We start from the raw sequence: 233,651 nt of genomic DNA, 5'->3' as shown, positions 1-233,651 counted from the left end.
GGAAAAGAGCATCTAGATTGGCATGGACGCTTTTCCACAAAAGCCCTTTTTGCGGAAAAGCGTCCGTGCCAATCTAGACGTGCTTTTGCACAAAAAAGCCCTGATCGCCATTTTAGCCATCGGGGCTTTTTTGCGGAAAACAGTACTGTGCTGTCTACACTGGCCCTCTTGCGCAAATGATTTGCGCAAGAGGGCTTTTGCCTGAATGGGAGCAGCATAATATTTCTGCAAGAAGCACTGATTTCTTACAGTAGGAAGTCAGTGTTCTTGTGGAAATTCAAGCGGCCAGTGTAGACAGCTGGCAAGTTTTTCCGCAAAAGCAGCTGATTTTGCGGGAAAACTTGCCAGTCTAGACACAGCCATAGGATATAAGAACAATCTAAATAACACAGTCATGAAATTGGCAGTATGCCAACCAATTAAAAAGAAATTCCTTGAGCTCCAAATAGAAAACAAAGTGTTCTGGGGTTCCCAACTTTGGGGAGCTACTAGGCCTTTTTAACAAGACTAAAATCTGGACCCTATTGTGACGGGGCAAGCCAACTCCGCACTGAACTCTCAGGCTATGTCTACACTGCAGGGTTCTTGTGCAAATTGCGGAAAAAGGTCTTGTGCAAGAGCGTGTCCACACTTCCATGTGCTTTTGCGCAAGAGTGTCCATGGCAATGTGGACGATCGCTTGTGCAAGAAAGCTCTGATGGCCATTTTAGCCACAAGGGTTTCTTGCGCAAAAGTCCCCTGTTGCCTGTCCACACATGCCGTTTTGCTCAAGAACTCTTGCGCAAGAGGGCTTATTCCTCATGGGGAGAGGAATAACTCTTGCGCAAAAAGCCCCGTGTTCTTACGCTTTATTGTACTTTTTCTTGCATAAGAATGGGCTTGTAGTGTGGACGCTGCACAAGTTTTTGCGCAAAAATGGCTGGTTTTGCACAAAAACTCTGCAGTGTAGACATAGCCTCAGGGTTTAGCCGGGTTACCCTGGCTAAAGGAACCCTGCCCCCACAACCGTGCTGGGCATGCTCAGTTTGTAGCCCAGGTATAAAAGCCTGGATTTGACGCTCAGTCTTGGCTAACTGCCAGAGAGGAAGGACCTCAGAAGGGAGCTCCTGGCCCATACTAGCCAACTGTCCAGAGGACAGACAGCAGAGACTCTACTACCAGTCGGGATGTCCCCACTGCTGTCTATGAGGGAGAAGCTACCCCTGGGGAATTAGAGGACCCAGCGAGCATGTGGGCAGATACCCCACTGGACCAGGTAGGAAGTGGTCCAGGGAGGGTGCAGGAGCAGCCTCTCCTGCCCTGGGATTCTCAGCGCATTTTGGATGGATTCCCTGCTGAGGGAGTGGTTGGTCATCCTGCCACTCACAGGGACCTGGGCTGGGACCGGGTGGATTAGGGTGGGCCCAGGGCCCCCTACTGGGGTGCAGCCCTTACACCACCAGTGACTTGTCACCAGAGACCCTTCAGGCCTGCCTTAAAGAGTTGACCACTATATATAGAGACTCGGGCCAGTGGGCCCTGTGTTAAAGGGGTTGGTTCTGCTCTGGGCAGGGGGTGGGACTTGTTGACCTCCTGAGGTCTCTTCCAGCCCTGGGATTCTCCAGGATTTGACCTTTAATGGCATGAAAACGTATCGGGCTGCTGCAAAGGCTTTGTAAACAGGAGCAGAGCATTGGTCTGCCTCTGCTGGCAGAGCCAAAACAAAGCCCGAGAAGGCCTGGTTGCTATGGTTAATGCTACTGACATGCGGCTCCGCCCCCAAAAAGGCGGGGCCTCAGGCAGAAGGGGAGGAGCTTCAGGCAGAAGGGGCGGATCCCTCAAGTTGACCTCAGGAGGTCAACAAGTCCCACCCCCTGCCCAGAGCAGAACCAACCCCAACTCAGTCAATATTCAATAAAAAAAGGAATAATAACGATAAATAATAAAGGGGGGAGGGGGAAGTGCCTGTATTGCAGGGGAGGGATAGCTCAGTGGTTTGAGCATTGGTCTGCTAAACCGAGGGTTGTGAGTTCAATCCTTGAGGGGAATCTGGGGTACATCTGTCTGGGATGGTACTTGGTCCTGCTGTGAGGCCAGAGAATTAGACTCCATGACCTCTCAAGGTTCCTTCCAGTTCTGAGAGAGGTATATCTCCATAGGTATGACAGATCTTGAGACAGATCTCAGAGTCCATGGATCAGACCCAGATGAGGACAAGTGATATGCTAGCCAAGATTATAGACCACCTCTGAGCAAGGAAGCTTACAGCTGTTTAACCCCCAGACAAATCTCCATGTGACAAATGCCACCTGATCCACCAGGAACTGACCCATACGGATCTCTGGAGCTGGTGGCATGACTGTTGACACAGCATCAGCAGAACACCGAAGTTGTCAAGCAGAGAGCTGAAGTAGACCTAACTTTCCTGGGGATTTGTGGTGGGTGGCGGTCACAGATGGCTGCTTTCCAGGGTGCTGATAAAGCCACTACCACTTGCCTCCGTGCTCCCTGGGGTTTCTCATCACCCTGTCCTGCTGGGCCAGATCTCCTGATCTCGTCTCCACCCCCCCCCCCCCCCAGCCCAGGCACAGAGCTAAGATTCCCCCCCTCTCCCCCCAAGAGCAATGTGACAGAGGTCTGAGGAGAATGCAGTTTCAGTACCAGCATTCAGGAAACCAACCTCCAACTGGGGTCAACCCACCTCAAATAACTTGTTCAGGCAAGCTCCCTTTAACAATGAAATGAAAGGAGGATGTATACCCTGATTGCTCCCCCAAGTAACTGTAACTGTTGTTTACACTGGGCTTGGGCTTAATAGTACATGCAAGCGATTGTATTAAGCATAAGCAGTAGGATGTAAGTGGTTGCAAGCGCAAACAGGCAAACAAAGTGAATTACACATTTAAAATAACAGATAAAATAACAGAAAAAGCACCGCTAGTTCTAATACCCTAGGGTATGTCTACACTACCCCGCTAGTTCGAACTAGCGGTGTAATGTATGCATACCGCACTTGCTAATGAAGCCCAGGATTTGAATTTCCCGGGCATCATTAGCATAAAGCCGGCTCCGCCACTTTTAAAAGCCGGCTTGTTCGAACCCCGTGCCGTGCGGCTACATGCGGCACGGGCTAGATAGTTCGAACTACGTAGCCATTCCGATCTATCTGTACACCTCGTTCCACGTGTACAGATAGATCGGAATGGCTACGTAGTTCGAACTATCTAGCCCGTGCCGCATGTAGCTGCACGGCACGGGGTTCGAACAAGCCGGCTTTTAAAAATGGCGGAGCCGGCTTTATGCTAATGAAGCCCGGGAAATTCAAATCCTGGGCTTCATGAGCAAGTGCGGTATGCATACATTACCCCGCTAGTTCGAACTAGCGGGGTAGTGTAGACATACCCCTAAAGCTTATTGCAAACTCACCCTAAAACTGCTTGTTTCAGCTCAGCCTCCAAGCCAGGGAAGATCTTTTTTTTCCCTGGGGTTGCCAGCTCTTTTTCGGTGTGTCATGCTGGCCAAAGACAAAGGCACTCATGCCTTTCTGGTTTAAATAGACCTACCTTTTGGGCAGGAATTCTTTATTTCTACATTCCCTCTTTCCCCGCTTAAAACTACCTGGTTAAGCTAGGATACCAGTATATGTTGGTTTGGTCAGATGTCTTGCCAGGACCAATCAGTGCTCAAACACAAGAGACAAAACCAGGCTGTTTATAGGTCATCACCCAGACATTGAGGGGGCGAGCACTGGAAACACCCTTGATGGTTTTCATTTGCACATTGAAAACCACAAACCATTCCCTACCCTATATTTCTAACTTTCCATATGAGAGTGAGACTTACATATGCTGACCATTCATCCCGGATTTTCCAGGACAGTCCTGATTTAAAAGACTCTCTCCCGTTGCCCCCATAAAGCACTGAAAATGTCCTGGAAATTCCAATATTTCAGCCAGGGAGAGGAAGTCCTGAGGCTCCCACCTGGCTCTGGCTTGTGGGGAAGAAGTACGATTAGAAGTGCCTGCTTGTACTGCCGCTTCCCCTTCTGCTGCCCCAGCTGGGGGAACAGGAGCGCAGGGAGGGGATTTCCCCACTGCTCTGGAATCTGGCCAGTAGGTGCAGCAGGAGGCAGTGCCAGGGGCAGAGTGTTGGGAGCCGTAAGAAAGCAAGTAAGTGGCCCAGACTCTGTACCCCCAGCTTCCTCAATCACTACCCTGCTGAGACCCCGCACCCCCAGCTCGCTCACCCACTGCCCTGCTGAAACCCCGCACTCCCAGCTCGCTCACCCACTGCCCTGCTGAAACCCCGCACCCCCAGCTCGCTCACTCACTGCCCTGCTGAAACCCCGCACCCCCAGCTCGCTCACCCACTGCCCTGCTGAGACCCCGCACCCCCGGCTCGCTCACCCACTGCCCTGCTGAGACCCCGCACCCCCGTCTCGCTCACCCACTGCCCTGCTGAGACCCCGCACCCCCAGCTCGCTCACTCACTGCCCTGCTGAAACCCCGCACCCCCAGCTCACTCACCCACTGCCCTGCTGAGACCCCGCACCCCCAGCTCGCTCACCCACTGCCCTGCTGAAACCCCGCACCCCCAGCTCGCTCACTCACTGCCCTGCTGAAACCCCGCACCCCCAGCTCGCTCACCCACTGCCCTGCTGAAACCCCGCACCCCCAGCTCGCTCACCCACTGCCCTGCTGAGACCCCGCACCCCCAGCTCGCTCACCCACTGCCCTGCTGAGACCCCGCACCCCCAGCTCGCTCACTCACTGCCCTGCTGAGACCCCGCACCCCCGGCTCGCTCACCCACTGCCTTGCTGAGACCCCGCACCCCCAGCTCGCTCACTCACTGCCCTGCTGAGACCCCGCACCCCCAGCCCGCTCACTCACTACCCTGCCGACCCCTTTGTCAGATCATGTGTCCTGATTTGTGGTGCGGAAAATATGGTCACCCTATACTTGCACCAAAAAAGCTGTAGAGATCCAGCAGGCTGAGCCATTACAGTGGATCAGTTCCATGGGCTATCTTGCCCAAAGCATCTGTGAGTTAGGTATATTGGGGGGCATAAGTCAATTTCATAAAACGGGGGGGGGGGGGAGGGTCCATCCCACGACTGAGCACAGGGGAGGACATGAACACTCTGACCAGTAAGTTCTGCTCACGTGTGACAAGACATCCAAAACCACAAGGCTTGCATCTAACACATGAGTGCTGGGTTGGGCTGTGTCTGGGTGACTTCCATGGCCCTGGTCATTCGGGAGACCGGCTAGGTCCATCCCATGCCAGTTCCCTTCCCATTGATTCCACACCCATCAGTCACTTCCACTGGCAGTCTACACACAGACACCCCTTCCAAGTTGGGAGCTTTTCCTAACTTCAGCCCAGCTTTGCAGGTGTCACAAATGCAGGTGGGAGGGTGTCCGAGGACCATGCACTCCTTCCCTCCTCCCCCGCATCCAGATGTGCAGGTAGAACAGAAGGTTTATTAGTGCATAGGGACACAGCATGGAACAGACTTGTCAGCGCAGGAAACAGTGACACTGGGAAGGAGGTGGGCAGCCCTCAGTGGAGAAAGAACAGGTTAAGAACTATAGGTATGTCTACACTAGCCCCCTAGTTCGAGCTAGGACACTAATGTAGGCATTCGAAGTTGCAAATGTTGCGAGGTGTAACAGTTAACTCGAACGAAGGACTTGGTTCGAGTTAACGTTTGACTGTCGCGTGTAGCCGCAGGCAATTAGTTCGGACTAAGAGGATTTTAAAATGGCGCCTGGACAGGAAGATGCAAATAAAGCCCGGGATATTTAAATCCCGGGCTTCATTTGCAACTTCGAATGCCTACATTAGCCTCCCTAGTTCGAACTAGGGGGCTAGTGTAGACATACCCTATTAGAAAAGCTAGACATGCACAAATCCATGGCTGTGGATTTAATGCTATTGAGGGAGTTGGCAAATGTCATAGCAGAGCCTTTGGCCATTATTTTTGAAAACTTGTGGAGATCAGGAGAGATCCCGGATGATTGGAAAAAGGCAAAAGTAGTGCCCATCTTTAAAAAGGGGAAGACAGACAATCCAGGGAACTACAGCCCAGTCAGCCTTACCTCAGTCCCCGGAAAAATTATGGAGGGGATCCTCAAGGAATCCATTTTGAAGCATTTGGAAGAAAGGAAAGTGATCAGGAATAGTCAACATGGATTCACCAAGGGCAAATCATGCCCATCCAATCTGAGTGCCTTCTATGATGAGGTAACTGGTTCTGTGGACACAGGGAAGGCAGGGGATGTGATATACCTTGACATTAGCAAGGCTTTTGATACGGTCTCCCACAATATTCTTGCCAGCAAGTTAAGGAACTATGGATTGAATAATACACTGTAAGGTGGATAGAAAGCTGGCTAGATTGTCGGGCCCAATGGGTAGTGTTCAAGGGTTCAATGTTGGACTGGTGGTCGGTTTCAGGTGGAGTGCCCCAAGGATTGGTTCTAAGGCCGGATTTGTTCAACATCTTTATTAATGACCTGGATGAGGGGATGGAAAATATCCACCCTCAGCAAGTTTGTGGATGACACAGAAGCCAGGGGAAGAGGTCGATACGTTGGAGGGTAGGGATAGCGTCCAGAGTAACCTAGACAAATTGGAGGATTGGGCCCAAAGGAATCTGAGCTTCCACAAGGAGAAGGGCAGAGTCCTGCAATTGGGACAAAAGAATCCCAAGCATTGTTAAAGGCTGGGGACCGACTGACTAAGCAGCACTTTGGTAGAAAAGGGCCTGGGGTTACAGTGGATGAGAAGCTGGTTAGGAGTCAACAGGGCGCCCTTGTAGCCAAGAAGGCCAAGAGCATATTAGGGTGCATTAGGAGGAGCAATTCCAGGAGATCTAGAGAAGTGATTATTCCCCTTTATTCGGCACTGGGGAGGCCACATCTGGAGTATTGTGTCCAATTCTGGGCCCCCTGTTATAGAAAGGATGTGGACTCATTGGAGAGGGTCCAGCAGAGGGCAACCAAAATGATCAGGGTGCTGGAGCACATAACCTACAAGGAGAGGCTGAGGGGGTTGGGTTTATTCAATCTGCAGAAGAGAAGAGTGAGGGGGGATTTGAGAGCAGCCCTCAACTTCCTGAAGGGGGGTCCCAAAGAGGATGGAGAGAGGCTGTTCTCGGTGGGGGGCAGATGGCAGAATGAGAAGCAGTGGTCTCAAGTTGCAGTGGGGGAGGTCTAGGTCGGATATCAGGAAAAACTATTTCCGTAAGAGGGTGGGGAAGCCCTGGGATGGGTTCCCTAGGGAGGGGGTGGAATCTCCATCCCTAGAGGTTTTTAAGTCCCAGATTGACAAAGCCCTGGCTGGGATGATTGAGTTGGGGTTAGTCCTGTTTTGGGCAGAGGGTTGGACTCAGTGACTCCTGAGGTCTTTTCCAGCTCTAGGATCCTGATTCTAACATTCAGTAATATCCATCTTTGGGAGAGGGAAACCCAGAGCTGGTACCTGGCTCTTTTCCTGTGCCTCATGACAACCCAGACTGCCCCTCTTCCAGCAGCCTGATCCCAGCCCCACCCCACCACTTACCTCCAGCCAGACTCCTCCTCCAGCCTTTGTCCTGCTTTCTGAGGGAGGGAGAGTGTCATCTTCTCATACCCTCTTCCAGGTTCAGGTTACAAAGGGCATTGGCTACTGGTACATTCAGGAGGCTATCACACCCGAAATTCCCATCACATCTAGGTATTGGTGCAGTGCCCAGGGAAACTGAAGGAGGCACACAGGGTTACCGTTGGATTGTAGAACTCAAACATCCACCACAAAGAGGTAGATAAAATATTCCCACTGTGTCACAGAGATCAGTCAACCTGTGGAACTCCTTGCCAGAGGATGTGGTGAAGATGAGGATTTTAACAGGGTTCAAAAGAGAGCTAGATAAATTCATGTGCATCAGTGGCTATTATCCAGGATGGGTCGGCATGATGTCTCTAGCCTGTTTCTCTGGAGATGGGTGACAAGAGAGGGATCACGTGGTGATTACCTGTTGTCTTCCCTCCCTCTGGGATGCCTGCCATTGGCTACTATCTGCAGACAGGATACTGGGCTAGATGGACCTTTGCTCTGACCCAGTATGGCCATTCGTATGTTCAACTACTGATCTAAGCCACCCATTGGGTCCTTTTTTCCTGATCATAGCGTGATGCAGGGTCCTCTCTTCATAATGTTTGGGGGACCCAATGATGCTCCATAGTAGGCTATTAAATAAGGATGTTTATACAGGAGAGCCTCGCGAGTCACGGAATCGCTATTTGTGGTTTCACATGTTCGTGGGTGTCCTGTCCCAACCTGCAGCGGGGAAGGAGGGCGGTAGCTGTGGGAAACTCACCACGGGGAACTCACACAGCTCCTGGTCCCCACAGCTCTCCAGAGCCATGAGGGCTTTCCCCTGGCTCCTGGCAACTGTGATGAGTTTCCCAGGCCCCCAGCCCTCATGGTGAGTTCAAGAGCTGCAGGGAGCTCATCAAAGGGACCGGGAGCTGCAGCTTTTAGTATTCACGAATTTTGCCACTTGTGGCACAGGCGGGAATGCGTCCACCCTCTAAGATTTTCCAGCCGCGTGCGGAGTGAGTTTTGGCTTGTGCACCAATACTGAGGTCATGTGAGCTCGTTCGGATGTGTGTCACCGTGGCATCCAGTTTATTCACACACACACTGCCAGCTGCCGGAGCAGACACGCCCCTCCCCTTGCCATGCGGCATGTCCCATTCCCGGCCGCTAGAGCAGATACCCCGCCCCGAGCGGCGTAGCGAGCGGGGGGCAGGTGCCCCCGGGCGCCACAGCAGGACGTGTGCAGGGAGAACGGCACAGGTGGCTCTGACATGGCTGTGGCAGGGCTGGGCGGTCCCAGACCTGCCCTAGTGTGGTGCCTGGGGGCAACTGCCCCTCTCCCCCTCACTACACCCCTGCCATGTGGCAAGTCCCGTTCCCTGTCCCAGCTGCCAGAACAGGCCCAGCCACCAGAGCAGGCCTTCCCTTCTCCCCCCACACCACCACCACACAGCCATGGCAGGTCCTGGCCCCCACCCCAGCGGCTCCATCACCAGGCTGTCTCAGCTGGCACCGCCCACTGGAACAGCTGCCTGCCACGCGAGTGCTACTGCATGGCTCTCCAGAGGAGGTGGGCAGGGAAAGAATTTTTTGTACGCAGCCACACAGGTGTGCCCCTTAGCGGGAACTATCGTGTCCACCAGGAATGGGGAGGGCTTCCTGTAATGAGGGGGAGGGTTTCCTGTATCGATGCCAGTTTGGCACATCACGGTGTCATGGCATTGTCTTTGAGCCTAAGCACTGAGGAACACCATCAGGGTGCACGACTCGCGCAGACCGCAGGAACGGCGCCGTTCTGAAACAGACCTGGGACCAGCCAGGTTTTTCAGAGTGTCAGGGTTCTGGGAAGTCTCAGTCCAAAGCGACATGGGTTTCCTTGCTTCGAGCTGGCCGGGCATTCCACCCAGCAGAGGGCAGTGCTGCACAGACATACGCCAGGGTGTTACCGGAGGTGTTATCGCCCGTTAAAACAACCGGCAGCCATTCTTAAAAGCCTTTTCATATGCAGCAGTTTGCAGAATTTTAGTGGGCAGGTAATAGCCGGCCCGGAACACATCAGTGAGCAAACACCCCATCCACATTGCAGGGAAGAGCTTTTATTTCAGAAATACCAAAACTCTTACACCCAGCTCGAACCCTGTGAATTGTAAGATAAACAGCCAGGCCTTGATCACTGGAATGATGGACTGGAGCTAGAGGGGTGTATGGAGGGTGGCAGGGAGACAGGCATGGAACAGGGTTGGCTTCAATTCATTGGTGAATTCAATTATTTATAACTAGACAATTGACTTGGTGTTGCTTGGGTCAGCGATGTCTCTGTATGCATCGGGGAACGATGGAGCTTTGACTCTCCTGCCCTCCCTAAAGGGGTGGGAGGTGCAGGTGGGCTGGGGAAGAGAGGTTCAGTATATAGGCTGCCCTGGGGAGAGAGGACAAACTCAGTCGTCTCTCACTACCGTAGCTTGGGGCCAGGTGAGAAACCCCTCTCCATGGCTGCTGAAGCTGCAGCGGGAACTGCCGGGGGAGGACGGTATGTCCCCTGACCAGGGGACAGTCAGACATACACACAAAGAGACACAAGCCTGCTGGGTAATAGCTGTCCCAGTCGCTGTCTCTGGCACCTTGCCGCCCCCGTGTGGTCATTCTACAGTATAACTGTCCCTGCCAGCAGCACCCTCCCTTTCTGTTATAGGAGAAGCAATCCCATTCCAAGCACATCCCATTGTGCTGGCATAACCAAACCCTGACCCTTGCTTTAAGTCAGAGGGGGAAGCTGCCTACCGAATGTGGTGGTCCTCGCTCTTACCAGCTAGGAGGCATTCTTGAACAGACGGATAGACAGATGCGCATTCACTCAGACAACTATATAGTAAATGCACTAGCTAGTGTGCATGTGTGTGTTTGTGTTTATCCCTCCGCCTCTCATATAACAATGGCGAATCACAGAGTCGCTTCTTTCTAACACCGAACAAGAGACTTTATTCGAAAAATGAAAACAGGCCTCTCTTGTTCCTAGTCTGCTTCAGGGTAGCTGGAACTTCTTCCTAGACACTTCTCCTTCCTGCCACTTTGATCTCACTTCCTGCTTCACAGAGCACCGTCCTCTGGATGGAAAGGCAACTCTGTTTGGTTATTTGGGATCCCTGTCTAGAGCAGGAGTGGGGAACCTAAGGCTTCAGGGATGGGTGCGGCCCCTGGCTTGCCTGGATCCAGCCCCTGAGGCTTGGGGGGTTCCTCCCAGTATTAGGGAGCCCATGCTGGCTCTCCGGCCCCACCCCGCTGTTGCCCGCGGGGCTGGAGCACACACAATCTACTAATCTGGGCCTGCTCAGTGCTGGTGAGGGAGGGAATGTGAGGAGCGTCTTTCTCCTCAGTTGGGGGCCACATCAATGAGGGTTTGTTTTTGGTTTGGGGTGAGCGTTTCTTTGTTTCACACTTGTGTGCTGTCCCAGACTGATTTTTCCGGTGGGTCAGCAGTCCCCGACCCAATAAAGGTTCCCCTCCCTGGCTCTTGAGGTCTTCCCCAAAGAGGATAAGTCATTGTCACATCTGCCTCTCGTAGGCCGGACTTCACCTGCCAAAATGATGCGACCGTGCCCTTCCACATCGACAGCTGCTGCCTCGCACCCTCTGTGCCCAGAAGAGCTTCCCCCTCCCCATCCCCGCATTGGACCACAGGGACTGACCAGGGCGCCTTCAAGTTTTCCTTCGCTGTGCCTCATGAACCTGCTCTCAGGCCCTGCTATGAGAGAAGACTGAAAGAAATGGGCTTGTTTAGTTTGGAAAGGAGACGACGGAGATAGTACGTGATAGCGGTTTTCAAGTATCTAAGGGTATGTCTACACTACCCCGCTAGTAATGTAGTCATCCGCAATTGCAAATGAAGCCCGGGATTTGAATTTCCCGGGCTTCATTTGCATAAAGCCGGCCGGCGCCATTTTTAAATGCCGGCTAGTTCGAACCCCGTGCCGCGCGGCTACACGTGGCACGGAGTAGCTAGTTCGGATTAGGCTTCTAATCCGAACTAGCTGTACTCCTCATTCCATTAGGAAGCCTAATCCGAACTAGCTACTCCGTGCCACGTGTAGCCGCGCGGCACGGGGTTCGAACTAGCCGGCATTTAAAAATGGCGCCGGCCGGCTTTATGCAAATGAAGCCCGGGAAATTCAAATCCCGGGCTTCATTTGCAATTGCGGATGACTACATTACTCCCGCTAGTTCGAACTAGCGGGGGTAGTGTAGACATACCCTAAAAGATTGTCACAAGGAGGGGGACGGGGGGAATTCTTCTCATTGACCTCTGAGGATAGGACAAGGGGCTTAAACTGCAGCAAGGGAGGTTTAGGTTGGACATTAGGAAAAACTTCCTACCTGTCAGGGTGGCTAAACACTGGAATAAGTTGCCTAGGGAGGTTGTGGAATCTCCATTTCTGGAGATATTTAAGAGCAGGTTGGGTAGACCTCTATCAGAGATGATCTAGATGGTGCTTGGTCCTGCCGTGAGGATGGGGGACTGGACACGATCTCTCGAGGTCCCTTCGCGTTCTAGTGTTCTATGGTTCTACGATTCTATGGAGTTCATTCCTCAGTTTCCACAGCTGAAAAATGGAGATTACAGTGTTCTACCTCACAGAGGCTTGGCGTGCGTTTCAGGTGTCAATGCGCCTAGCCAGGCCAAATGAGTAATTATTTTAACATGATTAGCCTTTATTCCGCAATCTCACAGAGCTCACGGTTAGGAATTTTCCCCCCTGCTCTGCATCCGATATTTGTTTGCTTATTTTAACTGTGTGACGCCTGCTCCTACCCCTGAACAATTGCTCCCTCCAGGGTGTTTCCACTATTCAAATATTCATAGACAGGGATTGATGGGGGAAACGGTCTCTGTGCTTTGCCAGCAGCAATCAGCCAGGTTGGCGGAGCTAAGAATTCCACCCAGCTCGGAGCTGGCGCACAGCCAGTGTATCATGCTTCTCGGCTCCCTCCGCCCTTGGTCCCAAGGGAGGGGTGTGTGAGGAGGGACCCGGCGGGTGTACTGCCCTTAAGGGACCATTGCCAGCTGGTGTAAGTTCGAGCAGTAGCTCTTCTAGCTTGTGCCTGGGCCGAAGATGGTGCATGTTTGCCCTGAGAATCGGGAAGTTGCAAGCTGCAGCCTCATAACTTACAAATGTTCCAACCTCTGCAAATTCCAGGATCCCCCAAACTTTGAGAGGGGGACTCCAGGGGACCCTCTCAAAGCTGATCCAGAGGGTACAACCTGATCTTCCAGGTGCATCAACACAGCTTTTGGCTGGTTCTTCTGCCTCTAGTAGCATCCCATACAAAACTGATGCTACACTCACCTGTGTGGGTGCAAATAGAATGTTGGGAATCATGAAAGGGGTAAAGAATAAGACAGAGAACATCTTATTGCCTCTGTATGCATCGATGGTACACCCACAGCTTGAATATTGTGTACAGATATGGTTGCCTCAGCTCAAAAAGATATACCGGGATTGGAAAAGGTTCCAAAAATGATGATGGGGTTGGAAGGGATGCCCCAGGAAGAGAAATTAAAAAGACTGTGACTTTTAAGCTTAGAAAAGAGGAGACTAAGGAGGGGGGATATGACAGAGGTCTATAAAGTCATGAGTGGTGTGGAGAAAGTGAATAAGGAAAAGTTATTTACTTGTTCGCATAACAAGAACTAGGGGTCACCAAATGAAATGAATAAGTAGCAAGTTTTAAACAAACAAAAGGAAGTATTTCTTTATGCAGAACATAGTTAACCTGTGGAACTCCTCACCAGAGGATGTTGTGAAGACCAGGACTTTAACAGGGTTCAAAAAAGAAAAATTCATGAAGATCGGTCCATCAATGGCTATTAGGCAGGATGGGTAGGAATGGTGTCCCTAGCCTCTGTTTGTCTGGAGGTGGGTGACAGGGGAGGGATCACGTGAGGATTACCTGTTGTATTCTGTCCCTCAGGAGTGTCTGGCATTGGCCACTGTCGGCAGACAGAACACTGGGCTAGATGGGCCTTTGGTCTGATGCTGTCTGGCCACTCTTATGTTCCTATGCTCTCCTGTAAGTGGATCCATCCTATCAGCTTACGTAATGTGGACACAGCTCCACGGAGTCTAAGTCACTTCTCAAGAGCCTCGTCCACACCACCCCAAAGCACAATAGGTTTGACTACCCGTAATTTGCACCATGGATCTTCTGTCTCTCTTCTCTGGGGGACGGCTGCTCATGCCCCCAGACCATGTGCAACAGCAGCTGTTCCTGGGTGAACATTAGGACACATCCAGAAAGGCCTAACAGGGTGGCGCCCCACAATGCGCATCTGATCCACAGTTGCGAAACCTCATCACCTGTTGCTGACAAGCAATCGCTTACTCCTGGCGCACCATAACGGACTACCTCCGATCCTTTCCCCCTGCTGCAAGCCCCTTCCATTTGATCCCAAATCTCCTCTTAGGGTTTTCCTGAAAGACCTAGGTCCTGGAGTCAGATCTGGGGGAAGAGGGAGTAGATTCAGAAATGTTTCATTCCCATGACTGCAGAAAAGGGCTTGAAAATGGGAACCAAGCGGCAAAGAGAACCTGAAAGCTTTTACGTCTAAAGCTTTGAAAGCCAGTCTTGTTCATTTTGGGGGCAGGGTTGTCTGACTCACAGTTTGAACAGCTGTTGACGGTGTTGGTTTCCTGATGCATCACCGAGAGGGTGATGTTATTGGATGCCCCAAAGATGCTCTGGGCTTGCTCGCACCTGACATTCATGGAGCCTGGGGGGGAGGGCAGAAAAACAGTTGAGAATGTTTAGCCTCTCCAGCCTGGTTTCCAACTTTTCATATCCGCTATAGCCCAGAAAGGGCACTTCTCCCCCTAAGGACAGCACTGTGCATCATGTGTCTTAAGTGAGGCTATCTGCCTGAACACTTCTCAATGGGTTTTGGGGCTTTTAAATGTGTTCAGGGTCATCCTGAACTTTGAGAGGTACACAGAGATCCTCCTCAAGGACTGCTCAGCCCACACCCTAAGTCCTTTCTTTCTAGCCAAGTGGGAAAACGGATCCATTTGACATACTGAGTCAGCGGAAGACACACATTGCTTCCCAGCAAGACCAACACCTACCGAAAGGGCAGTGAACCAGGCAAACATGATTGGCCTGTCCCATGAACAAAGTAAACAATTACAATGAAAAATAATTAAAAAGAGCAACAAAAATGATGAAAGGTCTAGAAAACATGAGCTCTGAGGGAAGGCTGAAGGAATTGGGCTCGTTTCGTTTAGAAAAGAGAAGACTGAGAGGGGGCATGAGAGCGGTTTTCAAGAATCTAAAAGGGTGTCACAAGGAGGAGGGGGGAAAATTGTTCTCCTTGGCCTCTGAGGACAGGACAAGAAGCAATGGGCTTAAACTGCAGCAAGGGAGGTTGAGGTTGGACATTAGGAAAAACTTCCTGCTTGTCAGGGTGGTTAAACATGGGAATAAATTGCCTAGGGAGGTTGTGGAATCTCCATCCCTGGAGATATGTAAGAGCAGGTTGGACAGACACCTGTCAGGGATGATCTAGATGGTGCTAGGTCCTTTTCTGAGGGCAGGGGACTGGACTTGATGACCTCTCGAGGTCCCTTCAGTTCTAGGATTCTATAAAAATAGCTCCCTCCCCTCCCAATTAATACCTGTCATTTATTGTAGGCCCTGATCCTATAATGGGACCCCTTACATGGGCCTGTGTGCTTAAGCAGAGACACAATTAAGTCACTCAGCTTCACACTTGTACAAACCCAGCTACAGGACAAGGACATTTTGCAATACAGGTCACACTAGAAAGCAAGATATTTTGACCCTGAAGTCTGAATGTTGTCAAGTATTATAGCCCTGGTCTGCACTAGGGCTTTATTTCAAAATAACCCCCTTAGGTCAAATTATTAAGTGGAGCGTCCACACGACCAAGCCTGCTATTTCAAAATAACGGGCCGCTTATTTTGAAATCTGTACTTCTGCTTTCCTCGGGCAATAACGCTAATTCTGAAATAGCGATTTCGAAATAGCAGTCGTGTGGCTGCCCCGGTGCTGCTATTTTGAAATAACGACTCCCCAGGGTCATTCGAACTGATTACTCCCCAATGCTTCCTGGGACTCTAATTCCGAGGCAGTGCATACACATGAACGAAGCCTGCCTCGGACTGATTTCGAGGCTTCCCCGAAGTGTGGACACTCTGGTTCGATTTTGTACACTCAGGAGTGAAGTCAAATTTAGTTATTTCGAAATAGTTTCCGAGTGTAAACATGCCCATCGTGTGTTACTATGAACCTTAGTTTACTAAAAGAGAACCATTTTATAGCTCTCGTTGACTTTTCTCCATTACTCTGATTTATAGAGTGTGTTCACTCTGAGTATGTCTACACTACGGAAAAGATCGACCCTCCTAGAAGATAGGATATGTCTAAACTACATGGCTCTGTCGACGGAACCATGTAGATTTGTTTGTTCAGCAAAGGGAAATGAAGCCGCGATTTAAATAATCACGGCTTCATTTAAATTTAAATGGCTGCTGCGCTGAGCCTACAAACAGCTGATCAGCTGTTTGTCGGCTCAGCGCGCTAGTCTGGACACTCCCCTGCCGACATGAAAGCCCTTTATTGACCTCTCTGGTAAACCTCATCGTACGAGGCATAGCGGGGAGGTCGATAAAGGGCCTTCAGGTCAGCGCGGGAGCATCCAGACTAGCGCAGTGAGCTGACAAACAGCTGATCAGCTGTTTGTCGGCTCAGCGCGGCAGCCATTTACATTTAAATGAAGCCGCGATTTAAATAATCGCGGCTTCATTTCTCTCTGCCGATCAGCCTAATCTACATGGCTCCATCGATGGAGCCATGTAGTTTAGACACACCCCTAGTGTTCAATTTAGTTGGTCTAGCATAGACTCTCAAATCGAAGGCTGGGGACAGCCCTCACCGGCATCCAATACACCTCATTCTGCGAGGCATAAGGGAAGCCGATAGGAGCATGTGCTCCCATTGGCCTCCTGCTGTGTAGATGCCACCATGGCTTGACTCAAGGGAAGCCGATTCCAGCTATGCATTTTGTGTCACTGAATGGCGTACCTCCAGCCGACCTACCTGGTCTAGTCCAGACCAGGCCTCTGGGTGTAGGCTGATCTGCAGCAATAACCCTAGCAGTACCTTGCACCAATATGGAGCAAAGCGAATCACAGACCTTCGCTGCTTTCCGTCTTAGGGCTTCCTTGCCAAAATCTTCTTGAGTCCTGACTGCTTTTTCCCTCACCTGAGCTTTCAACCTTCAGGGACAGGGAACCTGTTTTGGGTCAGGGGCCACTGACCCACAGGAAAATTAGTCAGGGGTCATGCACAAGTGAGAAGCTAAAAACAGACCAAAAAACATAAATAACCCACACACCTCACTGATGTGGCCCCCGCCGGAGAAGCAAAAAGACTCCCCACATTCCCCTCACACACCGGAGCTTAGCGGGGCCTGGGTTGAGATTCTTGGGGTCCCCTAGGCTCCGGGGTAAGGCCAAAAATGAGGGATTCATTGTGTGGGAGGAGGGCTGCAGGAAGCAAGCTTGGGGCGTGGGGTCTGGACAGGAGGGAAGGAGCAGGAGTGGGCTGTGGGGTCTGGGAGGGTGCTGGAGCGGGCAGGGATGAGTGGGCTAGGCAGGAGGTAGGATGCAGGAACAAAGTGAGGGTAGGAGGTCTGGATGAAGGGGAGATTGCAGGAGCCACTTCCAGCCCTGCGGGAAGTTGCAGGGTGGGGGGAGCTGCAGGGCTGGAGCGGCAGCAGTGGCTCACCAATGCTGGGGGGGAGGGAAGCCCCATGCCTCAGGGGCCAGACCCAGGCAAGCCGAGCCTTAGGTTCCGCATCCCTGCTTTGGAAGAAGCTGGCGTTCTGCATTTGACCCCTTGCAAACCACCAGACTCCAGCATATTCTTAACCGGGCTCTCTTCCGCCACAACGGAGTTCTGTGCTGTGACTAGGGCCATTAACCCTCCTGGTTTCACAGGGAGTCTCCTGGAATCAAGATTGCTCTCCCAGATGCTCCTAAAGCCAGACCAGGAGCTGGCCACTAAAAGCCCAACGGCACAGAGGGGCAAAGGACAGATCTACACTACAAGGGAAGGTTGAATCAAGATACGCAACTCCGGCTACATTAATTACATAGCTGGAGTTCACGTACCTTGTTTCCAGTGGTCAAATGCTCCAGTCGGCTTTCCTTTACTTCTCCCAGAAGCAGGAGTATGCGCTGCTGGCAGGGCACCTTCTGAGTTTGATTTAGCAAGTCTTAACTAGACTCGCTAAATCGAACTCTGGAAGATCGATCGTGACCGTGCCGCTCTTCTGTTTAGTGACGACATGGTCTAAGACAGCCCTTTGGCCTCCCATAAGTGGCTGGCATATCTCTTATTCCTCAAAAATCGAGGTTTATGGGATCTTGTGCAAAAGGGGCTTTTTCCGACAACTGGCCCCGTCTACACAGGGATTTTTAATGGCAAAACCTCTTTGGCAAAAAGGATGGGAAGAAGATATGCAAATGAGCATGCAAGATATGCAAATAAGTGCACCATTTGCATATCCTCTTCTGCAAAAATCCCGCAGTGTAAATGTGGCCTGAGTGTCCAGAGAGGATAAAATTATGTTGGGATCCCCGACAGGTTTGTGTGAGTGACCATTCCTGATGTCTGATGTGTGCCCCTTTTTCCTTTGGTGGAGAGACTGTCCAGTTTGGCCAATATCCATGGCAGAGGGGCATTGCTGGCACTCGCTGGCATAGATCACATTAGAGGATGTGCAGGGGACAAGCCCCTGATGTGGAGGCCAAGGTGGTTAGGTCCTGTGATGGTGTTGCTGGTGTGGATGTGTGGACAGAGTTGGCACTAGGGTTTGTTGCAGGGGTGGGTTCTTGGGTGAGTGTATCTGAGGTGTGATGTGTGGCTGTGGAAAGAATTTATTCCAGGTGAACGGGTTGTCTGTAGGCGAGGACAGACCTATCTCCCAAGGCCTGGGAGTGAGGGGTCATTTTCCAGGACAGGTTGCAGAATTGTCAATGATGTGCTGGGGGGGAGGGTTGGGCCGGGGTTGTAAGTGATAACGACTGGGGTTCTGTTATTTACCTTGTTTGACCTGTCCTGAAGCAAGTGACTTCTGGGTACTCATCTGGTTCTGTCAACCAGGTGGGTATTTACGTTTTAAGACTTCTCGATAGCGAATTCATCAGATGAAGGGGGGTTACTCTGTTAGTCTCTACAGTTATGTCTAGACTACAAAGATAAGTCAGAAAAAGATACGCACATTTTTTTCTGCTTTTTTGTCCGAAGAGGCTTTTCTGACATTTGGCATGTGTACACGGCACCAAATGTGGGAAAAACCTGCTCTTTCGAGCCATCCCTTCTCCCTTATAAAACGAGGTTTACAAGGATGGCGAAAGAATACGGCCACTTTCTCGAAACAGTGGATACGTTCCTTGGACACGGCCTTGCTTTTCTGGGATACCTCTGGCAGGCTAGATGTAGCCCACATTGTAACAAGATTCCTTGTTGCTTTTGCAGATACAGACTAACACAGCCGCCTCCCTGAGACTTATTCATTGAAGAAAATCACATGGGCACTGGGGAGGTTCCAATCCAGCCGAATATTTAAGGAAGTAAAAAACGCTCCCCCACAAGGACTGATGCCCCTAGCCACCTGGATTGTATCAAGTCACCTGCCTGGCCTGTGTATCTCAGTTATCGATGGCGTGACCAAGGCAGGGGTCACTGGCCTGGGAGATGTATTGAACAAGCTAAGTGAAGGACATGCCAGGGCCCCAGACAGGGAGGGAAAAGAGACGTGGGGAAAATGGGAGGGGGCTTAAAACCCAACTAAGCTGGCGTCTCATCTGCTGCAAAAGGGCCAGAAACAAGCGGAGGGAAAATCTTTTTGCTGCCCCGCAGTCGAGCCCATCCATCGAATGTGTGCCGAGTATTTTCCAAGGCTGCTGAAAATGCCTCGCTCTCGTGGTGTTTCCCGCCGTCCCTTCCGGGCTCAGAGCGCTTCTTCCCCAAGCGTGTTTTACGTGGGCGTGAAATAGACAAAAGACTCTACTGTGGTGTCGGATGCACCGGTCCTGTGCTGGGGTCTAGAAATTCAGCCTCACATGCATGATCTGCATGGGGCCATGACTCCGCTGACTGTGCTAATCCCAAATTGAATTTCAGAGGCAGAACCAAACCGATGACCTCTGGAGCCTTGTGCATGAGCCCCGACCAGCAGGGGCCAGCAAGCTTTGCAAAGTGGGGGACCAAGATTTAACCCTCCTGCCCTGGCTGGGCGGGGGGGAAGGGGTCTCACTCAGCATGTGCTCTGCTTCACTCATCAATTCTGGCTCCTACCAGTAAACTCACTCCTGGGGGGGAGGATCAGCCTCAGCAGCGCACTGCATTTGCCTTCCCCCGGTCAGAATCGACCACATGGGGCACCATGGGGGGGGGTGCGCTTGCACCCTTCACACACACACCTGCTTATGGGTCCGTGCTTGGTCTCCTGCCCTGGGCTCCGCTCCAGCTTTTCCTATGGGAGGAGTAGTGCACCCGCTTTCCCACTAGCTGGAAGCAGAGCTTCGGGGCCCCCCACCCCACAGGAAGCCAGCGCTGGCTCCAATCGTGCGGGGAGCAAGATGCTGGATTGGCAGCCTGGGCTCCCTGTTGCAGGTGGGCAGGAAGCGGGGGGAGCCCATTCATCGCGTGTGCCACGCAGAATCATCTTACGTGCCACTCGTAGTGTGCGTGCCGCACATTGCCAACCCCTGCTCTACCGCTTGAGCGCCAAGCCAGCTGGCCCTCGGCCAGGGTATAGAGCAGACTCGTTCTCTCTCCATCAGTGGTCTCAGTGCCACAGCATGGGCCAGTGCCCCGCCACCAGCAGGTGTGTGGGTTACACCTGCCCACTCTGTGAGCATGCAGGAAGCACGCCCCTCCGATTCTTGTGCAAACTAGCCTCTGCACCACGTCTCCTCTTTGGGTGTCCAGATTATGCCCTGCTAATCATAGACTCATGGGGCTGGAAGAGACCTCAGGAGTCATCGAGTCCAGCCCCCTGCCCAAAGCTGGACCAACCCCAACTCAATCATCCCAGCCAGGGCTTGGTCAAGCCGGGACTTCAAAACCTCTAGGGATGGAGATTCCACCCCCTCCCCAGGGAACCCATCCCAGTGCTTCCTCACCCTCCTAGGGAAATAGTTTTTCCTAATATCCAACCTAGACCTCCCCCACTGCAACATGTGACCATTGCTCCTTGTTCTGCCACCTGCCCCCACTGAGAACAGCCTCTCTCCATCCTCTTTGGAACCCCCCTTCAGGAAGTTGAAGGCTGCTACCAAACCCCCCCACACTCTTCTCTTCTTGTGGGCTTAGGTGCTCCCAGGTGAGAGCCAACCACTCATTCCATAGCCCCCGAGCATGCAGCTAACAGCCCCCGAGACCTTGCTAGCAGCATCTCTACTCACCTTTCCTCTGGCTCCTGCCACAAGAGAGAGAAATGGGCCCCAAACAAACTCTTATCCCAGCTGCCCCAAACTTTGGGGAAGCTGTGCTCTGGGCTGTCCCATCTTTGGCCCTCGTTCTTCTCTGTAACATAGCAAATCCCACAGAATCCATTCCCTGCCACTGTAAGGGCCTCAGGCATGAATGCACGTCAGTCCTGCCTGACCCCTGCCTGCGGCCCATAATAATCCAGTCTAGTTTTGACGATGGTGTAGCTGTTCCAAAGAAATCTTGGAGTGAATCCACATGAGAACTTTTGCCCTGCGTTGAAGTGAAATATTGAGTTGGCTTTGGTTTTTGATGTGTTTGGTAAAGCATACTTGGTTGCTAGGTGTTACAGAGTAAAGCACAGAAAATGGCTTCCCTGGGATCCAGTTTCAGGTATCATGTATGGGGGGTCAGCACAGAGCAGTTTAACCAAATTAAAAACAAAGAAAATCACCGGCTCCCTTCTAACTAAGCATTCCCTGTTCTACTTACATCTGCTTCCCCACAGTTCAGACGTGGCTATTGCTGGGAAATCCATGCCTTATTTCTGCTCAGTCTATTTTCTCTCCCAGTTCCTGCTCTGACTCTCACACGGCACGCTTATTTTGAAATAACTCACATTATTTCGAAATATCAGAGTGCGCCTCTACACAGCAAGCCCGCTACTTTAAAATCATTTCAAAATAACAGGCTTCTTACTCCAACTTCTGTAACCCTCATTTCACGAGGAGTAAGGGAAGTGGAAGGAAGAGCGCTCTTCCTTCGGCTTCTCACTGTGTAGACAGTGTCAAAAGTCGAGTGAAGCTATTTCGACTTCAGGTACGCAATTAACGTAGCTGAAGTTGCGTAGCTTAACTCGACTTTGTCCTGCAATATAGATGTTCCCTGGGGGGAAACTAAAGCAGGCAAAAACTTGTTTCATTTCAAACTTTCCCTTCTCTCTTCCCTGCCAACGCTTCCTGGATACTCACTGTTCTGAGTTTAACCCTTTACAGGTAATTTAGTTACTGAATGCGGGGATGTCTGGAAAAGGGCAGTACCTCTCCCATCTGTCACAGGACCTGATCATCTGGTGTATGTAACACATGAGGGCTGTGTCTACACTACATGCCTCTGTCGGCAGAGGCATGTAGATTAGGGATGTAGGCAAAGGTAAATGAAGCCGCGATTTAAATGATCGCGGCTTCATTTACATTTACATGGCTGCCGCGCTGAGCCGACAAACAGCTAATCAGCTGTTTGTCGGCTCGCCGCTAGTCTGGACGTTCCCCCTGTCGACATCAAAGCCCTTTGTCGGCAGCCCCGTTATTCCTCGTGGAATGAGGTTTACCGGGGCTGCCGACAAAGGGCTTTGATGTCGACAGGGGGAACATCCAGAATAGTGGCGAGCCATCAAACAGCTGATCAGCTGTTTGTCGGCTCAGCGCGGCAGCCATGTAAATGTAAATGAAGCCGCGATCATTTAAATCGCGGCTTCATTTACCTTTGCTGAATAAACAAATCTACATGCCTCTGCCGACAGAGGCATGTAGTGTAGACGTACCCGAGGAGTTGTGTGGGTGTTTCCCTTAGATAGACTTGCATTAGAGAACTCAGTGAACCCAGGGGAGGTTTTTGAGTGTCACTCCACCACTTAAATGTAGTGATGTCTCACCTCGTGTCAGAGTTGACAGCTCCAGAGCTTCCAAGGCCAAGCTCAGAAGTAGACGGTGGGGTGATCATACTGAACACAAAATAATTGAACATGCATAGAGCCAGGGCATAAGACCAATTGATTGATTGGGAGTGAGTTTTTAGAGGAGGCAAAGCTAAAAATCATAGAGGCCTAGCATGGCTAGTAACCAGAGCTGGGCAGGAAAAGGTTATTCTGTCACTCAAACCTTTCTATTCCCAAGCAGAAGGAAAGCCACTTCAAAAGGCTCCCTAACCAAACTCCAAAACGGTATGTTGGGTCCACTGCCAGCCTCCTCTTCAGGAAAATTGAAACTTTCCGCGTTGATGCTGACCTTGTTCAACTCACAGTTCCATGCATTTTACTATGGAAAAAAAATCTTCAAAAAATCAAAATATTGAACCTGGCATGCTAACATCATCAAAACATGAGGCTGCTTTTTTTGATTATTTTGTTAATGTCACTTTGGAAACGCTTCTATTATTACGAAAGTGTATCTTTCATCAAAAACTGTTTTGGTACCTTTCCAATTGTTTCCAGAAATACCAGCCTGGCCCATCTAATGCTAGAGAAGAGTGATTAAGTTGGCCACACAAGGCCTCATGGGAGTTTTTTACCAGTGACTTTAAGGGTGTGACTACACTGCAGTGTTATTTCAAAATAACTGATGTTATTCTGAAATAACAAAGAGCACGTCTACACGGCAAGCCGTTATTTCGACATAATGTCAAGCTGGGGGGGACTTCTTACTCCAACTCCTGTAACCCTCATTTCATGAGGAGTAAGGGAAGTCGAAGGAAAAGTGTTCTTCCTTCAACTTCCTACTGTGTAGACAGCGCCGAAAGCCGAGTTAGGCTATTTCGACTTCAGCTACGCAATTGACGTAGCTGAAGTTGCGTCACTTATTTCGGCTTTAGCCCTGCTGTGTAGATGTGCCCTAAGTGAGCAGGGGTCAACTCTCTTTTAAGTTTGCTCAGTTCAGATGTACTATTTGTGTGGTCTCCATAACTAAACAACTATGTTTCCTCCTATCGGTGTCACACTGCAGTGACTGAACGAATGTCAATGTGGGGTGTGTGATGGGTGACAGCTGTTAAGAAGCTAGAGAAAAAATGAACACAAATCCGGCAAGAGCTGGTATATCTATAAATGTATAAGACTGGTATATCTATAAATGTTCCAGATGTTTCCACCCATTTTTAAATCACAGCCTGATTTTTCTCCTCTGGAGAAATTAGGAAAATGTGCGGCACCAATCATACTGGCATCTGATTGGCTAACAGCAGAACTGACCAGTGAGATTACATAACTGCATGGGTCTCAGAGTGGCATTAGATGGAAAATTTGAGGTGCTTTTTTTGTATTAAGCTCATTACCCAGCAAACCAGAAGGCCTTCCTATTTGGTTAATGGGTCAGCAAACTCTGTTGCTTTAATGGTTAATCATCTACCTGTGTTGTTAAACAAGGAAAGCCACTCCGATAATGTTCTGTGCTTGCAAAGCATGGAAAATTGAATTCACAGCTGGGATCAGAGACAGTCCTCAGAGAGGGTAAAAATCAGGCTGTGCCGTGGGGCGGAGGGGGGCTTACACCTTTTTTTTTTAAATGTTGAGAACTTCTGGGGCACTTAACGGCACAGAGAAAAGCCATTTTCCTACTTACAAAGTAAGATCAAGCTGTTTTATCGCTGCGGGCTCATCTAATATCACCCAAAGGAGTGTGTCTCCTTCCTTCCAACCCCTTGTAACTGACCACCTGGGAAGAGAGTCATGACTTCCTAGAGGCTTGGGACTTCCTGGTCTCTGTCAATGCTGCAGTGTTACATCTGTGTTTTCCCCTTTGTGGTCAGCGAGGGAGAGCTTTCTGGGCTCTGAATTCCTCAGCTTGTACCTCTCTGTGTCTTTCTTCTGGTCAGAGTGGTTTTTTTCCCTAGACTTCACAGTTCCTGGCCTACAGTGTGAATTCCCCAGCAAATCAGAGTGCCTAAGCAGACCTGCTTTGCTTTTTTCAGACATCGATTTGCCCTCAGTTAGATGGCATCACACCGCTCGTTTCTAAGGGCTTATATTTTTAAGGGGAAAGCATTGCTGAGTAAATATATTCCGCGATACGAGAACCTGCAGGCCTGATCTTATCAGATGTCCCGCAAAATCCAGGCAGGTGATGAGTCCTTGAACACCCCCTGTGTGGGGTTTGTAAATTTAGAAGCTCATAATGCTTGTGAGTCCAGACCAAGCACACCCATGAATTGGAGGGTCACTACTTGATGCCACTTGAGTCTCTGAGGTTGAGACCCTGGGGACAGATAATTAGCAATCAACTTTCCCTTCAATTGTAGTTTTCAGGGGCGGCATTTCTGCATAAGTGGTGTTAGGTGGGATAGGTGCTGGTTTTCACCTCCTTTTAGATATTTCCCAGGAAATCCACTTGGTAGGTGTTGTCATAGAACACTAGAACTGGAAGGGACCTCGAGAGGTCATCAAATCCAGTCCCCTGCCCTCACGGCAGGACCAAGCAGCATCTAGATTATCCCTAATAGATGTCTGTCTAACCTGCTCTTAAATATCTCCAGTGATAGAGATTCCACAACCTCCCTAGGCAATTTATTCCAGTGTTTAGCCACCCTGACAGGTAGGAAGTGTTTCCTCATGTCCAACCTAAACCTCCCTTGCTGTAATTTAAGCCCATTGCTTCTTGTTCTCCTTAACATCTGAGGGTAGGACAATTTTCCTCCCTCCTCCTTGTAACACCCTTTTAGGTACTTCCTGTCCCCTCTCAGTCTTCTCTTTTCCAAACTAAACAGACCCAGTTCTTTCAGTCTTCCCTCCTCGCTCATGTTTTCTAGACCTTTTATCATGTTTGTTGCTCTTCTCTGGACTTTCTCCAATTTCTCCACAGCTTCCTTGAAATGCAGTGCCCAGAACTGGACACAATACTCTAGTTGAGGCCTAATCAGCACAGAGTAGAGCAGAAGAATGACTTCTTGTGTCTTGCTCACAACACTCCTGTTCATGTAGCCCAGAATCATGTTTATTTTTATTTATTTATTTATTTTTGCATCAATGTCACACTGTTGACTCCTATTTAGCTTGTGGTCCGCTCTGACCCCTAGATCCCTTTCTGCCGTGCTCCTTCCTAGATGGTCACTTTCCATTCTGTATGTGTGAAACGGATTGTTACTTCCTAAGTGGAGCACTTTCCATTTGTCATTATTAAACTTCATCCTATTTATCTCAGACCATTTCTCCAGTGTGTCCAGGTTATTTTGAATTCTGACCCTATCCTCCAAAGCACTCTCACTGGTTAGGTCTCAGTTGGAGTCTTGTGTCCAGTTCTGGGCACCGCATTTCAAGAAAGATGTGGAAAAATTGGAGAGGGTCCAGAGAAGAGCAACAAGAATGGTTAAAAGTCTAGAGAACATGACCTATGAAGGAAGACTGAAAGAACTGGGTTTATTTAGTTTAGAAAAGAGAAGATTGAGAGGGGACATGTCAGGTATCTAAAAGGGTGTCATGAGGAGGAGGGAGAAAACTTGTTCATCTTGGCCTCTGAGGATAGAACAAGAAGCAATGGGCTTAAACTGCAGCAAGGGAGTTTTAGGTGGGACATTAGGAAAAAGTTCCCAACTGTCAGGATAGTCAAACACTGGAATAAATTGCCCAGGGAGGTTGTGGAATCCCCATCTCTGGAGATATTTAAGAGTAGGTTAGATCAATGTCTATCAGGGATGGTCTAGACAGTACTTGGTCCTGCCATGAGGGCAGGGGACTGGTCTTGATGACCTCTCGAGGTCCCTTCCAGCCCTAGTATTCTATGATTCTATGCCATGATCTAAATCGTCCCAAGAGTTCATTCTAGTTTGCCTCAATGTTCAAAATATGTCATTGATCATGCAGGCCCATAAGATTACATACAGCTTTTCTACACTGGCAAATTACTGCTCTGTAACTTTCTGGCTCTGGTGGGTGAAAAACACCCTCCCCCAAAGCACAGCAAGTAGCAGCGCCATAAAGCACCTGTGTAAACAGGCTCCCAGCACTGTTAGCTATTCTCCTTGTGGAGATGGTTCACTTGGAGTATTGGGAGACCTCGCTCCCAGGGCTCTTGCCACGACCACACTCGTGTTAAAGCACAACTGGGACTGGACTTGGTAAACAAAGCCATAGTCTCTGCATTTAATTGAAGGGACCCAAATACACTTAAACTCTGATGTTGGACCTGACACCTGTCAGAAGGGGCAGAACTCAAACATGGGCCGTTTGACCTGTCATTGGGGAATGAGATGGGGAGTGAGGGTCCTGGATTGGCAATCCTGAAAACCAGGGGCTGTTAGTATGATCTTGGGTAAGTTGCTTAGGCCTTGTTTCTGCTTACCCTGAGATCGACACTCTGGAAATCGATCTCCCTGGGTTTGATTCAGCAGGTCTAGTAAGGACCCACTAAATCGACCGCTGGTGGTGTCCCCGCCGACTGCCATGCTCCCCCACAGGGAGTAAGGGATGTCGACGGGAGAGTTTTTCCTGCAGAAATTCAGCCTAAGGCCCGTCAGCTCCAGCTATACTAGTCTTGTAGGTGGAGCTGTGTATCTTAGGTCAACTGCTTCCCCTTGTATTTCCTGGCCTTAGTTAGCCATTGTAACAAGAGCAGCAGATTCACCACCACTTCCAATAAAGATTGCCTGCCTTTCTGAATGATGCTCTCTTAATCCGTACATCCAAGGGCACTTATGCAGGGGTGCTGGAGCAGTGTGTACAGTGGGGGGGGGGGGGCACTATGATCCATGTAACCAGACTGCAGACCCTATATTTAATGGAAACCATTTCAAGCCAAGGGCTGCTGCAGCACTCGAAGGCCTCATCTCCACTTGCCGCAAGATTGACATTCTGGCATGCGATTTAGAGGGTCTAGTAAAGACACACTCAATCAAAAGCTGAGGGGGCGCCTCCGATCGGCGGTGGCACTCCTCCATTTGTGAGAGGAAGGGAAGCCGGCTGGAGTGTTTGTTCCCATCGACCGCCTGCTTGAAGGCCGAGCTCAGATTAAGATCCGTTGACTCCAGCTATTTTATTTCCACAGCTGGAGATGTGGACCTAACTCCGACCTTCCAGGTCTCATATAGACCTGGCTCTAGTTCCAGCAACTGTGCATTGATGAAGTAAAGCTGATGTGACATCGTGGCTGAGAGACCAGTCTGGCTCATTTAATCTTGATCTTTCTATTTCTCATAACTAAGAAAGATCAGGTGCTTGAAAGAAGTGTACTGAACTGAATTCTACTGAAGACCTGTTTTTAAAAACAAGTGACTTGGGAAGATAGGCACCTAAATACCTTCAAGCAACTGAGCCATGTGCACTTGTAACTTAAATTCCATACAATTTCCTAATTCCCACTGAAATACCTTTAAAAAAAAAAAAAAAAGTCTGGCCATACTGGGTCAGACCAAAGGTCCATCTAGCCAGATACCCTCCAGGTCTGCTGTCAGTGGCCAATGCCAGAAGCCTCTGAGAGAATGAATAGAACAGGGAATCATCAAGTGATCTGTCTCCTGTCACCCATTTCCAGCCCCTGACAAACAGAGGCTAGGGACACCATTCCCTGCCCACCCTGGCTAATACGTATGGATGGGCCTAACCTCCATGAATTTAACAGGGTTCAAAAAAGAACTAGATAAAGTCCTGGTCTTCACAACATCCTCTGGCAAGGAGTTCCACGGGTTAACTGTGCATTGTGTGAAGAAAAATTTCCTTTTGTTTGTTTTAAACCGGCTTCCTATTAACTTCATTTGTATAGACCTCTGCCCTATCCCCCCTTCTTTTCTCCTTTTCTAAGCTCAAAAGGCCCAGTCTGCACTCACACTCATTTCTGAAAATGGGACTTGGGTTCTTAACCCACATAGGGTACAATTTTCAAAGAGACCTACCACTGGAGCTCAAATATATTATTTGGGGGGATCTGTTAAGCATAGAAAATTAAATTTGACGCTTTCCTCTTACTCTCCTGGGTTTGATATAGTCCACAACTCCAATCACCCCAGCGTTCAGCGTATCCAACCACACGCAGCAAACATCAGAGGTTACCACCTAATGAAAAGCTGAAGACATGCCCTGGGCAATAGAGGCAGATTGTACCAGATGAGAAATGTTCAAAGGCACTCTGGAAACACTTAGGTCACACTCCAAGTCCACTCTGGATCAATATCTTACGGATGCTGTTGGCTGAATGTCAGCATAACTGAAGTTAGCATGGGCTCTTCAGAGGTAAGAGGAGAGCCTTTCTATAGATGGAGTGTTTGTTCCTGGGCAGCAAAGACTTTGGTATTTCTAGCCTTCTAGAGGGCATGTGGAAAACTTTGAAGTGACTGTCTCCTTCCAGGTTGGAGAGGGAAGCTGAGAAGTCGGCCTCCGTAGCTTTCTTTGTTGTCAAGCAACGAGCACCGTCTTGAAAGGAGAGAACCTGGCCTCAAGAGGAGAGCAAAGGGTTGGGGTGGAAGGGTGGGGGGCAGAAAGTACCGTGATCAAGAAGTGGGTAGCCTTACTATTAACTAGATCATGCATAATCCTGGATTCTCCAAGTTTAATTCACATGAAAATGACAAACTGCCTGGTCTGCACCAGGATTTTTAAATCCAGTTAGGGTACGTCTAAACTACGGGGGCAGCGGGAGGGGGGGGGGGTTTCGAAAGAGGATATGCAAATTCCCACAGGAATATGCATATCTTCTTCTGACCGCTTTTTCGAAAGCGGGTCTTTTGAAAGTGAACGTAGTCTGGATGTGGTTTTTTCGGGGGAAAAAAAACCCTTTTTTGACAAACCGCATAAACCTCTTTTTTTAAGGAAGAGTGGTTTTTTGTTTTGTTGTTTGTTTTGTTTGTTTGTTTGTTTGTTTTTAAAAATGGGTTTTTTTTCCTGAAAAAAAGCATCCAGACTACTTTCACTTTAGAAAGACCCACTTTCAAAAAAGCAATCAGAAGAAGATATGCAAATTCTCATGGAATTTGCATATCCTCTTTCAACCCCCTCCTTCCCCAGTTTAGACGTAGCCTTAGAGATAAGAGCATAACTTCATCCTAATGAAGATGCACCCAACCTTACGAAGAGGAAATCAGGGTTGTTTCTAACTGAGTTAACATAGGGTGTGGTGTTATGCCTGTCTTTGAGGCCTGACAAATGTATGGCTTTAAGAAAATTGTTCTACAACCCCATTTCTCTCTCCCCTATTGCTCCAAGGAAGATAGGGAAACTGAGAAGATGCAAACTGTTCAAGCCACACTGTATACGATAGTCTCTCAATTTGACTGAGGCACACTGAATGGTGTGAATCATTAAAAAAGGGATAGAGAATGCGACAGAGAACATCTTATTGCCTCTGTATAAAACCATGGGACATCCAAAGAGTCAATACTGTGTACAGATGTGGTTGCCTCATCTCAAAAAAGATATCTTGGCATTGGAAAAGGTTCAGAAAACTCCCGTCATCTGAAGAAGTGGGCTGTGCCCAGAAAAGCTCATGATACCATCTCCCATGTTTTGTTAGTCTATAAAGTGCTACCAGATCATTTGTTGTTTTTTTCTGTAAGGGTATGTCTACACTACAAAGTTAATTCGAACTAACAGCCATTAGTTTGAATTAACTTTAATAGGGGCTACACATACAAACCGCTAGTTTGAATTTAAATCGAACTAGTGGAACGCTTAATTCGAACTAGGTAAACCTCATTCTACGAGGACTAACGCCTAGTTCGAATTAACTAGTTCGAATTAAGGGCTGTGTAGCCACTTAATTCGAACTAGTGGGAGGCTAGCCCTTCCCAGGTTGCCCTGGTGGCCACTCTGGGCCAAATCAGGGAAACTCGTCTGCCCCTTCCCATCCCCGGACCCCTTAAAGGGACATGGTCTGGCTACAGTGCTTGTGCCAGGTGCAAGCCTGCCAGCACCCAGCCAGCAGACCCTGCACCTGGCACGGCATGAGCCAGCCACCCGCTGCCACCCAGCCCTCTGCCTCTTCCCAGGACCAGGCTGGCGACTCCCAGGAGCCTGCCCGGGGCCGCAAGAGGCGGGCGCCCGCCTGGTCTAGTGTGGAGATCGTGGACCTCATTGAGGTTTGGGGGGAGGCCTCCAACATCCACAATCTCCGCACTAGGCACAGTCTAGGGCAGGATAGCTGCCAGCCTGGCCACCAAAGGCCACATGCGAACCCAGGAGCAGGTTTGCATGAAAATCAAGTTGGTCCAGTGAGACCCCCGACCCTGAGCTTAGAACATAAGAACATAAGAATGGCCATACTGGGTCAGACCAAAGGTCTATCTAGCCCGGTAGCCTGTCTGCCGACAGTGGCCAGAACCAGGTACCCCAGAGGGGATGGACCGAAGACGATGACCAAGAGATTTGTCTCTTGCCATCCATCTCCAGCCTTCCACAAACAGAGGCCAGGGACACCATTTCTACTCCCTGACTAATAGCACTGCATGGACTCAACCTCCATGACTTTATCTAACTTCTCGTTAAACTCTGTTCTAGTTCTAGCCTTCACAGCCTCCTGTGGCAAGGAGTTCCACAGGTTGACTGTGCACTGTGTGAAGATGAACTTTCTGTTATTAGTTTGAAGCCTGCTACCCATTCATTTCATTTTGGTGTCCTCTAGTCCTTCTATTATGGGAACTAATGAAGAACTTTTCTTTATTCACCCTCTCCACACCACTCATGATTTTATAGACCTCTATCATATCCCCCCCTTAGTCTCCTCTTTTCTAAGCTGAAAAGTCCCAGTCTCTTTAGCCTCTCTTCATATGGGACCCGTTCCAAACCCCTCATCATTTTAGTTTCCCTTTTCTGAACCCTTTCCAAGGCCAAAATATCTTTTTTGAGGTGAGGAGACCACATCTGTACACAGTACTGAAGATATGGCGTACCATAGTTTGATACTTCCCCTCCTCCTTCTTCCCCTGGCTTCCCCCTTCCAGCTCCCTCCTCCCAGTTTTCCCCCTCCCCTCTCCCACCCTGTTTGTTCCTCTCTCCCACCTCCTTTTCCCAGTCTCTCAGAGGTTAATCCCCCCCCCCCCCAGTTTTGTTAAATAAAGAGAGTTTCTATTTTGACCACATGTGTCCTTTATTTTTTACATCAGGAAGGGGGGCTAGGGAGAGGTAAGAGGAAGGAGGAGAGGGAGGAATGGGGTATGAGCCCACGATGGAGAGGACTGGGGTGGCTCTGCGGACTCCTCAGGGTGGAAGCTCTCCTGCAGGGCCTTCTGGATCCTGACAGCCCCCCGATTGACCCCCCCCCCGGATGGCATCCTGCGGCAAGTGCAGCCGAGCTGATGGCCGAGTGCTGTGATGTGCAGTGTGTGGGCACTCAGGGCACTCCAAGACAGGACTGCTTTGCTGTCCCTCATTGAGTTATACAAGGAAGCAGGGAACCCTGAGAACTGTCTGTCCGGGGTGGGGGTCGGGTCCCTTTAAGCACAGCCCTCGGCTAGCCTGAGGCAGCAGCTCCACGCTCTAAGTCCTAACCTGATGCCCTGCCGGCACTGCTTCCGGCCAGCCTTAACTTCAGTTCAGGGTCCACTCAATGTGGACATGCTATTTCGAACTAGCAAAATGCTAATTTGAATTAGTTTTTAGGTCTAGATGCGCTAATTCAAATTAGCTTATTTCGAATTAACTAATTCGAATTAAGTTAGTTCAAATTAGTGCTGTAGTGTAGACATACCCTAAGGGTATGTCTACACTTCAAAGTTAATTCGAACTAACAGACGTTAGTTCGAATTAACTTTCATAGGCGCTACACTAGCGCTCCGCTAGTTCGAACTTAATTCGAACTAGCAGAGCGCTTAGTTCGAACTAAGTAAACCTCATTATACAAGGACTAAGCCTAGTTCGAACTTACTAGTTCGAATTAAGGGCTGTGTAGCCACTTAATTCGAACTAGTGGGAGGCTAGCCCTCCCCAGCTTTCCCTGGTGGCCACTCTGGGCACCACCAGGGAAACTCGTATGCCCCCCTCCCGGCCCCAGAGCCCTTAAAGGGGCACGGGCTGGCTACGGTGCCCGTGCCAGGTGCAAGCCTGCCAGCACCCAGCCAGCAGACCCAGCACATGGCACGGCTCGAGCCAGCCACCCGATGCCCCCCAGCCCTCCCCCTCTTCCCGGGACCAGGCTGGCAGCTCCCGGGAGCTTGCCCAGGACCGCAAGAGGCGGGCACCCGCCTAGTCCAGTGCAGACATCGTGGACCTCGTCCACAACCTCCACACTAGGCACAGGAAAGTGGCCGTCTAGGGCAGGAGAGCTGCCAGCCTGGCCACCCAGGAGCAGGTTTGCATGAAAATCAAGGTGGTCCACTGAGACCCCCAACCCTGAGCCCTGAGCTTAGAATGGCCGTACTGGGTCAAACCAAAGGTCCATCTAGCCCAGTAGCCTGTCTGCCAACAGTGGCCAACCCTAGGTACCCTGGAGGGGATGGACCGAAGACAGTGACCAAGCCATTTGTCTCGTGCCATCCCTCTCCAGCCTCCCACAAACTTCGGGCAGGGACACCACTCCTACCCCCTGGCTAATACCACTCCATGGACCCAACCTCCATGAATTGATCTCACTTCTCTTTAAACTCTGTTCTAGTTCTAGCCTTAACAGCCTCCTGCAGCAAGGAGTTCCACAGGTTGACTATTTGCTTTGTGAAGAAGAACTTTCTGTTATTAGTTTGAAGCCTGCTACCCATTCCTTTCCTTTGGTGTCCTCTAGTCCTTCTATCATGGGAACTAATGAAGAATTTTTCTGTATGCACCCTCTCCACCCCACTCATGCTTTTATAGACCTCTATCATATCCCCCCTCCATCTCCTCTTTTCTAAGCTGAAAAGTCCCAGTCTCTTTAGCCTCTCTTCATATGGGACCTGTTCCAAACCCCTGATCATTGTAGTTGCCCTCCCCTCTCCCAGCCTCTCTCTTCCCCTCTCCCACCTCCTTTTCCCAGTCTCCCCCAGTTTTGTTCAATAAAGAGAGATTCTATTTTTGAACACAGTTGTCCTTTATTTTGTACATCAGGAAGGGGGGCTAGAGAGGGGTAAGTGGAAGGAGGTGAGGGAGGAATGGGGTACGAGCCCCCGATGGGGAGGACTGGGCTGGTTCTGCAAGCTTCTGGGGGTGGAACCTCTCCTGCAGCCCCCCAATTGACCCCTCTCCCCAGATGGCAGCCTGCGGCAAGTGCAGCCGGTCTGATGACCGAGTGGTGTGATGTGCCCAGTGTGGGTACTCCGGGCAATCCAAGCCAGGACTGCTTTGCAAGCGGGGCACCCATGAGAACTGTCTGTCCGGGGTGGGGGTCGGGTCCCTTTAAGCACAGCCCTCGGCTAGCCTGAGACAGCAGCTCCACGCTCTAAGTCCTCATCTGATGCCCTGCCGGCACTGCTTCCGGCCATCCTTAACCCTGGTTCAGGGTCCACTCTGTGTGGACATGCTAGTTTGAATTAGCAAAATGCTAATTCGAACTAGTTTTATAATCTGGATGCGTTAGTTCGAATTAGCTTAGTTCGAATTAACTAATTCAAACTAAGTTAGTTCGAATTAGCGCTGTAGTGTAGACATATTAAGAGATTAACTTGGCTACCCCTGAAGCAACAGCAAAAATGGTTAGGGGTTTGGAACGGCTGCCATATAAAGAGAGAGTAAAAAGCCTGGGACTTTTCAGCGTAGAAAAGAGGAGACTAAGGGTGGATATGATAGAGGTCTATAAAATCATGACTGGTGCAGAAAAAGGAAAGAAGGAGAAGTTATTTACTAGTTCCTATAATATAAGAACTAGGGGCCACCAGATGATATTAATAGGTAGCATGTCTAGATTGGCACGGACACTTTTCCCCAAAAAGTGCTTTTGCGGAAAAGCGTCCATGCCAATCTAGACACTCTGTTCCGAAAATGCTTTTAAGGGAAAACGTTTCTGTTAAAAGCATTTCCGGAAAATCATGCCAGTCTAGACGCAGCCCATGGGTAGAAACCAGCGGAGTCGGGCAACACTACGCATGAGCAACAGTCAACAAAACATCTCATGGGCTCCACATGGAACCCCAATGCGCTGTGTGCAGGATACAGGTTACCCACCATTGGCCTGGTCCATGGGTTTCCAAACTGGGGGGGGTGCCCTCCTGGGGGGATGTGAAGAAATCCGGGGAAGAGGGTGCGAGGCGACCCAGCCTCCCCCCTGCTCCATATCAAGTTTTGCTGTCCTGGTCAGTTCCCTTTTCTTTTTGCTCAAGTTTTGCTGCAATTTTTTGGGGGGGAGGGGTTCAAAAATCAAAAAGGGATCTTGATGCCAAAAAGTTTGGGATCCACTGTCCTAGACCATGAAGTGCTTGTCCAACCTGTTCCTCAAACATCTGATGATGGAGCTTCCCCCACCTCCCTAGGTAGCCGGGTGCAGAGAGTAACGATCATTATCATTTGCAAGGCTAGAGCGGATCACTGTAGAATGGGTCAGAACTTCTGTCCGTTCTCTGCTGGAAGGTCTCCCAGCTCTGGGGCTGGAAGGTCCTGTCTGAGGGAGGCTACCCTCATGAAGACCCCTGTTCATGTCCCTACTTCCAGTTTCTAAGCTAGGGAGGAAGAACTCCCCCCTGAATGGGGTTGTCCAAGGATTTGACCCTGGTGGTACCTAGATGGTGCTTCAACCACCAAACTCTAGACTGCAAGAATCTTAATCTATCAGAAGTGGCCAGAGAAGACCCAAAAAACGTCTGGACTGGCAAAGCTCAGATTTTGATCCAAACCCCATCTCTTTCCCATACTCTTAATGACAGGATGGTTTTAGTATTTCTTCATGCAGCGCAGTCAACCTGTGGAACTCCTTGCCAGAGGATGTGGTGAAGACCAGGACTTTTAACAGGGTTCAAAAAAGAGCTAGATAAATTCACGGAGAAGAGGTCTATCAATACTAATTAGCCAGAATGGTTAGGAATGGGGTCCCTAGTGTGTTTGTCAAGCGCTGGAAATGGGTGACAGGGGAGGGATCACTTGATTATTCCCTGTTCTGTTCACTCCCTCTGGGGCACCTTGCATTGGCCACTGTCGGCCCTGGGCTAGATGGATCTTTGGTCTGACCCAGTGTGGTCGTTCTTAGGTTTTGCTGTCTTCCCAATGTAGCATGAAGGCCAATGCTGAAAGCTTACCCGCCACTGTCAAGCAGAAGGGCCAACCTGCCGCCAGCTACCGTAACTGGCATGTCCCTTCGCTTGTGCCCCGGGACACAGCATCCTGACCTTCCACTTGCTGGGTCTTCTCTCCAAGGGGGGAGGGAAGAGTTGCTATGTGGTTCGCTGTTGACTTTGGGTTCTGTCCTTCCTCTCCTTGCCTTTTCAGCTCCGCGTCTGGCTGCCTGTAGGCACAGACGTCGGAACGCTTTCGGAGGCAGACAGTCGTCCCCGGTGCCCTACTCCAAGGGGTTGCCTGGTAACCGGGTCATGCCACAACACTAGCTGTGTGTATACTCTCGCAGGGCTGTGGGAGCAGTGCGGGGAGTGTTTGTCCAGCAGTCTGACTCTCACTGGACAGTCTCCCCTCCCCTCCGGGACTCTCGGTTTGTCTTCTCCTCCCAGCCCTCAAAGGAAAACGATGTTATCTTAGCTGAAGCACACACAAAAAAAGCAAAGATCTGTACCTGACCCCACTAATAATAAAACCTAGTTCCTACAGGATACCTTGATCTGCTGAGGAAAACTTCTTTACAAAGGTCGGCATTGTTAGCCTTATTTTACAGGAGGGGAAACTGAGGCACGAAGAAAATGATTTATCCAAGGTCAGCCCACCGGCCAGTAGTAGAACCAGGAATCAAAACCAGGCTCTCCCAACTCCAATTTGGAGCTCTAGCCATTAGGCAACACTTCTCTGGAGAGGAAACTCTGAGTGCTGGGAGGATTAACTCCAGTGACGTCCAAGGGGTTACTCCAGTTAGAAGTGGGGTGAGTGGAAAGAATCGTAAGCTTTCTGTCTTTGTCATTGGAAGGGAAACGACAGGCATGGTTGCAGTGTCCTCAGTCTCAGTAATGAATTGAAAACCATTCCCAAAAATAATAGCCAAATTCCTCCTGCAGACGTGGGTGAAGACATTAGGTACTGCCTGGAACTGGACAGTGACCTACCCAATCAATGGCTCTATGGGGCCAGAAGAACCAGGCTGCTGAATGGACCCTTAGCTTGAGGCATTCCCAGCTGGGATAGAGCTGGCATGGCTAGTGGTACATCATGCCTCGTGCAGCCCTCAGAGCCAGGCCAAGCAGCTACATAAGAGTGTCCAGGCCAAAGGTCCATCTAGCCCAGTGTCCTGTCTGCCGACAGTGGCCAATGCCAGATGCCCCAGAGGGAGAAACAACAGGTAATTCTCACATGATCCCTCTCCTGTCATCCATTTCCAGACAAACAGAGGCTGGGGACACCATTCCTACCCATCCTGGCTAATAGCCATTGATCGACCCCACCTCCATGAATATATAGAGCTTTTTTTTGAGCCCTGTTAAAGTCCTAGTCTTCATCACATCATCTAGCAAGGAGTTCCACAGGTTGACTGTGCGGTGAGTGAAAAAAGACTTCCTTTTGTTTGCTTTAAACTTACTGCCTATTAAATTCATTTGGTGACCCCCTAGTTCTTATACTGTGAGAATAAGTAAATAACTTTTCCTTATTCACTTTTGCAACACCGGTCATGAGTTTATAGACCTCTATCATATCCCCCCTTAGTTTCCTCTTTTCTAAGCTAAAAAATCCCAGTCTTTTTAATCTCTCTTCATATGGCAGCCATGCCAAACCCTCATCATTTCTGTTGCCCTCTTCTGAACCTTTTCCAGAGCCAAGAGATCTTTTTTGAGAGAAGGTGACCACATCTGCACATAGTATTCAAGCTGTGGACGTCCCATGGCTTTATACAGAGGCAATAAGATATTTTCTGTCTTATTCTCTATCCCTTTTTAATGATTCCCAACATTCTGTTTGCTTTTTTGACTTTTACAACCAGAGATCTCTGGCCTTTCATTGACCCCCACCTGCGGGAACCACTCCGAGGGCCAACACACCTGAGGCCAGATAGAGCAGCCCGGAAGCCTCATTGAATCATAGAGCCAGAAGAGACCTGAGGAGGCCATCAAGTCCGGCCCCCTGCCCAAGGCAAGACCAATCCCAAAAAACCTCTAGGGGTGGAGATTCCACCCCCTCCCTAGATGACCTATTCCAGGAACCTCAAGAGGTCATTGAGTCGTCTCACGGCAGGACCAAGTACTGTCTAGACCATAGGTTCCCAAACTGGGGGAGTGAAGAAATTCTAGGGGGGGTGCGAGGCAACCCCTCCTCCCTCCCTCCATCAAGTTTGCTGCCTTGGTCAGTTTCCTTTTGGGGGGGGGGGGGAGTTTTGCTGTTGGGTGGGGCATGAGAGTTTTTCAAAAATCAAAAAGGGGGCGTGATGCCGAAAAGTTTGGGAAGCACTGGTCTAGACCATCCCTGACAGGTGTCTGTCCAACCTGCTCTTAAATATCTCCAGAGATGGACATTCCACAACCCACCTCGGCAATTTATTCCAGTGTTTAACTACCCTGACAGTGAGGATGTTTTTCCTAATGTCCAGCCTAAACCTCCCTGACGTTTAAGCCCATTGCTTCTTCTCCTAACCTTGCCCATGTCCGCTTCCAAACTGGATCCGGATGCACCGGGAGGCTAGGAACCGCATCTATATTCACTCCTCATCAGCTCCTCAGTGTATTTCAAAGCACATTTGGGTCTTTGGTAATTAACAGTGAAGACTATGGAATCACATGAAATCCTCAGCGAAGTCCAGTTTGCTGTTGGGTCAGTTCTGGCCATTGTTTACTATGTTGATTCCAGCAGGGTTTCAATGGCACCAGCTTTCCACCGGGTGGTCTATGCCGGGGATCACCCGGTCCTTCTGAGCACGTTGGTGTTAGCCTAAATTGGGAACAGATTCAGGGAAGCACTAAAAACATAAGAACACCCAGATTGAGTCAGAACAAAGGTCCATCTAGCCCGGTGTCCTGTCTGCCGACAGTGGCCAACAGCAGATTCCCCAGAGAGAATGAACAGAACAGGGAATCATCGTGTGATCCCTCTCCTGTCATCCATATCCAGCCTCTGACACACAGAGGCTAGGGACACCATCCCTGCCCATCCTGGCTAATAGCCATTGATGGACTTATCCTCCATGAATTTATCTACTTCTTTTTTGAACCCTATGAAAGTCCCAGTCTTCACTACCTCCTCCAGCAAGGAGTTCCACAGGTTGGCTGTGCGCTGCATGAAGAAAATCTTGCTTTTGTTTGTTTTACACCTATTGTCTGTTAATTTGCTTTGGTGACCCCTAGTTCTTATGTTACAGGAAAAAGTAAGTAATTTTTTCCTTATTCACTTTCTTCACACCTGTCATCATTGTATAGACCTCTATCATATCACCCTTTAGTCTCCTGTTTTCTAAGCTGAAAAATCCCAGCCTTTTTAATCTCTCTCCATGTGGCAGCCATTCCCTAATCATTTTTGTTGCCCTTTCTGAGCCTTTTCCAGTGCCAAGATATCTTTTTTGAGGTGAGGCAACCCCATTTGTATACAGTATTCAAGCTGTCCCATGGATTAATGCCGAGGCAATAAGATATTCTCTATGGGTATGTCTACACTAGAAAGTTAGTTCGAACTAACGGACGTTAGTTCGAACTAACTTTCCTATGCGCTACACTAGCGCTCCGCTAGTTCGAATTTGAATCGAACTAGCGGAGCGCTTAGTTCGAACTAGGAAAACCTCATTTTACGAGGACTAACGCCTAGTTCGAACTAGCTAGTTCGAACTAAGGGCTGTGTAGCCCTTTAGTTCGAACTAGTGGGAGGCTAGCCCTCCCCAGGTTTCCCTGGTGGCCACTCTGGCCAACACCAGGGAAACTCTATGCCCCCCTCCCGGCCCCGGACCCCTTAAAGGGGCACGGGCTGGCTACGGTGCCCGTGCCAGGTGCAAGCCTGCCAGCACCCAGCTAGCAGACCCTGCACCTGGCACGGCACAGAGCCACCCACCCGATGCCTCCCAGCCCACCCCCTCTTGCCGGGACCAGGCTGGCGGCTCCCGGGAGCTTGCCCTGGACCGCAAGAGGCGGGCACCTTCCTGGGCTAGTGCGGACATCGTGGACCTCGTCCACGATCTCCGCACTAGGCACAGGAAAGTGGCCGGCTAGGGCAGGAGAGCTGCCAGCCTGGCCACCCAGGAGCAGGTGTGCATGAAAATCAAGGGGGTCCACTGAGACCCCCGACCCTGAGCCCTGAGCTTACAATGGCCGTCCTGGGTCAGACCAAAGGTCCATCTAGCCCAGTAGCCTGTCTGCCAACAGCGGCCAACCCTAGGGACCCTGGAGGGGATGGACCGAAGACAATGACCAAGCCATTTGTCTCGTGCCATCCCTCTCCAGCCTTCCACAAACTTTGGGCAGGGACACCACTCCTACCCTCTGGCTAATAGGACTCCATGGACCCAACCTCCATCACTTGATCTCACTTCCCTTTAAACTCTGTTCTAGTTCTAGCCTTCACAGCCTCCTGCAGCAAGGAGTTCCACAGGTTAACTATTTGCTTTGTGAAGAACAACTTTCTCTTACTAGTTTGAAGCCTGCTACCCATTCCTTTCCTTTGGTGTCCTCTAGTCCTTCTTTATGGGAACTCCTGAAGAACTTTTCTGAATGCACCCTCTCCACCCAACCCCTGCTTTTAGAGCCCTCTATCCTGTCCCCCCTCCGTCTCCTCTTTTCTAAGCTGAACAGTCCCAGTCTCTGTAGCCTCTCTTCATCTGGGACCTGTTCCCAACCCCTGATCATGTTAGTTGCCCTCCCCTCTCCCAGCCTTTCTCTTCCCCTCTCCCACCTCCTTTTCCCAGTCTCCCCCAGTTTTTTTCAATAAAGACAGAGTCAATGTTGGAAGAAACGTTATCTTTATTTTGTACATCAATAAGAAGGGGGGCTAGGGAAGGGCAAGTGGAAGAAGGTGAGGGAGGAATGGGGTACGAGCCCCCGATGGGGAGGACTGGGCTGGCTCTGCGGGCTTCTGGGGGTGGAAGCTCTCCTGCAGCCCCCCAATTACTCCCTCTCCCCAGATGGCAGCCTGCGGCAAGTGCAGCCGGGCTGATGGCCGAGTGGTGTGATGTGCCCAGTGTGGGCACTCAGGGCACTCCAAGCCAGAACTTCTTTGCAAGCGGGGCACCCCTTAGAACTGTGTGTCCGGGGTGGGGGTCGGGACCCTTTAAGCGCAGCCCTCGGCTAGCCTGAGACAGTATCTCCATGCTCTAAGTCCTCCTTTTATGCCCTGCCGGCACTGCTTCCGGCCATCATTAAGCCCTGTTCAGAGTCCACTCAATGTGGACTTACTAGTTCGAACTAGCAAAACGCTAGTTCGAACTAGTTTTTAGTTCTAGATGCGTTAGTTCGAACTAGCTTAGTTCGAATTAACTAATTCGAACTAAGTTAGTTCGAACTAGCGCTGTAGTGTAGACGTACCCTGTCTTAGTCTCTATCCCATTTTCAATTATTCCTAATCAGTTAGATCACTGGTTCTTTGGAGCCAGGGTCATCTTCCTGTTCTGTGTTTGTACCGCACCTAGCGCCATGAGTTGCAGGCACATATCTGGGGCTCCTAATCCTTATGGAAAAATCAATGGGCACCAAACAGCTGTGAGAGCCGGCCCACCATGAAGGGTGGAAATTACCCCTGCTCCGGATGTTTTGTACCTCCCAGACTCCACATTGTAGTGTCACAGAGGGGTTTCACCTCACAACTCCTCTGCACGGAGAGGACGTTCATCCCCAAGCCTGATTCTCCACCCCCCTTCCTGCTTGTGTTGTCCTTTCCACCCGTGCCAAAGAAGTGTTAAATGACTTGGACTTTTTGCACCTCCCTGAGGGACTGCGCTAGGAGCAAAGCCGCCTAGAATAAGGTTCCCTTTGTCACGGGGTCCCCTTGTGTGTGTTGAGGGAGGTGTCAGTGTCACGCCTGTGTGTGTGTGTCAGCCTGACAACCCCCCAGAGCCTGTAAATCATTGTCCGCACACGCACACACTCACTAGGCCATAGTTCAAGGCCTAACTAATGAAGCATCCCCTCTCAAACATGACATGGGAGGCCTGGTTTCTGCCCAGGGCCCTCCCCTGCCTCTGCAGAGCAAGCCTAAGGAAATCCCCTCTCCTTTTCTCCTTCTGAGCCTCTCGGCTCCAAAGGACATTAACTAGCGCTGACCGAAAACCTTCCAGCAGAACTGTCCGCCATCAGAAAACTCAGGTCCCTCCAACCTGAACCCTGGTGTCAGTTTAGCTGCCCCGAAACGTCCGCTCAAACCAAGCTGGTCTGACCGCCTCATGTCCAGAGTTGCCCGGCCGACTTATGTCCGACTGTTCACTGTTGGCTGTGTCTAGACTGGCAAGTTTTTCCACAAAATCATCTGATTTTGCGGAAAAACTTGCCAGCTGTCAACACTGGCCGCTTGAATTTCCGGAAAAGCACTGACGATCTCATGTAAAATCATCAGTGCTTTTCCGGAAATACTATGCTGCTCCCGTTCGGGCAAAAGTCTTTTTCCGAAAGACTTTTGTGCAAAAGGGCCAGTGTAGAAAGCATAGTACTGTTTCCCGTGAAAATGGCGATCGGGGTTTTTTTGTGGAAAACCGCATCTAGATTGGCCACGGACGCTTTTCCACAAAAAGTGCTTTTGCAGAAAAGCATATTGCCAATCTAGACGTGCTTTACCAAAAATGCTTTTAACGGAAAAGTTTTCCGTTAAAAGCATTTCCGGAAAATCATGCCAGTGTAGACGTAGCCTGTTGGTACAGGAAAGAACCATCTGGTTGTGACAGTCGGTTTGATTCATTTGATGTAGTCTGGGGAATGCAACGTCACCTTATGTGCTCGGCAGGGCTCTGACTTCTAGGAAGGAAACAGACGGGTGTGGAACGTGCAGTCTACATTGTTCGAGGGGAGAGGGTTCGGGTTGATGGGTTCGGGTGCCGAGTTGGAATGGCGGTGTCAGAATTTCATGCAAGATGGAAATGTCATGGCCCGGGCAGAGGGGTGTTTCCCGCACACCTCTACCCACCTGTTACATGGTGGGGAGGGGCTGGTTCATTTTAAAGGTGTACGTGTCCGCGCAGCAGAAAAGGAAAGGGGGCATCCCAGGCTGGCTGCTTACTGTACATCCCTTCGTGGCTGCAAGGTGCTTTTCAGGCCCATAGCACCCTTTTGTACACCCCTTGTGCATTCTACAGTCTTTCTTGGGGCTCGCTGCACCCTCACCTGAGGCTGGTTGAACATCAGATGGTTCCAGCCCTCCTCAGTCCCCTGAGTAAAGTGTAATGATTGTGGGAAAGTTGACATTTCTATGGAGCTTTTTCTCTGGCTTTGAAAATCCTAGAATCCTAGAACACCAGAACTGGAAGGGACCTTGAGAGGTCATCGAGTCCAGTCCCCTGCCCTCACTTCAGGACCAAGCACCGTCTAGATCATCCCTGTCTAACCTGCTCTTAAATCTCTCCAGAGATGGAGATTCCACAACTACCCTAGGCAACTTATTCCAGTGTTTGACCACCCTGACAGGTAGGAAGATTTTCCTAATTTCCCACCTAATCCTCTGTTGTATCATGCAAGGTAGTAACAAACTTCAACAGGCCTAAGCAGCATCTAAAACACCACATCCTCCTTTGCTGCAATTTAAGCCCATTGCTTCTTGTCCTGTCCTCAGAGGCCAAGGAGAACAATTTTTCTCCCTCTTCCTTGTGGTACCCTTTTAGAGACTTGAAAACCGCTATCATGTCCCCTCTCAGTCTTCTCTTTTCTAAACTAAACAAGCCCAATTCTTTCAGCCTTCCCTCATAGCTCATATTCTCTAGACCTTTCATCATTTCTGTTGCTCTTCTCTGGACCTTCTCCAATTTCTCCACATCTTTCCTGAAATGCCCAGAACTGGACACAAGACTCCAACTGAGGCTTAATCAGAGCAGAGTAGAGCGGGAGAATGACTTCTCATGTCTTGCTTGTTGTCCACTGTTGGCCAGACTGTATCAGATCGGTCATCTGTCCAGACCAATGTCCTGTCTTCTGAGTGCTGCCAAGGCCAGGTGCTTGGGGGGAATGAACACTGAGGCTACGTCTACACTACGAGTTTTCTCGGCAAAAAATATGCTAATGAGGGACTTGTTTGCATGAGTTGTGCTCTCATTTGCATATTTTTTGCCGATCCGTTTTTGTGCTGGGATTTTGGTGGAAAAAACAAGCAGCGTGGACATTTTCTTTTAGCTCAAAAAACCTTTTTCCGCAAGATCGGTAAACCTCCTTTTTTGGGGCATAAGGATCTTGCTTTTCCACAAAATCGGTAAACCTCCTTTTTTGGGGCATTAGGATCTTGCTTTTCCACAAGACCGGTAAACCTCCTTTTTGGGGGCATAAGGATCTTGCTTTTCCACAAAATCGGTAAACCTCCTTTTCTGGGGCATTAGGATCTTGCTTTTCCACAAGACCGGTAAACCTCCTTTTTGGGGGCATTAGGATCTGGCTTTTCCACAAGACCGGTAAACCTCCTTTTTTGGGGCATAAGGATCTTGCTTTTCCACAAGACCGGTAAACCTCCTTTTTGGGGGCATAAGGATCTTGCGGGAAAAGGGGGATTTGTGCAAAAAGAAAACGACCACTCTGCTTGTTTTTGCACAAAAACCCCAGCGCAAAAACGGATCTGCAGAAAATATGCAAATGAGAGCACAACTCATGCAAACAAGTGCCTCATTAGCATATTTTTTGCCAGGAAAACTCGTAGTGTAGACGTAGCCGGAGTGATCCATCTCTGGCCAGCTGCCAGCACTCTGAGGCTAAGAAACCCAACGCTGCCGGTCGCAGCCCTTTTTCGGCTCCCTTCTCCTGTCTGGTCTGCCCCCTTGCAGGGAGAAGGCAGTCTATCAATTGCTCTGCTCCAGAGAGCTCCTGCTACTGTCGCTGGAAGAAACAAGAGCCCTGCCTGACCCTGCAGTGCTCCTGAACATGGCTACATAAAGGTGGGATATTAAGACACGCTATTTCTTTAGGAGGGTGGGGAAGCACTGGGATGGGTGGAATCTCCATCCCTAGAGGTGTCTAAGTCCCGGCTTGACAAAGCCCTGGCTGGGATGGTTGAGTTGGGATTGGTCCTGCTTTGGGCTGGACTCGAGGACTCCTGAGGACTTTTCCAACCCTAGGAGTCTATGAGGGGGTGGAACCAGGCAGGGCAGGAATCGGGGCTTGGGAAAGGAGTGGAGCAAGGACTGAGCACCATCTGAAACTTAGGCAGTGTGAGCTTCCGAGCACCCGTAGAGCTTCATGGAGGGAGGGAAGCTCAACACAGTTTTACCCCTTCCGGGCTGTGTTCCTTACAGAAAAACCTGGTGAAAGAGGCTGGCAGGGACAGACTCCAAGACTGGGCTGCACCACAGTTTTATTCAATGTATTTTCTCTCCAAGGCCAAATTTTCCTCTGACAATGGGACTTGTTGCGAGACCCTGACGCATTGCCCCAAGCCAGGCCAGACCCCCCTGGGACTAGGAGTGGTGCAGGACCTGGTGACAGACAAGACCCTCCACAACAGCCCTCTGTTGCATATTGACCAGACAGACAAAAGTTGGGAAGAGAAACGGGGTAAAAATCTCTGCTTGGCCTAATGGCTGTGAGGTGAGAAACCAGCGGTGAACTGAGTCACCAGCACGGCCAGGACTAGAACCCCCGTTCACTGAGGCATCGTTGCCCTATTAAGTAGACTACCCTGCCTTTCCAGAATCTTCCCCTGTCTTCTTCTCACTTTACAGCCCTGACACTGTTGTAAGTCTTCTTCATGCAGCGCACCTCCAGAAGAAAAAACCCACTTGGATTTACTTGTTCCCAGAACACAAGAATAAGGCATCCCTGTATGAAACAGGTAGCAAGTTTCAAGCAAGCCAAAAGAAGTTTTTCTTCACTCAGTGCAAGTCAACCTGTGGAACTCCTTGCCAGAGGATGTTGTGAAGGCCAGGACTTTAACAGGGTTCCAAAAAGAGCTAGATAGATTTGTGGAGGTTAGGTCCAGCAATAATTATTAGCCAAGATGGAGAGGAATGGTGTCCATAGCCTCTGTGTGTCAGGGGCTGGAAATGGATGACAGGGGAGGGATCACATGAGGATTCCCTGTTCTGTGCACTCCCTCTGGGGCACCTGGCACTGGCCGCTGTCGGCAGACAGGACACTGGGCTAGATGGACCTTTGGTCTGACCCAGCCTGGCCGCACTTATGTTCTTATGCCTCTTTGCCAGGGCTGGAAGTAGAGGGAAAATTCAGATTTGCTCCTTTGTCTCTGTGTCCCACGAGGAGAGCTCTGACCTCAATCCGACTGACTTCGGCATGGCCCACCCACCCACTGAAGGCAGGAACAAGAGCTCGGCAGGCAGGTGAGCTGGAAAGGGACCCATTTCTGTGGCCAGGCCCTTAGCAGAGGTGCTGTGTTCAGAAAGAAATAAATGGCTCCCCCTACTGGTCAGATAACTGGTGTAACACACACACACACACACACACACACACACACACACACACACCCGGGGCATGCTCCATGTTTGTTCTAAGGGAGGGACCGTCGGTCATGGTGTGTCGGGGAATCCCCGGCCCTGCTCCGCCACCCACAGTCAGGTAGAACAGAAGGTTTTATTGCTTCACAGGGACACAGTGTAGCATAGGATAGGTTAACGCAGGGACCGTGAGCAGGCAGCATTGTTCCTCACGGGGAGAAGGGAACCCGGACCCTTCTCCCCCCCTTTTCCTGCTCCCCAAATCTCTTTCCTTCTCCTAGCCCAGCTGAGGCTCACCCATCCCCCAGGCCCTACTGCCCATCCTGGACTCAGCTCCGCCATCGTTTGTCTCCCTTCCAGAGCAGGAGATGCGATTTCCTAAATCTGGCCCTCAGGTGTGTGGGCTCAACACACATCTGCAGTCAGCCATCAGGAAGCACACATGACGCAATACAGGCAAGCGCGAACATAGGGCTTATAAAAGTAGACCACACCCCCTCTCCGTCACGCCGCCACACCGCCCCTCCCTTATCTCGATGGCTAGGCAGGCGCGGGAAAGTCCATCGTGTGCCCGTATTCCTTCGGGGGCTGTTCAAACATCGGCACAGGCATCCAGGAATTCTCCAGGCCACGTGACACAAGCTGGTAGCGAATTGTGCTTTCGTATTCTGCCCCCTTCAAGGAAGCCGAGCTCTGGGAAAGGAGGTGGGAGGCCGGCATGGGAATGTGGCATGCCCAGACGGAAAAGCGATCAGCAGCTTTATAGACTCTGGAGTTGTCTTTAACCTTGTTCTGCAGAGGCCATGCACGGAATAGGATTGAATATAAGGACAGGGGCCGAATCCATCCTGGGTTGGCATGGCCCCTATGTGAGTTTAGCCCATCGTCCATCAGCTTTGACATTGGTTGTAGAATCACAGAATCCTAGGTCACTAGAACGGGAAGGGACCACGAGAGGTCATCGAGTCCAGTCCCCTGCCGCCATGGCAGGACCAAGCACCGTCTAGATCATCCCTGATCATCTGTCTGACCCGCTCTTAAATATCTGCTCTGACCGAGATTCCACAACCTCCCTAGAAATAATTCCGCCACAGCCCAACAGGAGTGGGGGGAACCCAACCGGCTGAGAGACAGCTACTGGGACAGCTGGGTCCCAGGCCGTGAAGTCCATGGGAATGATTGGTCCTCACTGGAGACCCAGTCACTGAGTGATGGCCTGGCCGGTCCTGCTCGGCTGCTCCATTCAACTTCATGCCTCCAGCAAGCTTCCACGGCAGCTGGAACAGGTTGGCAACCTCAGCAGAGAGGCTAAGGAGTGAACAGGAAAGGGACCGCTTCTCCCTGGTGGCTCCAGGGCAGAGCTCTGGCTCCATCTCCTTACCCCACCGTAAAGCATCTGTCAGGTCAACCTTCACCGGGGTGTCCCCAAGTGTTCTTATAACCCAGCGAGGTGCCTGAGAGGTTCTTCATGAACAGCGTTCCCTGGGCTCACTACCGGCTCTGCTGAGAAAACTCCCACTCGCTCTTAGCCCATGCACCTGTTCCTGGATGGAGCCGTGGTGGAGATCCAATGCCACCTAGTGGCAAGAAATGCATTTCCCCTAAATCTGCTGGGATGGGGACCCGAGCTCTGTGGTCTGCAGGTCGTTCCTGGGAAGAGAACATGGCTAACCCACCCCGGGCCAGGTGTGCTCTTGGCTCTCCTCGATTTGGGACACAACAGCCACTTCATGCTACCTGAGCAGTATAAGGAGGGCGTATGCTGAGAATACACCAGGTCTGTTCCAGTGCCCTAGAATGGGTTCTCGGCTTGATGCCAATGTTTATGCCTGGGCAGAAGGAGCGAGGCCCGAGTATGGTCCCGCTTCATTACACCATGGGGAGCATGTTTCAGAGAGACAGGCCAACACATAAAAGCTGCCCGATTTGCGGCCTGAAGAAAAATCATGCCGAGATAACCCACATCCACGTCCGCTCCTGTCCAGCCTGCTTCCCTGCTCCAAGCGCAGCGGTGACGCTGGACGTCAGGGTGCACTGCAGAGCGGCTCCCGGGGTCGGGGGCACTCCCGGGTCACCCCCCAAAGGGTGCCCTTCTAAGGATGGACACGCCAGAGCAGCTCCTGTGTTGCCACAGTCTCCAGTTCAAACACCGTCTCACCAGCCCGCAACAACGGGGGGTGCTGGAAGGTGACGCGGCCAAGTCGCAGACTGAGCGCCATCTGGACGGGCAAACTGGGCCCAGGCTAATAATGTGGTTTTAATGCTGCTCAGTGTAAACGTGTCCGCCAAGGAACAAAGAATGCAGGCCTCATTGTCGGGGGGGAGGACTCTACCAGGGCGCCACTGTGGGAGGGTAGGGGTGGAGGAGGCTGCAGCCATGCCTATGGGGATGCTGCTTAATCTTCTTCCCATTCACTGCCCATGGGGGGGGGGGGGGAAGTACTTGGCGTGGGTGCATTCCTCTCACTCCCGGCTGGGGAGGGGAGGGGACAGAGGAGTAACCTGTGCAAACAATGAACTTTCCCCTTGCTCTGGGGAAATGGGAAGAAGAGCAAGCAGCATCCCAGGATGCATAGCTGCATCTCCCCACCCCCTGCTCCTGACCCCCTGCCCTCCTGCACCAGCACCCTTGGTACTCTGTCCTGGCAAGCTGTGATTCCGGAAAAGATTTGGAATCATTATGGATAGCCAGCTGGCCATATTCCAATATTAGAACTGGAAGGAACCTCAAGAGGTCATAGAGTCCTCTCATGGCAGGACCAAGCACCATCTAGATCATCCCTCACAGATGTCTATTCAACCTGCTCTGAAATAGCTCCAGTGATGGAGAGTCCACAACCTCCCTAGGCAATTTATTCCAGTGTTTCACCACCCTGGCAGGGAGGAAGTTCTCCTAATGTCCAACCTAAACTGCAGTTCCAGCCCTTTGCTGCTTGTCCACAGAGGAGGCTGTGAAGGCTAGGACTATAATGGAGTTTAAAGAGAAGCTAGATAATTTCATGGAGGTTAGGTCCATAAAAGGCTATTAGCCAGGGGATAAAATGGTGTCCTTGGCCTCTGTTTGTCAGAGGCTGGAGAGAGATGGCAGGAGACAAATCGCTTGATCATTGTCTTCGGTCCACCCTCTCTGGGGCACCTGGTGCTGGCCACTGTCGGTAGACAGGCTACTGGGCTAGAAGGACCTTTGGTCTGACCCAGTACGGCCGTTCTTATGTTCTTACGTTCTTATGTTCCTGTCATCAGAGGCCAAGGAGAACAATTTTTCTCCCTCCTCCTTGTAACAACCTTTTAGAGACCGTACTTGAAATCCGCTATCATGTCCCCTCTCAGTCTTCTCCTTTCCAAACATTTCCACCTTGTTTCCAGTCTGAATTTGTCTTGCTTCAACTGACAGCCAGGGGACGGTGTTAGATTCCCTCCCCCTTGCTAGATTGAAGGGCCTATTGTTAAGTATGAAGGGTAAGGGGTGACTTGATTGTTCTATATTGAGCTAAATAGATTGAGCATCTTGAGTTTGTTCCAATCAGGCACGTTTTCTAATCATTCTCACAGGTCTTCTCTGAGCTCTTTCCAATTCATCCTCCTCCTTGTTGAATGTTGGGCACCAGAAATGGACACAGTGCACCAGCAGCAAGAATTCACCCCAGCTTTCTCACTGTCAGGGTGGTGAAACTCTGGAATAAATTGCCTAAAGAGGTTGTGGAATCTCCATCACCAGAGCAATTTAAGAGCAGGTTAGACAGACACCTGTCAGGGATGAACTGAGGGTGCTTGGCCCTGCCGTGAGGGCAGGGGACTGGAGTTGATGACCTCTCAAAGTCCCTTCCAGTTCTAGTGTTCCCTGATTCTTTCATTCACCCAGAGGGTGAGTAACCATTGGAACCATTTACTAAGAGTCATGGTGGGTTCTCCATCACTGTCAATCTTTTCCAGTCAGGCCGGGATGTTTTTCCTAATGGAATTACCGTGGAAATGCCGGGGTAGTTCTATGCCCACCATGGTCCCTTCTGGCCTTGGAATCGAGGAATCTCCTTGCCCTACAGAGGGCTTTAAACTCATTTCTTTTACACCAACTCTGATGCAAGTTGCCATGCGAGCAGCCTGAGAATGTGAGTCTTGGGCTTGTCTCCGGACGTGCAGAGCAACAGAAGGGTTCCCCCTGCTGTCCCGACAAGATCCAACCAGGTCTGACAGGACTGCCCTCGGGATTCTGGGCTGATAGAATACATAAGAACGGCCAGACGGGTCAGATCAAAGGTCCATCTAGCCCAGAGTCCCGTCTGCTGACAGTGGCCCATGCCAGATGCCCCAGAGGGAGGGAACACAACAGGGAATCCTCATGTGATCCCTCCCTTGTCACGCCCCTCCAGACAAAGAGAGGCTAGGGACACCATACCTACCCCTCCTGGCTAACAGTCATTGATGGACCTAGCATCCATGAATCTATCAAGCTCTGTTTGGTACCCTGTTAAAGTCCTGGTGTTCACAACAAAAATTCTTCTGCCCCCTTCGTACTGTCCGTGCTGATAATTTAGGGGGCTCCGCTACACGCCTGAGCAAAGTGGATTTCTCACTGCCTGAGCGAAGATGCTAGAATCCACCTAACTTCCCAGTGTAGACTTAGCCTCTGGGAAGATCCCATTCACTCCCTGGCCTTCCTATGGAGACTGGCACCGGCAACACCCATTGGTGCCTCCTGTGGTGCGAAAAGTGAGCATGTGCTGAGACCCACGAAGACCACTCAGAGTAATGACGTTGCTGATGACTTGAGCGGCAGAAGCTCAAGGGTGAAACTGCACATAAGATCAGCCGGTGGGGATGTGAACGGGTAACTGGTTACCCCATAAGCATCACTCAGACTGGGAGATGCTTCCTGAGTACTGGTTAACCCGTACCTGGGAACAGCCCCCTGCCTGTGGCCAGCCAGGGGTGGGGAGCTGTTCCAGCCCTCTGCAGGGTTGGGAGCCGGCAGCCTGCTGGCCCCCACCCTCCGCTGCTGGCTCACGCTTTGGGGCAGGGGGGCTGGGAGGGCTGCCCCCCGGCAGATCCTGCATTTAGCCAGTTAGCTGGTTAAACCTGGGCTGTGTCTAGACTGGCAAGTTTTTCCGCAAAATCAGCTGCTTTTGTGGAAAAACTTGCCAGCTGTCTACACTGGCCGCTTGAATTTCCGCAAGAACACTGAGAAAAAGAAAAAAAATCCGCAAAAGAAAAAAATCATTTGCGCAAGAGGGCCAGTGTAGGCAGCACAGTACTGTTTTGAGCAAAAAAGCTCTGATCGCGAAAATGGCAAAAAGCGTCCGTGCCCATCTAGATGCTCTTTTCTGCAAATGCTTTTAATGGAAAACTTTTCCGTTAAAAGCATTTGCGGAAAATCATGCCAGTCTAGACATAGCCTGGGTGTTTAACAGATTAACCAGGATGTTACATCCCTAACAGCCAGACGGGGTCAGATGATCCATCCAACCCAATAACCTGACCGATGCCAGGGGCTTCAGAGGGAAGGAACAGAACAGGGAGCCATCGCGTGATCCACCCCGTTATCTACTCCCTGTTTCTGGTCATGGCGCTGAGGCCCTGCAGAGCCGGGCGTTCACCGGCGCTGCTCTCCAGTTTCATCTCTTGAGGCGTGAGGGAACCCTCACGGGATGGCTAACGGAGCCCAAGCTACGCCAGAGGTCTTGCCCAACGTCCTCTCTGTGGCACCTCCTGACAATATTAGCTCTGCCGCTTCGCAAAGCCGAGCGAAACCCAGCTTCTCTGCCCGCCTTGCTAACTGGTGCGTCAGCAGTAGGTGGCAGTAGGCGTTCACCCAAAGGTCTGCCAGAAGCTGCACAGACGCCTGCTGGAAGTCAGAGTTCCCAGTTCATTCCAACTTTCTGGGCCAGCCCTGGCTGAGGGCAGGAGCAGAACAGGGCATAGACTGAGTGGCTTCCCTGGTCACTCATCTCTTTGACCCTAGTCCTCGGTGAATTCTGGGTCCAAAGGAAGCAGAGTGGCCCCCTCTTTTTCCTCTCTGCCCCCTAAAGCCAGAGCCGAGGGTGAGAGGAAGCAAACAAGAGACTCAGAAACCACCACACCATGCAACCAAGGTCCAAAATAAGCCAGGCTTCTGGCTGCTTTAAGGTTGCCCTAGCAACGTAGGCTAGCTTAGAGGCTTGGGCCTGGCTACAGGATGTTTTACCGCTTGGGCACAGGTTCAAATCCGGCTTGAGAGCCAGGGTATGTCTACACTGCATGGCTATTTCGAAATAAACTTAAAAAAGCCAACAAATAGTCTGGTAGCACTTTAAAGACTAACAAAACATGTAGATGGTATCATGCGCTTTCGTGGGCACAACCCAGCTCTTCAGATGACCGGAATAGCTTATTTCAAAATAGCACGTCTACACTGCAGGGAAGCCTCAAAATGAGTCCAAGGCCGGCTTCCCTAATCGTGCTATCTCGATTTAGAGCCCCAGGAGGCACTGGGGAGGAATAACTTAGAATGGCCCTGGTGAGGGCTTATTTCGAAATAGCAGCCGTGGAGTGTCTACACAGGCCTTATTTCGAAATAGCAGCTGTGGAGTATCTACACAGGCCTTATTTCGAAATAGCTATTTTGGAAGAGGCGTTATTCTTTGTTGAAGGAAGTGTACAGATTTCGGAATAAGCCGGCCGTTATTTCGAAATTATTTTGAAATAACGGAATGACTGTGTAGACGTTTGCATTGTTATTTCGAAATAACTCTAGTGCAGTGTAGACGCACCCTTAATAACGCTCATTCCTCTCTAAAATGGGCCTTTCAAGGGACGGTTGGCGCGAGTTAGATCCCTCGTTGGTAATTATTTGCCTGACAGTAGCATTCTAGATATGGAACATGCCCATAGAGCATAACCCCTCCATGGACAAGACAGAGGGTGGGGGGGATGCAGCTGGGAGGTGAGTTTCTCAAGATGTTTCACCCGGGGCTGAGCCAGGAACAGAATTTCAGTCTCCTGAACCCCAACCCAGCCCTGGGTTGATGGGGGTTATTAACAGAACTGGTTCCACCATCCCAGGCAGGTATCTCCTTGCTGCGGCAGCCATGGCAGCTTGTTGCAACCTGCATGGTGGTGTCCGGTTCTAGGGCCACGCTCTTGAGCACTTAATGTACAGAGCGGAGGCTTTTCACATGGGCTGCTGCAAAGGACCCACCTTGGCAGCTGCCAGGGAGCCGGCCGGCTGGGACCTGTGGTGGGCCTAGTGTCCGGTGAACTGTTCTGCTAGACCACTAGACTGCCCAACTAGGCCACTAGAATGGTCCCTGCCCCAAGGAGCTGCTAGGTTAGCCGCCAGGTGCACGTTCCCCTGTTCTGCACCCTGCTCCAGGCTGTTCTGGGTCTCGATTCCGGTTCACCCTGTGGCTCTGGCATTTTTCTCGCTCCCTACTGACTTTCATCTTGTTCCCTAGACCCAGCTCTAACTGATAGGCAAAACTCTCCTTTCCACCACCAGGCTTGACCGCCCCGGCTCAGTCAGCAGCAGCAATGGCTAATGCTTCGATTGGTGCATCTGGGGCACCCTGGCTGGAGAGTTGGGGAATTCTGACTTGCTGATCAGAGCGAACTGGGGTGTGAGCATCTGTTCACCCGGCATTGGCTTGAGTCACTAATTCATAGCTAACATGGGCGACTAGGTAGTCTTCACATGCCCATAACTTCTGATTGCCCCTGAGGTGGAGTCAAACTGAACAGCAAGAAATAAGAGACGTCTCTCCTCCACCACAACCAGCAAAATTCCTCCTCTCTTCCCCCACTGGAATTGCCAAGATGTTTCTTAATTTGGGGTGGTAGCACTTGTGAAAGAAACAAATTCACTGAAAAGACCTACACCTTGTCTACACTAGATGGATCAACACTGCAGCAATCGATCCACTGGCGGCTGACTTAACGGGTCTACTTAGACAAGATAAATCAACCGCCAAGTGCTCTCCTGTTGACTCCAGTACTCCACCAGAATGAGAAGAGGCGCCCACGGGAGAGCAGCCCCTACCGACATTTTGAAATAGCAATTTCGGAAGAGGCATTATTCCTCGTAGAACGAGGTTTCGAGATTTTGGAATAAGCCGGCCGTTGTTTCAAAATAATTTCAAAATAACGGAATGGCTGTATAGATGTTTGCATTGTTATTTCGAAATAACACTGTGTAGATGCTTGCATTGTTATTTCGAAATAATTATCTTGAAATAACAGTGCAATGTAGATGCATCCTAAGTTACATACTAAGTGAACAAACAGCTGAACCTCTTCCCATTTTTGAGCTGTATTCTTATCCCGCGGGCTCATCTATGACATTCACAGGAGCTTGGCTATAATGTATTTCCTGCACAAGCCTCAGTTACGACAATCCAGTGTTTGTCGAGGTAAGGGAGGAGTTAGCTACACAGAGACACTGGCTGTTTTTTGGGCTGGCACCAGCCAGTATAATATACCCTTCTCCCTGGGACTTCATTGTTATAGGAATACCTAGAGGTTGAAATGAGCTCTGGGCCCCACTGTATCTGTACAGTGCCTAGCACACAGTAAGAGACAGTCCCTACCCCCAAAGAACTGGGGGTATGTCTACACTACAAAGTTAGTTCGAACTAACGGACGTTAGTTCGAACTAACTTTAATAGGCGCTACACTAGCGTTCCGCTAGTTCGAATTTGAATCGAACTAGCGGAGCGCTTAGTTCGAACTAGGTAAACCTCATTTTACGAGGATTAAGCCTAGTTCGAACTAGCTAGTTCGAATTAAGGGGTGTGTAGCCCCTTAATTCGAACTAGTGGGAGGCTAGCCCTCCCCAGGTTTCCCTGGTGGCCACTCTGGCCAACACCAGGGAAACTCTATGCCCCCCTCCCGGCCCCGGACCCCTTAAAGGGGCACGGGCTGGCTACGGTGCCCGTGCCAGGTGCAAGCCTGCCAGCACCCAGCCAGCAGACCCTGCACCTGGCACGGCACAGAGCCACCCACCCGATGTCCCCCAGCCCACCCCCTCTTCCCGGGACCAGGCTGGCGGCTCCCGGGAGCTTGCCCTGGACCGCAAGAGGTGGGCACCTTCCTGGGCTAGTGCGGACATCGTGGACCTTGTCCACAATCTCCGCACTAGACACAGGAAAGTGGCCGGCTAGGGCAGGAGAGCTGCCAGCCTGGCCACCCAGGAGCAGGTGTGCATGAAAATCAAGGGGGTCCACTGAGACCCCCAGCCCTGAGCCCTGAGCTTACAATGGCCGTCCTGGGTCAGACCAAAGGTCCATCTAGCCCAGTAGCCTGTCTGCTGACAGCGGCCAACCCTAGGGACCCTGGAGGGGATGGACCGAAGACAGTGACCAAGCCATTTATCTCGTGCCATCCCTCTCCAGCCTTCCACAAACTTTGGGCAGGGACACCACTCCTACCCCCTGGCTAAGACCACTCCATGGACCCAACCTCCATGACTTGATCTCACTTCCCTTTCAACTCTGTTCTAGTTGTAGCCTTCACAGCCTCCTGCAGCAAGGAGTTCCACAGGTTAACTATTGGATTTGGGAAGAACAACAACTTTCTCTTACTAGTTTCAAGCCTGCTACCCATTCCTTTCCTTTGGTGTCCTCTAGTCCTTCTTTATGGGAACTCAGGAAGAACTTTTCTGAATGCACCCTCTCCACCCAGCCCCTGCTTTTAGAGACCTCTATCCTGTCCCCCCTCCGTCTCCTCTTTTCTAAGCTGAACAGTCCCAGTCTCTGTAGCCTTTCTTCATCTGGGACCTGTTCCCAACCCCTGATCATGTTAGTTGCCCTCCCTTCTCCCAGCCTTTCTCTTCCCCTCTCCCACCTCCTTTTCCCAGTCTCCCCCCAGTTTTGTTCAATAAAGACAGAGTCAATGTTGGAAGAAACGTTATCTTTATTTTGTACATCAATAAGAAGGGGGGCTAGGGAAGGATAAGTGGAAGGAGGTGAGGGAGGAACGGGGTACGAGCCCCCGATGGGGAGGACTGGGCTGGCTCTGCGGGCTTCTGGGGGTGGAAGCTCTCCTGCAGCCCCCCAATTACCCCCTCTCCCCAGATGGCAGCCTGCGGCAGGTGCAGCCGGGCTGATGGCCGAGTGGTGTGATGTGCCCAGTGTGGGTACTCCGGGCACTCCAAGCCAGAACTTTTTTGCAAGCGGGGCACCCCTTAGAACTGTGTGTCCGGGGTGGGGGTCGGGACCCTTTAAGCGCAGCCCTCGGCTAGCCTGAGACAGCATCTCCATGCTCTAAGTCCTCCTCTTATGCCCTGCCGGCACTGCTTCCGGCCATCCTTAAGCCCTGTTCAGAGTCCACTCAATGTGGACATGCTAGTTCGAATTAGCAAAACGCTAATTCGAACTAGTTTTTTAGTCTAGATCCGTTAGTTCGAATTAGCTTAGTTCGAATTAACTAATTTGAACTAAGTTAGTTCGAATTAACGTTGTAGTGTAGACGTACCCTGGGAGTCTAGATAGACAAGTCTATCTAGAACTAGGGGTCACCAAATGAGATGAATAGGTAGCAGGTTTAAAACAAACCAAAAAAAGGACGTTTTTCTTCACACAGTGCACATTCAATCTGTGGAACTCCTTGCCAGAGGATGTTGTGAAGACCAGGACTTTAACAGGGTTCAAAAAAGAACTAGATAAATTCATGGAGGTTGGGTCCATCCATACTTATTAGCCAGGATAGGTAGGAATGGTGTCCCTAGCCTCTGTTTGTCAGAAGCTGGGAATGGGTGATGGGATGGATCACTTGATGGTTGTTTACCTAGTCTGTTCGTTCCCTGTGGGACACCTGGCGTTGACCACGGTCAGAAGGCAGGATACTGAACTAGATGGACCTTTAGTCGGACCCAGTATGACCCTTCTTATGTTCTTATGTCAAAGGAAGTATCAATATCCCCATTTGGCTGGGCCTGAGACGGTGACCTTGAGGGAGAACCATCTGGTCGGTAGCAGATTCCCTAACTTCCAGCCTGGTGTCTTAACCACAAGATCATCCTTCTCAGAAACCAGCCTTCTGCTCGTGTGCTTGAAGGATCTAATGTCTCCCCTGGATACCGTGCTTGTCTTGTGCAATAAATGGGTTTTCCCCGGCACTGATGGTTTGAGGGTGCACCTGCTGCCAGAGCTGCTCTGGAGGACTCCATGAGGTCAGCTTCCCAGGGATCTCCATGTGCCTGGCTCTCTGCCTTAGACTCACTGAATCCTCTGTTGGCTTTTCCTGAGAGGCCGCAAGGCCGGGGTTCTACACAACCAAGGTCCTGCCATGTCACATGGAGCGACGAGGCGACCCCCTGACAGGGATGGTCGGGCTAAAACTTAGTCCCGCTGTGAGTTCAGACACCTACACTCGGTAGCCTCTCAGAGCCCTTCTAGGATTCCATGACTGGAGGGCCAGGACAAAAAACCTTCTAACCATGAGCGATGCTTTTCTTCTGGACTAGGGGCAGCGCTACGGGTGCAATTTGTGGTGTCCCGTGGGATTCTAGCGGGGGAGAGGGGGTGTGAAACCAAAAAGGGCTGAGAATTTAAAAACGGAACAATAACGGACTCTGCGCATCCCCGGAACGAGCGACCGAGATGGTAATCTAAGCCAAGGGCCTTCAGCCATGTTTCCTACCCCATCACATTGACTCTATCGATGTTCTAGGCTTCCGGAGGACGCTCCTGGTGTCCAAACCCGAGTGCTGAACGGAGCCGCAGGCTGGCAGAACGTTGGCATCCCGGAATCAGACCCAAACCCTCACCCCGAATCAATTCTTAGACGCCCTGATGGAGGGGGCAGCCTCAGTGCTGAGGTGGATGAAGAGCAAGGGCCTACCTTGGCACTCCCAGCTCTCCAGTTCTGTTACAGCAGGGCCGAGAAACCCGAGCTCAGACCAGGGCCCCATGATCCTAGGCTGCTCATGTGCAAATAGTAAGATACAGGCTCTGCCATGGGGCTCGGTCCTTAGACAAGACTAAGGAAGGGAAAGTGGAAGAATTCTCCTCACTGGACAGATGGAGAACTTGGAACACAACGATCGGGTGACGTGCCCAAGGCCCCACTGTGAGTCTGTGCTAGAAATGAAAACCGAATCCAGATTTAAGACCAAGCCCTGCCTGCTTTACCCTCCCTGTTTGTGTCCAGTCTGATACCGAGAAGCTCTGTGGACCAGGGCAGTCTTTGCTATCTGCATATACAGTGCCTAGCACAGTGGAGTCTTGTGGGATTTTTAATGCAAGCTCATGATTATCTGGGCTCGGTCCCTAGCCTTCACCTCTCCCCTGGATACTGAGCTACTGAGCCTGGGAAAAGAATTTGAACTCCGCACCCTCACCGAAATGGAGCGTCTCCATGTGCAAGTGCCGTCCCGCTGGTCCAGCTCAAGTTACAACCCAAAGCCATCGCCACCTTCTGACTCAGCTCCCCACTGAGCCCAAAAGCAATCCGTTTTGTTCGTGGCTTGGAGTCTTGCTCTTCATGTCCCTCCCTGCCGTGATTCTACACCCCTTGACTCCATGTTCAGAACTACCTGTTGCTTTCCTGTCTGCTGGATTTAAAACGTCCACTTCGATGCGTCTTTCCTCTGACCTCTGCTAAAGCTCAGACTCCATGTGGCAAAGAGTTCCACAGGTTCATTACTTGACATCTCGGAAAGCGTTTCCTTTTATCAGTTTTAGTCTCATTGCCTTTTAATTTCACTGGGCGTCCCCTTGTTCTAGTTCCACAAGGCTGGGCAAATTATAGCTCCGGACTTATTTTGAACCCATTCATTATGTCGTATACCTCTCAGTCATCTCTCAGCTATGAAAACCTAATAACTTCAATCTCCTCCTTCCCCCACTCCTCTTTTCTTGAGATGGGGTGGCCTCAATGACACCCAATATTTATGATGGACCATCAGGTCCTAGAGGGATCATGTTCAGCGTTATTTTTATTCCTTTCTAAGCATAGTCGATGGTCCTGCTTGCTTTTTAGACCTCTGCTGCACCTGTACCTGTCCAAGGATGCCCCAACCTTAGTGGTTCATGCAGAACCTGCCAACGTGTATGATGATGTGCTACTAAGACTCTTCCGACAGGCATCATCGTACGCGTTGGCGGGTTCTACATGAACCACCAAGGTTGGAGCATCCTTGGACAGGTACAGGTGCAGCAGAGGTCTAAAAAGCAAGCAGGACCATCGACTATGCTTAGAAAGGAATACAAATAACGCTGAACATGATCCCTCTAGGTCTTCCCGGCATTTAATTTCTTCTGCCTGTTGAATGGATCACAACCGAGCTTAGCTCTGTCCTGCTCACATCTTGGCTATCCTGAATAGCTTTGAGGGCTCTGACTTGCACCCCGTCATTGTGTGGCGTCTCATTTAGGTTCTTAATGAACGTTAAACCCCTGTCATTAGTGCACCTCACTCCTTAACGTCCTTCTGTGATGAAAATGGACTCTTTCTCCCCCTCCCCCCCCGCCATGTAGAGATTCCAATCGGAGAACCTTCTCCATCCTCCCAGGTGCTTCCCACTTCCTCTTAAGGACTTGAACAGGGTTCAAAAAAGAGCTAGATGGATTCATGGAGGTGAGGTCCGTCAATGGCTGTTAGCCAGGAGGGGTAGGAATGGTGTCCCTAGCCTCTGTTTGTCTGGAGGGGGGCGACAGGGGAGGGATCACATGAGGATTCCCTGTTGTGTTCCCTCCCTCTGGGGCATCTGGTATTGGCCTCTGTTAGCAGACAGGACGCTGAGATGGACGGACCATTGGTCTGACCCAGTAAGGCCGTTCTTATGTTCCTCTTATCTTCGCTGATCCCTTCTGCACGACAGAAGGGTCCCTCAGCAGAGACCGGAATTCCCTTCCATGTGACTCCCCCCTCTGCTGCGATATCTCAGGCGTCTCGGCCTATTTTGACCTTTAGTCTCGGCTTCTGCACCCTCTGGCGCCTCCTCGGCCTTCCCAGGGTGCGAAAGAATCCACAGTCCCTCCAGTGCACCAGCCCCCGATCTATCGGAATTTGCCAGAAAGCTTTGAAAATGCCTCCTTCCTCCTCGGCCTCTGAACCGTTCCTCATCCGACTCCAGCGTCCCGGCAGCACCTCCGGGTCAGTAAATGGCCTCGGGACAAAGCCCGCTTGGGGAGATGGTGTGTGACCTCCTCAAACCAGAAACCAAAAGGTTCCAAGGAGTTTCTCTAGCCCGTGCCATGGTCTGTTGGTCTTGGGTTTCCAGGGAAGAGAGGCTAGTGTCTGGGAGATGATTGGCGGAGGGACCCTTCTGTGGAGCTAAATAAAGCTGTCTTCCTCTTCTCAGGCCTCTGACAGGAGGCAGAGCGGATCTGTGAGCAGCTGCCTGCCGGTAATGGAGGGTCGTAATAGAGAGGTAGTCGTGTTAGTCTGATCTTGCTACAACACAAGGAAAAACGATGCAGCACTTTAAAGACTAACAAGATGGTTGAATAGGGGATGAGCTTTCGTGGGCCAGACCCACTTCTTAGGTGTCCTGCCTTTGACATTCCAGCGAGCCAGTGGCGCCTTGTCTTTGGGGGGGTTCTCCAGACCCGTCTCTTGTTCTGGGGCTTGCTGGGGTCAGACATCCCAGAATGCACCTCTCTCTGAGGGAGGAGGAAGCTTCAAAGCGTGTGAGGTCTGAAGACTCGACAGAGAACGCCCGACTTGGACCAGGGTAAGGTGGCCAGTAATTATGTGGCAAAGGCAGGTCGGACAAGGTGGCCAACACTTCACATCGCTGGACAATGCCTCCGCCTTGTGGACATGCCACCCGACTGGAAAGAGGTAGAAATGCTACGATGCTCGTTTGCTCCAGGGCCACAGACGGAGGAGGAAGACCAGTTAAATGGGGCTGTCGGGCCTATGTGATAACTTGCCTCTGCGGACACGTTTATTTGGGATTATTTGAGTCACTGTCTTGGCGCAGAACGGGCGCCTCCATCCACTTTCCCAGAACCGGTGTCCGTCTGAGGAGGGCGTTATGTTGTGGTAGGGCTGAATCTCTCTCTCCTGGCTCTGTGAAGGAGCTTGGGGGAGAAGGGTCAGGTCTAACGATGACTCCTGAGGGGTGAAGGCAGGAACCCGTTGGAATGACCTACAGTAGAGGGACATAAGAACAGCCAGGCTGGGTCAGACCAAAGGCCCATCTAGCTCCATATCCTGTCTGCTGACAGTGGCTAGAGCCAGGTGCCCCAGAGGGAGTGAACAGAACAGGGAATCATCAAGTGATCCCTCCCCGTCACCCATTCCTAGCTTCTGACAATCAGAGGCTAGGGACACCATTCCTACCCATCCTGGCTGTTAATGGAAATATCCTCCATGAATTTATCTAGTTCTTTTTTTAACCCTGTTATGGTCCCGGCCTTCATAACATCCTCTGGCAAGGAGTTCCACAGGTTAACTGTGCGCTGCATGGGAAAAAAACCCTTCCTTTTGTTTGTTTTAAGCCTGCAACCTATTCATTTTATTTGGTGACCCCTAGTTCTGATGTTATGGGAACAAGTCAATACTTTTTCCTTATTCAATTTTTCCACACCTGTCACAATTTTATAGACCTCTGTCCTATCCCCCTTGAGTCTCCTCTTTTCCAAGCTGAAAAGCCCCAGTCTTTTTAATCTCTCTTCACATGGCAGCCATTCCCTCATCATTTTTGTTGCCCTTTTCTGCACCTTTTCCAATGCCAATATATCTTTTTTGAGGTGAGGTGACCACATTTGTACGCACTATTCAAGCAGGGAGCGTCCCGTGGATTTATGCAGAGGCAATAAGACAGTCTCTGTAGCATATCCTATCCTCTCCATAATGATTCCCGGCATTCTGGTTGCTTTTCTGACTACCGCTGCACATGGAGCAGTGACAAGTACAAGTGTAACTCCAAGCTACAATGAACAATTCAGAGCCTTGGGCTGCGGTTCCACCCAAAGCACATTTTCCTTCAGAAGATGTTTGCCCAACACTGCTGCCTACACCAGCTTCTCCCTGTCCACGCACTATCCCCATGTATTTCTGAAGGCCGGGTTGCGAGGCATGCCAGTACTTTCTGGTTTTCGTAAAAGCCCCAGCTCTTGGAGACATGTTAAAATCTTGGCCTTTTATTATTAACTAGCCAATTAGCCCATCATAGGACGGGATTTTCAGGTCTCTCCTCCACGTCAGTCTTCTCTCCTGAGCCTCTGGTCTCTCTCTCTCTCTCTCTCTCTCTCTCTCTCCTCCTTCTACTGCCTATCCCCCGCCCCCGCTCTCGCAGCTCTCCTCCACCTCCTGCCTCTCTCTCTGTCTCTCTCTTTCTCTTCTCCTCCCCTCCTGCCTCTCACTCGGGGGACCGCAGAGCCCAAATGGCCTGGAGCCGCTGTCACGCTGCACGTCACCGCCCCGCCCCCCTTCGCCTCCCGCCGTGGCGCTCAGCTGACTTCTCCGCCGCTCCGCTGGGCCACCGTGGGGCAGCGGTTTGGGGTCCCCAACGGCGGCCTGGCTGAGCGGCGCAAAAGTCAGCCAAGCACCACAGCAGGAGGCAAAGGGGGGCGCGAAGGTGACGTACATGGGTGCTGCATGGGGAGCGTGGGGCCCAAATGGCCGCTTGCGCCACTTGCTTCCCCGCGGCGGCCCGGCTGAGCGGGGCAGAAGTCAGCTGAGCACAACAGTGGGAGGCGAAGGATGTGACTCAGGCAACAGTGCCGCCCAGAGGGAACAGCCAGCATTTCAGTGTTACAGACTCACAGACACTGGGCTGCTATATAGATGATGATTATGATGATTAAAATAGCTTCCCAGACCTTACGGTTGCAGAGAAATGCTTGGGAAACATATTTCCCGCCTATCCGAAGGGTTCACACCTCAGAGGACGACGCTCCCTGAACCCACCAAAAGGGACACATTTTCTTAACATCCCCTGCACTTTTGAGACCCAGCCTGTGATGTCTGAATGCTGGCAACTGGCAGCGGAGTAAATGGGTTTGTTTCCAGAAGGTCTTCTGCTCCGATCGGCGTGGGAATAGCGTCCTTTGGGAGTGCAGGTGGGATCATCCGTCTCTCAGGGGCACCGTACAAGGCAGAAGGTGAGGTGGGGGGAAGTTGGGAGGGGGAGTTCGGCTAGGATTAGCATCAGTGGAGCGTTCCTAGCAGGGAAGCTTCAGGGTTCGCTCCTGTGCGTGCCCATTCTTTCGGGCGCTCCGTTTTGCGAGGCACTATGGCAGCCCGGCGAGGAATCTGAATGGAGGCCCCTTATAGGCTGGCAGAGTAGGGTTGGACCGCAGCCTCAGAGAGACAGACATTGTCTTTCCCCTGAGCCCAGCTTTGGGGAGCACGTTGCTGAAAGAGCCGACTCTCATGGACTGGGTCAGAACCACAACCCCCGTTCAGAATAATCCCCGGATCCTGCTCTGGGCCCTGAATTAAGGGCTTAAGCCTTAGCTATCCCACTGTGACAAGGGGCCCTGTTCCTCCCAGCAAGGCCCTTGTGATTTCCCAGACGCCTGTCTCCTACAGGCGGGCAGTGAGACACACCTCCAACTGTGGCAGGGGACAGATGGACAGACAGTCATACACCACCATAGAGCTCAATGGCTAGTGGGAAAGACTGTGAGCTCTTTGGGTGCATCTACCCTGGACCCGGAGCTCGAAATAAGTTACGCAACTAGAGAGACACAAATTACGTCACTCATTTCAGGTCACTTTCAAAATGGCTCATTTCGAAATTGGGCCCTGCCCCCACCGCGCTTATTTTGAAATAACCCGCTATTCCAAAACGCCTCTGACTCCTCGTGGAAGGAGGTTCACAGGGGCGCAGGACTAGCGAGCCCGTTCTATTTCGAAACAACAGGCACGCTCAACCAGGGCGGAATAGGTATCCTGAAATAGCGCGGCAGTGTAGATGTAGCCTCTGGGTCCAATCTTGCCTTCCAATCATGGGCACCCTCCTCCCCCACACACCCAGTGCAGTTCTTAGTCCTCACATGGACAGCATCCCGCCCAAAGGTGGGGGAAGGTCCCTACCCGGGGATCCTGCTTCTAGCCCAAGGTGGTGTCCAACTAGGGTTGCTGGACAATCCAATATTTGAGCTTTCTGTTCAGGGAACAAATTGAGAAAATATAAATGAGAAACTATAAATGTCTGATATTTTCTAAATCAGATGGAATGTAGATTGTGATGTAATATCAAGTGTGTCCGGTGTTTTTGTTGAAACCATCTGGCAACCCTACGTCCAGCCAAGAAGCAAATCCACACAGAGCTGCCATGGGGCAGAGTCCTTCTAACTGGTTGATTTTTCTCACCTTCCTTCCACCCACCCACACCCACCCAAAATAGTTACACGGGGCCGAACTCTGCTCTCAGAGCATCCGCCACGACACGGCTGGAACTGTGGCATTTGTTGTGGGTTTCCACCACTGAAAGAGCCGAAACTTGCCTAGTTTTCCATGCTTTTTTTTTAATGGCTTTACACAATCGTTTTCCTTCCTGTCACTGCTAAGTTCCCCAGACTCAGGGCAGACTTTTCTAACCCGTCCAACCAACGGGCTGCGCCTCACGCATGGATGTGCTTCTCTCCTAGACAAGCCGAGAGGTTACGCACCCAACGTGAGGCTGCCACGCGGGTTTCTGTGCCACCACATTGTTATGCGCCACCTCCAGGGCTGGCCCTACCATAAGGGGAACTGAGGCAGCCGCCTCAGGTGCCAGACTGTGATGGGGGGGGTGCCACTAGGACCCAGAGTGTAGAAAAATTTGTCTGCTGCTGGTGCCTATGTATTCTCTCTGCTCTTGATGCCCAGAGATGGTAGAGTGCTGTGCTGGAGGAAGGAGGGCAGAATTGAGACCTTTCAAAGTTTTGGCCCAAGCAAGGGGGCATGGTGGTGTCATTTGAGCTCCCTGCCTCAGGTGCCAAAATGTTGTAGGCCAACCCTGGCCACCTCCTTACTTTTAGGTCCACCCTGGACTGACACCGTGGGTTCTGACCCCAGGGGAGGCCTCGCACCACTACCATGCAAATAAATAAGAGGCCGGCTGGTAGGTCGCACATGCTGGTGAGTGCGAACAATGGTTCCGAGTCACCATTCGCCTGGGCTTTGCGTCCTCACCTTCACCAGTTGTAAAAACTCCCCTGTTCTGGTCCAGTAGCATTTTCCACTCACGTTGCCTGGGAGGAACAGAGGGCATAGGGTGCAATGCAGCAAAGAACCTGCAGGAGGCGCTCGCTCACCCCCCGTCAGTGTGCCCTGAACAAAAAGCCAGGCCGACGGCCACCCCACCACTGCATTAAGACATCATAACTTTGACTAATTTGTAAACAGTCTGAAAGGGCATCCTCCCTCCCTGCAAAAGGAGAGCTGTCTCTTTAAACCCTGCGGATATGACCTCTTGTCCTCTGTGTTGCTAAAAAAAAGAGAGAGGGAGGGAGAGAAAGTCAGACTGGTGCCTTGTTAACTCTCCCCCCTTTTGTGATGAAAATGGGGGAACCGGTATTGTGATTCCTCCGGCTTCTGGTTTTTTTCTCTTTGTCATTCCTGCGCGGGCTCCTTTCTGTTTATTTATTGACTGGGATCCCTTGTCAACTTGCTTCTGTTTTTGCGGGGGGGGGTTAACACTTTTTTTACTCTCTTCCAAATCTGCATTTCCCCCCTCTTGGGAGGTACAAAATAGATGGGAAACTTTGTTCTTCCTTTTGGACAGGCTCAGGTTCCATCCTCAGACTTTATACACCCCCAGGCCAGCGTGCGTGAGTTTGGATGGGTGTGTGAAATCATAATTGAGGATGATTTTTAGCATCATCCACACAGCAAAGCGCAGGCAAGTAGCTTGGGGGCTTGACTGTTTTCTCCTCTCTCACCATGTCAAAGAACAAAAAACAGGACTGAAGGCTTCAGTGCATTTTAGCTAAGCTGGTAAATTTCATGACAACTTTGCAAGGCTGGTATTAAACATAAATTGACTTAAAGAAACCCAACGCCAGATGTTCATCTAGTCAAGTATCTAACAAAGGGTCTACACCCCGCTGCTACTGCGGAATACTCGAGTATCCTGAAATAACTATCCCGTGTTTTCACAGCAAGCCCGAACTCTTCCGACGTCCCTGTAAACCTCATTCTACGAGGAGTAAGGGACGTTTCGGAATAGCACTTTACTTCGAAATTTGGCGCCATGTCAACAGCGCCAAATGACGAAATAAGCTGTTTTGAAACAGCCTCGAAATAAGATACGCAATTTGCGTCACTCAAATTGTGTCTCTTATTTCCAGTTATGGGGCAGTGTAGATGCACCCTCGCTGACTTTTTGTCTCTGGTTTGTACAGCACCTGACATACCTGGGTCTTGCTCCATGATATATAAACTGATGTAGTAATACTAGCAGGCAATCTGGCCCTCAGTCTTCAGATTCTATCCACCTTTCCTGATCGGAGTTCTGAATTCATCATCATGGGATGTGCTTCTCCAGTCTCTGGCTTTCAATCCAAAGCCCGGCCACAGCATGAAAAATTCCTGCTTAAAAATATATCTTACTGCAAAGGCAAGATTGGGTCTCAAATCTTAATCTGTTACTAAAAATGTCACTTTGCTTCCAAGGAAACAATATTTTGGTTGAGCTCCCAAAAAGGAAACAATTCTGAACCAAAGGGGTTTTATTTTTTTAATCCTTTTTTGAGGGAGTAGGGGGTCATTTTAAGACGAAATAGGGCAAATGTCTCTTTTTGAAATCTTTGTGGCGCATAATAGGAATTGGAGCACCTTTAGAGTTCTTTCTTTTTGTTGATTTCATAAGCATGTCTCCTCAATCCTGGTCTTGTCATATTTTGTTTTTTCCAAAATGTGACCCAAAATGAAGCTCACTGAAAATACAGAGGCAAAAAAGGATCAATTAAGAGCCAGATCTTGTTTTAAGGTCTCCGTTTTTGAGTGGATATATTCCTGGAGGTTTTGTCACATGATATCATCTTTATATAAAGATAAACCTTTTAATTCCTGGGACAGTCCTGGAGGGTAACTTTATCTGTAGGTCTTAGGATTTAGAAGGAAATTCTCACGGACCTCAGTGGAAGTCTTGCCTAATGCTGTGATCTTGCACCTATATGTCGAATGTTGTGTGTTAGTGCCATTGATTTCCTGTGGTCCGCTCACTGTCATAAGCACTAAGAGTTTGCAGGACTGGGGTCCAAGAGAAGAAATCTTGGTCCAACAATGTTTGCATTGGAGTGAATAGGTGGCTGTTGCGCTACTGAACAAATGTCATATGGGCTCAACTTTTAGGCCAGGTCTATACTTACAGCGCCGGAGATCCATCTTCTGGGGTTTGATTTAGCAGGTCTAGTAAAGACCCACTAAATCAAACACTGAGAGCACCGCCCAGCTGACACCAGTACTCCTCAAAGTCTCAAGGAGTAAGGGAAGTTGATGGAAGAAATGTTTTAAGGTAGGTCAGCTTCAGCTACATTATTTACGTAGCTGGAATTACGGCCCTTAAACCAACCTTCCCCCTGCAGTGTAGACCTGGCCTCAGAATATGTCTACACCATGATAAAAGATGGTCACAGCTGGCCTGGGACAGCTGACTCACAAGACTCAGGCTATCTGCAGGACTTTAAAGGCAGGTGTCCACTACAGGGAGAAATCAAGCTAAGCTATGCAATGCGAGTTATGTTAGTAGGTAACCCAAATCACTGTGGTTTCGATTTACTTACCACGGGTTTCACACTGTACTGGGTCAACAGAAGAAACTCTCCCATCCACTCCTGTTACTCGTCTTGTCCTGGCGGCAGGGCCAGATTGGCATTTTGTGAGCCCGGTGCCAAATATATGTGTGGGCACCCCACGTAGTCATTATCAGCCTCTTCCAAGTGTGGGCTTGGTGTGGCAGTGCTAAAGTAAACCCACTACTGCGTCTCAGAGGCATTTTTCATTACAAGAACATAAGAACGGCCATACTGGGTCAGACCAAAGGTCCATCTAGCCCAGTGTCCTATCTAACAGCAGTGGCCAATGCCAGGTGCCCCAGAGGGAGTGAACAGAACATGGAATCATCAAATGACCCCTCTCCATCATCCATTTCCAGCCTCTGACACACAGAGGCTAGGGACACCATTCCTGCCCATCCTGGCTAATAAGTATTGTTGAACCTAACCTCCATGAATCTGTCTAGCTCTTTTTTGAACCCTGTTAAAGTCCTGGTCTTCACAACATCCTCTGGCAAGGAGTTCCACAGGTTGGCTGTGCGCTGAGTGAAGAAATACTTCCTTGTGTCTATTTTAAATCTGCTAATTATGATCACACACCCCTGCAAGATTGGATGTGCTGCCATACACAGCTTCTTCCGTCCCCAGTTTTTCTCATTGAGATCTACATCCATATCCACAGTGAGCAGAGGTAGGATAGCAATCCTGGAAAACTCCCCACAGATGTATTTCCTTCCTCATCCAGATATTCAATAGCCATGGCTCCAGGACGTCCTATTTCACCAGTCACTGTATGAGGTCCTGATCTATGCTCAACAAAGTTCCACAGCCAGTAGCTACGTGATCAGTTTTGACAAATCCTTATCCTAGTGCCCAGTAAAGTGGAACAACTTTCAGTACATATGAATGGAAACTATCTGGATCCAAACTGTAAGACTGTCCCAAGGAATGAGGAAAAGTTGAGTTGCCTTTGCTGTCCTTTTGTTCCACTCTTCTTTTCTGTGGACAACCCCCCCAGGCAATGTTACTGTCTCTTATTTTAAAAGAAGACACACACACACAAAAAAAAAAACCCCACACCTGGTAATCACAGTTGAAAACAGCAACTACAGTCCAGTGTTCCCTCTAAACTGAGCGCTTGGGTAACCACCATGGGGAGATTCCGGTGCTGCCCAACTAATTAGCAGTGCACCCACAGCCGGCAACATGATTTTCTGCTGGTGGTGCACGTCTGCACATGCCTTGGTGCACAGAACAAAATTGATTCTGCACAGGGATAAAAATGGTTAGGGAGAATTTTGCTCCAGTCTCAGTTAGCTTTGGGAAGAGACCAGCGCTTGGTGCTCAGTTTTATTCTGCTTTGTCTACAAATGACAGGGGCTAGTATTTGATTTTGGAGAAATGAGGCAGCAGCAGCAAACTGAACTCGAACACTCCTGTTCCAATCTGGAAAGCAGGTGCTCGATTCCCTTTCGGAGTATTAAAGAAATCTGGAAAGGTAAAGCCCCTTTCTGCTTCCATAGCTGTAGAAATAAAGCCAGATCTTCCTGGTGTTGTATCTAACGCTGGCCCCAATCCCTAGCAGAGCCTCCTCTCCCTTACTTACCATGCAACTGCTCTTGGTGGGGCCCACACACTTCCTTTGCTAGCCTTCAGACAGCGGGACATTGCCCAATCAATTCTTCGTTGGTGACGGTGAACCGAGGCCACTAGCAGCCCTAATCCAGTCTGGGGAAGGCTTCTGGGGGTGAGATCCAGGCCAAAGCCACCTACTCCCTGTGCACATGTGTTTCCTGTTTATAGAACCTGCCCCTTCCAGCAGCCAGCTGTCCATTCATAGCAGGGCTCACAGGATTCCCCCTTCCGTTTCCCTCCCCTTCTTGTTGCTAGCGGCCCAGGGAATGCTGGGAAATGTAGTCTCTTCCCAGCTCCCAGGGTCCCTTGGGATTTCCATCATGCCCTGCAGGTTCCCACTGCACAGCATAGCCAGGAGGAAGGGAGAGAAATGGGGGCTCTTCTGAGCTTGGGCCGGGTGCCAGGGAACAATTGGCCCACAGGTAAACTTGCCATTGGTTGGTGGAGTACCGGAGTCGATGGAGTGATTGACAGTTGATTTAAGTGGTCTTCGCTAGACCCACTAAATAGACCACCAGTGGATCAATCGCTGCAGCATGGATCCACCCTGTAGTGCAGGGGTGGGCATTAATATGGTGATGGTTCACCAAGGTTGGTCTCTAGCGGGTCACTGCCATTGTTTTTACCTTCAGGACCGCATGTACCCACAATCGCAGCTCCCGTTGGCTGTGTATCACTGTTCTTGGCCAATGAGAGTGGTGAGAAGCAGCATAGACCAGGACACCGCTTCTTGCAGCTCCTATTGGCCAGGAACAGAGATCCACGGCCAACAGGAGCTGCAATCACCAGTACCTGTGTCCATGCTGATCAATATAGACGTGGGGCCCCACTAGGAGCTCACTGTGGTGGACCAGATCCAGCCTGCGGGCCAGTATTTGCCCACCCCTGCTGTGGTGGATTGTGACGTAGATGCTCAGGCTATGCAAGGTCCTGACCTTTTAGGCTGTGTCCGGAGGGTTTTTTATTGCAGTGTGGACATATCCTTATTTAGAGACTGAGGCTGCCTACTTGTACGCATGAGAAACTCTACCCGCGTGAACGGTCCCCTTGAAATCAACTGGATTACTCACCTGAGTAGCCACTCGTGTTTGTAAGTGCGGGCTCAGGCTCTCGACAACGACTTTTTGTCCATGGGCAAAACTTCCGGTGGTGTCAATTGGCTTGAGAATCTATCTACGTTCCAGAACGCATGTTGCTATTTGCATTGCCAAGTGCCCGACTCCTGTTATGTGTAAGATTTCCTGGATTAGGCCTCGAGCCCCTTCCGGTCAGATCCTTCAGCCTTTCTATGGGTTTAATTCCCCCGGCGTGCTAGAATTTTGAATTTGCAAAGAATGCACGACCGGTCCATTGGTGAGGGAGCGAAATTCATTTGCTTTAGTCGTTGAGTCCGTTTAGGAATGAGCAACCCCCTTTTGGAGGATACCGTCATGCAGAAAAATACCCGATTTCTACCCTTTCCCTGATGTAATTGTTGGATCTCCCCCTTCACCCCACCGGAAACGAGAGGAGAATTGGAGCCAGGATCACAGAACCGTGGGATTTTTTATGGCAATACCGGGGATCGTTCATCTTTAAAACAGATTTAGGGGAAGCCAGATGGGTTTTTATTTTAGGGGCTAACTCACTTTGCAAGCAAAACCTTCTGGGGAGCCCATGTGTCCCAGCCATAAATGTGAACCCTCATCTCCAGCTGCACAGATGCTCCTTAGTCCTTATCAGCTGCAAAGAAGGAATTATATGGACTCTGTGACCTACCCGCTCCTGTGCCATTTGTTTCCTTCCCGCTTTGGTGTCTCACTGCACCACTAGGGGGGCCAAAGTCACACCAGGCAGACTCTTGCCTCTGAGCGAGCAAAGCAAGTTGCTGATTCCAGCCGACAGAGAATGCCCAGGGTCACATGGGAGGTCAGTGGCAGAGGAGGAAAAAAAACGCAGCAGAGTTTCAATCTGGGGTGCTAGCCACTAGCCTTTATACTTCACTCATTTGGGTCACAGCAACTCCTTGGGATGCCAGTGAGTGGAAGTGCCAGGCAAGCATGGCTGGTAAGTGAAAAATATGAGGAGAGGGAGGTTTTAAATCCTCCTTCTTTTACTCCCCCATCCCTGCAACATAACAGCGGCCCTTCCATGGAAGAACTGCAGAATTGGAGCCCTCTCCCAGCCCCTCCTCCTCCCCGTGAAGGAGATGTTTTTCAGGGAAATGCAGAGGGTAGAGCACTTTGCACATTGGTGGGGGAGCCTGTCACAAGAACCTGGCTTTCTGGATGCTTTGTTCCATGCCATCAAAAGGCCATTCCCCCACTGGTCCATTGCGGTCCCAGACTCCTCCCCCTTGAGTGAACGCCCTCTCAGGACCTCCAGCCGGTTCCCTGTACCGAATTTCCCCCAGGAGTGCTCTTCCCAGAAGGCCAGGGCACTGCCTTTCAGTTATTTCAATGCCGATCCAGTGCAGTCCAGCCACATAACCGTTCCCTGCCTCACTTTTCCCATCTCTACAATGGGGAGAATTCGGCTTACTGACCTATTAATTATATTACTGCAGGGGTGGCCAATCTGTTACAGATGAAGAGCCAAAACAGTGGTGGATACAGCGCAAAGAGCCAAGGGAAAAAAGTTGTTGTGCAAAAAAAAAAGGGAGGGGTGGGGAAGGCAGCCACAGTCCTTTTAAAAGCAGAGTGGGCATTGCCCTTTTAAAGGGGCCATTTTGAAGTCTGCACCGGCATCCCGTGCAGACAGAAACACGCTGCCCCTTTCAGAGCTGCAGGTGCGGGAGCCGCAATTTTTTCTTTGAAGAGCCACGGGTTGGTCACCCGTGTATTACTGGATCCCCGAAGCCTGAGCCAAGACAGGGATCTAAGCCCCATACAGATGCAGACCCCCCAGCCCTTGCCCCAAAAGGGCCGGGTGGTCACTCTGGCTGACCCAAGAATGGAACCTGAGTCTCTTGGGGCACAACTCGGTCCTTGCATCTGGTAGCTAAACTGTCTGAGCCCTTGGCTGGCTAAGCTAATTCACCACCTTCTCCACGTACCGCTTGCCAGCCAAGCAATGCAGGTTCCCGTGACCATTGCACCCTTGCGCAGAAGATTTCAAACATGCAGGGACTCATTCTTGCAGCATCCCCAGGAAGGCGGGTTAATATTTATGTTCTCCTTTTACAGAGGGGGGAAACTGAGGTAGGGAGCCCTTCGGGGCCCACTCAGGCCCCTATTGAGGTCCACAGCAAAACTGGCAGCGCCTTCAGGAGTGCAAGACTTGGCCCATAAATAACTACCTCGAGGTCATAAAAGGAAAGCCGTCGGGCCAGGCCAAACAGTGGGTGCAAAGCAGGGTAACTCCATTGACTTCAGTGGCTGATTTACACCCTGCTGGGGACCTGGTTCCTGTCTGCTGTGTTTTAACCACAGACTGCTTGAGTTCAAACAAAAAACGCAATGCCTTTCTGCCAGGACACTGAGGCTGTGTCTAGACTACATGCCTCTGTCGGCAGAGGCATGTAGATTAAACCTCGTGGAATGAGGTTTACCAGGGCTGCCGACAAAGGGCTTTGATGTCGACAGGGGGAACGTCCAGACTAGCGCGCGAGCCGACAAACAGCTGATCAGCTGTTTGTCGGCTCAGCGCGGCAGCCATGTAAATGTAAATGAAGCCGCGATCATTTAAATCGCGGCTTCATTTCCCTTTTCCAAAACAACAAATCTACATGGCTCCGTCGACGGAGCCATGTAGTCTAGATGTACCCTGAGTCTGCCCTAAGTTACAGCAGCGAGGGGCCCGATCCCGACCCAAATTTCGGTAGCCCCGCTGCGCAAAGCCGTTCGCTTGAAACCAACGGGGCTAAGCACAGCCCGCGTCAAGATTAGTGGGTGTCTGTGAAGGGTCGGGCCCTCCGAGATGACCAAAGATGGACAGAAAAAGCAGCAACACACCTTGACCCAAGTGATGCGAAGCCAGTGGAAACGGTCCCGTTGATACAGAATCGGGTCCTAAAATGATCTCCGTAGAGCAGGGGCGGTCAAGAATTTCAGATGGGGAGGGCCACTTCAGACATTTTTGAAGTGGCCCCAGGCTACCCCGGAAGGGGCGGGGCCAGGGCATTTCCATGCTCCCCCACAGACCCTGATTGGCCTGGGGTAGGGGGAGCATGTAAAGTCTTTGCCCCCACCCCTGCAGGGAGAACCACCAGCTGTTCTGATCAGCTGCCAGTTCCCTCTAGCCACCTGTGCCCCTGGCGGCGGGAGGAGACTTTGCACGCTCTCCCCACCCCCAGCCCTATCAGAACCTGGGGGCAAGAGAAAGCATGTGAAGTCCCCTCCCACTCCTCCCCCGCCCTACTAGGGGCGTGGCCCACGTAGAGTCAGCCCTGGTGCTGATTGGCCTGGGGAGGGAAGAGCGGCAGGGTGTCTGCAGGCCGGATCAACCCACTCGGTGGGCTGCGGAGTTCCCTTTGCCTACCCCTGCTTTGTAGGCTAATGCGAATCAGCGACAACTGCAGTATTATTAATGACCCTAACCGCTACTGCTGTTATTTTCCATTAGCTGGCTTCCCACTAGCTCCTTAACACCAAAGCATCTTGGGAAATACCCCCCCCCCTTCTGCTGGGTGTGGCACCAGGGCTACGTCTAGACGACATCCCTTTTTCGGAAAAGGGATGTAAATTAGACACATCGCAATTGCTAATGAAGCGGGGATTTCAATCTCCCCCGCTTCATTAGCATAAAAATGGCTGCCGCTTTTTTCCGGCACGGAGCTTTGCCAGAGAAAAGTGCCAGTCTAGACACTGATTTTGCGGAAAATAAAGCCTTTTCCAAAAGATCCCTTATCCCTCTTGAAATAATGGATAAGGGATCTTTTGGAAAAGGCTTTGTTTTCCGAAAGATCAGCGTCTAGACTGGCGCTTTTCTCCGGCAAAGCTCCGTGCTGAAAAAAAGCGGCAGCCATTTTTATGCTAATGAAGCAGGGGAGATTTAAATGAAGTCAGCCAGGTGGGCCTACAGCAGGTTGTGGTGCAGGTCTTAATCCCGGTGATGCATTTGTCCTGTGAGGCTGTCGGGAAAGCTTTGCTCCTTGGCGTGGACCCTTCCAAAGGATGCTTCAACAGTGGCCAAAGTCATTCCCACACGTCCGGGGGGATTGCTGAGGGCCAGGACAGCCCCAGGAAGGGTGGAATGAAAAATAAGTGGGGAGGGGTGAGGAATGAATAGCAGGGCTGTAAAAGAAGCCCTGGTAAATCAAGAGGATCCACTGGGCTGTTTTATGTATTTATTGGGCTGTCGCCACCTTCCCTAACAAGCTAGGAGAACCCTGCTTGCAGTATGAGGAGAGATTAAAAAGACTGGGATTTTTCATCCTAGAAAAGAGGAGACTAAGGGGGGGGGGGGGGGGTATGATAGCAGTCTATAAAACCATGACTGGTATGGAGAAAAGGAACAAGGAAAAGTTATTGACTTGTTCTCATAACATAAGAACTAGGGGTCACCAAATGAAATCAATAGATAGCAGGTTTAAAACAAACAAAAAGGAAGTTTTGCTTCATGCAGCACACGGTCAACCTGTGGAACTCCTTGCCAGAGGATGTTGTGAAGACCAGGATTTTAACAGGGTTCAAAAAAGAACTAGATAAATTCATGGAGGCTAGGTCCATCAATGGCTATGAGCCAGGATTGGTGGGAATGGCCTCCCTAGCTTCTGTTTGCCAGAAGCTGGGAATGGATGACAGGGGAGAGATCATTTGATTCCCTGTTCTGTTCACGCCCTCTGGTGCCCCTGGTGTTGGCCGCTGTTGGAAGACAGGACACTGGGCTACGTGGACCTTTGGTGTGATCCAGTACAGCCATTTTTATGCTGAATTTGCACCTTTGGATCCATTCGGTGAGTGGAAGGGGCCTGAGCACCCTGTGATATTTCCATAGGGAGCCTCTGTTTAAACCACCACCCTCCCCCAAGAAACAAAGCAATGGGCCTTGGTGGTGATTTGCCAAGGGACCCCATAGCCAACTCCTCCGGGCACAGGCTGGGCTGGGAGGCAGAGCAGCTGTCACTTGGACACTGAGAGGGGAGGGTATGTAAGCCTCCTAGTCTGCTCTAGGAGCGACTTCCTTGCGGGGGGGAAACAGACAGAGAAATTCCCTCCATTGGATGCCATGGGGCACTCAAGGCTATACTTGGGTGGGATTTTCGCTAAGACACAGGGAAAGTCCTTACAATGGTTCCTCCTCCTCCTTAAAAAAACCCAGTAGTCCTGTAACACCTTAGGGCACATCAACACACCAGGGCAAAAGTCAAGTTACGCTGGATCTGGGGCATCTCTCAGGGATGGTTCTTGGTCCTGCTGTGAGGGCAGGGGACTGGACTTGATGACCTCTCAAGGTCCCTTCCAGCTCTATGAGATAGGTATCTCTCCATATAAACAACTACGCAACTCAACTGTGTAGCTGAAGTCAAAATCGCTTCATTTGGCTTGTGGCACTGTCTACCCAGGAGGAAGTCGAAGGAAGAGCGCTCTTCCTCTGACTTCCCTGACTCCTGGGCTGTGTCTAGACTGGCCAGTTTTTCCGGAAAATCAGCCGCTTTTCTGGAAAAACTTGCCAGCTGTCTACACTGGCCGCTTGAATTTCCGCAAAAGCACTGACTTCCTACTGTAAGAAATCAGTGCTTCTTGAGGAAATACTATGCTGCTCCTGTTCAGGCAAAAGTCCTTTTGAGCAACACTTTTGCGCAAAAGGGCCAGTGTAGACAACTCAGATTTGTTTTCCGCAAAAAAGCCCCGATCGCAAAAATGGCCATCAGGGCTTTTTTGGGGAAAAGTGCGTCTAGATTGGCGCTGACGATTTTCCGCAAAAAGTGCTTTTGCGGAAAAGCGTCCATGCCAATCTAGATGCTCTTTTCCGCAAATGCTTTTAATGGAAAACTTTTCTGTTAAAACCATTTCCAGAAAATCATGCCAGTCTAGAGTAGCCCTGCTGAAAGAGTATTTTGTCCCACCGGACAGTATTTTGAAATAATGGCTTGCCGTGTAGACATGCTCTTTGTTATTCCCAATAGGGCTGCTGTATAGAGGTACTCTAGAGACTAACACACCCTGTGTGGATTAGATAGATAGATTCATGAGTTTTCGTGGGCAAAATCCACTTCCTCGGATGCGTGGATAAAAAGGGGGGGAACCTCCCAATTTATGACAGTAAAAGAAGGGAGGGAGAGCAACTCCGGGTCCCCTTAGAGGAGGCACTATGCGGGGGATAGAAATATAATAATAAAACTCGACAACCCATCAGCTCAGCGAACTAAACACCAACTGCTAACATCCAATCCAGTGGGGGTGATTCGATCTAGCAAAACTGGCCCTGTCACCTCGATTTCCAGCCGCCTATTCTCATTCCTTGGCAGGCCAGGAACAAAGATCCTGTTTCTACCTCCTCCTCCAAATATGAAGCCCTCGATGCTCGCAAAACTTCCCCCTTCCCGCATCAGGCCCGTTCCAGACACCCTAGACTGAGGTGCATCGCCTGGTCAATTTCGTCTGGGTTTATTCCCTCAGTTGGAGTTACTACGAATTTGTCCTTTGCTTGGGCGTCTGGATCGGGACGAAATAGCTCTACCCTCCTGGGTCCGAAGGCAAATTAACCGTGTGGTTTAAACCGGAATCAGATCTAAAGCGGCCCTCCAGTAAACATAGTTTAAAAAAGTAATCGGAGCTTGGTTGTAACTTTCATCAGCGACGGAGAAACTCCGCCAGTCCAGCCTCTCTCTCCCTGGTCTCTACCGCTGTCTTGCTAACAAGCAGGGAAAGCCCCTGTCATATCAAAGTCAGCATTAAAAAAACAAAACAGCCCTGCTTGGGTGCAGTTCCTACCCACCCAAGTCCCTCCCTGCGAGCCTCCAAACCAGCTGGATGTTTTTCCATCAATAGAGCTCCAAATCAGAGAAAAATCAAGCCACCTGTCCCAGCTTTTTTAGGGGTTTTTAATGATGTTGCAAAAGAACGGTGGTTTCATGCAGATGACAACACACTCTAACCCCCCCCCCCCATCCAAAAAAAATCCCAACACAAATTGTTACAAGCGACAACGAAACAAACTAGATCGTTTACTCATCCTCGATTCGGGTGGATCGGCTGGATGAAGTCATTTTAGGTGCAGGCAAAATTCACTGGGTGGATCTTTTCAATAATTAGGGGGCTCCCAATGAGTAGGAGGGGGCTGGTTTCTTAGCAGAGGTCTGGAGCTTTTGGATGTCCGGCGGGTGGGAAAAGAGGGTGTGAAAAAATCCTCTTTTTTATGCAAAAGAGGGAAGAAGAGCAATAAAAAAGGGGGGGGGGGGAGTTTCTCCAAATTTCGTTCCAACGTCTCAGACGGCCGCTGCGAGGAAAAGGAAGACAGGGGGGTAGAAAAGGACAGCCCGAGCAAGTGAAAACAAACACACACCCGATATAACCTCACCGATTTATGGGGTTTTGCATTTTAGTAGCTTCTACCCAGGGAGTGAAATCCGGACAGGTTGTTATAGCTACCCTAATCCACAGGGGTTCCCCCCCCCCCCAGCTATTTAAACCCCCTAAATCTTCCTCCCCCTTTTTAAAACTACTTTTTATCTCTCTGGCTTGTGGGCCAACATGCCCCTAATGAGTATTAAAACACTATCTCCTCGCAATTAGCTCATTCCTGTCTTCCCGTTCCTGATTGACAGAACCAGTGGAAGCATACGAATTTTCCCTTTGGCAATAAGTGCTGATTGGATCCTTCTAAGGAGAACTACTTCAAACTTTTTTTTTTTTTTTTAATATTTGCCTTCAGTGTCTTGGCTGAGAGAAGAGTTTTTTACCTCTCTGCGATTTTTTTTTTTCTCGAGAGGAGTTGGGGAAGGAAGAGAGAGGTTTATTTACCTGCTTGGGCTGAGTTCATTTGATCTGATTGTGTGTGGGGGGTGTTTTTTTTTTTTATCATTAAAATCCTGACTCGTCAATCACAAGCAAGAAAAACGTTGGCAACCCTTTGAATTACCCAAACTTTTCCTCCACTTTTGGCGATGGGCTGTTTTGGATATTGCCTGTTCCTTTGTGGGTTGAGTCAAGCCATGTCAAGCTACCCAATCTGGTGGTAAGTAAATTCGAATTCTTCTTCTTTTCATTTACAAGGAATTTTTCCGTCTCCTCGGATTTTATTTGCGACTCCTGCTTTTAGGGTCACTCTATTCGTTGCCACTTAACTAAAAAAAGTGGAATTGTTCCAACGCCAGAAAGTTTTTTTCCTTTTTTTTTTAATCCACATTTCAGATCTTTTGTTTATACATTCCCGTTGTTGATTAGGACTGGGTTGTACCTGACCGCTTGTTGTTCTGCTGCAAAAGGGGGAGATTTCGAAAGTTATTTTGTTGTTGTTGTAGTGCTTTGATCCCTGTCTGGAAAGAACAAAAGGCACTGACTGAATTAAAGAGATGATACAAGTTGACATGAGCATTTCAAGGTGGTTTTGAGCTAGTCAGGTGGAAGGAAGGGGGGTGGAGTATGAAAACATTTTTCCCCTTGCTTTAAGGAATATGTAAAAAAAAAATCAAGCAAATAAACTGGTAACACAAGACAGGACAACCTGGACTCGTTATGTAAAGAGACGCAGGGAAGGGAATTGATAGAAAATTGATTAGGAATGGGACTAAGTTGATTTCTCTCGCTAGACTTTTATATTATAGAGCTTGCCGTGTAGATTATGGGCTGGGTGGAGAAGTTTTTTGTGCCCGGAATCTTGAGGGGGAACGGGCCGGTTTTGCGGGGATAAAATCCGGGGGATAAATCGAATGAGGATTCGGAGCAGAATCGGGCCCCTTTCGATAGGGCAGCGAGGCGGCAAGGCCGTCCGAAAAGATCATTTGTAGGCGGAAAAATGGCCATTTTCTTAGGCCAGGAAAAGGGGCAGATAAGCCAGAATCGCGTTTAGGTTTCTGCCCCTTGTATCCTCTGGCCAGAGGAGACAGAAAACAGGAGGGATCGGGCACCCAAACAAATGTTTGTTGTGGCTCTTTGCCCCTCCAAACCAAAATAATGCCATTAGGAAAACGGACCCCTCTCCCCCAAGTTTTCCTTTCAATTTGGGGCTCTCCTTTGCAGGGTGAAACATGCTTGAGAACACGGCGGGCGGGCACAGCCCAGGTCCGTGGTAGATCCGTCGGAAAGCGGCTGGAAACAGAGCTAAACCTCCCCTTCTTGTTTCGCCTGAATTTAGCTTTTTTTCCCCCTCCCCCTTCTGCGTTGCTTTTGGACCCCCACTGGCTGTACAGAGGGGGGCGAAAGGGGCAAGGTGCATCCGTCTCCAGCGAGCAACTTTGCAATGCCAGGGCGTGGGTGTGTGTCTGAGCCACCGGGATTAATCATGCCCCCAAACTCCACCGCTTTCCCAGAGCCCAGCTGGGACGCAGACAGAGCAGGTGTGAGAGAGGAAGGGCCAGATTTCCCCCCCGCGAAAGCGAGCTGTCTAGGAGACGAGGGGAGTCCTTTTTCACTCGTAACTTTCCCTGCAGTTCTTTGATTCCAGCCCCCCAGCCTCGGCTCGATTCCGGGCTTGGATTCTGGAGGAGACACCCAGAAGAGGCCGGTTGAAGGTTGCAGCCTCTCCCTTTAAGCGCTCATCCGAGCGCTCCCCTACCAAAAGCCATTGGAAGGAAAGGGTTCTCCAGGAGGCATGTAGCTGCAGATCGAGTAATTACCAAGGCTAGGTAATTGGAGCAAGGGAAACCCTCGCCGAGATGGGTCCTGCATTGAGGCGCAGGGCGCAAACGCAAGGGCGCTTTTAGCCAGGCGATGAGCCTCTGCCATTGCTCAGCGCGCAAGAATCAGCTGATGGTGGGGAGGTGCGGTGGGTCCCAGTAAACTTGCCCCGGAAAGCGGTGTAAGCTCTGGGCTGCCTCTGCCTGTGTGTGTGCAAGGAAGGCAGGCCGCTTGTACTTGTAACGCCCAGAGACTTTTAAAGAAAATCGTGCGCCCTGGGTGCGCGGGCGCAGATAGAATTTTCAGTGACTTTTGCGCGCTCGCTCTCGTTTACACCAATCCCTGCAGTCAAACTCTCTCGGAGCGCGTGCTGCCCACTCCCTTGAACATGCCCGGGGTGAAAATCGCGCGCCGCCAGCGAAGTGAAACTGCGACTTATTTTGAGATGTGATCGACGGTTAGGGGAAGGCGGTGGGGGAAGAGGCTGGTTTTTTTTTCTATGATACATTCTGGGTTCCCAGTTTTTTTCCCTCCCTCCAGCGCCTCTTTTGAAGTGGGCTTTGCCGAGGGAAGCTCGTGATCCTATAGCTATTTTGGCTAGTCTCTAAGGTGCCACAAGGCTGCGCGTTGTGGTTCATCATTCGTGCGGTCGCCTCCCCGCGTCTGTTCTCCCTGTGGGCAGCTGAGGGGCGAGGAAGGGGGGTCGCGAAGGCAGTCCCCCCGACTATTTCAGGTATGTCTGAAGCCGGGGAATTCGTGTGAATGGGAGCAGGGCCATAAAATGCAAATACGGTCTTGGTAAGGCAAACGACCCGAACACCTGGACTGGAAGCATTAACCAGCGCGCTTTTATTCACAGCCTCCATCTAACTTATAATTAGCAGCTCCCTGCTGCATTCCTGATTGGAGAAGGAAATGCATTCCACCGGGGCCGACATAAATATTCCCTTGTCACCCACGCCAGGGAAAAAGAGGTGGGGTCGCAGATCGACAGTCCCTCCCGGAGCGTCCCGGGAGATCAGCTGCAGCCAAAGTTCCAAATCACTGGGGGAGGGGAGGGCGGAGAAAAGACCTTGATTGCTCGTTTCTCTGCTGCACCGCACGGGAGGTTCCTGCCAGGTAGTTAGAGCATCACTTCTTGTTCCCAGGGCTGGGGTGTGTATCTGGGGGGAGGGGTAGAACATGCAGCAGGAACCGGCGTGAGATCGGATGCAACGCAACCGTTTTCGCCATCCCCTTTTCCAGCGCAGCGAGACACCCCCTCGGGGCTTGGGATTGCAAAGGAAATGTTGATTCGGGGTCTTTTCCCGGTTGGCCTGTTCCCTGCCTGAATCCCCACCCAGGCACCTTTGTTCCCAGGCCAGCTTAGACTCCCGGCGTTGCGCTGAAGGGGCAGGCGTATGCACCGGGTGGGACGAGTCTTTACCTTTCCAAAGGAAAACAAAAGCCGCCGCCCAAGTCCCAAGGTAGAGTGGAGGGCAGAAAAAAGGAGAGGGTTGTGTCAGATTTGGGTTTCCCCAGGAGGGCTGGTATATACACCACACACTGATATTTTTTGCAACAAAGGGCATGTCTACACAGCAGGGCAAAAGTCGAATTAAGCTATGCAACCTGAGCTACCTCAGTTGTGTAGCTGAAGTCAAAATAGCTTAATTCGGCTTTTGGTACTGTCTACTGAGCAGGAAGTATGCTCTTCTTTCACCTTCCCTTGAAATGAGGGTTACAGAAGTCTGAGTAAGAAGCTCGCTATTTTGAAACTATCTGAAAATAATGGGCTTGCTGTGTAGACGCACACTGTGTTATTTCGAAATAAGCGTGCAGTGTAGACATAGCCATGGGGTGTATCTACACAGCACCCTAAACTTGAAATAAGAGACATAATTTGCGCTGTGCAAATTGCATCTCTTGGGTTGTGTCTATATTGGCACCCTTTTCCGGAAAAGGGATGCTAATGAGACACTTCGGAATTGCAAATGCCGCGGGGGATTTAAATATACTTGAAAGTAGGAATAAGGGATCTTCCGGAAAAGGGTTTATTTTCCGCAAGATCCCATCTAGACTGGCGCTTTTCTCCGGCAAAACCCCGAGCTGGAAAAAAGTGGCAGCCATGTTCATGCAAATGCCGCGAAGGATATTGAAATCTCCCGCGGCATTTGCAATTCCGAAGTGTCTCATTAGCATCCCTTTTCCAGAAAAGGGTGCCAATGTAGACACAGCCTTATTTAAAATCTATTTCAGAATAGCTTATTTTGAAATTTGGTTCCTCTACAGAGTGCCAAATTTTGAAATAACACTCTACTTTGAGCCATCCCTTAACCCTTGTGCAATGAGGTTTACCAGCATGTCCATTATTTCGAAAAATATTTTGAAATAACGGGCAGCTTGTGTAGACATGGGGTAGCTATTTTGGGTTACTGAAAGTATCCCAAAATAGCTGTGCAGTGTAGACGTATTCTGTGAGTGTAGCGGGTGTGTGTGTGTTGTATTGTATGTGTGTTGGAGTGGTTTCTATCTATCTATCTATCTATCTATCTATCTATCTATCTATCTATCTATCTATCTATCTATCCTGTGAAATAGATCGTCATACTATCTTAGCCCTGCATGGGAATGAAGCATTCATGTCAATTGAGATGGATGTAGTTTCTGCTTCTGTACAGAGATGCATGACTTGTTAGGTGAAAAGCAAATTTAACTCGCCCAGATATATTCCCAGCAAATGCATCTAGCTGATTAATAATTATGGTAAATGTGAGTGTCTTTCTTATTTTTTTTCCCCAAACATTTTTTAAAATGAAGGCAAGTTAGATCTTGAAATATCTTTTTTAAAAGAAAAAATGCAAGCATTTCACTCGGGGCTACTGTTAGGATTTTAAAGTGCTGGCAAGTTCCTAACATACATGCTAGAAAGCAGTGCAGTGCCCTTTACTTACAGCAATGGGTGTCTCGGAGGACGTGTATTAGTGAGGTCCGAGGGCATGAGATGGAAACTCCTAAATAGTCTATTCTGCCTGCCAGCTCAGTTGTTTTTAGCCATGAGAGACTAGATGCTGACGGCTGTTGTTAGTGATGGGTCAGTTTCCTAGTGTACAAAGCTTTGAGCCTTACTGAGGGCGTGATCCTGTTCCCACTAAGATCCCTGGGAGCTTTCCCATGTGCTACACGGAAGCCAAACACTTGCCACCTGGCCTTCCCTAGCACAGAACTCTACTACTTGTGCTAAAAGAGATGCTCCCATTAGGTAGCAGTAGAAGGAGACTTTTTGCTTCTAGTGGCCCAGCCATCAAAGGAATACTTTGCCAGTATACTGCAGAAGTTTCCTATCCTTTTTTCAGTGGGCTGCGTGGGGAGATGGAGTGAGTGTTTCTATTAACATTATTAATAACAATCGTTGTTTGGTATTTGTATTACTGTAGTACTAGAGATCCGTAGGCATGAATCAGTGCCCTAGTGTGTTAGGTGCTGTACAAAGAGAGAGAAAAAATTGGTCTCTATGTACCAAATACAGATATGACACACTAAGCGAAAACATACTGTGCGTAGGAGGTCATTTCATGAATAGAGCATGTTTAGACTGAATGGTTGATTGCCCTGCGTGACTATCAGATCCAGGCAAAATAGGACCATGGAAGTGACTGTTCACATCAGCAAAACGCACCCTGAGTCTGGTTTCACTGCCTGGCTGGTATGCCATGTCCATACTATGTAAACAAACAGTACACATAATGAAGAATTCATTGGATTTGTTAAAGTTCCATCAACGACCCTAAAGTGTTACTAGGACTGCATAGAGAGAATTATTAAAGAGACTGGCAGGATTAATTGAGAAGGAAAACTAACATCCATTAGCTCTTATATAAAAACTTTTATATGTAAATAACACAGGGCCCATGCTGCATCAGCCAAGGCTAGAGGAGAGGGAAGCTGGGGGAAGGGAAGCGTGGTGCAATATGAGGAGCAAACAGGCACTTTCAGCAGACATGGTCTGTGCTTTAAAATAAGACAGCAAAACAGAACAAGAAAGAACAAATGTAAAGTCTCTCTCTGAGAGCAGAGTGTTTGTCTCCAGACATCTGCATGGAACTGAGCACTAAATTGCTACCTTATTTCTGGAGAAAGCAGAGTAGCTGGTGAGGTAAAGGTACAGTACACAGAAAACAAAGGCTTCTCGTCATGATCTATGACATGGAGAGTGATACCGGTGGGGAGCTGGTTGTTCCATTCCACCACCTGCATCCTACTGCTGTTGTTGAGTGAGATTCTGTACACACTTCTGCAATGGAATTGGAATTACTGGTTGGGGCCCTCATCCTGCAATGAGCTCCGGGTGAGCCGATCCTGGGCCAGTGATTGCAGGATTGGTTTCGGAAGGGCTATGATCAGGTATAAGGGAAGCCATCATCAGCTTCCTGCTTCCGTGCTGCTCCCTGTTGTCCCAGGGCATAAACAGGGAGTGTAGAGCAGGCAGAAAGGGAAACTCCAGGCTGTGCAGAGATTGGGGTAGGGTTCAAACAGTCAGCTCTACACCTGCAATGTCTCCTGGTCTGCTTAAGGTGCTTCTCAAGGCCCCTCCATAAGAATGGCCAGACTGGGTCAGAATAAAGGTCCAACTAACCCAGTATCCTGTCTGCCGAGAGTGGCCATTGCCAGATGTCCCAGAGTGAATACCACAGGGAATCATCGCATGACCCCTCTCCTGTCATCCATTACCAGACAAACAGAGGCTAGGGACACCATTCCTACCCATCCTGGCTACTTGCCATTGATCAACCTAACCTCCATGAACTTATCAAGCTCTTTTTTGAACCCTGTTCAAGTTCTAGCCTTCACCACATCCTCTGGCAAGGAGTTCCACAGGTGGACTGTGCACTGCTTGAAGAAAAACTTCCTTATGTTTGTTTTAAACCTGCTGCCTATTCATTTCATTTGGTGACCCCTCGTTCTTATATTATGGGAACAAGTAAATAACTTTTCCTTATTCACTTTTTCCACACCAGTCATGATTTTATAGACCTCTATCCTATCGCCCGAGTTTCCTCTTTTCTACGCTGAAAAGTCCAGTCTTTTTTAATCTCTCTTCATATGGGGCCTCTGACAAACCCCGCATCATCTTTATTGCCCTTTTCTAACCTTTTCCAATGCCAAGATATCTTTTTGGAGATGATGCGACCACATCTGTATGCAGTATTCAAGATTTATATAGAGGCAGAAACTCAACACAGTAAGTGGAACCAAAGAAAAAGCATCTGAGACAGAGATGTTTGATGTGACACCATGCGATCAGGAATGCTAGTGGGGCCCAAATACGTCCTCTGCAGGGGACACTGGCCTCTGAGCAAGCTAGCTAGATAGATAGCTAGATAGATAGCTAGATAGATAGATAGATAGATGTGGTTCTTATGTTCACTCCATATCCTGTCTGAGCAAAGGGACGAGAAGTAGGACCCATAAAGCTCTGAAGGCAGAGTGATCCCTAACTGTGTGGCATGATAGAAAAGCAGTACAAAACTCGAGGTAATGGGAGGAGATTCCCAAAGGGAAAACAGGCTGGATATCAGGTTGACCCTCTCTAGTCTGGCGCTCTCTGGTCTGGCAACATCCGTGGTCCAGCACGATATTACTTAACTGAGTATCTACTTAGCATGGGTGTGGCCAAGTTTCCCACTGTCCCATAAAGTTTGTTTACAGCTCCCAGTCCTGGCTCTCCCTGTTCTACATTGTGATTTAGCTCTGATTTATCCCAAATGTCTTCTAAGAGCCCAGCCAGTAGTAGAAGTGCTGGTGATGCTGCTAGACAATATTGACCTCCCGTGAACCGGCAAATTCTTTGGTTCAGCACCGGTCAGGTCCCAAGGTTGCCGGACTAGAGAGGTGCAACCTGTCTCAGGAAAGACACCCTTGCAGAGAGCTGTGTTGGATTGTGGAGCAGTGATCAAGCAAAGTAGTGAAAGCCCCATCTATTGAGTTATGTAATTAAAACTAGATTGGACAAAGCCCTTCAAACTATGCAGTAGGAAACAACCCCGCAACAGCCCCTCGGGAATGGAATGGATGAGCTAATGGATCCTTTGGTGTCTGTTTCTAGGATTCAGGTAAGCACAGGGAGCTGGTTTGTTGGTCTCCGTCGTGTCGGCAGAAATCCGAGTCGTTCGAAGGCGAGGCTCCAGATTTGCAGAGGTTTAGCTGCGGGCGGGATGTAGCTCCGGGAGTTCTCCCCTGACTGCATGGCTTTACAGAACAGTGATGACAGGGCCAGGTGTTCACTTGAGTGCTGTGGGCCGGATTCACGGATTCTGTGAGCCGGATTGCTTTTGCTTGGCTGTGACTCCACTCTCAGTGGTGTGACTCCACATTGAACCAGGAGTGGATCAGAGCAGACTCGCCCCCTCCCTCTACAAAGAAGCGTGGATTTTTTTTTTAATGCAAACCCAATTGGTCCAAGTTTTGACTCGGCATATGGAGTCCTCTGCAGACCTACGTTGAGATTTGACAGCCACTGACCATACTAAGTGAGAGACGGTCATTCTTTGGTGAGTGAAGAGGCAGGACACTCAAGCAGCAGTCTTAGCAGTGTCTGTTGGCATAAGAGCATCTAAGCAATCTCTCAAATATCCATCAATACAGCTGTTTTTCTTTATAGGGGTTGGTATCTCTCTTCACTTCCTGTCCTGTTGGCTAGTGTGGCTGTGTGCTGTTGAGCAAGCTGCTGTGTTCTACTCCAGAGGTGGCTGCATTTCAGTAATAGGCTAAATGAATCCTGTACATTTAAAAAGTTCACAAGCAACAGCTGACATGGACAGCTGAGCTCAGGATTCCATTTTGCCAGATGTTGTACAAATATAGTCAGAGGGAAAACTTGCGGTGTAACCAGACAAAGGGCAACAGAAATCACAGATATTAAGCCCATTTTACAGAGGAGAAACCGAGGCACCGAGCAATTAAGTGAGATGACCAAATTCATGCCAGAAGCTTTTGAGAGGGACAGGAACTGAAGCAAGATTATCCACAGACTCGTCCTTGTTTTAAACAGGGAGAGCTCTGGGAATCTTCCAGACTGCCAAGTGCCTTCTCAAAAAGAAGCTATTAGTTATTCACTTAGGATTTGGTCCAATCACCGTAGATCCTGGGCTCTCCTACTGCGGCCTCGTGTTTGCTCTTTTTCAGTTTCAAGCTAATTTTTTCGGTGTGTAGATGAATTGGCAAAAAACAAACAAAAGCCACATGGAAGTTGAAGCCGGGGAGGAGAAGTGGGGTTTTATCCAAGAAAGAAAAAGTGAATCATTTCTTTTTGGGAGACCATGTGCCTTATAAAACCTCACTCACAAAACACCTCCATTTCTCGTCCTTTATATTTATATGATGCATCTCTTCTGCGCGTCTCAAAGAACTTTATTAACAGGTCATGATTCCCTCTGTGAAGGAGGTAACTTTCATTATCCCCATTTTAGAGATGAGTCAGAGAAGTAAGAGTCCTGGCCTGGGGTCAAGTGACAAATTCACGGCAGAGCTAGGCAAAGCACCCAGGACTTCTAACCTCTCCTCTCACCACTGGAAAGCAATTTCTCTGGCGGGCCTTCCAAAGTGTTAGACCCAGTCCTTGAAGTTTCGATTCCTGACAATCTGTGTGGTCTAAAGGGTCTACGTGAAATGTGGCTTTTATTTCTGCTGCTGGCTGACCTTGAGCAAATCCCTTCCCTGCTCCGTGCCTCAGTTTCCCCATCTGTAAAAGGGGGTGTAACCACCTCTACTCGCAATCTAGTTTCCTTGTTTCTAGAAGCAGCATTGCACTGACCTGCCTGCCTAGCAGCCCCCATTTTGACTGCCTGCCTTGTGCTGCTGCACTGCTTTATCCTTGTCCACATGTCCTGAGACTTTGCTCACAGGCCAAGATGCTTATCCAGTCCGGTGTGATCTGCCCTAGTTGATGGTAAAGAAGAAAGTCCTCTCCAAAGCTACATAAAAATTGTCCACTCCACCCTGAGGTCTCCCTCAGTTCATCTCTCACAAGAACCTGCCTTGATCATGGTGATATTTTCCCTGTCTTCCCCCAGCTCTCTCCAGTTTCTCCTCTCCTTAGCCCTTGGTAGGGCTGCGGTCTCTAATGTTCCATACTGAGCTTCACTGTCTGACCAGAAGACAGTCTGTCATCCCACAGGTGTGAAACTTGACTCTAATCTGTGTGCTTTCCCTTTTCCACAAACTCCGTCACACAAACATCACAGCGCTGACCTCCTCCGGCAAGTGCTTTGAGATCTCCTGATGAAAAAAAGCCTTTTCAGAGGAACTAGAGACAAATACTTCTCCTTTCTGTGCTTGTATTTTCCACTCTTTGGCTGGCTACATTGCAAGCTTTTTAGGGCAGGGGCCGTATCTCACTCTGTATTTGTAGAGGGCCACCAAATGAAATGAATAGGTGGCAGGTTTAAAGCAAATGAAAAGAATTTTTTCATCATGCAGCACACGGTCAACTTGTGGAACTCCTTGCCAAAGGAAGTTGTGAAGACCAGGCAGGGCTGGCCTTACCATGAGGTGAACTGAGGCAGCTGCCTCAGGTGCCAGACTTTGAGGGGGCACCAGTAGACCCAGAGTGTAGAAAACTGTGTCTGCTGCAGTTAGTTCTCCTTGATTGGGGTAGGTAGCCGAGCAGTACCATGAGAGGAGGAGAACAGGAAGAAGGCAGAATTGAAACCTTTCAAAGTTTTCGCCCAAGCGAAGGGACATGGGGGCATCATTTGAGCTCCCCGCCTCAGGTGCCAAAATGTTGCGGACGGGCCCTGAGATCAGGACTTTAACAGGGTTCAAAAAAGAGCTAAATATATTCATGGAGGATAGGTCCATCAATACTTTATTATTCAGGATGGGTAGGAATGGTCTCCCTAGCCTCTGTCAGAAGTTGAAAATGGATGACAGAGGACGGATCACTGGATGATTCCCTGTTATGTTCACACCCTCTGGGCCATCTGGTATTCGCCACTGTTGGCAGACAGGACCCTGGGTTAGATAGACGTTTGGTCTGACCCAGTCTGGCCACTGAAGTGAGCTGTGCCCATGAAAGCTGGCGATACCATCTACATGTTTTGTTAGTCTTAAGGTGCTGCAAGACTATTTGTTGTTTAAGTTTTTCCAGTTACAGACTAACTCGGCCAGCCTGCTGAAGCTTATGTTCTTATGTACACCACTGAGCACAGTTCTTGATCTTATGTGGCACAGTTCATAACAATAGCAACTATTATTATTATTATTTATTAATTGATTACCTGTAAGGGTGTGTCTAGACTACAGGGTTTTGTTGAAAAAAGTGACCTTTTTTCGGAAAAAAAACCAACTTCCCCTGCATCTAGACTGCTGCCGCGTTCTTTCGAAATTAAATCGAAAGAATGCAGCAGTTTTTTTATGAGGAATAATGCCTTTTTTGAAAATACTCTTTCGAAAAAAGGCGTTGTTGAACACAAACAATGCTTTTACGAAAGAGAGCATCCAGACTTCCTGGTGATCTCTTTCGAAAAAGCGGCTCTCTTTTTTGAAAATACTGGTTGCTGTCTAGACGATCTCTTTCAAAAGAAGCTTTTTTGAAAGAATCTTTCAAAAAAGCCTCTTCCGAAAGAGGCTTGTAGTGTAGACGTAGCCTTAAGAGTGCAAGTTCGTGCTGTGTCTCAGAATTATTCTTTTTCTTTTCCTGTAAAGACTTCTGTAAGGAAATGAAATACTCTCATTCTGCTCAAATGCAGAGCAGGGAAAAAGCGACTTGTGAATATGCTGTTTTTCTTCTCCCTATTATTTTTTTTTCTTTGTGGCTGATTCTACGTCTTTCGTAGTCCTGGAGAGCGTGATTGAAATAGCCCGACTGGCTTTCAAAGGACTTTACGGGAGTAATAACAGTGCTTAACCAACTTGACACATGCACATCACGCGAGGAAGTCCTCCTCCCATCTCCGAGTCACAGCCGGCTGGGTTTAACAGCCCTGTTGCGTGGCACCTGGCATGGGGGATAGAAACATGGAGTTTTACAGAGTGTTTCCAGCAAGCGGAGGACTCCGGCCTACTGCGATGAAAGCCAATAACAAACCTCATCCCCGAACTGGAACAGGATTGGGCCTGCAGTCTCCAAGTGCTGACCTGGAGCTATTCCTCCAGTCTGAGAAACACAGGTCCTGAACACAGGTGTTTGGCTGGATAAAGGGAGGCTTAGCTATGGGTCTGCCCCCTGGCTGACTGCAGAACTGGGCCATTCTGGGGGCCTGCTTAGCCATAACGTGTAGGATTTCCTTTGTGTCTAATCCAGGGATGGGAAACATAAGGCCCAGGGGCCGGATACGGCCCTCGCCTTGCCTAGATCCAGCCCCCGAGGCTCAGGGTTCTCCCCCCACCATTGGGGAGCCTATGCTGGTGATCCAGCTCCCCCACCTGTGGGGCTGGAGCACTCAACATCTACTAGGCTGGGCCCGCCTAAGCTCTGGTGCGCGAGGGGAATGTGGGGAGCGCCTTTCTCCTCAGTTGGGGGCCGTGCCAGAGACGGTTTGCTGTGGTACCGATTTTTCTGTGGGTCAGTGGCCCCTGAGAGAGGTCTCCCCCCCCCCCCCCCCCCACCCGACTCTAATCCAAAGACTCCCATTGATTTCAGTGGGCTTCTGGGCCCTGACCCTGCAGAGCGGGAGGCAGGCACTTGGCCGTGTGGCATTGGTTCCAATGAGCCAAAATGCCTATCAGGAGCTGGGCCTTTGTGCTAACTTCACAAAGTGCAGTGGGTGAAGGTAGGGCGGGGGAGGCAAAGTCCCAGCTCCACCCCATCCCCGCCCTACCTTCACCCCCCATGGGAGCTAAGCCACTGCCCCTGCACCATGGGGAGATGGGGCAGCATCCCACTCCCCCTGCATAGGGGGGGCCCCGCCTCGCATACCCGCCGCCCATGACCACACGGCTGGAAGGCACTGACATACCTGGGTGATGGGTGGCGCAGGGTCAGAACCTGAACAGGACAGAGGAGGAGCAGGCGAGGTGGGATAGAGGTGCAGTCGCTGGATCCATGACTAAGCCCACTAGGTGTAGGGTAGGGCTGCCTGTAGCAGCTGTGGAGTGGGTCCGTTGCCATTCCCAGCCTGGGAGAAGAGGGAGAAATCTTTGGCCTTTTTCTCCAGACACTCGTAGATCACCCTGGAGCATGGTCTGGGCCAGGGGTGGGGAACTTTTTTGGGTTGAGGGCCGCTGAGCCACAGAAAAATCATTTGTGGTCCACACATACGTGAGAAGCAACAAAAAAAAAAACCACCAGACACCTCCCCGAGGAGCAAAAAGACACTTCCCACATTGTCCTCACACTCCAGAGCCTCCAGGGGCCAAGGCCGGTAGATTTTTCTGGGCCCCTCAGGCCCTGGGTAGGGCAAAAATGAGGAGTTCAGTGTGTGGGAGGTGGCTGCCGGGAAGCAGGCTTGGGTTTTGGGGTCAGGGTGGGAGAGTGCGTGCAGAAGCGGAGTAGGAGGTGCAGGAGCAGGAGGGGGGTGTTTCTGGGTGAGAGGGAGGGCGCGGATGCTCCAGTCCCAAGCGGGAGGCCACGAGACTGGAGTGCCAGTGCCAGCTCCCTGATGCTGGGCGGGGGAGCCCTGCACCTCGGGGACCGGCTCCAGCTCCCAGGCTGTAGGTTCCTCACCCCTGGTCTAGGCTACGGGTAGCTGCTTTGATGCCCTCCCTGTTCTCCTAATCTCCTGCTCCCCCGACGCCGGCCTCCCTTCACCACTCCGCCGACCCTTGGGAGGGCCCACGCTGCCAGGTGCCGATCATGGACCAGAGACCTTCCCCGGGCCCAATGCATCCTCTGACTCCAGTGCCACGCCTCGTGTTCTGAGTACTAAGGTCCTGCTTCGGGGCTTCCGCAGAACACAACCAGGTTCTTGTGCTCTGCTCCTCTCGGTAGTATCCAGAGTACGTCTCCCCTGCGCACTACGCCCCACCTGGGCTGGTGGGTTCAGTGTTTCCAGGGTCTTGCGTGAGCTTCCACGCTGCTTTTTAAGCCACTTGCTGGACCGGGTCTCGCAGCATCGCTAATGCGTTCACCCAATGCCACACAGAGCCTGTGCTCTTCAAAACCTAGGTGGGCTGCATCTCTACCATGTCCATGCGTCACACTGCTCATGGCATTAGCAAAGCATGACTAACAGTAGGAAAGCTTGTGTCTGGCTCACCTCTGAGTCTCGGTGTTTACAAGTATTGTGAGGGTGGGGAAAGGATCTTCGCATGCCTGTGAACATCACTTTGAGGCCAGCAAGACAAAGCACCATCATTTGATGCGTGTTTTCATAGAATCATAGAACACTAGAATGGGAAGGAACCTTGAGGGGTCATCGAGTCCAGTCCCCGGCCCTCATGACAGGACCAAGTACTGTCTACATCATCCCTGACAGGTGTCTGTACAACCTGCTCTTGAATATCCCTAGTGATGGAGATTCCACAACCTCTCTAGGCAATTTATTCCAGTGTTTAACCACCCTGATAGTTGGGAAGTTTTTCCTAATTTAAGCACAGTTTAAGCACATTGCTCTTTGTCCTATCCTCAGAGGTCAAAGGAGAATAATCTTTCTCCCTCCTCCTTGGAACACCTTTTTAGGTCCTTGAAAACTGCTCTCATGTCCTCTCTGTCTTCTCTTTTCTAAACTAAACAAGCCCAAGTCTTTCAGCCTTCCCTCCTCGCTCATGTTCTCTAGACCTTTCATCATTTTTGCTGCTCTTCTCTGGGCCTTCTCCAATTTCTCCACTTTTTTCTTGAAACGTGGTGCCCAAAACTGGACACAATACTCCTATTGAGGCCTAATCAGTGCAGAGTAGAGCGGGAGAATGACTTCTCGTGTCTTGCTCACCACACTTTGGTGAATGCATCCTGGAATCATGTTTGCTTTTTTGCAACAGCGTCAGACTGTTCACTCCTATTTAGCTTGTGGTCCACTCAGACCCCTAGATCCCTTTCTGCAGGACTCCTTTGTAGACCGTTTTGCTCAGTGAAAAAATGAAAAGATGAACTGATAGCAGCAGCCCAGTCCCAGAGACTTTTCAGTTGCCTGGCCTGCTGGTCCAGGGTCTTTAAGCCTGCTTTGTAGTTTGGATGCCCCAAGTGGTGTCTGTCAGGGCAGCGGAAGAGTCTCACAGGCCAAAAGACCCCGATGAAGCAGCATCTTTCCATCCAGGGACATAGATGGCCCTTTTCCCCACAGTCCCCCAGCCATACAGCCATGACTGCATTTTATCCTCACCTCACGGCCTGGGAGCGAGGAAAGTGCAGACTGTATTCTTACAGATGGGGAGACTGAGGCACAAGGTAGCTTAAGTGACTTGGCCAGGATCATGCAGAAAATCTGACTGACTGAAACCAAGGTACCCAAATTCCAGGGCGGTGTCCTACCCAACACACGCTCCTTGCTGTTTTCCGTTGCCTTTCTAGCATCATCGTGTGCCCCTGCACACTGGGGAAACTCTTGTTTTCGGGGCCTGTCCTGATGTCTTGGGGAACAGGGTTTTGTCCTGATGTCTGTAACCCCCAGCAGGAGTCACTAGCTGGTAAAACTTGCAGGTAAGCCCCAGCGCACTTCTGGGCTGTCGTACAATAATGCTGCCGGGGAGCCAACAGCTTCTGCTGAGCAAAGTAGGAGGGGGGGCAGCTGTCCGCTGCCAGAAGGGGCGGGGCCTCATGGCGGAAGGGGCGGGGCCAGGGCAGCCAGCCCTTCACACCACCCACGTGGCGCTCCAGTGGCGATTTAAAAGGTCTGGGGCTTCCTAGTCCGAACTACCGTTACTCCTCGTTTCCTAGTCCGAACTACCTAGTCCGTGCTGCGTGCGGCGCCCGGCGAGATGCAAATGAAGCCTGGGAAATTCAAATCCCGGGCTTCATTTGCAACTCCGGTTGCCTACATTACCACCCTCGTTAGAACTAGGGTGGTAGTATAGACATACCCTGAGAGGGGACACGATAGAGGTTTTCAAGTATTTAAAAGGGTGTTACAAGGAAAAGGGAGAAAAATTCTTCTCCTTGGCCTCTGATGATAGAACAAGAAGCAATGGGCTTAAACAGCAGCAAGGGAGGTTTAGGTTGGACCTTAGAAAAAACTTCCTGCCTGTCAGGGTGGTGAGACACTGGAATAAATTGCCTAGGAAGGTTGTGGAATCTTCATCACTGGAGATATTTCAGAGAAGGTTGGGTAGACATCTATCAGGGATGATCTAGATGGTGCTTGGTCCTGCTGTGAGGACAGGGGACTGGACTCGTTGGCCTCTCGTGGTCTCTTCCAGTTCTAGTGTTCTATGGTTCTATGAAATTGTATATACCTAGCTCAATAGGTCCAAGCCCCTCCCTACCCAGGAGAGGTCGAGGTGCCCCATTGCATGAGCTGTGGTTTGTGTATCTGCCAGCATGGTGCAAAGTTTGGTGAGGGGCATCTTCCAGATAATCTGGGATGCCAGGAGCTCAGAGATCTCCAGTCACTGCTGGATTCTGGGCAGCACGCCAGTAAGCCTGTCAGCTTTCTTCGTCTGTGTCCTGGTCAGACAATACAGGCTTGCAGCAGATGTTAACAGCAGAGGTTCCTACTTTCAGCTGTGTTACAAATCTGTCCCTCTGGGTGTAGATGATCAGACCACTCCAGGGATCGTATAGAAGAGAGCCGAAGAATTGCGGGCACAGCGAGAGTAGTATCCTTACATTAGTTTTAATCCGCATCTAGATCACCAGACAAAGATGTATACGTAATTACGATGTGTTCTATTCCCCTTTTCAAGCATACTCACACAAGTGTACTGATCAGGTGGCCAACCCTGATAGCAGCTGGAAGAGGCTGGAGATCTGGCAGTACACACGCTGCCTCTGCACCTGTTGGTTCGTCTCCACTGATGCCCCAGCGTGAAGGACCCTTTTACACTTCTAATCAGTAGCTCTGTTGATTATTCACTTGAGGGTGCGTCTAGACTGCATCCCTCTGTGGACAGAGAGCTGTAGATTAGGCACATCAAAATTGCTAATGAAGCAGGGATTTAAATATCCCGCGCTTCATTAGCATAAACATGGCCGCCACTTTTTTTCAAAACGGAGTTTAAAAAAAACCTGGCAGTCTAGACACGGATCTGTCGAAAATAAACCTTTTTTTCCGACAGATCCTGTAAACCTCATTTTTTGAGGAATACAGGATCTGTCGAAAATGGGTTTATTTTCGACAGATTCATGTCTGGACTGCTGGTTTTTTTTTTTTTTTTAAATGGTGGCCGTATTTATGCTAATGAAGAGTGAGATATTTAAATCCCTGCTTCATTAACAATTTCGACGTGCTTCATTTGCACCCTTTCCTCTGGGTGTCACACATACTGTCACACTCCTGAGTGGTGCCTTTCTTGTGTTCTTAATTACATGTTCCTCATGTTTGCCCCATACCCACCTTGCGCAATTGGGTCTCCAGATGTTTTGCCTCTTTGTCTTCAGCCTTTTCTTTCCTCTCCCACAATTGTACCACATCCACACTCACTCTCATTCAATCCTACCCTGTTAATTCATTATAATCAATACACAAATCAATACAATCTGTATAAATCCTTCCAACGTCCCTAGCTCAGTCCCTGATGTAGGCCAAAGTGCAGGCTTAATATCACAGCCCCTAGGAGAAGCAGCTGGGTTCTATTATCCCATTTCACAGACATGGCAAGAACAGGCTGGAAAGGGTAAAAAACTTGGGCAGGTAACGTGAGGCACCTATTGACGGTTAGTCATTGAAATAAACATGACCCAGTTTTCGGAGCCATCGATCACTTGCAGCTCCACCAGAAGTCGGTGGCAGTTCTGGGTGCTCCTTGAGAGGAGTTTCTCTTTATGCTCCCAAGGTTGAAGATGTTGGACTGTATGATTTGCAGCAGGGTGTTGGCTTCAAAGCTGGAGTCAATCCCTTGCATTCAGCATGTTGCCTTGTCCATTGTATTGGGGATTCTCTGCCTTTAGGTGGTGGGTCAATCATAGATGGTGGGTCTCATCCGTGTCCTGTTGTAAGACGAAATGAGGTCTTGATTTTGTCCCAGCTAGACAGGAGGGGGATTTTAGGGAAAAGCAGGTTACTCCTGGGCTTGTCAGGAAGTTTTGGACAAAATATTTTTTTAGTCGGAAATCCCTGGTTTGTCCAAATTGCAACTTTTCATGGGAAAGGATCCGTTCTGAAAAAGTCCTCTCAACTTAAAAAAAAGTCAGAAAAACATTTCAAAGTTTTGTTGAGCTTTTTTTGTGTGGGTGTTTTTGGAATGAAGAATTCTGGCTGTTCCCGTTCAAAATGACTTTTCATTTCTGAGTGGACGTTTATTACAGTAAAGAAAAAATCAGTCACTCAGACTGAAATGCAACATTTCAAAATTATCCAAATTAAATACTTGGATTGACCAGACCTACCTGTTTTCAGATTTTCGCAAAAGTTTTCAAGGGCACATCTATACTTCACACAAGACCAATGCTCCAGAGGTTGATCTTCTAGCATTTGATTTAGCGAGTCTAGTATAGACCCATAAATCGAACGCTAAGGGCAGCTCCCACCAACGTCCGCTACTCCTCTTTCTGTGAGGAATAAGGGAAGGTAACAGAAGTGTTTGCTCCCATCAGACTCCCGGTGGGTGGATGCCATCAAGGCTCGGCTTAAAGTAAGCCGACTCCAGCTACACATTTTGCGTAGCTAGAGTTGTGTGCCCTAAGCCACCTTCCTGGTCTAGTATAGACCAAGCCCAAGTGTTTGACTCTCTTGTCCCGATTCAGGACAGGAAAAATGTTCAAGAACTTGACAATTTTCGTGGGCTGAGAAAACTGTTTCCTCTTCAGCTCTGGATCCCAGCATACAGCAGGTCGAGAGCATGACACAAGCTCATTCCAACTCCCGTGCAATGGAGTTGCCCTTCTTAGCGCTGATCCTGTGGTTACTGTGCTTGTCTGGGATTTATCATAGAATCATAGAATCATAGGACTGGAAGGGACCTCGAGAGGTCATCGAGTCCAGCCCCCCGCCCTCAAGGCAGGACCAAGGGCGGGGGGCCGGTATGAATCTCTGGTTGAATTCCCGGCTCTGCTGATGGCTTTCTGGGTCACCTTGCACAAGCAACTTAATCTCTCTAAATTTTGCCTGTGTCCCTCTGCTGCTAACTGGTGAGAATATCACGTTCCTACCTCACAGGCATGCTGGGAGACTGGGCCCATTGCAGAATTGTGAAGTGCCCGGGACAGATAAGTATCTAGGACAGTTGCTGGCTGTTCAGCAGAAGAGTTGGGTCCCTGAGGGGAAGGAGTTTATAGTATCTTGAGTTGCTTCTGGAGTAGTCTCAAAACCAGTGGCACCGTTGCGCTGGCTTTCCAGACCCCATGGACCCATGAGCAGACCCTCAAGGGCCCTGGTCCCCTGTTCCGGCAAGCGCTGGCTGAGCTGCGGCAAAAGCTGGCGGGCAGCTGTTTAGATCTGGCAGGGACCCAGGTTGCAGTAGGACAGCACCTGTAAGAAATTTTAACTTCCTTTCACTGCTGAACTTGCGTCTCCTTTGTTTAGTGGAGAGTAGGTGCTTTGTGCATAATAGGAGAGTTACTGGACTGCCTGTGGCATTAGGGGCCTCATGTCTCAACGCAGCGAATGAGATCAATGGACTTCTTGAGAGTGGTAACGTCCGGCACCAGTGATATTAAGAAAAGATAGATGATGAATGGGAGCATCAGAGCTGAGGAAGCGCCTGGTGCATCTAGTCCTGGGCTATGTCTACACGTTTCCAATGCCTGTTGAACTATGTGAGCATCCTACGCATCTGAAGGGTGTGACTGAGCTACGAGTTTCTGGGAGCTTCCTTCGTGCTTTGCTTCAGAACTGTAGGGTGAGGATGCCTCCACTGCAGAAACCTCGAATCATAGACTCCTCGGGTAGGCAGAGACCTCAGGAGTCAATGCGTCCCGCCTTCTTCCAAAAAGCAGGACCAATCTCGACCCAATTATCCCAGCCAGGGCTTTGTCAAGCCGGGACTTCAAAAACTCTAGGGATGGAGGTTCCATCCCCTCCCTAGGGAACCCATCCCAGAGCTTCCCCACCCTCCTAGTGAAATAGTTTTTCCTATTGTCCAATCTGGACCCCACCATTGCAACGTGAGACCATTGCACCTCATTCTACCATCTGCCCCCACTGAGAACAGACTTTCTCCATCCTCTTTGGAACCTCCCTTCAGGGAGTTGAAGGCTGCTCTCAAATCCCCCCTCACTCTTCTCTTCTGGAGACTAAATAAGCCCAAATCCTTCAGCCTCTACTCCTAGGTGTGCTCCAGCCCCCTAGTCATTTTGGTTGCCCTCTGCTGGACTCTCTTCAATACGTCCACAGTCTTCCTGTAATGGGGGGCTCAGAACTGGACACAATACTCCAGCTGATATTTGAGCGATCCATGAGGCTTTTATGGATGTCTGTTCAAAACGCAAAGTCTGGAAGCCGAGAGATTCCACGGAGTCGCCTGGGTAAAGGAGGAAGTCCTTCAAATGGACACGGGCCCCGCAGAGCTGAGTTCTGAGGGCTCCTATGCCTGCAAAGTAAAACATGAACCTGTGCACACTCCGCTGATGTGGAATGTACCGTACTTGAAAGTTGTTTGGAGTTGAGCCAACAAGGAACCAAGATCTCTCTTTATGTCACCTGCAGATATCAGATCTTAATGCCCCGGTTCCCAGCAGGCACCAGCCCATGTAACCACACTGAAACCAGAGCTAAAGGATCTGCTCTTATCTCTGCTGGTTTCACACACGTCCTGCTTGTTTCCTCGGACCGGTTTCTTTCTCTTTACCTTTTTTTTAAAACTTTGCCCCTGAAGAGAAGGAAGAAAAGGAAAAGGAAATGGGGCAGTTAACTTCTTTTTCTCTTTTGTGGTAAGACCAGAAAATTGGGGGGGGGGGGGGAGTGAAACCTCCAATTCCAGAAAATAGAATCCAAGATTTCATTCCAAAAGTTTTGATCAGCTCTGGAGGAGATTCTTTTTTTACTTTCCCTCAGCCTTTCAGCCCCGTGCAGAGCACTTGGCCTTTTCCGGTTCCAGGTTCCACTCTCATTAGCACCTCGTATAAAGGATGGGAAACGACTCGATCTAAACATGACACGTAGTTCAGAAATTAAATTGACTAGACACACGCAGCTGATTCCAGTTTCCCTTGGGCACAGAGCGATTAAGGTCTGGGGTGAACTTTGACATTCCTTTCATCCAGCCCTGCCATCAAGAAATATATGGCAGAGCCAGGGATTAAATGGAAAACTCCTGAATCTAGACTAGTGTGTTGCCCACCGGAGCAGCATTACCACTCAACGGTGACCCGGGAGGCCAGCTGCTGGAAAGTGTCTTTACTCCATTGACTTCCACAGAGCTAGAACACCTCCTGCGTGTTGACAGTCTGGGTTCGTCGCACTGTGACTAGGGCTGGAAGAAAATTTTCTGTTTGAAACTTTTGTCGGATGCAAATTTTGGATTTTGACCAAAAAGTTGGAATTTTCCACAGAAAATCTGGAAAAAAAAATGCCTTTTTTTCAAACTTATTTTTTGCTCCAGTGTCAGCAAGGAACCATTGTTCTACCCTTCAGCCTGCCTCTCATCCAACCATGGTTGCAGAGAATCTTCAAACTCCTTCTTTGGTCGAGCTTTGTCAGGCTGTAAGTGAGATGTTAACGTTGTGAGGGTAGAGAGGAGTCACGTGTTTGTAACGTGCCATCCACACTAGTCATAGATTCGTAGATTCTCCGGAAGGAACCTTTATAATCAACTAGTCAGCGTTCTTGCGTAATACACAGGACAAGGGGTTTCACTTAGCGTCCTCTTCATTGAGCTCCATGATGTGCATCTGACTAAAGCATATATTCCAAAAAGGCATCCAGTTTTGGTCTCTTCCAGTCACCCTCACTGATCTGAGCTTGCACCTTATTTCTCAGCTGAATTGGTCTGGCGATAAGCTACTGGTTCTTGAGACACCTTTCTCTGCTCAGTGTAAGAGTCCTAGCGTACCTGGTGTTTTCTCCCGCCTGAAGGTTTTGATGCACCGGGTTCAAGTCACCATCACCTTTCTTTCTGAGGAGCTGAGCAGATGGAGCGTTGTCTGTCACTGAGGGTAGAACTGAATACAGGTTGGACATCCTTGGTATGACATCGTCAGGACATGCCTGGTCCCGAACGAGGGAGTTTGCCGGAGCAGGGGGCCAATTCTGTCCTCTCTGCCATCGGCCTCCCCCCCCAGCCCAGTTCTGCTCCGGACCTGGCTGCAGGCCTCCCTGATAGCTCCCACCCTGCCACCGGCTCAGCTGGGCTCATGGTCACGGCAGGGATGCTGGTCCCGCTGCTGCCAGGCCAGCAGGGCTGCCTTCAGCCTCCTGGCTGGCTCCTCCTTGTCCCGCTGCTGGCCCTCCTGACCCCCGTGGGCTTCCAGCCCCACTGGAGCCCACTGCTGTGCCACCCCCCTACCTCCAGCCTCGCCAGACTCCCGCAGCAGGGCTCCCACCTGCTGGCCCCACTGCAGACAGCCTGGCTGAGATACAAGCCCCTGCAGAGCCGCCAGCCCTCCCCCGGGGCTCTCTGGTCCAGGAACATCCGTGGTCCTGCTGGACCATGGATGTTGCCAGACCAGAGGGTCCCAGTTTAGAGAGGTTCAGCTTGTAGTGACAATGATAAATCTAACAGCATCCTGCAGCAACCCTTGTGATGAAGGAGAAACATGCCCCAGAGTCTGGAATTTGGCCCCTGTAACATGTCCCCTGGCAAACGTGAATCTTTTCAGGCTTTGGTTTTGGTGTCATGCTGGGCAGCTGTGGTGGATACAGGGCTTGACGGTGAGATGGTGCAGGGCTTCCCATGAATACCATGCTGTCTAGCAAAAAAACCCTTAAAAAACAATGGTCCTATAGCACCTTAGGGTGTGTCTAAGGTACATGGCTCTATCGATGGAGCCATGTAGATTAGGCTGATCGGCAAAGGGAAATGAAGCCGCGATTTAAATGGCTGCCGCACTGAGCCGAGAAACAGATGATCAGCTGTTTGACGGCTCAGCGCGCTAGTCTGGACGCTCCCGCGCCAACCTGAAAGCCCTTTATCGATCTCCTCGTTATGCGTCTTAGGATGAGGTTTACTGGGGAGGTCGATAAAGGGCTTTCATGTCGGCAGGGGAGCGTCCAGACTAGCGCGCTGAGCCGACAAACAGCTGATCAACTGTTTGTTGGCTCAGCACGGCAGCTATTTAAATTTAAATGAAGCTGCGATTATTTAAATCGTGGCTTCATTTCTCTTTGCCGAACAAACAAATCTACATGGCTCCGTCGATAGAGCCATGTAGTTTAGACATACCCTTAGAGACTAACAAAATTATAGAAATAGTATCACGAGCTTTCGTGGGCACAACCCACTTCTTTGTTGTCTGAGGAAGTGGGTTGTGCCCACAAAAGCTCATGATGTTATTTATATATTTGTGTTAGTCTCTAAACCCTGGTCTACAGTACGGAGTTATTTCGAAATCATAAGCGGAGTGTCCATACTACCAAGCCTGTTGTTTTGAAATAAGGACTGATTATTTCAAACTCTGTTCTCCTGCTTTCGTGAGGGAATAAGCTTATTTCAAAATAGTTATTTCGGGAGTTATGATGTTGAATGTAGTTATTTTGAAATGATTTCCTAGTGTAGATGTGCCCTACGGTGCTACAGGACCACTGTTGTTTTTTTAGTTACAGACTAACACAACTACCCATCTGATTCTGTCTAACAGTACGTGGTCGACACATTTTGGGCCTGCCTTCCCCAGATCTAGCCAGATTGAGCCTGAAACCGCATATGGGGAGATGAACTCCTGTCTTGGCCCAGAGGCCAGGTCGCCAGTAAATGAGTCATACTGGTACCTGTAAAAATAAATGCATTTTATTGCTGTCTGTGAGATGCAGATGTATAACGGGGTAGTGACTACCCCCAGGGAAATCTTTCTTTCCATTGGCTTGCTGTCTCTGGCTGCATGAGAAACTCCACTTTTCTCCAGGGTTCCTTCCGTGTTGGACAGGGCTGGTCTGTTTAGATAAACACCCAAAAATTTCAGATGCTTATCAGGACAATTTGCTCTTGCTCTTGCAAAATTCTATTGGAAACCTCCCCAATTCCAAGTGCTCTGGTGAAACATCCATCGTTCTTGCTTTGGTGTCCTTTCATGCCATAGAAGACCTAAATTGGGCTTTTGATCATTCAGAAAAAATGACATTTTCCAGCCTTTCACAGGCAGAGCAGGGACTATGTTGCAGAATAGCTGTCAATGATGGTAGAACATGCAAAAGAACGCAAAGGTTCAGATTGGACCTGATTTTCCATTGCCTTGCGCCTTGGTTAGTTGATTATATAGGTGTAAAGTGGATGTGAGATGCTACCACGAAAGCTCATCATCTAATAAACCATCTTGTTAGTCTTTAAAGTGCTACATTGTCCTGCATTTTGCTTCACCAAATCCAAAGTGAGTGTCATTGATACTGAATACAGATTTACACTGCAATTACGGGGTATGATTTCACCTCCGGTAGACATACCTGAGCTAGCTTTAATCTCTCTAGCTCGGGTGCTGGAGCAGTAGGATCCTGGGTAATTACTCAGTTAGCTAGCTCTTTTTTGGCAAAAAAATACAGATTTGTCAGCACCAACATGTGTGGTTGTTTTTTTATTATTATTATGTGTTTTGCTGAATTGTTTTAGTTAAAACAAAACACAAATTCTGAAAAAACAGAAATGTTTCTTTATTGGCTGACCATTGACTTTTCATTTCAAAATCTCCTGCCGTGCTACCAGTAAAAATCGAAGAACAATGTTTTCAAATGATCAAAATCAAAACAAAAGGTTGCACTTGGCCTGAAGACTTTTTTAAAAAGCATTTTAATTGCATTTTGATTGATTTGAAAAACTTGTTTCTAATTTTTTTTTTTTAAAGAATTGCCAACAAACCCAAAAAATCCATTAGTCACAGATCTCTATAAACAATGGACAGGATAACTCTGAGGGTTTCATATTAAGATGTGGAACATATTAAGACGTTGTTCATGGTTAGCCATGAACAACATCAGTTGGCAACCTTAAGCCAAAGACCAAACGAGGAATAAACCATTCTCTAGTGTCAAAACGTGGTCCATCTGGGTCGGAGCAGAGACATGTTTAGAAAACAGTGTGGAAACTTGGGTTCTACATGTATGGTGGATAAATCTCCAGAACAGTCAATCCAGCACCATTCACCAACTCAAAATTTGCTTTAACCTTTATTTAAACACCTTGTAAGATTCTATCCAACTAATATTAAAGAGGCAAAAGAAGTTCTTCGTGCTTCCCTCCAGTGCCACACTTTTCTTCTGTGTTACACATGCTGGCTTTGAAATCTCTGCCATGCTGGTTCCCGTGGAATCAAACGTAGGTAGGGTTGTCAACGCTTGTAGCTTTTTCCTACAACCCGAGCTGCGTCATCTTCTTTTCACTGGGCTGCAGTGTGGTCTAGTGGGCAGCGTATTGGACTGGGGCTTTTGAGAACCTGACTTCTAGTCCTGGCTTTGCCACTGACTTGAGGGTGACCTTGACCATGTTGCTGGCCCATGCCTCAGTTTCCCCACCGTAAAATGGCGAGAATGATACTGAGCTCCTCTGTAAAGTGCTTTGAGATTGATAGCTGGAAAGTTAACTACAGTTTGAACCTCTCTGGTCCAGCATGATGTTCGTTAGCTGGATTTCTACTTATCATGGGTGTGGCCAAATTTCCTGCGGACCCATAATGTTTGTTTGCAGCCCCCAGTCCTGTTCTGTGTTATTTAGCTCTAATTTACCCCTAAATGTCTTCCAAGAGCCCACTAAGAAGTGTTGGTAATTCTGCTAGACAATATGAACCTTCCATGGTTCAGCAAATTCTCTGGTTCAGCACCGGCTTGGGTCCTGAGGGTGCCAGACTAGAGAGATGCAGCCTGTATTACTATTTTCATTAACTTGGAGAGCAAACAAAGGGGAAACCTCTGAGCTTTCCTATGTGTTTTGGAAAACTCAGGCACATAGACAGTGCCTAGTGGGCAGCAAGTCCTTTAAAAGTTTAAAGAAAAACAAGCGCGTAGCAACTGCTGCAGGAGAGAAAAGAGCCCGTCTAACCTAGGCGCTGGTGTGGGCCTTTGACCTGAGACGGCAGTGTAAGGTGACGGCAAAAATGACCCAGGAGATTTTAATTCATCAGGTCCAGAACAGTGAAATAATAAGCCCCGTCTATCAGACTCTAGTAGCGAGATTGCTCTGGGACTCCTAGATTTAATGCCACGTTCTTGTTGGGAGAAAGATGTGGATAAACTGGAGGGTTTTCAAAGAACCAGGGCTGAGATCTGTGGGGAAAGTTTTCAAAGAGCCAACTAGGTCGAAGGTGACCCAATCACAGAGCCGCTCACAAATCGCAAGCGGAGAGGATGGCGCTAGCACAGGCGTGGAGTTTTGTTTTGCTGGTGGGGACTTTCTGTCTCCCAGTTTCACAGGACGCTGTGTTCACATGACTGACACCTACTGGTGCTCTGTCGGTGCTGATCACATGTACTTTTTTTCAGTAGATGCTTGTGTTCCTGAGTGTAACTACCACCAGGTGGATTTGAATTTGGGACCTCTGAAGCGGCGTATAGGAGCCTCTATCCTCTGAGCTAAAAGCCAGCTGGCTTCCAGCCCATGCTGTAGAAGTCTCTTGATCTTAGCTGTTGCTGTGGTCTAGGTACCACTTGCATTGCTCAGTAACCACACTAGGTGTGTGGGTTGCATGAGCACTCCCGGAGTCGGCACCGATGGTAGCGAGGACTCATGGGAGAGCACTGAGGAAAGGGAGAGTAGGGTACGTTCCAGGGGAGAATCTCTGGCCAGTCCCATCTCCTGGGAACATGGAAACATCTATTTGGGTTGTGGAAGCCCCATCAGCTGACTCGTTTAAAGCTACCCTGGACCGTACAGGGTGGGGTAAAGGAGGCAATTGCCCTGGGGTATGGGCAGCTGGTATGCTAGGTGGGGGAAGGCTCTGCCTTGCCAAACTGCCAGTCTGGCCCTTCCCAGACTCTGCCCCCAGAATGTCTGCTGGGGATGGAGTGGCTGGGTCCACGCACTGCTCGCCCTTCCCACGCTCCAGGGCTGGGGAGGGTCAGGCTGTGTGCTGCCCCACCTCCCTGCCATGCAGGGAGGCAGGGACTGGACAGAAGGGGCGGAGTTGGGGGCGGGGCCTCCACCTGCCCTATTTTCACCCACTGCCCATGTCCTGCAGCCCAGGGATTCAAAGGGTCCTTTAAATCACTGCTGGAGCGCCAGGCGGCATGCCCCAAGCAGCGCTAAGGATGTGAGGTTGGCTGCTCTACTCTGGAAAAAACTGAGGGCTGGCTGCCCTCAACCCCGCCCCCTTCTGCTCTTGGCCCCACCCCCTTCTGCTCTTGGCTCCACCCCTTCCAGGAGCACAGCGCCATCCTCCTCTACGTTGCCCAGGGCCTGCAAAGGCTGTTGGCATAACTGGCCTTTTCCACCTCTGCCATCTTGTAAAGCTAATTTGGGAGCCAGAACTACACTGGAGCAAATCAGCATTGCTCCATTGACTTATGTGTGGCTTACATCAACATACGCCAGCTGAGGATCTGCCCCCCAAGAGAGACGTGCCTGTTTATACCTGCCCTATTGGTTTCAGGAGGGCTGTTCTGATTTACCCCACATGTGGATCTGCCCTATAGTCATTTATTCATTTAGATTGAAAACCAAGATACCCATCCAGGGCACTCGGTATCCTTATACAAAATCTCTTTCCTACTGTGCAAACGCAAAGCCTTATTCTACACCGAGAGCCACTCTTGGGAGGCACGGGTCTGTGTGATGCTAATTAACGAATGGTCCATCCACTTCTCGGTGCTCAGCCCCAGGTACCAGACTTTAGTAGCCAGGAGTGGTGGAAAGGGAAAGGAGGGAGCTAGCACATCTCTCCAGCACACGGCCTGGCTACGCCTCCATTTTCTGACCTCCCCTGTCTGACTCTCTGTAAGTTATGTCTATCACTGGGGTCAACGGGTGCAGTTCCTTGGAAACTCACTAAACTTGCCTGATTCACAGCCGTGGGAACTTGCAAAGTTTGCTGGATTTACAGCTGGAGACAAGCTGCCTCCAAGTGTGTTAGGAAGGTCCCTGGTTCCCAGAGGCACTCTTGCATCTCTTCCTTTGTGTCCCGTGTTCCCTGCAGGCTGTGCGCTAAGGCAGCTGCCTGGAAGGGATTCAAATGCCACCCAGCTGATTAGCAGAGTGCCATCTGCCAGCAGCATGTGTTTCTCCTGGTGGTGCACATTTGCGCATGCCTTGGTGTATAGAACAACATTTATTCCACACATGGACAAATTAGCGGACGCACTGATTGTGCCATGCTCTGAAATGCTGTGTGTGCCGGGAGGACATTGCACAGAGCCAAGTTCTGCTGAAATACACATGCTGAGACAGGTTCAGGAGGCAGCTTTCAAGCGTCTTCTCCAACAGGTGGCCAAAACACATGAGTAGATTCCGCCCCGTTCACTCTCTGGCAAGACTTCCTGGCACGGATGCCTCCTGTGTGCTGTGGCAGCTGAGTTTCTAAGCGGGGGGATGCTCATGGTCCTTCGGCAGCAGCTCTATTAAATGAGTCAAAATGTGGGCTCCAGCCCATTGGCCCAGCCGGAGCATGTCCCAGCTCGAAGGCGCTCCTTGTCCAGCTGCTGAGATACAAGTGTGGCCATGTAGAGGCATGACCCACAGAATCTTAACCCACATGGCCAATTTGTTTTGGGAATTTGGGCTGGCGGCTGGCTCTTTGAGGATCAGGCAAGTGTGTTTTCATCAGTGCCGTTGTGTTCCAAGTTACTGGGCGCTTCTAAAACCCAAGACACTATGGGCCCGGTTTGGGGGTTCAAAGTCGTCCCTTTGCCCCCTCCTGGGTCATGGAACCAGCTAAACTGACAAGCGGAGACTCCCTGGGGAGGCATCTCTGGCGTGTCCCGCCCCTTCAGAGCCTGCAATTGAAGGGGGTGTGGAAGTCAGGTCTGGAGGAAAGACGTGGAGCACAATTCTGCTGGGCTCAATCAGTCCCCAGCAGTCAGGGTCATCAGCAGCCAAGCGCCACTTAGAACAGGTCTCAACTGCTCTGAAGTCGGCTGGGGTCGCCAGCCCCAGCATGGGGAAGAAAGGCATAAAAGTTGCCGAGCGCCGTTTTTGCACCTTACTGGCATCAGAACTTACACTAAGTCAAGCTAGGCCAGGAGCAGAACCGAGCTATGGGCCGATATAATTCCTGCCTGCACTGAATGAGCCTTTACACAGCCCGTAGCAAACTCACCGAGCCCTGGGCTCGGTGTGTCCATCGGGAGGGGTTCCATCGTGAAGCAGTTTCTTCATTGGTTGTTCCAAACAGCACCGTCCTTGCAAAGGGGGCTGCCCTATGCCCAGGGCTTTTTTTGTACATATTTAAAAAAAAAAAGTGCCGGTACTCCAGGGGAAAAGTTGTTGAGCTCCGACTGGAGGGGCTGGTACTGCACTTAGAGGTGCCGGTACTGAGTACCAGGCAGTACAGTCACCAAAAAAGTACTGCCTATGCCACCCGAGCACATGTCCCCGGGGGCTGGTCACTCAGCAGAGGGGAGTGGACCCTCAACGAGGAGAGTGGGGGTTGTACTCAAGGACTGCAGAGCCATGTGGCCAGGAGCAGTGAGGCTGGCGGAGGAGCAAGCGGGAGGCACGGACACCAGGCGGCAAGCAGTGAGACTCCCAAGCCGGAGCAGAGGGCAACCAAGCAGCTGCTAGAAGATGCGTGGCAGTTTCCCCTTCTGCCTGGTCAGTGGTGGCTGGATGAGGCCCATGGGGTGACCAAGTGGGTGATGGGGCTGGCTGCTGGTGTCGCCACATGTGCAGCACACAACTGGCTAGGGCACTACCCAACAGTGCCCCAAATTCGGTGGTGCCCTATACAGCTGTGTATTCTGTGTATGCCTAGAGCTGGCTCTGGTTCAGTCTTCAGTGTTACGCTGTTGCAAAAAAAAGCCGACGTGATTCTGGGCTGCATGAACAGGAGTGTTGTGAGCAAGACCCGAGAAATCATTCTGCTGCTCTACTCTGCGCTGATTAGGCCTCAGGCTACATTTAGACTTCAGGCTTCTTTCAGAAGAAGCTTTTCCAGAAGAGATCTTCTGAAAAAAACTTCTTCTGAAGGAGAGCGTCCGCACTGCCAAAGCACATTGAAAAAGCAATCTGCTTTTTTGAAAGATAGCATCCATTCAGTGTGGCGCTATTTCGCATTTAAGCTGTGATTACTCTGGATGGAGTGGCTACCGCGGCACCTGTGCTTTTTCATCTTTCCTTTTCTTCCAAAGGAACTCCCTCTTCCCTGTCCACACACGCCTTTTTCTGAAAGAGCTCTTTCACAAAAAGGCTTCTTCCTCATAGAAAGAGGTTTACCAATGTCAGAAAAAAACCTCTATCCTTTCGATTTTTTTTCTTTTGAAAGAACATGATTGCAGTGTGGACGCAAGTGAAGTTTTTCGGAAAAACAGGTGTTTTTCCGAAAAAACTCTGAAGTATAGACATGGCCTCAGTTGGAGGATTGTGTCCAGTTCTGGGCACCACATTTCAAGAAAGATGTGGAGAAATTGGAAAAGATCCAGAGAAGAGCAACAAGAATGATGAAAGGTCTAGAGAACATGAGCTATGATCGAAGACTGAAAGAATTGGGCTTGTTTAGTTTAGAAAAGAGAAGATTGAGAGGGGACATTATAGTGATTTTCAAGTATCTAAAAGGGTGTTACAAGGAGGAGGGAGCAAAATTGTTCTCCTTGGCCTCTGAGGATAGGACAAGAAGCAATGGGCTTGAATTGCAGCAAGGGAGGTTTAGATTGGACGTTCGGAAAAACTGCCTACCTGTCAGGGTAGTGAAACACTGGAAAAAACTGCCTAGGGGGTTGTGGAATCTCCATCACTGGAGATACTTAAGAGCAGGTTGGACAGATACCTGTCAAGGATGGTCTAGACTGTGCTTGGTCCTGCCATGAGGACAGGGGACTGGACTAGCTGATCTCTTGAGGTCCCTTCCAGTTCCGTGATTCTATGAAAAAAAAAAGTCCTGATCCAGTGCTGGAAGTAGGATCTGTCCAGTATACGAGCTGACAGCTACCCGAATGTTCTTGAGTTTTAGGCCAGAAAGGAGCGTCCTAGCATGGGCGCCTGTAGATCACAGACCACCAACACCCCAAACCGAACCCCAACAACCAGCATGAGACCAGCGTGGTACACCCCACAGGAGACTGGCTTGTGCCACAGCTGGAGGACACGAACAAGAAAGTGCACCAGGGCCTCATGCCTCAACAGTTGCAGAGAAATGATGATGTGAGCGATAGTCCTGACAAATGACCGGCACCCTCATGCTGCAAGCCCGTCCCCTAGGAGCCTGCCTGTGTGATCAGGAGGAAATCCCTTCCCAGCCTCTAGTCTGTTAGCCCTGCAGGACATGAGCTAGAGCCCTGGCCAGAGCTACCTCATAGCCCTGTTCCACCCCACCCAGCATCCCGTCTCCAGCTGTTGTCACTGCTGATGCTGTAGCAGACGAGAAGAAAAAAAATCTTCCCAGAATACATTGTTGCGGGATGAGGGGGGAATCCCTTCCTGCCAAGGACAGGCGGAAACCTTGGAGCATGAGCATTAGGTACATTCTGGAAGTGAGGCCCTGTTGAGCCCTGACCCACACCCCAGCAGAAGCAATAAGAACGGCTAGACTAGGTCAGACCAAAGGTTCATCTAGCCCGGTGTCCTGTCTGCCCACAATGGCCAACACCAGATTCCCCAGAGGGAGTGAACAGAACAGGGAATCCTCACATGATCCATCCCCAGACTCTGACAAACAGAAGCAAGGGACACCATTCTGACCCATCCTGGCTAATGAGTACGGATGAACTTAACCTCCACGAATTTATCTAGTTCTTTTTTGAACCCTATTAAAGTCCTGGTCTTCACAACATCCTCTGGCAAGGAGTTCCACAGGTTGACTGTGTGCGGTGTGTAGAAAAACTTCCTTTTGTTTGTTGTAAGCCTGCCACCTCTTCATTTCATTTGGTGACCCCTAGTTCTTATGTTATGGGAACAAGTCAATAATTTTTCCTTATTCACTTTTTCCACACCAGTCATGATTTCACAGGCCTCGATCATATCCCCCAAGTCTCTTCTTTTCTAACCTGAAAAGTCCCAGTCTTTTTCATCTCTCCTCATATGGCACCTGTTCCAAACCCCTAATCATTGTGTTGCTCTTTTGTGAACCTTTTCCAGTGCCACAGCAGGAAGATCAGGAATTGAATACCTACAGGGAACTATTTACCATGGAGTTAAGCCAGTAAGAAGCTCCTCAAGTACTTTCAAGTAACCATACATTTGAAGAAGTTGTGGTCAGTGCTAGTATGTTCTGAAGACAGAACCAGAGGCTAAATTAGATAGGCACATTATTCTTTCGGAGCTTCTGTTTGTTGTAGGTAGGTCTGGCAGCACTGCCTATGAAGGTTGCCTGACACTTCCCATTAGAAGACCCAGTTTTCAGTTGCTCAGAACTTTGCAAAACTTTAATCGCTTGGGCTGAAATTTTCCATGCCTGGTGACAGCCTCAAACTGATATTTCTTAGTTTCAGCCATTTCCGAGAATCAAACGAAGGGAAACAATGTTGTGCTGCCCATGTTACAGTTGCAATGACTTTGTCTTTGCAAAGTTCTGGCATCCTCGTGCTTTGGTATAGGGAGATTTGGCAGCAGGCGGTCTTTGGATCAGGGCCTTTTGCCCTCCCTGTGAAACTCTGCTCAGTTCTCAGCAAGCTAGGGGCCTTTGGGGGAAGCCCCAAACTTTGCACATACTCAATAGAGACTTTGCTTTTAGCTGCTAAAATCTTTGAAGATTCCAGCCTCACTGAGAATGTTCCACCCCCTCACGAGCTTCTAGTGCTGGCCAGCCTGGGCATGCACCAACCCCACACAGCAACTACTCCTTCTCCCATCCAGGGTCACCAGAGCAGAGCTGGAATTTCCCTGTAATTGCTGCTCCCAGATGAGAGGGACGGGGCAGGCACTGGAATTGAGAAAGGGAGACTGTCTCCTCCCTCCCACCCCATCCCTAAACTGCCCACTAATGCCTATGCAGTGTGGTAAGGGAAATCATCTGATTCAAATGCAGAAGAGACAAAAGCTTGCTGGGGGTAAGGAAAGGAATAGTTGGGGGCAACGAGTCTGGTGAGACTGGGAGTGGACGGCGGGGCGAACAAACCTCCGACTGGGTGGAAACCACATGAGCATATCCTTGAAGAACGTATCGTAAGGCAGAAGTACAAAGGGGCTAAATTAAGGTTACAGAGGCACCCTTAACTCTGCCACTGGCTATTTTTGGAGGGCTTGACTTGGTAGCCTTAATAATGTTTTTTTAAGGGCGGGGGGGGGGGGGGGAGTTATGTGCATGTGTGTGTGTGCATGTGTGTGGGTAATACAATACATTGGCAAAGATCTATTGGTGGAAATAAAGCTAGACATAGGCATGCACCCGCAAGCTTGACTCTAACAGCTTCCAGAACATATCTTTGTAACTGGCTCCTCTGTAGGTTTGGCTTGGAAGCAGTGGGGCTGGAATTAGGGGTGGAGCTGGAACTAGGGGGTGCTGCTAGTGTGGCAGAAGTAGTCATAACAAACATCAAATACATGGTTTCCATGGTTTCCATCATAACACCCTCCCCTATAAAAATTGTTCCAGCCCCCCTGCTTGGAAACTTCAGTAGATTTTTGGCCGAGAGTTCTGCTCTTTAATACAGATTGAAAGATACTGAGGGAATTGTAGCTGGTCCACTGGGATTGGTTTAGGACAGGGCTGGGAGCAAGATGCGGCCCGGGAGCCAGAGCCGGCCCATCTAACACATTGATCCCGCCTGAGGCCTGCATTTGGCCGCTATTTATATCTCCTGTTGCCCGTGCTGCCAGGCAATGCAGTAGCGGCAGGACCAGGAGGCCTTGGCTGTGTTTTTAATTCAAAGCCTCCAGCCTCAGACCACGCTGGGGAGAGACTAGTCCCTAGCCCTGCCCTTTCCACGCCAAATCCCGCCCTTTCCGGGTAGGGAGCTAGCCGGGTGGCATCAAAATTCATTAAGGAGCCTCCCTGTGAAAATTATTGCCCACCCCGGTTTAGGATGATGAAGGTGCTTTATGTACCGGGCCCACGTGGCTTTTAGTTGGCACGTGCCCATAGAAAATAAATAAACCTAAACCGACAAGAGAGGAGTGAAATGTGTTGGTGGTGTTTGACAAGAGCAAACCGGGACGGTATGTTTATGACATGCCAGACAGGCTTGTATTTGTTTTTCTGAACTAGTGATGATTCTTTAACGGTGGGCAAGGGAGGAGGGGATTACCTTGATACAGAAAAGGCTGGAACAACCTGCTCCGTAAGGGGCCTTGATTTGATACCACAGGTAGAGACTGTTTGTACAGCACCTGACACAAAGGTATCCTGGTCTCTGAGGGGGGCTCCCTTACAAGGAGACCCAAGCCATATAGACCCCGTCCTCTCATCTCTGGGGCCAGCCAGAAGCTATCTCGTGGACTCATAACGTGGCCTCTTCACGGAATGACATTGGTGGCACGAAGAAGCCACAACTCTATGTCCTACTGCAACGCTATTTGCTTGGGGCCTGCCCAGGTCTACCACCGCCCACAAGGGGATCCTGGGTGGGAAGTTGACGCCATATAGGAACCTATAAACTCGTGGCTGAGCAGGAACAAGGAAATGTTGCAGAGTTGTTGACTCGACTCCCACGACTTGAACTCGAGTACAACTTAAGTCACTTAGGTGACTCAGCTTGAGACTCGACTTGGGTTCATCGTGACTTGAGACTTGCTGATTTTGTTAAATCGACTTGGTGAAAAAATTGTCCGAAAATGCCGATATTGATGGCTTGTACAAAAATGACTTGACATTTTTAGACTTGTGACCACGACATAGGCAATCAGGCTGAGTGGTCAGACAAGGACTTGACAATTAAGACTTGAGACTCGACTTTGGACTTGACTTGAAAGTGACTTTAGGGACTCGAGACTCAACTTGAGACTTGAACTGTAGTGACTTGAGACTTGACAATGACGACTTGAAGACAATGCTGAAATGTTGTGACTCAACAGCCAGGGGGAGGGTATAAGAAGAGCCATGATTTTTAGGGATGGGCCTCAAAGACTTGCCACGCTTCTGGTCCCAATCCACATCGGGATGGATGCTTCTTCACGCAGCAGCTGCAGCATTTTGAAGTCACTGCCTGCCAAAGCTGGGCTGTTTATGAAGCAAAACGTCAGGAAAGAGATTGCTGGCCGGGAAAGGGTTCCTAAACGTGCTCAGCATTCACGCCCATGTATATGGGGAGCGGATAGTATTGCATCCCAGTGTCTAAGGAAGATCTCAGTGTTCAGCTCTGTGAGGTGAGAGGAATGAACGGTAGAGAGTTAGGAGCCTGGTAGGGAACTCTCTGACTTGCAGCCTTATGCTGTCTTGGACCTGATCTTGTCTGATCCCCAAGCAGATTTGGGGATGAGGCAGCATTTGGGTGGGAGACCTCCAGAGAAATCTAAATGCTGCAGGAAGTGGTGCTGGTAGCTTAGTATAAATCATAGATTGTGAGGACAGAGGGGGACTGTTTGGATCATTGAGTCTGATCTAGAGTTTCCTGGAAGTTACACCCCGCAGCAAACCCAGTAGCTAGTGTTTGAACAAGAACCTTCTCTCTTAGAAATGCAATTTTCAGAAGGGCTTATGTAACTTGGGAGCCTCCATGCGATTGGCTTACAAAGCAGTCTTGCACTCCTAAGTCACTTAGGAACTTTTTCAAATTCCACCCCAATCTTGATTCAAAAGACTTCAAGTAACGAAGCCCTTGCTGCATCCCTGTTGTGACCAGGATGTAGGCAATCAGGCTGAGTGGTCAGATGAGGACTTAGGAACCAGGAACCAAAGCCTGAGGGGAGAGAGAAACAAAGTCAAGAGTCAAGCCAACGGTCAGTAGCCAGGCATGGGGTGTAGAAGCCGGAACATGACCGAGTACAGGAGATAGTCTGGGATTCACCTAGTTGCTAAGGCAACTGTACCTCTTTCTGGCTTAAATAACAAGTCTCAGCCAATCAGAGAGGCCGGAGCTCTCCTCCAATCAGGAGCTTCACAGGTGGTACCTCTGGTGAGGTGGGGTCCACTGGCCCAGACCTCTTGCTGGTCCCAGCAAGCTGTAGCTTAGTGACTATGGTCTGAGTACATGGCTTTGAGACCTTAGATCCTTCAGCAAATTGTTTGAAAGGGGGGGGGATTTTATTTCCAGTTTGAAACTGTCAAGCTTCAACCTCCCAGAGGTAGATCTTGTGCCTTTGTGACACACAGAGAGCCCCCCAAAGTTAGAAATCTTCTCTCTGTGACGGTACTTCTAGACCAGCGCTCACCAACCAGTCGATCAGGATCGACTGGTAGATCTTGGAGCCTCTGACCGGTGCTCTTGACTGGTTTGGCCAAGAGGCTATCAAGCGCGGGCATTTCAATTGCCCTTCCCCTCACTGCCGTTCATCTCCTGCCCTTTGCCTTGGAGCTGCGCCTCCCCCCCCCCCCCCCCGCCGCCCCCATGCTTGCTGTGCAGGGCACAGGAGGGGGTGCTGATGTCAGGGTGCCCCCTCCCACCCTGTATTCTATCTCCACAGAATGGGAGTGGGGGGGCCAATAGATCTTGAGAGGGAGGGAGTTTGCTGGCTGCTTTGGAGAGTGGTGCAGGGCCAGGGCATGGATGATCCTGCCTTAGCCCCACTGCACCACCAATCAGGAGCCACCTGTAGTCAGCAATGTCCAGCTGGACACTGCATCCTGAACCCGTCCCAGTCATGAACCCACTCCTGCACCTCAGGCCCCTGCCCAGCCCTGAGCCCCCCCTAGACCCAAACTCCCTTACAGAGCCTGTACCCTGAACCTCCTCCAGCACCCCAACTCCTCCCAAGGCTCAGCTCTGAGCCCTTCTCACACTCCGAATCCCTTCGCCCAAGACCAAGCCTGCATCCCAAACCTCTGCTCCTGCCTGATGAAAGGGAGGAAGGATGGGGGAGGGAGGGAGGATGTAGTGGGCAGGGGTGGGGCCTCGGAAAAGGGGCACAAAGGAGGCGGGGCAAGGGTGTTTGGGTGTGAGGTAGATCCTGGATTGCATTTAAATTCAAAAAAGTGATCTTGTGCTTAAAAAGGTGGGAGACACTTGTTCTAGACCCTGATCTCCTCTCCTCTTAACCTCCGGGGGTGGCCGGGTTAGTCTGTGTCTGCTAAAACAACAAGGAGACCTGCGGTGCCTGAGAGACTAACAGTTTTCTGAGCCGGAGCATCACACTTGGAGTTCACGTCTAGCAGGTTAGCCATCATGACCTCTAAGGCCTTGTCTACACTTAAGGGAAGACAGCTGCCACTGCAATCCATCTTCTGGAGTTTGATTTAGCAGGTCTAGTTAAGACTCACTAAATGGAGCTCAGAGGGTACCCCTGCTGGCGTCCAGTACTCCTGCTCTTGCCAGAAGTAAGGGGAGCTGTGGGGAGCATTTGATCCCATTGGCCTCCTGCTGTGGGGATGCCGCCAAGCTCGGTTTAAGGGAAGTTGACTTCAGCTACCTATTCTTCATAGCTGGAGTTGCGTATCTTAAGCCGAGCTGCCGGGTCTAGTGTAGACCTCGCCAGAAGGGCATGTCTACACAACACAGGAAAAACCATGGCTCTCCCATGCTCAGGTTGTGTAGACTTCCAGACTCAGGGTAGAGGCCAAGCTCTGAGATCTCCCACTGAGTTGGCTAGCACAGGTCAGCCAGGGGTGTCCAGATGCTGCCGAAACCTACCCCAAATCCTCGTCAGTCATTGCTTTCTGGGCTGGAAGGTTTACTTATCCTGTAAGTATGACTTGTGTTCTCTGTGCCTAGATGTACAACCCTGCATTCACCCCTATGAAAATACCTGTTGTTTGACCTCATCCTGTTTACTGCTTGATCCAAATCACTCTGTATGACAACCACGTGCTTGTCATTATCTACCACTCACAGCACCAGTTTTTGTCATCTGCAAACTGCATCAATAATGGTTTTTTGAGACCACTGACATAAAGTATTAAAGAGCATTGGGCGAAGCACTGCTCTCTCTCAGATCCTCCTAAAAGCCCACCCTAGTCCACAGTGACTCCCCATTAACAGTTACTTTTGAAGCTCTGTCACTGAGGCAGCTTTTAAACCACTTCACATGAGCTATATTGATTTCGTATGTTAGCATTTTTCAGCCATAACGTTGGGCGCTTCCAAAGCAAATGCCTTACCGGTAAACAAAAGCATAGGTTGAATTTCTCTAATCTGACACCCTTAGGATTTGATTGGTGTTAAACCAGAGAATTTCCCAGACCACAGGAGGTTAATATTGTCTAGCAGCATTGCCAGCACTTCCACTGCTGACTGGGCACTTAGAAGTCATTTAGGGGTAAATTAGAGCTAAATCACAGCACAGGACACAGAGCCAGGACTAGTGGCTGTAAACAAATTTTATGGAACTGTGGAAACTTGGCCACACCCATGATAAGTGGACATCTGGCTAACAACAATTATGCTGGATCATGGATATTGCTGGTCCAGGAAGTGCCAGACTAGAGAGGTTCAACCTCTATTATATCGACAGAATTGCCATTATCAGTCAATTTTTTAATCTCAGAAAAATATATTATATCTGTCTGACAAGACCTATTTTCCATCAAACCATGGTGACTGTCAATTATAACGCTTTATTGATTTAGTCCCACACTATCCTATCTATTATTTTGACCAGGATCAGTGACAAACTATCAGACCTACATTTATCCCAAGTCACCCCATGTACCCTTTACAATTATTGATGCATTAACTTTTTCCAGTTCTCAGATCTTCTATCATTACAACAGGATTTATTAAAAATTAATATCGGTGAGTCTGAGAATTCCTTGGCCAACTCTTTTGAAACTCTTAAATGGCTCTTGTAATGATTTTCACAATCTTGAGGTATATACCTCCAGTAATTCCTGTTTGATATCCTCATTAGTTACTGTCAGAATAGAAAGGATTACACCACTGTTATGTGATATAAATATCATCCATATTTTTTTCCAATATGCAGAACAGAAAGATTTATCAAACACTTCTTCCCTTAACTGGACTATGATTGACAATTTTACCATCTCCATCTAGCAATTGACCTATTTCAGCATTAGGATTCCTTGTTTTCTGATATGCTTAAAAAAAAACCCCTCTCATTTTTTTGCACCCTACCAGCCAGGAATTTTTCATTGTTACCTTTAGCTTCCCTCAGCAGTTATCTACATTCTTTAACATTTAATTTACATTCATGACTATCAATGAATGTCCATGTAACACAGTGGGCCTCACTGCCATAGGCACCTCCTGCTGGACACTCTGGGAATTAGCTTTTCAGCTCTGGAGCGCCCCCTTTCGACTGGTGCCTCACCCGCCATCACCTATTCTTCCTCCACCTCTGTGTGAAGACTCATATTCCACCCAGGCTGTGGCATCTTCCCTGTGGGTACTGCCCTGCCACAGGACCCCCACACTCTGGAGTGGTCCCCCTCTGGAAACCCCCAACCCCCTATGCCCACTTTGCTTCAGTCTTCATCTAGCTCCTGCCATAGGGGCAAACTGCACTCTGAAATAGCCGCACATCATTGGCAAGGGGTGGTGCCTTCAGCTGGGCCCAATTATACTGCCCTCAGCTGGGCCCTAATTGGCTCATACCCGCCACAGCTGCTGGCTCCACTGCTCCCCCCCCCCCCCCACTGGATTTTTACCCCTTAAAGGGCCAGTGCGGGAAAGACGCCCAGTCACAGTCCCTCTTTCCCCCATTTTTTATACATATGGCAACCTTCCCTTTGAATTTGCTTAACAGTCAGCTCAGCATGGCAAACATGGATCTGATGGATAAACCATAAAATAAAGACCCTAACCATCCCAGAAGCTTCAGAGGGGGGGGGCGAGTTAGTCTGTAACGGGAAAAACTTAAAAAACAACAAATAGCCTGGTAGCACTTTAAAGACGAACAAAACATGTAGATGGTGTCATGAGCTTTCATGGGCACAGCCCTCTTCTTCAGAAGGTGAGAGAGATCGTGCACTTTTCCCCCAGAGCAGACGGGGAGTCCGCTTTGTAAAATTATATTCTGCCTCCCTACATCCACCTTTATTATTATTATTATTATTATTATTAGCTACAGTTTTCTTCTACGCTTCCTGTCCAACATGTCTCTGTAGTTGTGCTGCTGTGTGCCACACCAGAGCTGGGCACATGAGTTCCTCTTTCAAATGTATATATTTGCATTCGTCCACTGTCTACAGGGTAGATCTGCTGACTCTGGAGGGACAGCATTGAAACGATAGGTTTTTTCTGTTGGCAACGAGAACAGAGTCCATCCTATCATTTGTGCAGGTGATACACGGGGGGTGTGTGTGTAAAGCTCTTGGAACTTATTCCTTCAAGTGCAATGTTTACACTCACTGTCACTTAACATATAGAGAATCCTACAGGTGGAAGAGACCTCAGGAGCCATCAAGTCCAGCCCCCTGCCCAAAGCAGGACCAACCCCAACTCAATCATCCCAGCCAGGGCTTTGTCAAGTCAGGATTTCAAAACCTCTAGGGATGGAGATTCCACTGCCTCCCTAGGGAACCCATCCCAGTGCTTCCCCACCCTCCTAGGGTGTGTCTAGACTACAGGGTTTTGTCGACAAAACTATACCTCCGTCTATACTGCCGCTGAGCTCTGTCGACAGAACTTAGCAGTTTTGTCGATGGCTGTAAACCTCATTCTATGAGGAATAGCGCCTTTTGTTAACAGAGTTCTGTCGACAGAAGGCGTTATTGCATCTACACTGTCCTTTGCACTTACACTGTCATGTCGACAAAGCAGCTTGCTTTGTCAACAGTACTGGGTGCAGTCTAGACGCTCTTTGTCGGCAGAAGCTTTGCTGACCGTATCTGTCGACAAAACTTCTGTCGACAAAAGCCTGGAGTCTAGACGTACCCCTAGTGAAAGAGTTTTTGTGAATAGCCAACCTAGACCTCCCCCACTGCAACTTGAGACCATTGCTCCTCGTTCTGCCATCTGCCACCCCTGAGAACAGCCTCTTTCCTTCCGCTTTGGAACCCCCCTTCAGGGAGTTGAAGGCTGCTCTCAAATCCCCCCTCACTCTTCTCTTCCGCAGACTAAACAAACCCAAATCCCTCAGCCTCTCCTCCTAGGTCATGTGCTCCAGCCCCCTAACTATTTTCGTTGCCCTCTTTTGGACTCTCCCCAATGCATCCACATCCTTTCTGATGCGGGGGGCCCAGAATTGGATGCAATACCCCAGATGTGGCCTCCCCAGTGCCGAATAAAGGGGAATCCTCAGTCTGTTTCTTCTTGATTCTGTGCCATTTTGTGGCTCACTTTCCCACAGGTGACACCTCTGTCATGGATGGTCATGCTGTAGCACCCAACGGCATAGGTTGCGATCAGGGTCCTGTTGTGCTAGGCACTGTACATGCACCCAGTATGAGACAGCATTTGCCATGAGTTGCTTAGAATCTAATCTAACTAGATGAGACCAAGGTCGGGAGAGAGAGAGCATTATTGTAAGCAAGTGGGCCCCCAAATCACCGGCAATAGGCCCTCCTCAGTGGTGCTATTCAAGGCCCTAACCTATGGCAGTAATAACCAGTGGCCACATGGTCTGTGATAATGTTTGTCCCCTGTGAAATATTCCTGGAGGAGGGGGATGTTTCACTCATCACGGAAAGCAGGAGTGAGCTGGAGAATAGGAACCAAGAGAATTGTGCTTGTCGGGTTGAACTGGCCAGAGAATGACAATTACATTTCAGCACAACTTTGAGGAGAAGCCGCAGGAATGGGAGTGGGGGCAGAATTTGGAGTGAAAACAAAACCTTTAAAATCATTTGAGGCAGAGACTTGCACCAAAAAGGTCAGGGTTTTGATCTGGGGTGCTCTTTCTGGATCCAAGCCCACCCAGGACCTCGGAAATGTTTCCGCCTAACTCCATGCGTCTTTCGGAAGCGTTTCAGCTTCCGCGGAACAGCTTCTTCCATGAAAAAGCCTGCATGCTTCATGTCCCTGCCAGCTGTCATGAATATCGACTTAGTTAAAGATTTCCTCCCCTCCTGCTTAAAAGGATTCACATTTGTGCGGCTTAAAAATTCAGGGAGATTGCCTTTCTCCCTGCCATGGTTTGGGAAAGTTTAACCAAAGGAGGGGGGAATTTGAGTTAGCCCCACGGTGCGATTGACATCTGCTCTTCTGCTAATCTCTCTTCGTTGTGTTGTTACCTCTTCCCCAGTCGTCTGTTTCATTCACTCCTCTGTGTCCTACCTGGACTATCGACTGGGAGTTTTCTGGGGCTGGCGCTGTCTTGTTAATTCTCCGTACAGTAGCTGGCACGATGGAGCCGGATCCGTGCCATAAATAATAATAAGAATTAGTGATCCAGCCAGGCACTGGAGCAAAGAAAATGGGAACAGACAGCAAAAGGGAGGGGGAGTGAATGCAGAGGGGCGCCCCAGAATGAATCACCAAAATTCAGATTGCCCGGGACAATGGGAACAGACTGTAGAGACCAGTCTTGGAGGGGCCAGCGTGGGTCTTCGGCCGAGGTCAGCGTTTGGCCGCTCCCAGGTATGCAGGAGGGGGCTAACTGCCAACCCAGGCCTGCAAGGCTGTCTCCCTTGCGCGCGTTTCTCCCCAGCACGCCAGATAAATAGCTCCAGGTGAGGGCCTGCACATTCTTTATGAAGCCAAACGTGCTGTCGATGGAAGCAGGCAAATCTATGGCCCGGGGCGCCAGGGCAAAGTAATGTGTCTTGAGTCCCATGCACGGGCTTGTTTGAAATATGCATCCGCAATACCACCAGCCGCAGCCGTTTTCTGCTTGGCAAGTCAGAGAGGCTAGAGCTTAGGGGAGCAGGATGGGGAGGGGAAGCAAAATCGAGGGGAAATAGCCGTGTGGTCCCTTTTCCGAGGGCTACCTGAAACAGCAGAAAGCTTCCCCTCCCCCGTGCTCGTTGAAGGGGGGCACAGCACAGACGCCCCTCCCTGTAGGAATCTGGTGTGCTCTCTCACCCAGTCATGTTCAGCAGCAAGAATAAATGACCCCGGAGCCTTTTTCGGGTGTGAGTGAAGCGGCTCTGATTTTCTTTTAATGGCTCCGAGCGAAGCCAAATTGGACCTCTGTTGGGACTTGAACAAACCTGGATTAAATTCCCCTCCCTGCCTCGCACCCTGGACCGTATTCTGCTCCCCTTCACAGGGACCGCACCCTGGAGTGACTCCACTTGGGTCAGTGAGGTTTACACCAGGGCGGAAAGGAGCTGCACCCTGTCTATTGTATTATTTGGTTGCCACATGCCTCTGCCCGGTAGTCCAAGTGTCCGGTGGGTGTCAGAAGGAAAATGGCTTCAGGATGGCCGGAAGCAGAAGGCAGAGACATTGAAATGGGAAATTAGGCACTGAGGGTGGACTTATCAGGGGAACAAATTTACACAGCGAGAGGTGGAGTCTCTTTCTCTTGGTGTCTTTCTGGGAGACGCACGTTAGCCAGACACAAGTTATTGGACTCAGGACAAGGGTAGCTGGGTAACCCATAATAGCCTGTTTCTACAGGAGGTCAGACTAGATGAGTTAATGATCTGTCAACACAGCAACGTGAACCCTGGGTTAACAGACCTCCAGGTAGCAAGCCCTCAGCTTGTTAACTTAGCCCTTGAGCGTCTGCACTCATTTGTAACCCTTTGTTGAATTTCCAGCCTGGGACTCCAGGCTCTGCGTTCTGTGGGCCCAAGTCCAGCCACCCACATCCCAGACCTCCTAGCACCCACCCCAAACGCCTCTTTAGTTCTTTCTTTGTGCCACGGGGTGAGGAAAAATTGTCCACCCAACTTGGGGACGAAGAAAGTCAGCCTGTGGCATTCTGGGATATGCTTGGCAGAGGCTCAGAGCACGAATCCAATGGGGCAAAGCAAGAGGGGTCCCAGCTTGCTCAGGCTTGGCTCCCCATCCCTGTGGGGCCCAGGGTTAGCATAGGGCTGCCAAGTGTCTGGTTTTGAACTGGACAGCCCAGTATTTGAGCTTTCTGTTGGGGAAACAAATTGAGAAAATAGAAATGGGAAAATATAAAGGTCCGGTATTTTCTAACTAAGATGGAATGTAGATTGTGATGTCATGTCAAGTGTGTCCGGTGTTTTTATGTTACCAGGATTTATGTGTGGATAGAAGGGGGCCCAAGCATGAGCCAGAATTCAGACCCTGGGCCTACACGTACTCCATGACTCTGAGGGGCTGGGATGCTGTGGCTCTCCTACAGCACTTCACTCGGCGGGGAAGCCGACAGGCCCAGTTTTCACACCATTACAAAGTCCACAGGCGTTCCCAAACATCCAGGGTCCTCCTTCACTCGTCTGCTTATCTCCAGTTTGGGGGGGAGGGAGAGTTTCGGCATTCTAGTGAGTAGCACAAGCAGACCTGGCCGAAGAGTTGGAGGGTCCCACGGAGGCACGCTGACAGCAGGGACCGACCAGTGGATGCCAGGGTGCAGGCAGCACCCTGGAGATTGGGGCTGGAGAAGGAACCACTTCCAGCCTGCTGCAGGGACTGGACGATGGATCTCCCCTCCCACCCCCACGTACCTGCAGCCCTGGGTGAGCTTTGCTCGGGCCATGGGAGCCAGCCTAGCCCCGCTCACCTGGGCCAAGCAGCTAGCAGCAGCAGCCAGTGGTGAAGGCCAGGAGCAGCAGGCAGAGTGCAGCATGCCCCATGATACGGGAGCAGGCAGGAGGGAGTGCAGGGAGAGCGAGCTCCAGCAAAGCTTTATCCCCAGGCCTGGGCCCCCATTGGGCAGTGCAGGAGCAGCCAGAGCCAATCACTGCCCACGGGCTTGAGTCCCGACCTAGTGCGGCGGCGCAAGACCCTGCAGGTGCAGGGCCCAAGGCAAACACCTTCCTCACTTTGCTCGAAGGCCGGGCCTGCGCAGGGTCCCTCTGACGCTGTCCTCCCCTCCATATTTGGCCTCACCATGACGTTTTCCTGAGTATTTGTCTCTGGACATGGTTAAAATAAGAGTCTCTGTGTTCGTTTGTTGCGTTTCCTCAGGGGAAGGCTGCTAGCCCGTTGCATTGCCATGGCCTTTGTTGACTCAGCTTGCAGTTCCCCTTGGAAGCCCAAAACAAGAGTTGGCTGTAAGGAAATCCAAGGCTCTCCGTTGTCCTTCCTCCATCTGAGGAGAAATCAGAGGCTGTGTGTCTTCAACGTGGCCACATCCATTCTGAATGCCAGACTTCCTCAGGGTTTCTCAGCCCTGCTGGTTAGAGGCCTAAGGACTGCCCAGAGAGAAGCCATTGGCTCTGTTGGGTGTGTCACGTCCACTAGAATGGAGGATCTTCACCTGAAATCTACATGGGACCATGGAGTGGAAGGAGCCCGACGACAAGGGGAGAGACTAGGGGAGAGAGAAGAAGAATTCATGTTGGTGTGGTCTAGAATAAGGTGTCTGTGTCTGTGTGTGCGTGTGCACACGCACACACGCATGAGCTTGGGTGTGGGCCCATTGACAGGGAGGGGGGCAAATGGAACAGTTGCCCCGGGGCCCAGCCATTCAAAACGGCCTGCTGCAGGAGCAGTGACAGCTGGAGCCTCCGGCCCTTAAAATCGCCGCTGGAGCACTGCAAAGCACGCTCCGGGTGGCTCTGAGGGCTGGCGGAGGTGTGTCTGCAGCAGGCTCCAGGTGGTGCTGAGGGCTGTCTGTCCCCAACCCCGCCCCTTCTTCCCAAGGCCCCAGTGCTTCTGGGAATGCAGAGCTGGGCTCCTCCCGTCATCTTGCCCAGGGGTCTGGTATGTTGGCCTCCCTACACACACGTGTACATACACATGCAAAGAAAGGGTGAAGAAATGCTAGTGATACAAGGAAAAGGCATATTAGTGTGGCCTACTGTAAGGCTTAATCACATGTATTTGGGCTGGTGGCATTACTGATAGAACGGATTCATGGTCCATCGGGTCCCCTGTCTTGTCACTGACAGTGCCCAGCACCAAAGCTGCTTCAGAGAAAGGTGCAAGACATTCTGTAGTAGGCGGTTGTGAGATGACCTACCATAGTTAGAGGTTGGCCGAAGCCCTGAAGCTGGAGAGTTTATAGCCCTTCTAAGTCTCATGTTTATTTGTTTCATATTCCCTGTGATAAGCTGGATGTTCTTGTTCTCTGTAGCAATATGGAATCCCGTCTTTAATCCTGCTGATTTCTTAGCCTCAGCAATACCTTGCAGCAATGAGTTTCACAGGTCAATGGCACTTGATGTGAAAGGGTTACTCTTGGGTAACAAAGCTGTGAATTAGGGAAGGCGGGTCAAGTCAGTGCTAAAAATACCTTTCCCCTATCAAGGTCTTCTGTACATCATATGTACTTTACAGGAAAAGATACTTTACACATGCTTGAGAATTCTTAAAGGGTTTGTCTAAAGAGTATGGTAAGGGAGACTACAAGTTGTGACTTCTAAATGGTCTATGTAGACCCACAGTGCACACAATATCAGGGGTTCAAACATGTACATCCTTTAATATGATACATGCCCTCAAGAGCCAGCAATGCCCCTCTGCCATGGATATCAGCCAAACGGGACAGTCTCCGCCACAAAGGATAAATGGACACAAGTCAGACATCAGGAATGGTAACACCCATAAACCTGTAGGGTAGGGGTGGGGAGCCTTTTTTGGGTCACGGGCCACTGACCCACAGAAAAAACAGTCAGGGGCCGCACACAAGTGAGAAGTAAAACAAACAGTCACTAATGTGGCCCTTGATGGAGAAGGAGAAAGATACTCCCCGCATGCCCCTCCCACACCAGAGCCTAAGGCTACGTCCAGACAGTGGCGCTATTTCGGGATACCGGAAGGATCCGGAAATAGCTATTTAAACACAGCCGTTATTTAGAAATCGATTTTGAAATAACAGGTGTGCTATTCTGGTGTCCCTGTAACCCTTGTTCCAGGAGGGTTAAGGGATGTTTCGGAATAGCGCTTTATTCAAAATTAGATTGAAATAAGCTATGCAATCTGCGTAGCTCAAATTGGGTATCTTATTTCGACCTACGGGTGCCCTGCTCAGTAGATTTTGTGTGTTCCAGCCCCACAGCGGGGCGGGGGGGCTGGAGCACCAGCATGGGCTCCCCAATGCTGGGGGGGGGGCTGAACCTTGGGGGGCCAGATCCAGGCAAGCCAGGGGCTGCATCTGGCCCCCAGGCCTGAAGTTCCCACCCCTGATTTGGGGAACATTTTAACCTGCCTGGGTGCCCAGTCATGGATTTAAAAACAAACATTATTTTACTAAGAAATGTCACCCATCCGAGAGCGAGAGAGAATGTGGAATTGGAATTCCTCTGCAATTTTGACACTGTTTCGCGGGGCTTGAACAAAGATATTGGATGTCACATTATAAAGTCAGTCTCCCCTGCCTCTAACAACTGCATTTTACATCAAAAGCTAAGAATGGGACACTTCCAGCCCACTTAATTAGCCTCATTAGTGCCGATCCCACATTTGACAGGTACTATATTTTTCTCTCTCTCTTTCCCCGCTATCATAAATATCTTGGTTCTGTTATTTCCACTCGAGCTCATCTGAGGAAGTGGGTTTTGCCCACAAAAGCTCATGATGACCATCGCTATACTTTTGTGGGTCTCTACGGTGCCACAGAACTCCTTGTTGTTTTAGATCCCCTTCCCCGTGTGCCTAAGTGGAGAACCGTTCCGCACCGCACGAGGGGAAAGTGCACAACAGCATCTGCACGGGCGATTTTCACGAGGATCTGATCAGAGCCCATCGTGCACACTACCCCACCGTGTTAACGAGCCCAAAGATAAAGAGCCTGATCCTTAGCTCCCCCGTGGGCCTCATCACCATGGCAAAATCCTCCACTTAAGGGGAGGGCGCGCGTGTGCTCCCAGCAGAAATGGGGAGCTGGAGCGCCCCGCATCCCAGCCCATCCATTGGAGCAGCCTAATATCACAAGACCCATTGACCTAGAGGTGCATGAGAGTCCCCAGGTACTGCCTCAGATATGGAGGATGCTTCCAGTTTTCCCGGCAACACTCCCTTCCCATAGGCCGTTGCCGTCATTCGGGGCTCCAGAATGATTATTCCCTTTGCGTCATCCCCCGAGCATGTCAGTTCTGCAGGGGGCCAGGAGACACCCACACAGAGGAAAATCCATCTGTCAAACCCATTGACCCCGGTGCTGGTTGGAGAAGGCGGGTTAGGCTCTGGTTGTGAGGTAAACACACGCGATACCTTGGCACCGGCAGAAAGCCGGGATCGCTTTACAGAACTCTTGGCTGCCTCTCCCCGGCATGTCCCAGCCGGTCTCACTGCCTGGTAGTGAGCAACCATCTGCGAATCGATCACTCTCGGGTGGGTGGCCCGCCCCGCCGCGGCCGCGTGAGGCAAGAAATCATTAACTCCCCGACGCTGCAGGAATTGCGCCGTGGGCACAGCGCCGAGTTGACGCAAGCCCCATCCAAGTCCTGCGGCTGGCTGCTGCTTGTTCCAAAGGCTGAAGGGGAAAGCACCCGCTCAAACCCCATCCGACAGCCTCTGGCCGGTCTTCTCTCTGCTCTCCTGTGTTCAGCCTCTTCTTTCCAAATTGGATATTTGTATGTGTTAGTTCTGCCTGTTCCCCCGCGCACGACTCCTGGTCCTTCTCCCTCCCCCCCGTGCTTTCCTCCCACACTCTCTCTCTCTCTCTCACACCAGCCCTACTCCCCAATCTCAGCAAGACTAAACGGCTTTCTGGCTGGGCCCCTGACTCACCGGCTGGCACCATCAATAGATTCACCCTGTAAACACCCCTGCGGCGATGCCAGGCTAAGGAATGCCAAGCAACTGCCTTGCTGGGTCAACGGGTGGGAAGTAATTTGTGCCAGGGCTACGGAGGGGGGGGCGTGTAACGGGGTGGGACGTGCTGCCACAGCGCCTCCTGCTGGTCACTCAGGAACTGGCTCTTCAGCCTTGGAGCACCCCCTTCTGGCTGGTGCCACTCCCGGTGTTACAAACCACTCTGTGTGAGGACTCGCGTCCCTCCCAGACCGTGGTGCCCGCCCTTCTGGGCATGGCCCTGCTTCAGGGCTCCCACACTCTGGGGTTCACCCCTCAGGGAACCCCCAAATCCACCTCACTGACCCACAGCCGGTTGTCAAACTGCCATCTGAAATGGCCACTCTTCATTGGCTAGGAAGTGTGGACCTGCTGCCTTCTGCTGCCCTGGCTGCCTCGCAGCAGCCTTAGTCCCTCAGGCCTTGAGAGCAAGGCCTCAGCCTGGGAGCTTGCCTGGCCAGAGCTCCCCAGCTCTGCCTGCCTTTCCCTAGCCCTGCTCTGTCTCCGGAAGCCTCCAGCTTCTCTGGCAGCCAGGTCCCTCCTGGTCCACAGCGGGAGCAAAAGTGAGAGAGACTTTCCTCTCCTCCAGGAGCCTTTATTTATTCAGCCCTCAGCTGGGCCCTAATTGGCTCATATTTGCCACAGCTACTTGCTTCACAGCCCTTCAAGGGCTGGATTTAACACTTGGCTGTGTCTACACTGTCGCGATCTTGCGCAAAAGCGGCTGTTCTTGCACAAAAACTTGCTGCCTGTCTACACTGGCCATGTGTTCTTGTACAAGTAAACTGACATTCCAACTGTTCTTGCGCAAGAGGCCAGTGTAGACAGACAACATGAATTTCATGTGCAAGAAAGCCCTGTGGTTAAAATGGCCATCAGAGCTTTCTTGCGCAAGAGAGCGTCTACACTGGCATGGATGCTCTTGCGCAAAAACACATCTCTTGCGCACAGGCACTTGCCAGTGTAGATGCTCTCTTCTGGAAGAGTTTTTGCACAAGAACTCTTCCGCAAAAGAGTTCTTGCGCAAGAAGCTGCCAGTGTAGACGTAGCCTAATTAGGGTATGTCTAGACTGCATCCCTCTGTCGGCAGAGGGATGCAAATTAGGCAGGTCGACATTGCAAATGAGGCAGAGATTTAAATATCCCATGCCTAATTTGCATAAAAATGGCCACCACGTTTTGCTGACTCGGCACTTTGTCGGCAAAAAGCAGCAGTCTAGAGAGGGATCTGTTGAGAGAATTTTTCGACAGATCCCTTATGCCTCCTGCAAGGAGGTTTACAGGATACCCTTTCATACCCTTACAGGGCCAATGTGGGGCACACCCCACAGTCACAGTGGGCAACAGCAAACTACAACCAGTCCAGAGACGTCAGCCTGTAGTATCCACCTTTTCTTGTTGGTCCCAGCCAGGCTTCCTACGGGTCAGCCATGCGCCACTGAAATCAACTGGGACAGTCGCTGGTGTGTTCAGCAACATGATGCACGATTTGCAGCTGAATGGACTGAGGATGTTTTACTTAGATGGATGTAGCCAGTTAGCTGTCCACACCTGAAATTTCCTTGCTTGGTCAGACGCCATCGGGTTCCTCCATGCTCCATCTGAGATGCCAGCATCGCTGCAACGTACCCTGTGGCTTCATTTTGGGAGGCAAATTTAATTTCCTTTCTTCTTCTTACACCCTCTTTGGTTAAAACCTTTAATCCAAAGGACTGCCCCCCCCCCCCAAAAAAAAACCACACCCACCCAGTATTACCCTCTGTCTATAGCTCTATGATCGCAGCAGAGCCAGGTGACAAATGGTATTTCTCACGCACCTTTGGCCACCTCTTCTACAGCCGTTCTGTGGTCCATAGAATCATAGAATTGGAAGGGACCTCGAGAGGTCATCAAGTCCAGCCCCCTGCCCTCAGAGGCACCGCACTTTGGGAAAGAGGTGGATACTGGAGAAAGTCCAAAGGAGAGCAACAAAACATGATGGAAGGTCTAGAAAATATGAGCTATGAGGGAAGACTGAAACAACTGGGATTGCTTAGTATGGAGAAAAGAAGTCGGAGAACATAAGAACAACCAGACTGGGTCAGACCAAAGGTCCATCTAGCCCTGTCTTCCAACAGTGGCCAATGCCCAATGCCCCAGAGGGAATGATCGGAACAGGGAATCATCAAGTGATCCTACCCCTGCAACCCATTTCCAGCCTCCGACAAATAAGAAAAGTTATTTATTAATTCCCATAATAGAAGAACTAGAGGACACCAAATGAAATTAATGGGGAGCAGGTTTAAAACTAATAAAAGAAAGTTTTTCTTCATACAGCGTGTAGTCAACCTGTGGAACTCCTTGCCAGAGGAGGCTGTGAAGGCTAGGACTATAACAGAGTTTAAAGAGAAGCTAGATAATTTCATGGAGGTTAGGTCCATAAAAGGCTATTAGCCAGGGGATAGAAATGGTGTCCCTGACCTCTGTTTGTGGAAGGCTGGAGAAGGATGGCAGGAGACAAATCGCTTGATCATTGTCTTCAGTCCACCCTCTCTGGGGCACCTGGTGCTGGCCACTGTTGACAGACAGGATACTGGGCTAGATGGACCTTTGGTCTGACCCAGTATGGCCGTTCTTATGTTCTTATGAGACATGGTAATAGCCTTCAGATATATACAAGATTGTATAAAGAGAAGAGGAGACAATTTTCTCTTTATGCACTGAGGACAGAGCACGAAGCAATGGGTGTTAATTGCAGCAGGAGAGACATTGGAAAAAACGTCCCAGCTCTTAGAGTAGTTGAACACTGCCACAGATGAACTGGGAGGATGAGGAATCTCCATCTTTAGAGGTTTTTAAGACCCGGTTTGCCAGACAAGGGATGGATGTGAGGGATGGTCTAGATCACTGGTCTCCAACCTTTTTAACCACACGATTGCTTTTTCAATTGAAGTGCAATGGAAGATCTACCTCAAACCCAAATACCCTTGCCTGACTTCCTTCCCGCCCCTTCTTTGAGGCTCTGCCCCCTGCTCCACCCCTTCTCCAAGGCCTCACCCTGCTCACTCCATCCTCCTTCCTCACTCACTTGCACCAGGCTGGGTCAGGGGTTGGGCTGCAGGCTCTGGTCTTGGGCCAAGGAGTTTGGGGGGTAGGAGGGGCTCTGGGCTGAGCCCTGGGTGAGGGATTGGGGTCCATGAGGGGTTTCAGGGTGCAAGCTCTGGGAAGGAGTTTGGGTGCAGAGGGACTCATGTCTGGGGCAGGAGGCTGGGTGCAGGAGGGAGTTCAGGGCTGGGACCAGGGTTCAGGAAGCAGGCACTGGCTGGGCACTGTTTAACTGAGACGGCTTCCAGGTGGGGGAGCAGTGGGGTTAAGGCAGCTTACTCCTACCCTGGCCCTGCACCACTCCGGAAAGCAGCTGGGGTGTACAGCAATGGCTCCATGGCGACATGTGCTGCCCCTCATCTACCGGCACTGAGCCCACAGCTTCTACTGGCCACGGTTCCCCATTACTGATCATTGGGAGCTGCAGGAGTGGTGCCTGCAAGCAAGGACAGCTTGTGGAGACCCCACTGCTCTGCCTCTCTCAGGGGATGCAGGGACATGCCAGCCACTTCCAGGAGCAGCAGTTCCCACAGGAATGGTTACTCCAGCCATGACTGGTTAGGCATTTTAGAACTCACTCTCCAATGAATTAAATGTAGGCATAGGCGAGAAATGAAAGTTATGAAATGCACAGACCACTCAAAAACCAAAACTCACCCTCTTTGCAAGCAGTAGAAGAAGTAACAACCACCCCCCACGTGTGCGTTGGGTTGGGAGATGAGAGGGAAGGACAGTGTGGCTGTGTCTAGACTGGCAAGTTTTTCCACAAAAGCAGCTGCTTTTGCGGAAAAACTTGCCAGCTGTCTACACTGTCCACTTGAATTTCCTCAAGAACACTGATGATCTCATGTAAGAAATCAGTGCTTCTTGCGGAAATACTATGCTGCTCCCATTTGGGCAAGAGCCCTTTTGCACAAAAGCTTTTGCGCAAAAGGGCCAGTGTAGACAGCTCAGATTTGTTTTGCGCAAAAAAGCCCTGATGGCGAAAATGGCGATCGGGGCTTTTTTGCGCAAAAGCGCGTCTAGATTGGCCACGGATGCTTTTGCACAAAAAGCACTTTTGCGGAAAAGCATCCGTGGCCAATCTAGATGCTCTTTTCCGCCAATGCTTTTAACGGAAAACTTTTCCGCTAAAAGCATTTGCGGGAAATCATGCCAGTCTAGACGTAGCCTCTGTGTGTGTGAGGATGACAGAGACACATACAGTGTGTGAGAGCGACAGAGATTTGCATTGCCAGGCTCCCTCTATCCCCTTCACTCTGTGTGGAGATCGGGTACAGGAGTGGGGAGAGGAGGGACACCCTGACATTGGCACAGCAATGCAGGACGCTCCCTTCCTCAGCCTGCACAGCAAGCAGGACGCTCCCAGAGGTTAGCTCCAAGGCAAAGGGCAGGAGCAGCATGACAGTGGGTAAAAATGCAACTGAAGTGCCAGCGCTTTGTAGCTTCCTGACCAAACCAGTCAGGATCACCTGTCAGAGGCTCCAGGATCTACCGGTAGATCCCGATCAACTGGTTGGTGACCACTGGTCTAGATAATACTTAGACCTGCCTTAGTGAAGGGAATTGGATGCAATGACTTAAGGTTCCTTCCAGTCCTCTATTTCTATGGTTCTACAGGTTGAACCTCTCTATTCCGGCCTGACTGGTGCTGAACCAGAGAGTTTGTTGAACCATGGAAGATCAATATTGTCTAGCAGCATTCCCAACCCTTCCACTTCTGACCGGGCTGTTAGAGGACATTTCGGGGTAAATTAGAGCTAAATAATAGCACAGAACACAGAGCCAGGACTGGTGGCTATAAACAAATGTTAGGGGACTGCAGGAAACTTGGCCACACCCGTGGAAAGTGCACATCCGGCTCACTCACACCATTCCAGGCGACAGATGTTTCTGGACCAGAGAGTTCTGGACTGTATGACGGAGGGGTTTTTCCTAGAAGAAACTAATTTCTTGGCATAATGGAATTGTTACTACCCCCCTTCCTCTACCCCCCAAAAATTCTTTTTTATCAAAGACATTTTGAGGTTTCTTAAAAAATCCAGAAAACTATTTTTGTGTTTATTTTGGGGCAGGAGTTTTGTTTTGTTTTGGCAAGGAGAACCTGTCTCCCCGCCCTTGCCCCGACCAGCTGTAATGTAACTTTCCCCCTTTAGCAAGAGGTTCCCTGCTGTAGGATATAGAGTAAGAGAGGTGGCCCTTGCTATTATGCATGGGAGGGGAAGGGTCCCTGGGGGAGATCTCTATTGAGACATCCCCCAGCCTGTGGGGAAGTTGAAGATCCCTGGTCTTTGAGGCATATGCCACCAGCATGACGCAGACGAAAGGGCCTGTCTTTTTTTCTGGGCCACAGCGGCTGTGAACGCTCCTCTGACACAGCTCTTCCGCAGAGCAAACCCGGGCTGCGGCAAAAGGGCTTCCGGCTTTGCAGGGAAGACAAGATGGCGACGGGACAAACACAAGAACTGGCAGAGTTTGAGGGCAAGAACTGGCGTTGGCTACATGGGACCTAGCTGGGTGGCTTTGGGGCCCAAACGATACCCGCCCCGGAGTATATCCACACTCCAGGGAGGATTTCAGCATAGCAATGCCACTCCATAGGGCCAATGGAACCCCGCAGTGTAGACACAGCCTACACCGGGACGGGATTCTCCATCGTCGTAGGAACAATCACCTCCCAAAATGATAGTAGCGACAGTGACAGAAGCCTTTCTCTGTTGCCATAGTGACATCTACCTTGGGTGCAGAGCCATGCTGTCCATAGGACGGTTCCAGGTGGCTGTCCCAGACCCCATGTTTTGGGGGGACCCATGGCAGCCACCTTAACTATCCTAGGCCCAGGGTGGCCTGGGGGATTACCTGAAGGGAGAGGCCTGACACAGGGTGGTAGTAGGAACCCACCCACACACCTGGTGGCTTGGCAGCCTGCTCCCCTCTGCCCTGCTGCCTTCTCCCTGTGCCCGCAGCAGTGAGGGTGCGGGTGATCCCTGCTGCCGCCCTGTGCCCCTGTAATTCCCCAGCTCATGGTGCTCAGAGGAGAAGGCAGGGTGGGGGGGCAGAGGAGGGGTGGGGGGCAGGGCGGGGGGCTTGAGGGAAGGGGTGTAGAGTGGGGGTGTGGGAGAGCAGGGGCAGGTGTTGGGGAATAGAGAGCGTAGGGGTGGTGTGAACTAGGGGCGGGGCAAAGAGCAGGGGAGTTGCAGGTCCCAAACCTCGAGTAGTGGGGGGGGGGGAGGTGGTTGCCCTAAGCACCGTGCCTCTAGGATGGCCCTGATTGGGAGGTAGGCTGGTATAGCTAAGTGCATGCCCCTGACTGACCTAACTGGTGTTGACTTGCCACAGAGCAGTATAAAGCAGGCCTAGGACACATCTATACTGCCATCTGATATGTGATTGTAACACCTGCAGACATCCCTGAGCTGGCTTTAATCTAGCTAACAGGAGTGTTGGAAGCTGTGAAGCTGCAGCAGCTTGACTAACTACCCAAGGATGCAAGAACTCGGGGTCACCACATGAAGTGAATAGGTAGCAAGTTGAAAACAAGCAAAAGGAAGTTTTACGTCACACAACACACAGCCAACCTGTGGAACTCCTTGCCAAGGGATGTTGTGAAGGCCAGGACATTAACAGGGTTCAAAAAACAGCTAGATACATTCATGGAGGTTTGGTCCATCAATGGCTATTAGGCAGGGATGGTGTCCCTCGCCTCTGTTTGTCAGCGGCTGGGAATGGGTGACAGGGGAGGGATCGCTTGATGATTCCCTGTTCTGTTCCCTCCCTCTGGGGGCACCTGGCATTGGCCAGTGTTGTCAGACAGGACACTGGGCTAGATGGACCTTTGGTCTCACCCTGTGTGGCCGTTCTTAGGTTTTTATGGATGTTTTTTATAGCTTGTACTGCCGCAGTATCACTTCTACCAGTGCCAGATTAAACCTAGCGTAGGTCGGGCTATATTGGGCGCAATCATTTTTCCCCTTCTCTGCCCCCGTGTTAACATTGTGTATGCGAGAATCAGGGGCTGAGTCGTTCGGAGGGGGTGGAAGAGAAAGAGGGGTGATGACTGGGCTGGGAGTGGATTCTGTTGGCCTATGACTCATGTCCTGATTCTGGAGAAGCGATGAGGCAAGTTTAATGTACATATGATTTGCAAAATTGCTTTTAATCATTGTGAGTGAAGCCAATATAGCTGAAATGCAAGTAGAAAAATGTCCAGCAGACACATTGATGTTATGGGTGGCTTGGTAGTTAAATGAAGACTAGTTGTTATATAGAAGCATAGAATCGTAGGGCTGGAAGAGACCTCAAGAGGTCATTGAGCCCAGCTCCCTGCTAAAAGCAAACCCAATCGCAACTAACTCATCCCAGCCAGGGCTTTGTCAAGCCTGGACTTCAAAACGTCTAGGAATATGCGAGCGTCTACACAGCAATTCTGTTATTTTGAAATAATTTCAAAATAACGGACAGCTTATTCCGAGTTCTGTAAACCTCACTCTGTAAAGAATAACACCTATTCCGAAATAGCTATTTCAAAGTAAGGCGTGTGTAGATGCTCCAGTTCTGCTCTTTCGAAATAGCCCCTCTCCAGGGCCATTCTAAGTTATTCCTCCTGAGGCTCTAAATCGAGATAGCATGTTTACATTAGGGAAATCGGTGCGTCTCTGCAGTGTAGACGTACTATTTTGAAATAAGCTGTTTCGGAGTAACTATTCCAGAATAACCGTGCAGTGTAGACGTAGCCTACATCATGTTTCAGGAGCAATGGAGGGGTAGGCAAAATCAGCAATACTCCTCTTTGGATAGAAAGAGGCATCCATCCTGCAAAGCTGCCATCTATACTCTTTAGCTAAGTTCTATCATTAGAAACACATGCAACCCATAACACCCAAAATGTTCCTCATATGGGCCTGATTCAGCCAGTCATAGAATCATAGAATACTAGGACTGGAAGGGACCTTGAAAGGCCATCGAGTCCAGTCCCCTGCCCTCATGGCAGGACCAAGCACGATCTAGATTATCCCTGACAAGTGTCTATCTAACCTGCTCTTAAATATCTCCAGTGATGGAGATTCCACAACCTCCCTAGGCAATTTATTCCAGTGTTTAACCGCCCTGACAGCTAGGAATTTTTTCCTAATGTCCAATCTAAACCTCCCTTGCTGCAGTTTAAGCCCCTTGTTTCTTGTCCTATCCTCAGAGTCCAAGGAGAACAATTTTTCTCCCTCATCTTTGGGTACGTCTAAACTACATGCCTCCGTCGACGGAGGCATGTAGATTAGCCAGATCGGCAGAGGGAAATGAAGCCGCGATTAAAATAATCGCGGCTTCATTTAAATTTAAATGGCTGCCCCGCTCTGCCGATCAGCTGTTTGTCGGCAGATCGGGGCAGTCTGGACGCGACGCGCCGACAAAGAAGCCTTTCTTGATCGGCACAGGTATGTCTCGTGAAACCAGGTTTACCTGTGCCAATCAAGAAAGGCTTCTTTGTCGGCGCGTCGCGTCCAGACTGCCCCGATCTGCCGACAAACAGCTGATCGGCAGAGCGGGGCAGCCATTTAAATTTAAATGAAGCCGCGATTATTTTAATCGCGCCTTCATTTCCCTCTGCCGATCTGGCTAATCTACATGCCTCCGTCGACGGAGGCATGTAGTCTAGACACACCCTTTGTCACACCCTTTTAGGTACTTTAAAACTGTTATTGTCCCCTCTCAGTCTTCTCTTCTCCAAACTAAACAAGCCCAATTCTTTCAGTCTTCCCTCATGGCTCATGCTGTAGACCCTTCATCGTTTTTGTTGCTCTTCTCTGGACCTTCACCAATTTCTCCACATCTTCCTTGAAATGTGGTGCCCAGAATTGGACACAAGACTACAACTGAGGCCTCATCAGCTCAGAGTAGAGCGGAAGAATGACTTCTCGTGTCTTGCTCACCACACTTCTATTCATGCCTCCCAGAATCACGGGGCTCAGTTTTAAGCATGTGCTTCAGTCTTTTCAAATATTAAAATTAAGCAAGGGTTTGACTACTCTCTTGAGTTGGGATGCTTTCCTTCATCGAAGCCTCTCTCTTACTTTTGCATAGCAGTACTTCATGACTTGCTAGGACTTCAGCCTTTTGTTGGGATTCATCAGTGATAGAGTGCAAAAGGGAGGGAAAACAAAGAGGAGGAAATTTTATGGCTCTGTCAACAGCTGTAAGCAATGTCTCAAGTTGGTCAGACCGGTCTGAGTTGACAAGGCAATGTCTTCAATTATATAGCATGCTGTAGCCTGTAAGAATGAAATCAATTTGTTATTTTTCTGGGAGAACATTGTAACGTGAGTTCACACATTTCCTAAGCCTGATGAGTCAGTTAAAACTGAAGAGGCAGCTAGCTTTCCGACGTTGGTGAGTGTGTGTTCTGGAGCTGCATAATGTAGTTTTAAAAAGCCATCTGCAGTGGAGTGAGTGTGAAATATACAATGGTTTAGTGTAGAGAAATGAGGAAGCCAGGTAAAATTTTCATCATCATCCTTATCATCACCGTCATTGTGATATCTAGGTTTTACGTAGTACTTTTCTTTCACACTGCTCACAATCAACCTGTGGAACTCCTTGCCAGAGGATGTTGTGAAGACCTTGACTTTAATAGTGTTCAAGAGAAAACTAGATAAATTCATGGAGGATATGTCCATCAATACTTATTAGCCAGGATGAGTAGGAATGGTGCCGCTAGTCTCTATCAGAGCCTGGGAATAGGTGACAGGGGAGGGATCACTTGATGATTCCCTGTCCTATACACTGCCTCTGGAGTACCTGGCACTGGGCCATTGTCATAGGACAGGATACTGGCTAGATGGACCTTTGGTCTGACCCAATATGGCCACTCTTATGTTCTTATCTATAGACCTCATTTCAAAAATGATGTTGCCACTTAGTAGCCTTAGGGGTAAAACTGCTGAAGTGACTTAGGAGCCAAAGTCCCATTTTCAAGTGTCTCAGGAAAGCAAGATGCAGATCCTCAAAGATCTGATATGTCTATTTCCTATTTAAACCAATGGGAATTAGGCACCTGAACGCCTTTGTGGATCAGGGTCTGAGGAGCCTAAATCACTGAGTTCTAAAAGAGTTTAGGTCCTAAGAGCCACATTTGTCTGACATTGAAATACTGGACTCCTATTGATGTAGGTGATAGGCATTAAAATACCTTTAAAAGTCTGACCCTAAATCCCTTAAAGTGCTTTTAAATGTTGTCCCCAGTATGTGTTTGTTTGGGGGGGGGCAAGTTTTGTGATGACTGAATCAGAAAATCTGCCTTGTTTACATCAAAATGTTGCCAAGACTTGGGGATTTTCTGAGCATGAATGGGGGCGATTGTCCAATGAGCCAGGTGTTGGCTTTGCATTGCAAACCTGCACAAAGACGTATTTTCTATACGCTATGGCGGAGGGGCGGGATGTTTGTAGGTTACAAAACGGGAGGAGACAAAGCAGCAAACATGTTTATATGAACCTTCATGTTACACTGCCTTATGCTGGGCCCATAATTTGTACATCCCAGGTAAATTAATTCACCAGCAGTATCATTATGTGAGTTCATTAAAACCATGAGATTTACAGCTCTCGTAAATGGCCGTGTAGGTGGCAGATTGAAACATTAAGGAGAATGCAGCCATAATATCTTGAGCTATGAGGTCAGCAGCTTTCTCAAGCTAAGCAGAAGGTGTCAGCCGCAAAACTGAGATGAGAGGGCAGGGAAAAATGGTGTTTGGGTGATACCACTGTAATGCTCCTTGGCAGGACTTGAAGGGCCTCTGAGGTGCTATCTTTCCATTGATATGTAAAAAAGAAGACCTGATTGCCTATGGTAATTAAAGAGCTCCGGGCACTTTTTGCAAGAAGCAGGGCTGTTAATGCTAGTGACCTATTGTAGTTTTACATTTGTGCTGGACACCTTAGGCCGGGTCTCAGCCCCTACCAGGCAGTCACCCAATAAGCAATGTGTCCATCTTTCCTCACCTCTGTTCTCTCATCCTCTCCCCTGCGGGAAAACTGCAGTGGAATGCTTTGGTTTGGAGATTTTAATTTAATTTTTTTTTTAGACTACGCACACCCAAGCGCATACGTTTGCGGTATATTTATTAGAGAAGGTGGATTCCAAGGCCCCTTTGCACTTGGAGTGGGAGGTGGTGGTGAACTTTGTGATAGTCTTCAATTCCTGCTGGAGTTAAATCTCCGCACCAAATCTCAGTGTAGAGCAAGGGTCCCCAACCTTTTTAAGCTCACTTTTTGAATTGAAGTGCAATCCAAGATCTACCTCAAGTGTGAACACCCTGGCTCCACCTCCCTCCCACCCCTTCTGTGAGGCCCCGCCCCTGCTCACTTCATCCTCCCTCTCTTGCCCATCCTCGTCAGGCTGGGGCAGAGGGTTGGGGCGCAGGCTCTGGTCTTGGATTAAGGGATCTGGAGCGTGAGGGGGCTCTGAGCTGGGGCAGGCAATTGGGGTGCTGGAGGGGGTTCTAGGTTCAGGGTCTGGGAAAGTGGATGCAGGGATGCTCGGGGCTGGGGCAGGGGTTTGGGGTGCAGGAGGGGTTCACGACTGGAGTAGGAGTTTGCGGTGTGGGCTCCAGCTGGGCACTGCTTACCTCAGGTGGCTCCTGAGTGGTGGTGCAATGGGGCTAAGGCAGGCTCACCCCTGCATCACTCCCAAAAGCAGCCAGCAAACTCCCTCCCTCCCAAGTCCTGCTGTGCCCCCTCTCTGCTCTGCACAGAAAGGATATAAAGTGTGTGGGGAGGGGGCATCTTGACATCAGCGCCCTCCTCTCCCTCCCGGTCCTGCACAGCAAGCAGGAGTTGGTGACCACTGATTTAGATCATTCGTTCCACCTTCTTCCAGTCCACCTGCCCTTTCCACTGAGGATGGCATTTGCTGCGTCCACCTCCAAACAGTTGGGTGCGGCTATTGTGCTGTTAAATAGTTGCCCCGCTCCACACCAGAAGTAGTTGCATTTCACGGAATTCCATACATGTGCCTGAATTTTGTTAAGGGGTGCAGGGCAAAGAAATACACCTCCCGTTTTGAGTGGAAAGTGATGTGTTCACAACAAGATGCAGTTGTTGTGCAAAAGGCTAGTGCCATTCTGGGGCGTGTTAACACACCCTACGTGAGACTCGGGGAGTTTATTGTCCTGTTCTGCTTGGCCTGAATGAGGCCTCGGCTGCCGTGCTGTGCCCAATTTTGGGCACCACGCTGTAAGAAAGGTGTGGACAGATGAAAGAAGGTCCAGAAGGGAGGAATAAAAACGATAAGAGGTTCAGAAAAACTGAGCTATGGATAAAAGATGAAAGAATTGGGTACATTTAGCCTAGTGAGGAGGAGGAGAATGAGAGGGAGGGACGTGATGACTCCTGAAAATGTACAAGGTGTTATAAAGAGGGCACCGATCATTTCGTCTCCATGTCTGCTCAGAGTAGGACTAGATGTAACTGGCTTAGTTTGCAGCAAGGGAGGCTTAAGTTAGATATTCTAACCATAAGGATAGATAAACACTGGAGCAGGTAGATCAGTGCTTCTCACACCCCATGAGTTGGGCCCCAAAATGGGTCGCAACTAATGTTCCCTCTCATCTTATTCATTCATGTGCGGAATAAATTTTTATGTGCACTGAGTCATGCGTGAATGTGCACTACTAGGAGAAACCGAACCTGGCTGTGGGTGCTCTGCTAATCAGCTGGGTGGCAAGCTTACAGGGAATGCCAGCTGTGACTCCATGACTGGCATCAGGGCTGGCCCGAGCCATTGATGTGCCCCGGGACCGTGGCCCCACCTCCAGGAGTGTGGCACCTACGTGGCCCCGCCCCCGCCCGGTCCAGCAGCCCCGCACAGCACCTCCTACAATGGGGCACCCCAGGTGGTAGCCCGGTCAGCCCGTAGCTTGGGCTGGCTCTGATTGGCGTTAGACTTCCAGGGGTTAGGGGCTGAAGGTAAAGTCCAAGCCCAACTGCCCAGGGTTGTCGCCCTCATGCTTGGCACCACCAAAGGGTTGGGCTTGGACTTTGGCCCCCAGCCGAGGGTGGTGGGACTCGGGCTTCGGTTCCCCTTCTTGGGGTCCGAAGTTTGGTTGCCAGACGGGGGTCGTAATGCAATGAAGTTTGAGAGACCCTGGACTAGGGAGTCTCCTAGGGTGCCTTCCAGTCCTACATTTTTATGATTCTACGATTATTTGAAAAACGAGGATTGTGTCTGAGGGTGATTTATTGAGGACAAGGAAGTAGAAATGCAAAGCACAAACTGATTTTTCCTTGTAGAATAGTGATAGAAATGTAGCCGTGTTAGTCTGGTGTAGCTGAAACAAAATACAGGACTACGCAGCACTTTAAAGACTAACTCATCTAATAAACCATCTTGTTAGTCTTTAAAGTGCTACATAGTCCTGTATTTTGATTTTTCCTTAAATGCTTAATATTTTACATGGATCTCGCAGCTACTCTATCGCTGAGAGTTGTTTTTTAATTGACACTCTTTTTTTTTTTTGCCAAAATAAAGCTTTTTAACCAACACTCAAACTTTCATGGAAAATGTTCATGTGGGCCCAAATTGTGTTTCTTTTTTTTTAATGAAAAAAAGAGAAAAAAACAGTAACCAAATCTGTTCCCTCCACCCTGAATCAATTAGCGCTTTTTCTTTTCTTTTTTTTTAATGGAAGGGAATAATAATGTTTGCCCCAAATTGTCTTCAAACATTTTTCATTTTTCCAAAGAAAATAATTTAATAAAAAGATTCAAATTCCCTGTAAAAAAAAATGGCCTTTTCCAAATGGCTCCAGCTGTCTCTCCAACTACAGGTTGAACCTCTCTAGTCTGGCACCCTCACAAGCTGATGGGTGCCGAACCAGAGAATTTGCCGGACCACGGGAGGCCAATATTGTCTAGCAGCATTACCAACACTTCCACTGATGACTGGGCACTTAGAAGACATTTAGGAGTACATTAGAGCTAAACAACAGCACAGAACACTGAGGCTACGTCTACGCTACAGGGTGGTTAAACACTGGAATAAATTGCCGAGGGGGGTTGTGCAATCTCCATCACTGGAGATGTTTAAGAGCAGGTTGGACAGACACCTGTCAAGGATGATCTAGACAGTGCTTGGTCCTTCCGTGAGGGCAGGGGACTGAACTTGATGATCTCTGGAGGACCCTTCCAGTTCCAGTATTCTATGATTCTATTCTTTAGTCTAGGCTTAAAAGTTGTGTCAGCATAGAAATCAGTCAGAGGTGTGAAAAAAACACACAAAACCCCACTAAAGGTCAGTAAAACCCCAGCGCAGACACAATTATATCAGTGGAAGAGTGCTCCTGTTGCTATAGCAAACAGCATTTGAGCAGATGTTCCTATATTGACATAAAAACTCCTCATGGTGTAGCCTGCGTCTACACTAGGTAGTTACACCGGCAGAGCTATGCCAGCATCAGGCATGTCTACATGAGACATGCTACAGTGGCACAGCATGGAAGTAAATCTACCTCTCCAAGAGTCGGTAGCTAGGTTGACAGAAGAATTCTTCCACTGATCTAACAGGACCTACAGCAGCGCTTAGGTTGGTTTCAGTGCGTCTCATAAGGGAGTGAATTTTCACACCGTTGAGTGATGTAGCTGAGTTGACTTAACATTGTTGACTACCTCATGGGTTCTGTAGTGTAGACATAGTCCTTAATCCATCATCCTTTCCTAGAGCAATATAATCCTAGAAGCAGGGCTCTTATAATGATAGTGTCTTTACCACATCCTTCTCAGAAACTGGTTGCGGGATTTGGTGCCAGACCTACCTGATGGAAGGCTGTCTGGTGTAGTGGGCAGAGAGAGGGATGTGGCACTTAGATCAATCACAGACTCATGGAAGTTCAGGTTCCATTGATGGAGGCAAGGAGGGTGCTGCCTTTGCAAAGAAACAACGGTCTCTGTAGAGTGAATTCCAAACTTTAGGGCAGGTGAAGGTGAGATAAACCAAGAACGTTGACTGTGACTATGTAGAATAAGCTTCCATTGCTCACGGGAATGGCTGTTCCAGGCTTTTCTTAAATTAAGGGTGGGCAAACTGGTTTGAAGAAAAGAGCATGCGTGCCTCCTCCCACCCCAAACGGGAGCGGAACCTGTTCCGAAACTCAACATTCATGAATTTCTCAAGTTCGAGTGCTTTTGTAATGGGAAGACGTGAGAAGGGAGTTGACAGCTTGTCCTGGGAAGCTGTGAAATGAAGGCAATTTGGAGGCAATTTCTGGCTAGATCCCATCAGACACTGAAAGATTTAGTGAATGCCATGGATCCGAACCAACCAGACTAGAAAGTGTCCCCTGCTCTGTTCTCACCACTGACAAAATATAAAAGACTTGCTTGGGATCAGGACAAGAAGGAGTTGACAATGCAGAAGAAGGGAGTTGGTTGCTGGGCCAGTGAGAAGGAGGACGGGTGTTAGGAGCTAGCAGACCTCAAAAGCTTTGCATAAGTGTGAAGTGAGTGTCCAAACTTCAGGGATTGACCCCAATGGTTACCAACTTTTCTCTTTGCTTATTTGTATCTGAGCTCAGCACATCACTAACTCCCAATCTCCAAAGACAATAAACAAAAGGATAGGACACCTAACTTGACTCGGTGGTGGCAGATGGCAGAACGAGGAGCAATGGTCTCAAGTTGCAGTGGGGGAGGTCTAGGTTGGAGAGTAGGAAAAACTATTTCCCTAGGAGGGTGGGGAAGCACTGGGATGGGTTCCCTAGGAGGGTGGTGAAGATCTGGGATGGGTTCTCTAGGGAGGGGTTGGAATCTCCATCCCTAGAGGTTTTGAAGATCCGGCTTGACAAAGCCCTGGCTGGGTTGATTGAATTGGGGTTGGTCCTGTTTTGAGAACGGAGTTGGACTCGATGCCTCCTGAGATCTCTTCCAGCCCTACGATTCTTCAATTCTCTGATGCTTCTCCATGGGAGAAGGAGGTGAACTTTGTCCACAGAGATGAAGTGGCTTTGTTTAAATATTAGACACTTTTGGGAGAGGTGATGGGAAATGCTGTGACTGGCGCAACCGTGCATCAGGGTCTTGAAGTGGTTTGGGAGGATAATGGAGCGGACAGGAGCTTTACTGAAACATGCCTGATGGACAGTTAAGTGACTCTACCCCACAGTTCTCCAGCTGGAGGTCAAGCGACCGGCCAGTACAGCAATGAAATGCCAAGTTTCTTGGGGGAAACCATCTGCTGAGGGTGCCTGGAAGGCCTGGTTTTGCGGCTAACAGCTGTTGAACGCTGCCTTCTCTGGCTGTCATTTAGCCTGAGAAAGGCATGTCGGTCTCTTTATATATCAAGCAAGGGGCGGTATGAAAAAGCAAATGTATTTTCATTTCGAATTATTTCTACCAGGATTCGTAGCTTAGCTGATTTTTCCAGCAGCTGTGTCAAGGGCACAATCCTGAAAACTCTTATTCCAATGGCTAGTTCCTTATTCTCATGAGTCCCAGTGGGTTAAAAATGTGGGGCTGGCATGAGCTAGCTAGGGTTATTAGTATGAGTATCAATAGGTAGGACTGGGCTCTTTGGACACACTCCCAGACTATGTCTTCACAGCAACATTATTTTGAAATAATTTAGTCTGCGTCTACACAGCCAGCAGTTATTTCAACTTAATGTCGAAATACTGTCAAGCTGGAGGCCTTTTTACTCCGACTCCCGTAATCTTCATTTTACGAGGAGTAAGGGAAGTCAGGGGAAGAGTGCTCTATTTCAAAATAAGTGCTGTGTAGACAGCACCAAAACTCAAAATAAGCTTTTTCAAAATAAGCTATGCAATTGATGTAGTTCAATTTGTGTCGCTTATTTCAAGTTAAGCCCTCCTGTGTAGACGCGCCCCCTACTGGCTTCAATAAGAGTGTGATGAAGCCCCTAGAGGGTTGGCCATAAACCACTGAAGTCAAAGGGAATTTTGCCATTGACTTCAGCAATAGCTGGATGGGATCCTTCAAGCTTGAGCCAAGGCATGTACTTCAGGGCTGGAACACCCATAGAACAAACAGTGGAGCAGAATGGAGACAGGAAGAGGTAGGGTGGAGGTGAAGTGGGCATTGGAAGGGGCAGGGCCAGGCTGAGGTAGAGCAAAGTTTGAGCACTCCCAGAGGAATAGGAAGTCTGCCTCTGAGCCACCTCCCCTCGCGGTTCATGGAAGCGCGCATTTTGGCTTCCATGGATATTGACTCGGGACTTTAGGACCAGCTCCTCACAAGAACAGAAGTGCTTAAAGCCCACTTCAATGGGAATTAAGTTCCTCCATGTATTTGAGGATCCAGAGTGATGGTGGATCCTCCATTGCTAATGTTTAAAGCATAAATCAGATGGTTTTTCAAAAAATCCACTCTATGTGTAATTTTGGGTAAGGTTTATGGTTTGTGATTATGGCCAGAGGATGTGATCACAGGACTCTCTTCTGGCCTTGGAAGCTATGATCAGTCCTCAAGGCTTTGTCTTAACTAGGGTTGAGGGACGTGCCATTAGTTCACATGCACTATCACCCCTGGTCCAGGTCTACACTAAAAAGGAACATTGAATCAAGATACGCAACTCTAGCTACGTTCATTACATAGCTGAAGTCAATGAACCTTGTTTTGAGCTTCCCCGCCGTCCCCACAGCGGGAGGCAAATGCTTTCGTCGGCTTCCCTTACTCCACTCAGAAGCAGGAGTACTGGACACTGGCGGGGGGTGCCCTCTGAATTTGATTTAGCAAGTCTTAACTAGACTCTCTAAATCAAAGTCCTGAAGATTGATCGCGGCAGCGGTGATCTTCTGTTTAGTGGAGACCTGGCCTCCATCTAGCACAAAGCCATGTAGAACATAAGAACGACTGTACTGGGTCAGACCAAAGGTCCATCTAGCCCACTATCCTGTCTGCCGACAGTGGCCAGTACCAGGTGCCCCACAGAGGGTGGACCAAAGACAATGATCAAGTGATTTGTCTCCTGCCATCCCTCTCCAGCCTCTGACAAACAGAGGCCAAGGACACCATTGTATCCCCTGGCTAATAGCCTTTTATGGACCTAACCTCCATGAATTTATCTAGCTTCTCTTTAAACTCTGTTATAGTTCTAGCTTTCACAGCCTCCTCTGGCAAGGAGTTCCACAGGTTGACTACATGCTGTGTGAAGAAGAACTTTCTTCGCCATGTGCTAGCTGGTTGAGTTGGAGCAACATGGGAGGTTTAGCGCATGTTAGCTAACACCTTCTGTCAATTGCTGAGCTCTCTCCCAAGCACAGGAAGGGCCAGGACCAGACTAAGGCTTAGCTTCAGCACACAATTTACTGCTTAAACAGAAGTATAGGCCAAAACGTCAAACTAAAGTAGTTCTCCTGCCCATCACAGGCTGAGGTTCTCAGAAGGTTTTCTTCATCGGTCTTGGCCCCTCTGGGTCAGTCCTTGCCCTGACTCAGGGGATCCTGAAGGGCTTCCCTGCTCCCAGCACTTCACCAGTTCTTCTGAGCTCTCACTGGCTTTATAAGGACCTGAGGTCCTCAGGCCTGATCTGGTGGGTTAGGCCCAGGACCCCTTAAAAAAACCACCCTACCTTGGACACCTTCTTACTCATCTTTACTCTGTTAAGTATTTGTCCTCCTGTGCAGTAGGGAAGGGCAGTAACTCGCCCCACCCGCCTCCCCACTGGACAGATGGAGAAGTGAGACTTGCCTCACAGCATATAGAAAGCTGCTGGCTCCCAAGTCTGATCTCCCATGCCAGAGATCGATCTTCTGGTGTTTGATTTAGCGGGTCTACTAAAGACCCGCTAAATCAAATGCTGAGGGCACCTCTGATTAGTACTGGTACTCCTTGAAGTCACAAGGAGTAAGGGAAACTGACAGGAGTGTTCTCTCCCATCAACTTCCCACTGTGAAGATGGCACTAAGCTGGTCTTAAGATTTGTTGACTCCAACTACATTATTTACGTAGCTGGAATTGCGTATCTTAAGCTGACCTTCCGGGTCTAGTATAGACCTGGACTTAGACTAGTCGCAAAGTTCTGGGCCTCCTTCCTCTCTGTTAGCCTTCTCCCAGCACTCAGCGTTGATAGAAATATCGCCATTGTTTTACAATTTCAGTGTGCAAAACCTTTTTTAAAGAAAATCAGGCAAACTTTTTCTTCCACAATGGCGGCCCAAACGCAGCAAGTGACTCCTACACGAAAGCCCGGTAGCAAAGATGTGTTTAAACAGAAAGGGATACTGACCAGTGGAGTTTCATGTTCAGGGCCAGAAAGTAAACCAAAAAACTAAGACAAAGGAGAAAAGGAAATTCAACTTTAACAATCTTTTGGGGTTTAATGATCTCAGTGGTGGTTAGAGGCGCTCGTAAGAGCATGCTTAAATCTCTCGAACTAGCTTCTGTCTACCTAGCTCTCGGTCTGCCCAAGTTGTGAACGCACCTGTCTTGTGACAGGGCAAGAAGGGCGGTTTGGTGTGGTCCGCTGTATCAGCAAGATATTTATGGCTTGTACGGTGTAACAGAGAGAAGAGCAGCAGAACATGGGGTCACAGCTGCCCGGACCAGCTCTTCCATACAGGGTCTCATAGTCTCTGTACATCAGCCACCTGTCAGAGGACAGGGCTGGGGACAGCACAGTGGCACTGGAAAAGATGTAGCATGGGGCTGCCCAGTAGTGGCATGTTCTGCTTCTCTCTCTCTGCTGGGATTCCCAGAAGAGCCCTGTAGTAGGAGTTGCATCTTCCCCAGCTTCCAGTGGGGTTAGCAGCTAGAGACTCTATGTGGGAGCTGGGCGGTAGAGCCATGATGGAGGAGGTGCAGGGGATGCCCCATGTGGTTCGGAAGGTGCTGTGGGTGGAAGACTGAGCTCCCCTCCAGATGTTCTGCAAAGCACACGGAGTCAGACAATGTGCAGACCTTGAAGTTCTTTCAGGTACTCTCAAGGACTCAGCTGAACTGGAGTGTTCCTAAGAGAACTCTTTTTTTATTTTCAGCAAAATAAACTCAGAGAATTGAGGTCACAAATATTAAAATATCGCTGCCGCAGAACACATCGATTGATTGTATTGTTGTCACTGAGTTATCTATATTCGTGTATCACTAACGACTAGAAGGCCGGGCCCAGCGGGTAGTGATCAACAGCTCGATGTCAGGATGGCGGTCAGTTTCTAGCAGAGTGCCCCAAGGTTCGGTTCTAGGACCGGTTTTGTTCAATATCTTTATTAATGACCTGGATGAGGGGATGGATTGCACCCTCAGCAAGTTTGCAGATGATACTAAGCTAGGGTGAGAGGTAGATATGCTTTAAGGCAGAGATAGGGTCCAGAGTGACTTAGACAGCTTGGAGGATTGGGCCACAAGAAATCTGATGAGGTTCAACAAGGACAAGTGCAGAGTCCTGCACTTGGGACGGAAGAATCCCAAGCACTGTTACAGGCTGGGGATCAACCGGCTAAGTAGTAGTTCTGCAGAAAAGGACTTGGGGGGTGACAGTGGATGAGAAGCTAGATATGAGTCAACAGTGTGCCCTGGTAGCCAAGAAGGCTAATGGCATATTAGGGTGCATTAGAAGGAACATTGCCAGCAGATCCAGAGAAATGATTATTCCCCTTTATTCGGCTCTGGTGAGGCCATATCTGGAGTGTTGTGTCCAGTTCTAGCCCTCCCACTATAAAAAGAATGTGGACGCATTGGAGAAGGTCCAGCGAAGGGAAACCAAAATGATTAGGGGGCTGGAGCATATGATCTATGAGGAGAGTCTGAGGGATTTGGGCTTGTTTAGTCTGCAGAAGAGAAGAGTGAGGGGGGATTTGATAGCAGCCTTCAACTTCCTGAAGGGAGGTTCCAAAGAGTCTGGAGAGAGGCTGTTCTCAGTAGTGACAGATGGCAGAACAAGGAGCAATGGTGTCAAGTTGTGGTGGGAGAGGTCCAGGTTGGATATTAGGAAAAACTATTTCACTAGGTGGGTGGTAAAGCACTGGAATGGGTTATCTAGGGAAGTAGTGGAGTCTCCATCCCTAAAGGTCTCAGCTTGACAAAGCCCTAGCTGGTTGATTTCATTGGGATTGGTCCTGCCTTGGGCAGGGGGCTGGACTTGATGACCTCCTGAGGTCTCTTCCAGCTCTATGGTTCTAGGATTCTATGACTGCAGCGGCACTCACTAAGGGCCCAGCTCTGCAGCAACACTGAAGTTTTTGAAAACTCCCAAGGCAAATTCCGCCTGTTGAGTACAAGTGGAAAGCTGTCCCGTGCGAACATTTATGTCTGAGAGGCATGTGAAAGCAGCAGTTTGTTTCAGCTCTACAACCCCAATTCCCGTGTCTGTCTCTGTTCAGAAAAGGCATTTACACTTATGCTTAAAAGTTAATCGTGGTCTTAAATACCCTCCTGATTTGCACCCAGTTGTCTTTGTAAAGTTAGGCAGGCTATCAATACGTGAGATATAGGGTGAATCCTGCATACCTCAGGCTGAGTAGTTTTATTCCTGTGAGTAAGTTTACTCACACATGTGAGCCTGGGTCTACACTACAGGAGAAGGTCAAATTGAGATACATTAATTACATAGCTGGCGTCAAGGTAACTGGAGTCCCAGCTATGTAATTAATGTAGCTGAAGTTGTGTATCTCACATTGCGTTTCTATGCCATCCACACAGTGGGAGGTTGACAGAAGCATTTACTTCCCTTACACCTTGCAAGAGCAGCAGTACCGGCACTGCCGGGGGTGCCCTCTGAGTTCGATTTAGTGGGTCTTTACTAGACCTGCTGAATTGAACTCCAGAAGATCGATTGTGGCAGCATTGATTGTCTGCGTAGTGAAGACAAACCTTAAGTGGTTGCAGAATTGGGTCCTGTAATGGATGAGAGAATAGCCTTGCTTGTGTATTGTTTCTTTCCAAAATGAGCATCCACACAACTGGATCCCCCTTTCAGATCTTTTTTTCAGCTCAGCAGAAAAAAAGAAAGAGAAGTCATTGCAACTCATATGGAAGAAAATACAATCTAAACATCTGCAGATGGCCATGCAGATTCAATTCTTGTAATCCCTTCTTGCCATGGTGGATGGCACAGTGTCTATAAGGCCCACATTAGATCTAGGCAGTAAACGGCTAGTCCTCTTCTAGTGAGATCCATGCATTCAAGGCATGCTGATGATCTGCAGTTGGCTGACACTTTTTCTACACTGCCCAGTGACCTGAGGTGCGTGCTGCTCTATTGATGGCACTGTCACTTTCTCTGCTCTTAACATCAGTCCTGGATGGCTACTATTGTGGCTTCCATGGCCAAAGAATTTGCCAGAAATCCCACCCCTTGTTGCAGAATTATCTTCTACTTGCAAGTCTTTATTAAAAAAAAATGTTTCTAGCTCTCATGGTTGCAAAGACACTGTGAATATGTGAATTGTGCATCCATGGAAAAGGGGGAATGTCACGACAGACCAGAGCTGTGAGGGGACAGGAGTTTAGAAGTCTGACTACACAGGGACACTCAGGAAAGTGGATCTGAATTAACAAAGTGTGGCTGCAAAGTGGATACATGAAACTGCACTAAAACCCGGAGTGAACAGTGTCATTCAAAGTGAAAGCAGTCTTCATGCAGTTTAGTTTAAAATTCAGGGGCGGCCCGTGAGCATAGGCAGACCGGGCGCCTGATGATTACATCACGGCCATTGACGGCCGTGCAGGTAGGGGCATCGATCGCACTTTCCGCCTGGGGCGCCAGCTGCCGCAGCCGGCCTCAGGCTGCTCCTGAGTTTAATGTAAGCTAAATGTAAGGCTTGTGTACACATAAAATACTACAAGGGCCGAGCGAGGCCATTGCAGCTGTGAGCACATCTGTGTAGACATGAGTTACATTGACAGGAGGGATTCTCCCATTGGCATAGGTCATCCACCTCCTTGACAGAGGGTAGCTAGGTCAACAGAATTCTTCTGTCAACCTAAATTTGTCTCCACCCGGACTTCCGTTGGCTTTACAATGCTGCTCAGGGGAGTGGAATTTTCACATCCCTGACCAACACAGTTAAACCCACCTTACTTCCAAATGCAGACCAGATCTTAATATAGGTCACTTTAATTCTGAATAAGCGTGTCCACACAGGATTTGAATACAGTTTAACTAATCCACTTGAAAAGTTAATTCGGATTAGCTCTCCTGAGTTTCCCCATGTAAACAAAACCTATCTCAGGGAAGAAGCTAGAATGGGGCTCTTTGTCAGTGATTGTGGTAAGCTTAAATAGGAGCAAAACGAACCAGAAAACAACTATGCTACTGTTTTTCTCTTCTAGGTCCTTGGCCATTGGTCACCAGTATTCTTCCCTGGGGACTCAACCCATCCTCTGTGGCAGCATCCCAGGGCTGGTCCCTAAGCAGCTGCGCTTCTGTCGGAACTATGTGGAGATCATGCCCAGCGTGGCGGAAGGGGTCAAGATCGGGATCCAGGAATGCCAGCACCAGTTCCGCGGGAGGAGGTGGAATTGCACTACGGTCAACGACAGCCTGGCCATATTTGGGCCCGTGCTAGATAAAGGTGAGTGCTGAGCTGTAAGGCAAGACCTGGTGATTGGGCACATGGACTATAAGCAGCAAATATTCATGGAAACCCGTCTTGTAGTTGGTATAATTTATCACAGCCTTTTCTTCTGGGCTGGTATCAATGGCCCTGCAGAAAGCCCTGGAGAACGAGAGCCTTTGATTTGCCGGAGGACAAATACGGCACAGAGCATGAAGGCTTTCTTCACCTACATCCCACCTGTGCACTTCTGCCCTGACCCAGGGAGGTCCCTGTTAGAGCAGAGGAGGAATTTCACTCTCTGCACTCGCTCAGCCCAGGACCTTTCCAATGAGTTGGCCTACAGCAGTGGCCCATTGAGTAGAACACTGGGTCCCACCCTTCCTTCTCACGGGCTACCAAAGACTCCTCAAATAGTGACAACTTTCACTTCCCGCCAAGCCAGGGCTGGACATGAACAGGAGACCCAGAGAGCTGGCATTGCCAGGACCCTGGATCATGTGGTCTCCACCTGGGGGTTTGGGCCGTTTTGCAGAAGCTGTTTCTAACGCTAACACTGGATCTCTGGCTTCCATTCCAACCATAGATAGATAGACATGGTATAAGGGGATGGATGGATGGATGGATGGATGGATGGATAGATAGATGGGATGTATGGGGATAGAGAGAGAGAGAGAGAGACAGAGAGAGAGAGAGAGAGAGAGGGCGTTTATGGGGATAGATAGATAGATGGGGTGTATAGGGATGGATAGATAGATAGATAGATAGATAGATAGATAGATAGATAGATAGATAGATAGATAGATAGATAGATAGATAGATAGATAGATAGATAGATAGATGGGGTGTATAGGGATAGATAGATAGATAGATGGGGTGTATAGGGATAGATAGATAGATAGATAGATAGATAGATAGATAGATAGATAGATAGATAGATAGATAGATAGATAGATAGATAGATAGATGGGATGTATGGGGATAGAGAGAGAGAGAGAGAGAGAGGGCGTTTATGGGGATAGATAGATAGATGGGGTGTATAGGGATGGATAGATAGATAGATGTGGTGTATTGAGATGGATGGATGGATGAGGTGTATGGGGATAGATAGATTGATTTGGTGTATAGGCATAGATAAATAGATTTGGTGTAGATAGATAGATACACACACATGCATGCATGGATGGATAGATAGGTAGATAGATAGATACCCACACACACATATACATACATACATAAATACATACACACATACATACGTGGGGGCTACCTGGTTAAATAAATTCTGACTGAACTCCCATTGGAAGTCTTTCCATTGATGTGAATTGGACCTGGATAGGGCTTTGTCCCACATGGCAGAAGCCTCTTTTGTTTTCTCCTGACTTACCTTGGTGTCCTGGCTTTCAGGGCCCAGTCCTGTGCCCTGCGATTTCAGCAGGAACGGGGCCAGGCCCCTCGTTTGACATGAGCACAACGCGGTCGCAAGGCAAACTGAGAGGCAAGCCTGCTTTGCATGTGACCTCCCCGGAGATAGTGCCCCGGAGTCCCTGCACAACGCGGTTTGGGAGTGTCCGACAAAGCCTCCGGGATAGCAGCAGCACAGACCTCGCTGTAATCCCTTCCGTGTGCAATTAGAGACACTGCTACAGGCTCCCCAAAGGACCGGCACTCCTCCCAGGGAAATTAGCTTGTCTGAACGCCAGGGCAACACCAGTTGACCTCATGTCAGCAGAGCAAGGCAGCCGGTAGGATACATTTCAGGGAGCCCATTCGAAAGTCTGTCTAGATGGTTGAGCTCATGAGTTCACCTCAGGCCAAGCTCGACTGTCACTTGCGATCAGAAGGTGTCAGGGGTTACCGCTTTTACCCTGCTGTGGAATTTAGGAAGGCTTTGGATCCTGCTGCGGTGAATTGTGTAAAATTCCCAGAGTGCATCACAGCAGTTTACGGAAAGTAACGACTGTAAGCATTATTGATTGGAGGAGACCAGGCGGGTTTCTCCGCTCAAGCTTTTCTGAAGAAGCGGGTTGTGCCCACGAAAGCTCACCATCTAGATATTTTGGTTAATCTGGAAGGTGCCACAGGACCACCCATTGTTTTTCAAGTGACAGGCTAACATGGCCACCCTCGGAAACTTTTTGAACCAGCTTCTGCGGGCAACAGAGCTTCCGTGCTTACCCAGAGCTCTTTTCTCAATATGTTAGGAGCCAGAAACGCCAAACCAAAATCAGGGTTTGTAGGCACGCGTTGTAAGAATGCTCATTCTGTGCAGGGAAAGGAAATCCCAAGGAAGTGCCATTGTCCACAGGTTACAGATGGAGAACTGAGGAATGAAGGTCTAATCTGTATGTATTTACCAGTAAAGCTAGGTTGATTGGCGGCCTGATTTGTATCAAATTCATTATACTGGCAAAATTCCTCAGGTGGATGAACTTGTTAAGGTGACTTATAGCAAAATAGCAGTGTCCCTTTCCCGATGGGAATAGCGATGCTGGTAGTCCCTTTATCCTGATCCAATTTCAGCCACGCTAGGGAGGGTTAAACTTTCTAGTGTGGACAAAGCCTGGGGAGGAATCTGGGTACTAAAGTCAGTTTTGCTGAATCCTAATCTAGTGCCTTCATCACGCCAGACTTCCCTAATTCCTGATACCTTTGTAAATGGCCTCCCACGCTCGGCGTGTGTCTACGCGGCCGTCAGAGATATGTCTGCAGCCTGTGTAGACATACTCCATCCTGCTTTGCTCTAGCTAGCGCCAATAATAATACCAGTGGCAGCAGGACAGATGAGAAGGGTGAAAGGGGGGCCCAATCTTAGGGGAGCCCTCAAAACATCAACACTAAGGGGTGAAATGAGGCTGAAATTGGAGCGGCCCCAGGAAACATGAGATACCAGGCCCAAACGTCTTCTCCACACACCTGAGCGTCGGTGAGCCGCTTGAGTACACACCCAGGGTCCCAGGCGGGCACAGGTTGCTGGCCATGCTGCTGTTGTTACCGGCGCTAGCGCCGCGCTTGCTCGGGGACGTCTGCACCTGCTGCAGCCCTGTCTCCTGTGGGCCTAACACAGACACAGTGCAGAATAGCCGCCCCACCACCCCGCGCCTCCTTCCGATGAACCTTTGGCTGCATGTGGTCATGGAGAAAGCCTGCGCCTGCCACTCCCCCGGCTGTCATCAGGAGTGTCCGTACCAGGATGGGGCCCGGACCCTGCAGCCGTGCGGCTGGGCTCAGAAAAGGAGGGTGGGAGGATTTCATCACTGAGGAATGTTGTTCCTGTGTTGTTCCTCAGGGGAAAATCGAACTATCCTTCAGGTTGGCTTCACCTCTTGCAGAAGGCGGGCGGGGGGGGGGGGGGGGGGGGCGAGGGAACAGCTCAGTCACATTCCTGTGCAGATCCCCCAGGGGAGGAACATACTTGAGCTACACCAAAAAAAAAGGGGGGGGGGGGAGGCTGGATTTCACAGTGTAAACGCCAAGCTATTTAGGAATCAGCTTCCGATCCCATGGCAGGCCCTCGGCGGGTGTAAATCAGCGCTGCCCCATTGCAGGGTCTCAGTCTGTCTCGCGAAGGCCTGTTGGAGTGGGGTTCGTTGTTATTTCGGGGGGGGGGTCATGTTTCCCCCACAGAAACACTCTGCAGGCCTGACTCTCACTGACACTAGCCCCGTATTTGCGCCGCACTCACCCCATTAGCGCTTCAGCCCCAGGGAGCCCGCAATCTTCCCAGATGGAGGCGTTGTGAGGCGGCCATGTTTTCACGGGGCGAGAGGCAGGGTCCGAATGAGAGCCCCTCGCGTGGTGCAGGAGAGTCTCAGGTGAGCAATGGGGCGCGAATGGAGCGCACAGGTCATCCCGCCTAGCCCCCTTGCGAACACACGGGCTTGGCTGGGCTAGTCTCCACACCCTCCCTCAGCAACTGTGCCACTGCCCTGTTGTTCTTACGGTTACGACATTTTCCCTGAGATCGGACGCAAAGCTCTTATGCAGTAGTTTGAACCCCTGGCTTCTTGCCCTGACGTCTGCGGCAAACGAGAACAACTTTTCTCCAACAATCTTTTTTTTATGGCAGCCGTCCCAGTATCTGAAGGCCAGCATCATAACCCCCCCCTCCCCTCCCCCCCCACACTCACCTCAATCTCCTCTTTTCCAAATTAAACATCCCCAGTTCCTTCGGCCTTTGCTCATCTGACTTGCCTTCCATCCCTTGGACCGTGCTTGTCACTCATCTCTGGCTCCTTGCTAGTTTCTCTAAGTCCCTTCTCTATATTGGCGACCAAAATTGGAGGCAATACCACAACTGAGGCCTAGCCAGCATGGAGTAAAACAAGGCCATCGCTTCCCTTGACTGGCATGCTGTACCTGAGTGACTGCAAGCTAAAATTGCATTGCCCCTCTGAATCTCAGCTCTTTCCTCCCAAGTATTAAGAGTCCCCCACCCCCCTTTCTTCTTTGTGTCATCTGAAAACTTGATCGATGTGTTCTCTTCACCCACATCCAGGTCATGAATAAAGCAGTTAAATAACACTGGTCCCAGAACAGATCCCTGTGGAAGGTCACCTGAGACCTCCCCCTAATCCAACAGCATTCCTTTGACAATTGCTCTTGTTGGCAGGTGCTTAGCCAATTACCTATCCACTTAGTTGTAGCTCTGCTGAACCCATGTAACTGCCCACAGGTGGAACCGAACTTGGGACCTCTGGAGCTTAGTGCATGAGCCTCTGCAGAGCCTTGGACAGGAGCAAACCTGGCTCTATCTTCCCATAAAGAGGCCAGCCACTCTGTGACACCCCTATGGGATGTCTGCAATCATAATTTAAGCAGGGTTGGGTCTATAGCAGAGACAGGCTCTTAGGAAGAGCACCTACATCAGCAGTAATATTCAGGCTTGATGTTCCTAGGTGTGTAGATAATGTCAGATGTGGGTTGCGATATCCGAGTCTCATCTACTGGCAAGAAGCCTCTAGTTCTGCTCCACTTCACCAGGTGACAGTTTCAAGAGCCGAAGACCACCCGTACTCACGCCATCAGGCAAATGAATGATTCTGTTTTCCCATTCCTGGCATCGGAGAATGATGCACCTATTCATGCTGAAACTGTTGGTGTCCCCCTGGCTCCGGCAGTTGTAATTTCCTAGTCGGACCACGCTGCAAAGCAGGAGAAAGTGGCTGAAGGACAGGGAGATTGGGTGTTACTAAGAAGTTGGTTACGCTAGGTTTTCCCTTCCACGTTTTTTAGTGTCGCTTGAGCGTTCTTTGTTAACGGGCAGGTCTGGGGAAAGAATCTCAGCATGGGTGGAATGCCTGGTTCTTTCTCTGCAAACCACTGGGAACTCTCAAACTCTTTGGCATGCAGAACAAAGCATGTTGCTTGGGAGGGGGGGAAAAATGGATCTGGTCCCCATTAGTTATCCGTCCTTTCCTATCTATCGATCGATCAATTTCATGGAATGCCAGTCACTGTAACATCTATGCCCTTTTAATCTATCTTTTGTGTTTTATTCAAGTGTTTGTTGCGTAAAACCATCCTTAGTATCCAAATCTCTCTCCCGATGCTAGTGGAAATCTCTTTGTTTCTCGGGCATTGCTCCAGATGTTACAGGCTCATCGCTTAACTGAAAGTTGAATTTGGCCCTGTAGATGCGCTTTAAAGTTATCAAAATAACTTTATTCTTCCAGGTGACACCCAGTGGTTTAGCTAAGTGGCTTGACTCATCCACCAGATATCTGTTGTATTTTATGATTTTCCAAGGAGCAAAAACTGGACTGAGTATAGTCTGGAAAATATACGGTAAAGAACAATCCAGTCTATTAGGTCTTTCCCATCTCTAACGCCTCTGATTCTAGGAAGGATTGTTTCTGTCTCTCTATGCCTTTATAAGCAATCTAGCCCTGAATCGTGTTAGTTGATGTTGTTTGTTTAAATCTCCCCACGCAATGTGAAACTGAATTCAGTTTAGTGATAGAAATGTAGCCGTGTTAGTCTGGGGTAGCTGAAGCAAAATGCAGGACAATGTAGCACTTTAAAGACTAACAAGATGGTTTATTAGATGATGAGCTTTCGTGGGCCAGACCCACTTCCTCAGATGGGTCTGGCCCACGAAAGCTCATCATCTAATAAACCATCTTGTTAGTCTTTAAAGTGCTACATTGTCCTGCATTTTGAATTCAGTTTGAAATGGGCAAAAACCAGGACTCAACATGACAAAACAACAAAAGACCAAAAAGAAGAAGAAAAAAAGCTACCCCTGAAATCTTATTAGGTTTCTCGCTCTTTAAGAGACCTCAGCACATAATTAAGTCAGAATAAAAGTTTCCTCCCCCCCTCCCTTTCAATAAAAGTAAATTACCTCCACCTATTTAAGTCCCCGGTTCGTTTAAATTTTAAAAGGGAGTCCTTGTCCACCCACTTCTTTCGCTCCCTCCTCCCCCTCCTTCAGAAAGACTGGTTGAGGCTCTAAACCTGCCAGCTGGACTGAGAAATGGCTAATAGTTATTGTGTGGGAATAGCTTTTAATGAACTTTTGAAGAATGATACATTGATGGAGTAATGGGAGTTTAAGTCGCCCTGTAATGAAACAGGTTCTCAATGCGGGCCCATTGTGGTGTAAATACGGCACGTCTCTCCCACTGTTTGGTCAGGGCTAAATAGGAGAGGACAGAGGGGGGTCGGCTTCTGGGGGTCTCTGCTTTAGTTAATCAATCTGATTGGATTAGGGTCACTGCGACCCCTAGTCATGTCAAAGGTCGTGGCAAACGGGATTAAAGGCTTTGTTGAGGAGGCCTTGGCTGCTTTCAGCCTTCCTGAACGGAGCTTGTTGATTAGCGTTTAACACTTGTGCACCCTTTGAAAGTCACTGTGTTCCCCTTTTTTTGTGCATCTCTTGTGCTGGCCTGGGTGCGGGCGTGTTGGCGCGGGCGTGTGGGCGCGGGTGTTGTCACGGCAAGCGTCGGCCCCAGCCAGTTGTGCCCTCTTGGTATTTGTCTCACCACCGAAAAATGGGAACCTAACGGGAGGCTTAGAAGTCTGGAGACATAAATTCATGGACCATCACGTGCCGCATCTTCCCCATCACGTCTGCCATGGTGCAAATGACAGAAGATCAGCCCCAAAACCAAGGACATAACTCGCTGATTATTTTCCTCTGGTTTTAACCCCAGGAAACATTACCCATACTCAGCAAAGAGATTAATATTGCCTGTGGCTTGCCTTTTTATGGCCTCCTTATTAGCACGGAAAGAACCTTCACTTCTAAAGATTGCAAAAACCATCTTTGGGTAGCCAAGGCCAGGGGAAGGAACGAACTTGATGAGTTAATGTGATCTGCCCTGGGATTCCCGACCTGTCATGGAAGTGCAAGGATGAAAAGATGATTCTGGCCTGACCTCGATGTCACAGCCAAGACCACTGGACAGATAGAGTAGACTTCTTAACAGGCAGAGAAATCATGTAAGCCCATCTTTTGGAGGATTCGTCCGATAATGTGATGTCATTTAGGCTGATGTCACAATGCTGAATGCCAAACCATAGAGCTCAATAATCAGTTCATAGGTACATCGATTTTATGGCCAGAAGGAACTATTCAAACCTCTAGTCTGGCCTCCTGGATAACCCAGGCCATAGACTGTCATCCAATGTCTCCTGTATTGATTCCACTAAAGCCTGGCTTCCCAAACGGCTTCCAGTCTTGAAAGGAAGACTTCAAGAGAGGGAGAATCCACCAACCCCTTGACCATTTGTTCCAATAGTTAATCACAACAAAAACAGTTAAAGGTCTAGAAAATATGACCGATGAGGGAAGACTGAAAGAACTGGATTTGTTTAGTATAGAAAAGAGAAGATGGAAAGGGGACATGATTGCAATTTTCAAGTATCTAAAAGAGTGTTGCAAGAAGGAGGGAGAAAAATTGTTCTCGTTGGCCTCTGATGATAGGATAAGAAGCAAAAGCATCCTAACTGTCAGGGTGATTAAACACTGGAATAAGTTGCCCAGGGAGGTTGTGGAATCTCCATCCCTGGAGATATTTAAGAGAAGGTTGGACAGACAGATGTCAGGGATGGTCTAGATGGTCCTCGGTCCTGGAAGGAGAGCAGGGGACTGGACTTGATGATCTCTTGATATCTGTTCCAGTTCTAGTGTTCTATGTTTCTATGATTCTACGATCACCCTCATGGTTTAAAAAAATGGTGCTTTATTTTTAACTTGAATTTGTCTGACTTTAACTTCCAGTCATTGGAATGGATCTCAAGAGGTCACCAAGTACAGTCCCCTGCCCTCACAGCAGGACCACGCGCAATCCAGATGGCTGTCTAACCTTCTCTTAAAAATCTCTAATGATGGAAATTCCACAACCTCCCTAGGCTATTTATTCCACCCTGACAGTTAGGAAGTTTTTCCTAATGTCCCGTGTAAGCCTCCCTTGCTACAATCCCATTGCTTTTTGTCCTATCCTCAGAAGCCAAGGAGAACAATTGTTCTCCCTCCTCCTTGTAGCAACCTTTTACCATTTTACAATTCACATGGCTTTCAAGTACACCCCACGAGACGTTTAGCCATGTTTGGATGCTTCCCCCTCCCCGCCAAGTTCTGTAAACCCTGGATCTCCTGTCCTATGTAACACAGAAGTACTGTTAATGCCACAAATGAGATCATGGTCCCATTGTGCTCGGTGCTGTACACGTTCAGAGTGAGGCTACATCTAGACTGCAGTCTTCTTTTGGAAGAAGCTTTTTTCGGAAGAGATCTTCTGGAAAAACTTCTTCCGAAAGAGAGCGTCCACACTGTGAAAGTGCATTGAAAAAGCAATCTGCTTTTTCAAAAGAGAGCATCCAAACTGAATGGACGCTCTCTCACATTTAAGCCATGACTGCTATAAACCAGGGCACCTTTGCTTTTTCCTCTTTCCTCTTCTTCCGAAAGAACTCCCTTTTCCCCGCCCACACATACCTTTTTGCAAAAAAGCTCTTTCGCAAAAAGGCTTCTTCCTTGTAAAAAGAGGATTACCAATGCCGGTAAAACCCCCTCTGTTCTTTCGATTTACTTTTGAAACAACTCAATTGAAGTATGGATGTTCCTCGAGTTTTGTCGGAAAAACGGACGCATCGACATACCCTGAAAGACAGTCTCTGTTTTAAAGAGCTACATGCGAGACCGAGTGGGAGAAAAGAAGTACCATTACTCCCGTGAGTCAGGGGAACTGAGATGATTTGGCCCAAGATTACACAGGACACCACCGAGATCTCTTGTAGTCTAGTCTAGAGTCTAAACAGCAGGACTATCCTTCCTCTTACAAGAGGAACTGCTGGACTTTGACAAAAGAGATGGCCCGTTTCGGCTGGCTGAAGATCTACTTTAGGATTTAGACAAACTCAGTACTATGTTCTTAATGGCAGGCCAACATCTTCCTCATCTCCGTGCCAAATGCCTTCCCTTCTGCTCCTCACCCTCTCCTGCTGCCTCCTGGAACCGACTTTTCCACGTCTGCAAGAATGACTGGCATCAGCAGAGAGCCGCGAGACATTGATTTTCCCCGGAGGTTAGTGCTTCATGTAGGATGAAAATCTCTCTCTCTCTCTCATGCAAATTTTCCCAGGAGGACCTAATTTCCCACCACACCCCTTTCCACCGTGGTGCTCATAGCAATTTGGGCCGCTGCCCAGGTATCAACAGCAAAGCTCTACAAACTGTACCCTGTAACTATGGGGAAAGGCGCTAGAAGGAAGAGGAGTCAAAATCTTATCTGGACAAGTTGCACTTGGCCATACCATGAATAAATGCTGATCCCTGGACACTTGCCCCTCATCAGTCTGTCTGATCTCCATTCTGGATGCTAGACAACACAGAGAGTAGCAAATCAGCATCGTATGTTGAGGTAGGAGCAGTTTCCTTCATGAGGATGGCAGGAAGGAAGGTGGGAGGGAGGGAAGGAAGGAGGGTGAGAGGGAAGGAATGAAGGAAGAAAGGAGGGAGGGAGAGAGGGAGGGAGGAAGAAAAGGAAGGAAGGAGGGTGGGAAGGAAGGAAGGTAGGCAAGAAGGAAGGAGGGTGGGAGGGAAGGAAGGAGGGAGGGAAGGAAGGTGGGAGGCAGGGAGGGAGGAAAAGAAGGTGGGAGGAAGGGAGGAAAGGAAGGCAGGAAGGAAGGAAGGAGGGTGGGAAGGAAGGAAGGCAGACAGGCAAGAAGGAAGGAGGGTGGGATGGAAGGAAGGAGGGAGGGAAGGAAGGTGGGAGGCAGGGAGGGAGGAAGGAGGGTGGGATGGAAGGAAAGAGGGAAGGCAGGAAGGAAGGAGGATGGGAGGGAAGGAAGGAGGGAAGGCAGGAAGGAAGGAGGATGGGAGGGAAGGAAGGAGGGAAGGCAGGAAGGAAGGAGGATGGGAGGGCAGGAAGGAAGGAAGGTGGGAGGTAATGAAAGAAGGCAGGAAGGAAGGAGGGTGGGAGGGAAGGCAGGAAGGAAGGAAGGAGGGTGGGAGGGAAGGAGGGAAGGCAGGAAGGAAGGAGGGTGGGAGGGAAGGAGGGAAGGCAGGAAGGAAGGAGGGTGGGAGGGAAGGCAGGAAGGAAGGAGGGTGGGAGGGAAGGAAGGAGGGAAGGCAGGAAGGAAGGAGGGTGGGAGGGAAGGCAGGAAGGAAGGAGGGTGGGAGGGAAGGAGGGAAGGCAGGAAGGAAGGAGGGTGGAAGGGAAGGAGGGAAGGCAGGAAGGAAGGAAGGAGGGTGGGAGGGAAGGCAGGAAGGAGGGAAGGCAGGAAGGAAGGAGGGTGGGAGGGAAGGCAGGAAGGAAGGAGGGTGGGAGGGAAGGAGGGAAGGCAGGAAGGAAGGAGGGTGGAAGGGAAGGAGGGAAGGCAGGAAGGAAGGAAGGAAGGAAGGAGGGTGGGAGGGAAGGCAGGAAGGAAGGAAGGAAGGAGGGTGGGAGGGAAGGAGGGAAGGCAGGAAGGAAGGAGGGTGGGAGGGAAGGCAGGAAGGAAGGAGGGTGGGAGGGAAGGAAGGAGGGAAGGAGGGTGGGAGGGAAGGAAGGAGGGAAGGCAGGAAGGAAGGAGGGTGGGAGGGAAGGAAGGAAGGCCGCAGGGAAGGATAGCGCGGCAGAATCCATGTTATCCCCATGGCTTGGTTCCTCCCCGTTCCTGGTTTCCCGTGCTGGCGTTTCTGACAGCCGCATTTTTCAGTGAGCAAGGAGGGTGGGGGTGGGAGTGGGAAGGAGGTGGGGAGAAAGCCAGTGGTGTCTCTCCTGGCTTCGGACACATCTGCTCGCCACGGTGCAGCAGGATCCGGGGGCTGGCAGAGATCAGGCCTTGCATGTTTTTCTCCCTTGGGTACATTCCCCCACTGGGCTACGGTGTGCTGTAACACGGCGCTCCCTCGGTGGCAAACAGGCCTGCCAGGAGCCGGTGTGGGAGCTAGTCCTCAACAAAAGGGAACAGTAGCCGGAGCTAATTAGCATCCCTTTGTCCAGTGGAACTCGCAGCTCGAAAGGGGCTTGCTAAACACAAGAGCCACGCACAAACACACCCCCACACCTGAGAGACAAGGGGATGCAAGAATCCTAGAGCCCGGTGCTCTCTGGTTGTGTGAATCTGTAGCTATGTTAACAGCAACAGGATCGACGGGGTTCTGGGAGGTTGTGCTCCTACTCAACCACGCAGGGCTGGATCGTCAGCTGGTGGCAACTGGCCGAGCATCTGTGATGGCTGATTTGCAGCAGCTAAGGAGCCGTCCTTGTGTCTGGCGGGGGGAAAAATGAACAAAAAACTAGTGACAGACCCCGTGATGAAGGTGCTTAAGGCACACACCTGCTGGCATGTGGCTTTTCTTCCCCTGCGAGATGCACTTCTCGCTGGCGGCTGGGAATCGGTTGCGAGCGTTTCTGTCCGGGAGGGACCATGGGATCCTCTGGCCTGACCTCCTGCACCTCACAGGCCAGGGAATTCCAGCCCGGGAGTTCTGTCGAGGGCAGAGTGAAGGCTGCACAAGCAAAATGGGAGGATCTAAAACTCCCCTCCCCATCCTCCCAGCTCTGGAGATTGGTGGCTCTTCCCACAGGAGCCACCTGGGGTGTTTTATTGTGCATGTCGGTCCCAGAAGCTCACAGCTGTACAGATAAGCAGGTGGAGAGAGGAAGGGCTATGACAAAAGGGTCTGTTGCTACGATTTATTTGTACTGTACCAGTGTCCAGGGATCTGAGCCTCGATGTGCTAAGTACTGTACAAACACACCCCTACCTGAAGGACTGAACTGTCTAAACCAGGGGCAGGCAATCATTTTCACAGGGAGGCGACTTAATGAATTTTATGTGGTCATGGGCCAGCTCCATCCGCAGAAGGGGCGGAGCCTGTGGCAGAAGGGGCGGGGCTGGGAAGGGGCGGGGCTGGAGGCTTTGACTTAAAAACACAGCAAAGGGCTCCCAGCCCTTCTCCTACCGCATTGCCTGGCAACCACCTGGGGTTGCTGTGGTGTTTTAAAAGGCTCATGGCTCCGGCCCCTGCCAGGGTAGCGCCGTGACCTGGAGCCAGGAGCCATTGTAATAGGATCCTGCTGCCTGTGCCACCGCCTGGAAATTCATTGGCATGGGCAGCAGGATATAAATAGAAAGTGGCCAGATGCAGCCAGTGGACCAGATCAAAGTGTTAGACGGGCTGGATCCAGCCTCTGGGCCGCATCTTGCCCAGCCCTGGTCTAAACAGAGAAGGTCAGGCAAGGGATGGGGGAAAATAGAGGCTCAGAGGGGACATGACTTCTTTCCCAGGTGACAAATCAACACGTTTCACTGTGAGCAGCCTGGCAGAGCTGGGTTTTCAAGAGCAGAGAGGAGAGACTCTCCAGGGTGGGGTAGGGAACCTTTTTTGAGTCAAGGGCCGCTCAGGACACAGAAAAATCCATTGGGATTACACACAAATAAGAAGCAAAAAAAAAGCCCCAAACACTTTTTTGAGACTCCCGGGAGGGGGGGTAGGTGGGCAGGCGAGGGGGACCCTTCTCGGGAAGACACGGTGGGAGAATGCTCAGGAAGCAATGCGGAGGGTGAGCATAGGAGGTCTGGTTGGGGCTTAGGCCAAACCTAGATGGGTCGAAACCAGACAGCAGGTCACTGGGTGAGGATGGCAGCTGTACGCTTTCCCCTAAGAATGCAGAAGGGTTGGAGGATACATGGCACTGGAGTGGGTGATAAGTGCATGGGCTGGGATATACGTGCCGCTCGAGACGATGCCTGTTCCCCCTCCCTCTACCTCACCTTCATTTATCTCCTATGCCGTTCTTCAATTTTTCCCCATCCCCCACAACCAGTCATCTCTCGATCAGGGGTTAATGGCTATAGACCTCTCTCATGCCCCCCCTTTCCTCCAGGTATTCACATTTCAAACCATGGCCCAGGTCATGGGACAGGGGCCCGGGAAGGAAGCTCTCTCTCTTCCCAGCATTCCTGTGTGTCACGCCTGTATTGCATGGCATCAGAAGGGATGGCCGGAGGACAGTTTTGTTTCACAACTGCAGCGGTGTCTCAATTTGTTTCCATTCCACATTGCGCGGGGGAGAGAGAAAATTAGATTTTCACTCAGTGGAATTGTGTTGAAACAGCCCAAAGTTTCAGTTCAGAAAGGTCAGGGTTTCATTCATCTCTCTTTCACTCTGGGACTTCAGAAACCTTCCCTTTGAAAACTTCCACAAACTTGATCCGTCGCCACAAAATGTTTTGGCCTCAACCAAACAGCATCTTGCTGCAAAAATACTGTTCTGAGTCGCTCTAGTTAGAAGTGAACTTGTTCCTGCAGAGAAACAGGGCCAAAGATTGCCTTCCTCCTAGAGCAAATCCAGTATAGGTTGAACCTTTCTAGTCAGGCACTCTCGGAACCTGACTGGTGCCGAACCAGAGAATTTGCCAAACCACAAGAGGTCAATATTGTCTAGCAGCATTGCTAACACTTCCACTGCTTGCTGGGCTCTTAGAAGATATTTAAGGTCAATTAGAGCTAAAAAAACAGTGCAGAACCCTGGGAGCCAGGACTGGGGGCTGTAAACAAACTTTATGGGACTGCAAGAAACTTGACCACACCCAGGATAGGAGGACATCCAGTTAACTAACTTCATGCCAGACCACGGATGTTGCCAGACCAGAGAGTGCTGGATTAGAGAGGTTCAACCTGTAGAACTCACATATCTCAGAGCTTTACGACCCTGAAGGGCAGTGGTTGCAAGGTAGAGCATGAGTTGAGTCCTACTGCAGAGATAACTTCATTCAAGCAGTTTTCTTGGTCTCTCTCTGACATTATTTCTCAGTCTGTAGTCTTCAGACCATGTGTGGTTCATGACACATTTGCTGATGGACCACCGATGGCAGGCTGCACACATATCAGAGGATCCCACTCCTTGCATCCATATGCTAAATCACATTAAAAGACCAAATCTTTTCCTAAGAAGAGTACTTTTCCATGGAAGCTATTGCTGTAGCTTCCAGAAGGATGTTGTATGACCGTGAATAGGAGAGGAGATGACCAATTCAATGGTAGCTGGGAGAAAATGTGTGAACCTCAGTCTATGACATTTGATGATCCACGTAGTAGATATTAGAGCTGGTTGAAACTTTTCAGACTGAATAGGTTTCCATCCAATGATGCACTTTCATCTACCTCAAAATGTTTTGGGGGAATGTGTCAATTTCATCAAAAGGTCTAACAGAAAGAAGTGTAAAGGCTAGGCATTTCGCTGTTACGCTCAGAGTGATCTTGCCAGCCTTGAAGAATTGCTTTCTGTGGCTTGAAATGTTGTCTCTTTCGCCAACAGAAGATGGTGCAATCAAAGATATTCCCACCCTCTAACTTGTGTCTTAATATTCTGGGACCGAAACAGCTATAACAACACTGCATTTAAGCATAATTTTAACATGATATAGGTACATAATAGGTATTATATTTCATATCTGATATTTTGTGATATTTTAAAATGCTCCAAATGACGCATTTTTACCTTTTCCAAATGAAACAAGTCAACATTTTCAAAATATCTTTTTTTTTTTAATTTTGCTTCACAGAAAATGTTGACATTTTCAGCTTTTTCATTTAGAGTCAAGATTTTTTTCCCCCAAAATGTTGGAACAGAAGATTTTCTGAGCCGCTTTCTGAGACATAACTCTCCTGAGGTAGAGCTTGCTCCCAAAGGAGAAAAAGAAACACCGTGGCCAAACCCAGAGACATGGAGAAGAGAATGTCTTAGAAAGGGTTCATTGTTGACCTGATAAATGATCGAAGCAAGACACATGGCATGCCCCATTGACAGTCAAGGACACTAAAGGATATGTCAAAAAGCATGAATACATCCATGCCGGAGCATTGTATCAATCCCTCACGATAGGGTTAAGCTGTGAGAACATCTCTCTCTGGAAGTACGGGAAGCTGTATTGCTAGGGAATTTAGGAGGAAAGTTTCAGAACCTCAAAGGGTAGTTAGGCACTCAACTCCCTATGATTTGCGGGTGCAAAGGGATGAAAAGGAAAGGAAGCCACGACAACCCCCCAAACTTTTTTAATTTTTGAAAAAACAATTTTTTTTGGTTGTGTGTTTCATCAGAAAAAAAATCTCCATGAACATTTTCAACCAATATGAACATTTTTCCTTTTGTTTGACATTTTGGCTATATCTACACTATGAGTTTTCTTGGCAAAAAATATGCTAATGAGGGACTGATTTGCATGAGTCATGATCTCATTTGCATATTTTGTGCCGATCCGTTTTTGCGCTAGGGGTTTTTGAGCAGAAACAAGCAGTGTGCATGTTTTCTTTTTGCGCAAAAATCCCTTTTTCCACAAGATCAGTATATCTCCTTTTTTGGGGACATAAGGATCTTGCGGAAAAAGGGGTTTTGCGCAAAAAGAAAACATCCACACTGCTTGTTTCTGCACAAAAATCCCTAGCGCAAAAATGGATCGGCAGAAAATATACAAATGAGATTGCAACTCATGCAAATGAGTCCCTCATTAGGATATTTTTTACCAAGAAAACTCGTAATGTAGTTATAGCCTTTTTGGTCAATATGCAGTTTTCTCCAACCAATGCCACTAGCTACATTTTCATGCATGGGGTCGCCTAGTAGCTAGCATGAATGTGTGGACATTCCACAACAGTGATCTAGAGAGCTATTGAGAAGGTAAGCTCTTTGGGACATGGACTGTTTCTTTGCTGTAGATTTGGGTCATTGCTCAGCATAACCGGGCATTGGTCTTTAGAACTACTCGAATATAAGTACAATAAAGGGTCCTGCCTCCCAAACAGAGAACCCCATCTGTGTTCTGTGTTTACTATACCCAAATCCTGTATCATTTCCATCCTTTTGTGTCTGAACTGGACTGAGTGTGTCTAGATTAGCTCCCGGAAGGGAGGTGATGGTATTTAAGGGGATTGCAAAGAGTTGTGTACATTTACAGTGTTCTGGTAATACTAATCTTGGCCTAAATTTGCTCCTGATGTGATGCCATTGAGCTTAGTGGAGTTACACTAGGGATGACTTTGAACTGGCAAGAGTTGGAGGGTGACAAATGTTTCATCCCGTTTTCTGACCATAATCTGTCTGCTAAATGTAGTGGGAGATGGAGTGGAGTCCTGTTCTCTTGGGGAGGCTGTATACCACCTCTATGCCAGACAAGCTTTCAAATCTCTCGGGTAATCTGGGGGCCATCTTGGTTTTCAGCTTGGTATTTCCAAAAGCTTAAAGGAGCAGCAAGTGGGTTGGGCCTTGCCAGAGGATGTGGTAAAGACCAGGATTTTAACAGGGTTCAAAAAAGAGCTCAATAAATTCATGGAGGTTAGGTCCATCAATAGCTATTAGCCAGGATGGTGTGTCTAGACTCTGTTTGTCAGAGGCTGGGAATGGGTGACAGGAGAGGGATCACTTGATGAGTCCCTGTTTTGTTCACTCCCTCTGGGGCACCTGGTATTGGTCACTGTCGGCGGACAGGACCGTGGGCTAGATGGACCTTTGGTCTGACCCAATATGGCCGTTCTTGTGTTCTTATGGGCCCTTCCTGGCCAGCAAATAACCTACCAGAAAGAGTTAAGGCCACTCCTCAAGGCCTCAGGCCTTCACACCAAGCTAGTCATTAACTGACAGAAAATTACCTTCCCATCAATGCTGTACTGCAAAATCCATTTTAATAAGAGAGTCCATATAATTCTCCAACTTTAACCCAAATTTTAGAAAAACGAGCGATATTCTGCTGTAACAGATCTCTGTGCCACCGTCGCACTAGTATAAACTGTTGCGCCGTTTTTCTGGAAGTGTGTACATTTTAATAAGCGTGGGTCTTATTAATATTATGAAGGAGCAAGGATACCCTCATAAAAAAATCCCACTGAAATCATCAGCGTTGTAACTCCATGAGGTCACGGCGTCAGGCAATCCAGAGCTGTAAAACAAGCATTAGTCCCATTTTATGGGGCTTGACCGATAACCGGTTTCAACCAATGGCTGGGAATGTATTTGGCTTCTCTTGTTAGAGCTGAGTCTGTTAACATATGAAACTTTGTGGTCTAGGCTTCTTGGGCCAGGACGTCCTAACCCCTGCTAGCTTGACCCCTGAGAAAGCCCCCGGCACCTCCCATTTTGACTTTACGAATCTGCCGTCAACGGATTTTTTTTTACTGCAAAGCGTATTGAGTGCCTCAAAGGGGGGATTTGAGGCTCTGATGTCCTCTGTTTATCGTCTGAACAGGGGAGATGGAGGCTCTGGTAGTTCCGGATTCCCTTAGAGCACCCTACCAACATTCCTCAGCCCTGCCCTGAAGGGACGTCTCTAAGGAAAGGGAAGGGAAGCTCAGACTCCAACTTTCTGTTCCACTCAGTCCTTGGTTTTTACCATGGCTAACAATTTGTGGGAACTGCGGTGGAGATCTTTGCAAGGTGGGTGCCCCTCCCCTAGGAACTGGACCCCAATCAAAGCCTCATTACAGGCTGAGCCTCTCTAGTTCAGAACTCTCGGGGCTGGAATCATCCGTGGTCCAGCATGATTTGAGTCAGGCGGATGTCCACTTTTCATGGGTGAGGACAAGTTTCCTGTGGTCCCGTAAAGTTTGTTTACAGCCCCCAGTCCTACTTCTCAGTGTTCTGGGTTGTGATTTAGCTCAGATTTACCCCCTTGATGTCCTCTAACAGCCCAGTAAGCTGTGGAAACGTTGGTAATGCTGCTAGACAATATTGACCTCCTGGGATCTGGGAAATTCGCTGGTTCAGAACTGGTCAGGTCCCAAGAGGGCCAGATTAGAGAGATTCAGCCCAGGGGAGCAACTTTCAGCTGTGACCAGCATGCCTCTGATGAAAGTATCTGTATCCCATTGCCAATAGGTTAACCCAGCCCATCTCTCTGATCCAGCCTTGCACATAACACCTCCCCTAGAACTACTGAAGTGTGACAGACCCACCCCGAAACAATCCTGCAGCCCAATGCAAAGGAGCTGTGGGCTTTATCTCCACAGCCCTCATTTAAAAAGCAAATGGTGGCTGATCTGCTGAAACGCCCACTCCAAGCTCTGGAACTTCCCGGTGTTAGCATATCTTACAGCCCCCAGGCGTGAAGAGCTATGCTATTGCTTCACAGATGCATATCACATACCAGCACAAGACCTCAGTCACCCTAGTATCTTTCCCAGAAGACTTCAATGAAGGAAATTCGCTGGAACATGAGATAAAATAAGACACGGACTCTCTCTGGACATGGAAGTACTGTAACGGTGGTTATTCCATTAGCCAGGTAATTTGAACCAATCCTTAAATCTCCTGGCCCATGAGACTGTCATCAGTCCTCCCGAGTCTCTTCTGGTTTACTGCCTTGATTATGCCTTCTCCGTAGCGTGAGTAAGTGTGGTGCTCCTGGAAATGAAGGGCTATCCCTTATGCTTATACCGCTGTTAGGCTAATCCTAGGATCCTAGAGCTGGAAGAGACCTCAGCAGGCATCAAGTCCAGCCCAACTCAATCTTCCCAGCCAGGGCTTTGTCAAGCTGGGACTTAAACACCTCTAGAGATGGAGATTCCACCCCCTCCCTAGGGAACTCAGCCCAGTGCTTCCCCACCCTCCTAGGGAAATATCCTAATCTCCAACCTAGACCTCCCCCACTGCTACTTGAGACCATTGCTCCTTGTTCTGCCATCTGCCACCACTGAGAACAGCCTCTCTCCATCCTCTTTAGAACCTCCCTTCAGGAAGTTAAAGGCTGCTCTCAAATCCCCCCTCACTCTGTTCTTCTGCAGACTAATCTTAAATAGAAACTATCTTCTCCAATCCGAGTGGGGTTTGAACACGCATCAAAGGGGAAAGCATGAAGCCTTATAAGAACATAAGAACGGCCGTACTGGGTCAGACCAAAGGTCCTTCTAGCCCAGTAGCCTGTCTGCCGACAGTGGCCAGCACCAGGTGCCCCAGAGAGGGTGGATCAAAGACAACGATCAAGCAATTTGTCTCCTGCCATCTCTCTCCAGCCTCTGACAAACAGAGGCCAAGGACACCATTATATCCCCTGGCTAATAGCCTTTTATGGACCTAACCTCCGTGAAATTATCTAGCTTCTCTTTAAACTCTATTATAGTCCTAGCCTTCACAGCTTCCTCTGGCAAGGAGTTCCACAGGTTGACTACACGTTGTGTGAAGAAGAACTTTCTTTTATTAGTTTTAAACCTGCTACCCATCCGGTTCCGACCAGATTGCCCATGACAGCAGCTTTGAGTTCTTTGCCCTTCTTGCCACCTAGTTATGCCCGTCACTTCCCCTTCCGCCCATTCCCTGAAGTCCTCCCACATATTGATGGGTTTAGCTTCATGATGAGATATTCAGGTGTGAGCCTCCCCCTTCCAGATGCTCACTAGCTTAGCAAATCGGTGGGTGAAGACATTTGCGGGACATCTCAGAGGTGACCAGTGGTCCCTGTAAGCTGTGCACTTGTGCGGACCCTCAGGAGCAATTCAAGTGCCACCCACCTGATTAGCAGAGCGCCCACTGCTAGCTTGAGTGTGTCTATTGGTGGTGCACATTCACACGCGCTTTGCTGAACATAAAAATTTATTCTGCACAGGGATGGAAAAAGTCTGCACCTGGAGGGAAAAGATTAGGGAGTATTGGAAGTGACACCAGGCCACACAGCTTTGACCACAAGCCCAACCTTCCTCCTCTGGCTTGCGTTTATGGCAGTGCCCAGAAAAGCTGCCCATGAGACGAGCCGGGGCCTCAGTCCTGATAGCAGGCCCCTGTGCAAGCGAGCGTTTGGGTACCTGCATCCACACGCTCAGTACCTGCTTGTGTCCCAGAGCCAGCACCCACATTAGCAATCTCAGCAAAGAAGGCCAGAGTTGACTTGGCATGGGGCTTGCGCTACCGTCATGCCGAAGAGAAGCAGCCCTTCTGCCGCAGCACTGAGAGGAGGCCCATGCACAAGGCAAAATCCAACTTGCGTCACCCGTTACCTCAGCAACATTTGTTCTGCGAGTCAACCGAGGCCCTTCATAAAGACTGTTTGCAGGTGACAGTGAAGGCTTTGTGCTTGCTCTCACCGTCATATATAGAGTAGAAGGACACAGGCGTTCAGTTCTCTATTGTTCCCCACCGTTACATGTGTAAATATTTTGTGTCTTTTTATTACACGTTAGGCTCCATAATTAGTTAGTTCCAAGCTTCTAGACACAAGGGCCATGTCTACACTACAGAGGAAGATCGAAGCTGCCGCGCTTGATCTTCCAGGGTTTGAAGTAGCAGATCTAGTGAAGAAGACGCTACTTCGAACTGAGAGGGCACGCCTGTCGGAGCCGGTAGTCCTGCCCCTACAAAGAGTAAGGGAAGTCAAAAGGAGAGCATGTGCCCATTGACTTCCCACTGTGTAGACGGCGCCAAAATGCAATTTAAGATACGTCGACTCCAGCTCCGTAATTAACGTAGCTGGAGTTGCATAGCTTAATTCGAATTGATCTCCTAATGTGGACCTGTCCAAGGGGAGTTAGCATGGGTCATTATGCTTGGACACCTGGGTGTTTGTCACATGTCAGGGCAGTTCTGGTTTAATGTAACTGTGGAGTGATGCTCTTTCTGTGGTGTTACAAGTCCCTCAGTGGCGAAGGCCCAATTCTCCTCATACCCTGTATGAGGCTGTCTAACTCCCAGTTGCTGTCAGCTCCTCGTCTAGCATTTCACCTGTTTGGCTTGGCTCCATTATACATAAGAACATAAGGACATCCATACAGGACAGACCAAAGGTCCATCTAGCCCAGTGTCCTATCTGCCTATAGTGGCCAACGTAGGTGCCCCAGAGGAAGGGAACAGAACAGGGAATGATCAAGTGATCCCTCCCCTGCCACCCATTCCCAGCGTCTGACAAACAGCTCTTTGAAAATTAGGCACCTAAATACCATTGGGAATCTAGGCCTGTGTGACCAAGCTTTGGATCTGTGAGCAGCAGCAGCTGGCCTGGCATCTTCTCCAGTGGAGGATGGAGCTGTCTGAGCTCTTTTGATTGGTGATTTGGTTGGGCTCAGACCCATTGGTTCATTGATTGGTTTGGTGGCATGGCTGTGCCCAGGAGATGCAGTTCTTCCTTTACTCCCCCTTTGCCACCGCTCACTGGGAGCGAAGTATAGAGCTGAGCAAACTGCGGGCAATGTATTCGATTGAGTAAGCCCCCTTTCCTGTTTGTGAATTATCCACTTTTGATTGATAATAGTATGGTCATTCAGAAAACAAATTCAGACTATCAAGGGTTCCCAGATTGTGGTACGTGGACCTTTGAGGGTGTGAGAAACAGGGGTTATGCGGGAGAAAATATGCAATGGGAGCATTTATTTATTCATGATTTTATGCTTTGCATTTTCATAATACAGGCCGTCCTTGTTATTAGGCTAAGATGCGTTCCAAAAAAAGAGTGAAACCACTTAGAGCGGGGAATTTTTTTCCCGCGGCCGACTTCCATTTGCGCAAATTGGTTTGGGGTTTTTTTGCACGACTTAAGAGTGGGGAATGGGAGGACTTATAATGCGTCGGTTCCTACACGCGTCAAAGACGGTAGCACGGAACGGGTGTAAACCGGGGTGACTGATAATGCAGATGCCCTGTGCTCAGACAAAGCTTTAAAACTTGGTGGGAATTTGTATATAAAATAGAGTGGCTAATTTACTTCAGGCTGTACCAGGGTACGTCTACGTTATGGGACAAGGTGGAATTGAGATGCGCAACTCCAGCTATGTTAATTGCGTAGCTGAAGTCAAGGTAGTTTAACTTGACTTTTGGCGCTGTCCATGCTGCAGGAAGTCAAAGGGAGAACACTCTTCCGCCAACTTCCCTTACTCCTTGTGAAAAGAAGGGTCACTGGCGTCGACCAGAGCGCCCCTCTCAGTTCGAATCAGCTGTCTTCGCTAGACCTGAGAATTCAAACCCTGGAAGATCGACAGTGGCAGCTTCGATCTTCCTCTGTAGTGTAGATATACCCAAAGGGAGAACACAGATACCTTGACAGGCAGATCTCTCACCCCCAATCACAGCATGGGTTCAGTTACGGGTGGGCTTTCTTAGTTGTTTTCATCATACTATACCTGTACATAACAGTGCTAAGGACAAGGAGAGCTAAGTATTTGTGCTGCGAAGGGAAGGGACACATAGGCAGCTGGTTGCTCTGCAAGGGGATACACAGTAAGAAAAGTGGGGGAACCTCTGATCTATAGGTCGTGTGTGAGCTATTTACACCAGGGCTAGTACTTTGACATTTCTACGTGTCCAAGGCGATGACCTCCATCTTTGTCGTATCCGCTCAGAAGGAACTTGGGGGATCAGTGGTTATGCCCAGAACTGAATCTAGATCTCTCAAGTTCCTCTCCAGTGCCTCACCCACCAAACCATCCTTCCTTGCGTTGGCTAATGGCTCTCTGTGATGGGTCCCCTGAGTCTCATGGTATCTTTCCCCCTCCCTCACTGGACGGCTGTGGAGCTTACGAAAGCACACTCAAGAATGCTAAAGACCTTTCCGAGTTTGGGACCGGCTCCAGCGTGACTATTCCGCCCCAGGCCTATTTGCACAAGCGTTTGTCAAACTTCCCAAAAGTAGCTTTGTGAGCCTGACGTCTGGAGAAAGGTCATCCGTATCGGCCACGCATACCAGAAAGGTGATTTCTCTGTTTCCTGCGAAGGATGAGTCACGCGCCCTTTATTTCAATATTTGGCCAGCTCTTTCATTGTTATTCTTCTAGAGTCACAGGCTGGACCTTGTTGTGCTCACTTCTGTTTGCCCACGCAATGCGACAACAGGTTTGGCCCCAATAGCTGACCATTCCTACCAGATCGGAAGTGGAAGGATGCTGCTCATGTCCACATAGGCTACTGGTGTCCGCGGGGTGTAGGGCATGCAGGGAGGACCACCCAGAAGGACATAGAGGGGGCAGACGGGGGCACTGCGTTTAGTCTTTCAAATTTTGGCAGAGGTATACGGGAGCGGTGCACCTCCTGAGAGCCACAACGAGTCACCTGTGCCTGTCCAGCACCAACACTGATTGAAACTGCTTTTCAACAGCATCCCCAAAGAGACATGAACTAGCATAGAGGAACCAGATTCATAGATTTTTAAGGCCAGGATGTTCATTTATTCTGGCCCACAGCACGACACAAGTTCTCCAGTTTCTCCCAGAGCATCTTTCCAAAGAGCACCCAGTAAGGATACTGAAATACTAAATGCCATGGAAACCTTCCCCTCCCCCCCCCCCCGATTCGTTTAACCTTCCCCCTGACACGTTTAACACCCCCCCCCCCGACACATTTAACCCCCTGGCACATTTTGCTCCCCCCAACACATTTAACCCCCCCGGCACATTTAACCTTTCCCTGACACGTTTAACCCTCCCCACACGTGCACGCATGTTTAACCAACCTCCCCCCCCCACACACATACCCCAACACGTTTAACCTGTCCCCTCAACACATTTAACCTCCCCCGGTGTCAAGTATCAGAGGGGTAGCCGTGTTAGTCTGAATCTGCAAAAGCGACGAGGAGTCCTGTGGCACCTTTAGACTAACTGAAGTGTAGAAGCATAAGCTTTCGTGGGCAAAGACCCACTTCGTCAGATGCACGTGCATCTGACGAAGTGGGTCTTTGCCCACGAAAGCTTATGCTCTACACTTCAGTTAGTCTATAAGGTGCCACAGGACTCCTCGTCGCTTTAACCTCCCCCGACACATTTAACCTCCCCCGCACCATGTAACCTCCCCCCCGACATATTGACCTTCCCCCCACACTGACACGATTTACCCCCCAACACGTTAAACCTCTCCCCACACACACACACATTTGAAAACCCCCCTGACACATTTAACCTCCCTCCCCTCTCCCTGCGTCAACATGTTTAACCTCCTCCCCACCCCCGACACGTTGCCTAAACTTTTCTGGCAGTTAGAAAAAGTTTGCTTATTTCTTCCCCCTTTCTGGGTTCCTTTTCCTGTGCCTCCGAGCTCTGGTGGGAGGGAAGGAGAGGGTGTCAGGCTGGGAGAGATTGCATGAGAGGGCTTGTTCTCTGGGGATTTCCCCTCTCAGTTTTGCAGACACAAAGGGTTCCGCTGGTTAGGTAAAGTGCGGCCCCGATCTCAGTCTTTGGCTGTTCCTGCAGCCCCTGCCTTTTCTCCCTTCCCCCGGCGGGGGCTAGGGAACGACATAAAGGACCAAAATAAAAGAGAAGGGGGGAAACATGCAGATACTTCAATGAGCTGCAGCCAGGTGCCGCCACGGAGAGTCCCAGGCGCAGCAGCTCCATTCTGCACAGGGGCTAGGCTCTGGGGTGCCTGTGCCAGTCAGCTGCCCCCCGCCCCTCGCGCTCCCAGAAGCAGAAGTTTTGAAGCTGGGTTAGGAAGGAAGAGAGGCAGGGCTGGTTTGAGGCCTTCCTCCCTAGAACAACTGGCTGTGCTGCCCCATGGAATGAGCACAGAGGAGGGGCAGGGGCTGAATCCTCCTGTGAATCCTGTGAGGCCGCTTGGAACAGACCCTGCCTGCCACCCGCTGAATGCCAGCCTTGGTGCCGAGAGCACAGCCGCAAGCCCGCAAACCATTCAAGGAGCTCGGGATTAGCAGCTAAATCGCGAGCTCTCCCCTTTGTCTGCACCACAAGCTGGCCGGGCGGGACGAAGGGAGCAAATTCTAGGTTGGGTCCCAAACGCCGAGCCCTCCAAATTTGCGTCTGAACCTTAAAATTGGGATCCCGGCAGAGCAGGGACTGGTGAGTGCATGCAGCCGGCGTCGGGCGCCCGCCAGCAGCTTTGCAAAGGAGCCGGGTGGTGTCCCGAAATCCAGGTTACGACCTGCGACCTCTGGATGAGAAATGGTTACCATTTAGGATGTGTTCGGAGGGCCATCCTTTTCATCGGCTGCGTGTTGCTTCTTGCTGCAGGAGGCAATCACACCGGTATATCATTAACTCGCAGAAAAGGAGGCTGTAAAAGGGGCTGATGGGGGACCTTAGCCCGCACCCTGCTGGGGTCTGCTCGGAGCACAATATCCCAGCGACCATGAGATTAAGCTAAAGAGAAAAGTGAAAATGCTTTTCACGATTCACACGCCCTTTAGATTGTTTTATTAAACCATTTGAATAGGGATTTCCCTCGCGGCCGACAACGGGGCCCGGCCAATGCATAGTTCTAGGTTGCTATGACTTAGTTGGTCCTAGCTAATCACTAGTGAGGGCGAATTTCATATAAAATATCTCGGGCCATTGTCAGTCTAATGCGGCGTGACAGTGCCGGCACAAAGGGGGATTCTTTTCCCCCAGCAGGTAATAAGGACGATTTGCCATACCAACCGGGCAGTGTCGAGGGGGCCTGTCAAAAGCAATCAGGGCAGTTGGGAATGGAGCCTCACATTCCATTCTCAGGTGGGCCAGGGCGATCCTTTTGTTAGAGGAGGTTGCGTCTGATCAGCACAGTGGCTCATTGCTTCCCAGCTCCCCCGTCAGACCAGCGGAACTGGGGGGCAGAGCACTTTTAAGGGACCTTTATTCTCATCTGGTCCGACCTTCCGCATCCCCCAGGTCAGGGAGAGTTTCACCCCGCTCCTCCCGCCGCCGGCTTTTCGCCTCCCGAGCCCTCTTTAATGAAAGATTCTTGTCCTGTCACAATGGACATACTGTATCTCTGCTAGCTGCCGGGAGGTACGCACGCAGCCCCGCTCTCCACAGCAGGCCAGGGGCATTGGATCCTTGGGGCAACGAGGGGTTAAAGAACTGGCAGAGCTTTGCGGGAAGCAAGTTCTGCATGGCGAGATTCAGGGGGCTTTGAATAATGGATTTAAGGGGCTTAGATTAAAAGAGTTTCCTATACAGACAGACAGATAGATAAGATTAGATGAAGTGTATGGGGATGGATGGATGTAGTGTTTGGGGATAGATAGATAGATAGATAGATAGATAGATAGATAGATAGATAGATAGATAGAAAAAGGGGGTGTATGGGGATGGATGGATAGATAGATAGAAAAAGGGGGTGTATGGGGATGGATGGATAGATAGATAGAAAAAGGGGGTGTATGGGGATGGATGGATAGATAGATAGCTAAAGGGGGTGTATGGGGATGGATGGATGGATAGATAGCTAAAGGGGGTGTATGGGGATGGATGGATGGATAGATAGATAAAGGAGGTGTATGGGTATGGATAGATAGATAGCTAAAGGGGGTGTATGGGGATGGATGGATAGATAGATAGCTAAAGGGGGTGTATGGGGATGGATGGATAGATAGATAGCTAAAGGGGGTGTATGGGGATGGATGGATGGATAGATAGATAAAGGAGGTGTATGGGGATGGATGGATGGATAGATAGATAAAGGGGGTATATGGGGATGGATGGATGGATAGATAGCTAAAGGGGGTGTATGGGGATGGAGAGAGAGATTACATAAAGGGGGTGTATGGAGATAGATTAGATTAGATAAAGGGGGTGTATGGGGATGGATAGATAGATGGATGGAAGAATGGACCAATGTGGTGTGTGAGGAGGGTTGGATAGATAACAACAAGAAGTCCTGTGGCACCTTATAGAGTAACAGATTTATTGGCGCATGAACTTCTGTGCGCAAAGACCCGCTTCATCAGATGCATGTTGGATGGATAGATAGATTCTCAGCCTCCTTCTCCTGCCTGCCCATCCACTGGGTCAGGTTACCTCTTTTTCCCGCAGGCTCTCTATCACCGTAGGGCTAGAGCCAGACTCCACCCATCCTTCCTCGTGGGACCACCCAGGTTTGAGTTTTGAGGGTGCTGCTCAGCCACTGCTCCCGTCGGCCGCGGCCGGGCTGGCAAGCGCTTAGCATGTCTGAAAGGGGGGACGTATCGGTTCTAAAGCCACATGCATTCCGGATCCCGAATGGCGCACTGGCATTGGCAGCACATTGCTGCCAACCCCATTCACAGGACTTTCAAGAGACCCTGGCCCGCAGGCTCTGGTAAAGCTACTTTAAACCCACCGCTGCCTGTCTGATTCTCCCTCAGGCTCTGGGTCGGCTGGCGGGTGCTGTTCACTTCGTCAACTAACGTCGGCTTCTCTTCCTCTGAGCAAATGCCTTCGTGTGCCCTTTCGCCATCCCGGGGGCTCGGCCGGGACTCGCAGACTGGTCTGGCACCAACGGGAGCTCACCCAGGACCTCCTCCCACACGCAGACAGCCTTCCCAGGGAAACAGGCCACAGCCCGGTTCACTTGCTCTTCCTGTTCTCGGGAGCCTTTGCACCCTGGGGCCTGATTTTTAAAACACCTTAAGCGGGATGCGGAAAAAGAAAAGTGGGGGATCGATCAATAGCCGAATCTGGGCCCACCGGTCATGCCTCTGGGTTTGCAAATGAGGTCTGACTTCCCTGGCAGCTCCCCAGGACGTACATGGCCAGCGCTCTACGTCCACCGTGCAATTGCAGGTAGCAATTTGGGTTTTTTTTTCTCTTGCCGGCCAACAGACAAGCCTCTTCCTTAGCTCCTGAATGCACCTGTGAGTCCACTGCTCAGTATCCGGTGTCACATTTAGCACCTCCGTGAGGCGCCTTCGCCGGACACGGGGACTCAAACGAGCATGTGGGTGAGTCGGCATGAAGCACGAGCAGGCGACGTTTGTGTGCCTAAACCCCTTGTACAAATCCGCCCCTTGGTAACGAAGGCCTGGATCCTCCTTCCTTCTCGTCAGGAGTAGCTACCTCCGGTCCTTCTGCTATTGAAACCCCTGAAACTACTCCAGGAGGGCGGCGCTATGCTACTTGCATAACGATGTCCATAAACAGCCGGTTTTCATTGCAGCTTTTGGGAAACTGAGGCCACACTTTGCTCCGACCATAGCGAATGGGAGTTTGGCCATTGAATTTGCTGGCCACGGGATTTGGCCTTTCAATCGCCCCTCCTGGCTTTTTCAGTGATCAGGAAGAAGGGGGGGCCGGCCCATCTTGGGGAATGAGCAGAGTGGGTCTGGCCCCATGTGAACGCTCGTAATAGCCCCAATGGGAACGCTCGGCAGGGATCAGCCTGATTCTGACTCACACTAAGGCCTGCTGGCATCACCTGGTGGGGTCAAAGGGAGTGCAAAGTGGTGTGGAGTGGAGTTAGTGTAAACAGCAAGGAGGCCTGCGAGAACTGTCTAAGGGTGAAACAGGAGCAAACAGGTGGGTTTTGACCGTGCAAACAGGTTTCATAGGAAATGGTTTCCTGTTCGGAGGGGGAGGGGACCTTTTTTGGGTCAAGGATGCCGCTGACCCATGGAAAAATCAGTCGGGGGCTGCACACAAGTGAGAAGCAAAGAAAACCGCCCCTCACTGAGACGGCCCCCGGCGGAGAAGGAGACACTCCCCGTATTCGAGAGCTTTGGGGGGCCCAGGCGAGTAGATTCTGTGTGCTCCAGCCCCGCCGTGGGAAATGGCAGGGGGGCTGCCGTGCCAGCGCAGGCTCCCCGATGCTGAGGGGAGCCCTGAGCCTCGGGGGCCAGATCCAGGCAAGCCGGTTCCCCAGCCCTGGGTTAGGAGACAGAAATGTGGGTGCGTAGGAAACATCTTGGCTTGCAGAGGCGGACGGAGAGCACGGAGTGATCTGAAAACAGTGGAGTCAGAGCCTGGGCGGAGGGGAATCGACATGACCCGGGCTTTGTAGCTAGAGGGGTCTTTAAGAGCCGCATTGACAGCCCTAGAGGCTCCCGACTTTCCATTTCTCCCCAGCCCAGGCAAGCTCCGACTGCCACAGGACAACCTTCTTCACCTCCACCCTGACCTCTAGGCGTGAGAAAATAGCTCCGTCTCCATGGGCCCGTCAGTCTTGGGCCTCGCTGCTGAGGCAGCTCACGGATTGGCCTCTGGATGCTGAGAGGGGAGAGCTGCAGAGTCCTGCGGGGCTCTAACCCCTCGCCCAAACTGCTCTCGTGGGGCGTGTCTACACAGGGCCGGCCTTCGGGCAAGGCAGTTGCCTTGGGCCCGGTGCTGCCCGGCCGCCCGGCCATGTGGTTGCAGCCAACCACAACATGGCACCTTGGGCCCCGCAAACTCTTTGGCCAGGCCTGTATAAATACTAGGAAATTATTCTGAAATAAGTAAAATTGAAATAACCACTCCCAAGATAACAAAATCGAAATAGTGCGTCCCCCACCACGGGGGAGCCCCAGCAGGGCCGGCCTTACCATGAGGCAAACTGAGGCAGCCATCCCAGGTGCCAGACTGTGGGGGGGCACCACTAGGACCCAGAGACCTTTCAAAGTTTCAGCCCAATCGATCGGGCATGGGGGCATCATTTGAGCTCCCCACCTTAAGTGCCAAAATGTCGTGGGCCAGCCCTGAGCCCCAAAATGAGCCTGAGGCTGGCTCCGTTCATGTGGACGTGCTACCTCGACTTAGAGCCCCAGGACACACTGGGGAGTAATTACTCTGAAAGGCTCTGGGGAGTCGTTATTTTGAAACAGCAGCACCGGAGCGTCCGCACTCCTGCTATTTCAGACTAAGCGGCATTCCCCGAGGAAAGCAGGAGTCCAGATTTCGAAATAACGGGCTTGGTCGTGCGGACACTCCGCTTCTTATTTCGAAACAAGGGGGGATTATTTCAAAATAATGCCCTAGAGCAGACCAGGGCGTTCTCTGACAGGGATCCAACGGAGCAGCAAACTCCAGAGACAAGGACATGTTTTTCCTGGGGGAAGGGCAGCCGGAGAAGGAATTGTGATTACACTGACACAGCTGGCGTGGCAATCAGAGCGATTAAATATTGGCGAGGCACCAAGCTGAGATGGATGGCATCCCAGAAAGCTCAAACCGACAAGGAAGCCCTGGGGATCCACCGATGGGCAGTGCCACAAGCCCACAGGCTGACGGTCAGTGAGCAGTTGTCCCCACGCTACACAGAGAAGACCCCAAAGGGGCCCCAGCTGTGAGCCTGACTTTGCTGATGGGGAAAGTTTGGAAAACCAAATTGTGGCTTTTAGCAGCCTCTGAGCTGAGCGTGCTTCGTCAAGCCCAGCTTTCCATTCATGTGCGGATTTTTTCCATGCAGCTGCGGATTTTTTCCATTCAGGTGCGGAATAATGTTTTTGTGCACCAAGGCAGAAGCGAATGCGCACCACAAGGAGAAACAAAAAACCTAGCAGTGGGTGCTCGACTAATCAGCAGAGCGGCTTTGGACTCTCTCCTGAACAGCTGTACAAGTCCCAACAAATTGTCCCGCAAGATAAATCAAACTGAAGTCTCTCACTGGCAGGGTCAAATCCATTACGGGTGTAACGCGGTTCATTTCTCCCCCTATTAATCCATCTGCACTTCACATCCATCGGATTATCAATCAATTAGGGTACTGATAGGCCAACCACCACCGAAAACAGGGGTGTGGAATTGGGGGCCAGATGCCGCCCCCTGCTTGCCTGGATCCAGCCCCCCAGCCTCCAGACTGCCCCCCCCCCAGTATTGGGGAGCCTGTGCTGGTGCTCCAGCCCCCCATGCCATCACCCCACCATGGGACAAGAGCACACAATCTACTAACCTGGGCCTCTCTTGCCTCTGGTGTGCAAGGGGCCACGTCACTGAGGGTATGTCTAGACTGCATCCCTCTGTCGGCAGAGGGAAGTAGATTCGGCAGGTCGACATTGCAAATGAGGCAGGGATTTAAATATCCCGTGCCTAATTTGCATAACAATGGCCACCACGTTTTGTCGACTCAGCACTTTTTCCGCAAAAAGCGGCAGTGTAGCGGGGGCTCTGTCGAGAAAGAAAGCCCTTTTCGACAGATCCTGTTAAACCTCCTTGGATATTTAAATCCCTGCCTCATTTGCAGTATCGACCTGCCTAATCTGCATCTCTCTGCCGACAGAGGGATGCAGTCTGGACATGAGAGTTTGGCGGGGGGTTGGTTTGCTTGTTTTTTTGCTTCTCACTTTTGCGTGCCCCCCCCCCACTGAGTTTTTTTTTCCCTGTGGGTCCCCAACTACAAAAAGGTTCCCCACCCCTGCCGTAAAATCTGTGAGCTTTGCTGGCCATATAGTTACAGCAGAGATGACTTCAACCCCCCTAGCCCTTGAGATAGCAGGAGAGAGAGATTCCGACAGCATCTGTCGTCCAGTCTCTTCCTACTTACTTTCCAGTGCTGAGTTGTACAGGTTTGACAGCTGCGCCCCTCTCCTGCAGTTAGAGAGGAGGAATTGTAGAATCATAGAATAATAGGACTGGAAGGGACCTCAAGAGGTCATCGAGTGCAGCCCCCCGCCCTCAAGGCAGGACCAAGCTCCGTCTACACCATCCCTGACAGATGTCTATCTAACCTGTTCTTAAATATCTCCAGAGAGGGAGATTCCACCACCTCCCTTGGCAACTTATTCCAATATTTGACCACCCTGACAGTTAGGAATTTTTTCCTAATGTCCAATCTAAACCTCCCCTGCTGCACTTTAAGCCCATTACTCCTTGTCCTGTCCTCAGAAACCAAGAGGAACAAATTTTCTCCTTCCTCCTTGTGACACCCTTTTAGATATTTGAAAACCGCTACCATGTCCCCCCTTAATCTTCTTTTTTCCAAACTAAACAAGCCCAGTTCATGTTTGAAATTGAATGGACGTTTGAAATTGAATCAGGGACGTATGGGGTTCGAGCGCTATAGGTAAGGGTCCCTGGCTGAGCCGGATTAGCCCACGGGCCTGAAATCAAGAGAACGTGGCTCGTTGGTATTTAGAAAACAAGCTTTTGACTGCAATGCAAAGCAGAGGGAGGGGGCTGCAGGGGGAAGAGTTCGTGGGACAGTTCAGACCAGTGGCTCTCAACCAGAAGTTTGGGGCCCCCTTGGGGAGGAGGGGCAAGGAGGCTTCAAGGGGGGGGGCACCGAATGAAACCAGAGCGCAGGGCCAGCTTTCGATTCCTGAGGCCCAGGGCAGAAAGCTGCAGCCCAAACCCTGCTGCTTGGGAAAAGCCTGAATCCCTGCTCCCCAGACTGAAGCCAAAGCTGGAGGAACTTGGCTTCGCGGGGTCACCTGTGGAGTGAGGGCCAGGAGAATTACAACCCCCTCCTGCCAGCCCTGGCTTTCAGTCTACACACAAGTAAGGGCTGGGCCATGGGTGGGCTATGGAATGTGTATAGCACGTTGGGCGGGGGTCCAGAAGGGAAAAGGTTGAGAACCCCTGGTTTAGACCTCCCCAAACCGGCACTCTCTGGACCAGAGAGGTCCCTGGACCAGACAGCCCGGGGACCCTAGTGGCAGGAGGGCTGGCAGTGCGGGGCTGGGTCTGGAGCCCCTAGCAGCCCGGATGTGGACAGAGCCCATGGCCCGGCAGCCCCAGGGCTAGGGGCCACCGGCAGCAGGGCTGGGAGTCTGGCTGAGGTGGTGGTGGGGAGGACCGGAGGTAGTGGGGCCCAGCTGAGGTGGTAGCGGATCCAGGAGCACTGAAGGGAAGCCAGTGGCAAGGGACCTCCCGTAGTCTGGCAAATTCCCTCATTCAGGACCAGTCAGGTCCCTGGGGCACCAGACCAGGGAGGTCCAACCTGTATTTGCCTGTGATTTAGGGATGTTAAATATCAGTTAATCGAATAGTCGATTAACCTCATGAATTCTTATTGGTTAGTCAACTTTTCTATAGTCCCTGAGGGTGGGGCTGGCAGCCAGTGTGCTCTGGCCCCACTCCTGAGGAGCTCCCTCCGACCCTGTGCTGCTGCCTCTGATACAGAGGCAGCAGCGCGCAGTGCCAGGTGGGAGCTCGCCCACAAGGGGGGCCAGTTTATAAACTAGTGTCCACCTTCCCCCATGCTCCAGGGCTGGGCAGGCTAGGGCCATGCACCACCCTCTCTCCATGCTCTGGAACTGGGGAGGGTCTGGCCGCATACTGGGCAGAAGGAGGCGTGGCTCCCATAGGTGCAGGCCCTGGGTAGCAGGGGCAGGGTTGGAGTGGAGGTGGGAGGGGGGCTTGCCTCCCACAGCTCTACCTTCGCCCACCGCCCATGCCAAAGGTCAGGCCTACACTGGGGGAGAAAGTCAACTTAAGATACGTGACTTCAGCTATGAGAAATAGTGTAGCTGGAGTTAACGTACCTTAGGTCGAATTTCCACTGTGTTCCCACTGTGGGAAGTTGATGGGAGAAACTCTCCTATCGGCTTCCCTGACTCCACACAACCCAGTGGAATACTGGAGTTGAAGGTATGCAATCAGCAGTTGATTGAGTGGGTCCTTACTAGACCCGCTCAATGGAACCCCGAGAGGTTGATCTCCGCAGCATCAATTTCCCAGTAAGTGGAGACAAGCCCTCTGTCAGCATTGGCTAACACCAGGCCAGACCTGTTGGAGGAAGAAAAGCAGACGGGGAAGAAAAGCATGCCATGCTGTACCTGGGAAAACAGGAGGGAATTTCCATTCTGAGTGATGCACCTGGAGCTTGAGCAAGGATTATCCTTACCAACTTGCCTAGCTACAAACAGACGCACAATGGCCCTGCCACAGGTTGGGTGGGATGTTACGCTGTGCTCTTGGGCCTCAGCAGCGATGCCTATTCCTCAGCAGAGATCCTCGTACACGCCTCTTCCAGCTCATGCCCTTGTGTAGATCCTTCCTGCCTAACGACACTCCTCTACCTACCTCGCAGAGGATCTGTATTTGTGTTTGGCACAGTTACAGATTACTGGCTATTTACCCGTAACCGTATTGATTACTTTCAGGATGTTTGAGCATGACACATACCGTGGGACAAGTCCACCGGGCAACATGTGTTGTCCGTGCATCAGAAACGATCCAGTCTAAGTCCTGCTAAAAACTAGCCACCGAGTCACTAGATAACTCCTGGCAGCAGTCCCATCGCTTGATTAGACCCTGCCTAAAGGAGCCTTATATTTAGATGTATCACCTCGAAATTGACCAGCCGTTAGTCAAACCCAATTACTGAGCAATCAGCATTTGTGTTCTGCCATCTCTAATTGTTCTGCCCCTTGAATGAAAATTCTCACTTCAGACCAGCGTTCCCTGTAAACCGTGGTCATGGGTGGCCACCCAGGAGAGAGTCAAGTACCACCCAGCTGATTAGCAGAGTGCCCATCGTTAGCAGCGTGCGTTTCTCCTGGTGGTGCACATCCGCACATGCCTCGGTGCACGGAACAAAATTTATTCTGCACACGGATGGGGAAAAATGTTGAGGGCTTCATACTCAAACCTGGCAAACTCTTCAGGCTATGTGTAATGCTGAGGTGAGAGGGAAAGTGCGGCGAGGGGTGTTAACCTACCAGTGGGAAATCAACAGCCCCACTTCAGAGCCGTTTCAATGGTTTGTTGGCAAAGCTGTTATCTGAGGGGTAGGCCTCAGGATCCTACATTTATCTCTGCCACGCATCAACCATGAGGCCTTATGCTAGTTGCCTCAACACCATGGACATCCGCATCTCAATCCACCCCCTTCCCATGTCTCTCCCCCCTGTTTATCTGGTCTGTTTTCACTGCACGCTCTGGGGTGGGGACTGTCTCTCGCTCTGTTTGTCCAGTGCCTGGCCCAACGAGCTACCAGTCCCGTCTGGGCCTGCGAGATGCGCCAGATAAATAACAACAGTGTGAACGCATTGAACGGACCTTCCTTAGGAAGCAGCGTTCCTGCCGCCTACGGATTCGAACCGGTGCCTGAGGATATTTGGCGGCAGGGGCCTCTGTTTGTTCACAAAGAAAACGCTGATCTCTGTTCCTGTGAAATCGTTTCCCAGAAGAGGGGCTGGAAGCCCCTGCGCTTTGGCCATTTCAAACTACACTGGGGCACCAGGCTAGAGGGTAATCCTAGGGCAGAGGGCTCCAGGGCAGCACAATGGTCACCTAGTCGAAACGCCTGCCCCGAGGCAGTGTTTGTTGAGTCTAAATACAGCGAGTGGGCTGCAAACAATGGAGGGGGTGACGTGCTAGAGATCTGCCTGCCATGCAGAGCCACAGAGATAAGGCCAGAGGAGACCTCCTGACTATATGGTCTGGCCTCATCTATCTCTGGGGTTTTCTGACGACAGGGCCGGGACCTAGCACTGAGGGGTGGAGTGTTGGGCGCTGGGGCTGGATGCTGCAGGGGGAGCAGGTGAGCAGCAGGGGGGGGGGGGCGCTAAGGCAGCTCCCTGCCTGTCCTGGCACCGCAGACTGCGCTGCGCCCCAGAAGCAGCTGGCACCAGGCCCGGCTCCTAGGTGGGGGCAGAGTGCCCCAGGCTTCGTGCATGCCCCTGCCCCGAGCACTAGCTCCTCCCTCCCATTAGCTGGGAACCTGCTGCCGGCTGCTTCTGAGGTGCAGCCTGGTCTGGGGGGGCCGGGAGAGGCCAGAAGCTGCTTTAGCCCCCCCACTGCACCGCTGACTGGGAGCTGCTCAAGGGAAGCCCCTCCTGCCCCCCCCCAAGCTAATTCCCCTTCCTACAGCTCCTCAGCCGCACCCCAGAGCTCCCCTCCAGTCACATGATGTTAGGTCGCGGCATCAACAACTTTCTTCAAAAAAAAGTTTGAAAACCGCCGATCAATATCACAGGCCATTAAGTAGCACCCAGGCTCCCCCTCGCCCCCCACGCCAAGCCTAACCGCCAGAATTAGACCCACGCTTTACAGCCCCGAAGAGACCCGCCTCTGGTGTGTGCTGGAGGCAGAAGACAGGAGGGACCAATGCACAGAGCACAGTAATTCCAGCCCACTTGGGGCCCGTCTATTCCCCAGTGACTTTTCCTGCCTACGCACATGCCGCATTCAGGAGGCATTAAAGCAGCTGGGTTTGAACCACCCTCTCCCTCTGTCGCTTTTCACCCCTCAGTGCTGGGTCCCGGCCCTGTCGTCAGAATAGAGCCCGTAGGCGACGAACTGCTTTGGGCGCACTGCCCTCTCCAGAGTGGAGTCGCTGCTGAGCCGCTGTGTGTCATAGACCCTGTACTGTGAAAGCTGACAGTGTTTAAGGCCGGATATTCTTGCCTTCCGTCTTCACTACTGCTGTGATGTTCCAAGAGGCCACCACATACAGCAGCAATCACCTGAAATCCCGAGGAGGCTACTGTGATATCCTCTTCTTAGGGTACATCTCCACGGCGGTGCTATTTCCGGTTAATGTCCGTTATCCCGGAATAGTGTTCTGCACTGTCTACACGAGAAGCCCATCATTTCAAAACACATTCGAAGTAACGGGCATCTTATTCCGGCTTCCTGTGAACTTCATTGCACAAGGACCAAGGAGGACGCCGGAATAGCGCTCTGTTTTACCATTTAGCGCTGTGTAGACACACCCGTTGGGATTTAATCCACACACATCTGTGTTTATACTTTGCGCTCTTCAAACATCAACCCATTCAGCCAGGAAAAGTCCCTGGGAGCTAAGTATCCATCTCCTCTGGTTTACCAATAAGGAAGTCTGGGGTCAGAGGATTAGGTGACTTGCCCAAGGTCACCTAAGAAGGCTGTGTAAGAGCTGGAAATAAATCTTCCAGTTTTCTGATTCCCAGGCTTCCTGAATTCTCCTGGCTGATAGTGTCACTTTTTCCCTTTGTCCATGCAGCTCTGGATCAGGGACATCCTGCATGTTGCTAAGGTCTCAGAGGGGTGGCTGTGTTAGCCTGTCACTTTAAAACCAGTGAGTAGTCTGGTGGCACCATAGAGCAGAGGTGGGGAATCTTTTTTGGGTTGGGGGACCCCCAGAAAAATCAGCCAGGGGCCGCCCACAAGTGAGACACCAAAAAATAAAAAGCCAGCCCCTCACTGATGCAGCCTCTGACTGAGAAGGAGAAAGACACTCCTCACATTCCCCTCCCACGCCAAAGCCTTGTGGGGGCCAAGCGAGTAGATTTTTGGGTGCTGCAAAGTCCTCGGGTGGGGGGAGTCTGGAGCCTCAGGGGGCCAGATTCAGGCAAGCTAGGGGGGCTGCATTCGGCACCTGAGCCTTATGTTCCCCACCCCTGCCTGAGAGTCTAACAAAAAAATATAGGTAGTGTCATGAGCTTTCATGGGCAAAACCCACGTCTTCAGATATGGAGACGAAGATCTGCAGGCTTGAACCTCAAGATACGATATGGGCAAGAATGTCAAGAGTGGACTAGTGCTTTCGAGTATCTTGGGGCGTAGATGCCGGAACGAGGCATGCGGGAGAAGGGGGAGCTGTAGCACCCCCTGACTGGAAGAGGTTTCCATTAGAGACCGGGTTCCCCGCTGTAAAAATTGCTCCAGACCCCTGGTCAGTTTCAGACAGCTGTGGGGACTCTGCTGATCAGACCGGGCTGAGCACCCAGCCTCTAAGACTCAGCCTCCTTCAACCGGTCTAAAATCAGGCCCTGAACCATGGCTGCAAACAGAATCCCCCTCCCCAGCCGCGGTTGAAAAAATCACCACCACTGGGAGCAACATGAGCTTTTAATGGGCTGAAGCCAGAGACGCCGTGACCTGCTGCAGCAGGGATAAACAGTGGTTAATATGCTCTTAAGCCGACATGCCCATTAACCCGCTCCGACCAGCTGACTTTCCAGAAGCCCTCTTCAAGTTGCAACCAGCTGCCTGTCTCCTGCTACCGGAACCACCCACAGAGGAATGAGGCTGGCTGACAAATACATTGCACTCGGCTGCTTATCTCTGCCAAGTCTCCTGCATTTTTATATGGCACCTTAATAACCCCTCATTTCCATGACAAGTGCATGCTTTCCTTCTGCTTATCTGTATCTCTGTGCCCGCCTTCTCCATTCCTGCAGCCACCCTGCCTGGGGCTATGGCCTGGTGAGCTCTCTCAAGGGTCAGGCCTGCCTAGGAACTGCAGGAAGGTCTGGAGACCTGAGATGTTGCGGGAAGTGATTCACTAGATGGTGCTCTTCCATCTGCGTCAACATGGAGCCTAAAGCTAGGGGCGAGAGATGTGATAGAGGGGTGAGGCCACATCTGGAGTATGGCGTCCAATTCAGCCCTCCCCTCCCCCCCATGACAGAAAGGATGTGGATGCAGTGGAGAGATTCCAGCACAGGGCAACCAAAATGATGAGGGGGCTGGAGCACATGACCTACAAGGAGAGGCTGAGGGATTTGGGCTTGTTTAATCTGCAGAAGAGAAGAGTGAGGGGGGATTTGGTAGCAGCCTTCAACTCCCTGAAGGGGGGTTCCAAAGAGGATGGAGAGAGGCTGTTCTCGGTGGTGGCACATGGCAGAACGAGGAGCAATGGGGGAGGTCTGGGTTGGATATTAGGACAATTTATTTCCTTAGGCAGGTGGGGCAGCACTGGGCTGGGTTCCCTAGGAAGAGGGTGGAATCTCCATCCCTAGACGTGTTTAAGTCCCGTCTTGACATAGGTCTGGCTGGGATGATAGAGTTGGGGTCAGTCCTGCTTTGGGCAAGGCGTTGGACTCAATGACTCCTGAGGTCTCTTTGGTTATGACTACACTACCAGGTTATTCCATAATAATAACTCCCGAAATAACTATTTCACAATAAGCTTATTCTATTTCACAGGCTATGTCTACACTGCAGTTCTTTTTCGGAAAAAGGTACACAAATTGCGAACGGCAATTTACATACCTTTTTCCGATTCTTTTTTTGGAAGAGGCTTTACCGACATTTGGCCCATCTGCATAAAATGAGGAGTACAGAGCTTCTGAAAGAACGTGCACGCTTTTTCGGAAACTGAACCGAAAAAGCGGACGTGTTCCTTGGATGTAGCATAGACATAGTAGTGTATGTAGTGTAGTGTAGAAGTAGCCACAGGCAGGAGTTCTTATTTCAAAATAACAAGCCCCTGATTTTGAACTAACAGGTTTGGTAGTGTGGAGGATCGCCTTATTATTTCAAAAATAAGGAGTTATTTTGAAATAATTCCCCAGTGTAGACGTAGAGGGTTACGGGAGTCGGAGTAAGCAGTCCTCCAGCTCCACATTATTTTGACATTATGTTGAAATAACGGTGTGTAGTATAGACAGGGATGATGTTGTTTTGGAATAACATCACTTATTCCAAAATAACACTGCTATGTAGACATACCCTTCGAATTCTATGATTCTAAGCAAACCCAGTGCCCCCATCGCAGATGGTCATTAAAAGAACCACGGGCTGTTATCTCAAGAGCAGAAATGGTCATCTCAGCGCCCCAGGCCAGATTTCCATCCATTTAGCTGAAATTCATTACAATGCCGTGCACTTCCTGTTGTGTACAGTGAAACAGCTGCTGTGTTCCACCCTAGAGGCAGCTGCATTTCACTGGCAGGTGAGCAGCCCCTACATGTACAGCCTGTAAAGCATTCTAAGATTTTTCAGGATGAGAAGTGCTAGGTATTGCTAAGGAAAAGAAAAAAATATCTCCGACGCTGAAGAGTTTCTATAAGTGCTTGAATAAAATGTACTTGCATGCACTCAGGGATTACTGGCCTTTATAGGCACCCTGATGTTGTGTTCCAGGACTTTGCTCATGACTTTTGCTTGTAGTTTCATGCATGCTATTTCATTTGCATGGTGTTGCATTTGGTAGACTTCCCAAAGAGAAGAACCCAATGCACAAGTTCTGGCTCAAAAATTCAAGCTAGTCAGGACGGCTCTGTGAACACGCAGTATTGGCTTCTGTCCTGAGAACATGTTAGGATTTTGACTTGGCTTGTTAAATATTCTCCATATTACAAAGTGCAAAAACCCCAAACCCAAAACTTGAGTAAAGTCATAGGACCAAACCATCAGCTGGTGTAAATATGGCATAGAGTCATGGGAGTCAATGGATATACACCAGTGTTCCTTCTAACTTTTCCCATCTATGTACAGAATAAATTTTGTTATGTGCACTGAGGCATGTGCAGATGTGCACCACAGGTAGAAACACATGCTGCTGCGTGTGGGCACTCTGCTAATCATCTGGTTGGCACCTGAATCTTCTCTGGGGCACATCTGCACAGCAGGACTAAACTCAAAATAAGCTACGCAACTTGAGCTATGCTAATTGTGTAGCTTAAGTCGAAATAGCTTATTTCGATTTTTGGCGCAGTTATTTCAAGATAGAACACACTTCCCTTACTCCTCGTACAATGAGGGTTATAGTAGTTAAATTAAATTTAGTTGGAGTAAGCAGTCCTCCAGCTTGACATTATTTCAACATTATCTCAAAATAATTGATTGTGCATAGACACGGACTATTTTTATTTCGGAATGACATCAGTTATTCCGAAATAACTCTGCTGTGTAGACATAGTCTAGGTGGCCACCCAAGCTCTCAGTTTACAGGGGACACTAATCTATGCAAATTTAAACCGGCTGAAAGTCTGCCTTGATGACTATCTTTGAATAGCAGCACAATTTTGGTTATCCTAACAAAATGGGTGACACAAATTTGTTTTGCCAATTGGAATTGCACAGACAAGACATCAGCTTGCTAGGGAGAATAGTAAGCAGGTTTCAGAGGCCTGGATTATCACGTTGAGTCTGTGTTTTCATTACAGTTATAACTAAAGCCAGTTGGAACATTTCCAATTAAACGTGTTTTATCGACAAAAAATCCTGTGCCACTGGGTTTCATGGAGATGCATCCGTTTTGATGGGAAAGTTGATAAGATCTAGGGTGGGCTCTTTGACCAATTCTAAGGAGCGAGAAAGATTCAAATGGGAGAGTTGAACTTTCTGATCTGAAGACGGATGTTTCAGCACTAGGTCATTTCACAAAGACATTTGAAATGTTTGGTTTCCTTCCAATGGGGAACAAAAGCAAAATGGGCAATTTGTCAGGTAATGGAGTGATCTCCAGTTCTGGTGTAAGTGCATAAAGGAAGGTCTTAGCTACACTTAGCAACATGGCCTCATAGTCACAACTGCTTTCAATTGATCCAGCCAAAGACGAAAAATGTTGCTGACAACATTCCCAGCGGAAGAGCAGGCCATGAAAACTGTCCTTTTAGGCAGCTCAGGGTCCTAGAGCAAATGGATAAACCTTGTTGTGTGTGTAAGTAGCCTATGAGGAATAAACAGGAAGAACTGGAAGTATTAATACATACGCTAAATTATGACTTGGCCTCACAGAGATGTTTCATGACTGGACTATTGGTATACAGAGATGTGGCATGATCAGGAAGGCCAGATAAGATCAAAAGTGCGGAGGCGTTGCATAGTATATCAACAATAGACACTTGTGCTGAGGTCTAGAAGGTGAGAGGAGGACCATTTGAAATTCTCTGGAAAAAGATAAAAGAGATACAAATTAGGAGTGATGTGATGGTGGAAATCTACTAGAGACCATCAGTCAGGAAGACAAGGTGAATGAGGCATTTCTAGAACACCTCACAGAAATAGGACAAGAAGCAATGGACTTAAATTGCAGCAGGGTAGACTGAGGCTGGACACCAGGAAAAACTTCCTACCTGTCAGGGTGGTTAAACACTGGAATAAATTGCCTAGGGAGGTGGTGGAATCTCCGTCTCTGGAGATATTTAAGAGTAGATTAGACAGACATCTATCAGTGATGATCTAGATCAGGGATACTCAACACACCGCCCATGGGCCGCATGCAGCTCATTTGTTTGCAGCCCGCAAGGCAGGATCCTTTGAACATGGCCTCCACTGGGAACATGCTACAGAATGGCGCGTCAATATAACAGTCTTCTGTTGAGATGCATTTTAGTAGTTACATTCCTGGACTGTCATTGCTCATTAAAAGTGCTGTCATATGGGTGGAAATCGGATAAATATTGCATTTTATTAATATCAGTAGAACTGACTTCAATGGGGCCTGTGTGTTGTGTAGTCCTGCCTTAATCTTTGTATTCATGCCCATCAGTGTGAAAGAAGCTATTTGCATGTATATGCAACCACACTTAAGTTGCAGCCCTCCGCATATGCTGGGAGTATCACTGTGGCCCCTGGGGTTTCCAAAGTTGCGTAGCCCTGATCTAGATGGTGCTTGGTCCTGCCATGAGGGCAGGGGACTGGACTTGATGATTTCTCGAGGTCCCTTCCAGTTCTAGTGTTTTATGATTCCATGGTATCCAAAGCACAAGATTTGGTAGTAATGGATGACTTTAACTACCCAGTCTCCTGTTACAAAAATAACATGGCAAAACACATTTCGTATTTGTCCTTGGAATGTATTAAGGACAAATTCATGTTTCGGAAAATGGGGGAACTCAACAGTCATCTTAAATTGACTCTGATGAGTAGGGAGGAATTGGTAGCAAACCTGAAGCTGGAATGCAATTTGGTTGAAAGTGATCATTAAATGATGGATTTCGTGATTCCAAGGATAGGAAGGCATGAGAGGAACAGAATAAGGACGATGGATTTTTTTTAAAAAGCAGACCTTACCAAACTCAGAGAACTGTAGGTAGGGTCCTACAGGAAGAAAATCTATGGGGAAAAGGGAGTTCTGGAGAGTGTCAGTTTATCAAGGACACAATTTTAAAGGCAACACTGTAAACTATTCTGTTGCTATGGAAAGATAGGAAGAACAGCAAGAAGCCTGTCTGTGTCTGGCTGGTGAGTCTTGCCCACATGCTCAGGGTTTAGCTGATCGCCATATTTGGGGTCAGGAAGGAATTTTCCTCCAGGGTAGATTGGCAGAGGCCCTGGAGGTTTTTCGCCTTCCTCTGTAGCATTGGGCACAGATCACAGCTGAAGGACTCTCTGCATGTTGGGGCCTTCAAAGTATTTGAAGGCTTCAATATCTGAGACATAGGTGAGAGGATTATTCTAAGAGGGGTGGGCGAGATTCTGTGGCCTGCACTGTGCAGGGGGTCAGATTAGATGATCATAATGGTCCCTTCTGACCTTAAAGTCTATGAGTCTATAAGCCAGTATGGCTTGACCAGGAGCTCTTAATGATGTCAAAGTGGAAAGGGAATACTATACAAGTGGAATTATGGATGAATTACCCCGGATGAGTACAAACGAATGGGACAAACATGGAGTGACAAAATCAGAACAGCAAGGGCACAAAATGGGTCACACCTAGTAAGAGACATTAAGGGCATGTCTATGCAGCAGGCCAAAACTCATATTAAGCTACACAATTTCAGCTATCTTGATTGCGTAGCTGAAGTCGAAATAGCTTAATTCAGCTTTTGGTGCTGTCTACGCAGCAGGAAGTCGAAGGAAGAGCACTCTTTCTTCGACTTCCCTTACTCCTCCTAAAATGAAGTTTACAGGAGTTGGATTAAGAAGTCCTCCAGCTCGACATTATTTCAAAATAATGGCTTAGAGTGTAGACGTCAGTTATTCCGAAATAATGCTGCAGTGTAGATATATCCAAAAGACAATATCAAGAGATTTTTTACATATATTACGAGCAAGAGAAATAAACAAGAAAATGTGGGTCCTTATTTAGCAGGGAAGGAGAGTTAATAATAAGATGATATTAAGAAGGCTGATGTGTTGAACGTCCATTTTGCAACAATTTTCAAGAAAATTGTTAACGATGTTCAGATACTCAACACAATTAGGGTGCAGCTACACAGCAGGGCTTAACTCGGAATAAGCTACGTAAATTGAGCTACGTCAATTGCGTAGCTTAAGTCAAAAGAGCTTACCGGTATTTTGAAATTGGTAGCATCTACACAGCACTATATGTCTACAATGCATTCCTCCTTCGAGAGAGGAATGCAAATGCAGACATGAGAAATTGCAAATGAAGCGCAGATTTGAATTTCCCATGCTTCATTTGCATAATTGCAGACTGCTGCTTTTTTGAAATAGCGTATTTCAAGAAAACAAACGCAGTCCCTGCAGGGTTATTTTGAGAAAAAAAAACTTTCCTTTGAAATAACCCTTACTCCTCATGAGGAAATACTTTTTCTCAAAATAACCCCGTGGGGACCACATTTGTTTTCTCGAAATATGCTGTTTCGGAAAAGCGGCAGTCCGTGATTATGCAAATGAAGCACGGGAATTTGCATTTTCGCTTGTCTGCATTTGCATTCCTCTCTCTCAGAAGAAGGCAATGTAGACATACCCAAATAGAATACTCTTCCTCCCACTTCTCTTACTCCTCATACAATGAGGATTACAGGAGTCAGAGTAAGAAGTCCTCCAGCTTGACAATATTTCGACATTATTTCGAAATAACTGCTTGCTATGTAGATGCGGACTAAGTTATTTTGAAATAATGTTGCTGTGTAGATGTACCCTTAGAATTAACAACAAAGGGGAAGGAACGCAAGCCAGACTAGGGAAAGAACAGGTAACAGAACATGTAGATAAGTTAGATATATTCAAAGTGAAGGACAGGATTAGAATTTAAAATGACCTTGACAAAGCAGAGAATCGGTCTGAATTCAATGGATGAAATTCAGTAAAGACAAATACAAATTACTTAGGAAGGAAAACATACAACTTCAGACTGAAGAATACATGGCTAGTGGTAACACTGCTGAAAAAGATCTGGGTGTTAGAGTGGATCACAAATTGAACGAAAGTGAACAATGCGATGCGGCAGCAAAAAAAGGCTAATATCATGGTCAGATTAACCAGAGTGTCCTGCGTAACACGTGGGAAGTAATTGTCCAGCTGTCCTCAGCAATGGTGAGGCCTCAGCTGGAGAACGGTATCCCGTTCTGGGTGTCGCACTGTTGGGACAATGTGGAGAACTTTGTGAGGGTCCAGAGGAGAGAAACAAAAATGACCAAAGGTTTTAGAAAACCTGGCCTCACAGGAAAGGCTTCAAAAACTTGACTTGTGTAGTCATGAGTAAAGAAGACTGAGAGGGGGCCTGATAACAGTCTTCAGTTATGGTCAGTGCTGTTATAGAGAGGATTGCGATCAATTGTTCTCTATGTCCACTGAAGGTAGGGCAAGACGTAATGGGCTTACTCTGCAGAAGGGAGATTGATGTTCGATATCAGGTAAATCTTTCTGATTGTTAGGCTAGGTAAGTTCTGAAATAGGCGAGGCCATGTCTACACACCACAGAAGATCATCACTGACGCGATCAATCTTCTGGAGTTTGATTGAACGAGTCTAGTTAAGACTCACTAAATCAAACTCAGAGGGAACCCCTGTCAGCTGCCAGTACTCCTGCTTGTGCAAGGAGTAAGGGAAGCCAACAGAAATGTTTGCTCCTGCTATGGGGACAGCAAGGAAACACAAAACAAGATACGATGACTCCAGCTATGTAATTAAGGTAGCTGGAATTGCATATCTTGCTTTGACGTCGCCTTCCAATGGTGTGACCACGGAAGACTGTGGGATCCATATTATTGGAAGTTTTCAAAAACAATTTGGATAAGCAGCTGTCAGGCATGGTCTAAGTTTACGTGGCCCTGCCTCAGCAGAGGGGACTGGACTAAAAGACCTCTCAAGGCCCCTTCCAGTTGAAGGTACGTCGACTCTCAATTCTCGTAGCTGGAGTTGGGTGTCTTAAGTCAAATTCCCGGCATAGTGTAGACACAGTGGCCTGCCTCTGTGTTCTTCTGAAGAAGGGCTCATGTCATTCTGTGGGGAATGGTCCCGTGTATTCCCCACTCAGTAACAGATCCCTGCATCTTTCCCTCTTCCACAGCTACCAGAGAGTCGGCTTTCGTCCATGCCATTGCCTCTGCTGGCGTGGCTTTTGCAGTGACCAGATCCTGCGCCGAGGGCTCAGCCACCATCTGTGGCTGCGATACCCGCCACAAGGGGCCTCCCGGGGAAGGCTGGAAATGGGGAGGCTGCAGTGAGGACGTGGAATTTGGCACCATGGTGTCGCGAGAGTTTGCGGATGCCCGGGAGAACAGGCCCGATGCTCGGTCAGCCATGAACAGGCACAACAATGAAGCTGGGAGGACGGTAAGACCATTTGGTTTCATTTTATTAAGCCTCTAAAAACGTTTCCTTCCCAAACTACCACCACCCCCATCTAAACCCCTAGGCGAATGGCAAGAAGAAACTCAGAAGAACTAGGTTCAGTGCTGTAGCCCTTCCTGCCATGTGCATTATAGAGTCCCCTCTGCCTGTGATCTACAGAGGATATGAGTCTGCTATCACTACCAGCTATGAGTCTTAGGCCTGGATCCCCAAAGACATTTAGATGCCTAACTCCCACTGAGGACATGCCATTGAAGATCTGGGACTTAGCCACGGAAGCCCAGGAACTCCCAAGGTTCATTCCCAAGGAAGGCTGAGAGGAAGGTCATCCCATACAGATTTCCCTGGGCTCTGATGTCTGTGCCTCTGCCCGCCTAGCAGGTACCTGCAATAGCCCTACATTTACTCTCACTGCCTGGGATTAGCACCTGAGGAAAAGGGCTGACTGTCAACTGGGCAATTTCAAGACAAGACCTGCTTCCCCAGGAAGCTATCTTGGCTTGCAGCTCACTTCTTCAGCCCTCATCCTATTATATTCCTGTTCTCACCTGCCTAACGGAGACCTCCAGGTTTATCCTATATAGGGACCAAACTTCATTAAATTGCAGAATCAGAATAGCTTACCCTGATCCTCTACTCCAGAGGTGAGCAAAAAGGCCTTAATGGGTCGAATCCTGCCCGTCAAGTGGGTTGATCCGGCCCACGGAGGCCCTGCCATTCCCCCGCCCCCAGACCAATTAGGACCTAGGGGCGGGGTGAAGCACGCAAAGTTTCCTCCACCCGGCCCCCACCCTGCAAGGAGCGTGTGGTGCTTAGAAGCACTGCGCACTCCTGGCAGGGTGGGAGGAGGCTTTGCGTGCTTCTCCCCTCCCCCCCCCCAGCTTGATTGGTTGGGGGCAAAAAGGGGAGTGCGCAAAGTCTCCTCCCACTGCCAGGAGTGTGGGCGCCTAGACGGAACCTCGGGGGGGAGGGGCAAAAGCACTCCCCCATGCCCCAGACCAATCATGGTCTTTGAGTGGGGAAAGCAGACAAATATCCTGACCCCGCCCCTTCCACTTGAAGCCCTGCCCCTTGTGGGGTGTCCTGAGGCCACTACAAAAATTTCTGAAGAGGCCCTCGGCAAAAAATTATTGCCCACCTGTGGTCTACTCCTTTATTAAGTTGTTATCAATGGTCCCTGTCCACTACCCTAGAAATATATGGCTACAAAGTCATCACTCCTCCAAGATGGTGTTCCACCGCTGAATATAACCACAGTCCAGAACAGGCCAAAACTCCAGAGCAAGCTCCTTAACTGATGGAGATGGGTAAAGCTCTACAGAAGCGAATGGAGTTATTCTAGTCTATACCAGCTGAGAATCTGGCCCTACATGGGAAACACAGAATCTTTACAATTCAAGATGAATTCCCACTGCAAAATGAGGGATGCAGCAACTAAATGCAGAAAAGAGATGCAAGATATGTCATTGGAGGTCATTTGACATCAAGTTGTCCGTCGGGTCCTGGATACCATGAATTACTGAACATTTCTCCTGGCAGTAAAAGGCAGGGACAGCTGGAGGCTTGGATAGGATAATGAGGGATTTGCCTCATAATGGAACTCAATAAAAACATACGATATTAGCTGTGAGTTCAGCAGTGATACTTTAGGCTCTAGTCAGGGTTATCTTCATCGTCGGTCCATCTGCAAGGCTCTGTTCCAGTTTTAGGAACCTGAGAGATGTCACACTTGAGCTAGAAAACTGCACAACATTAAAACTAAAATCCTGTCGCTTCAGAAACTGCATCTGTTTCCCATTCACGCTCTGCTGATCCTCACTGGCTATATCTACACTGCAGAGCTATTTCAGGATATCCCGAAAAAGCTATTCTGCATCTTCAGAGCGTGCCCGTTATTTCAAATTATAACAGGCTCGCTATTCCGACGTCCCTGTAAACTTCATTCTACGAGGAGTAAGGGATGTTTCGGAATAGCAGTTTATTTCGAAATAAGTGTTGTGAAGACAGTGACAAATTTCGAAATAAGCTATTTTGAAATTGATGCGAAATAAGCCACGCAATTTGCGTGGCTCAAATTGTGTCACTTATTTCGAGCTGTGGGTGCAGTGTAGACACACCCATTATGTGCCCAAGTTCTCCAAATTCAATTCTCCAAATTCAAGTATTTCCAGTTAATAAAACTAAGCCGTAGGGGAAGACTCAACCAGTTCTCTTAAGAGCTGAAATCCAATCCCCACACCAAAAGCTGTGACTGAGATTCAGATGATTATGTGAACCAAACATTTTGCAGTTCTCCTGTCACTAATTACAATCTCCTTGGAATGAATGAAGCTGTCTCACTGGGCCCCCCCAAAAAAACAAAAAAATGTTGATGCCTATTGTAGTGGCTGATTCATGGCACATCTTTTGGACTTAGCTCGGCGCTAGTCTGTTTAGTTATGTCTACAGTTGCACCCTCTTTCGAGAGAGGGATGCAAATGAAGAGATTCAAAATTGCAAATTAAACCGGGATTTAAAATATCCCGTGCTTCATTTGCATATTTGCATTATGGTGCTATTTCGAAATAGCGCTATTTTGAAATAAGAGATGCTGTTAAGACGTGGTTATTTCGAGAGAAAACCCTTCTCTAAATAACTGGTAAACCTCTTTGTATGAGGAATAAGGGTTATTTTGAGAGAAGGATTTTCTCTCAAAATATTCGTGTCTTACCAGCGCCTGTTATTTCGAAACAGTGCCATAACACGAATATGCAAATGAAGTGCAGGCTATTTAAATCCCGGCTTCATTTGCAATTTCGAATGTCTTCATTTGCATCCCTCTCTCAAAAGTGGGTGCAAATGTAGACATATCCTATATGCACGCAGAAATGTGGAGTTCAGCTTGGAACGACGCAAGCTATCTTCTGCCTTACAATGGTGGTGGAAATCTTTGGATCTGTTTCGTCCATCGGTGAGGCACGCACAATGAAGTTAGTAGTCATTTCTTCTGTTTAGACCAGGATGGAATTTTACCCTCTCCATCCGGTAATCATGCCACCCAGAGATGCAGCATTGCCAAAAACTCAAGATCATGAGACTGGCTTAAAAATAATCATACATTTCGAGTTCTTTTCATAGACAACTCTCAGGGATGATCTAGATGGTGCTTGGTCCTGCCATGAGGGCAGGGGACTGGACCTGATGACCTCTCGAGGTCCCTTCCGGTTCTAGTGTTCTAGGATTCACAGCTTACTCTTTCTCTTTAACTGAATGAAAGTTGAGATCCTCGCCTATTCATATGCATCCAGGAGCTGGGGCCTTAAGGAAAACGCCAACTAGTATGAGTCTTGTCACCAACTCTTGCAGTTTGATCACACTTTTGTCGTGCCCTCAGCTGCCAAGGTATGACCTGCTGAACGCATCCTTTGGAGGCCTGTAAAGAAAATCGAAGGGTGAAGCAGGAAGTAGTATTGGTGATTCAGTAGGTGACACTCCTTGGCTAGAGTCTCTTTTGCAAGAAAAGGGATCGTTGATGACCTGGTGAAATTCCAATTTGGATAATCACAGCCCATTTCACCCGTGAGTTGTTTAAATCAGCGTCCTTCGCTCCCTGTCCTAAAGTATTGTTTGCTTTGGCTAAGTGCAGTTCCCTGTACACTGAATCTTTAGGTGGCCCCCCAGGAGAGACTCAGGTGCTGCCCAGCTGATTAACAGAGTGCCCACAGGGCCCACAGCTGGCATCATGTGTTTCTGTAAATAGGTCAATGGAGAGATGATAGGAGTTACTATACAGAACTTTCAGGGTGTCTGGCTGGTGAGTCTTGCCCACATGCTCAGGGTTTAGCTGATTGCCATATTTGGGATCGGGAAGGAATTTTCCTCCAGGGTAGATTGGCAGAGGCCCTGGAGGTTTTTTGCCTTCCTCTGTAGCATGGGGTACAGATCACAGCTGGAGGATTCTCTGCATCTTGGGGTCTTCAAACTATTTGAAGGCTTCGATATCTGAGATATAGGTGAGAGGATTATTCCACGAGTGGGTGGGTGAGATTCTGTGGCCTGCACTGTGCAGGGGGTCACACTAGATGATCATAATGGTCCCTTCTGACCTTAAAGTCTATGAGTCTATGAGTGTATTGGTGGTGCACATCCACACATGCCTGGTGCACAGAACAAAATTTATGTTGCACCCAGTAAGAAAAAATTACAGGGAACACTGGCTAAATGCCATTAAAAAGCTGCTGTATTCCACTTCAGAGGTGGTTGCATTTTACTCCTGAGTAAAGGGATCTTTGTGTGTGAATGTAGCAATAGAAATATTTGCATACATGCGTCCAGGAATGAACTTACCTGTCGTTAAAAGCACTTTATGGAGGTCAAGTCCCACTCTTGACTGAGGTATACAAATGCAGTTAATGAAGATAGGAAGTTTTTCCTAATATCCAACCCAAACCTCCCTTAAACTGCAGCAAGGGAAGTTGAGGTTGGACATTAAGAAAAACTTCCTCCCCGTCAGGGTGGTTAAGAACTGGAATAAATTACTTAGAGAGGTTGTGGAATCTCCATCACTGGAGATATTTAAGAGCAGCTTAGAAAAACATCTGACAGGGAAGATCTAGATGGTGCTTGGTCCTGCCATGAGGGCAGGGGACTGGACTTGATGGCTTCTTAAGGTTCCTTCCTGTTGGAGTGTTCTGTGATTTTAAATTACATTGGTTTCCAACCAGCCTTTGGCCTGGGATTCTTTGGGACAAGACGTGCTAAGTAAATAACAGGATGCGTTACTGATCCATATTATAGATTAATGGTCACCTCTTCCCTTTTTCTCTCTTTTTTTAGTCCATTATTGATCACATGCACTTGAAGTGCAAGTGCCACGGTCTGTCAGGCAGCTGTGAGGTGAAGACATGCTGGTGGTCCCAGCCGGACTTCCGGGTCATCGGCGACTACCTCAAGGACAAGTACGACAGCGCTTCTGAAATGGTGGTGGAGAAGCACCGGGAGTCCCGTGGTTGGGTTGAGACGCTCCGGCCCAAATACAACTTCTTCAAGGCCCCAACTGAGAGAGACCTGGTGTACTACGAGAACTCCCCCAACTTTTGCGAGCCGAACCCAGAGACGGGCTCCTTCGGGACCCGCGACCGGATCTGCAATGTCACCTCCCACGGGATCGACGGGTGCGACCTGCTGTGCTGCGGCCGCGGGCACAACACGAGGACTGAGAAACGGAAGGAGAAGTGCCACTGTATCTTCCACTGGTGCTGCTATGTCAGCTGTCAGGAATGCGTCCGCATCTACGACGTTCACACGTGCAAGTAAAGCAGGAATTCCGCAGACGGGCTCCGTGCGGAGAAACGGATTTCAGCCTGCTTCTTCTGAGGTTGTGTAGATGGGCAAGATCTACTTTTTTATATATAGTAAAAGAAAAAATAAAAAAAAGGCTAAAACTGGTTGGATAGAATAGATCTAATGACTTCTTGATCGGCCCAAGACTTCTTGGGATCTGGAGGCTAACCTTACACGCATGGAATGCCGTACAAAAAGATTATGCACCGGTTAGGAGACTGTGATTTTTTTTTAATTACTCAACAACACAGAACTGTGGAGAAGAATGTGAGCAGGGGCATGACGCTTCGCTCTTCTCTCAACTAACCTGGAGAGACTCATGCTATTAAGTGTCCTTTGAAAGACTTGCAGTTTCCTCGCCACCTTCCTGTGCCCTACCCAACAGGAAGAGGCGGTGGCAGACCACAACTCTCAGAAAACTGAGATCCCCTCCAAGCCCCAGCAACCAGTTTTTGTGTGCAACATGTGCAGCAAAACTTTAGAATGCAATAAAAATATTCAGTTCATTAAAAAGCAAATCCTCATTCCATTTCTTCTGGGAACGGGAATTCTGCAAACATTCCTTAGTGCTGTAGAATGGACAAGCTCGTAGCGTGAACTTTTTAACATAGTGGCTTCTTGCCGGAGTGGGCATAGGAGGCAGTGACGCATTTAGGACTGCTGCGGAGGAAGAGACAGCTGATGGATTGCCACCACTGTCCCACTGACACCAGGGAAACCGGTGCGGTATGTGCCGTGATCTACACACACAGCGTACACGTCGTAGGTCAGTGCCCATGCAGCGAATGCATGGCCACAGAGACCGAGATGGCTCTTTTTCATCATCAGTCACTCCAGCAGACATTGACTCAAACTGTCAGGCAGAGGCGTGACTCAGCCGATTAGAAGGAGGCCTCCCATCAAGATGTGCCGTAGGGGAGGACACAAGCTGCTGGTGATTAAGGTGGTGAAGACATTGCACTCCAGGCCAGCAAGTAAAGCAGAGCGGGAGGGGGAAGCATTTCCCCACCTCTGGTTAAGAAACAAAGTAACGGGCACTTAGTTCATTTCACCCGTGCGTGCTGGTGTAGTAGCACCCTCAGAACAGAACTCTGTTGAGAATGGCGGTTCTGAAGGACGGTGTGTTAGGTGTTGCTAGACAAACCCGGAACTGGAACAGCCTGGGACTCTGGTCAAGTTTGGATCCAGAGCCGATCTCTGCAACAAGTGTCTATATCAAAACCCTGAGTCCAAACCACCCTGGGCCCAGATCCAAACCCCAACCTCTCTGCTGTTAATCTGCTTCCACTCTTTGACTCCTGTCCTTTGCCCGGGGGGGGGGTGCATGCTGTTGTTTCCACAGAGACCTAGATTGGGAGGGCCAACTTGCAGTAGCAAATGTCACTTGCTGTACGGTAATCAGGGTGTGGTGTGGGTTTGTGGGGTCTCCACTCCCTCACACTGGCTTTCACAGCTGCACCACTCCGTTGGCGTTGGGCAAATTATTCCTGATTTCCACTCGTGTAAGGAAGAGGTGAATGAAGCACAGAGTCACGGCATTCTCAGCCCTTCTTCTTCAGGTCTCTTTTCCTCGCCCCCCAGGCTCTCATCTAGAGATACGGGATATGGGCCGATATGTTGTGGGTTTTTTTTCCTTTTGCCATCCAAAACTGCAGAAATGGATGTGGGGCTAGACTCAACGGGAGCCTTTCCACCGAATACAGCTAAGTTAGGTTGTGGCTACACACCTGCATGGGGAAGTCAGAACACCCCTTCTCGTCCCACCTGCTGGCTTGGTTTTCTACAATCCAAGCAGGTGAGCCGGGAGAATGCAGCCAAGAGAAGGAATGAACTGAACCTAATCCCCATGGAGGAGGGAGTGGTGCCCTAGAGGTATGTCTCTGACCCCCATCTCCTCCTGGGCTACTCCTAAATTGAGCTGTGCCCAGAGGCACAAGTTTGCCCTTTGGATTGATGGGGTCAGTTTTGTCTAGACTAAGGCGGACTGATGCCAAAGTGACTTTGTCTGTGGTTTAGAAAAGCGAAAGTATAAACAGAGAATCAGGCATGGGTCTGCCTCCCAGCCTGGCTAACAGCCACTGCCGAAGGAAGCTAGTCCAATGCTATCTTTACAAGGTTGGGAACCAGCAAGGCAATTTAGAAAGTCTTGTCGGAAATGGAAGGAACAAACCGGGGAAGGTTTGGAAAGGAAAAATAATAGAGGAATGCCATTGTGTAAGAGTCAGATTTAGGGACAGCGAATACATGGCCAGCTGCGAGGGATGTCACTGAATGCACCTCTCAAAGGCGCTCACAAGACTGGCGGATGAGGGGGGCACAGGGCACAAGTGTGGGGTTAAGACCCATTGGGGCCTAATTTCATTGACTTCAGTTGGATTAGAGCAGCCATGAATTTATACGTTAGGCCACGTTTACATTAACGGGGAAGGTTGAATTAAGATACGCAACTCCAGCTATGTTAATTACATAGCTGGAGCCGACGTACCTTAATTCGAGTTTCCCCTCTGCAGGAGGACAAAGGGAGCAAACGCCCCCATCAGCTTCCCTTACTCCTAGCAGGAGCAGGAGTACCAGCTCCCAACAGGGGTGCTCTCTGAGTTTGATTTAGTGAGTCTTTCCTAGACCCACTAAATCGAACTCCGGAAAATGGATCATGGCAGAATTGATCTTGAGGGAAGACGTAGCCTTAGAGTAAAATCATTTAAAATCTGTCCCTGATTAACACACACACAAAGACTTGAGTTTGGGGTTCTGAGTGTCCCCAGAGAAAGCCAGCCAGCCTGACTCTGGGCTCGCACCACTTCTGTAGCATGCTAGCTCTACCAAAAGTTACTTCTGATTAACTCCACTGTGAGTGAGGGCAGAATCAAGCCCACCATCGCTAGCTCCTTGGGTTGCTTGGGAAGTGCCAGGAAAAGTCTGGGCACTACCTAAGCTGTGACCTCTTCAGGGGAACACAGTAAATCTTGAACCTAAATATGGCAGATGGGTAAAATGGGGAATAGAACTGCAGTGGAGATGACCTTCAGGCTGCAACATTCAGATTTCAAACAGCTTGACTCTTGGGGGTGGGAGAAAGGGTCCCCAGAACAGAGGATTTTGAACTAGGCCCATATCTAATTGCTCAGTAGCTTTCTTGGTCAAAAGTATTCATCACCATAGAGCCTACGGGGGCAATCCAGGCCCCCTTCAAACCAGTGAAAAGACAACTGTGTGCGTTCTGTTAATGATCCCAAATGCATCTGTGAGTTCTAGTCCCAGCTCTGACTGGTCATGGGAGAGAGAGGTTTAGCCCAGGGGTGGGGAACCTAAGGCCCGGGGAGCAGATGCAGCACCTGGCTTGCCTGGATCCGGCCCCTGAGGCTCAGCCTCCCCACCCCCCAGCAATGAGGAGCCTGTGCAGGTGCGCCAGCCTCCCCGCTGTCCACCCATGGGGCTGGAACACAGAAAACCTGCCATCCTGGTATGTGAGGGAGCTCGGGACTCTAAGGCTGTGTCTAGACTACATGGCTCCGACGACGGAACCATGTAGATTAGGATTATAGGCAAAGGCAAATGAAGCCGAGATTTAAATGACCGTGGCTTCATTTACATTTACATGGCTGCCGCGCTGAGCCGACAAACAGCTGATCAGCTGTTTGTCGGCTCGGCGCGCTAGTCTGGACGCTCCCCTGCCGACATCAAAGCCCTTTGTCGGCAGCCCCATTATTCCTCGTGGGATGAGGTTTACCGGAGCCATGTAGTTTAGACGTACCCCAAGTGCTAATGCTCGCCCAGAGACTGGCTCCTTGGACAAGTCATTGGGGCCTCCTGTAGCCATTGATTTTGGGCATCCAATCTGAGGTGTCTTAAGGGGTCTCATGTTGTCTCACGGCCTCCTCTGGAAAATGAGGATGACAGGCCTTTCTCTGCTTCAGATTCTACGTGCTGTGTGACAGGCGCGACACTATCTCCTTCCCTGAAGTGTCCTGCTCCCTTCTCACTCTCTGGGAAGCCCTTTGCAAACGTCAAGTGCTAAGAGTCACCAGCATCTTAAGCAGGTTAAGGACATAAGAACGGCCATACTGGGTCAGACCAAAGGTCCATCAAGCCCAGTAGCCTGTCTGCCGACAGTGGCCAGCGCCAGGTGCCCTGGAGGGGGTGGACCGAAGACAATGATCAAGCGATTTCTCTTATGCCATTCATCTCCAGGGACACCATTCCTACCCCCTTGCTAATAGCCTTTTATGGACCTAACCTCCATGAATTTATCTAGCTTCTCTTTAAATTCTGTTATATTTCTAGCCTTCACAGTCTCCTCTGGCAAGGAGTTCCAAAGGTTGACTATGCGCTGTGTGAAGAACTTTCACTTATTAGTTTTAAACCTGCTACCCATTAATTTCATTTGGTGTCCTTATATTATGGGAACTAATGAATAACTTTTCTTTATTCACCCTCTCTACACCGCTCATGATTTTATAGACCTCTATCATATCCCCCCTCAGTCTCCTCTTTTCCAAACTGAAAAGTCCCAGTTGCTTTAGCCTCTCCTCATATGGGACCTGTTCCAAAACCCTAATCGTTTTACTTTCCCTTTTCTGAACCCTTTCCAAGGCCAAAATATCTTTTTTGAGGTGAGGAGACCACGTCTGTACAAAGTACTCAAGATGTGGGCGTACCATAGTTTGATACAGGAGCAGTTAGATATACTGTCTCTTATTTTTATCCCTTTCTTAATAATTCCTAACATCCTATTTGCCTTTTTGACCACAGCAGCACACTGTGTGGACGTTTTCAGAGAACTATCCACGATAACTCCACGATAACTCCAAGGTTTCACAACATCTTTCCCTTCCACCTTTATTTATTCTGTATGCCCCGCCACCCCTTCCTGGTAGATCAAAAAGTGCGGCGTTTTTCATCTCCTCACGCCAGCAAATATGAACTATCCCACTCCCCTGAATAAAAAGCCGTGTTTTTCCCTTGCTTTCTTGCGTGTGGCCAAATGTATCTTGGGAGCAGACAGCACCTACCGTGTGGGTCTGGTTGACCATAACAGAAGGGGAAAGAGATATAAGAACATAAGAACGGCCATACTGGGTCAGACTGACAGTTCATCCACCCCAGTATCCTGCCTGCCAACAGCGGCCACTACCAGATGCCCCAGAGGGAGGGAACACAACAGGTAATCCTCACGTGATCCCTCCCCATCACCCACCTCCAGAGAAACAGAGGCTAGGGACACCATTCCTACCCATCCTGTCTAATAGCCGTTGATGGACCTAACCTCCATGAATCTATCTAGCTCTTTTTTGAAACCTGTTAAAGTCCTGGACTTCGCCACATCCTCTGGCAAGGAGTTCCACAAGTTGAATGTATGCCGAGTGAAGAAAAACTTCCTTTTGTTTGTTTTAAACCTGCTGCCTGTTAATTTCATTTGTTCCCACAATATAAGAATTAGACTTCCTAGTTCTTATATTGTGGGAACAAGTAAATAACTTTTTCTTATTAACTTTTTCCACACCAGTCATGATTTTATACCCCACTAGATTCCTCTTTTCTAAGCTGAAAAGTCCAAGTCTTTTTAATAATGAAGCCAAGAAACACAGCTGTATAAAGAAAAATAAGTAAACAAAACAAAATCATATGCCTCTTCTTAAATGCTGCTAGCCCATATCAACACTTGCTATATACCCAGCCCTGCTAGGTCACAATGATCCCTGGAGACAACTCCAGGGAAGAATTTGGCCTTATTTTCTTTTCTTTCTATGAAAGAAATTGGGTTTGTTTTGTTCTGGTTGGTTGTTGCATTTTGATTTTTGACTTAAGGGATGTTTTTTTTAGGGTCAGAATAAAAAGCAAAAAGTGGGGCAAAGGTGGAAAGTTTTCAGCCAACCTTCCCCCTCCCCCCCAACACACACGCACTTCCTGGAGATGCCTGTTCATGGCTTAGGTGAGGAGTGTAACGTCAGAGACTTTGGGTCTGATTCGAAGTATATTGAAGGCAATGGGAAACTTTTCACTCATTTCAGTGGGCTTTGTATCTAGTTTTACAGCAGTCAGGACCAAAGCCTGAGAGAAGACCAAGTATAACCCACTTGTCAAGTGAGGTGTCCCCCTCTGGTGGCGAGTCCACAGACAGGAGAACAACCTACTACTGTAGCCAGCGATATCATTCCTGGTGCCGAATGGGCTAGATAAAAACTTCCTGACAACGAGCAATGGGAGAGGGTGGTCACAGCTGCAGTCCCTAATGGGCAGCGTAGGTACTCACCCAAGCATCCATTCCTCTTGGGAGCTACCATCAGCTTCTCTTGACACCTTTACGACAGTGCTGGGAAGAACTGTATTAGAAAACAGGCAGACACCCACCCACAAATCACCTAGTTGGGCTCCTAGCATAGAGACACCTTGGCTTCTGGCCTCCCTTGAGCCATTCCTCCTTCCGAGCTGAAGCCACCAAGCGAGAAAGGCCTTCCTGACAGAGGAGTACCCAGAAAAGCAGGCTAAGTGGTCAGGCGGGAGTTGCCTCTCTTGCTGAACATCCAGGCAGTGGTTTGTAACAGGGCAGTACGGAGGTGGGAGGGCAGGCTGGTTGGGGGGTGGCGGATGCCCCGTTTGTATTTCAGTCGCTCTAATTCCCTCGTTCGTTAATTCTCTTCCGGCTAGCAGCTAAATGGCGGCTCTGCTATAGACACGTTGGTGCCCATCTCTCCCTGGGCCGCAGTGAGGCCTGGTTTGCTCTCTCTGGGATGAGTTTCCTGACAGCTTGGGCTTCCCTGGCCAGGCCCCAACCTCTGTGGCTTCCTTGCTGTCTTGTGCCCCAAGCAGAACTCATGTTTTTTGTTTCCTGGGTGTTCCAGTGCTGAGCATGGGACCCAGAGGCTGTGAACCTGGGCGTTCCCTGCCCACCCCAGGAGACGAAACACTCCATGCGCCACGGAAGATAGGTGCTATTAGTGGCCTATACCTTGGTAGAGGCACGAGGACTCAATTCCTAATTCTGACACTGCTTCACTTTGCATCCGTGGGAAAGTCAATTCCAACAGCCTCTTGCCTCAGTTTCCCCATTTATCAGGCGGGGATAATGCTCCTTCTCCCTCATTGGCCCAGGGGGAAGATTTTCAAAGATACCAACGGGAGGTAGATGCTCAACCCCTGATGAGAACTGTCTGCCTAATCCCCCCTTGCTCCGCTAGCAGAGCTCCCCCTGTGACATTAGGATGGAAACGTCTGTCCAGGCCTCATTTGGCTCTCACCTGGACTGGGGTGCGAGGCTATATGGAGGGCACGATAGCATGCAAACAATCATCTGAGTCTATATTAGTGTTGGCTGCCAAATTTGGCTGGGGGAGGCAGGGCAAACGTTCTGCTATTTCTCCTGGTAGGTTCACAGTGAAAGTGGGGGGAAAATCTGGCCCCATCCAGCTAAATCCTGATGCTTTGGGAATATAATCCAGGCAGGGGCTCTTCCCCCATTGCAAGGGACATAAGAATTTTTTCCATAACCTCCTTTCTCTCGCCCTCTCTCCCTCAGCTTCTCTCTCCTTCTAGGGTGGCTGGTGCAGTGAACGCCTCAGGCGGCCGTGTGTGGGAGGCAGTGGGGTCTTGCTGGGAAGTGGTCCCATTTTTTCTTTCCCTTTGCCAGGTTTCTTCACCTTTATTTATTAGTATTTATTTATTTCTCAGCGCGCAGCCCTCTCTACCAAACAGCCCAAGGACATGGCGGCAATCAACCTATGCTAATACGCAGCTGCACGGGGCTCTCTAGTTCTGGAGGCGGCACCTAGTTTGTCAGGACCCCTCCCTGGCATGCACCGGTCAACTGCCACCGCCATGTGAGACCCCAACTTGTCCAATTCAGGAGCCAAAATCTTCCCAGGGCTTTATCCCATTTCCCTTCGACCCATTGCCATAACCATCCTACATTAGGAGCTACCCCAGTACAACCAGCTTCCAAGCCCTGTCACCCAGAAACAGGCCACAATTCAGCCTTAGGCCTCTCCATGTCCTACGTTGCATGGCGCCATACTGGCCCACTGTATTCCTGTGGTATCCATCGCCGTGGTTACTAGCGCCAACCCTGCATATGCAAGGCCTCGCTTTGGTTGGGGCCCTCTGAGAAGCCAGCGGCTGCGTGAAAGCCATGAAAAGCATCCCCATTGGGGCTTCCCGGAGAGTACAAAACCTCCAGCCGGTGTGTCGGTAACTTCTTGTGAGCAAGCGTCGTCCTCGCCGCATCCCTACCAATCACAGGCTGCCCTGCTTACGTCGCCATCTTCAAAACCGCGTCACTGCCTCTAGCCCCTCCCTCTCCGCCGCCCTTCGTACAGCATGCACATGTTCTAAAAACCTGAAATTCCAAAGCAATTGTACAAAGTAGAGTTGTCACCTTTTTTTTTTTTTTGGTACTTTGTTAAGTCTGATGATTTTTTTATGATTATTTATTTTATGAATAAATGTATATATTAGCAAGAGTATATATTTGCAGAAATAACCCACAGAGTGCGGTCAGCAGTTATGCGTGTGACCCCTTTGTCTTTTACCCCGTTCTCTACTGACAGCACACTAGCAGTGTCTTGGAACTGTTTTTGTTATTGGTTAAGTTTGATAGATGTGTTAACTTTATAATGAAAATTAAAAAAAATTGTATTAATTTTAACCTGTCTGTTTTAGATGTTTTTTGCCCCCTATGTAATTGGGCTCCTGGTCTATATTGTTCCTTGCAACAGAGCAGGGGGTTAAGTTAATAGAACCACAATTATAAAACCAGAAAGGCACAGTGTGATCATATATAATAATCAATTCTAAATCCAGAAGATAATACTCTGTTCTCCAGCATAATTTCCCTGAATTAATTCCTGTTTGAAGTAGAATAGATCTTTTTTTGGGGGGGAGAGGAGGAAAAGCATCCAATCTTGATTTTAAAATATTTAGCAATAGAGGATTCACCACCAACCTTTGTTACATTGCCCCATTGGTTAGTTAACCTCACTATTAACGAATGTCCACCTTATAGCTAGTCTGAAGTTGTCTAGATTCAGCATCCTGTCATTGTATGTTGTTATACTTTTGTCTGCTAGATGGAAGAGCTCATTAACACATTACTGTTTAGACAAAGTTGTAGGTAACATAACTGGTGTCTAAAATGTAGGGTAACAGTAAAGGCTGCTTTGTCCTGCACAACTAAAACTGTGATGATTTCCATTTCAAATGACTTCCTCAGGATGGTCAACAACTTGTAGTACAAAATTTGACACATTTCCACTTCCTAAATCCTAGTCCTTACACAAACATTTGATTAAATATTGTTTTAATGGACATGCAAATAAAATTTAGATCAGATGTGGTATAATTATTTTGAATGTCATATTCAGTGTCGCATGAGCTGTGCTGTACAAAAATAATCTAATCTAATGACCAGTCTGAGGTTTGTACACCTAATTTATTTAATGGAACACTCTAGGTTAGTGGGCCAACAAGCTAGGACCACGGTCTCCTAAATCCAATCTTGATTTTAAAATATTTAGCGATAGAGGATTCACCGCAATCTTTGTTAAATTGTCCCACTGGTTAATTAATGTGGCTAACACAGGAGATACCCTGCTAGTTCTTGGCTGCCTAGAAGACACTGCTCACTCAGTAGCAGTCTTTTCCATTGAGTCTCATGAGTTTGAGGAATCCAGAGTTTCCAGCAGAACACAGTGTGTGAAGAATTGAAGGCAAGTTTTCCGAGACGTTCTATAGGTTGAGTTGGGGGGATATTAGATGCCCGGCTGTTTTGAAAAATCTGTCCCTAAAAGAAAAGGTGCACAAGGCCTCCCAAAGCACCACCGACTTTTAACATGGTTGGCACTTTTTAAGCTAAGCTGGTCCTGTGAGATGGGATGGTCCATTTGATGCTCAGATGACTCCATTGTCACGGCCTTCACTTATCTCCTCAGAACAATACATCACAGGGAATTCCCCTTTGGCAGGAAATGGTGGGTGAGAACGCATCCTTGGAGGGGCACCGATGAGCATTCTGAAGGCGACTGACCCTATGGCCAAGGCCACGTCCCCGTGTGACTTTGGATAGGTCATTTAGGCCCACATCCCCCCCAAGCTATTTCAGTGCCTCAAAGAATCTTGGCTTTATTCTCTCTGAGCCTCAGGCCCTCTTAGATAAAGTGGGGATCATGAAACTTGGACACGTTGGCGTCAGCTAGCCAGCTACAAGACTCCTAAAAATGCCTGTGAAGGAGGGGAGCGTGTTTTCTGCCTTTGGCACGGACCCATGGGCTAGTGTTTTCAAAATATTGCTATCACGGATGGGCTGCTCCAGCGAAGTATTCCAGCCACCCACCACTCAAGCACCATGCTGGGTTATCAGACTCCGCATATTTTCCATCAAGACATTATAAATATTCTCAGCAAAGGACCCTTGAGATAAGGCTATTTACCAAGCACTGTGGCCCGCTTAGGCAGAGAGGGGAAAGCATTTTTTAAAAATTGGACAGAACAAAAGCATAGATTCCACCCACGTCACCTGCTTTCTAAAAAAACATATGTTCTTGGGGGCGGGGAGGGTTAATCTCAGGTTAAGGGGAAAATTCGGGGAAGGGAAGACTGATTATAATATAGATAACAGCATCTGGACCAGGAGTGACTACCTAGAGGGGAAATATGCAGTTCTGTCTCCTCTCTAGCTGCCTCTTGGATGAGAAACAGCAACAAAAGCCATTGCCCATATACAGCTGAGACCCACACAACACAGCTATGATAAGGGGTTGCGTGTGTGGACGGGTGCTCACGGGCAACTGGCCAAAGAGCACCAATATAAGTCACCCTCTGGCCATCAGAGAGCAGCTATGCATGGTAACTATGGTTTCGGGCCAAAGATGGGGCAAAATGCTCTGTGCTCTCAGTTCCTATCAAAGGCCACAGGAGTTGCAGCCACTTAGCGCTTTGTCTTCACTTTCTTGGAGATTGACACTCTGGAGATTGATCTTCCAGGGTTTGATTTAGAGGGTCTAGTACAGACCTGATAAATAGAATGCTGATAGCACCTTCCTCATCTCTGGTACTTCACTGGGTCATGAGGACTAAGGGAAGCTCACGGAAGAGTTCCTCCTGTTGACCTTAGAACACCACAGAAATTTGACTTAAAGGTAGGCTATTCTCATAGCTGGAGTTGTGTGACTTAGGTCAACATTCTTACGTGTAAACCTGGCTTCAGTCTCTGGTTCCTTGACTACAGTCCCGTTCTGGTCTGATGAGCCACTTCTTCCTTATTCATAGGTTCGTAGAGTCCCAGGCCAAGAGGGATCTCTTTAATCTGAGTTCCTCTATCACACAGGCCATAGAACCTCCCCCAAATCGTTCCTGGAACAGCTCACTTTGGAAAAGATCCCAGCATGATTTAAAAATTGTCAGTGATGGAGAACCCACCGCGGCCCTTGGCAAATTGCTCCCGTGGTAAATAATCCTCCCTGTTAAAAACGCATGCTTTCTTTCCAGCCTCAATGTGTCGAGCTTCATCTTTCAGCCATTGGATCACTCTCAACAAGTCCAGATTCATGTCCAGTGTGATTTGGAGGTGTTGTCACCCATTTCTCCCTTGCCTTGCTTTGGAATTTGCTTACTGTACCCTTTTATTTGCAGGTGGGGATTTTTTTTTTTTTCATTGTATAAGCATTCGGTGGCACCTAGCCAGGATTGCATTCCACAGGGCTAGAATCCAGTCTGGGATTTACTTGCGAGTGTCAACAGGTGAAAAGTGTTAACTAATGAACTTGGTGCTAGTGTTACAGAGAGGTCAACTCAGTGTGTCTGTCAGATGGCTTGGGGCAAGGACAGCAGGATTAAATAGATTTCTACATCCACCTCGAATGAGAAAAACATGCCTATGAGACAGCTCTACCCATTTAAACTTCATTCTGCTGCTCGGTCCATTCCAATTTTGGTTGAACACACAGCAATTCTTTTCATCTCCAGAGGTTGTGAGTTTATCGTCTGAGCAAGCACAACATGAGCAGGTGGCAAGAATATAAGAACATAAGATCAGCCATATTGGGTCAGACCAAAGTTCCATCAAGCCCAGAGTCCTGTCTGCCGACAGTGGCCAATACCAGATGCCCCAGAGGGAAGGATCACAACAGGTAATCCTCACGTGATCCCTCTTCTGTTCCAAGCTTCCTTCACACCGCACCCCATCATGAGTAATGTGCCTGAATTCAGAGCATCCCTCAGAATAACAAGCTGTTCTGAATCTATGTCCCGTTTGGACTTCCGTGTCTTCTACAGACCTGTCCCTGCGGAGTGGGCTGAGATCAAACCTTGATTCAACTAGATCAGTGGTGTGCAACCCATGGGTCGCAACCCCCTTGGGTGTCTTCCTGGGGGGGTCGCCGTGCAGCCACCAACGGCCTGGCCTAGCCTCCGGCCGCCCGGATCTAAGCGCCGTGCTCTGCGGCCGCAAACAGCCAGGCCCAGCGGCTGAAAAAAGGTTGCGCACCACTGATCTAGACCACTGAATGGCCATCAGATGGTTTCATATTTCAGAGACCTGAGACCCACACAACACAAGATTGGGCTCAGTCATATCAGAAGAACACCTTGGTTTCCATAACAGTCATCTGTGCCAGGAAAGTTTCACAATTGCTTGTAGCAGGTGAGACAAATAAACAGAGCTCCAGTGTGTATCTATGTGACTTCGGCTGCTGTTAATACCTAAATCAAAAAGGAGTTTTACTCCCTGTAGGCTAGGAATCTAATCCCACCAGCTTTCCATCCACAGATGACAACATGCGGAAGGCTTGTGGATATGGCCGTTAGGAATGTTACTGAACGGTAAGCGGTTAGCATTTCAGATGCCCGCTGATTCAGGGACAACAATATTGTTTTCAAAAAGCTTTTTGATTTCCAAATTGGTTTGGGCAGTTTACCCCAGGGTTAGCACCCTATTGTGTCTCTGATCACTCCCTCGGCATAACAATTTGCAGCCCAAAAACACATTTCCTATGGATTATGGAAGGCAGTGTTTCTCAGCCAGTGGTATGAGTACCTTTAGGGGTACTTGAGAGATGTCTGGGGGGTACATCCACACAACTGAAATTTGGAAAAAACTTAAGTTTTGTTTTAAGTTTTATAGCACTTTATTATTTTTGTACTTTTTACACCCAAAAATTTCATTGCCTGCCCGGCTACGATTAAGTTGCTTAGACAAATGTGTTGCAAAGGTAGAAAAAAAATGTGTGTGTCTGAAAACTGTAGACATTGAGGATATGTATAATTTTTTTAAAAGGGATACTTTATAAAAAAAAAAAAAAAAAGGTTGAGAATCACTGATGTGAGGGTTGCAAAATTTTTCATTTTAACAGGACACTACAACCATACGCTAAAAGGTATGCTGCCAGTTCTTAATAGTGGAGCCATTTTTTGCCCCGGACAAAAGCTGTCACTAAACGAACCAAGAAAAACTCTGTTCCGATAAAAACACCAAGGCTATGTCTACACTGGCAGCTTCTTGCGCAAGAACATCTTGCACAAGGGTTCTTGTGCAAGAAGTCTTGCGCAAGAAAACGTCCACACTGGTATGTGTGAGCTGTGCTTTTGCGCAAGAGCGCCCATGGCAGTGTGGATGCTCTCTTGTGCAAGAAAGCTCTGATGGCCATTTTAGTCATAGGGCTTTCTTGCACAAGAAATCCCTGCTGAGCATCCACACTATCCTTGTGCAAGAGCTCCTGCGCAAGAGGGCTCACACCTGTTAAAAAAGAGCATAGCTCTTGCGCAAGAAACCCTCTCTTACCACGCCATACTGTAAATTTCCTTGCGTAAGAGCAGGCGAGCAGTGTGGACGCTCTGAGGATTCTTGCGCAAGAACGGCCATACGTCCACAAGAAGCCTTGAGTGTAAACATAGCCCAAGGGATGTTTCACATCATCCAAAATATCCCAAGTGCAATCAACGGCACACATGGCCAACGACTTACAGAGGAAGCACAAAGTGCTGAGTTGAATCTCTGGTTGCAAGGAGTCTAGGTTTTTCAGACCCGGTGCTTATGTCCAGCAGTGAAAGTAACTTAACATTTCTTACAGGTACTGTCCTATTACAACCTGCCAGCTCTTTAAATAGCTCCCATCTGGCTTTTGCCACAGCTCAGCCAGCTTGAGCTGCGTGCTAGGGAGCACCCGCTTACTTTCCCCTCTGCGTATGTTACTAGCCATCCCCTCCAAAGGAGTTTGCCATTGACGGAAAGTGGAGACCCCTCTCGGTCCCAAAGTCACAAGAATCCCGTTGTCTTTTCATTCCCACAAGAGAAGGGGTTCTTGTCAGATCCTGATGCTGCTTGTAAATCCGATTTAGGGACAATTTTGAAGACTAAATTTAAGAGGGCAGTAATTTTGTGAGTGCCACAAACGCGGCTTTTCCTGGGGTTTGAAAGAAGAACACTAATGCACCGTGGAAAGAGAGAGAAAATGTGTTGGGACATTCCATTCCTCACATTCTGTAGACTGACTACTAAGCAGAGTGAGACAATGTATTCCCTTGGGAACTGAAGTCGATCACCCATCTGTGAGGATGTCGGAAGTTGCGCTTATTTCCCGCCAGGTCTCCATCGCTTCGTGTCGGAAATGTGTAACTTCCCTGTCCATTCAGAGTGTTCCACAATGTCCTGCGGACAAGACGTGCTCTGTCACCGTGAACCTCTCCAAAATAAATACGAGGGGAAAGTGCTGTGGACTCCAAATTGTTGGATTATACAGTCCGTGTAGAACTAAAAGCCTCGCATGCCAGCAGAGGGAAAAGCTGAATGTTTAGGAAAATGAGTCTCTCTCTTTCCCTCACTTCCTGAGATCTGAATTTATAGCTGGCTGATCTACCATGAAAATGTCCACGCCAAGTCTGATACTGTAAGTAATAATAAAACTAATGCTTTGCACTTCTATAACCTCTTTCATAGCTCCTTACAGACATTGCCCTGTGCCACCAAGCAAACTTGGCAGTCCTTTTCCAAAAGCCTCCTTAGAAGGCTAACATTTCCTGCTTCCAATTTCTTTGATGTCCATAGCTCCTGCTTTTCATGCCCCATCTTTTATCATCATTATTGTGCCTGTTTAAACTACACTCGGCCTGTAACCATGGATGAGATCTTTGGCTTTTCTCCCTAGGGCCCCCTAAAGCCCATATTATGTCAATCTAATTAACCAAGAAGGCACTCATAATATAGTGATGTGCTTCAGTACATAGCCCTAAAATAGATTATCTATTGTTATGATATTTGGACTCACTGTACACTGTAAACAAATCATACACACAAATGAACAATCTTCCACACAGCTTGAGTTCCAGGTTTGTCTCCCTTCTTTACCAGGAACAAAACCCTCATTGTAGTGCTATACAACACACAGAAAAACTTTTTGGCTAAATAATATTCTACAAATAAGTGTATAATAAAAGTCATGTCATCAGCTATTATAGGGAGAACACAAAATTTAAAAATGTGTGTCTTGGCAGAGTTTCAATTCACTCTGAGGAATATTCATGCATCGGCAAATCCTGGTCTCTATGAAGCAAATGGCAAAACTAACATTAATTTTGATGGGTCCAAAACTTGCCAAAAAGTATGGCCAATCAGATATCAGCTCTACAGAGTTAAATTACTCAAATCATGAACGTTAGTAAATATGTTTGATAAAATATCTTTTCTCACACTGAAATGAATCATAAGAACATAAGAACAGCCAGACTGGGTCAGACCAAAGGTCCATCTAACCCAGTATCCTGTCTGCTGACAGTAGCCAATGCCAGGTGCCCTAGAGGTAGGCATCAGATTTAGCTCTTGCCTCCTTCATCCGCTGAAGTCAGTGACAGATTAGAAGCTGATGCAAGCTCTTAATATTTGCATTAATTATATCTGGGAACCATTTTATTTAAAGCCTTTCACTGTCCCTCCCACTGGCACTAAAGGAGCAATAGCTATGGGCAATATAGGGCCTATGATACACGCTTGAGCAATTCTGATTCTCTCCACTAGGGGGCAATAATGCATGTATACACTTTAGCCATAACATGGCAATGCTGTAACTATGGCCATTATTTTACACTTATTTTGCTGCAGCGCTGAAAAACAACAACCAGATTGTGTGTCATTCTGCCAAGAGTGGACAATAATTTTCCCAGAGGGGGCCACTTCATGAATTTTGGTATGCGGTCACAGGCCAGCTCTGGGGGGGCCCAGAAGGGGCAGGGTTTCAGGCGGAAGGGGTGGGGCTAGGAGCTAGCCTCCTCACAGCATTGCCTTGGCGGGCTGCTTTGAATTAAAAAAGCAACGAAGGATTGTGGCCCTGCCGCTACCACATTGCCTGGCAGTCACACAGGGTTGTACAGCTATTTCAAAGACTCAAGGTTCCCTTCACTGCTGGGGTAGTGCCACAACTGGGAGCCACAAGCCCTTTAAATAGGCTTCTGAGCCATCTCCTGGAAATTCTATGCCAGCAGCCGCAGGACATAAATAGCAAGTGGGCAGCGGCAGTCTGTGGGCCGAATCCAGCCCCCGGGCCGAATCCAGCCCCCGGGCCAGATCCGGCCCCTGGGCCACATCTTGCCCAGCCCTGCATTAAGCTAGGTGCTATAAATGTCAGTCTATGCCTCCAAGAATTTGCACCTCCCAGGTGTGTTGGAAATATTGATCATTTACAGGTTTTGAACACAGTTAGTGCAAAAAATTAATATCCCAATGGACTTTTATAGAGCCTATTATTATTTGTATTACACGAGAGCCTTAAGGCCCGCGGAGACCAAGGGTCCATTGTGCTAGGCACTGTTTATACACAAAGTAAAAGCGCTTAAAATGTAAATAGACAAGACAGACAAAAGATGGGAATAAAGAAGGCTACTATCCTTAGGAAACCGAGGCACAAAGCAAGTCAAGTGACTTGCCCAAGGTCACACCAGTGGCAGAGCAGAGACTCCAAAAGAGATCTTTGTACATCCCAGTCATGGCTTTAACCACTAGGTAATCCTTCCCCTCTCCCCCATCCTCTATTCCATAGAATTCCACTGCCCCCCAAAAATATCACCAATCTCTTCTTTCAGGTCTCCCTTGCTCCAAGCAAGCAAAACCAGAATCTTCAGAGACAGACTTTTTTTTCCCCCCTCAGGTCCTCAACGGTTACGCTGTGGATGTCAGAGGTTTGGAGGATGAATGCCTGAACTCCTTAAAAACTAAAATCCACTAAGGGGCAGATGTGTGGCAATTATACCAGCAGTCAGATATTAATATGACAGAGGCAGTGTTAATAAGAGCCTCCTAATCCTTCGCTTTATCACTAGTGGATAAGCTTTCTAGAGGTCTTTGGATGTGAGGCCTCAGGCTGGCTAGAGAGTACACACCTTAGCTGCCTGCTAATCCCTCCAAATGCTGAAACAGGAGACTCATCAGCATAGGAATTTGGTGCTGCACACTGTATTCATGGTGAGAAATACAAGGCAACTCCTGAGCACAAAATGCTCCCCTGCCCCCTCCTTCCCATAATACTCGGCATTTACGCATCGCATCCCTCGATCTTACAGCAGGGAACCCCATCCTGCAACCCCATTCCAAAATGTATCCCATCACACTAACTCCAAAGCCAAAGATCAAAGACACACACACACCCAGCTCCCAGCTGAGTCTTAGCCCACCTCAGCCCTGGCTGGGAGTGTGTAACAATCCAACAAAGTGTGGGTGCACCCCTCAGCCTTCTGATCATTGCAGCAACCAATGTTTTACAGACCAGAGTCTGGTCATTGGTATCTCTTTGGCAAAGGCGCCAGATGTGCCATGTGCCACGCTCGAGGTTTGCAGCCTGCACGTCAGAGTCTGCCCCGGGGACTGCACATGAATCTCCCTCGTTCCTGCCGTCGAAAAGTTCGTTCCGTTTGATGTCTGAGTCTGGCGAATTGGCAAAGGCCGGGTGGAGTTTTCTGCAGACATTGGTTTCGATTTCCATTCCGCAGCTTTGCTGCTCACCTGAGCAGAAGATAATCAATGTTGGGATAATCTATCTTCCATGGCTTATGTGACACGATGGTGGGGAACCTTTTTTTTGGGCTGGGGGGCCGCTGACCCACAGAAAAATCAGTTGGGGACCACACCCGAGTGAGAAGCAAAAAAGCATTGGCGTGGCCCCCAACTGAAAAGGAGAAAGTTTCAGTGGGGGAGCCGGGTTAATCTGTACCTGGAAAAACTTAAAAAACAACAAATAGTCCTGCAGCACTTTAGAGACTAACAAAAAAATGTAGCTGGGCTCATGAGCTTTCGTAGGCACAACCCACTTCTTCAGACGCATGGAGATTAAGGGGTTCAGTTTTCAAATAAATAGCACAGAGAGGGAATGGGGGGAAGAGGAGACAAAAGAAAGCAAAAACGGGAAAGAAATTGTCAGAATGTCCATGCTAAATGAAGCTGAGAAGAATACTTAGTACCCATTTTAAGTACCCTTTGTTTGGTTTTTTTATGTCATTAGGATGTGGAATATAGCAGACTAGGCAGCCAGTTTAGACTTCTGTTGCAGGAATCAAACTTGTAAATGAAACTAAGTTCTGTAACTTCCCTGTTCAGATGGCTTGTGGAATTGGCCTGATGCAACACGGTGACTTTGAGATCCATTAGTGAGTGTCCAGGCAAGTTAAAATGGTTCCCCAACAGGTTTCTGTGAGTTACCATTTCGGGTATCCGATTTGTATCCATTAATTCTTTCCCTTTGAGACTGTCCGGTTTGGCTGATATCCATGGCCCAGGGGAATTACTGGCACGGATCTCATTAGTGGAGGTGCAGCTATACGAGCCTCTGAGGTGGTGGTTTACGTGGTGAGGTCCTGTGATGATGTCGCTTGTGTAGATGTGTGGACAGAGTAGGCACTGGCGCTGATAGAGGGGTGGGTTCCTGGCTGAGCAGGATGGAGGGATGCTGTGCGGTTACTGGAAAGAATTGGTTTCAGGTTGGGGGGTTGTCTGTAGGCGAGGCTCAGCCTGTCCCCCAAGGTCTGAGAGTGAGAGGCCATTTCCTTTGAGAAGGGGAAAGATGCTCCCCTTGCACACCAGAGCCAATGGGGGCCCAGGCACACACACACACACATGGGGGGGGAGAGCCCTGAGCCTCAGGGGCTGAATCTGGCCCCCAGGCCTTAGGCTCCCCGCCCCTGCTATAATCCCTGAACACTTCACTAACTTCAGCATAACAACTCCGCTGTGACGCAGAGAAATGCAGTTTGCCCCGTTTTACATCTGGGGAAGGCAGGCACAGAAATGCTAAGTGCCTCACAGAAAGTCACAGGGAAAGTTTAGGGCACAGCAGGGAACTAAATCCCAATCCCCACACTTGTGTTCCACCCCCCAGACCATCCCATTTCTCCAATGTGCACATAGGATCTTAGAACACTTAGAACTGGGAGGGACCTCGCAAGGTCATCGAGTCCAGTCCCCTGCCCTCACGGCAGGACCAAGCACCACATATATCATTGCGGGAGTGATAGCTCAATGGTTTGAGCTTTGGCTTGCTAAACCCAGGGTTGTGAATTTGATCCTTGCGGAGGCCATTTAGGGATCTGGGGCAAAAATTTGTCAAGGATGGTACTTAGTTCTGCTGTAAAGGCAGAGGACTGAACTTAATGACCTCTCAAGGTCCCTTCCAGCTCTAGGAGATAGACAATCTCCATTAATGTAATCTTATTTATCCTGACAGATGTCTAGCCAACCTGCTCTTAAATATCTCCAGTGCTGGCGATTCCACAACCTCCTTAGGCAATTTATTCCCCTGTTTAACCACCTTGACAGGACATTTTTCCTAATGTCCAACCTCAACTTCCCTTGCTGCAATTTAAGCCCATTGCTTCTTGTCCATCCATGAATCGCCAATCAAATGGATTTAGCCATTGTCCAAATTACCTTCTCCGGGGAAACTATCTCTAGCTTAAATCGTCAGACTAGTGCCATGAAAAAGCTCTTCTATCACTTTTGGATGCTGCCTTTGTACCTGGTATCAGTAATGAAGCTAAGAGTGGCACTTCTGCTGCGTGCAGGGTAAATGTTTCCTCATTTCACTGGCCAGCCATAACTCTACTGCAGATGACAGTTTCTTGGCTGGAGCTGATGGTCCGTTGACCTGTTGGAACATGCACGAAGTCCATCACAGATCCATGGGACCTGAAGCACCCAAAAGACACCCCTCAGCAAGAGGCACTGGTGTGGGGAAATGAATGAATGAGGGAAAATGCCCGAGAAGCAAGGATGAAGAACCAAACCCAGGTGAAAAAGACTTCCAGGCCCAGGGAAATGCTGGTATTTTGCACCTCACTTAAAAAGCCTTCTGCTGCCAATGGAATTACCATCAATACGGCGATACATTTCACAGCTGGACGTGTCTGCTAAAACAAATTCATCGTTGGTAAAGAGTGGGAGAGGAAGAGAGATCCTTCACAGCTCTCCAGACCCATTCATCTGAAGATCTTTGCAGCCATTAGTGTTAGCATTTCCAGATGGGGAACTGAGGCACTGAGTGGTTATAGGATTTGCCCAAGGTCACACAGGAAGTCAGTGGCAGAGCACAATTGTTCTGGTCCTGAGATCCAAATCCTCAACCCCAGAAGATCTGGAGCACCAATTCAACACCTTTCCCAGGATGCACTCGAGTTTTTTGGGTTTCGGAGGCAAAACAGAAATGTTGATGGTGTGGTAATAGCAGCATGCACTTTTAATTCCCTCCAAAGTCAGTCTGGAAGGGTCCTCCTACCCCACTTGCAGAATCCCTTGGCATGCCTTGGAGTTTTGGAATCCCTTTGAGTCCGGTAGAGTTTTGCTCTTGATTTCAACAGGACCAAAATTTGGTGTCTGGTTTGCATGCCCCCCAAACATTACACGTTTGGACACTTCAGAGAGTATTTGGGGGATATTTTAATCTTAGACACTCAACATCTTCTCTTGCCAACACTCACATTGTCTGGCTGTGCTTCCTGGTAGGAAATTCTTCATGAGATCTAATCCAACCTTGGCCTATTAGTCAAAACAAGCCACATCTTCCTGTCATCATCGCGTGGTTCATTGAAGAAACGTCCACGTTTCCAGAAAAGCGTTGGAACAAATCTATCCAACGTCTGCCTTTTGATGAATTCTATTCCCTGGGTAGACTTCTAGGCTACGTCTACACTGGCATGATTTTCCGGAAATGCTTTTAATGGAAAAGTTTTCTGTTAAAAGCATTTTCGGAAAATCGTGTCTAGATTGGCAGGACGCTTTTCCGCAAAAGCACTCTTTGCGGAAAAGCGTCCATGGCCAATCTAGACGCGGTTTTGCGCAAAAAAGCCCCGATCGCCATTCGGGAGAAGCATAGTATTTCCGCAAGAAGCACTGATTTCTTACAGTAGGAAGTCAGTGTCCTTGCAGAAATTCAAGCGGCCAGTGTAGACAGCTGGCACGTTTTTCCGCAAAATCACATGATTTTGCGGAAAAACTTGCCAGTCTAGACACAGCCCTAGTGACGTTCCTTTGGCACAGGGACTGTCCAGTTTAGTCAATGGACATGGCAGAGGGGCGTTGCTGGCATAGATCACATTAGATGTGCAGATGGATAAGCCCCTGAGGTTATAGCTGATGTGGGCCGGTCCCAGAATGGTGTCGCCAGGGGACATAACCAGTCTCTGTATTATTATGTTCATAGAATCATAGAATCATAGGACTGGAAGAGACCTCAAGAGGTCATCGAGTCCAGCCCCCCGCCCTCAAGGCAGGACCAAGCTCCGTCTACACCATCCCTGACAGATGTCTATCTAACCTGTTCTTAAATATCTCCAGAGAGGGAGATTCCACCACCTCCCTTGGCAATTTATTCCAATATTTGACCACCCTGACAGTTAGGAATTTTTTCCTAATGTCCAATCTAAACCTCCCCTGCTGCACTTTAAGCCCATTACTCCTTGTCCTGTCCTCAGAAACCAAGAGGAACAAATTTTCTCCTTCCTCCTTGTGACACCCTTTTAGATATTTGAAAACCGCTATCATGTCCCCCCTTAATCTTCTTTTTTCCAAACTAAACAAGCCCAGTTCATGAAGCCTGGCTTCATAGGTCATGTTCTCTAGACCTTTAATCATTCTTGTCGCTCTTCTCTGTACCCTTTCCAATTTCTCCACATCTTTCTTGAAATGTGGCGCCCAGAACTGGACACAGTACTCCAGCTGAGGCCTAACTAGTGCAGAGTAGAGCGGCAGAATGACTTCACGAGTTTTGCTTACAACACACCTGTTGATACAACCTAGAATCATATTTGCTTTTTTTGCAACAGCATCACACTGTTGACTCATATTCAACTTGTGGTCCACAATGACCCCTAGATCCCTTTCCACCATGCTCCTTCCTAGACAGTCGCTTCCCATCTTGTATGTATGGAACTGATTGTTCCTTCCTAAGTGGAGCAATGTTCCACTTCAGTGAGTCTGTGGCTGTTTTTCCTTTGGTAAAGCAAGGCTGCTGTGAGGTTTACAGTTGCCAGTGTAGCCACGGACCAGTAAAACAATAAAAGACCAGTTTAACAAGGACAAGGGATCGTCTCTAACTACGTGCTCCCTGCAGTGCGCCAGAGGCAGAGGCAGAAAAGTTACCTAAGAGGCTGTGGTATAAAAACAGGGGAGTCAAACACACCTGTCAGGTGAATCCTGACCCAGCATGGGGGGCATGGACTAGAGCAGTGGTCATTAACCAGTAGATGGAGACTTACTGGTAGATCTTGGAGCCTCTGATGGGGGTTCCTGACTGGTTTGGCCAGGAGGCTACCAAGTGCCAGCACTTCAGCTGCTCTTCCCCCCGCTGCTGTGCATCTCCTGCCCTTCGTCTTGGAGGTGCCCCCTCAGGAGCCTCCTGCTTTCTGTGCAGAGCGGGGGAGGGAGAGGAGGGTGCTGATGTCAGGGTGCCCCCTCTCCCACCCTGTGTCCTATCTCCACAGAGCAGAGAGGGGGTACAACAGGACTTGGGAGGGAGTTTTCTGGCTGCTTTTGGGAGTGGTGCAGGGCCACGGCAGGGTGCAGGGTGCATCCTGCACCCTAAGCCTCTGTCCCAGGCTCAGCTCAGAGCCCCTCTCACACTCCAAATCCCTCAGCCCAACCCTCTGCCCCAGCCTGGTGAAAGTGAGGGAGGATGGGGGAGGGAGGGAGGATGGAGTGAGCAGGGGCAGGGCCTTGGAGAAGGGGCACAAAGGAGGCGGGACCAGCATGTTTGGGTGTGAGGTCGATTTTGGATTGCATTTCAATTCACAAAGTGATTGTGCGCTGACAAAGCTTGGAGACCCCTGGTCCAGAGGGGCCTTGTGGCATCCCCATTCTCTGGCTCCACAGAACAGCCCTGACAAAGGCGGAAGTAGACACCTTAGACACAGTGTGTGCCAGAGCTTTCCTGAACACCAGCCATGGGTCAGCCTCGGCGGAGCTGTTTTGACGAACATTTCTAGTCTCGCCGGGTTCTGGTGCTGCCCCCATTGCCATGGTTTGGCAGTGCTTCATGAAGTGGTGGTGTTCGTGGCTTGGCCATGCCTCTGAGAGCAGAAATGAAGCCAGGCAGCACCTGGCCCGCTTCCTCAAGCACACCAGAAACAAACCCTGCCCTGTCTCCCTTCAGAGCAGCTGCAAAATCCGCCCTATCCACTCCTAGCTGATAACTAAGTTGCTCTTCTACTTTCTAATTGATGTCTGGCTACCCCTCGGCTTTGACACCCGCCTGTCCCCACTCTGAGTTGTCATTCTTCCGCTCTACTCTGCGCTGGGTAGGCCTCAGTTGGAGTCTTATGTCCAGTTCTGGGCACCACGTTTCAAGAAAGATGTGGAGAAATTGGAGAAGGTCCAGAGAAGAGCAACAAGAATGATGAAACATGACCTATGAGAGAAGGCTGAAAGAATTGGGGTTGTTTAGTTTCTCCATGTAGACAAGTCTTAAGAATATTTAAAACAATCACTGTGGAACTTTCCAGAATTTCCCTTGCCGTGAAGTAAGCTGTTGTTTTGTGGCATGCTTCATGTGGATGCCATAAGAGACAACAAAATCCTACATCTTGAAGGGGTTAGATTAGATGACCTCCTAACCCTATGCTGTGTCTACACTGGCGCGATCTTGCGCCAAAGCGGTTGCTCTTGCGCAAAAACTTGCTGCCTGTCTACACTGGCCATGTGTTCTTGCACAAGTAAACTGACGTTGTAATGTATGAAATCAGGGCTTCTTGCACCAGAACTCTGATGCTCCCGCTCAGGAGTAAGCCCTTTTGCACAACTGTTCTTGCGCAAGAGGCCAGTGTAGACAGGAAACATGAATTTCTTGCGCAAGAAAGCCCTATGGTTAAAATAGCCATCAGAGCTTTCTTGAGCAAGAGAGCATCTACACTGGCATGGATTCTCTTGTGCAAAAGCACATGCCAGTGTAGACACTCTCTTCTGGAAGAGTTCTTGCGCAAGAAGCTGCCAGTGTAGACGTATCCTATGAGTCTATGATTCTACGCTACTATGACCAAGGTCCCCTGAATACAGAGAAAGGGGAAAGTTCCACCATATTGACATGTTTTGAGAGAAGGCTGGAGTCTCTTCAGGAGAAAGAATTTAAATTATTTCCCTGTATGCAAGGGAGGCATTCACGCACACAAAATCACAGCATTGCCAACCACTAAGCATTCAGAAGTCCTCTGCCAAGTCATCTCTAAAACGACATGATTGATTTACAAATCATGGGATTTTAAAAATTGTCATTGTTGGGTTCTTTTGCATTGCCTTCTCTTTTCTGATCTTCAAGCCCAATCATGAGTTCTAGAAATTTAGGATTTAAAAAAAAAAAACCAAATTCTGAGATTTTCATGTAACCCAGCACTGGCACTTTTAGCAAAACTATTACAAGACGCAGCAAAATTGGGAAAGTTGACACCACTGAAAAGCAAAATAAAAAGCACTCTCTGTTTTTAAATAATCTAGAACCACATGTGACTAAGGCATATTTCATAGTTAGAGCCAAGGGAATTCTGCAGACAAAACAGATCTGCGAAGACTTAAGGAAAACCCACAAATTTGTTCTGACAGTATTAGCTTTATGCAAAGATGGTGCACAGTTTGGTTCACGTGAATGCGGTAAAAAGTCTCTAGTTCTCACAGGAACAAGTAGTCATGCTACTTGATTTCAGCAAAAATAACAAGGCATCTGATGGCACCTGAGGCTGTGTCAACACTACAAAGAAAAGTCGGAAAAAGATATGCAAATTGCAAACCACAATTTGCATATCTTTTTCTGCTTTTCTTTCAGAAGAGGCTTTTCCGAAATTTGGCCCATCTACATGGTGCCACATTTTGGAAAAACCACCTCTTTCAGCACAGCCCTCCTTCCTTGTACAACAAGGATTACAGGGATGGTGAAAGAATGCGTCCGCATTTCTAAATTTTTTTTCGGAAAAGCAGACATGTTCCTGGGACGTGGCATAGCTTTTCCGGGATACTTCTGGTATCCTGGAAAAGAGCTGCAGTCTAGATGTAGCCTGAAAGACCAACAATTTTATTGTGGCATAAGCTTTTGTGAGTGAGCTGCAACTCATGAACGCTGCTGCCACAATAAAATGGTTCGTTTTGCAGGTGCCACCGGGCTCCTTGTTAATTCTCACAATATTATACAGGAGAATTTTTAAAAAACAATTAATGATCTAGCAACACCTTAGAGACTAACAAAACATGTCAATGGGATCGTGAGCATTCATGGATGCAATCCACTGCTTCAGATGGCTACCACCCCCTCTGAAACTTTTGAATATTATACAGACGCATTGGTCATTTTCAAAGGGGGTGGTGAGAGAGAGAGAGAGAGAGAGAGAGAGAAAGAGTGAGTTGGAATTATCCAATCAGGAAACAGGAAGAGTATCATGTGACTTATGTAACCCACCATGCAGCACAAAGAGTGAGTGGTGAATAGTCCAGGTAAAATTCTCCTCCCATCCATTGGGTGAAACATGTTTACATGAACCACTTGGGGGATGCTTTCAAACGGAGAAGAAATTCAGTAGGATCTGCTGGCAGGTATTGTGCGCACAGAAAAGAAGATCCTGGAATTGCTCTGCCCTCAGCTGTGCTCAGGTCTTTCAGTGTCGTTTTACTGTTCTCTCCATTTAAGTTCCCCCACCATATCTGTCGGCTCTTGCAGACACCTCCAAACAGGAACCTGTCATTACGAAATTGCCCTTGCAGGGACATGCAAACCTATAGATTATGGGTTCCCAAACTGGGGGGGATCCCCCCCGGGGGAATGTGAAGAAATTCCAGGGGGGGGGTATGAAGCGACCCAGCCCCCCCCTTTAAGTCGTCCGTTCCCCCCCACACACACACACACGTTTTGCTGCTATTTTTGTTTTTCTGTCCCAATCAGTTCTTTTTTTTTTCTCAACAAGTTTCGCTGTTAGGGGGAAGAAGGGGGGGGGGGGCGTGAAGGTTTCTCAAATATCAAAAAGAGGACGTGATGCCAAAAAGTTTAGGAGCCACTGCAGTAGATGCTGTGACCAACAAACTTAACTGTGAGATTGGATCCTTCCCGTTCAGTCTGGTTTTGCCTGGTCCAGTGCTTAGGTTATCTTAGTTCCCAAAGTTAGGCAACCTTGAGATGTAGCGCCAACACCATCCTCCATGCCAGCCACCAGTGGCATCAAACTGCAGTGAGCAATCTCAAGGTCGTGAGCCAACACCAGAGGACACGTGCCACCAATAGAGGGAGACGTTGTGGAGAAGAGGAGTTCTTCTACAGTTTCCTTCTTCCCTCCATCAAATTCCAGCCAACTACTCTCCACCCAGGTCTGATCTCAAATAGACATTGAGGGATCCGTTCAATGGCTCAGTAAAGGAGAGTGGTTGTCCCTGAGGAGCAGGGGTCTGGAAAGCAACAGACAGGTCCCAGCAGGGAGAGACCTGTTGGCAGGAGACGGTTGCCCACCAGGCCAATGTAACCCATCTCTGTACCATATCCTGAAGTCTAGATAGTGGCAGCTGAGCGTGGGAAGGCGGGTGTAACCCACACACCTAGGCTATGTCTACACTGATGGGTTGTTGCACCAGAAGTATGCAAATGAGGATAAGCGTGGAATATCGCCGAGCCTCATTTGCATACCTAATGAGCCTCCATTTTGCGGAAGAGGCTCTTGCGCTAGAAGGAGCTGTCTACACTGCCCCTTCTTGCGCAAGGAAAACCCTCTTGAGCAATGCCCCTACGCTGATTATTTTCAGGAATAACGGCATTGCACAAGAGGGTTTTTCTTGCGCAAAAAGGGGCGGTATAGACAGCTCCTTCTAGCGCAAGAGCCTCTTCCACAAAAATGGCGGCTCATTAGGTATGCAAATGAGGATCGGCAATATTCCACGCTTAACCTCATTTGCATACTTCTGGCGCAACAACCTGCCAGTGTAGACATAGCCCTAGTGTGGCTCACTGTCCCACACAGTGGCATTAGACCACTTACAGAGAGAGCTAAGAACAAGGGAGCTCTACAGCTGAAGCTGAGGATCAGCAGGCTTTATTGCTCCAGCTGTAGCGTAGAGGCTCCTACACTGAGTTCCAGAAGTCCCAGGTTCAAATCTCCCCAGTGATGGTTGCCTGGGCATTGGGTGGCAGGTTGTCGCAGTTCTAGGGGTGAGTAATGGTTTCTTTAGCACTGGTCAGACTGATGCATGTTTTAGGGTGGCTGGTAGACTTCTCTCAACAAATGGAGTGCTGGAAAGTCCAGACATAGGTTTTTTTCACTGTCCTTTCTCATGTGGGAAGAGGAGGGTACTGTAACAGGTGATGCGACTGGGCCTCTACATCCACTTCAAAGGCCATTGGGCCAAGTTTTCAGAAGGAAGGAAATGCATCTCTAGTCCTGCTCTTGGCTGTTGTTTCTGCCCTAGCTGCATGTGATCTCACAGGGACAATCATTCAAACATGATTCTGGGATGTATTAACAGGTGTGTTGTGAGCAAGACACAAGAAGTCATTCTTCCGCTCTACTCTGCGCTGATTAGGCCTCAATTGGAGTATTGTGTCCAGTTCTGGGCACCGCATTTCAAGAAATGATTAAAGGTCTAGAGAACATGACCTATGAGGGAAGGCTGAAGGAATTGGGTCTGTTTAGTTTAGAAAAGAGAAGATTGAGGGGGGACATGATAGCAGTTTTCAGGTATCTAAAAGGGTGTCATAAGGAGGAGGGAGAAAACTTGTTCATCTTGGCCTCTGAGGATAGGACAAGAAGCAATGGGCTTAAACTGCAGCAAGGGAGGTTTAGGTTGGACATTAGGAAAAAGTTCCTGACTGTCAGGGTGGTCAAACACTGGAATAAATTCCCCGGGGAGGTTATGGAATCTCCATCTCTGGAGATATTTAATAGTAGGTTAGATAAATGTCTATCAGGGATGGTCTAGACAGTATTTGGTCCTGCCATGGGGGCAGGGGACTGGACTCAATGACCTCTCGAGGTCCCTTCCAGTCCTAGTATTCTATGATTCTACTCCAGGGGTCCAAAGATACTTTATATTTTGGGTCTTTGGCTCATCATCACCTGATGTTTCCATTGGCTTTGGACTCCAGTTGTGAGTTCAAACACCAACCCACGCCTGTGGCAAACATACGTTGTTGCCATGACAACTGGCCTTCTCAGCAGAGAGACCAAATACTGACCCAAACCACGGAGTCCTCTCTGGCCCTCTGCAGGTGATCTGGGAAGGACGAAGCACCACAAAGGGGGTGGCGTGGTGGTAGACTTTCCTTGCTGTCCTCATTCCATGGGTCAAGAGGGAAGGGTCATTCCCTGCGGCTGCCCAAACAGGCATCCGGACTCATCCCACTTTACAAGTGAATAAATAAATAAATAAATACCAGACATAGCCCGTCTTGTCTTGAACGCGCTGGCAAAGCAGCCCAGGGTGCCCTTCCCACCCCCACTCCGAGATATTCCTGCCTTCCTACACTGAACTTGGCTGGGCACTAAAAACATGAATAAGCTTCCCCTGAACAAAAGCCAACTGGCAAGGCGCACGCTGGATGGAACGTTCCATCTGTGACGAGGAAAATGGCCGGCCCAGTTCCCCTTGTTAAGCAGCGCGCTGCCTGTTGGGAAATAAAGACAGAAGGTCTGTTTGTACACTGAACACACAATCCTTTCCAGGCTGAAAGACACTGAGGCTGCAGAAAATCTACCCTATTCACCAGCCTGACCTAGTTCCGTTGTCAATAGGTTAGAGCAGGCCAAAGTTGAAGGAATATCCTGATTAGAGGCTCCCCTACAAGGGTACAGTGAGTTTCTTTGGGGGGGGGTTCTTCCCCCCTGCCTAAGTACCAGACTTGATACCGTCTCATTCCACTTCAAGATACAGCCTCGTCCGGTTTACTTCAACATATCCGTTAGCTTCAAAGGAGCGGTGACAGTTTACACGGGATGAGGTTCCGGCCTTGCCTTTTGTGCCCATGGCACAGACCAATTGGTACTGGAAATATTTCTTCCATGCGCATGCCATGAAGAGGTGTCAGGTTCTTCACAAAGGAGCTGGGTTGTTATCATCCAGCCCAATTAGCCTTAATTTGCAACCTGGCATGCTCCAGCTGAATCACGGAAGGACTCATATTCTCCAAGTGCCAAGATCGATAGACGCATGGCTGATGAAGAAAACTTCCCCAGAACACAGGGCTAATTGCAACTGTTTGGGAAGCAATGTATAAACAACACAGAGAGATGGCCAGTTAGAGGCACCAATTAAGATTCAAAAGGCACATCATTTTTTAAGAAAGAAAGAAAGAAAGAAAGAAAGAAAGAAAGAAAGAAAGAAAGAAAGAAAGAAAGAAAGAAAGAAAGAAAGAAAGAAAGAAAGAAAGAAAGAAAGAAAGAAAGAAAGAAAGAAAGAAAGAAAGAAATAATTTGGTCACATTCTACATTAAAGTTCCACTCATAAATAGCTATTTACTAATGTTAGAAACACGCTACATTCATGAGCATATTTGAGAGCGTTATAATGAGTCCATTGATCGGTTGGACTTGATCACAATTAAAACATCTACTAATCATTTACTAAACCTTTTTATATGGATAAAAGGAGCCTCGGTATAAAAGTGTGGCCACTTCTCCCTCTCCCCTGCTTATGGCAGTTGCTAGTCACTGATTTAATTGTCCATTTTACATCCCAATTAACAAGAAGGACTTTCCCGATAACAGATGCCCCTCTGGCCAACCGGCTATGAAAGAAGAATGTGTATAAATCTCTTTGGGAGGCTAGCCAACAAAACGAGAGCGAGAGAGAGAGAAAGAGAGTGAGTGAGTGAGAGAGAGGAGGAGGAGAAATAAAAAAAAAACCTTAAAGGATTAGAAATGAAAAAGAAGGTATTTTGTGCTAAGCTAAATATTATTTTGTTTCCATTGAAAGGGTTAAGAAAACAAAGACGGAGTTGACAATTTCTCCCCACTGGAAGCTGGGAATGGCCCACACTGGTACAATGCTATCATTATTGCTTGGGCCCATTCTCACTGGATTTTCCACAAAATCTTTAATAATTTGATTCTTTTCAGCCCCAGCAGCCAGCTGAGCTCTTTAAGAAACAGTAACAAAACCCAGAGAAAAACCCACTACTGAGAGAGAAGCTTTGGCACAGAGTGGAGCTGAAGCCGATTAGGTCTGGCCTGAATAGAGCCAGCCAGGGCCTAGAGCCGTAGCTCCGCCTAATGTCCTCTGTTTCATTCATCCCAGTACAATATCACCACCAGAGGCCGGGCCTAGACACTAAATTACACTATTATAGAGCTAGATTGATACACAACTTTCCCTCCCGGGCGGAGAGGGACTTTTAAACATTGTTGTGGTGCTGGGGCTAACTCTATTCAGGCATTTTGAAGTATTCCATTCATATTAAGCATATCAATTCTTAATTGTGCCACACACACAAATTACAAACCCGGGAAGACAATCAGCTGAATTCCTGGGGGGAGGGCGGTAACAGCTCATTAGAAACGTGTACGGTTTTGTCGAGGTGATTTCCCAGAAGCCTCGGCAGGGGGAAACGCTTTCATAACCGCAAGCCATCCTGCATTGTCCCTGGATGATCCACTCTGGAGCAACGGCGGGTCTCATGGTTTAAGTGTGCTACACAGACATTTGACCCCCCGTGTGATGTTTATGCCAGTTGCCCCACATCCTTACATCTCTCACTAAAATCCCTGATCCCGTTGGTCCATACATTATACCAGCACAGGCCACATGGGAGGAAAAGACGCCCTTTGCATTCGTTTTTGGTAGAAGAGTGGAGAAAAATGTGAAGGCTTTTGATTGCCATTCCGAATGCTTATTGTTAAAGGGCTTTTTTAAATGGTTCTTTCTTATTTTCCAGACAATCCTACCTGTCTAGTCTCTGT

At 49.3% G+C, this 233,651-nt stretch overlaps 1 protein-coding gene across 1 annotated transcript; it reads left to right on the top strand.

Annotated features, from left to right (window-relative positions):
- The first annotated feature begins 78,157 nt into the window (after positions 1-78,157).
- Positions 78,158-210,927, top strand: WNT3A (Wnt family member 3A). The gene is made up of 4 exons (XM_075922961.2): positions 78,158-78,662; positions 150,597-150,838; positions 196,681-196,946; positions 201,780-210,927. The coding sequence occupies exons 1-4, from the start codon at positions 78,592-78,594 to the stop codon at positions 202,257-202,259; spliced, it is 1,059 nt and encodes a 352-aa protein (XP_075779076.1). The 5' UTR covers positions 78,158-78,591; the 3' UTR covers positions 202,260-210,927.
- The last annotated feature ends 22,724 nt before the right edge of the window (positions 210,928-233,651 follow it).

Source organism: Pelodiscus sinensis, chromosome 2 (assembly GCF_052426305.1).
Source record: "Pelodiscus sinensis isolate ZL-2025 chromosome 2, ASM5242630v1, whole genome shotgun sequence".
NCBI classification, from domain to species: Eukaryota; Metazoa; Chordata; order Testudines; family Trionychidae; genus Pelodiscus; species Pelodiscus sinensis.
The sequence above is the reverse complement of the archived record's forward strand: the minus strand, read 5'-3'. Positions and strand labels throughout refer to the sequence as shown.

Coding starts and splice junctions, on each gene's coding strand:
- WNT3A (XM_075922961.2), top strand. CDS start 78,592: ATGGGCTGTTTTGGATATTGCCTGTTCCTTTGTGGGTTGAGTCAAGCC. Junction 150,839..196,680: donor TGGGCCCGTGCTAGATAAAG/GTGAGTGCTGAG, acceptor CCTCTTCCACAG/CTACCAGAGAGTCGGCTTTC. Junction 196,947..201,779: donor ACAATGAAGCTGGGAGGACG/GTAAGACCATTT, acceptor CTCTTTTTTTAG/TCCATTATTGATCACATGCA.